Source organism: Hemitrygon akajei, chromosome 14, assembly GCF_048418815.1.
Source record: "Hemitrygon akajei chromosome 14, sHemAka1.3, whole genome shotgun sequence".
NCBI lineage: Eukaryota > Metazoa > Chordata > Chondrichthyes > Myliobatiformes > Dasyatidae > Hemitrygon > Hemitrygon akajei.
In genome coordinates this window covers 78,021,802-78,254,129 of record NC_133137.1, presented here as the reverse complement: position 1 = coordinate 78,254,129, position 232,328 = coordinate 78,021,802, and the positions used below count along the sequence as shown (strand labels likewise).

The following is a 232,328-nucleotide window of genomic DNA, read 5'->3' as shown; positions in this document are numbered from 1 at the left end:
AGGGTCTCTCTACAAATGGATTCAGACTGACACAGAAATATATAAATGAAGGTGAAATGGTGGGAGTTGGGTTGAATGAGGAAATCCCTCAATTATTGTACTAGTATACCTGTTCTGGCCTCTAGAGGCACAGTTCATTTCTTTCTTAACATCACTTCCAGTGTGTAAGCTGTTTTTTACATCATTTCTTGCATGGGTTAATTTTGATTCAATTTGCAGCACGTGGTGGAAAGACATCTATCTCCATCCTCTCTTTATTTGTAGTTGAGACAGCAATATCTGTGAGTCATAAGTATTTGTCGGTATTGGTAAACATTTAGCAGATAAATTTGAAAGGAAGTATTATGTTGATTGTTTAACATATTGTTGTGCCACAAGTTTACTCTTGTTTACACGGCATAGCTGTGGAGTGTTGTGTTTATGTATAACCCTGGTTGTCACTGATTGTGAGAATGATCAAGAGTATTGGAATATTCAAGTGCATGATGATTCTGCATTGAATTTAATACATATTTTACTTAATTTTTTGCAGTTTCACAAATAAGATATTAAAAATACTGAAGAAAGCTTCCATCACGGGTGATTTCTTTGTAAGGTGTTTAACTTGCTACATAGCTATGTACATAGGCACTGCGAGGGCAGTAGAGTAAATAGATAATTCAACTTGAAAGGCACCACCAAGGGACTAGAGATGCGCCTGAATGCCACAGAAGATAATGTTGGTTTCCAAGCCAAGCAAAGTTGATCACCGAGACCTGGAAGTCAGGTCAGAATGTGGCTCATTGGCTATGTCTTTGTGACGCTTGAATGAAAGCACAATTAGCATAGCTGCAGTCCGAGCTCACTCCAGAAACGAGAGTGACTTAAGCACGAAGTTGAGAAGCAAGTGGAGAAAGCTCGCATAGATATGAAGAAAGCTCATATAGACATGGAAAGAGCATGTGTAGAGGCTACGTTAAGTGTGTTCACGGAGGAGTGTGAAGCTGAGACTGTCTCAGCAGAGGCAAAGTGTTTGAAGCAGTAGTGGACTTAGAAAGTGATGAATCTATAACCAGTATTACTCATGTTTTGCCATTACAACAGCTGATGAATCTTACTAAAGAATATGTCCAAACACGTTTTGGCTATGAAAAGACAGTGGTCCAGCTCCACCAGGAGAAATTGTCCACAACATGTCTTTCACATAGTCTAGGCATTGGCAGTCAAGGTCTACAGCAGCAAAGACCCACAACACCCACATCTGCAGTTCCACCACAGCAAAAAACCTCAGTCAAGAGTTGCTACTGAAGCCACTCCCATCTGCACATTCATGGACAGAGCTTCCATCCATCCCATGAGATACATTTGGAAAACCAGTCTCCATAATGCTCTCATTCAGGAGCCTCAGGCTCATTAGATTTGGCTCATCGAGACCTAGTCATAGTGGGACTAAAAGTGTTCGCCAACAAGTCTGCCAGTTATTGACCCTGGAAATCAAGATTTCAAAATTCTGTGGAAGGACTAACTCTCAAACCCAGTAAAGGGCTGACCTTCCCTGTAAGTGGCTTGGTGGGGAGTCACTGCAACATGCAAGAAGGGTAGAGCGGTTCATGTTAATAATCCAGCAACCTCCACAACAATTCTGCTATCTACAGCCCAAAGGAAAGAGGTCTGCACCTTCTATGATGCTTCAACTAAACCTATTTCTGTTGTTGCATTCCCGAGGGCCACAGCTGCTGCTGGATATAGCAAAGTTTGATTCATCCTGGGCAAGGCAAAATCTGCTCCCTAAGCTGGATCTCACCATACCAAGGCTTGAACTCAGTGCTGCTGAGCTGCTGAGAAGGCAGAGATGATAACCGAAGAGCCAGACACAGAACTAGATGATGTCAAGTTCCTTACTGATAGCAAGGTTGTGCTCAGTTATATATTTAATGAAACGAGGAGACGCTACATTTATATACAGTACTGCGCAAAAGTTTTAGGCACATACGTATATATAGCTAGGGCGCCTAAGACTTTAGCACAGTACTGGATTTGTCTACATGGAGCGAGGGGAGGGTTTGTAAATCTGGCGGTAGCAAATGATGCTAAGACTGGTGAGGGTGGAGTGTCATGGAAGGTATGCGAGACGGGTGTCAGAGGAGTGCTAGGGGCAGGGGCGGGTGTGGATAGAGACACACTCAACCCTGAGATACCAGGCAAGTTCATTTGATTCCAAACAATTGGTTTATTGATCATTACTGAATATCTCTCTGGTGCTTCCCGCTCCACCCCCTCTCCCTCCCCCTCCCCCTTTTCCCAACCATGATTCCCCTCTCTCTGTCCTCTTCCCACCATCAGTCCAAAACAAAGACCCATATCAGAATCAGGTTTATAATCCTTCACGTATGTCATGATAATTTTTTTTATGGCAGGGGCACAGCTCATTACATGAAATTACTACAGCACTGTGCAAAAGTCTTAGGCACCCTATATGTGCCTGAGACTTTCGCACAGCACTGTATTTTACTTACAGGTAAAATTTTTACAGGTAAAACCCTGGAGGAAGCTTCTGTCTTGGGTGATTTTGGGAAGGTGTTTAACTTGCTGCATAGCTGTGTATATACACACTGTGAAGGCAGGAGAATACCTCATCAGTGGGCAAATTGAGTGGCAGCAGTGGTATGGATATATATGAATGCAATTGAACAGTACTAAGCATTGACTATGAATGTAAAGGATGAAAAGACATTATCATTGTAAATATCTTTTGATAATTATTTTGATACTTAAAAAAAAGAATTAGAGCTGTAATGTTCAAATCTTGGTCAAGTACCCAGTTCACACTCACTGCCTACTGTAATGCATGATTAGAAGCCACTTTATGTTGGGATTTCAGAGGACAAAGAGCATATGTGCAACTGTTGCTAGCATTAGTCACTGAATTTCCATTAAAAAAAAAATCACCTTAAATTAAGATCTTTTGGGTGACACGCAGAGATGAAAATTAGGCTTGGAGGAGTGAGCACTCATAATGAAACTTGCTGACTGTAATGCTATTTAAATGCAGATGTAATTAGCAGAGAATGCATTTTGCGCTCACCCACGCTTTGTTCACTCAGTTGCCTTTGATACTTGTTGCCAAAGGAGGGATGAAGCACCTTCTCTGGTTTCCTACAAAAGACAGAAGGAGGACTCTTCATGAGATTAAATAACTTATTTACTCCTAAATCCAAGTGGTGTACCTCTCTTACTAGTTGCATCAAGTCCAATTCAGCAGGGGGCTACCTGATGATCAGCTCTGATGTTATTCTGTTCTAGGTCTGTGTTGTATGTACGCACCAGTGCCCTGAAGACAGGAGCATCACCCATGGCTCTACCTGCCACACAGCTGCTGCTTTGACTCCCTTGGCACATTCATTAGGAGAGCAGACTTCTGGGCACCAGTGGGGAACATAAACCTCTCTGTCTCCAACTGACTCACTGGTATCTTCAAGCTGGTAATGAAGTGTTTGTTTCTAAGGCCCCGACATAAATGTTAATGTGATATCCCTCGATAGTCCTTAGAACATTTTGCAATGTCTTTCTTCAATGTCTCAAAGTCTGGTTGCAGTTGCATGAGGTTAGCCTGAGGCTTTGTAGTTCAAGTTTCATTGTCGTTCAATCATACATGAATGCAGCTAAAGGAAACAGCATTACTCTGGGGCCAAGGTGCAACACGCAGTTTCAATAGTCATATACAGCACAAGGCACACAGAAGATCCCAGTAAAATACAGTCACTCACAAAAACAGTCCCTGAGCCCACAAGGGTTGCAGCAGTCTGCAGATGAGAACGATGCAGCCTGTCCTCCGCTGACAGCACCAGATTCAACATGAATGACATGCCACAAGACCTCCGGCAATCTGGTGGAGTGCCCAACTCCAACATCAGCCCCTGGGTGGCTGTAGAGGGGTGACATCGCAGCTTGAGGCCTAGCCCTGGCTATGACCATGGACACGCAGCTCCCCAGCGTCCGCCCCCCGGCGTTCACCAATAAGCCAATGAATCGAACTTGGAGTATTTCATGCCGCCGATATCCAACAGGGTCTTGTGATCACAAGAAAAGTGACTAAGATAATCACTCACTGTTAGCCCGCACACCTCTTTTGTGCACTGACACCTCTCTGCCACAGGCAGCATCATGGTCTGCACCAGGTCCCGCTCTTTCAGTTTCTCTGCCAATGAGCTATGCGCTGATGGGGTAGACCTGCAGTACTTTAAGCTCTGAATGTCCAGCAGGACTTTGTGATCATAAAAAATCTGTTTAAAAAAGACAATAATACCTCTGGTTGGCCCCATAGAAGCCGCCGCGATCAAGCACGCTGCCATATTACCGGAAGTGTGTATGTTCCCATAGGACCAACCACCCACTCCTAGACCAAATAAAAGTTCAGGACTTCCTTGCCAATTCCAGTCAGGATACAATGCTTATGATGGAATCCATGAGTATCCATGAACCGAGCCAAATTTCTCCATTTTCTAGTCTCCTCATGACCAATAATGTCGGATCCTCTGCAGCACAGCAGGGAAGGAAAGGATAAAGATACAAACCTAAGCAATACACACAAAATGCTGGACAAACTCAGCAGGTCAGGCAGCATCCATGGAAATCAATGAACAATCTCTGGTAGAGAGGAGGGGAAAGAAGTTAGCCGTAAGGTGATAGGTGAAGCCAGGTGGATGGGAAAGGTCAAGTGCTGGAGATGAAGGAATCTGGTACGAGAGGAGACTGGAGCATAGGAGAAAAGGGAGGAGGAGGGGACCCAGGGGGAAATAATAAACAGGTGAGAAGAGGTAAAAGGTCAGAAGGGTGGGGAAATTTGTTTACTGGAAGGAGAAATCGATATTCATGCCATCAGGTTAGAGGCTACCTAGATGGAATAGAAGGTGTTTCTCCTCCACCCTGAGGTTGCCCTCAGAAGGACTTGTCACATTTCACTTATTGATTTATTTATTTACACCCAGCAATCTCCTGATTTAACCCTAGCCTAATCACAGGACAAAGACCAATTAACCTAACAACTGCTACGTTTTTGGAATGTGGGAGGAAACCAGAGCACCCGGAGGAAACCTGCATGGCCATGGGAGAACATATAAATAAGTTACAGGCAACGGCGGGAATTGAACTCAGATCGCTGATACGGTAAAGCACTGTGCTAACAACTATGCCCTGTTCTTTCCTGTTGAACAGGGTTTAATAGTTGTGATTCTTCCCGTTAAACGCCTCCTTGTTCCGTGAAAAATATCATGTCCTTTGGTGCACATGCATTGTCGATACAACTCATTATATTTTTGGATCCTTTTCAACTTTCATTAAGAATGAGTAGATATAAACATGTGAGTGCTGTCTTAGCAGCTTCTTCAAACCTGCTCTGTCTTGTACATTCCAGTGTTGGGATTGCACACCCCAAGATGTTAAATAGAAGCATGCCAACATTGTGGGAGCAAAATTAGGGCGGCATGGTAGCGTAGTGGTTAGCACGACGCTTTACAGTACAGGTGACCTGGGTTCAAGACCCACCACTGCCTGTAAGGAGTTTGTACATTCTCTCTGTGACAATGTGGGTTTTCCTCTAGGTGCTCCGGTTTATTCCTATGGTCCAAAGACTGTGGTAGTTAGGTTAATTAGTTATTTAGTTGTCCTGTGATAAGGCTACGATTAAATCGCGGGGTGGGGTTGCTGGGCAGCGTGGCTCAAGGGCCGGAAGGGCCTATTCCAGACTTTGGGGCGAGTGGTGCTGGGTTTGAATCCGGCCAGCTCCTTGCATGCCTTCCACCCAAGCTGGGTTGAGCGTTGAGCTAGCAATTCAACCTCGTAAAACAAATGCTAAAGAAATGGCAAGATTGCTGCCTGATGCGCCTCTCAAGGCGTGGGGGGGGGGGGGGATCTTCCCATATTACCTTGGTAATCTCCACTCCTCAAAAGGTTAGTTGCTGTGCAAAACTAGCACATAGTCCTAATGACAGGGAAGTTGTGAAAAGGGTTTCTCTGGATGTAGCTGAATACTCACACACTCTAGTCTGCCTTTAATTATAGACGTGGCTGAAACAATAACGAGAACTGGGTTTGCAGGTGCCTGGAGATGAGATGAAGCTGCAAGATCCTTATTTCAATGGTTGACTATAGCAGTTATTGGACCATCTGCTTAAAAAGTGATTAATAGGTATTAACCTTTATTTCAGGACATCTAGCAACAATAGGTTGATGGGGTGGAGATACGTCTCTATCAAAGGAGGTGTAAGGTGCTCCTTCCCTCCACTAGCTTGCAGGTCACCCTTGGCAAGGTGTAGAACCTGCTTAGCCCTGCAGATCAGGGTCACATGAAGCCATGGGGGCAGGAGGTGGATGGTAGTATGAGCAGCTGGTACATATCGCAATTCCTGATTATGTGACCACTGATGCCAGGCAGACACTCTCTGAGGAGTATTGATAATGGCTGGGGTCGCCTGTCTTGTAAAGACACTGCCCAGAAGAAGGCAATGGTGAATCTCTTCCATAGAAACTTTGCCAAGACCAATCGTGGTCATGGAAAGACCGTGATCACTCACATCATATGACACGGCACGTAACGATGATGACAACAGTAGTTAAGGATCACGTTTTACCAATGATAGATAATAATCGTCTATCCGCTTCATCTCAACGAATGATTGCATTTGTTACATTAATGGCTAGAAGATCTATTTTACTGAATTGGAAAGAAATTAACCCTCCAACTGTATTTCAGTGGTTTTCTCAAACTATTTCTTGTCTGAGTTTAGAAAAAATTAGAAGTGTGGTTTTTGATTCTTCAGTTAAATTTGAGGAAACTTGGAGACCATTTATTCAACATTTTCATATGAGTTAAATGGTCTGATCCTAAACCTTACTGTTATTATCCTTAATTATTTGGATGGAGGTTCGGAGTTATCGGCACTACTGTATGTATTTAACATTATGCAATTGCCCATGTTGATTAGTTTTTTTTAAAGTTTTCTTTTAGTTTTTGTTGGGGTTTTTTTTTTCTCTTTTTCGATTCTTTTACATTAATACTATGAGTTTGGGAGGCCTTATATATTGATTATTACATATCTGATTGTTTATTTAAACTATTAATTATGTACTCTCAAACGTTTTGTATTCATATTTCACTAATGTTTTTCTTAAAATTAATAAAAAGATTTAAAAAGAAAGAAAGGATCACGTTGATCTTGGCACTGCAACTGCCTTCACAGAGCACCTCTGTGAGTTAGAAGACAGTTAGGAGGAAACAGAAAGCTTGTTATTAAAAGCTTCTTGCCATTCAGTCACTACAACATGCTGGAAGATAAACTGAACTCACACAAAGAGTGTAATGTTAACATTTTGGCCACACCAAATTTGCAGTATGTACAAAAACTGTTCTTTTCAAGTGATTAAAGAAGAATTAGCTTCATCTGTCACATGTGCAGTACATTGAAACATCAAACCATACAGTGCATCAAATCAAATCAGCGAGGAATACGCTAGATAGCCCATAAATGCCACCAAACCTCTGGCACCAACTTACTGACCCTAACCATACATCTCTGGAATGATGGAGGAAACCCACCTTGCCACAGGCAGAACTTACAAGCTCCTTACAGACAGTGGCAGGGATCGAACCCCGATCCAATAGCTGGTGCTGTGAGGCGGTGTGCAAACTGCCACACTACTGTGCTGCCCCTGGCCTTTTAGGGGCTGCATGCACATAGAAGTATTTAAAGGAATGTCCTGACTTTAAGTTCACAAGCACGTTTTGGCTATTATTGGAACAGTCATGCAGAGAAGAATTAAATGACTATTTCTCCCGCGGCCAGATGATGTAATTCAGAGAACGACTCCAGGATCAGTGTAGCACGGCTGAACCTACTAATTAAGAAAGCAGTTATCCTCTTTAGCTTTGTTCTGCTTGTCATCAACCATAAAAAACAATCAGGATAGGATCATTTCCCATTCTATTGCTATACATTATAGGATGTCAATGAAGATGAGCCACATTGCTTCAGTGCACTCAAACTTAGTTCCCTAGGTGCTGGGGTAGTGATACATCCCTACCAAAGGAGGTGTAAGGTGCCTTTCCTTCTGCTACCCTGCAAGTCATCTGTGGGCAAGGTGTAGCACCTGCTTAGACCCCCCACCCCCACACCCTGGATCAGGGTCATGGGAGCTGGTGGTGGACAGTCGTATGAGCAGCTGGTGCATATCACAAATCCTGGTTATGTGACAATCTCTGAAAAGTATTGATTTTATGGGTGGGGTCACCTGTCTTGTAAAGACACTGCCCAGAAGAAGGCAATGGCAAACCACTTGTGTAGAAACATTTGCCAAGAACAACCAGGGTCACGGAGACCATAAGGCAAACACGAGGAAATCTGACGAAGGGACTCGGCCCGAAACGTCAACATTGCTTCTCCCTATAGATGCTGCCTGGCCTGCTGCGTCCCACCAGCATTTTGTGTGTGTTCACGGAGACCATGATTGTCAACGTCACATGACACGGTGCATAATGATGATGATGCTACTTCACCTTCCTGGAAGTAAAAACTGAGGAGAATATTCAAAAGAAAATTAACGTTGTCCTGTTTGGGAAAAAAGAAAAAGAGGAGTACCACAAAACACAACTGGTTCCTAAAGAAAAAAAGGAAAGATTCAACATCAGTCTGAAAGCTTGGAATCATTTGAGTCTTGAAACATCAAAGTTTATTTTTTCTTATATTTAATTTAAGATTTTGCACATGAATGATTCCTACTGGGCGTAACTGATAAAAGTGGAAAAGAATCATTCTCTCACCTGGTTAATTTCCTGAAATTGTGGATAAAAATTATGTGGGTGTTAAAAGTATCAAAAGATCATAGTAAGTCTCCTGAAATATTCATTGTTAGGAGGGTCTGGCTACAAACTGCATTGAAGGAATGGTTAGATCAGTGTTTCTCAACTGTTGTCTGAACTTTGTGCGACGTGTGATAATAGCAGTGGGCAGTGAGCGAGTAGCTCAGTCAGCAGTCTCATTGGAGTTCTCTCCGCCTAGTATGGCAGTGCGGAGTAGAGCCGAGTTTATTTGGTTTTATATATTTTTCATATTTTACAGACACGTCTGATGGTCCAATGTGGTGTTTTTTGAAAAGGAGGTGTGAGATGGAAGAGGAGGATTGTAGGCCCAGGCCTACAGACAATGATGATAAGATTAATGATGAAGAATTACAGTCTTCTGAGTCATTTCACTGTACTAGTGCAATAACAGACACAAAAAAGCTCATCTTTACCATGAAAGCTACTTATCAATGGGTTTTACATGGACTGGTGATGTAAGTTGTCCTGTTCCATTGTGCCTAATCTCTGGCAAACAACCTACTAATGTAGCAATGGCTCCAGCGAAATTGAAAAGACACTTAACCACAAATCACAGCCACTTGACACGTAAAAGTACTGATTATTTTAAACGACTATTGGAATCTCATATAGAGTAAAGCTTTAATAAATAAAGTCACAGTCAGCAAAAAGATTCAGGAAGAAAGTTATTTCGTGGCAGAATTTATTGGCCAGAAAAGGAACAGTCACACAGTTGCTGAGAACCTAATGATGCACCATCAATAACTCTCTGAGACGTGAGGCGAGATATCGGCTTTTATTGACTGGAAGGAAGAACAAGCAGTAGTTGACCATCATACTACATCCTGGAGACTGAGGGCCAGGCTCAGGCCTCAATCATCTTTATACCGGGGTCGGTGGGAGGAGCCACAGTCAGTGGGCGGGGCCACAGGAGCAGTCAGCAGGGGGCGTGTCCAGACAAGTATATGTAGTTCACCACACCTAATAATGCCAATATGTAAAATTAAAGTGGGTAAAATGCTAGGACAAGATGCAGTACCAGAAATTGAAAAGGTTTCACTTTCAAACAGCACGATAAGTTGATATACTGATATTTTTATCTCTTTTCACACTACTTAATGAAATTAATACACACGCACACACACACACATATATATATTTACTGTTTTTATTATGTATTACATTGTACTGCTGACACATAACAAAAAATTTCACAAAATACACCAGTGATATCAAACCGATCCTGATTCTGGAACAGAGAGAGATAATGGGACCTAATGAACGTGTGGCAGAATGATATTAGTCTCCAAGTGAAATAAGTACATTTGCATTCATGCCTCACCAAAATGAATACAAATATGTGTTGAGAATGTCATTCTTTTTTATGGGGAAGTAGCTTCACAGGTTTGGTAAGTGAGAAAGAAGACACTAATTATGAATAACCACATTAACCATTTATTTACAGAAAAAACAGTAAACCATTTGACCAAACATATAAATCAGACAAGTATTCATTGAAGTCACCCTAAATTACAGTGACTATGAAACCAAATGTTCAGTAACACTTCAAACTCCCCATGCTAGCCAACTACAAAACAAAACATTCAATAGATACTTTGCTAAGATTGCGCGTGGGCCCTTCTATATCTGCAGTATACTTTTCCAGTGGTTCTTCAGCACTGGTCGCAACCTCAGTGTGAAGGGGAGCCCCTGGAGACAAAGGAAAACCCGCCAGTGTCTCGCACGTGCTATTATTACACCTCTGAGGCACCCGGAAACAGACACCGGTGCCGTGGTGCTCGAGGTGAACAACGGGAAAGATCCGCTCCATTCTTCAAGTAGGCCAATCAATGACCGGCGTGGCAGACGCAGCTTTCAACAGGCAAACAGTGTAGTGGTTAGCACAATACTTCACAGTATCAGCAGCCCGGGTTCACTTCCTGCCATGGTCTGTACGGAGTCTGCATCTTCTCCCCAAGTGCACCTGGTTTTTCTCCAGGCGCTCTGGCTTTCTCCAAAGGCATACTGGATGGTAAGTTAATTTGTCATGGTAAGTTGTCCCGTGATTAAGCTAGGAGTAAATAGGTGGGTTGCTGGGCAGCGTGGCTCAAAGGGCCAGAATGTTCCACACTGTACCTCAATAACTAAAATAAGTAAACTAACCCTTTACATTACACTTGTCAACTGCAGTTGATAAAATACTAGTAGAAATATTTCACAATTGGCTTAGCATCGCTTGAAACAATGGTAGAAGGAAACAACTGCAGGGAAAATGTTCATGAGGGAAGTGAATAAATGACGGAAGGGAAACCATTTCTAGTGTCAAAGAAAAAAGACCATCACGGTCACAATAGAGCGGGGGTTCCCAACTTGGTTAATGGTAAGTGTCCATGGCATAAAAAAGGTGGGGACCCCCTGCAATAAAGTGAACAGCATCGTTCAATGCTGTGCAGTTTTATGATTCATTTTTTTAGAAGCTTGTCTTCAGTTTTTTGAGCTGAACTTGCGGTATAACTAAATGAACTTGGTGCACTTGCTCTGTAATGGCTGTGAATTTTGGAGTATGAGAACTTGCATAACATCGACAATACTGTGTAATAACAACAGACACCATAGAAAAATGCACCCATTGATTCAGCTATGAATCTTAACTCCATTTCTACAAAGCTGCCAAAATAGGTTGAGTGCCAAGCTAGCAACTCGGCCTCATAAAACAGACATATGCTAAAGAAACGGCAAGGTTGCTGCCTGAAGCAATGAACTGATGCAGGGAGGTACTAAAATTTAAGCCAAGCATTGGATGACACTGTTTCACAGTGGTAAGTTTACAGAGACGTCTCCACCAAGGGAGGTGTAGGTACCCTTTCTGTCCGCGAGCTTGCAAGTCAACCTTGGGCAAGGTGTAGCACCTGCTTAGCAACCCCCCCCCCCCCCCCCCCCCCCCGCCACCTCCGGATAGGATCATATGAAGCCATGGGAGCAGGTGGTGGGTGGTTAACCATCGACTTTCTGGGATTCTACGCATTAAGCAGTGCATAATTACATCCCGTGAAACTTGGTTTCTATGCACTGTTGGGGCTTAATTTTTTTTTGCAATTTACACATTGAGATGCAAAATACTTCTCATTGTTCTACATGGGTTCATTTTAATTCAAAAATAGTGTAAAATATGAAATTCTGTATGATCTTTAATTTAGAAGATTTTAAAAACAAAAGCTGCATAAACTGGAAATTAGTGTGAGTGATTAGTAGGCAGATATTAATTTTTCTTCCTTTGTTATTTTAATAGAGCCTTTAATTCATTTAATTTCTAGACTTCTATTCCAAAACATGTTATGAATTTCCTGGAATACTCTTTGTCTAGTTTCTATTTTGCATTTCACTTGATCCATATTTAAATTGGTTCCACACTCAACATTCTGTCAAAGGTTTTGTATTACATGGCATCATTTCTAATTTACATTTTGCAGAAGGTGGAAATAAAATTAAACTGCGATCCTGAAAGGTAAGATGCAATTTTGCTTTGGTGTGTTATTAAAGGATGAGTGGCTTTCAGTTCTACTATGACACATTGAATTACTCAAATATTAAATGAGGGCATCAAAGCATCTTTCACCTTTATTTCTAATGTGCTATACCCCATAATTTAATAGACAATAGACAGTAGGTGCAGGAGTAGGCCATTTGGCCCTTCTAGCCAGCACCACCATTCACTGTGATCATGGTTGATCATACACAATCAGTACCCTGTTCCTGCCCTCTCCCCATATCTCTTGACCCCGCTATCTATAAGAGCTCTATCTAACTCTCTCTTGAATACATCCAGAGACTTGGCCTCCACTGCCTTCTGGGGCAGAGCATTCCACATATCCACCACTCGCTGGGTGAAAAAGTTTTTCTGCATCTCTGTTCTAAATGGCCTACCCCTTATTCTTAAACTGTGGGCTCTAGTTCTGGACTCACCCATCAGCGGGAACATGCTTCCTGCCTCCAGTGTGTCCAATCCCTTAATAATCTTATATGTTTCAATCAGATCCCCTCTCATCCTTCTAAATTCCAGTGTATACAAGCCCAGTTGCTCCAATCTTTCAACATATGACAGTCCCGCCATTCCGGGAGTTAACCTTGTGAACCTACGCTGCACTCCCTCAATAGCAAGTATGTCCTTCCTCTAATTTGGAGACCAAAACTGCACACAATACTCCAGGTGGGGTCTCACCAGGGCCCTGTACAGCTGCAGAAGGACCTCTTTACTCCTATACTCAATTCCTCTTGTTATAAAAGCCAGCATGCCATTAGCTTTCTTCACTGCCTGCTGTACCTGCATGCTTGCTTTCATTGACTGATGTACAAGAACACCTAGATCTCGTTGTACTTCCCTTTTTCCTAACTTGACTCCATTTAGATAGTAATCTGCCTTCCTGTTCTTGCCACCAAAGTGGATAACCTCACATTTATCCACATTAAACTGCATCTGCCATACATTTGCCCACTCACCCAACCTGTCCAAGTCACCCTGCATTCTCATAACATCCTCCTGACATTTCACACTGCCACCCAGCTTTGTGTCATCAGCAAATTTGCTAATGTTACTTTTAATCCCTTCATCTAAATCATTAATGTATATTGTAAACAGCTGCGGTCCCAGCACCGAACCTTGCGGTACCCCACTGGTCACAGACTGCCATTCCGAAAGGGACCCGTTAATCACTACTCTTTGTTTCCTGTCAGCCAGCCAATTTTCAATCCATGTCAGTACTCTGACCCCAATACCATGTGCCCTAATTTTGCCCACTAATCTCCTATGTGGGACTTTATCAAAAGCTTTATGGAAGTCCAGGTACATTACATCCACTGGCTCTCCCTTGCCCATTTTCATAGTTCCATCCTCAAAAAACTCCAGAAGATTAGTGAAGCATGATTTTCCCTTCATAAATCCATGCTGACTCGGACTGATCCTTCTACTGCTATCCAAATGTGTCGTAATTTCCTCTTTTATAATTGACTCCAGCATCTTTCCCACCGACGTCAGGCTAACCGGTCTATAATTCCCTGTTTTCTCTCTCCCTCCTTTCTTGAAAAGTGGGACAACATTAGCCACCCTCCAATCAGCAGGAACTGTTCCTGAATCTATAGAACATTGGAAAATGATTACCAATGCGTCCACGATTTCTAGAGCCACCTCTTTAAGTACCCTGGGATGCAGACCATCAGGTCCTAGGGACTTATCAGCCTTCAGACTCAATAGTCTATCCAGCACTGTTTCTTGCCTAATATAAATTTTCTTCTGTTCATCCTTTACCTTAGTTCCTTTAGCCACTATTATATCTGGGAGATTGTTTGTGTCTTTCCTAGTGAAGACAGATCCAAAGTACTTGTTCAACTCATCTGCCATTTCCTTGTTCCCCATAATAAATTCACCCGTTTCTGTCTTCAATGGCCTAATTTTGGTCTTACCTATTTTTTTGCTATTCACATACCTGAAGAAGCTTTTACTATCCTCCTTTATATTCTTGGCTAGTTTACCTTCGTGTCTCATTTTTTCTTGGCGTATTGCCTTTTTTGTTATCTTCTGTTGCTCTTTAAAAGCTTCCCAGTCCTCCAGTTTCCCGCTCATCTTTGCTATGTTATACTTCTTCTCTTTAATTTTTATACTGCCCTTTACTTCCCTCGTCAGCCACGGCCGCCCCTTACTCGCCTTAGGATCTTTCTTCCTCTTTGGAATGAACTGATCCTGCACCTTCTGCATTATTCCCAGAAATACCTGCCATTTTTGTTCCACTGTCTTCCCTGCTAGGGTATTGTTCCATTGAACTTTGGCCAGCTACTCCCTCATAGCTCCATAGTTCCTTTTGTTCAACTGTAATACTGACACATCCGATTTTCCCTTCTCCTTCTCAAATTGTAGGTTAAAACATATCATATTATGGTCACTACCTCCTAATGGTTCCTTTACCTCGAGGTCCCTGATCAAATCCAGTTCATTGCACAACACTAAATCTAGAATTGCCTTCTCCCTGGTAGGCTCCAGTACAAGCTGTTCTAAGAATCCATCTCGGAGGCACTCCACAAACTCCCTTTCTTGGGGTCCAGTACCATTCTGATTTTCCCAGTCTACCTGCATGTTGAAATCCCCCATGACAACTGTATCATTACCTTTGCGACATGCCAATTTTAACTCTTCATTCAACTTACACCCTACATCCAGACTGCTGTTTGGGGGGCTGTAGATAACTCTCATTAGGGTCTTTCTACCCTTAGAATTTCTCAGTTCTATCCATACTGACTCTACATCCCCAGATTCTATGTCCCCCCTCACAAGGGACTGAATATCATTCCTCACCAACACAGCCACCCCACCCCCTCTGCCAGTCAGTCTGTCCTTTCGATAAGATGTATATCCTTGAATATTCATTTCCCAGGCCTTGTCCGCTTGAAGCCATGTCTCAGTTACTCCCACAACATCGTACCTGCCAATTTCCAACTGAGCCTCAAGCTCATCTGCTTTATTCCTTAATTCTTAACCTATTCTCTGTACTCCCCATTCTTTCTTTGCCTTTACTGTTTGAATTTCCTGTTTTTAATTAGAATTTAAAATTTAGAACAGTACAGGACAAGAACAGGCCCTTTGGCTCAAAATGTCTGTGCCAATAATGATATCAGTTTCATCTGCACATCCACCTGCAGGTGATCTCCCTCAGTTCCCTGCCTCTGTGTGTCTAAATGCCTCGAACATTTGCACCACCTCCGCTGGCGGCACGTTCTAGGTGTATTGTGTATTTAATATTTCAATCATATTTGAGTAACCTTATATAAGTGTTTGATGGCTGTGGGTCTGGATTCACTAGAATTCAGAAGAATGAGGAATGACCTCATTGAAACTTATTGAATGGTGAAAGGCCTCAATAGAGTGGACATGGAGAGGATGTTTCCTATGGTGGGGGAGTCTAAGACCAAAGGACACAGCATCAGAATAGAGGAGCATCCTTTTAGAATAGAGATGAGGAGGAATTTCTTTAGCCAGAGAGTGATGAATCTATGGAACTCTTTGCCACAGGCATCTGTGGAGACCAAGACTTTATGTATATTTAACGCAGAGTTTGATAGATCCTTGATCGGTTAGGGCATGAAGGGATGTGGGGGTGGGGAGTGGAAGGTGGGGGAGGCAGGAGACTGGGGCTGAGAGGAAAATTGGATTAGTTATTATGTAATGGTGGAACAGACTTGATGGGCCCAATGGCCTAATTCTGCTCCTATATCTTATGGTCTTGTTTATTAGCTGGTTAAGCATGCCTGTTTGTTTAAATAATTCGTTACAGGTTATATGCATAAACACGTGAATTCCATATGAAATTGGAATATGAAAACAGAGGAGTGCCCCAAAGAATGAATGACAGTTAAATGTTAGAACCCCAAAGTCCCCCCCCCAGCTACCCCTTCCCTCCCACGTGTAAGCGCCAGCAAGCAACGATCCCCCTCCTCCCACCGGCAAAAAAAAGCATCGGCATCTGTCACCGAGTTCTCAAGCGTGCAGCAAAAGCATCAGCCATGACACGGACTTGCAGTACTCCATGGACTACTCGTTCACCCAGTGTTCGACATACCACAGGTACTCTCTCTCTCCCTAATAAGGGAGAAAGAGATGTCTCTGTTTCACAGCAAGAGGGGAGACATAACAAACAACTCACTGGTCTACGATGTTAAAAGTCTGTTGCGCCGCTTTTTCCGTGCTCTGTGCCCAAAGATGTCAGATCTCTGGGCACACAGCCAAAGATCTTCCAGCTCCAACGACACACCAGTCCGGGACACCGATCTTCAATCCGCCTGTCTCCAGAGCCCCGAAATCCTAGGCCTCCAAAGGCGAGCCAAAGTCTTAGGCCGCGCCCTTGGCATGTCAGATAACGGCCAGTTGTGACACCTTGAGAGCGGGTCCCATTCCCACAAAGAACCAAAGACAATGTGTAACTCCAGGTCAGGGTCTTCAGAAGAACCCTGAAAGGGAAAAATAGTGATATTAAAGATGGAAATAGAGTTGTTTCCGAAGATGCAAGCAAAGGAGTCGCCATTTAGCGAATCTGTAGAATAATAACCATAACAGAATCAATGAAAGACCTATGCTGATCAACTGTCAAGCATGTTCACTGAGGTCTTTAACCTTTCACTGCAGCTGTGTGTGATACCCACCTGTTTCAGGCAGGCTCCATTCATACCGGTGGCCAAGAAGAGCGTGGTGACCTACCCCAATGACTATCACCCAGTAGCACTTACGTCCATAGTGATGAACCGTTTTGAGAGGTTGGTGATGAAACATATCAACACCTGCCTGAGAAGTGACCTCGATCTGCTCCAATTTGCTTATCGGGGCAGCAGGTCCACAGCAGATGCCATTTCATTGGCTCTTCACTCAATCCCTTCCGGGCAACATTCTGATGAATCTCTTCTGTACCCTCTCCAAAGCCGTTTTTTTAATCAGAAGCACGTCAATCAAATCATTGTCACAATTGCACAGGTTTCAGATTTATCTGAGTTACTTCCCAAACAACACCATAGCTTTCGAATTAATACAGATAATGTGGACACATGGCTTATGGATGACATCACTGTGTTCCAAATATTATCCGGTTGTCAAGCAATCCAAACAACAGAATTTTATGCATTGAAGCACCCATTTACGCAAGAATATTAGAACCTGATACAATTTCATGTATTAGCATATATTTTAACTTTAATGTTCTTACTTAGCAAATTAATTCCTGCGGCTAATTGGTATGATGCTGGAATCTTTCAACCATTCTATGTAGATTTTTTAATTGAAAATTAATTGCATGTTTAGATTGCGTTAACGTTATATTGGATTACTTTGCAACATTTGAATATAAACTCCATTTCAAACTGTTAATGTTAGAATGGAGATGTAAATACCATAATATTTCATCCTTTACTCTAATGAATTTAACTCTTAATACATAAACTCAGATCTTTAATTCATGTAACAAGCTTATTTCATGCCTAATAATTCTCTCTTTTATAGAATGTGCTACTCTACTGAGAGTCAACCATTATCTGCATATAACCCGCAGCACCAGGGTCCCAATACGCTCAACCACTGCTATATAGGAATGCCTTCTGTTCCATGCCTGAACCACATTTCAGGAATCCTGTCCTTTTACCTGCATACAGGCAAAGCTCCAGAGATAAGGACAGTAAAAAGGAACAATCAGGCTCTTGAACCATAGGGGATAACTTCACTCACCCCATCACTGAACTGTTGCCACAACCTGTAGACTCACTTTTAAGGGCTCATCATGAAAACATGAATTCATTAGTACAGGAACGAGCTATACCAACTAGTTGACTGGTGTCGTAGCAACAACCTCACACTCAACGTTAGTAAGACCGGAGAGCTGATTGTGGACTTCAGAAAGGGTAGAAAGAGGGAACACAAACCAATCCTCCTAGAGGTTTTAGAACATAGAACATAGAATAGTACGGCACAGTACAAGCTCTTTGGCCCACAATGTTGTGCCGACCCTTAAACTGTGCCGACCCTTAAACTCTGCCTCCCTTATAACCCCCCACCTTAAATTCCTCCATATACCTGTCTGGTAGTCTCTTAAATTTCACTAGTGTATCTGTCTCCACCACTGACTCAGGCAGTGCATTCCATGCACCAACCACTCTCTGAGTAAAAAACCTTCTTCTAATATCCCCCTTGAACTTTCTACCACTTACCTTAAAGCCATGTCCTCTTGTATTGAGCAGTGGTGCCCTGGGGAAGAGGCACTGGCTATCCACTCTATCTATTCCTCTTAATATCTTGTACACCTTTATCATGTCTCCTCTAATCCTCCTTCTCTCCAGAGTAAAGCCCTAGCTCCCTTGAAGCGAAGAGAGTGAGCAATTTCAAGTTCTTGGGTATCAATATTTCTGCTGATGGCAACATATTGATGCAACTATGAAGAAGGTAAAACGGTGGCTCTATTTCATTCAGAGTTGGAGGAGATTTGTTTTGTCACCTGAGATACTCAAAAACTTCTACAGCTGTACTGTGGAGAAGATTCTGACTGGCTGCATCACCGTATGGTATGGGGTGGGGGGGGGGTGTGGCTACTGCACAGGATCAAAATATGTTGCAGGAAGTTGTAAAATTAGCCTCTCCACCATGAGTACTAGACTCCATAATATAGACAATAGACAATAGGTGCAGAAGTAGACCATTCGGCCCTTCGAGTCTGCACCACCATTTTGAGATCATGGCTGATCATCTACTATCAATACCCGGTTCCTGCCTTGTCCCCATATCCCTTGATTCCCCTATCCATAAGATACCTATCTAGCTCCTTCTTGAAAGCATCCAGAGAATTGGCCTCCACTGCCTTCCGAGGCAGTGCATTCCAGATCCCCACAACTCTCTGGGAGAAGAAGTTTTTCCTTAACTCTGTCCTAAATGACCTACCCCTTATTCTCAAACCATGCCCTCTGGTACTGGACTCTCCCAGCATCTGGAACATATTTCCTGCCTCTATCTTGTCCAATCCTTTAATAATCTTATATGTTGCAATCAGATCCCCTCTCAATCTCCTTAATTCCAGCGTGTAGAAGCCCAGTCTCTCTAAACTCTCTGCATAAGACAGTCCGGACATCCCGGACATCCCAGGATTTAACCTTGTGAATCTACGCTGCACTTCCTCTACAGCCAGGATGTCCTTCCTTAACCCTGGAGACCAAAACTGTACACAATACTCCAGGTGTGGTCTCACCAGGGCCCTATACAAATGCAAGAGGATTTCCTTGCTCTTGTACTCAATTCCTTTGTAATAAAGGCCAACATTCCATTAGCCTTCTTCACTGCCTGCTGCACTTGCTCATTCACCTTCAGTGACTAATGAACAAGGACTCCTAGATCTCTTTGTATTTCTCCCTTACCTAACTTTACACCGTTCAGATAATAATCTGCCTTCCTGTTCTTACTCCCAAAGTGGATAACCTCGCACTTATTCACATTAAACGTCATCTGCCAAGTATCTGCCCACTCACCCAGCCTATCCAAGTCACCCTGACTTCTCCTAACGTCCTCATCACATGTCACACTGCCACCCAGCTTAGTATCATCAGCAAACTTGCTGATGTTATTCTCAATGCCTTCATCTAAATCGCTGACATAAATTGTAAACAGCTGTGGTCCCAATACCGAGTCCTGTGGCACCCCACTAATCACCACCTGCCATTCCGAGAAACACCCATTCACCGCTACCCTTTGCTTTCTATCTGCCAACCAGTTTTCTATCCATGTCAATGCCTTCCCCCCGATGCCATGAGCTTTGATTTTACCCACCAATCTCCTATGTGGGACCTTATCAAATGCCTTCTGAAAATCGAGGTACACTACATCCACTGGATCTCCCTTGTCTAACTTCCTGGTTACATCCTCGAAAAACTCCAATAGATTAGTCAAGCATGATTTACCCTTGGTAAATCCATGCTGGCTTGGCCCAATCCTATCACTGCTATCTGGATATGCCACTATTTCATCTTTAATAATGGACTCTAGCATCTTCCCCACTACTGATGTTAGGCTGACAGGATGATAGTTCTCTGTTTTCTCCCTCCCTCCTTTCTTAAAAAGTGGGATAACATTAGCCATTCTCCAATCCTCAGGAACTGATCCTGAATCTAAGGAACATTGGAAAATGATCCAGGGCCACCTCCTTTAGTACCCTAGGATGCAGACCATCTGGACCTGGGGATTTGTCAGCCTTCAGTCCCATCAGTCTACTTATCACCGTTTCCTTCCTAATGTCAATCTGTTTCATTTCCTCTGTTACCCTATGTCCTTGGCCCATCCATACATCTGGGAGATTGCTTGTGTCTTCCTTAGTGAAGACAGATCTAAAGTACTTATTAAATTCTTCTGCCATTTCTCTGTTTCCCATAACAATTTCACCCAATTCATTCTTCAAGGGCCCAACATTGTTCTTAACTATCTTCTTTCTCTTCACATACCTAAAAAAGCTTTTGCTATCCTCCTTTATATTCCTGGCTAGCTTGCGTTCGTACCTCATTTTTTCTCCCCGTATTGCCTTTTTAGTTAAGTTCTGTTGTTCCTTAAAAATTTCCCAATCATCTATCCTCCCACTCACCTTAGCTCTGTCATACTTCCTTTTTTTTAAAGCTATGCAATCTCTGACTTCCTTTGTCAACCACTGTGGCCCCTTTCCCCCCTTTGAATCCTTCCTTCTCCGGGGGATGAACTGACTTTGCACCTTGCGCATTATTCCCAAGAATACCTGCCATTGCTGTTTCACTGTCTTTTCTGCCAGGATATCTGTCTAGTTAACTTTGGCCAGCTCCTCCCTCATGGCTCCGTAGTCTCCTTTGTTCAACTGCAACACTGACACCTCCGAGCTGCCCTTATCCTTCTCAAAATGCAGATAAAAACTTATCATATTATGATCACTACCTCCTAATGGCTCCTTTACTTTAAGATTGCTTATCAAATCCTGTTCATTACATAACACTAAATCCAGAATAGCCTTGTCCCTGGTCAGCTCTCGTACAAGCTGTTCCAAGAATGCATCCCGTAGGCACTCTACAAACTCCCTATCCTGGGGTCCAGCACCAACCTGATTCTCCCAGTTCACCTGCATGTTGAAATCCCCCATAACTACTGCGACATTACTTTTGCCACATGCCAATGTTAACTCCCTATTCAACTTGCACCCAAGTTGAATATCCAAGACATCTTCAAGGAGCGGTGCCTCAGGTAGGGGGTGTTCATTAAGGACCTCCTACTGCCCAGATCATTCCCTCTTCTCATTTTTACACTCAGTGGTTCAGGTACAGCTTCGTCCACTCTGCCATCCGATTTCCGAATGGACAGTGAACCCATGAACATTACCTCACTACTTTTTTGTTTTCTGTTTTTGCACTACTTAATTTGACTTAACTATTTAATATACATATTTACTGTAATTCAGTTTTTTTCTATATTTATCATGTATTGCACTGTACCGCTGCCACAAAGTTAACAGATTTCATGGCACATGCTGGTGATATTAAAACTGATTCTGGTTCATTTCATATTCTCAATATTTATTACTTATTCATTTGTTTGTTTGTTTGTTTATTTATTTATCCATCTATTATTATCATTTTTTCTTTCATATTTGCACAGTTTGATGTACTTGGCACATTGGTTATTTGTCCAGCTTATTGGGCGAGGTCTTTCATTGACTCTATTACGTTTCTTGGATTTACTGAGTATGCCTGCAAGAAAAGGAATCTCAGGGTTGTATATGGTGACACATAAGTACTTTGAAAATAAATTTACTTTGAACTGTCCATCATTTCCATGCTGATTCACTGTAAACCAGAAAATAAAACATGCACACACAGGAAGGAAGGAAATGAGAAAAGAGGAGTGGGCTGTTGCAGAATCTCTGTGGTTTCGTGAATTCAGATCAATAAAATAATCACATTTACACAGTGTGTTTACTGTAGTGAGTTGTGGCAACATGCCTTGATAAAATAAGCTTAGTTTTGTAGGCAGTGGCATGGGAATCACACTCCTGTGTTATTTGTTTAGGAGTAGTCTGCAGACTTATCCTTGAAGTTTGAGTTCCACCTTGTTTGTGTGATCTCATGCAGTGCTCTCTGCAGGGACTCTATCTAACAGGCCAAATGAATGCATGTCATTCAACCAATCATAATGCAGAACCCTCACTGGAGGCAACTTTAACTTGGTGGAGCATATGAATTTTGATATGGGTATTCAGTAAGGACTACTGAAGCTTTAGAATGTTCCAACATACAGTACTGTGCAAAAGGTCTGAGGTATATATAGCTAGGGTGTCTAAGACTTCTGTACCGTACTGTAGTAATTTTATATATTGCACTGTACTGCTGCTGCTGCAAAGTAAAATAAATTTCATGACATATATGAGTGATGATAAACCTGATTCTGATATGGGTCTCTATTGTGGACTGGGAGTGGGAAGGGAGCAGGGAGAGGGGAATCATGGTTGTTGAAAGGGGAAAGAGAGAGGGGAGGGAGCAGGAAGCACCAAAGACACATTCTGTAATGATAAATTAACCATTTGTTTGGAATCAAATAACCTTGCCTGGTGTCTCAGGGTTGGGTGTGTCTGCACTCATGCCGCATCCCACCTCTGGTACTCCTTCTCTACCACCTGTCCCACACCCCTCCCACAGTGCTCCACCCTCACCAGTCCCAACATCCTTTGCTTCCGCCAGGTGTTTCATTGATTCGGTAATGATTATTATTCTATAGATTTATTGAGTATGCCCACAAGAAAATGAATCTCAGGGTGACATATACTGAAAGGTCAAATTTAATGTTAGAGAAATGTATACAATATACAAACTTTGTACATCCTGAAATGCTTTTTCAGCATGGTACTTTGATAGTAAATTTACTGTGAACTTTGATGTGACGAGGAGCTGAACAACTGTTTGAAGGATGTAGAAAAGAGGGGTTCAGCAGAGAGGGAATGGTGGAGACAGATGTGACCGAGTAGGGAGTTGAGGAATGCAGTGGGGAGGGAGAGGTGGACGGGGACTGGAGATTTAAGTTGGAGGGGAGAGGCCAAAAGAGGAGACACTGGAGAAGGGAGAAGCGGTGAAGGAACAGCAGATTGAGGGGTAGAGAGCAGTGAAGCAGTGTGTTGTGGAAGAGGAGAGCAGGAGAGGAGTCGGAAGGGGAAAATCAGTTAGGGGAGCAGTGAGCCACCCACACCATCCACTTGCTGGCTTCTAATCTCCCCAGGATTCTGCTGCAGGCACCTGTAGGATTTCCAAATCAGGTGCTCTCAAACATTGGACAAATGACTACTCTCAACTTTGCCAGTGAGTGGTTCAAGTCAAACTGAGCAAAGGCTTGGGTTTGTGGCTTTGACTGGCTTCCCACAACTGTGGAGCATCAGCAACTAGGGCAAGTGGCAACCTGGCCCACTAGAAGTAACCTTCAACCACATCAGTGTGCAGCTAGGTTTTAACCACAAAATGATTTCCGTAAAGCAGTGCCAGATTTATTATCAGCTTTTATAAGTTTATTTCTAGACTGCATTTTATCTCGGCATTTACTCTGCATTCTGGCCTCTAGGATTTAAAGCAGAACTGAGACCTTACAAAGAACTTGCCATTGTCTAGTACTGACAGTGGGTGGCTGGAGTATTTGGCAGGAGGCTGAGTTGTAATGCCAGAGGGCACAGGTTAAGCGGTAAAGATGAAATATTTAAGGGGAACCCGAGGGTCAACTTTATCACCCCAAGGAAGGAATGCAACAATCTATCAGCAGGTGGTGGATGAGGGCTTAATTGCAACATTTAAGAGAAGTTTGGATAAGTACTGGATGGGAAGGGTATGGAGCTCTGTGGTCTCGGTGTGGGTCGATGGAACTAGGCAGAATAACAAGTTGGCACGACCACATTAGCCAAAGTGCATTTTCTGTGCTGTGGTGCTCCATGACTCTCTATCCTACTCCACCACAAATATAAATGAAGTTTGAGAGCATTTGGAACTTCTGTTCCAAGTAATTACTGTCACTCCTGAGGTTGTGAGTGGCTCAGAAGAAGTGAAATTTGAGTCAAATGTCCCAGAGTGACCTTTTGGACTGTTCAAATCATTATGCAATAACTAAAGGCCACCAAGCATCCATACTCACTTGACTGCTCTGTGGCAATTTCTCTCATGTAGCATTGGGACTGATAATGCAAAGGTGTTGATTTTGGTTTACATTTTCAGTTATAGGGGCATTTACATCTCTTGTTACTATTCTAGTCCAGTGATACTGAATTGTTTATACATTTCACCTCTAAATTACCACTCGAATAAATTATACCGCTCTCTGTAGCTAAAAATGAACTGTTGATACAACTGACAGAAGGTAACAAATTAAACCCCTTTGCAAGTTTTTAGCTGGCCGTGTCTACCCTACGATATGGGTGATCTCAACCTACGAGGGTTGAAATGCTAGAAATTTGTCCCTCGAGTGATTTTCCATAACACAAAACCACATCATCTGAGCTTGCAAAAAAAAGGCATAAATTCCATAAGAGTGAGTTTTTATTCTGTATCTCAGGTCTTTTTGCAGGGATTTGTGAAGTCCATGAGGGTAAATTTCTGTAACCCAAACTGTTGAAATGAGGGGTTTGCCTGTACTTTATAGGTACAAAGGTTCAAAATCTTCAGAGATTCATTTAATATCAGAGAATGTATACAGCATACAACCTGAAATTTATACTCTTCACAAACATCCACAAAACAAGAATGAATGATGGAAACACTGAAACCTCGAAGACGTGCCCCTTTGTACAAGCAGCAGCTAAAGCAATGACACCCCCCACCCGCACCAGCAGAAGCACCAATTCAACCCCAGCCCCCAGAAGGGTATACTGAGGTTTAAAGAGATAACACTGATAGACTGTTAGCTGTTAAAAGTGTTTTATTATATTTGAGTCACCAGCAATGTTCCCTCTAACTTTTAGTAGTCAGTGTGCACAAAAATCTTATGTTATGCAAATTTCTTTCCTGTACAAAAGTATGTGCGCACTGAATGCACACATGGCACAGTTTATGTAGGTTTACAAAATATTTGACATAAAACTGCACAGAATAACAACAAAATAATGTACATATTTAAGTCACTCAGTTATTTTTTTCTCTCTCCTGTCTTTGGCATTTACCCTTTCTTTGTAAACTCTATCTAGACTAATAGAACTTCCATCCAATTGATAGCTTTTGATTCTCACCTTTCTTCTAAATGAACACAAAGACTATTTATAAAAGTCAACAGCGAACCTATAACTACTGTGACGTTTTCGGTGTAGCAGTTTCTACTATTTTGTTAAGCCATTTACCAAGGTACAAGACACGCCTGTAAACAAATTTGCAGTTCTTTTGCGCTTCATGCCCTTCGCTTTTTTTGAATTCGACATACTGAATCAATATTTTTAAAAATAAAAACTTAGTAAGCTATCTACAGGATTTGAAACAAAACTTTGTAAACTTTACGATGCTGTCCGCCAAAGATGGCTGTCGCCGTGATGCAGCTGTATAAACCAGAACCAGGAAAGGTGAGGTGACTTAAATAAGTGATGTGCATTATGGTATTTGAAAAACCGACTATAATTAGCATAATTATTAACTACTACATTATTTTAGGTGACTAACCTTTTGTGTGCATATTAATTTCCTACCACACTGTTATACAACTATTAGTTCCCTAGTATGACAAAATTGGACTCTTGACCACACAGTGTAATAATAATAATAATAATAATAATAATTATTATTATTATTAGTTATATAACACCTTTCATATATTAAGATGCAGGCTTAAAGTGCTTCACATAAATTGTAAAAATAAATCAATATATTCAAAAAAATGAGACAAAATTATAACTCATAAGTAAAGACAAACATTATATAGAATAAATGTAATTGAATATACCAAATTATATAATGTAATCAACAACAACAGGCATTAAGTAGTCCTAAAATTAACCAAATTAGAGAGGTAGGTCATAAATTTAGATCCAATTAAAATGTAGATCATAATGACGTTGCACCTTGTTGTTTACCTGTACTGTACTTTCTCTGTAGCTGTTGCACTTTATTCTGCATTGTTACTGTTTTACCTTGTTCCACCTGGAATAATCTGGTCTGTCTGAACAGTATACAAAACAAGCTTTTCACTCTATCACAGTCATCATTGTCATTATGTGCCGTGTCATATGATGTGGGTGATCATGGTCTTTCCATGACCATGACTGTTTTTGGCAAATTTTCCTGCAGAAGTGGTTTGCTGTTGCCTTCTTCTGGCCAGTGTCTTTACAAAATGTGTGACCCCCACCCATTATCAATACTCTTCAGGGATATCTGCCTGGCATTAGTGGTTATGTAACCAGAATTTGTGATCTGCACCGGCTGCTCATATGACTGTTCACCACCTGCTCACACGGTTTCACGTGACCTTGATTGAGGGGTGGGGTGATAAGCAGGTGCTACACCTTGTCCAAGGGTGACCTACAGGCTGGCAGAGGAACGGAACACCTTTCACCTCCCTGGGCAGAGACGTATCTCCACCACGCTAATCAAATAATGCCTAAAAATCAGTTCAGCTTGGCAAACAGCACAAGTCTCAGCTCTTATACTCACAGGTGTTATGTTTTGTCACTCCAAAACTGATTGCAAGCTGCCATTGATGGCAGGATACAGTGGGACAGCAGTTAATACTCACAGGCCAATTAAACCCCACTTTAAACAACATAAGGCAGAGGGGGGCCCACAGGATATACTAGTAAGTGAAGGACATACTAGTAAGGAAAGCTGAAGGACATACCAGTAAGTACCAAACTGCATGCAGCACTAAACTGTGGGGTGGGAAACTGTAGAGCATGCAAGTACACATTACACAGTCTCAGTGCATGACAGAGATACAGGAACGTGGGCTCAGTAGAGCAGAGGATAACTTGTGAACAGCAGAACTTCATATCAGCAATTCAGTGTAAACAATGCCCATGTCATATACATCCATAGGGGAGACAGGCAGCAGCCTAAGATTCAGACTCACAGGGCACCATCATTGAAATGTTCCCACAACCTGTGGACTCACTTTCATCTCATGTTCTCAATATTTATTGCTTATTTATTTATTTGTTATTATTATTTCTTTCTTTTTGTATCTGCACAGTTCGTTGTCTTTTGCACTTTGGTTGATCTAACGACAAATGGTCTTTCTATTATGCATCTATTGAGTACACCCGCAAGAAAATTAATCTTAGGGCTGCACATGTACTTCTACAATAAATTTATTTCGAACTTTGAACGAAAAGACGGGAGCTTAGGGGACGTATCTAACTTCAAATTTACTTTAAGTGAGGCATGGGATATGACATAGTAGCACCATGAAGCATGCACTTCAAGTATTTTTACATGTAACCCACAATGAGTTATTTAATCAAATAGAGAATGCTTACTCAAACAATATATTTACAATATTACTGAAATATTAACACGCAACACTAGGGAAATAAATCCAAGTGTGTTTAGCTATAAATAAACAATTTGCATTCATGAAGAACTATCAGCACCTCTTGGCAAAGCACCATTCAGCTTTCTGTGAGCCTTCAGATTGAAAATCTTTCGCAAGGGAGACACAAGGGAGGCTGCAGATGCAGTAAATCTGGAGCAACATGTGCACAATGGTGGAGGGATTCAGGCAGCATCTATGGTGGGGGAATGAATGGTTGATATTTTGGGCTGACACCCTTTGTCTGGATTGGAAAGAAAGAGGTAGAAGCCAGAATTAAAGGGTGGGTGGGGCTTGGTGGGAGATGGGGAGGAGGATGAGCTGGTGGGTGATAGGTCAATTCGGATGGTTGTTGGGGTGGGGGGGTTGGAAGTGGAAAGTGAAAAGCTGGAAGGTGATAGGTAGAAGAGGCAAAGGGCTGAACAAGATGGAATCTGATTGGAAGATGGTAGACATGAAATAAAGGGAACAACTCATAAACATGAAAATCTGCTGATGCTGGAAATCCAGAGCAACACACACAAGATGCTGGAGGAACTCAGTAGATCAAGCAGGATCTGTAGAAATGAATAAAAAGGTGGAGGAGGGGAAGCTAGCAGACCTTCTTTCCCTTCCCCCACCTTTTTATTCTGGGAAGTTCCCCCTTATATTTTAGGTCTGAAGAACTGTCTCGGTCTGAAACGTCAACTGTTTATTCATTTCCATAGATGTTACCTGACCTGCTGAGTTCCTACAGCATTTTGTGTGTGTTGCTATGGAATAAAGGGAGGGAGGTGGGGAACAAGAGGGAGGAAAGTGTGGATAATGGGCAGGTCAACTAAGTTCTTATCACTCAGTTTTAAATATTTTAAAATAAGTTGCAAAACTATTAACCCATATCTGGGCTTCATTACGATAACTGGATTTTCCATGTGCAAGGATTAATTTTGCTGGAAAAAAAATCACCTTTGTCAGGCTTCAGAGGGCTTAGAGTTTGACACCCTTCCTATTCTGTGAAGTAATTCAGAATCACGGGCAGTGATTGGAGAAGAGCAGTGCATGGCTCTAACCTGTATCCTTTGGAGTTGGAAGCAGTTAAAATTGCAGGTGGTGGGGAGAAAGTGGTTTGAGAATGCTAGCTCCATTCACATCAGTATTATCGTCCTTCCCTCCCTCTCTCAGATCTTAATCTACACTGTACAGCTGCTTTCAGGAATATAGGCACTCTCTGCCCTTTCTCAACAGCAAGCTCAAAACCTAGACCCCTTTTCCTTGACAGATGCAGAAAATGTGGAAGGTGCAGGAAGAGGAGAACATTGTCTTGAACCGTGGTTCAAGGAGCTGGCTTTGGGGAGTCTTCAAGTGGTAAGATAGGCCAGGGTGAAAACTGGTTTCCTAATCATTTATATTAAAGCTTTTTCTTGCTACAATGCAAACAATTGGGAGACATATCCTGAATGAACAGTGCACAGAAGGATCCAAAATTTTGCTTTGCTTTGCTTACAAGACATGGATATCACCAATAAATCATCTAATGCCTGTTCTTCCACTTTTTTTCTGAATTAACTGATGCTGAATCACTCCAGAGTCAAAATTGCTCTGCATTTCAGGTCAGTTAGAAAGGCAAGATGAACAATTTTGTTGTTTCAATTTGATTTACAGTTACCTTTACTGACATTTGACCTTTACTCCAGAATATATAGGATTTAATCTTGTGCCTCTGTCACCAGGTCAGGACTGGATTTGTCCAATAACTAAACATGACATTATTATACCAGTTAGTGGTGGGGTGGAGATACGTCTCTACCAAAGGAGGTGTAAGACACTCCTTCCCTCCGCTAGCCTGCTGGTCACCCTTGGGCAAGGTGTAGCAGATGCCACAGATCAGGGTCACATGAAGCCATGGGAGCAGCTGGTGCATATCACAAGTCTGCAAATTGCCAAGAACAATTATGGTCAAGGAAAGACCATGATCACCCATGTCATATCACACGACATGCAATGAACAAACTATACCTGTAATGGCTACAATCTGGAACTGCTAGGATGCCTACCAGAATTCTTCCACACAATAACACAGAATTCAGAGTTACTCAGTTCTAAATTGGTCTGTATATTCTGAAGGACATCAAGTTTATGCAGATAACCATTGTCACACATACCTAGTTCCATGAAAACTGGTGCTTTTAGTGGCAATTCCAACAACTTAGTGTTGAAGTGCTTTGAGAAGTTGGCTATGGCTAGAATTATCTCCTGTTTCAGCAAGGACCTGGACCCAACTGAAATTTGCCTACTGCTACAATAAGTCTATGGTGGATGTGATCTTGTTGGCTCTTCATGTGGCCTTATTTCACCTGGACAATACAAGTACCTGTGTCAGGCTGCTGTTTATTGGCTACAGCTCAGTGTTTAATACAATCATTCCTTCAGTTCTGATTGAAAAGCTCCAGAATCTGGGCCTCTGTACCTTCTTCTGCAACTGGATCTTCGACTTCTAAACTGGAAGACCACAATCTGTGAGAGTTGGAACTAACATCTCCACCTTGCTGACAAGCAACACTAGGGTACCTCAGGGATGTGTGCTTATAGCCCACTGCTCTACTCTCTCTATGAGAATGTGAAGAGGGTAAGGGGTACGTGTAGAGGGGGTGGGCGAGGGGTAAGTGTAGCAAAATATGTAGACAAGAGAGAGGTACGTCATTGGGGAAGTAAGGAGAGATAGCTAAAATAAGGTGCCAAGCCAGACGTGGAGACCACAAGGAAAAGAGAACCTGCGACCACAAGACAATGTGTTTGGCAAAATATTTTAAGGATACCTATTTCAAGTGTCCTGAAGTACGTCAGTATTAATTCTAGGTATTACACTTTAACCTTTGCTAAATTCTGAGTAGTTTGCATGCTTAGCTATGCAATAGCCAATCAATTGATGAATTCGAATTGTTAACCATATTTGCGAATGTAGTATCCTGCTTTTGGGTATAAGTATGACCTTTGTAAACCGACAAATTGGGAGTTGGCTACCTTATGCCCGAAGTGTGTGGGGCTGCAAACTCCTCTCTGAATAAAAACTGTTTCAGAGGTAATTTTGTGTTTCTGGTGTTTTTCCTCAACTGAGCAGGTAACAGTTACAGGTTGACATCTACACCCTTGACTTTGTGGCTAAGTACATCTCAAATGTCATCTATAAATTTGCTGATGCTACAACTATTGGTAGCAGAATTTCAGATGGTGACGAGAAGGTTTACAAGAGTGAGATATATCAGCTAGTTCAGTGGTGTCACAGTAACAACCTTGCATCAGTAAGACCAAAGAACTGATTGTGGATTTCAGAAGGGGTAAGATGAGGGAACACACACTAGTCCTCACACCTTTCGTTCCAAGGTGTCAATATATCTAAGGATCTAACCTGGACCCAACGTAGTGATGCAGCTACAAAGAAGGCACAACAGCGGCTATATTTCACTTGGAGTTTGAGGAGATTTGGTATGTCACCAAAAACACTGGCAAATTTCTACAGAATGCGTGCAGAGCATTCTAACTGGATGTATCACTGTCTGGTATAAGACCATAAGATATAGATGCAGAATTAGGCCATTTGACCCATTGAGTCTGCTCCACCATTTCATCATGGCTGATACAATTTCCTTCTCAGCTCCAGTATCCTACCTTCTCCTGTATCCCTTCATACCCTGTCCAATCAAGAATCTATCAACTTCTGCCTTAAATATATATAAAGACTTGGCCTCGACAGCTGCCTGTGGGAAAGAATTCCAGATTCTCAAATTTCTGGCTAAAGAAGTTCCTCCTCAACTCCATTCTAAAAGGGCCCTGCTCTATTTTGAGGCTGTGTTTTCTGGCCTTAGACTCTCCCATCGCAGGAAACATCCTCTCCACATCCACTCTATTGATGTCTTTCACCATTTGATAGTTTTCAATAAGGTCATCCCTCACCCTTCTGAATCCTAGTGAATACAGGCCCAGAACCATCAAACACTCTTCATATGACAAGCCATTCAATCCTGAAATCATTTTTGTGAACTTCCTTTGAACCTTCTCCCCCGTCAGCACATGCTCACAATACTCCAAGTGAGGCCTCACCAGTGCTTAATAAAGTCTCAACATTACATCTGTGCTTTTATATTCTAGTCCTCTTGAAATTAATGCTAACATTGTATTTGCATTCCTCACCACAGACTCAACCTGCAAATTAACATTTAGAGAATCCTGCACAAGAACTCCCAAATCCCTTTGCACCTCAGTGTTTTGTGTTTTCCCTCCTTTTAGAAAATAGTCAACCATTTCATTTCTTCTACCAAAGTACATGGCCATATACTTCCCAACACTGCATTCCATCTGCCATTTCCTTCCCCATTCTTCTAGTCTGTCTAAGTGCTAGAAGACAGACTCTACTGTCTTCTCTCTACTTTCTCAAAACTACCTGCCCCTCCACCTTTCTTCATATTGTCTGCAAACTTGGCAACAAAGCCATCAATTCCATCATCCAAATCATGAACATATAATGTAAAAAGAAGCAGTCTCAACACAGAACCCTGTGGAACACCAATAGTCACCAGCATCCAACCAGAAAAGGCTCCCTTTGCCTTCATCCAAATACATGAAAATTCATCCTTAATAATTGACTCCAACATCTTTCCAGCCACTGAGGTCAGGTGAACTGTCCTGTAGTTTCCTCTCCTCTGCCTCTCTCCCTTCTTGAAGTGACATTTGCAATTTTCCAGTCTTCTGGAACCATTCCAGAATCTGGTCATTCTTGAAAGATTATTACTAATGCCTCCACAATCTCTTCAGCCACCTCTTTCAGAACCCTGGGGCGCACACGATGAGGTCCAGGTGACTTAGCTACCTTCAGAGCTTTCAGTTTCCCAAGAACCTTCTCTCTAGTAATGGTAACCCGACATACAGTAAATTAAACAAGTAGTGTAAACATGGAAATAAAAAAAGTAGTGAGGTAGTGTTCATGGGTTCAATGCCATTCAGAAATCTGATGGCAGAGGGGAAGAAGCTGTTCCTGAATCACTGAGTCTGTGCCTTCAGGCTTCTGTACCTCCACCCTGATGATTGCAATGAGAAGCAGGCATGTCCAGCATGATTGGGTTCCTTACAGATGGACACCACCTTTTTGAAGCACCACTTCTTGAAGATGTCCTGGATACTATGGAAGCTTGTGCCCATGATGGAGCTCAATAATTTTTAAACTCTCTGCAGCTTATTTCAATCCTGCGTGGTAGCAACCCACCCCCCACTTCCCATATGGTGGCTAACAAGAAAAGTCAAAGCCAACATAAATGCCAAAGAGAGGGCGTATGATAGAGCAAAAACTAGTGGGAAGTTAGAGGACTGGGAAGCTTTTAAAAACCAACAGATGGCAATTAAAAAGTCATTAAGAAGGTAAAGATAGAATATGAAAGTAAGCTAGGCAATAGTATTAAAGAGGATACCAAAAGATTCCTCAGATACATAATGTTTAAAAGAGAGGCGAGAGGGGATATCGGACCACTGTAAAATGATGTTAGAGAGGTATAAATATAAATATACACACTGTAATTCACGGTTTTTTCTATTATTATGTGTTGCATTGTACTGTTGCTGCAAAGTCAACAAATTCCACGACATATACCAGTGATATCAAACCTAATTCTGATTTTGAACAACTTTGGAGCATGGAGAACATGCTGGAAGAACATACCTCTCTTAGCTTTGCCCTGGGGTGCAGAACATCACACGTCAATTGTAGCAGGTACTACGTGTGCTACCCTTTTAATCTATGCCAACTTTTAAAAATTTTTACACTGAACTATATCAATCAGAATCACAAAATAAGATTGCTGAGATAGATAAATTTTTATCACAAATAACCCTTCCAAAATTAAATTTGGAAGAACAGAAAGGATTAGATATGCCCTTTACATTAAAAGAGGTTGAAGAAGCTTTAGGATCACTTCAGAGTAATAAATCCCCAGGAGAAGATGGTTTTCCTCCTGAGTTTTATAAAAAATTTAAAGATTTATTAATTCCTCCTTTTATGGAATTAATATACCAAGTGGAAAGAATGCATAAACTTCCACAATCTTTTTTAACAGCGATCATAACTGTATTGCCAAAAAAAGATAGAGACCCTTTAAAACCAACATCATATAGGCCCATTTCTTTGTTGAATACAGATTATAAAATACTAGCAAAAATTTTATCTAATAGAATATCTAAATATTTACCAAAATTAATACATATGGATCAAACAGGTTTTATTAAAAATAGACAATCAATGGATAAGATAACTCGGTTACTTAGTATAATTCATTTGGCACAAAAAAGAGAGGAAATGAGTGTGGCAGTTGCTTTGGATGCAGAAAAAGCATTTGATAGATTGGAATGGGATTTTTTATTTAAGGTATTGGAAAAATATGAGTTAGGAAAATCTTTTATACAATGGATTAAAACTTTAAATACTAATCCTCAAGCTAAAGTAGTTACAAATGGTCAGATTTCAACACCATTTTGCTTAACGAGGTCAACGAGACAAGGCTGCCCATTATCACCTGCTTTATTTGTATTGGCAATAGAACCATTAGCAGAACTAATTAGAACAGATCCAGATATTGGGGGCTTTAGAGTTAATCAAGAAGAATATAAGATTAATTTATTTGCTGATGATGTTTTGATTTATTTAACAAACCCATTGCAATCCTTGCAAAGATTATCTTTAGATTAGAAGAATATGGGAAAGTATCAGGTTATAAAGTAAATTGGGATATAAGTGAAATTTTGCCCCTCACCAAAGGAAATTATAATCAATGTCGATTAGCAACTCAATTTCGATGGTCAATGAATGGGATAAAATATTTAGGTATTAGAGTTGATAACGATGTAAAAAATTTATATAAACAAAACTATTTGCCATTATTAAAAAAAATAAAAGAGGATCTTGATAAATGGATGATGTTACCAATAACATTAATAGGTAGAGTTAATGCTGTAAAAATGAATATATTTCCTAGATTGCAATATTTATTTCAAAATTTACCAATACAATTACCTCAGAAGTTTTTTCAAGAACTGAATAAATATGTAAGGAAATTTCTTTGGAAAGGTAAGATGTCAAGAATATCATTGGAAAAATTGACATGTAAATTTGATTTAGGGGGGTTACAACTTCCAAATTTTAAGAATTATTATAAAGCAAATCAACTTAGATTTATTGTGTCTTTTTTTGATGAAGAAAAATCGGCATGGATTAAAATAGAATTAGATAAGATAGGAGAAAATATACCAGAGGATTTTATATATAAATGGGAATCCAAATGGATACGGGAAAAAAAAGAATCTCCTATATTAAGACACTTGATTGATTTATGGAATAAGGTAAATATGGACGATGAGATAAAGAAATCTTTATTAGCAAAAAGAACTTTAATTCAAAATAGGCTTATTCCTTTTACAATGGATAATAAACTTTTACATAATTGGTTCCAAAAGGGGATTAAATATATAGGTGATTGTTTTGAAGGAGGTATATTGATGTCATTTGATCAATTAAAAAATAAATATAAAATATCAAATAACACTCTTTTCTGTTATTTTCAATTAAAAGCCTATTTACGAGAAAAGCTGGGACAAACAATGCTGATGCCAAAACCTAGTGAAGTAGAAATATTAACTCAGAAAGGAAAAATTAAAAAATTTACATCTTGTATGTATAATTTGATTCAAAAACAAACAATTAAGTTAGGAACTCATAAATCAAGACAAAAATGGGAATCTGATCTGAATGTTAAAATTGATGGAAAAAACTGGTCAAGATTATGTTTTGATAGTATGAGAAATACAATAAATGTTCAACTTAGATTAATACAATATAATTTTTTACATCAATTATATATAACACCACAGAAAATAAACAGATTTAATTCAAATATGTCTGACCAATGTTTTCGATGTAATCAAGAAATTGGTACTTTTTTACATTCTACCTGGTCTTGTTTTAAAATTCAACCATTTTGGATAAATTTAAGACTTTTATTGGAACAAATTATTGGAGTACAACTCCCACATAGTCCACTATTATTTTTATTAGGAGACATTGAAGGGACAATACCGAAACTTAAATTGAACAAGTATCAGAAAAAATTTATAAAAATTGCATTGGCAGTAGCCAAAAAAGTTATCGCAGTTAGTTGGAAATCTGATTTATATTTAACTATGGATCATTGGAATAATGAAATACATAGTTGTATTCCATTTGAAAAAATTACATATAATCTAAGAAATGAATATGATATATTTTTGAAAATTTGGCTCCCATACTTACAAAAGATAGGATTAAATACACAGGTCCTTTGAAGATAAAATTATAGTAATTGGGGAAAGTAAAAATAAATATCAAAATTATTTTGAACTCCATGGAGCATGTGGGGGTCCTCCGATATCCAGGCAATCTTTCTCTTCTTTCTTTTTTTTTCTTTCTTTAGATAAGGGTTAAGGGGGGGGGGGAGGGTTAAGGGGAGGGGGGAGGGTCAATATTATTTTTCTTACTATTTTATTGTTACATTTATTCCTTGTAATTTCTAAAATTTAATTAAAAAAAATCTATGCCACAGCTAGAACTCATTTCCTAATTATTGAAAAATCCATGAGCCATCATGGTTTATAAATCCATGAAATTAGTGCTTTAGAAGCATGTGACACAAATGTGACAGAAAATGAAAAAGAGGCAATTCAGGTCATGTCAACTGTTTATATTATTCTAATTCAGCTCTCTGCTCTGCAATGTTTTCTCCGCTCTTCGATGCAGTGAGGCAGAGGATGTGGGCCTGCTCCGGCTGATCTGGGCTATGTGACTGAGGACTCACTTTCATTCTAAATGCTGTTTGCTTCCTTTTATTGCTTCCATGATTTGTTTTTTTTTCTGTCTCTCTGCACATTGGGTGTTTGTCGGATTTCTTTTTTTTAAAATAGGTTCTTTTGGGTTTCTTGTTTTGTGGCTGCCTGTAAGCAGTCGAATCTCAAGGTGGTATAATGTCTTCATACTTTGATAATAAGTGTACTTTGAACTTTGAAACACTGCAATATTGAAGGTCTGTTTGCCCCACTCCCATCAGGGAGGAGACTACATAGCATCCATGCCTAGACCACCAGTCTCAAACCAGTAACTTTTCTCAAGCAGCAAGGCCAATCAACACGCCCACTCACCAACTCCATCACTACTTTATTATTTCCCAACAGTCACCTTATGTACAGCCTTGTGTCACTTCATGGGCATACAATCAATCTATGCATATAAACTGTCATATATTTATATTTATTGTTTTTTAAAATTAATATTATTGTGTCTTTATCATTTGTGTTTTTGCACTACATCAGATCTTGAGTAACAATTATTTTGTTCTCCTTACCTTATGCACAGGAAATGACATTAAACTATCTAGAATCTTCAGTCTCGAATATTTTCCAGAATTCAGCCCAAATGCACATTTGCATAAACTGTTTTTAGCTGTAAGTTGATCTATTCAGATTTTCAATTTAATTTGTTCTCCTCAAGCTGGGACTCTTCTTACACATCTTGTAATGTATCTCTAATGAACTAACCTTGCCCTATGTTGTGAAACCAGCTCATTCTAATAATTATGCAAATAAGGAGTCCATTGTCCATATAATAGTCCTTTACTGAAATTGATCAGCAGTAGAGCATGCATCAGTCTGCAATATTTAAATTATTCTGCTTTTCTCTACATTCTGACCAAAACTTAAAACAAAACTTTGACCAAAAGATAGTTTTTTTTGTTTTAACTTACTATACTCTGAAAGTCAAGAGGTGCAGGAGTTATTAATAGACTCTTATTAAATCAGTCTATTTTCCATTTTTAAGAAAGTGAAATATATTAATATTTTGGTAAATGAGCAGGGAAAGAGATTTCATTCTTGGAGATGAATGTGTTTGCTGTCTATTGTACAACATAATTTCAACTGGTAAGTGCTCTCACTTACATTGAGAGATCCTGTTGAAAGACTTTGAATACATTATTTGAATAATTTTAGAGTCATAGAAAATTACAGCGTATAAACAGGCACTTCAGTCCATGCCAAAACCATTTAAGTTACCTAGTCCCATCAATCTGCACTGGAACCATAGCCCTCCATACCCCTACTATCTATGTACCTATCCAAACTTTGTTTAAATGGTGAAATTGAGTTCGCATGCACCACTTGCGCTGGCAACTCATTCCACACTTTCATGACCCTTTGAGTGAGGAAGTTTCCCCTCATGTTCCCCCTTAACCTTTTCACCTTTATATTCTATTTTTATCATTATATTCTTTGAAGATATGTGTTTTGTATCTTTCTTTCATTACTTCCACTCAATTTAAAATGGTTAATTTTATCTTTGCCATTTATTTGAAAATAAATACCAAACAAATCTTGCATATGTAGGTATAAGAATGTTTAACTGAAATATAATTCCTTTATTTCCACTCACCCTGCTTGAAGTCTCGCAAGATCGCCAACTATTATTTGGGATTTGTTTAGATCAAAGAATTTCAAAGTACCAGTGAATCAAATTATTGACTACTAAAATAATAAACTCACAGTAATAACAATTTACAAATTTTTGACTTGGATTACAAGGTGACAGTTTCTTGTACACAGATGTTTTGCACCTTATCGAAGTTCAAAGTTCAAAGTAAATTTTATTATCAAAGTATATACAGTATATATATAACCCTGAGCTTCAATTTCTTGCGGGCATACTCAGTAAATCTATAGAAAAATAACCATAACAGAATCAATGAAAGGCCACCGAACTAGGGTGTTCAATCAGGGTGTAGAAGACAAGAAACTGCAAATACAAAAAGAAGAAATAATAACAATAAATAAATAAGCAATAACATTAAACAAAGAGTCATTGAAAGTGAGTCTGTCTTTAGTTGGAACATTTCAATGGTAGGGTAAGTGCAGTTGGGTGAACCCCTCTGGTTCAAGAGCCTGATGGCAGACGGGTAATAACTGTTCCTGAACTTGGTGATGTGGGTCCTGAGGCTCCTGCACCTTCCTCTTGATGGCAGTAGCAAGAAGAAAGCATGTCCTGGCTGGTGGGGGTCCCTGATGGCAGACATTGCTTTCTGGCGACAGCGTTCCACGCAGATGTGCTCTCTGGTTGGGAGAGCTTTACTCAGTTTGTGAGTTCTGATTTTGTACATGTGCTTCTCCATAATAAGTTTTATTAAACGTGCGAAAACAGCGGAGAAAGGCCCGCCTTGCAACAGAGCCCTTTTCTTTCAGGAGGAGAAAATTTTAAGTGTGTTCTATTCTCACTGCCACCCTCCCACCCCTCATCACCACTACCACCTCCGCAGCCCAATTCTCCCCCATCTTTCTTCAATAAAACCTCTCAAAGATTATTGCGTCACTGGTCTCAGCCAACAGGCGAGCTCTGCACAGCACATGGTGCAAAAGGATGCAAAAATATGATAAAGCAAGAAGTTGTCTTCAATAACTTCAGAAGTGACCATTAAGTTGTCCTTCTGGAGGTAAAGTCTTCAAGGGTCCTGTTCATCAAACGTGCTAAACAGGATTGTCTCTGAACAGATCTGACAGTTTAAATCTAGGCTACCATAAGGCACGGTGGACCAATGGTAGCAGTCGAAATGTACCCTATCTTAGACTGTAATGTCATGGCCTGGCACACCGTCCGTGATTTCACTATCAGTTATGTAACGCCTAAACTGTTCAAGCAGACTTTGTTGGCATGTGCTCAAGTATGGCGAGGTATTGGAACAATGAAAAACTTACTTAAAACTTGTTACCTCTGAGGCCTCTGTAGATCAGGGTTGACCATAAATGTTCCATACTAGTTGTCTAGAGAAACAAGAAGCCTGGGCAGTACAACATGGAGGGCAAGCTGTTACCCATGCAGCCGGTTCCCCCTCTCCAAGCATCTGATGAACCCAAAAGGAATGGCAGAGGCTGATACAGTTTGGCTCCAGCAGTGTTGCAGGAGTTGCCAGTCAGCGTTGAACACAATGTAGGACTGCCTCAGGGATTCCAGCTCCAGATTTTACCCACTCAGGGTTTACTCCAGAAGCCTTCCCTCTGAGTGGGTATAACCGTAAGACAGCAAATGTTTGAGATCAGTTTTCCTTCTCCTAGATGAAGCACCAAGCATGGCTGACAAGCCTCAAGTGCCCGAAGTGACTGTTTAAGGCAACAGTATCCCGCCTTTGTCCCCTCTCCTGTCAGTAGAAATGGTTCCGCCGGGCTTAGTAGTTAAACCACATATAAAAGCCAGGATTTGGATGAGGTTATCATAGGCTATTTGAAGCGCACACCATTGGAAGTATTTAGTATTTAGTGGGAGTTTGTCTTACCAACCCCGGCTATAACAACCTTTTGTTAGCTACACCTTGATTTTTCCATATTGACAGGCAGACAGCAACATTTTGTAGCAGTGTTACTGTACTCCACAAGGTTAAGGATCTATGGTTAGATATTTGTCCTTGTCTAATGAATAAAATTCACAGTATAGAGCTATTGTCTACTGTGGTTCCAAATTTACTTTCCATTAATGGAACTTAATTTAGAAACCACCGCAAAACATTTAGCTATAGATGTCTAGTGTGTAAATGAGAATGAATTTCTACCTCTCTCTGAGCAACACTATCTTTCCAATAGAGAACAGACCCAGAATCTACTCCAGCCAAAAGTTAGAAAAAAGAATGCATCAGGGGAGTTCTTCCTTCTTTTTTGATTGAAGATAGCAATGAAAGATTTGAAATTTACAGGGGTAGAATCTAACAAAGGGGACACACCTAGCTTGAGGAAGAAGAAAACTTTACAAGGAATGAATCAGTTGCAAAATAAAGTTCTACACGGAATAATGGGAATGAAATCCTGAACCCGATAGTAAGCATTTTTTTTTGGTTCTGGAGGATGTAACGTGCATAATGTCTGTACTTCCCAACTTTGGCTGCATGGTGGCCTAAGTTTAGCCTCACTGTTTTGGTAACACATCTTGAGATCTAATCTCTGGTATCATCTGTGTGGAGTTTACATGTTCTCTCGGGACCTATGTGGGTAAGCTCTGGGAGCTCTGCTTTAATCTCTCATTCTAAAGTTGAGTCGGTTGGTATGTAGACAGACCTTTATAATTTGTCCCTACTCTGTAGGACAACCTTGAAACCTGTGATGAGTTCTGATGAATGGGAGCGGGGTGCTCCGGGGTTCTGATATTTTTATCATTCATTCCATGGCATTTCTTGTTTCATGGATGTCTGCGAAGAGTAAGAATTTCAGGTTGTATACAACATACATTCTCTGATATTAAATTGAACCATTTGAATACCATGTGAATAAAATGGGAGAAAGTGGGTGTTGAATGGCAGAGTAATGCTTGCTCACGGGGAGAGCACATAAACTCCTTACAGGCGGGAGTGGGGATCCGCATCGTCTATACTGTAAGGCGTTGTGCTAATCATTACTCTACCGTGCCTCCCCAGGGTTTAAGCAATCTCCCTCAAAAGATAATTGGCAGATCAGCTTTTTTGAACTACGTTCATAAACTGTGAAGTTCAATTCCCAAAACTATAAGGGATGCAGACCCAGCTCAAAACATGTTTAACCTTAGTTTTAACTAATAACTTTTTAAATCTTTTTTCCATGTTTGTACTTTTATTCCATTTTAAGCACCTTGAACTACATCAGTGCTTTACAAATAAAGTTGTTATTATTATAATAAACGGTTACAATCCGCTGCAATAACAGGCAATGCTTTAATCTCACCGCAAGGCTCCGGAGAAGGAGGGAGGAGCTGCTGCGCCGGCGCAGCTCCCTCTCGCTCTTTGATTGGCCGCTTGGTGAGCGGCGAGAAGGGTCGCGGCTGCACGGCGCGCTATTCCCCGCTCTTTGATTGGCCGCTCGGCGAGCGGATTGAAGGGTCGCGGCGGCGTGGGGCTCCCTTCCTCGCGCTTTGATTGGCCGCCTGGCGAGCGGAGTGAAGGGTCGCTGCAGTGCGGCGCAGACTCCACATCCGACCCGAGGGGGGGGGCCTCTTGGCGCGTGCGCTCGCCGGTCGGTGGGGGGCATTGGTGGTGAGCGCGCATGCGCGCGGGGCTGGAGGATCTGTTGCTGGTCTCGTACTTAGTCGCTTCGCGTTTTATCGTCTCTCTTCTATTGGGGACAGTGGGAAACGCTTTTGGCTCTTAACATCAGGGGGGAGGCTCGGGGCGTGTAGGGCGGTGAACTGGTTGGCTTGGTCGCGGCTTTCTGTGTTCGGCCCCTTCCCCCTCCTCTCCTCCTGCTCCTGTCGTCGTTTGGCCGTAACAGGAACCGTGCAAACAAGAGAAGAAAGGTAAGGCGAGAATGAATGCAAATAAAACACGAAATAGCAACAATGCAAGATAAAGTTACAGGGGTTGCTCCGCCTTAGTCCCAGGAGTCGCAGGTTGCCTGGCATCACACCGAAAGTGCAATTTCCACCAGCAGCAGGATGGGTTCTGATAGGCTGTACTGTACGGGGTATGTAGGATGCACTGTAGCATCTATCTGTATAACACGTTTTTCTTGGGCAAAGTGTCAAGGTTTCGTGAATATCAAGTTCTTCATGTCCCCCATTGCAAGCGTCCTTAAATTTTATGTGTTTTTATTGCAAGAATCCTTTAATTTTAAGTGTGCATATCGGTAAGTTTTTATTTTTAATGAGAAGTCTTCAAATTAATGTTTATTTGCAGAACATAGCTGACCTAGGTCAACATTTAGAATTGGGAAGAAATCTAAGGAATAGGCCTATTGGTATGGCTTTACAAACCAGCTACTATTGGAAAACATGCTAATTGTACAGCCTTTATTGAGTAGCTTTCATTTTGGATGAATAAAATAATTTTGTATGCCTCTTGAAAAGTGTCATTTAAATGGGGAATGGTATTTACCAGGTAAATATTTATTCAGCAAATATATTTGATATCTCTGATTTTATGTTATTAAACAGCATATTAAGATTCAAGATTGTTTAATGTCATTTCTATTACACAAGTGTAAACAGTAGTGAAAAAATTTGTTACTCTGGATCCAATGCAGAACATAAAAAATTGGAATGCTTTAATTCATATTTTCTGTTTCGCAGATTTACACAAGTGACTGTTTAAATGTTAATTCAGAAGGTTATGTGTTTTTGTATGGAAACTGGAATTATTTATGTTTGGAAAACACCCTTTTACTGCAGAATTCTTGTTGTGGTGTAAAGCACCCAGCTACGTTCTCTCTCCGACATATAGCCAGGCAAATAGGGCTGTTCACTTTTGTTCTCCCTCTGATATTCTGTAAAACTATAGCCATTATCATGCCCCTTTAAGTGACAATTAGTATAATATTTCTTTGTTGCACACCGATTGAATTCTTTCTTTTTGGTGTAATGCAATCCAGATGTAGAGCAGAATAATATCGAATAGAGCTGCAATGATTTTTGAATCAATTTCTCCGGAAGGTGTTCTAATTGATACGTTTCAGAATCGGGTTTAATATCACCAGCATACGTCGTGAACTTTGTTTTCACGTATGAGACTTTGGTCTTTTACACACGAGCTTACTATGTTGAATCTTTTCCAACTATTCAATGTAGAATTCTGACAACTAGTTGGTCATCCTGTTAGTCCAAATGGAATTTGTGCCCAAGTCTGCTGGTGAATTAAATGCATCACCATTTAATTGCATTAATTTGAATTGCATTAAAATTGTTAGTGCAAATGATTTTAAGAGTTAAAGGCTTGCTATTATCAAAGAACTTGCATTCTGTTTTTTTAAATTATTGAGATACAGCGCGGAATATGCCCTTCCGGCCCTTTGAGCTGTACCTTTCATTTGATCTGAGACTAATTACGGGACGGTTTACAATGGCCATATTAACCGACCAACCAGTATGTCTTTGGACTATGGGAGGAAACCAGAGCACCCAGAGGAAACCCACACGGTCACGGGGAGAATGTACAAACTCCTCTCAGGCAGCTGTGGGAATTGAACCTTGGGTCCCTGGTACCGTAAAGCGTTGTGCTAACCACTACGCTATCCTGCCACCCCAATTGTTTGTTTTTATATAAAAGGTGGAATTTTTAAGGGGAACCTGAGGGAGGAACTTCTTCACTCAGAGGATGGAGGGAGTGTGGATTGAGCTGCCACTGGAAGTGGCGGATTTGGGTTTGATTTCAGCATTTAAGAGAAATTTAGATAGATGAATGGGCGGCTGTGATCTGGGTGTAGGTCAATAGGACTAGGCAGATTAACAGTTAAGCATGGACTAATGGGCCAAAGGGCCTGTTTCTTTGCTGTTGTGATCTACGACTCTAATTTCCAATTAAGGAAATGGTAACAAGGTTACTGGAGACTTGTAGTAGTGGCTTGATGCAGGGATTGGTGGTGGCACCTGAGCTAACTCAAATGATATGAGTAAGCAAGCCAAGTGAAAGCTGCCAATAAGTGAAACTGAAAGTTGTGAAAAATATGCAGAGGGTAGGTTAATGTATGTGCATATGACAGATGGAAAATGTGGAAAAATGTAAGGTCATCTACTTCATTTGAAAGAGTTAAAAGGTGAGTGTTTGAAAGTTGTTGGTTTTTAGAGGTAGGTAAATCCCTGAAAGTTGGTTTGGAGGTTCAGCTGTCACTTAGTAAGTCAAATAATACATTTGCATATGCAATACCATAAGGGGATTTATTTAAAGGAATAAAGCAGTCTCACAGAAATTTTACATGTAATATGAAACTGCATATGAAATACTATCCAATTTCTGGTCGTCTTGTTGCCACAGTGTGTTTCAAAGTTCACTGCATTGAAAAGCAAAAGCAAAACTGCAGATGTTAGAAATCAAGTGTAAAATGCTGGGAATATTTGGCAGGCAAGGTTGCTGTTTCATATTGCTGTTATGGTTCCAAAATCAGTCATCAAAATCAAATGTTAACAGTTTTTCCACAGATACTGTATGACCTATGTAGATGCAGTACTGTGCAAAAGTCTTAGCCACCCTACTATCTATATACGTGCCTAAGACTTCTTGCACAGTACTGTACTTGTGGAGTGGAGAGCGAGTTTGTAAATCTGGCGGGAGCCAAGGATTTTGGGAATGACGAGGAGGAGGGTAGGACAGGTGGCAGAGGAGGAGCGCCAGGGTGGGGGTGGGGGGTGCGGGTGGAATAGAATGGCATGGGTGCCACCCAGCCCTGAGACATCAGGCAAGGTCACTTGATTCCAAACAATTGGTTTATTGGTCATTACAGAATGTCTCTCTGGTGCTTCCCTCTCCCTTCCCCTTTTCCCAAGTATGATTCCCCTCCCTACCCACTTCCTATTCAGCAGTCCACAATAGAGACCCATATCAGGATCGGGTTTATCATCACTCACAAATGTCATTTAAGTTTTTTTCTGCAGCAGTACCATGTAATAACATTACTGCAGTACTGTGCAAAAGCCTTAAGGCACCCTTGGGGGGGGGGGGGGCTCTGTGTGTGTGTATATGTATGTATGTATGTGTGTGTGTGTGTGTATATATATATATATATATATATATTCATTCTATCGCTAAAATTTTTTGCACAGTTCTGTAAACGAGCATTTTCTGTTCCCATTTCATCAGACTGATTCTTTCAGTATGTGTAATTAAGCCAAGTTGGCCTATACTGTAGAAGAATGAGGCGTGATCACATTTAATCAAAACATTCTTATGGAGTTTGACAGGGCTGTTGGAATGATCATCTTTCTCTTTGGGATGTTGAGAAATTGAATACAAGGGGTTTCTGTTGAGGGCAGGGATGTAAAGAATTGTATTTATCCAGAGGATTGAGATTTTTCATATACAAGCAGATCGTGTCAGTGTTTCTAGTCAAAACATTGTTAATAGATTTTGTACTTTAAGGGTATTGTGAAGTGTAAGTGACTTTCTTTGTAATCTTCATCACCCTTGCATAATCTGAGATTGTTGTGATTAAACAATTCTAGCCTTTTGTATATTCCTGGTTTATGTTGCTCTATCAGTGGCAGTCCTTTGATTACTTAGATCTCGGGCCTGAATTCTATTTAAATTTGTTTGCTTCATACAAGATCTTTGCACATTTAAGAATCTTCTAAAGATTAACCTTTTAATCAAGTGTTTGATTGCCAGTGTAGATTTGTTCTCGTGTATCTGAAATGGCTCAGTTGCTGAATCATTAACTTTGAGTCTGAGGCACACTAATCTAGGTCGAGTCTAAATCTCACCAGTGGGTGAATGAAGCCTGCTAAAAGATACCAATTTTAACAGAGCCCTGGTCTGCCTTCTCACCTGTACATAGGGATCCCTGCCCCTGTTTTAATAAAGGAGCAGTTATAGCTGATGGTTAGGCCAGTATTTATTCTTAAGTCAAAATATTTAAAGTTGACTTGCGTAGTATGATCAGTTTATTTTCCCTCAAAGGAACTGCTTTGTTTCCAAAATGATATTGACTAGGAACAATTGCTTTTGCTATGGTGCAAGATCAGTAGGTTTAACATCTTACTGGAAAAATGTGTATCATTTTTCTCAAGCTGTGTATCATTGCCGTAGGAATGCAATTCATAAACTTCCTTCATGGCCGTCTTCTCTTGAAGGTACCCGATTGAAACAAATCAATAGGAATTTGCAGTTTAGGAGAAACATACACAACTGAAAAAGTTTCTCTTGTACTTGTGCAGATTTTAAGTCATTGAGCTGAAAGATAACCCTCACGAGGAATGACAGAAACGGGCTCTTTGGCACACCAGGTCCATACTCACCTTATTGCTCATCTTCAGTAGTACCATTTGCCTAAATTTAGGCCAACTGGGGTTATTGTAAATAGTCAATAATCCTTCCAACTCTTGTCTATTTAAAAGCCTTTTAAATGTAGTGCTTGCAACTGACTCCACTTCCATCACTGGGACCAACTTTCAGGTGCCAACCATTTCAGATCTCTTGCCTTAAAACTACTCTCTCATGCTTTTAGTACTTCTATCATGGGATTAGTTTCTGTCTGTCTACCTTGTATAACTCCGTCAGATCATCTTTCAGCTTCCTTCACACTAGTGAATATAAATACATCCAATCCAACCTCTCCCTATAATGGAAGACCAATATTCTGGTGAATATTCTTTGCACTCTCTCCAGCGCAACCACATTCTTGGTGACCAGAGTTGCACATAGTATTCAAATTGGGATCTAACCAGTGTTAAGTACTGTAAATTGGTAAATTAATTCCTAACTTTTATATTAAGTTCTCTGACCTATAAAGGCAAGCATGGCACATGTCTATCTGTGTAGCCTGTTCTTAGGGATCTGTGGACATGTACTCCAAGGCCCCTTTGTCCATTAATATTCCTTGGTTTTTCACCCTTTACTGTATATGTCATTTTCCTATTAGACTTTCCAAAGTGGATCACCCTGCACTTGCCAGGACTAAATTCCATTTGCCAATGGTCTGTCCCACTTACTATGTGAACAAGTTCAGACTGTGCGCTTTGTTCATCACTATCCACATTACCACTAACTCTCATCTCATTAGCAAATTTATTAATTTACCTTGTATTTTCACTTGCAAGTTGTCAGATCAGCTTTATTTGTTGAAAGTTCAAAGTAAATTTATTATTAAAGTACATATGGCAACATGTACATCCGTGAGTTTCAGGTTCATGCGGGCAAACACAGTAAATACAAGAAGCACAATGGAATCAGTGAAAGACATCACCTAACAAGATAGACAACAACTAATGAGCAAAGAAAAATTACACTGATACATAGTAAAAAACATCATTTGGATTAATGACCAACCATTACAGGATGTGCTGGGGCAGCTTACAAGTGTTGCTATGCTTCCTGCACCGACATTGCATGCCGTAATTTACTGACCCTAACTCGTACGTCTTTGGAATGTGGGAGGAAAATGAGGAAGAAACCCATACGGTTACAGGGAGGACATGGACACTACTTATGGCAGTGGCAGGAATTGAATCCCTAATTGCTGGTGATGTAAAGTGTTACACTAACCAATCTGCTGCTGTGCTGCATTATATAGGTCACAAATACTAGTACTTACGGTGCGTAATTGGTAATAGAGGTTGATCTGTTGGAAATATATCCTCGCAGCCACTTTTAGATCAAATTAACCAGTTTGCCATGGATCTATTGTTCTTTAACCTTCTGGAACCTTGTCAAGTGCCTTTCTAAAGTCTAAATATACAGCCTTTCCCACATTGGTAATATCTACAGGAGGCACTGACTCAAGAAGGCAAAGATCCCCACCAATTAGGCCATGCAGGAGATGCAGAAGCCTGAAGTCCACACCACCAGGTTCCTGATTCAGTTGTGTGTGCTTGCGTTCAAAAAGCAGTGATTATTTTTGTCACTGATAGCTGATGAGAAATAAGCAGTGAGAGAATTCAGGAACTGTTTTACTCACTGCGGTTTTAAGCATTCAAGTTTGGTGATGTCAGAAATGGCTGGGATTGAAAACAAGTTAGGAACTATGAATAATTTGAAGATGTCAATAATCTTGAATATTATAATAATTAAGATTTGGAGGATGTGATTGTCAAAAGCCTTGTATGAAGACAGTCTATTATCTACACTAGGTGTCTGCGCTGATTTTGTTAATTTACAGTTAATCAAAAGACCACGGCAGTGTACTCTGGATGAATTCCTCTATTAGGAACTAATGGTTTTATAGTACTGTAGTAGTATTGGAGGTATTCTGATTAGTTCAGTATTTTATTTAAGTATACAATTTGTTACTTTGTTAAATTGTAGTTTATTGAAATTCCTTTAACTATTTCAATAAAACCAGTTTATTGGGGCAGTTGTTTAATTGGGCTGAAATGTAGTAGTCCTGATTAACCGGAATCCACTGCACATGCAAATCTTAATCTTGCTAAAGATATTTCATGATCCCTTTTCCCTCTCCTAATGTAAGTTCTTTCCTAAACACTATATTTCTAAAGAAGCTCCCTCAGTCTGCGTTTATGCTGCTATATCTTTCCCCTCTTCTTCAGACCTTCAGTATCATTTGTCATCTCGGATTCCCTAATTTCACCATCTTTGCCTTTCACTCCAGCTGGAAAAATACTGGCTCTGAATTCTTTTAGAAGGTTCACATTTGTCAGCTGTTTTATTCGATCACCATCTACTTTTACCATCTCCACGTTTATGCTGTTGAAATCAACTCAACCACCACCATCTCTGTTTCCCACCTCCCCCCTCCATTCATGACATTAACTTGACATGCAACTTTATTCCTTTCCAAAATTAGAAACTTGCAGAATTATAGCCATGTGTCTCAGTGTTCCTTCAGTTACACTTGCACCATCTGCGCAACTTCATCTCCTGAGATGAAGTCATATATTATCCTGTCTTAAGTACATCTATATATGTTGGGTGAAATAACTTGGATGTAAATACGTTCTACTCCATCTAAACCCCTTGCACTAAGTTAAAGTCCTCCACATCTATAACTCTGTTGCTCTTGCTTTTTGCTGCGATTTCCTTACATATCTGTATTTAAATCCTGATGACTAATGGGAGGCCTATTATAGCGGCTACTTGAAAACAAACCAAAACTGCTGAGAGACCAAGTAAGGGAGTTGACACTGTAATGTACTTCCAAATAAGAGTTCCAAGTTGAAAGAAGTATGTTTGATCCTTTATTACGTAGCCAGCAAAGACACATGATCTACCAATGAAAAAAAAACTAACAAAACTAAAATTAGTGATATAACAAAGATTGTAAATAAACGTAATAAGTGGTCAACAAAAAAAATCAGCCCCGGCTCTCTCCCTCAAACTAAATTAAATCTAATAAAGAGAGTATGTGTGATTCTACTCATTCTCTTCTCCACGTCCCAACTCGTGTGACAAATTACCCATAATAAAAGCACAACACAAAATATAATACGGACAGCCGGAAAATAGATAGATGGCTCCTACATCTATAGTGTATCCCCAGCAAAGTGATTGCCCCTCTTTTATTCTAATTTGGGAAGTGAACCTGGTCAGGTGTCAGGTTTCTCAGTGGGAGATTATTTTGGAGATGGTGATCACAGTTCTATCTACTTTACCATAGCATTGGAGAGGGATAGGAACAGACAAGTTAGGGAAACGTTTAATTGGGGTAAGGGGAATTATGAGGTTGTTAGGCAGGAACTTGAAAGCATAAATTGGAAACCGATGATCTCAGGGAAATGTATGGAAGAAATGTGGCAAATGTTCAGGGGATATTTGCATGGGGTTCTGAGTAGGTATACGTTCCAATGAGACATGGAAAGGATGGTAGGGTACAAGATCCATGGTGTACAAGGCTGTTGTAAATCTAGTCAAGAAAAGAAGAGCTTACAAAAGGTTAAAAAAAAAACTAGGTAATGATAGGAATCTAGAAGATTATAAGGCTAGCAGCAAGGAGTTTAAAAAGGAAATTAGGAGAGCCAGAAGGGGCCATGAGAAGGTCTTGGCGGACAGGATTAAGGAAAACCCCAAGGCATTCTATGAGTATGTGAAGAGCAAGAGGAGAAGATGTGAAAGAATAGGACCAATCAAGTGCGACAGTGAAAAATTGTGTATGGAACTAGAGGAAATAGTGGAGGTACTTAATGAATACTTTGCTTCAGTATTCACTATGGAAAAGGATCTTGGTGATTGTAGAGATGACTTGCAGAAGACTGAAAAGCTTGAGAATGTAGATATTAAGGAAGAGGATGTGCTGGAGCTTTTGGAAAGCATCAAGTTGGATAAGTCATCGGGACCCGACAGGATGTACCCCATGCTACTGTGGGAAGTGAAGGAGGAGATTGCTGAGCCTTTGGCAATGATCTTTGTATCATCAATGAGGATGGGAGAAGATCTGGAAGATTAGAGGGTTGCGGATGTTCCCTTATTCAAGAAAGGGAGTAGAGATAGCCCAGGAAATTATAGATCAGTGAGTCTTACTTCAGTGGTTGGTAAGTTGATGGAGAAGATCCTGAGAGGCAGGATTTATGAACATTTGGAGAGGCAAAATATGATTAGGAATAGTTAGCATGGCTTTGTGAAAGGCAGTTAGTCTCTCACAAGCCTGATTGAATTTTTTGAGGATGTGACTAAACACATTGATATAGAGTCTTAGATGTAGTGTATGGATTTTTGCAAGGCATTTGATAAGGTACCCCATGCAAGGCTTATAGAGAAAGTAAGGAGGCGTGGGATCCAGGGGGACATTGCTTTGTGGATCCAGAACTGGCTTGCCCACAGACAAAGAGTGGTTGTAGACAGGTCATATTCTATATGGAGGCTGGTGACCAGTGGTATGCCTCAGGGATCTGTTCTGGGACCATTACTCTTTGTGATTTTTAAAAAAATATAAATGACATAGTTGAGGAAGCTGAGGGATGGGTTAGTAAATTTGCTGATGACACAAAGTTTGGGGGCATTATGGATAGTGTGGAGGGCTGTCAGAGGTTACAGTGAGACATCAATAAGATGCAAAACTGGGCTGAGAAGTGGCAGATGGAGTTCAACCCAGATAAGTGTGAAGTGCTTCATTTTGATAGGTCAAATATGATGACAGAATTAAGCATTAATGGTAAGACTCTTGGCAGTGTGGAGGATCAGGTGATCTTGGTGTCTGAGTCCATAGGAAACTCAAAGTTGCTATACAGATTGACTCTGGTTAAGAAGATATACGGTGCATTGGCCTTCAGCAATTGTGGGATTGAGTTTAAGAGCTGAGAACTAATGTTGCAACTATATAGGGCCCAGGTCAGACCCCACTTGGAGTACTATGCTCATTTCTGGTTGCCTCACTACAGGAAGGATGTGGAAACCATAGAAAGGGTGCAGAGGAGATTTACAAGGATGTTGCCTGGATTGGGGAGCATGCCTTATGAGAATAGGTTGAGTGAACTTGGCCTTTTTTCCTTGGAGCGACGGAGGATGAGAGGTAACCTGATAGAGGTGTATAAGATGATGAGGCATTGATCATGTGGATAGTCAGAGATTTTTCCCCAGGGCTGAAATGGCTAGCACAAGAGAGGGCATAGTTTTAAGGTGCTTGGAAGTAGGTACAGAGGAGATGTCAGGGGTAATTTTTTTTTACTCAGAGAGTGGTGAGTGCGTGGAATGGGCTGCTGGCGGTGGTGGAGGCGGATACGATAGGGTCTTTTAAGAGGCTCCTGGATAGGTACATGGAGTTTAGAAAAATAGGGCTATGGGTATACTAGGTAGTTCATAGGTAGAGACATGTTCGGCGCAGCTTTGTGGGCTGAAGGGTCTGTATTGCGCTGTATGTTTTCTATGTTTCTAAGTTCTGTCACTGGATAACACCTCCAGCATATCCTCTTTAATTACTACTATTATGTTTCCCCTTCCTCCTTTGTTTTCCTCTGTCGCATCTGAAACTTCTCTACCCTGAAACCTTCAGCTGCCAATCCTTCTTTTCCCTTAACCATATTTCTTTGATTATTGTAATTCATTCCAAGTGCTCTATTCTCATTTGAATTACAAGCGAGGCTCTCTAGTTTGCTGTACCACTGGATTTATTCTCTACGGTTCTCCACCTACTGTGCTGCATGCTTTCTCACTCTTCTTCCCCCCGCCCCCCCAAGGAAATTAGTTTAAATCCTTTTGAAGTAGTTTGAGAAAACCCCTTTGCAATGATAGTGATTTCCTCGCTCCAGTTTAGAAGCAATCTGACCTTTCATTACTGGTCCACATTCAGGTTTGTTAACCCTGTCTTGTATGATATGGTTGGTGGTTTTGTGGCAGCAGTGCGAGCAAATGCAGAAAATAATTGTAAATTACAAAAATAGTGCAATAGAAGAAATAATAAGGTTGTATTCATGGACAGTACATAAGTCTTATAATTGAGGGTAGCATAGCAGTTAACACAATGCTTATGGTTTCAGCAATTCAGGTTCAATTCGCACTGCTGCTTCTAAGGACTGCCTGGGTATCCTCTGGATGCTCTGGTTTCCTTCCACAGTCCAAAGGCATTCATTGGTAGGTTACTTGTTGTAAATTGTCCCATGGTTAGGCTAGGGTTAAATTGGGCAAATTGCTGGACAGCACAGCTCGAAGGGACAGAGGAGCCCATTCCGCACTCTATCTCAATTAATAAATTAAAAAGGAGTTGTTCCTGAACTGTTGAATGTGAGTCTTCAAATTCCTGTACTGCCTCTTGATGCTAGTAATGAGAAGAGGCCATGTTCCAAATGGTGATTGTCCTCGATCAGATTCTCAGATTCCTTCCTCTCCAGTCCTTTATCTTTCCAACTCACCTGGCTTCACCTATTACCTTCTAGCTATCCTCCTTCCCCTCCTCCTTTTTTATTCTGGCATCTTTCCCCCTTCCTTTCCAGTCCTGAAGATGGGTCCCAGCCCAAAACATCGACTATTTATTCATCTCCATAGAATGCATGACCTGCTGTGTTCCTCCAGCATTTTGTAATTGTTGCTTTAAATTTCCAGCATTTACAGACTTCCTTGTCTTAATGATGAATGCCTTCTTGAGGTATACCCTCTTGAAGAATATCTTGATGTTGCCACCTACCTAAGAAGCAACCCCAATGATCCAAATACGTATAGTCGTCCCTCCTACACCAGTATTTTATCTAGGCATCATCCTATCCTTTCTCTTTCTAGCCTCATTAGTTGATACATGTTTGTGTTTCAGTTGTCTATGAGAGTGTTAAAATGTAGTGCTCAATGATGCATGTGACCATCATTTCTTGCAGACGTTATTGGTGTAGCACGTGGATGTGATTGAGAGATGAGTAAAGATGGTGAGAAGAGTAATGAAAACTCTGTGAATAAGGTTTAGAATGATGAATGGCCAGCAGTATGGATTGTGGGAGGGAGTAATGTTAATTACGTTAAACATATTAGTGAGATTAAGGATAGCAGATGCTGGAATGATTTGGAGGAGTCTCAATGTCAGCAATTGCTTTGTAGGGGCTGAGTGTGTTCATCAGGCTGCAGTAGTTGTTAGTGCACTACGTTGGTAGTCATTAACTCAGCATCAGAGATGTTCTTCAAAAAATGTGTTTTCCCTTCCTCCACCATTGATGCTGCTCTCACCCCCATGACCTCCATTTCCTGGAAATCTGCCCTCAACCCACCTTCCCACTGTCTTGACAGGGATAGAGTACATCTTGTCCTCACCTACCTCCCCATGAGCCTCTGCATCCAGCACATCATTCTTTGCAACTTCTGCCACCTTCAATAAGATCCTACCACTAAACATATCTTTGCCTGACAGTGCTTTCTGCAGCTATCGTTCTCTCCATGATTCCCTTGTCCATTCGTTCCTCTTCAATAATCTTCCTCTGGCACTTATCCTTGCAAGTGGAAGGAGTGCTACTCCTATCATGCATGTCCTTCCTCACCACCATTCAGTCCCCAAACAGTCCTTTCAGGTGAGGCAACAATTCACCCGCAAATTTGTTGGGGTTGTCTATTGTATCTGGTGCTCCTGATGTGGCCTCCTCTACATTGGTGAGACTTGGCTCTATCTGGAAAAAAGCAGAATTCCTGGTGGTCAGCCATTTTAATTCCTATCTTTATTTCCATCTGGGAAGCCTCCAGTCTGATGGCACGAACATCGATTTCTCTAACTCCCCCTAATTCCCCCCTCCTTCTTCCCTCTTCCATTTTTTACTCTGCCCCCACTTAACTCTTCTCCTCGCCTGTCTATCACCTCCCCTGGTACCCCTCCTTCCCTTTCTCCCATGGTTCACTCTCCCAACAGATTCCTCCTCCAGCTCTTCCAGTTATCACTTCCCAGCTCTCTACTTCATCCTCTGCTTCCCCACCCACCTGGCTTCTCCTATCACCTTTGAGCTTGACCTCCTCCCCCTCCCCCACCACATCCCCTTATTCTGGATTCTTTCGATTCTTTCCCTCTTCCTTTCCAGTCCTGAAGAAGAGTCTTTGCCCAAAAGGTGGACTTATTTATTTGTTTTCATAGATATAGGTACTGCCTGACCTGCTGAGTTCCTCCAGCAATTTGAATGTGTAATTCAGCATGATGTCGGCCAATTCTTAAAAGATGAGTTTATCCCATCCAGAGGTATTGCTAGTCTTTAAAGAGGTCTTTCCTTCCTAAAAATCCACAATTATAATAAAACATCCGTTTCTAATATTAAGTTAGTTATTTTTTGAATGTGGTTTAATTAATGTTTTGAATATTTTTGTACAGTGCATGCTAGTTTGCATTAAGTACGTAGTGCAGATGCTGTACCATTTAATCATTGAAATGATTAGACCTACCCCCTGCGGCTAGGGGTCAGCTGTCTGACTCTGCTTCAGCCCTGCTCTGTGAGTAGCGCTCTTTGGATCATTGGCTTTTATAGAATATCTGTCATTGTCTTGAAGTTTGAAATATGTTGGTGAACTGTGATTCAGAGGAACATTGGTTCATTTGGTTGTGTGTGTATATCTACTGTGTGTGTGTGTGTGTATATATATACACATTCACACACACACACAATGCATATAGTGTGTGTGTGTATATATATATATAAACACACTATATATATATAGTGTATATGTATACAGTTGGCCCTCCTTATCTGTGAGTTCCGCATGCGCGAATTCAACCAACCGTGAATTGAGAAAACCCGGAAGTGTTCTTCCAGCATTTGTTGTTCGAGCATGTACAGACTTTTTTCCTTGTCATTATTCCCTAAACAATGCAGTGTAACAACTATTTTACATAACATTTACATTGTATTAGGTATTATAAGTAATCTGGAGATGATTTAAAGTATATGGGAGGATGTGCATAGGTCACTGTGGATTGGGATCGAAAAAAAATCAGAAGTTCTCTTACTAAGTAAGTCGGAACAGGTATATCCGGTATTATTTAGCGTCAGTCAAATGTTTGTCTTAGTATATAGTATATATTTTACCTTTCTATGTATATAAAACACTTAAGAACATATGTTTCATTGCCGGACCTGAGTTTGATCCAGTGACAGAACGCTCCTGAGCGTGCTCTCCATCCTTGCCTGGTTGATGTGGAGGATCAAAAACCCAAAACCCAATAATTAAACCACTGCGTTGCTTAGTAATAATTGTAGCTTTCATCAGGGCAGAGGCTTTCTCACTTTATCCTTTAAAATTGTTCCGATCGTTGACCGACTGTAACCTAACGCTTTTCCAATGACTGATGGCGTTTCACCTCTTTCCGATTGCTTTATTATTTTCACTTTATTTTCAATCGTGATTGTGATTATTTTTGTGAAGAGGAGCACTGCAGATTCAGAGCTCCACTGCTGGGTCCTAATATCCACTGCACTGAGACAGGTTAAATAAGGTCTGGGTTTCTACTGGGTCCTAAGGTCCACCGCATTGAACAGGTTGAATAAGGGACTTGAGCATCCGCATTTTTTTGGTATCCGCGTGGGGCTCCGGAACCAATCCCTTGCAGAAAAGGAGGGCGGACTGTATATATGTACAGTCAGATGACAGTCTTGAATTTTATCTTTATATTCATAGGGTTATATTGTGATATAAAGGAGAATTATCTGTAATCCTGTATTAAACCTTTACAATTACAATGAAGATTTTTGTTTCATGCCAATGTTCTGGTATGTAACATAGAATTTTGTGTAAATGAACCATTTGTGTTTACAGAAGCAATTCCATTTCGTATGTCTTGACACCAGCATTTTTTCAGCAATGGACATGTTATTTGAAGATTACTGTATTTTTCAAAGGGTGTTTGTGTTATGTAACATTGTGCCAGTCTGTCATTAATAATGACGAAGAACAATGCATTTACTGAAAGCCATCACAAAAAAACTGAGTTAAAAGCACAAAATTATACTTGTTAATATACTTCAATGTCAAGAGCAGTATCTGTTTTGATTAGTTTCAATAAATGTGCAGTGGAAAGCTAACAATACCTCAGTAAATTTGCATTGGAATGTATTTGAAGCTTACAATATGTAGAGAATTAATAGGTTTGTAATTCATTTTAGTCATGATCATTAACAGTATGTTCACTGAGTTTATGCTGGTCATCAGGCACCATTCACATTAACTCTTGTTTTATTTCCACATTGTCATCAATTACCCCAGTTCCTCACACTCAGCTGTACACTAGGGCCAGTTTACACTGGCCAATTCTCCTCCAAGCCCACCTAATTTGGGAAGTGGGACGAATCTGGGAAGCTTAAAAAAAATCCATGTGGTGACAGGGCAAATATGCAGACTTCACTTGGAAAGTGGTGGAGGCCAGGGCTGAGCCTAGGACACTGGAGATGTGAGTCAGCTGTACTACCATACCCAATCTCCTGAGATTTTAAGATTCATAAATATAGAACATAGAAGAGACTGCACAGGAACAGGCCATTCGGTCTGTAGTACCAAACCATCTAACCCCCCCCCCCCCCCCCCCCCAAATCTTTCAAAGCACACCCTCTGGTGTTAGACATTTCAACCCTGGGAAACAGATAATCAGTATCTATGCCTCTTATAATCTGTAAATCTCCGTCAGATTTCCAGCCCCACCCCCCAGCCTCCACCTCTCCAGAGCAAACAACATACGTTAATCTAGCCTCTCATGATGGCACATGCTCTCTAAATCAGCCTACATCCTGGTAAACCTCTTTTGCACGCTTGCCAAAGTCTCTGTCCTTCCTAAAATGGGGTGATCAGAACTGTCTGTACGCAATACTCTAGATGCGGCCTAACCAGAGTTTTATAAAGAACATAACCTCTTGATTCTATGAAAATGGTTTAATTGCACTACATTGATTTTAGTATACTACATGTGCAGTTCATGATTATTTTGATATAAAGGTGCTGCACAAAATGGTCACTCAGTTCACTTCCCAAGCATATTAAGTTATCATTGTTATTATTGAACAGATAATCTGATATTAGTTGTGGGATAAGTATTGGCAGAGTACCAAGGAATACAGGTTTTCCCCACTATCTGAAGGTAGAGCGTTCCTATGAAACAGTTCATAAACTGGAATGTCGTAAAGTGAATAAGCAATTACCATTTATTAATATGGGAAAAATTTGAGTGTTCCCAGACCCAAAAAATAACCTACAAAATCATGCCAAATAACACATAAAACCTAAAATAACAGTAACGTATAGTAAAAGCAGGAATGATATGATAAATACACACTTTATATAAAGTAGAAATACTTTTCTGCAATCATTACGGCACTGTCTAGCATAGCGTATAATCTCACTACGTAGTGCTACTAGAGTAACGGAAGCACTCTCCAGTAACATTTGAGCTATGAAGCTGCCAAGTCATACCAAATAACATAAAAATACACAGCCTATATAAAGTAGAAATAATGTATGTACAGTGTAGTTTCACTTACTGGAATCTGGAAGACAGTGAGCACACTGATGGTGTGTTAGGCTGAGTTGTCGGAGACTGGGGTGCTCAGCAATTTTTCCAATAAATTGCAGTTTCGTCACAGTTAAATGCATGCTTATACGAATAACCACCTTCTGTAATTATTTTCTTCAGTTCTGCTGGGCACTTCTCGGCAGCTTCAGTGTCAGCTGAAGCGCACTCTCCAGTAAACATTAAACTATAAAGCTGCCGAAAAGTTCCCAGCAGACTAAAAGGAACCACTTTGCTACAAGCAGAACCAATAGTAACATTGACAGCTTTCACGATTCTTTCTCTCTGCGTGTAAATATTATGAATGGTGGACGCAGGCAAGTTCAATGTGCGGACAATGTCCTTACTTCGTTGACCAGGATCAAAACGCTTAATTATGTCCAGTTTTATGCTAAGTGTAACACTCTTACGAGCTCTCTTAGGCTTTTCCGATACCTTAGGACATATCTTGCTAACGGATGCACAAAATAAATCGAGATAAAGCACAGATGCTCACAGACACGTGTTTAAACTATGGCGGCTTGATGCCGAATGTAGTTCCAGGGGAAGGAGCTTGGCTGCTTGGGGCGCGTGCTGCCTTTTTTCGTAAAAGCAAAAACAGGTAACTAGGTCTTTCGTAATAGCAAGGTGTTGTAAAGTGAACATTCAGAAAACGGGGACCACTTGTACTCCCCGATAAACTGGGATTGAAATTAGTTGGAATAGTCCCAAGAGTTATTTTATGTCCATTTGGGAAGAGCAGCAACTCTTCATTGAATATGATTGTGCTACTTATTCAATGGAAAGAACGATTTGGAGCATTAATATGTTCTTGGTTCAGAAATTGGTACCTTCAGGAATGCAAAGGGGATTTTTAGTTCAGAATCAGGTTTAATATCACCAACATATGTCGTGAAGTTTATTAACTTAGCGGCAGCAGTAAAATCCAATACATAATAATACAGAAAAAATAAGAAAATAATATATAGTAATTATATATGTATATTAAATAACACACACAAAATGCTGGTGGAATGCAGCAGGCCAGGCAGCATCTATAGGAAGAAGCACTGTTGACGTTTCAGGCTGAGACCCTTCATCAGGACTAACTGAAAGAAAAAAAAGAGCAATTCAGACAAGATTCAGCAGCTTTATCTCCGGAAGTAAGCTTGAAAATTATGGTGAAATTTAAGATTATTCAGCTTTCAAAGTAAACCAAGAGGCAATTGTAAAAAGGGTAGAACGTTAAATAGTCTTGGAAATATAAATTTTAAAATTACAAAACTTAAAGAATAATTCAAAGTTTAAACTACTGATAGACAATGCAGTACTAAAATCGAGAAACCCTCTGTCATAGAATTTAACGATTCATATATCAACTGAATAGAGAAGTTGTAAAGAAAAGCCTGTAATGAAAATTTCCTATAATGGGTGAATGCAAATTCTTTTCATAAATTTCCACATTTAAACCTCAAAATTTATTCTTGTGAAAATTCTCCCTTCTTACCCTATCCCTGATATATTTAGCTTTTCTCCCCCTCCTTTTTTTTCTCTCTGCCCGTTCTCCATCTCCCTCTGGTGCTCCCCTCCTCCTTCCTTTCTCCCTAGGTCTCCTGTTCCATGATCCTTTCCCTTCTCTAGCTCTGTATCCCTTTTGCCAGTCACCTTTCTGGCTCCCAGCTTCACCCCACCCCCTCAGGTCTTCTCCTATCATTTCGCATTTTCCCCTCCCCTTCCTACTTTCAAATCTCTTACTATCTTTCCTTTCAGTTAGTCCTGATGAAGGGTCTCAGCCCGAAACGTCAACATCGCTTCTCCCTATGGATGCTGCCTAGCCTGCTGCGTTCCACCAGCATTTTGTGTGTGTTGCTTGAATTTCCAGCATCTGCAGATTTCCTCGTGTTTGTATATTAAATAGTTGAATTAAAAATAGTGCAAACACAGAAATAATAACAAAGTGAGGTAGTGTTTGAGTTCAGTGTCCCTTTTTAAAAATCTGATAGCAGGGGAAGAAACTATTCCTGAATCGCTGAGTTGTGCCTTCAGGTTTCTGTACCTCCTTGCTGATGGTCACAATGTTAAGAGGGCCTGGATGATGGGGTCCTTAATAATGGACACCACTTCCATAGATTTTATGACATCTTCAAGGGGTAGTGCCTTGATCCTGTGCAGTAGTCTCCCATTCCAGACAGTGCAGCCTGTCAGAATGCTCTCCATGGCACATCTGTAGAAGTTTTCGAGTGTTTTGGGTAATGATCCAAATCTCCTCAAACCCCAAATGAAATACAGCTGCTGTCTAGCCATATTTATGGCTACATTGACATCTTGGGATCAGGTTAGATCCTTAGATCTTGACACCCAGAAACTTGAAATTGCTCACTCTCCCCACTTCTGATTCTTTGGTCAGTCCTCTTGAAAGATGGATATGTAGCATGCACTGCTTTAAAAATAACAAGATTGTAAGCTTAGAATGTTCATAAATTTGTCTGAAACAATTTTGAAGTTACCGGAAATAATTTTCTCCGTTTAAAAAAAATATATACCAGAATTCTACATTGTTTTTCAGAGGAGGGAAGTATACGGTATATATTTCCACTTTCAGCCATGATGCTTTCTTCATTGGTTTTTATCAGAGTAGAATTACTTCTGCTTGAACAGTACTGTGTAGAAGTCTTAGGCGCGTATATATAGCAAGGGTGCCTAAGACTTTTACGCAGTACTGTGGTAATTTTATGTATTCCACTGTAGTGCTGCTGCGAAAAAACACAAATTTAATGATGTGAGTGATGATAAACCTGATTCTGATATGGGTCTTTATTGTGGACTGAGAGTGGAAAGGGGGCAGCGAGAGGGGTATTATAGTTGGGAAAAGAATGGAGAGGGGAGGAAGTGGGAAGCACCAGAGAGATTCTGTAATGATCAATAAACCAATGGTTTGGAATCAAATCACCTTGCTTGGTGTTTCAGCACTGGTTGTGGCTGCACCCATGCCTACTCCGCTGACCGGACACTTCTCTGCTATCCGTCCCACACTCCTCCCGCAGCACTCCACCCTCCATATTCCCAATATCCTTTGCTCCCACCAGATTTACAAACTTGCTCTCCACACCACATTGACAAATACAGTACTGTGCAACCCTAGCTATATATAGTAAACACAAAGTACACTGCAGATGCTGTGGTCAAATCAACACCTTCAGACAAGCTGGAGGAACTCAGCAGGTTGGGCAGCATCCGTTGAAATGAGCAGTCAATGTTTTGGGCCGAGACCCTTCGTCAGGACTGAAGAAGGAGGGGGCAGGGGCCCTATAAAGAAGGTGTGGGGGGGCTGGGGAAGTACCAGGTGAAAAACCAATCAGAGGAAAGATCAAGGGGAGGGGGAGGGGAAGCAGGGAGGGGATAGGCAGGAAAGGTGAACATTCCTGCCTATCCGCTCCCCCACCGCTTGATCTTTCCTCTGGTTTTTCACCTGGCACTTCTCCCCCGCCTCCCCTCACCTTCTTTATAGGGCCCCTGCCCCCTCCTTCAGTCCTGACGAAGGGTCTCGGCCCGAAACGTTGACTGCTCGTTTCAACGGATGCTGCCCAACCTGCTGAGTTCCTCCTAGCTATATATGTGCCTAAGACTTTCGCACAGTACCGTAGCTGAGATATTACAGGAACTAAAGGTAATATAGGAGTGGGGCAAAGAAGAAATGTGAGGAATATTGAATGCTGCCGTAAAGTGACAATCAGTGCCACTAGTCTTCAGACCACGCTGCTGACTTAAACTATTGTTTCATAAGAGTCAGCAAGGAAACATAAAGTAACCACATGTTGCTCCAAACATTTGTGCAAACCACTTTTCAGATGCAATGAGTACAGAGACATACTTAGCACTCGCTTTTGTGTAGCGAAGCTGTTTTATTCTTCATGGATTTAGGCATTGATAGTTCAATGATTATTCCTGGAGCGCACACAAGCTACTGAAAAACTCAGCCAGACTTGGCCCAAAACGTTGACTGCCCATTTCCTTCCTTAGATGTTACTTGAGCCCAGAGTTCCTTCAGCATTTTGTTTGCTGCTCCAGATTTCCAACATCTGTAGTCTCTTTCGTGATTCTGTAATGACAACTCCTTGTTATCTCTGGTAACTTGTTCACATGCTGAGATGATCTTAATAGCTAAGGTTGTAAGTACATGGCTGTGATGAGATACTGTGAGCCTAATTAAACCAAGGTGTACTTTTTCTCTGCTGGGTTCTTTAGCACCAGTCTGTTTACATGCTATGAGTGTGAACTGCTAGGTATTTTTTTTTTTACTGATTTTTATTTTGCAGTTTTGGTCATCAGTTGAGACTTCTAAGAAATGCCTCACTGTTTGCATCAGGAGAGGGAAAAGGACGTAATCAAAATTGTCCATGGCTATGGAACTTCTGTCCTGGATCAGTTGTTTTTGCCTGCACTTTGTCTAGTAGCCAAAGACTGGTACTGAAAGCATTAATCTGAGACACAATTGTGTTTGGTCTTTGAGAGAAAAATTTTACTTGATTGCCATCACATAGCATTGTGTCAAATTTCTTTAGCTATGTTCACCTAAAATAACGTTGAATGTAACTTGCTATCTATCCTCCTGGAGTAGTTCTCAGAGCCTTTGTTAGTGTGATGCTTCATCATTTTGTAGAGCATCTTTAGCTCATATCTTGTGGGCAAACTGTGAATCAAGTAGGTAACTTAGTATCAGTTGCACCCCTGCTACCACTTTATCTTGTATGCTTTTTACAGGAATTCTCTGCTTTTAGTTAGCTAGCTAAAATAGATTGAGAAAATTAGCTGTTGATATCTTGTGGTCAACAGTTTATTTTGATATAATTGTAATCTTATGAGGGTTTTGCCTAGGGATTAAAGAATGTGCATAATAATTGATACAGGATACAAGGAGATGGCCATTAGTGGTCAATGGTTGGTCTAAAATGGCCATTTATAAGCCCAGAAGTTATTATTGTCATTTTTTCCCTTCTAATTGGAGACTTTAGCTTGACATTGCTTCAATTATCTGAATTATTGAAGACTCTCTTAAGCTCTGACTCTTCACAGAATCATAGAAATCTACAGCACATTACAGGCCCTTCAGCCCACAATGTTGTGCCGACCATGTAACTTACTCTAGAGACTGCCTAGAATTAAACACACAGTACTCTGCAGATTCTGTGGTCATATCAACACGTACAACAAGCTGGAGGAACTCAGGAGGTCAGGCAGCATCTGGGGAAACGAGCAGTCAACGTTTCGGGCCGAGACCCTTCGTCAGGACTGAAGAGGAGGGGGCAGGGGCCTAGAATTACCCTACTGTGTAGCCCTCCATTTTTCTAAGCTCCATGTACCTATCTAAGTCTTTTAAAAGACCCTATTTTATTCGCCTCTACGCCTCTGACATCCCCCTTGTACCTACTTCCAAGCACCTTAAAACTATACACCCTCATGTTGGCCATTTCAGCCCTAGCTATCCACACGATCAATGCCTCTCATCATTTTGTACACTTCTATAAAGTTGCTTCTCATTCTTCATTGCTCCAGGGAGAAAAGGCCAAGTTCCCTCAACCTATTCTCATAAGGCATGCTCTCCAATCCAGGCAACATCCTTGTAAATCTCCCCTGCACTCCTATAGTATCCACTCTTCATGTCCTTTATCTTTTCTAATGCTTGCCCTTGAAATAATGCCCTTAGTTAACCCTGAGACAAATGGTGGGGAAACTGTAAGAATTCTCCAGAAAGTAAGCCATCAGGAGATCTAGGATACCTTGGTTTTAGTACACTTACAAAATCTCAACAGCCAAAATGAAGTGTTCACTAGGGTGATGTGATAGGACTGGAATTGGGTATTTCTAAAATGTCTTCAAACCTTAAATGCTTTTAAACAGGAAAGAATTCTCACTTTCTTTCCCTCAACTTTCAAAGTTGCATATTGATGTGCACACAAATTAGAAGTGGGTATTTTTAAAACTAAGCCCTTTGATCGTGCTCTGCCATTTAATAAGGTCATGGCTGCTCTGATTGTAATGTCAACTCTACATTCTACTTGACTCTCAGTAGCCTTTCAACTCTTGCCTGCTTGTCAAGAATCTACCTACCCTTCCATTAGAATATTCAGTCTGCTTCCACCATCTTTAGAGGAAGTGTTTCAAAGACTTATGTTCTACGAATAAGCATTTTGCTCCATCTGAATCGATTATTAATATTTGTAGATTTTCACCACAAGAGGAAATATTCTGTACACACCCACCCTGTCAAGACCTCTTACATTTTAACTAGGTCACCTCTTGTATGAAGTTTCCTTATTAGACAACAAACTTATTCTAGATACTGAGTACATTTTAGAAAGTTATACATTCATACAGCATACCTAATCATGCATTTCAAATGGACCAAGCGGTGATTGGCATGATGGAGCTGCTTTTGACTGGCAAATAAAACCAAACCCCCACACAACAGATTCTGACTGTGCAAGTCCTAGACACTATCCGTCATGCTTAGAGCTGGTCACGAGTGAATTCCTTGAGCTCCTGGAGTCTAGGGTTCTCTGCTGTTCATGCAAGTTGATCTTGTACCTTGGGTTGGTGTTGGTGCTGTTTTCAATCCTTTAATTGGAGGTTTCAAACTAAGCTTTCATTGGCTGTGGTCCTTTGCTGGCTGCTGAGGGGATTCTTCACTGCTGCCCACTGCTCTAGCTTGCTGATAGGGTTAGTTATACCCCTGCTTAGATATTTGAGAAACTTCTCTTGGCTTGACCAAAGGTGGGACACGAAGGTGGAAGGGTTACTGCTAATCAGTTTAAAGGATGATGTGTTTTGGGAAGACTTTGAATGCCACCTTTCAAGTGATGCAGGAAATTTAGGTTTCTGTCTTTATTTTACTTCCCTTGGACTGACACGGTAAATATCCAATCACTAATCGGTGGACTTGCATGTGCTCAGTGGCACCACTTCTTGATGTAGAAATGCTAATATGAGAATGTGAGCTTCAGTTGAATGTCTGACCCAAATAGTTTTGTGGATTTGAATTTCCCACCAGACTAAGGTCAGCTTGGGCAAACTGATGTCCAGCAACACATACAAAGTGCTGGAGGAACTCAGCATATCTGGCAGCATCTATAGAAATGACGTTTTGGGCTGAGACTCGTCTTCAGAACTCCCAGCTGCCTGTTCTGAGGTGCTACTTTGTCTTGACCAAAATAAGAGATCTTTATAACCTTTTGCACTGAACAGAACTGCTGTTTTTTGTCCAGGCTATCTCATTGCCTTTTCTCTCCCCCACCCCCCCACCAAAATTCAGGGGTTAAATCGCTTGTACTGTGCTGTAGAAAACCTCAACAGTGCTTCTGAATTTTTGTCTATAAACAGATGCATGCTAAAATTAATTAAACACATTGAAAATTAGCTCAAATTATTAAATTTCATAACTTTCATCTAGCAGTTGATTTCTCACATTGAATGTGGTTAAACGTGGTGTAGCCTTGTTGGGAAGAATGGAAATTTTGAAAATTCTTCTGTTCGTTAGGTTCTGTGGAGAATTAGCTGGTGTAAATATAGACAAGTTTTTGGAAACAAGAACTTTTGTAGGTATTCCTGGATAAGTTCCAATGTGGTATCAGGGTAAATTGTCTGCCTCATTATTTTACCTGTGTGATGTTCTGTATTGTTGGGTCAGAAGTATAACTATATAATAAAGAAGAGAAATCTTACTCATGATTCAGTCAGGCCTAAAGACACCCTGCACCCTTGAGCAAAGCTACTTCAATTTTTTTCCTTTCAACTGTTCAAACTTTTGTGACATTTGATATAATGAATTTGTTAATACAGTCCCTTGAGGACTCTTGGCCATACTGACTTAAAAATCCTGTGGAATAGGTTCCCAAACTTCTCATGTATCCCATTTGAGAGAACTTTGTTTTTTCTGCCTATTCCTCATCACCCAACTTCATTCTCCTCTAATTTAAAACATTGAAGTAAACAGTAATTTTATAATTCCTCTCACTTCTAACTTTACCACGCTTTCAAATTGAATCTCTAGTTGGTAGGACTTCAGTTGTGCCACGCTGTTTAATAGTTTTAATAGTTTCACTATCACTGCCTTTCGGAATTGCAGTCCAGCCCATTTGTACTTGTGTTACTTTAGCTATTTGGCATCTTTAACCCTTTTAGTTTCATAAAAGTGTCCTTTTCAATAATAATTTTGTCTGTGCTTAATTCACTTGTAAATTTCTTTCTTTCCTAAGTTATTGTGTTATATGTACTTTACACCCTGGTCTGAGATATGTCTGGTTTTATGGTTCACATGTATAGTTATATGACAATAAACTTGAACTGTTCCTTCCCATCTTAGTTGTCATATTGGTCATTCTTGGTGACTGCCTGATTTATTCAGACTTTCTTTTCTCTTGAGTATATAACTCTGTAAGTCTTTTTGCTTTACAGGAGTGAACTTTATTTTAGTTTCCTTCAGTCGCTTCATTTCTGTGTTTCTTCTTAGCCTGCTGACAGCTGACGGCCACTCGCCAGAGTCCTCTGTCCTGGGCCAGTCTTTCAGATTGTCCCTGGTTGTATCTTTTTTTTTGAAGATCCTTCCTTTCCCAGGGATGAGGTCTTTGGAGCTTCGGTTGGCGTTTCTGTAGCTCTTTTTTTTTTACGGGATGGGGTTGCTAGCCCACACCTAACACTCCTCCATTTGCAGCTAGGCTTAGGACTGTCTATGGAGGAGTTCATTTTAGTTGTATTTACATTTTAAGTCAATTTGCTTTTGCAGTGATGAATGTTAATGTTTTTTAAAGTTGTTCACAGTATAACCTGTTGTAGCTTGTTTTCTGTTTACCTGTGCTTTTTATGTATATTTTACTAACTTTTTATGGTAGTATTTTGGTTATGTGCCGTGTGTGTTACATGTTTTGTGGGTGCACTGTGTTCCGGAGGAACATTGTTTCATTTGGTTGTACTGTATATATGTACAGTCAGATAATTAACTTGAACAAGTATGTGTTTTATGCTAAGGTATTTGATAGGACATTTTTCTTATTTTTTTTCTTTATGTAGGAACCCAAAATGAATCATTCATTGGAGAATTCAATTCCCTATGATGAATATTTAAGAATGAAAGCACGGACAATGCCACAGCATCGTATGAAAGAATTTTTGGATTCGGTGAATGGGAAAGGATCTGAAGAAATTCAACAATTTGTTCAAACTCCTGTTACAATGTACCAACAAAGAGGACACTACATATACATGGACAGTGCTGATGTTGCTGGATCTTTGCTCGAGTTATCTAGACCTATTAGTTCTCCAGTTCAACAACACACAGCCCAGGGATCGCCAATAGGACAACAGCAGATGCAGACTCATTCAGTACAGGCTCAGCAACCACACCAGTTGGAAATTCAAACAGATCACCAGACCCTGCAAGCAAAGCAGATGCACGCTCAATTGCATTCGCAAACTACTTCTGAGGAGCCACAATCTGGCGGTAGGGTCATCAGCTCCTTAGCACAAGAACGAAGACCCAGCTCTTCAGGTGTTCCTCAACCAGTGAAAAAAAGGAAAGTTGATTTACCAGTTGAAGAAAGCTACACCATGAGTCAGCCTCCAGGGCAAAATACAGTGACCACTGTGCTTACTTTGCCTTCTCAGGTACAACAGCAAGGTTATGTTCCTATTCGCCAGGAACTGCTTACTGTGGACAGCAGTCAGTTATATAGTGTTGTTCCAGCTACCACCTCAACTTCTGGCCCATTAACCAATGCAGAATCCTGGACTATATATACAACTCCTGCACCTGGCTCTGAAGGTCAAACAGTACTCCAAACCACAATCCCTCATGATGACTGTAACCTAGTCCAAATTGATGAAATCCCAATGAATGTGACTGGAATCAAAATAGAAGAGGACAAAGACAAGTCTCTGGATGCAGGGAAATGCCAGCAAGACAAAATGATACATCCGTCCGTGACAACTGCATTCTCAACACAATTTGTGAGTGCAAATGGAAGTCTTCCTATTCCTGTTACGATGCAGGCTGGTGGGAGAACCTATCAATCTCTGAAATACTGGGATCCACAAGTACAGGTATGTAAACAATTGGTTAATTGGGGAACTAAACAAAGTTCAAAAGTTCTGCTGAGTTATTTCCACAATAGATTTAGGGAACATTGTAAAAGCTTTTTGTTTTCAGTTATTTCAATACTGTTCACTTTAAAAAAAAATCTGCATTATTGCCTGTTAGATGACACAGCCGAAGAGCCCACTGATAATCTGAAATTAAGAATCTATTGTAAATTCATAGAATGGGCAAGGCCACCTCAATTTATATACTACTGTACAAAGGTCTTAAGACACACATATAGCTAGGGTGCTCAAGACTTTTGCACATACTGTAGTAATCTTGTGTTGCACGGTAGTGCTGCTGCTGTGAAAAAAAAAACAAACAAATTTCATGATGTGAGTGATGGTAAACTTGATTCTGGTATGGGTCTCTATTGTGGACTGAGAGTGGGAAGGGGGCAAGGAGAGGGGAGTAATGTTTGGGAAAAGGAGAAAATAGAGGGGAGGGCCGGAAGCACTAGAGAGATGTCCAGCAGTCAATAAACCAATTGTTTGGAGTCAAATGCCTGGTGTCTCAGGGCTGGATGTGTCTTGACCTGTGCCACACCCCACCCTCGACACTCCTCTCTGCCACCTGTCCCAACCCCTTCTGCGGGACTCCATCCTCACCATTTCTATCATCCTTTGCTCCCACCAGATTTACAAATTGGCGCTCTGCTCCATTTTGACAAATGCAATGCTGTGCAAAAGTCTTAGCCACCTTAGCTATAAATATGTTCCTCAGACATTTGCACAGTAATGAAGATTAGAATTGTAACGCATCTCAACTTTACCTTCAGCTAAAGTTTTGATTGCTAAAGGCCTTAAATTTCTTGGCATCCATTCCACCACCCTGAACAAATGTCATAACGTATATACTAATGCAAAAAAATTTCTAAGGAAGTGTGTAGTGGCTGATTCTAACAAACCAATGCTGCTGGTGGTGACCCCCATGGATTGTTATCCTTGTATGATGTGCCCTGTGTGTTCTAAAAAAAATCAAAGAACTATATTTGATCCTTTATGAGCAGCTAGCAAAACAAGCAACCTTGAAGCAATGCAATTAAGCATAATAAAGTGGTTAACGAAAGATACGACATTTGTCAGTCCCAGCTCCACTGCCCAGAACAAAGCATGAATACGTAACTTATTCCCCTTTGCTTTTACTATATCCCCACTCAACGTGATGAACTACCATAATACACATAATAAACACGCAACACAGAATACAATGCAGATAGAAAACAAATGCATGGCTCCTACAATGTGCACACCCTAATTACCACTTATTTTGTCTGCTGGATAAATTTTTGATTTGCTTTCTAAGAACTGTAGTGGAGCAGTACAGGAGTTGGAAGCATAAGGAATAGTTTGGATTCCTTTGGTGCAACCCGAAGAAGAATCTAGGTTAGATCACTGGATTAAAAGTTTTTGCCCTGAACACAATTGCTGGTTTGTATTTCAATGCTAAAAACTACTCTTTAAAAATAACCAATCAAATTCTATTTGAACAATAACCAAATTAAACAACAGACTATTTTTTTGGTTGAGGTAGACTGGTGCTTTTTTTGAACTGGAGATGGTTTCTGTTACTGAAATGATTGCAACCTAGGATGTCACATCACTAAGGGATGCAAATAATGATAAACTTGTACAAATGGGCTTAGTTGTTCAGTCAGCAGTAATTGTTTTTATTTGTTGAATCAGAGAACTCTTTTGCTTTATTCCTCTATATCAGCATCTTAAAAAAAATTTGTAAACATCAGCCTGAAGCGTCGACTGTACTTTTTTCCATAGATGCAGCCTGGCTTGTAAGTTTTTCTATCATTTTGCTTGGATTTCCAGCATCTGCAGATTTTCTCTTGTTTGTAAAAGAAAAATTATATTGACTTGGCATTAGCAGCAATTTTTGGAAGCAAGTTTCAGATTTCTGCTGTCCTTTGTGTTAACTTGTTGCCTTATCAGAGTCCAAAATTACATAGTTCTTGATGACCCATTGGGATTTTCCTCCAATAGAGAATAGTTACTTGTCTCATAATTTAGTGAATTCTTAAGTAAGGTCAGTCCTCAGTCTTTTGAACCTCTAGTGAATATGCAAGACATTTATTAAATTCATCTTTAGTTAACCCTTTAAATTTTGGAGTTTTGATTAATTTTTGCTGTTTTCCTAGACCAATATATATTGCTGAGATTTGTTGCTTGGAACTGAATACAGTAAGTCAGCAAAGGTCTGACCAAATGAAACACCAATTCTTTGTTGCTAGTCATCATTATTATCAGCTAGTTTCACATAATTTCAGATATTTTACTCTTAAGTGCATTATCACCATCATTATGGGCCATATCATATAATGTAGACGATCGTGCTGTTTCCTTAACCATGATTGTTCTTGGCAAATTTTTCTACACAAGTAGTTTGCCATTGTCGTCTTCTGGGCAGTGTCTTTACAAGACTGGTTACCTCAACCTTTATCAGTACTCCTCAGATTGTTTACCTGGAGTCCGTGGCTGCATAACCAGGACTTGTGATATGCACCAGTTACTCATACGACCATCCACCACCTGCTTCCATGGCTTCACGAGACCCTGATTGGGGGGCTAAGCAGGTTCCACACCTTGTCCAAAGGTGATCTGCAGGCTAATGGAGGGAAGGAGCACCTTACACCTCTTTTGGTAGAGACGTGTCTCCACCCTGCCACCCAATTGTTGCTAGACATCCTGAAATAACTGTTAACACCTGCTAATCATTTTTTTTATGCAGTTGACACAAGCTTCAGTGATTTGTGCATGTGGCACCCAGGTACATCTTCCTTTTCAAAGTGGTAGTCTGATTTTACTTTGAGAACCAAAGTGACCTTGCTCCTTGTTGCACTTCACCAATTTCCAGAGGAGAAAATGGGTGAAGAATTGTTGGACATCAGGGCAACCATTTATTTCTCAATTATAAAGTGTTTTTTATTTTCTTCATTTTGATTCCAGAGAACTTTATTGAAGATGTGTTATGAAATTGAATGCTAGTGCAGAGGAAAGAGAAAATGAATCGAGAAATAGTATAAATATTACTTTATTTGTTTCTCTTGCATGCAGTTGTAGGTTAAGGATTTTGATGGCTTGTGGTCTTAGGAAATGAATAATTTGGAATTTTTTGAAAAAAATGCTGGCCCAGCGTTTCTGGTCACAAAAGCAATGCTTTCTGTACTACAAACTAGATTGGGATCATTTCAACAAAGGGAACTACTTGGTGGCTAAGTTAATGTGGCATTTCTTACAATGTTGGTTGTATGACACAACATCAGAGACTTTAATATTTGTTTATTAAAACTGGCCATTGATATTGCTAATAAACAGTATGTACAACCGTAATGGTAGTGTAGCAGTTTATGTGACACTATTATAGCTCAGGACTTTTTGGAGTTCAATCCTGGCTCCTTTCTGTAAGGAGTCTCTGTCCGTCTTCCCTATAGAATACGTGGGTTGTCCAAAAACATACTGGGTAGGTTAATTGGTCATTGTAAATTGTCCCATGATTAGATTAGGGTTAATCGGCTTTATCAGGGGTTGCTGGGGTGGTGTGGCTCATAGGGCCGGAAGGACCTGCTCTGGGCTACATCGATAAATATATTATTTCTGGCTAGCTCTTTTTAAGCCAAGCAGAGTTTCAAACTAAGCCTGAAAGTTAAATCCGTGCTGAGAAGAATGCAAAAGATGGATGTGTGTGATGCTATTTCTCATTTCCTCCTGCAGTGGAATTTTGTCAGCTTGAGGTAATGGGACAGATCTGTAATTTTAGTCAGAGATGCTGTGAGGAAAGGTCACGGTAAAAGAGCAATAGTCTTTTCTAGAACAAGATATTTGAAGTTATGAAGGAAGGTTTGCAAACTGGAAATAATTTTAATTTCTGAGAGAAGTAACAAAGTGCTGAATATGAATATTTTAAAAAAACTGAGTTCGATTTGGGAAAATTTAATTGGAGCAGCAGCACATCATCCACAGTAAACTTATTAGAAATAGGATATACTTAGATTTTCATTGATATGAACTGTGAACTAGACCTTGTGCTGGGAGATTAATTTTCCTGCTGGCACCTTCAGCTTTTCTAGTGCTTCGTCCTCTTGGACTGCTGAGAAAGACATTGAGGATCAATTCCTTTGAAATTTACACCAGGATATCACTATTGTTCATTCACTGAATAGCACACTTGAGTTTCTATTTTCCATTCATATCTAATGTTTTGAGGTGCTGAAATATACTGCATTGTTTCAGGTTTCAGCAGGTTTTATTGACATAAGGAAAATCCTCTCAAGCCAATTAGTTTGGTGTGATATCCGACAGTTGATCACAGTGTGATGCGTGTTGCCTTCAGAGTTACAGAACCAAATGGTGCTAATATCTATCAAATTAAGCTGGGCCTTTTTCATCAGAGTACATTACGGATTGTCTGTTTTACAAGCTGTAATATACTCTGGGGGTGGGGGAATCAAATAAAAAAAACACTTCTATTGTCTTTAGGTTCACAACCAACCACAGGTAGAAGTTGGTGTAGCTTTCAAGTTCTCTAATAATCATCTGGTGAATTCAGATGAGAAGTGCTGAATGTGGATAAAATTGAGTTATTTGTTCCCTCACTGATGAGCAGTGTTGAGGCTCACAGCAAAATGGTTACCTGTGATAGCTGAAGGATAGGTGTGAGGAAAGGGCAAGATTTGAGGTAGGGCTTATTGCAAGGGTTCCCAACCTGGGGTCCATGGGCCGCTTGGTTAATGGTAGTGGTCCATGGCATGAAAAACGATTGGGAACCCCTGGCTTACTGTGTTAAGTAGAAAATTTAAAATTAACACCTGCTTGAGGTCACAGAATCATGGTATAAATGGATGAATTTATTAAATATCAGGACACTTTAAGAAGGTAAGTTTTTTTTTTAACTTCATGGGCTGATTCGAAACTACAAAAATGGTTGCAGTGTCATGACTTCCGATTCCTCCTTGAACTTACTTCCCTCTTCCGGATTCATGAGTTCATCTTTTTTTTAAACCTTGTGTTAATTGTAATAAATATTGGCAATATGGATAAAATTATTAATTTTGTTTCTTGGAATACTAATGGTTTAAATCATCCGATCAAACGGAAAAAATATTCAAAGTATTCCATAGAATGAATGCTAATATTATCTTTGTATAAGAGACTCATGTGAGGAAGGTGGATAGTCAACGCTTTTTAGGTTTTGGAAAGGCCAACAGTATAACTCGAATTCCCAAGCAAGTAAGAGGCGTTTCCATTTTTATAGATTCTTCAACCTCCTTTATACACTATGAAACAATTTCAGACCCACAAGGTAGATTTTTGCTTATTACTGGTCTACTTTTTAATCAAAAAGTTGTTTTAGTTAATGTTTATGCTCCAAACACTGATTGTCCTGAATTTTTTAAGTGTCTATTTACATCCTTTCCTAATTTGAATCAGTACATGCTGATAATGGGTGGGGATTTTAACTGTTGTTTAAACCCTTTGATGGATAGATCTAAGCCCACCCAAGCTCTTCCGAATAAATCAGCCTCTCTTATTAATTTCTTTATGATTGATTCTGGAATTTCCGAAATTTGGCATTTTTTACACCCCAATGACAAAGAGTTTTCATACTTTTCTCATGTTTATCATAATTATTCAAGAATTGATTACTTTTTTATTGATCACCGTTTACTTACAGATGTTATCGATTGTAAATATGACTCCATTACCATTTCTGGCCATGCACCTTTGAAGCTATCTATTAAGACAATGGACTCATCTACTAATGCTAAATCTTGGAGGTTCAACTCTATTTTATTGCAGGACTTAGACTTTCTTAATTTTATTAAACACCAAATTGATTTGTTTTTCTCAACAAATTCTACAGCAGAGATCTCTGGTGGAATTTTATGGGACACTTTTAAAGCATTTATTCGTGTACAGATTATTTCATACTCCGCTGGAGTTAGGAAATGAACTAATTCTAAAATATTAACATTGGTTGATAAAATCAAAGCAATTGATAAGATTTATTCAGTGACCCCAGCAAAGAACTTTATAAAGAAAGAGTGGAACTTCAAATGGAGCATAATTTGTTATTATCCTCTTCGATTGAAAATCAGTTAATTAAATCTAGAACCCAGTTTTATGTACATGGAGATAAGTCTGGCAAATTATTGGCTAATCAATTGAAAACTGCTTCGGTTAAACGACAAATTACTAGGATTCGTAAACAAGATGGCACTCTGACGATCGACCATAAAGAGATAAATAAAGCCTTTCAAGATTTTTATAATTCTTTATATCAATCAGAATTTGTTGAGAATTCTTCTATAATAGATGAATTTTTAAGAAAATTGAATATCCCAAAATTAACAACAGAGGATAGTGTATTCCTAGATGCACCTATTACGGAAACAAATAAAAAAGGCTACTTTTTCAGTGAATTCCGGTAAAGCTCCTGGTCCGGATGGTTATACTGTAGAATTTTTAAAATCCTTTTCCTCTATACTTTCTCCTTGGCCTTGTAAAATTTTTAAAGATGCGTTAACTATAAGTAAATTGCCACAATTTTTTTATGAAGCCTTTATTTCTTTAATTCTTAAAAGAGATAAAGACCCCACTGAATGTGCATCCTATCGGCCTATATCCTTGCTGAATACGGATTTTAAGATTTTTAGTAAAACTTTGGCCACTAGATTAGAAAATACCGTAGATTCCGGACTACAGAGCGCACCTGATTAAAAGCCGCTGGCTCTAATTTTAGAAATAAAATCAATTTTTTACTTGTACAGGCCGCACCGGATTTTAGGCCGCAGGTGTCCCACGTTGTAATATGAGATATTTACACAGAAAGATATTACACGTGAGGATTTTTTAACTTTTAATTAAATCCATATGGTAACATAAACAAATACATATTGCAAATGCTTTTTTTCGAACCGTGCCTGTAACGCGGCTACTTTTAAATATACGTTGCGTATACTTCTTTACTGAACAACATTCCAATATCTCCTAACGACTGGTAAAAAATATATATACTGCAGCCTACCAGGAAAAGTTATTGATCGCCTTTAACTTAAAAGCAGCGTTTTCGCTCCGCCGCTCGCCCCCCTCCTTCCCGTTTATCGCAAACCGGTATCCCACAAGACGCGGCGAAACCGGGTGTGATGTCATAGCATCCCGCGATGTAGTACAGAAAACAAATATAGTTAAAACAGTTCTAACTTTAACTAACAAATGAATTACTAAGCGAAAATATTATAAACGAAATAACTGCCATAAAGGCAGCACAATGCTTTTCTTCGAGTGTTTTCCATGTTGATGAGGGTGAGTACAAATGACTGATTTACAATAATTTAATTGTGAAAGTGCGCTTGATTTATCGTACAATTTCATTGGACCTCTGTGAACTACTCATCAATTTTATTGGTCTACTGTTACGAGGCAAAATGTTTTTGGCGGCATGAAAAAAAATAATGCATTAGCCGCTCCGTATTAAAGGCCGCAGAGTTCAAAGCTGTTCAAAATGTGGGAAAAAAGTAGCGGCTTAAAATCCGGAATCTACGGTATGTTACCTTGAATTATTTCTGAAGATCAGACTGGATTTATTAAAAACCGCCAGTCATCTTTTAACATTAGAAAATTAATTAATATTATTTATACTCCTTCACCCAAAATACCAGAATGTGTCATTTCCTTAGATGCTGAAAAAGCATTTGATGGAGTTGAATGGCCATATTTATTTAATACGTTGCAGCATTTTAATTTTAGTTCGAAATTTATATCATGGATTAAATTAATATACTATAAACCCTTGGCTTCGGTCTTTACTGATAATCAAAGATCTTTTTTTCAGTTATTCCGTGGTACAAGGCAAGGCTGTCCTTTAAGTCCTTTACTATTTGACATTGTTTTGGAACCTTTAGCTATAGCCATTCGTGAATCACCTAATATTTTGGGTATTACTCGTGGGGAAGGGACGTATAAGTTATCATTATATGCTGATGATTTGTTACTATACATATCCGACCCTGAGAGATCTATTCCTGCTATTTCGTCCTTGCTTGCTCAGTTTAGTAACTTTTCTGGTTACAAATTGAATTTTAATAAGAGCGGATTATTTCCATTAAATATGCAAGTTCCAATTTATAAACATTTACCATTTAAAGTTGTCACAGATTATTTTACTTATTGGGTATTAAAATTACCAAAAAATATAAAGATTTATTTAAAGTTAATTTCTTACCTTTAATTGACCAAATTAAGCAACTTGTTACCAGGTGGTCTCCATTATCTTTGTCATTGGTTGGTCGAATTAATGCTGTTAAGATGATGGTATTACCCAAATTCTTATATTTATTTCAAGCATTACCAATTTTTATTCCTAAATCTTTTTTTTGATATTATTGACTCCAAAATATCTTCCTATCTGTGGCAGAATAAAAATCCTAGACTAAGCAAAAAAATATTTACAGAAGCCCAAGAAGGAGGGTGGTTTGGCTTTGCCAAACTTGAGATTTTACTATTGGGCAGTTAATATACGATATTTAATATTTTGGACACAAGAATCGACTATAACTTGCCCATAATGGGTAAATTTGGAATGTAAATCTGTACAAAACTTTTCATTGTTTTCAATTTTAGGATTTTCACTTTCTTTTTCTTTATCTAAATTGAATAAACAAATAACTAATCCTATAGTTAAACATACATTGCGAATTTGGTTTCAATTTCGTAAATTTTTTGGCTTGAATAAGTTCATCTTATCAAGCCCTATAATATCTAACTTTCTTTTTTGGCCCTCTTTTATGGATCAAGCCTTTGTTTTATGGAAAACAAAAGGTATAACATGTTTTCGTGATCTATTTTTAGATGATAGCCTTATGTCCTTTGAACAGCTATCTAATAAATATAATTTACCTAAAACTCATTTATTTTAGATATTTGCAAGTTAGAAATTTTTTGAATAATGAGTTAGTCTTTTCCGAAACTATGTCCCTCGGACATTACGGAATTTTTTTTAGCTCTGAATCCTTGTCAGAAGGGTTTAGTAGCTGTCATTTATAATATGATCATGAAAATACAACCAGAAGTATCAGAAAAAATTAAGAAGGAATGGGAAAAAGAACTTCATTGTCTTATACCCACTGAGCAGTGGGAGAAAATTTTACAATTAGTCAATTCTTCTTCTATTTGTGCTAAACATGCCCCAATACAATTTAAGGTTGTACATAGAGCTCATATGTCTAAGGATAAACTTGCTCGATTTTATTCTTATGTTAATCCAACCTGTGACAGATGTCATTCTGATGTTGCTTCATTGACCCATATGTTTTGGTCTTGCCCTTGTTTGCAAAATTACTGGAAAGATATTTTCAGTATTATTTCAACAGTTCTGAATATCAATTTCCAACCGCATCCTATTACTGCAATTTTCGGTTTACCAATGGCGGATAATAGTCGTTTATCCCCCTCATCTCAACGGATGATTGCATTTGTTACATTAATGGCTAGAAGATCTATTTTATTGAATTGGAAAGAAATAAATCCTCCAACTATATTTGTGGTTTTCTCAAACTATCTCTTGTTTGAGCTTAGAAAAAATTAGAAGTGTTGTCTTTGATCCTTCAGTTAAATTTGAAGAAACTTGGAGACCATTTATTCAACATTTTCATATGAGTTAAATTGTCTTTTCCTAAGCCTCATTTTTATTATCCTTAATTATTTGGATGGAGTTTCGGAGTTATTGGCACTACTGTATATATTTGACATAATGCAATGGCCCATGTTGGTTAGTTTCCCCCCCTCTTTTTTTGGGGTTTTTTAAACTACTTTTGTTCGCAATTACCATGAGTTTGGGAGGTTATTATATATTGATTATCATCTATTTGAATGTCTATTTAAACTATTAACTATGTACTCTCAAACTCTCTGTATTCATGTTTCATTTATGTTTGCTTAAAAATTAATAAAGATTTAAAAAGAAAAAGAAGGTAAGTTTTTATATACTTGATGAATTTGTGCAATTTTATGTATCTGTTGTGCAGGAGTTTTTTTTGAAGTGCAGACTGTTGTCTCACAACAGTTAAGTGTTATACTTGTAATGTGAAGCTTAGACTTTTAAAATGGAATTAATATTTTGAATCATCAAATAGGATGAGATAGAAATTGAATAGCTTAACAGGAAGCATTTACAAATATAAAGAACCATGGACTTGCCAAGGAATATAACATTTTTGGCTACTTTTTGTGGCAGAAAATAATCTTAAAAAGAAATTGGATGGTTACCAGGGTTACCAGGTTAGGTAAAATCACAAACCATAATTTTAAAATGGCAGACTTAATTAGTTGGGGAACAAAAGAACCAGCAGGGAATAAAAGGGTGTCATCAGGGATTGTGGTTATCTGTAGGGGGCGAGGGGAGAGAGGAATATGAAGTATTCTGGTTAATTGGGCCACTGGTTAATCAGTGCAACTGCTCATCTGGGACAACTCTGAAAGAACAAAAAAAAAATTGATAAAACAGCTGGGATTCCCTTCGTTTATTTAGGACACTATGCTGTTTAATGAGGACAGGAGACCTGCTTGAACGGTTTATAACTAGTGTCAGAAGTGTGCACTTGTGTGGCCATTAGAGAATACACCATACTCCGAGTGAACAGTTTTTAATCTAGTATCAGATGCATATGTTTGTGGTAGGATCCCTTTGGAGATGGATAACGTTGTGGAGGATGATGTGTTTATTCTGCATAAATAAACATGCAGGATGGGTACATTGGTAAATGAATTACAATTTAGGCAGATGTGTGTCAGTACATTGTAACAAGAGAAATAAAGTGGCCAATATACTACCTGACTAATAAGAATGTAAACTGTAAAAGGAACTCTTTGAGGACTGAAAGAATTATTAGAATTTTAAGACATTTTAGTTAATCAAAGCAGTTGGATTTATTTTAACTATTAATGAAATTATGAAGTATGAAATTTGTGTTCAACCTGTGTTCATATGCAGTTCTTGTCTTCATTACAAATGAATGTGGACATTTTGGACAGGGTGCAAAAATGACTTTGAAAGAATGGCACCAAGCAAATTGGGTATGGCTATTAGGAAATGTCCAGAATAAATTGTTGATGAGAAAGCTAAGGGATTAACCTAAAAGAGATCTTTAAAATTGTGCGAGGTATTGTCTACTTGTTTTAGAGCTTGAATGTTTTGACTATTGAGAAAGAGCAAAGTGAGAAATATACACTTTTGGTCAGCAATAAAATCAGATTTAGGATGTATGTTCTTTACACAGAAACTATTAAATTAGGGGAAAGCTGAATTGACACAGAGGCTGATAAAGTTACATGAGGAATGATGGGTCAGGGTTTGAGTGGACCTCCATCCCCCACTAGGAAGGTCTCAAAGCTCTCCGCTTTTTGGATTCCAGACCTACCACCACTTTCCTCTGTCTAACGGAATTAGTCCTTACTCTGAATAATTTCTCCTTTGGCTCCTCCCACTTCCTCCAAACCAAAGGTGTAGCCATGGGCACCCGTATGGGTCCCAGCTATGCCTGCGTTTTTGTTGGCTATGTGGAACAGTTCATGTTCCAAGCCTATACGGGTATCTGTCCCCCACTTTTCCTTCACTACATTGACACAACTGCATTGGCGTTGCTTCCTGCACGCATGCTGAGCTTGTTGACTTCATTAACTTTGCCTCCAACTTTCACCCTGCCCTCAAATTTACCTGGTCCATTTCTGACACCTCCCTCCCCTTTCTTGATCTTTCTGTCTCCATCTCTGGAGACAGCTTATCTACTGATATCTACTATAAGCCTACGGACTCTCACAGCTACCTGGACTATTCCTCTTCCCACCCTGTTACTTGCAAAAATGCCATCCCCTTCTCACAATTCCTCCGTCTCCATCGCATCTGCTGTCAGGATGAGGCTTTTCATTCCAGGATGAAGGAGATGTCTTCCTTTTTTAAACAAAGGGGCTTCCCTTCCTCCACCATCAACTTTGCTCTTGAGTGCATCTCTCCCATTACACGCACATCTAGTCTCATCCCATCCTCCTGCCACCGCACTAGGGATAGGGTTCCCCTTGTCCTCACCTACCACCCTGTGGGTCCAACATATAATTCTCTGTAACTTCAGCCACCTCCAACAGGATCCCACCATCAAGCACATCTTTCCCTCCCTCCCCCCCCTTCTGCTTTCCGCAGGGATCACTCCCTACGCGACTCCCTTGTCCATTCGTTTCTCCCCCATCCCTTCTCACCGATCTCCCTCCTGGCACTTATCCTTGTAAGTGGAACAAGTGCTACACCTGCCCTTACACGTCCTCCCTCACTGCCATTCAGGGCCCCAGACAGTCCTTCCAGGTGAGGCGACACTTCACCTGGTGTGGTGTACTTCGTCCGGTGCTCCTGGTATGGCCTTTTATATATTGGTGAGACCTGACGCAGACTGCGAGACCGTTTCGTTGAACACCTACGCTCTGTCCACCAGAGAAAGCAGGATCTCCCAGTGGCCACACATTTTAATTCCATGTCCCATTCCGATATGTCAATCCATGGCCTCCGCTACTGTCAAGATGAAGCCACACTCAGGTTGGAGGAACAACACCTTGTATTCCATCTGGGTATCCAACCTGATAGCATGAACATTGATTTCTGTAACTTCTGTTAATGCCTCTCCTCCCTTTCTTACCCCATCCCTTAGTTATTAATTCCCCCCCACTTTTTTTCTCTCTCTGCCCCTCTCACAATCACTCCTTGCCTGCTTTTCATCTTACTCTGGTGCTCGCCTCCCCCTTTCTTTCTCCCAAGGCCTCCTCTCCCTTCTCCAGCTCTGAATTCCTTTTGCCCATCAACTTTTGAGCTCTTAGCTTCATCCCTCCCCCTCCCACTTTCAAATCTCTTACTATCTCTTCTTTCGGTTAGTCCTGACGAAGGGTCTCGGCCCGAAATGTTGACCGTACTTCTTCCTATAGATATTGCCTGGTCTGCTGCGTTCCACCAGCATTTTGTGTGTGTTGCTTGAATTGCCCGCATCTGCAGATTTCCTCGTGTTTGCATAATGAAGATGTGTTTGGAATGATCTTTGTAAAGTCTACGCTGAGAGTCTAATCTCATGGAATTCTGTATCACAAATCTGCACTATTTTTTTGTTGTAGACTCAAGTGATTCATACCCAGTCGACGGAGCACCCCATTGAAATCCAGCCAGATTTAATGCTGCCTGATTCTCTAAAGCCAGAAGAAGGAGCCAGTGTGTGGCAGAACTGGGCTCAAATTAAGAATGCAGAAATAATGAAAGAGGCTGAAAGTAAACCACCTTTGCCAGGAAGTAATGGTTTGCTTTGTATCTTAACATTTTGTCTTAAATGATTGTGATAGCTTAATTTTTTTGCAGATTTGTCTATGATATTTATGAATTAATTTTTGTCAATTAAAGATGCTGGATTTGGTGTTAGCATAAATTAGGTTGTAAAGCCATTTTGTGAATGAACACAGAACTAAATAGGATTGAAATATCAAATTTTTAAAAAGTAGGCAAATTTAGCCTGTAAGGATATTAGTGGAACACTTTGTTTCTGTTTGTTTTAAAAGCCCAGCAGTAATTGAAAAGCTCAATCCTTTGTAGAATTTATGTACTAAATATTTTAAGGGAGCATTCCTGAAGTGAATGATATATCTTGTCCATCCTTGCGTGCTATGGGTTTGCACTTGGCTAACTGGCGTAAGTGGTCAAATCTATGAAAGCTGGTGAAGCAATACTGTTACTATAAATGTTGTGAAGATTTTAAATGTTTTGGCAGCATGGTAGCACAGTGGTTAGCACAAGCTTTACAGTACAGGTGACCTACGTTCAATTCCCTCTGTTGCCTGACTGCATGGACTTCCTCTAGGAGCTGCAGTTTCCTCCCACATTACAAAGATGTAACTGTTGGTAGATTAATTGGTCATTGTAAACTGTCCTATGATTAGGCTAGGGTCAAATCGGGGGATTGCTGAACGGTGTGGCTCGAAGGGCCTATTCCACGCTGTATCTCAAATAAACACCAACTCTGACCCAAATTGAATGACAGCAGTTCAGCATAAAGGTTCATTATAAGACAGCTGTTTTAATTCTGAGTAAAGATGATTTTGTTGATGTTGCTTGATGAATCTGGAATCAAAACGCATCAATCTGATGTATTATGTGAATTATTTTACTTACATTTGAGACTTTCTAGGTAGAAGGGAAGTGTCAATTTTCTTTGCACCACCGGATTTTGTGACTTCTAGCCAGCACCTTTGGCATAGTCAGTACATATGTTAAGCTATGCTTTAAAATTATAAGAACTAAATAAAAATGATATAATTTAAAATAGTATCAGCAAATTCTAAAGAAACTCGTGAGCTTGCCATTCAGTGCACTATTTATTTTGCTATTTATAATAATCGTCTGGCTTTCACTGTACTGTCAAATAACAAATTTCACTTAATCTGATTTGCAATAAAACATTTTCAACCAAGAATCATTGGTAGAACTTTAATATTAGTTTTATATATGCTATCAGTGAACATATTAAATACTCAACTTGTATGGATTACCTGTGTGTGAGAGGGGGATTACATTCCTAGAAAACCATGTTGCAAATTTCCAAAATTTCCATTCTTTGAAGGTACTTAATTGTGCATGCATCGAGAAATGCGAGGTGAAGATTAAATTTATATCCTGAGAACTGACTAAATTCAGAAAGTACAGTAAGTACTGAGGATAGGGAGGACTCCACATTAGAGATATAGAGCAAAAGGTCATCAGTATAAAGCGTCAACTTATGAGTGATACCCCTCCTTAAAATACTCAATGTCAATGGATTCACGAAATGCGATGGCGAAAGGCTCTAAGGCCAAATCAAAAAGCAAAGGACTCAAAGGACATCCTAGTCTGGTTGCACGTTGGAGACTAAATGGTTTAGAACTCTGAGAGTTAGTAAGCACCTGTGCAGTGGGAGATAAATAATTTAATCCATTGAATTAAATTGGACCCAAAGTTAAATTTTACTAATATTTTAAATAAATCCATTCAACCCGGTCAAAGGCTTTCTCAGCATCTAAAGAAATCACACATTCCAAAGTTTCTTTAGAAGGAGAATAGATAACATTCAGTAAACAATGAATGTTAAAATGAAAATAACGATTTTTGATAAATCCAGTCTAGTCATCAGAGATAATAGAAGGAAGAATGTTTTCCATCCTATAAGCCAAAAGTTTAGATAAAATTTTAACATCAGCATTAAAGAAATAGATCTGTAGGAAGAGCAATCAGTTGGATCTTTATTCTTTTTGAGAATAAGCGAAATAGAAGTGTCATAAAAGGATTGTGGCAACCTGCCTAATTTAAGAGTTAAAAAAGAACAGAAAGTAAGTGAGGGATAAGCAAAGGAGCAAAAGGCTTAATAGAACTCTCCTGAAAATCCGTCAGGAGTGGGAGCCTTCCTTGAATTCAGAGAATGGACAACCCGAGCAATTTCCTCAGAAGAAAAAGGTTTTTCTAACCATTTTCGATTAACCTCAGAAAGTGGGAGAAAGTTTAAACGATCTAGAAAATTATTCATAGCAAAATCGGCTTTAGGGGAATCAGAGCTATACAGTTTAGAGTAAAAGTTACATCACCACTCGCTTTGGAGATTTCCTTAATTTGGTGTTTATCTATTAAAGTTTTAAGCTGATAAGCCAAAAGTTTGCCAGTTTTATCACCATGAACATAAAATTGACTTTTATCTTTTTAAAGTTGAGTTTCCACAGGGTAAGTTAAGAGCAGATCATATTTAGTTTTAACATTAACACATCTTTTGTATAAGATGGGATCCGGAAGCTTATTTTTGATCTAAATGTTTCAACTGATTGGCTAACAAATTGATTCTGAATCTCAAATTTCGTGTGAATTCTGTAAGGATGGATCTCTGCAGCCCAAATGGCTGTAATGCAGAGATCATCTGGATACAAAAACTATGACCTAACTGCAGATGAATGAAAGCAATGCTGTTCTTTGTTTTAATTTTAATAGGATTTCTTTCCATTTGCATCTTAGGACGCCAACCGATGAAATTTAGAGAAGATGCTCTTTGTGCAACATTAGTTGAACTCAATTATGGACTCTGTTTAATGACCAAAGAAGCAAGAGATCCAGATGGTGCTCCCTATGAGGCAGATCTGCTGTATTATTTCTTTCTTTGTATTCAGAAGGTAGTCTTTGCATGTTTCCCCTTTGGTTGGGTGGGGAAGTAATGGTTGTATAACCTGCACGTAATGTACTGTAACTGAGTGAATGGGAGTTAATTTTTATTTGAGCAAAAAACTGCTTGATTCTGTGTGTAAAAGTCAATTATTTATTTTACAGCATATGTTTGAAAATGGAAGAATAGATAATATTTTTGCAGATATCTATTATTCTAAATTTACTGAAAAGTTACATGAAGTCCTTAAGGAATGGCATCCTAAAATAAGTTTGCTTGGTAAGTTGTAAATTTCTCTTAATTATGCAGTTTACATTGAGATATATGGGATTGTTAGCATTTTTAGCTGTTTAAGAATGTCATTTTTAAACTCCATCATCATCATATGTGCAGTGTCATATGATGTAGGTGATTATGGTCTTTGACCGTGATTGTCCTTGGCAAATTTTACTACAGAAGTGGTTTGCCATTGCTGCCTTCTGGGCAGTGTGGTTACAAGACGGGTGACCTCAGCCATTATCATTACTCTACAGAGATTGTCCGCCTGGCATCAGTGGTAGCATAACCAGGACTTGTGATGTGCTTCAGTTGCTCCAGTTTTAAACTAAGAATCTGATTTTGATGCCTTCAATTCGCTCTGCTGGATTTTGCATTTTTGTAATTATACTGATGAGAAATCACCAAATTTTATATATACTTGATGCTTGGGAACCAGTTAATTTTATTTGCCCAACTAAATGCATCAGGATGTCCTCCCTCTTGGGACTATTTGAACAATTCCACAACCTCCATTTTGACCATCATTTTAATTCGTCTTTGTGCTCTGATCTGAATGGTATTCAATAATCAACATTGTTTCTCATTTGTAATCTCTTTAGCATTAGCCAATGTTCCAATGATTTTAATAAGTCATGTGGTCCTGGTATTTTCAAACCACTCTTTCCTAGAAGCCAATTACTTACAATTAAGAGTGTAGAAAAAGTTGCTCCCACAAGCCACTTGCAACTGCACTTCAAAATTCCTGACTCTAATAATAGGATTGACCAAAGTGAACGTGAATTTAGGACCAGAAAATCATGTTGGATTTAAGGCTGTAACTGGATGTAGTGTATTTGGGTCTTTGAAAGGCATTCTAAAAGGTCTTGCATAGGGGTTGATAAATAAGGCTGGATACTGGATTTGGGGATAATACATAAAAATAGATTGGAAATCAGTCACTGGCATTTAATGGCAGTTGTGCTGAATGGGCTACCACATTTTGTTGAATGGGCCCAGTTTTTTGCAGTCTGTCAGTTACTTGCTTGAAAAGGCCACAAGTCGAATTTCCAAATTTGTACTGATGCAAAACAAGGTGGGTGGTGGGGTGGAAGAGGTGTAAGACACTCCTTCCCTCCGCTAGCCTGCAGGTCATGTTTGGGCAAGGTGTAGCCCCTGCTTAACCCCGTCAGGGTCACGTGAAGCCACGGGAGCAGGCGGTGGATGGTCAGCTGGTGCGTATCACAAGTCCTGGTTATGCAACTACTGATGCCAGGTAGACAATTGCTGAAGAGTATTGATAACGGCTGGGGCCACCCATCTGGTAAATACCCTGTTTAGAACAAGGCAATGGCAAACTACTTGTGTAGAAAAATTTGCCAAGAACAATCATGGTCATGGAAAGACCATGATCGCCCACATCATACAACACAGCACATAACAAGACAAGGTCAGATTGAGTTCAGAGGATGTAAGGTGTTCAAGGAGACTTGAAAAAACTGACTACATGGGTGAGAATATGGAAGATGGAATATTTGATTATCCACTTTATTTAACAATGAAATGCATTAAATGATAACTGGGCAATGTTGGTGTCCAAAATGTCCTCATGAGCTTGTAAACGTGTCACTGAAAAACAATGTGCAGGTACAGCAAGTGATTGTATTGTGGAAGATGCTTAAAACATTATTTGTCTTTATTTCTTTAGTGTTTTCTTTTGCTTTATCAATGACCACTCTGAAGGTAGCTTATTGTGATGTATTTGTTGTATGATATGTTATTGCTTAAGGGCACATCTTTAAAGATTGTCTTGATTTATAGATTTTTTAAAAAGACATCGTAAATCTTGTCCTATAGTGAGATTGCTCCTTGCACATACAATTAGTATATTAATTCTGATAAGTTTTATTGTATTATTGAAAGAGGTTATATTTTTCCAAGTATTAACTTTTTGTAGGGAGCTTCTTAAAGAAGCTTTGTCTTTTAATCACAATAGAATTTTAAAAATGTGTTTATTTTGATAGGTTATGTTATTCCTAGTCGTATTACTGAGGAGATGCTATGGGATTGTAAGCAGTTGGGAGCACATTCTCCAGCTACTCTTTTGTACACGTTGATGTATTTCAATACCAAGTATGATTTACTGTTATATTATTTGAAAACAGATTTGAGAAATAATTGTGTTGTGTATTTGAAAGACTTATCAACTGTAGAAATTGTTCTGGTTGTTACGAATTGTTTTGCTTTTTTGGGTGTAACAATCTTGTGTTTAAACAAGATTTATAGCAAATTTCTTATTTCTTTATAGTAATATATACACTTAGCCCTGTATATCCAGACATGTAATCTTGAAAGGAGCAAGATTTTTGCTTCAGTGAATTCTGCATTTAAACAGTGAAGAAGGTACAGGAGCCTCAGGCCTCACACCACCAGCTTCAGGAACAGTTATTACCCCTCAACCATTAAGCCTTTGAACCAAAAGGGATAACTTTACTCAATTTCACTAACCCTAATACTGAACTATTCCCACAACCTATGGTCCCACGTTCAAGGATTCTTCATCTCATGTTCTTAATATTTGTTCCTTTTTTTAATTATTATTTTTCTTCCTTTTTGTATTTGCACAGTTTGTTGTCTTTTGCACATTTGTTGAACACTCTGTCTTTCATTGATTCTGTTATGGTTATTATTCTATTATAGATTTGAGTATGCTTGTAAGAAATCGAAACCGTTGTTATGGTGACGTGTGCTTTGATAATTTACTTAGAACTTTGGAATGAATGTTTTGACAGGTATTTTATGCTGAAAACAGTTGAACAACACTCCAAATTAGCTTTCTCAAAAGTATTAAAGCAGATGAAGAAGAATCCTGGCAATTCAAAGGATAAGTGCTCTAGTATACGATATCTGCGATTATATGGACAGCTTCAAGCTGGACAGAAAGGTAGTGTACATTTTTTAAAAATTGTGAATTATTTAGAAGTAATAAATGATTGACTTGAAGGACAATGTAGCAAATAAATAATGTGGATGTATGATATTCAAATAAATTACTTGCAGCCACAAAATTACAATAATACTAATGTTCCACTGCAAATGTTTCTACTGTTGGAAATAACTCAGAAGATATGTAGCTTGGGTGGTTGATGGTCAGGTTGAGTTGTTCTCCAACGTTGGCAATTCATTTGCAAAAATTTCGTCACCATACAAGGAGACATCATCAGTGCGCTGTGAACTGGTGTGTCCTCCGAATGCCTAGCCTTTAACTTATCAGTCAGTTGATTGGTTGTCATTATGGAAACTCAATTGTGACATATGGCAGGGGTCGTGTCGCTGATTGGTTGCGTGGCGAATTCTGTGCATTGTCTGAAATTTTGGCCGCATTGGCTTATAAGTTGTAATGAGGTCCACATGTCTGCAGACGTAAGCCAAATTGTTGCCACGGAACCGATCAGTGACGAGGCTTCCACCCTACATCACAATTGAGTTTCCACAATTTATTTATTTATTGAGATACAGCATGGAGTAGGCAAAGCAACCCACCACCTTTACCGAAGCCTAATCATGGGACAATTTACAGTGACCCCGATTAATCTACCAATCGATGTCTTTGGACAGTGGGAGGAAACCTTTAAGGTCATGGGGAGAACAAACAGATTACTTGTCGGCAGCATTGGGAATTCAACCCCTGTTGTCTGTACTGTAAAGCATTGTGCTAACCACTGTGCTACCATGGGTAATGACGACCAAACAACTGACTGATAAGTATATAAAGGCCAAGTATTTGGAGGACACACCACAAGTGAACAGCGCACTAATGATGTCTTGTATGGTGAAACATTTGCAAATAGATGGTTTCTTCTGTGATGTGTCTTTATCAACTTTCCTTTTGTTAGATTAAATATTTGAAGCAATATAGAAAAGATTCAATGCCCCTCTTTTCACAACAATTCAAAGCCTCTACTGTTAATTACTTGCTACAGATATGTAAGTGTTCCTGAGTTGATTTACATTTAGTCATTTGCAGATAGATATTAAATGTTCCTGTTACTTCAGATTTATTATTATATCGTGACTCAGATGAGTACTCGGTGCGTGATTGGAAGAATTCAGTGGATTAAACATGCGTCTTCATGAATGAAACTCCCCAGAGGCAGTATTTACTGATGTAACTTTGTCCTGTTAGGAGATTGATTTCACCTGCCATCCTTGGATGTGAAAGCTTTTTGCCATGTGCAGAATAGATTATTTCAAGTCTTGCTGTTAACTCTTTCAAAGAAGCTACGTTAGTACATCAATTACAGTTCTCTTGTACACAGGGCTTAAGAGTTTTTATTGAATCTGTCATTAGAAAACTTACGAATTTATTTTTCTTTCAGTTACAGAAGATATGTATGTTGAGCAACTTGAAAATTCTGAGAATCCCTTGAGGTGCCCCATTAAACTCTATGACTTCTACCTCTTTAAATGGTGAGGCACACCAACTTTTGATTCCATTTCCAGCAGTTGTGATTTTAAGCTGCACTCTTAACTGTTGTTGAAATGTCAGATAACCTTAAATTTATTTTTATTTGTATAAGTGTACAAGCAAGTCTAACTGGCCATGAATTAAGTCATTTGCTTTCCCTATAAGATTACTAAAATATAAGCACAGAGACTTCAGCTGTTTTTCTCCATGCCGATATAACATAGAAACATAGAAAACCTACAGCACAATACAGGCACTTCGGCTCACAAAGCTGTGCCGAGCATGTCCTTAGAAATTACCTAGAGTTACCCATAGCCCTCTATTTTTCTGAGCTCCATGTATCTATCCAGGAGTCTCTTAAAAGACCCTATTGTATTCGCCTCCACCACCGTCGCTGGCAGCCAATTCCACACACTCACAACTTTTTGCGTAAAAACAACAACTTATCCCTGACATCTCCTCTATACCTACTTCCAAGCACCTTAATACTGTGCCCTCTCATGCTAGCCATTTCAGCCCTGGGAAAAAGCCTCTGACGATCCACATGATCAATGCCTCTCATCATCTTATACACCTCTATTAGATCACCTCTCATCCTCTGTCATTCCAAGGATAAAAGACCGAGTTCACTAAACCTATTCTCATAAGGCATGCTCCCCAATCCAGGCAACATCCTTGTAAATCTCCTCGGCACCCTTTCTATGGCTTCCACATCCTTCCTATGGTGAGGCGACCAGAACTGAGCACAGTACTCCAAGTGGGGTCTGACCAGAGTCCTATGTAGCTGCGACACTACCTCTCAGCTCCTAAACTCAATCCCATGATTGATGAAGGCCAGTGCACCATATGCTTCCTTAACCACAGAGTCAACCTGCGCAGCAGCTTTAGGTGTCTTATGGACACAGATCCCAAGATCCCTTTGATCCTCCACACTGCCAAGAGTCTTACCATTAATACTATATTCTGCCTTCATATTTGACCTGCCAAAATGAACCACCTCATAGAGTCTCGGCCCGAAATGTCAACAGTGCTTCTCCCTATAGATGCTGCCTGGCCTGCTGCGTTCCACCAGAATTTTGTGTGTGTTGCACCTCATGCTTATCTGGGTTGAACTCCATCTGCCACTTCTCAGCCCAGATTTGCATCCTATCAATGTCCCATTGTAACCTCTGACAGCCATCCACAACACCTCCAACCTTTGTGTCAGCAGCAAATTTACTACCTATCCCTCACTACTTCATCCAGATCATTTATAAAAATCACGAAGAGTAGGGGTTCCTGAACAAACCCCTGAGGCACACCACTGGTGACTGACCTCCATGCAGAATATGTCCTGTCTACAACCACTCTTTGCCTTCTGTGGGCAAGCCAGTTCTGGATCCACAAAGCAAGGTCCCCTTGGGTCCCATGCTTCCTAAGAAGTCTTGCATGGGGTACCTTGTCAAATGCCTTGCTGAAATCCATATACACTACATCTACTGTTCTACCTTCATCACTGTGTTTAGTCTCATCCTCAAAAAATTCAATCAGGCTTGTAAGGCACGAACTGCCTTTCACAAAGCCATGCTGACTATTCTTGATCATATTATGCCTCTCCAAATGCTCATAAATCCTGCCTCTCAGGATCTTCTCCATCAGCTTACCAACCATTGAAGTAAGACTCACTGGTCTATAATTTCCCTTTCTTGAATGAGGGAACAACATCTGCAACTCTCCAATCCTCTGAAAACTCTCCTGTCCCCATTGATGATGCAAAGATCATCGCCAGAGGCTCAGCAACCTCCTCCCTCGCATCCCACAGTAGCCTGGGGTACCTCTCGTCGGGTCCTGGTGACTTATCCAGTGATGCTTTCCAAAAGTTCCAGCACATCCTCTTAATATCTACATGCTCAAGCTTTTCAGTCCACTGTAACTCATCCCTACAATCACCAAGATGCTTTTTCGTAGTGAATACTGAAAAAGTATTTATTAAGTACCTCAACTATCTCCTTCAGTTCCATACAAACTTTTCCACTGTCACACTTGATTGGTCCTATTCCCTCATATCTTATCCTCTTGCTTTTCACGTACTTGTAGAATGCCTTGGGGTTTTCCTTAATCCTGTCCGCCAAGGCCTTCTTATGGCCCCTTCTGGCTCTCTTAATTTCTTTCTTAAGCTCCTTCCTGCCAGCTTAATAATCTTCTAGATCTCTAACATTACCTAGTTTTTTGAACCTTTCATAAGCTCTTTTTTTGACTAGATTTACAACAGCCTTTGTATACTATGGACCTTGCACCCTACCATCCTTTCCCTGTCTCGTTAGAACGTACCTATGCGGAACCCCTTGCAAATATCCCCTGAACATTTGCCACATTTCTGCCATCCATATTCCTGAGAACATCTGTTCCCAATTTATGCTTCCAAATTCCTGCCTGCCTATGTTTCCCCTTACTCCAATTAAACACTTTCCTAACTTGTCTGTTCCTATCCCTCTCCAATGCTATGGTAAAGGAGATAGAATTGTGATCACTTTCTCCAAAATGCTCTCCTATTGAGCGATCTGACACCTGACCACGTTCATTTCCCAATATCAGATCAAGTACAGTCTCTCCTCTTGTAGGCTTATCTACATATTGTCAAGAAATATTCTTGAACACACCTAACAAACTCCACTCCTTCTAAACCCCTCGCTCTAGGGACATGCCAATTGACATTTAGGAACTTAAAATCTCCCACCACGACAACTCTGTTGTTATTACACCTTTCCAGAATCTGTCTCCCTATCTGCTACTCTATGTCCCTGTTACTATTGGGTGATCTCTAAAAATACACCCAGTAGAGTTACTGACCCCCTCCTGTTCCTAACTTCCACCCACAGAGACTCCGTAGACAGTCCTTCTATGTCTTCTTCCTTTTCTGCAGCCGTGACACTATCTCTGATCAACAATGCCATGCCCGCACCTCTTTTGCCTCCCTCCCTGTCCTTTCTGAAACATCTAAAGCCTGGCACTCTTAAGTAACCATTCCAGCCCCGAGCCATCCAAGTCTGTAATGGCCACAACATCATAGCTCCAAGTACTAATCCATGCTCTAAGCTCATCTGCTTTGTTCATAATACTCCTTGCATTAAAAAAGTCACATCTCAAACCATCAGTCTGAGCGCATCCCTTCTCTATCACCTGCCTAGCCTTCCTCACACAAGCTTTCTCTATTTGTGAGCCAACTGCCTCTTCCTCCTGTCTCTTCAGTTTGGTTCCCACCCCCCAGCAATCCTAGTTTAAACTCTTCCCAATAGCCTTAGCAAATCTCTCTGCCAGGATATTGTTCCTCTAAGATTCAAGTGCAACCTGTCCTTTTTGTACAGGTCACTCCTGCCCCAAAAGAGGTCCCAGTGATCCAGAAATCTGAATCCCTGTCCCCTGCTCCAATCCCTCAGCCACGCATTCATCCTCCACCTCACTCTATTCCTATACTCACTGTCATGTGGCACAAGCAGTAATCCTGAGATTACTATCTTTGTGGTCCTGCTACTCAACTTGCTTCCTAACTCCCTATAGTCTGCTTTCAGGACCTCCTCCCTTTTCCTGCCTATGTCGTTGGTACCAGTATGTACCACAACCTCTGGCTGTTCTCCTTCCCACTTCAGAATATCGTGGACACGATCAGAAACATCCCGGACCCTGGCACCTGGGAGGCAAACTACCATCCATGCTTCTTTCCTGCTTCCACAGAATCGCCTGTCTGACCCACGTAATGCAATGAAACTATGTTTTTGAATCTTTTGGTTGGTTTGTCTGTAAGGTGGCTTTCCTCTACTCTTGCATTAACTGCTGATGCCTTGCAACTCCAGTGACCTGAATTTGATGAGGTGCTGTCTTGTTGGAGCTTGCACACTCTACTGCAATAGGATTTGGATCAGAAAGGATAAAGGAACAGCAATGTATTTCCAAGTCAGGATGGTCTGTAACTTAATGGAGAACTTGCAGAAAATTGTTTCCATAGACCTGCTGCCCTTGTCCTCAGTGACAGGGATTGCAGGTTTGGGAGCTGTTGTCAGACAGAATACCCAAGGCTGGTAAATGCAATATATTGTGCATGAGGTGCATACTGTAGTGAGAATGGTGGGAAGAATGAACATTTAACACATAGGGTGAGGTGACAGTTAAGTAGGCTGCTTGTCCTGCATTGTGTTAAGCTTCAAGTTTTCTTGGAACTGGAAAAGTATTTAGTTGGGGGAGGGTGAATTACAATTCTAATAGGCAAGAACTGGGAGTGCAAAGTGGAAACAGATGTACTTAGGGAAATGCAAAACAGAAATGTGGAGATTGTTTAGTGAACACTTGCATGAATAATGGGATAGGTTTGTCCCATTGAGGCAGGGAAAGGATGGTAAGGTGAAGGAACTAGGTTTGACGGGAGATTTGGAACGTCTAGTCAAAGGAGGAGAACAAAGAATGCTTAAAGGTTCAGGAAGCAAGTGAGTTGTGTGGTAGTTGGAACTAGCTCAAGAAGGGGCTTAGGAGAGCTAGAAGGGGATGTGAGAAGGCCTTGGTGAGAAACATTAAGGAAAGCCCTAAGGCATTCTACATGAACATGAAGAACAAGCCGGGTGTGTTAGTGAGGGTAGGATCTATCAAAGATAGAGGAAGAAATGTGTGCCTGAATTTGGAGGAGGTAGGGTTAACCTTATCAATACTTGGCTTTAGTATTCACCAGTGAGAAGGATCTTGGTGAATGCGAGGACAGTATTGAAGAGGCTAATATGCTTGAATATGTCGATGTTAAAAAAGAGCAAATGCTGTAATGTTCAAAAAACATTAAAGTAGATACATCCCTGGGCCCAAACTGGATTTACCCCAGGTTACTACAGGAAGTGAGGGAAGAGATTGCTGTGCCTCTGCTGATGATCTTTGCATTCTCACTGGCCACAGGTGTAGTGCCAGAAGATTGGAGGGTGGCAAATGTTAATACTTTGTTCAAGAAAGGTAATAGAAACAATGCCTTGGAATTATAGATCAGCTAGTCTCATGTTAGTGGTGGGCAAACTATCAGATTCTTCCTTTTCCAGCCCTTGACCTATTCCACCCACCTGGCTTTACCCATCACCTTCTAGCTAGCCTCTTTCCATCATTTTATTCTGGTATCTTCCGCCTTCCTTCTCAGTCCTGAAGAAGGGTTTAGGCCTGAAACGTTGACTTTTCATACATTTCATTTCCATAGATGTTGCCTGACCTGCTGAGTTCCTCCAGCATTTTGTGGGTGTTGCTTTTGGAGAGGATTCCTTGAAGCAGGATATAGAGGATTTGGAGAAGCATGGCCTGATCTGGGATAGTCAGCATGCCTTTGTTAACAGTAGGTCATGACTCATGAGCTTGAATGAATTTTTCAAGGAAATGACAAAACATATGGATAGCAAGGTGTTTGATAGAGGCTCTCCATTGTAGACTTTATAAGTCGGGAGTAATGGGATCTAGAGAAACTTGGCTGCGTGAATTTAGAATTGGCTTGCCCATAGAAGTCAGAGGTTGGAGTGGATGGAGTGTCTACTGCCTGGAGGTCAGTGACCAGTGGTGTGCTGCGGGGTTCTGTTTTGTGATCCCTGTTTGTGATATTTATAAATGTTGTTGATCTGGAAGTGGAAGGGTGGTTTAGTAGGTTAGCAGATGACGTGAAGTTTGGTGCTGTTGTGGATAGTAAAGAACAGGAGTACTCAGCCTTTTATGCCATGGACCAATACCATTAAGCAAAGGGTCTGTGGACCCCTGGTTGGGAATCCCTGATGTGGAAGGTTAAGTGGGACATTAACATGGTGCAGAGCTGGGCTGAGAAGTGGCACTCAATCTGGAAAAGTGTGAAATGATGAACTTGAAGGCACAGTTCAGGGTTAATGATAGGATTATTAGCAATGTGGAGGACCAATGAAGTCTTGGCATCCACGTCCAGATTCCCTTGAAGTTGATGGGGTGTTTAAGAAGATGTATGATGTTTTTCCCCTGCCACCCCCCATCTAATAAAGACGAGTTCAAGGACTGTAAGGTAATGTAGTTCTGGTTAGACCACACTTGGTCTGGTCACTTCATTATAGGAAGGATGTGGAAACTTTAGTGAGCGTGTAGTGGAGACATCCAGGGACATCTTGTGGGGCATAATTTTAAAGTGATTGGAAGAAGGTATAGGGATGTCAGTGGTATGTTTTTTGCAGAGTGGTGGGTGTATGGAATGCACTGTTAGGGGTGCTAGTTGAGGCAGATACTCTAGGGAAATTTAAGAGACTCTTGGCACATGGATGAAAGAAAATTGGGGGGGCTATGGGAAGGGAAACATTAGATTGACCTTGGAGTGGAATAAAAGGTCAGCACAACAGTGTGGAACATAGGGCCAGTACTCTGCTGTTCTAAGTACACACTGAGCTGATAAACAGGAACTTAATTTTGCTCAATCATCAGTGATGAAGAAGTAACTTAAGATGATGGGCCTAACGCACTGTCTTGAGGAATTCAAAAGCAATATCCTGAGCCTTGAGGTAATTGATTTTCTAAAATCACAACTATTTTTCATTGTTCAAGATGCCTCAGACTATTGGTATGTTTTCTTAATGCCCATTGACTTTGCCCATCATGTCATGGCAGTATTTTATTGTGGCACTCAGAAGCCCTCATTAAGTTAGTTTTCTCTTGCCTCCTTTCTGAAATAGAGCTTTATGGTCCATTTCATTGCATTTGTCTGGCATTCTCCTTTTATGAACTTTCCATTAAGCATCCAAGTGATTAAAAATACTTTAAAGTGAATTGAGTTAGAAATAACCTATGTAATTAACAGATAATTATCCCTCTTATTACAGTCCACAGAGTGCTAAAGGACGTAATGATGCCTTCTACTTGAATGCTGAACCAGTGGTTGCACCAAATAGTCCGATTTGGTATTCAACACAACCTGTCAGCAATGAAGCCATGGAACAAATGTTGACCAGAATCCTTATGATAAGGGAAGTCCAAGAAGCTTGTGCAAATACCCATCTTCCTCCATTCCAGTAAAAGAATTCCCCAAGCTGCATGGTAGGGGAAAGAAACTGCTTGCCTGTAGCAACTCATAGGAATTTTATTTTATGGAAGAGAAGCATCTTGCCTTTTCCAGCGCTCTCAGATGTTCATGCACGATGTGCTTGAGAACTTGTATATACTGAAAATTGATGTCAGAATTTGTAAACCCAGTAAAATTCTGGGTGATTTATGTTGCAGTTCTAAAAGCCTGACCAGTTCTATTGTTTCCTTAAACTATACTGAAATATGTAATGGTCTAACTGAACAAACTGTAAATAAGAGGAAAGTTTAAAAACTATTTCTTCCAGTTGGTGGTAGTAAAGTTTGCTAATTCATCTTTAAATTCTTTAACAAGCTTTGAAATTAAATTATGTGCATTCCAATTTGTGGTGACACAGGTAATTGTGGTCATTGTATAACTTAATTCCTTGTTTGGATCTAGACTCCAATTCTGTTCTACCTGTATTACAGATGCTTCCATGAACAGTCGTCTTTTTAGCAGACTGATATGTTCTTTAACATATGTTTTTGTATGTAATGTACCTGGTGTACTTCTGTGCCTAATGTGGATAATCCACTACAAATTTTGAAAGAAACTTTATAAAATATAAATACTGCATTTGCATGAACAGAATTAAACTAGGTTTAAGAAATGTTGGCTTTAGGTTTTAAACCAGATCAACTTTACCTCACAAACCTGTGACATTATGGCTTGGTATCAGATGGGCACAGGAAAATTTCTTACAGACTACAGTATATTGTACTAGAAAGGTTTTGAGTAGTTAGGTTTGGTGGTTTTTACTTTTATGGGGGCAATTATTTTCCCACTTTATTTTGAATCACCGATTAAAATAAAATCAACAATGTTATACTCATGTAGTGCATACCAAGGATGTCACGTTACCTTTGTAATTTTTTAATATAAATCGTTCACTAATTTCATTGGTCTAGGTAGAAACAATAAATTTTGCCTATGAAAATAAAACAGCCATTTGTTTTGAGTATGCAGTTTTCTTTTGACATCTAAAATAACTTTGAAAAGTTGTTAAACTCTGCATCTATTAAAAGATTAAGAAGGGACTTGTAGGTGAGTGAAGTCCATTATAGCTGATTTAGAAACATTGAAGGAGTTGTGCGTGTGTATAGTTGTCATGATTTTGTAAGATTATGAAGTGTCAGTATTTTCCCTCCTAGTTTTCTGCATGATACTCTTGCTACAAGAGAATCTCAGTGTGATTGCATTCACTTTGAGAGAACTAAAATAATTATTTTGCAAAAGTACAGCTAAATTAGGCAGAAAATGGTGTTGGGTAGACTGATGGGACTGAAGGCTGATTAATCCCCAGGGCCTGATGGTCTGCATCCCAGGGTACTTAAGGAGGTGGTTCTAGAAATCGTGGATGCATTGGTAATCATTTTCCAATGTTCTATAGATTCAGGATCAATTCCTGTGGATTGGAGGGTAGCTGATGTTATCCCACTTTTTAAGAAAGGAGGGAGAGAGAAAATGGAATTATAGACCAGTTAGCTGGACATCAGTGGTGGGGAAGATGCTGGAGTCAATTATAAAAGATGAAATAGCAGCACATATGGATAGCAGTAACAGGATTGGTCCGAGTCAGCATGGATTTATGAAGGGGAAATCATGCTTGACTAATCTTCTGGAATTTTTTGAGGATGTAACTATGAAAATGGACAAGGGAGAGCCAGTGGATGTAGTGTACCTGAACTTTCAGAAAGTCTTTGATAAGGTCCCACAGAGGAGATTAGTGGGCAAAATTACAGCACATGGTATTGGGGGTAGAGTACTGACATGGATAGAATACTGACATGGATAGAAAATTGGTTGGCAGACAGGAAACAGTAGGGATTATCGGGTCTCTTTCAGAATTGCAGGCAGTAACTAGTGGGGTACCGCAAGGCTCGGTGCTGGGACCGCAGCTATTTACAATACACATTAATGATTTAGATGAAGGGATTAAAAGTAACATTAGCAAATTTGTAGATGACACAAGCTGGGTGGCAGTGTGAAATGTGAGGAAGGTGTTAGGAGAATACAGGGTGAATTGGACAGGTTGGGTGAGTGGGCAGATGCAGCTTAATGTGGATAAATGTGAGGTTATCCACTTAGGTGGTAAGAACAGGAAGGCAGATTACTATCTGAATTATGTCAAGTTAGGAAAAGGGGGAAGTACAACGAGATCTAGGTGTCCTTGTTCATCAGTCACTGAAAGTAAGCATGCAGGTACAGCACGCAGTGAAGAAAGCTAATGGCATGTTGGCCTTCAATAACAAGGGGATTTGAGTATAGGAGCAAAGAGGTCCTTCTGCAGTTGTACAGGACCCTGGTGAGACCACACCTGGAGTATTGTGTGCAGTTTTGGTCTCCAAACTTGAGGAAGGACATTCTTGCTATTGAGGGAGTGCAGCGTAGATTCACAAGGTTAATTCCTGGGATGACAGGATTGTCATATGTTGAAAGATTGGAGCGAATGGGCTTGTACATACTGGAATTTAGAAGGACGAGAGAGGATCTGATTGAAACATAAGATTATTAAGGCATTGGACACACTCGAGGCAGGAAACATGTTCCTGATGTTGGGGGTGTCCAGAACCAGAGGCCACAGTTTAAGAATAAGGGGTAACTTTTTCTCCCAGAGAGTTGTGTATCTGTGGAATGCTCTGCCTCAGAAGGCAGTGGAGGCCAATTCTCTGGATGCTTTCAAGAAAGAGTTAGATAGAGCTTTTAAAGATAGCAGAGTCAAGGGATATGGGGAGAAGGCAGGATTGGGTTACTGATTGTGGATGATCAGCCATGATCACAGTGAATGGCGGTGCTGGCTCCAATAGCCTACTCCTGCATCTATTGTCTAAATTGTACCATTGGTACCAGAGCAAAACCTTTCAATATTTACCTCAAATATTATTCAGTTTCGAATGGATATCAGTGTATTGCTGCCTGTTAACTGTACAATCAAGTTATGTATTTGTTCTCATGCATGTGAACAAAAAATTATGGCTATAGATTTGCAGAAGTATCAGCATACTAGACCATTCTTCAGTGTATTACCAACAAGGCTGCAGCTTTAAAGTTTCTTTAAAATACATACCGGATACTTAACTTGCTCATTTCTGTTATACTTGCCTACTAGCTTTTTCATCTATACTTTTTATTCATGCCTTGCTTTTAATACATTGTGTTTTCCAAAGATCCATCATTGGCTGCCTTTTCATTCAAGTGCAGACCTTAACAATATTGTGTAAACAGTATCAATGATACTGATGTTAATGGTACCCAGCTTTAGTTCTCATCTACAATTTGAGAAGAGAAAAGATCCAATGATTTAAAGAGCCACTGTTTAAAAAGGGAGATGGCAGTAAATCAATGGCCATTTGTAATATAGAAAAAATTAGTTAAGGCTTTGTAGCAAGACTACAAACAAAATCAAGATACCAGTTAACATGGATCTAGTTAAAAGAAAAAAACTTCTGACCATATTGAGTTAAGAACATAACTTGTGAACATGTATACTCAAGTTTAGACCATAAGGCACAGCAGCAGAGTAGGCCCTCCAGCCCATTAGATCTGCTCTGCCATTCCATCATGGCTGATTTATTATCTCATTCTCCTGTCTTCACAAGACTTGGCCTCCGCAGCAGTCTGCGGCAATGGATTTCACAGATTCGCCAGCCTCTGGCTAAAGAAATTCCTTGTAATATGGAAGCTGTGCCCTCTGAATCCCCCACTATAGGAAACTCTTGCCTCATCCTTTAGAATACTTCATCTTTAGGATGTACCTTTCTTGCACCTTCTGAATTTCCCCCAGAAGCAGAAGCCATTGCTGTTCTGCCATCATCCCTGCTAGTGTCCCCTTCCAATCAACTGGCAGGCTCCTTTCATGCCTCTAATTCCCTTTACACCACTGTAATACTGATACATCCACTTTTAGCTTCAGAAACTGGAAAGGATCAACCACCCTTTACTCTTAAAGCCATATTTAGACATTCTTATAAATTCCCTTCTTGTAATCCAGCACCAGCTTGATTTTCCCAACATACCTGCTAATTGAAATCCCCAGGACTATTTTAACATAGCCCTTTTTACATGCTATTTCTATTTCCTGTTGTAATTTGTAGCCTACACTCTAGCTACTGTTCAGAGACCTGTAACTGTCTTTTTATCCTTGTAGTTTCTTAACTACCCACAAGAATTGTACACGATCCAATCCTATGTTACATTTAAGATTTGATTTCAATTTTACCAATAAAGCCACCTCACCCCCTCAGCCTCCTTGCCTCTCCTTTCGATACAGTGTGTAACCTTGGATGTTGAGTTTTCCAACATCGTTCCTGCCGATCTCTTAACAGTCTCACTACCCACTGCAACTAGTTGTTTACTAACTGCTTCCTCAGTCCTGTCACTTAGGATCTCACCCTGCCAAATTAGTTTAAGGCCTCACCTACAGTTCTAGCAAACATGCCCACAAGGATATTGGTCCAGGTGTAACCCATCCTTTTTGTGCAGGTCATGCCTTCCCCCAGAAGAAATCTGAAGCCCTGCTCCCTGCACCAATTCTTCAGCCACTCATTCGGCAGCCAAATCATCCTATTCATGTGGCACAGTCAGCACTGCAGAGATTACTACTGTGAAAGAGATACTGATGGTGAGTTGAGGTACATACTGGTTTTAATGACATAAGTTAGACAATATAGAAGATTGAGGGAAGACAATAGAGGTATACAAAATTGAGGGGTATAGACAAGGTAAATGCAAGAAGGCTTTTTCCACTAGAGGTTGAATGAAACTAACAGGAAATCATGGATACAGATGAAATGCTTAAGGGAAACGTGAGGGGAGACCACGCAGCGGTGAGTGTGGAATGAACTGCTAGCGCAAATGTTGGATGCAATTTTGGTTTCAATCTTTAATTTTAAATGGGAGGGTTAAGGTTTGGGTGCTGGTCAATGGGACTAGGCAGTTTAAATGGTTTGGCATGGACTGGATGGCTTGAAGGCCTGTTTCTGTGCTGCTGTTTTCTATGACTCCAACACCCACATACAGTTTATTGCAGATGACTGCAATTAATTTCTATGTCTTGTATCTGTGCTCCATCTTGTGGCCGGATTCTTGAAGAAACAGCATTTAAATATGTTGTGCAATTCCAACTGAGCTTTGTCATTTCCAAGGTTTTGGAAAAAGCAATCTGACCAACATCAATACTCACATTAGATTTTCTTTTTAGCATCTCTGAAACTGTCATGGATCCTGAATAATATGTCTAAGTACATATGCACAACTAAATAAGCAACTTTGCTACTTTGAAACCTAACATTTCAAGAAATCATGAAGGGGATTAACCTCTGAACTTGCAAAAAATGGGTACCATTTTCTTCTGAAGTTTTGTTTCAAAAATTGTAGTGTTCTTAAGCAGATATCTCAGAAATAGATGAAGGCACCTGAGGATGAGAAAAACGTCAAGTAATACAAGCAGCACTTTAGCTAAGTATATTCATGTTTTTTTTTTACAAGATACATTCTTGGGAAGATGGACTAAGGGGGTGACTATGTGATTCGCCATTTCAGTGGCACAACAATGAAGCAGCAACTAAAATGCTTAAATTTAGAACTTTCTCAAATAAACCTGATGAAAACCAGCTATGACTGGCTCACTCTAGCCCTAGTGGCACCACATTACCAAGCAGTGAAGCAGAATTATCCTCTTGCTTGCAACTGTCCTATTTCTCATAACTTGTCAGATTTTCTTTTACTACTTTAGTACTAGGGTGATGAGGTTAGATGCTGCAGAAATCATACAACCATCCTCCCACAATGGTGCTACTTTCAGAAATAGAGCAATATGGCTATAAAATGACATTTGCCAATCTTTTGAGAGATACTACCAAGTTTAGTTTTAGATAACTATTAGCATAGTTTACATCACTACATTGTGGACAAAATGGAACCATAAATTAATAACAAACTTACCCTCTGGGCTAAAAGTACATTTGGGAGATTACAACCGACATATGCATCATTTAGAACACAGTATTCCAGAAGTGCACTCCAGCATGCATCCTGTAATGATTCACGTATTTTGAAAACAGTTTTAAACTTAACAATATTATCAACACAGTACCATGTACTAAATACCATCTATTATTTCAGTATTAAGAAAATTCCCTTTAAAAAATTAAATCAATTTTCATACAATTATTTTTAAATAATTTGAAATTACAGAACATTCATACAGTCCTTAATATAGCCTTTACACAGAAAACATTTGTTATATTTTGATTACTGCTTGTACCAAAATTCTATTCCATGAAGAACTCTACTCACCTGGAGGAGAATATGGGGATTCCCAACCAAGATCAGTAATGCTTTAGCCCTGGTGATTGCCACATTAAATCTTTTGGGATTGCAAAGAAATCCTAAGCTATAATGCTTATCCTCAAACAGATTTTCTTCTTCATTTGAACGTACCTTTGCAATAAATATTTTGTTTTTAAGACTTCAAGGAAAAGGTAAACAAAAATGCAACCCAACAAAAAACCCCATACAGCATGCTCACCTCTATATGCTTTATATTTAATACCCTCAAGTGAAATAGATTTAAAATATTACTATGCAAGTGTAAAAAATAATTTGCACAACAGGATTAGTTGTAAGTTGTGTTACCTCTAATTAGCACTTGTACACAGGTATGGTTAATAGTTTGCAATTTGGTATTGGTCACATGTACCAAGATACAGTGAAAAGTTTGTCTTCCACACCATTTATACCAATCAGACATTGAGCAACAAGGTAAAACAGTAACAATGCAGAATAAAGTATAAAAGTAATGTGCTCAAGACTCCATTTTAGAGCCTGATAACAGTGGGGTAGGAGCCGTTAGAGCCTGGTTAGACATGCTTTCAGGCTTTTTAAAAAATCTCCTGCCTGTTGGGGGGGGGGGGGGGGGAAATGAAAAAATGTCTGGGGTCTTTGATTATGCTGGCTACTTTACTGAGGGACAGAGGCCTTTGAGATGAGGCTGGTTCCTGTGATGTGCTGAGCCACAACTCTGTAGTTTCCTGTGGTCACTTGCAGAGAAGATGCCGTACCACACCATGATGCATCTAGACAGATGGTGCATCAATAAAAACTTTCTCCTGAGGAAGGAGGGGCACTGGTGAGCTTTCTAGGCTGTGACATCAACATGGTTGGACCAGAATAGGCTACTGTTGATGTTCACATCTAGGAATATGAAGCTATCAACCCTCTCTACCTCAGCACCGATGAAAATAAATTAATCAAAAACTGGTATTTGCTTTATGATGCACAGTTTGATTCCAGAATTCAAAGGCGCTAGGGGGGAAAAGCCCCCAGTTCATATGGCCCAAAAAAGGGTTAGTCATAGAGCAATATAACACAGATACAAGCTCTTCAGCTGAGAGTCCACACCAACAATGGTGCCACTCAGCTAGTCCCAACTTCCTGCTTTAGCACCATCTCTCTAAGCCTGCCCATCCATGTATCTATCCAAGTGCTTCTTAAATGATACTATTATACCTGCCTGAACAATTTCCATCCTCTGCATGGAAAAAGTTGCACCCCTGGTCCCATTATTATGTTTTCCTTCTCATCCTAAATCTATGCCCTCTAGTTTTAAAATCCCCCTACCCTGGGGAAAAATTATTAGCCCTCTGCTTTATCTATGCCTTTCATAATTTGAAACATTTTTTATAAGGTCGCCCCTCATTCTCTGATGTTCCAAAGAATAAGGACTTAGTTTGACCAACCTCATCCTATAACTCAGGCTCTCTAGTCCTGGCAGCATTTTTTCTTTAACAGGGTGACCCAATCTGGAAAAATAGCAAGTACAGCCTCACCAGAGATTTAGACAATTGCAACATAATGTCCCATCTCATATACTTAAGTGCCCTGACTGCCGAAGGCCAATGTGTTAAATGCCTTTTTACAACCCAACTACCTGTGATGCCGCTTTCAATAAACTATACGCTTGTGCTCTTAAGTCTCTCTGTTGCATCACATTCCCCAGTGACCTCCCATTTACAGTACAGGTCCTATGCTGGTTTGACTTTCCAAATGCATCACCTCAGACTTATTTGAAATAAAATCCATTCACTGCTGCTTGGCCCACTTCTCTACCTGATCAAGATCACCTTGTAATCTACAATAACCTTCATTGTCAACGACTTCCTAATTTCGTGTCATTTGCAAGCTTATTGAAGAAGCCTTTTTGGGTTTTCCTATCCAAATTATTTACATAAATAACTAACATCAACTCCCATGGGACACTACTAGTGACTGGCCTCCATTCGAGAATCAGCTGTTAATCACCACCCTCTGCCTCCTACCTGAAAGACAATTTTGAAGCTACCTAATTAGCTCTCTGGATTAAATGGGACTTTATCTTCCAGACCAACCTACCATGTGGATCAAAGTCCATCAACTATCCCATCCCCATCTACCTTTTTGGTTGCTTCTTCAAAAACAAACTAAAGAGATTCATCAAGCACAATTTCCCATACACAAAGTCATACTGACTAATTAGATTATGTCTGTCTAAAGGCTGGAATTCCCTCCAGCAACTCTCTCACTGCCTGGTCTGCAGTTCCTTGGCTTGTCTGTGTTACACTTTTTAAAACAACAGATGACATTAGCCTCCTTCCAATCTTCAGGAATTTCATGATGAAGCAATTATCTCTGTACAGACCTCTGCAGTTTCCTCCCACAAAGCCCAAGGATGCACAGGTCAGACACTAATAATTTATCCACTTAAAAGGCTGCTAATACCTCCTCCCAAGTAAAATGAATGTCCTCCAAAGTATCTCCACTTGTTTCACTCATCTCTCGATCAATAAACACAGAGAACAAATACTTGTTACAAATCTAACCCAGCTCAAGACATAAGTAAAAACCTGTTAATCTCTGAGTGGACCTCTGTTCTCCCTAGCCACTGTTTTACTCTTAATATAGCTATAGAACCTCTTGGGATATTCCTTAATCTCACCTGCCAGATCCACTTCATCCCTCATTAGAGTGTTTTAAACCTTTTTATAGTTATCAAGGGATTTGCTTGATCCTGACCTCTTAAATCCAACGTACGTGTCCTTTTTCTTGAAAAAAAAAGCCTCCACGTCTTTTCAGCCAATGTTTTCTGAATTTGCCAAGTTTACTCTTCACCATAACAGAAATATTCTGGTCCTGGATTCTTAGAAGCCTCCCACTTGCCATTTGGTTCTTTCTCTTCAAACATGTTCACTCCAACCTCTGCAAGATCCAGTCCAATTCCCCCAAAATTAGCCGGACTCCAGTTAGGACCCTAAGATGAGGCTAAGGCATATCATTTTCCAACGTTATCTTAAAATTAGCAGAATTATGGTCAGTAGAGTCAAAATACCCCTGACTACCATTTTAGTTACTTGCACTACCCCGTTCATTAAGAGGAGCACCAATACTGAACTATCAAGTTCAGGAACAGTTATTACCCCCAAAATCATCAGGATAAGTGGATAGCTTCACTCACGCCATCACTGAACTGTTCCCACAACCTAATTGAATTACTTTCAAGGACTCTTCATCTCATGTTCTCTATTTTGCTTATTTATTTATTATTATTCTTTCTTTTTGTATTTGCACAGTTTGTTGTTTTCCTTTGCACACTGGTTATCGTCCATGCTGTAGGGTGCAGTCTTTCATTGACTCTATTGCGTTTGCTATACAGCCCTATTTATTCTTACAACTGCGAGCAATTTCTCTATAGATCACCTCCTCATTCCCTCTGACTGCTGGGGGGGGGGGGGGGGGTGAAGATCTATAATATAGCCTCACTAGAATGGCCCTCCCTTCTTGTTTCTACCCATACTGTGGACGTTAAAAGCAGTAATTTGAATAAATATTTGCTTCATTTTCTAGTATATTCAAATAACTTCAAGAGCATCATCACTGTATAATTCATTTGTGGTTTGAAAATATTGGACTTTATCTGTGATCTGCAAATTGGCCAAAACAATTATATAGTTTTATTGGACATTAATGCACTATATTACCACAGTGCACAGTCATAGTAATAATGCTAAATCTGAATTTACTGTCCTGAAGTCATCCAATGATCCCAAAATGATTTCTATTGTAACTGTATATTTTACTGATCAATTATTAAATGATCAAACATCAGGCAAAAGGTTATCTCCTTAAAAACACAGATCAATGTTTAGAAACAGCAGAAATAGTTTAACGGAAAAGTAAATGCTTTCATTTCGTAAATCTATTGGAGCTGCAAGTAGCAGACACAATTCAATACTGCTTAATGTAATTTCCAGTACACAAATGTGAAGGAGAACAAAATAATTGCTACTCTGGATCCAATGCAGCACAAACAAAAACACTTATTGTATTTGCAAAGAACATAATAAATAGATAAATACACAAATTGTCCATAATATGACACTAGGCACAAGAATGTCTGTACATAAGGTGACTGACAGGAAATAATAAAGTGGTGGTGATGGGTGTGGAAGGGTGGATTATTGGGTAGAGGTGTTAATTAGCCTTACTATTTGGGGAAAGTAACTGTTTTAGATTCTGGCAGTCCTAGAGTGGATGCTATGTAGCCTTCTCCCTTATGGGAGTGGGACAAACAGTCCATGAGCAAGGTGGGTGGGATCCTTCATGATGTAACTGGCCCTTTTTCAGCACCTTTTTGTAGATAGGTCCCTGATGACGGGAGGTTGGTGCTGGTGATGTGTTGGGCAGTTTTGACTATCTGTTGTAGAGCCTTCCTGGCTGACAGTGCAGTTTCTGCATCATGCAGTGATGCAACTTGTTAGGATGATCTCTACTCCACATCTGTAGAGGACGTGAGTATAGATGTGCAACATCCAGCTATCTTGAGCCTCCTCAAAGTAGAGGTATTGGTAAGCTTTCCTAATTGTGTAGGACGTGTTGTGAACAAGAGAGGTTGTGTGAGATGTGCAGTTCCTGGAATTTTCACTGCTGTGCTGCTGATGTGAAGGGGAGTGTGAACAATGTGAGTTCTCCTGAAGTCAATAACCATCTCCTTTGTCTTGAAGAGGAGGTTATTTGCCTGGCACCAGACCTCAAGCTCTTCCCTTTCCTCTCCTGTAGGTCTTCTCATCACTGTTGGTGATGAGCACTGCCAATGTTACGTCATTGGCGAATTTGACAATGAGCTTACTCGGGTATTTGGTCGTGTGGTCATCTTTGAGCAGAGTGTACAGCAGTGTGCTCACCACACATCCCTGAGGGGGCACCCATATTGAGGATGATGAGGAGAGAGTAGTTCCACACCCTAAGCATCTGAGATCTGTTGATTACGAAGTCCAACATCCAGTTGCAGAGTGGCGTACTTAAACTGAGGAGAAGGAGGAGGAGTTTGTTGACCACAATGTTTCCAGATTAATGTCAACCATTACTAAATTGTTAATACATGACTTAAAGAAATCAAATAATACAAATTTTAATGGAACTTACTGTTGATAAAATAATAATCATTTTCTCCTGGCCTTGAAATTCTTCAACAGATCCAACCTTTATGTCAGTAAGGTTAACAGTTCGAAGGAGGACTCTAATTTTTTGAACCTGTGTTCACAAAACAAAACAATTTTACAGACAGACAGGCATACTTTATTGATCCCGAGGGAAATTGGGTTTTGTTACAGTTGCACCAACCAAGAATAGAGTAGAAATACAGTAGAGTATACAAGGGTTTTGTAATGACCCAGGGATACGAATGTTCACATCCACTAGTGTACACAGTCAGCATTTTCTTTTGTAAGGTTCTCTATGGATTTTTAACTAAATTACTAATTCACTGTTTTATGTTTACAATCTGTGTACAAGTCTTAAGCATGTATATTTAGCTAGGGTGTTGTGTTGTGTATTAAATATTACAATAATATTAGATTAAAGTCTGAACAATTCCAAGTGACATTAACTCTTTGTGAGCTTGCAGCATGTAAGGTGTCTGTACAAGTTAAATACTGTAGGTTTGTTAAATGGTTGCTAATAATGGCTGGATTCTTTCTTGGCCTCGAGGCACAAGTAGCATGAGAACAAAAGACTAAATAGTTTGCCCGCCTCTGTGTCTCTTGCTATGCTGGTGGATTGAACCTAGATCAATCAAAGCACCTTTCGCTCAGTTCTTGGGATTTCACCTAGACTGAGATCGATCCGTGCCAAGGACCTGGACCCTGGGTGATTTCATGAACAGCGACAATCAAGTGGAGACTAAGAATCGTGAGCCCTGAAATCTTTATAACTCTCTATGTGGTACTTTATGTGGTTTCTGTTTTATGGTAATAAATTAGGCTTAATTTACTTTGCTGTTCTTGTATGCACATTACCTGGACACTCGAATTGGTTTGGGTCTTTTGGGTCTGATCAACTCAAGTGCCTAAAACTTTTGCACAGTACTGCATTGACTAAATGTTTACCAATATTAACACAAAACTTAAGACTCACAGAAATTGTAGTTTAAGGATAAATAAAGAGAAGACAGAGGTACATGGATTTCTACCATGTGCTTAAAATCAAATCAAAATTAACCCACAGGAAATGATATAAAAAAAAGTCTGCAGTACTATGCAAAAAACTCTTTTGTATAGTATTGTAACTTTAATAAGGAAACATCATTAATAAGTAACAAATACCACACTGCATTTGAAGTTAAATTTCATGAGGTCCTGAAAATTCATTGACTTCCACTACAGGCAGAAGCAAAAGATCAATTAATGAAGGCACCTCAGAGCAGGGAAAGAGAAATAAGAAGTTATCTTACATACCTGCTTTTGGTAAGGGGTTATGATCCCAATATCAGAGGGCTGTACTGGGCTCGTGCAAAGTTTAACCAGCAAACAACAATAACGCATAACCTGAACAGCTTCTTTAGGGTTGAACCATGATGGATTGCTACCTTCCCTCATTTCATTTCCCTGAAATTTAAGCATATGGTTATAAAATTTGAATTTAAAAGTACTTGTAAGAAGGGAATATCATTCACACACCCTTTCCTGCAGCTGAAACATATTCTATGGGAATGCAATGCATCTTTGCTATATCTAAAATAACAATTTAGTGCAAGATGATGCCAGCAACCAACAAGACTAATGGTGATCATTTGCAAACAGTTAACAAAACTACTACTTCTCCTTCTTTTAAATATACTTTGACTACTAATCTGTGCACGATGGGAACCTGTAACTTAACATTCTGATAATTTATTTTGGGCCGACTGAGCAATCTGGGATTTTTGCTGTCTCTGAGAGAATTTGCTGTGGTTGAGAATGGAGTGGGTGGCCTAGTGGCAGAGCAAGAACTCATAATTGGCTCCAATTCTCGACCTACTGTGTTCAGTGCCATCTGCCTGGTCTCCCTCTCCTTCTTGCTCACTGTTGCCGGAGGAAGATGCAGGAGTCTTGGGTCCTGGGCAAGGTTTGATTGGCACAGTTTGTGGATTAGATTCATTTCCAGAGGACTCTGCAGTTCATGTTATATGAGTCTTGGATTTCTAGTTTCTCTTTTTGAAAAAATTGCTGCGGGCGGACTGGCTTTGTGGCCTGCAGTAAACAAATGACAGCGCTAAACTGAACAGAACGTACCTGAACCGTTTCAGAGAATCTGTGGTTTATAGCAGTGGTGTGCAGAAGAGCACCTCTGAACACACATGCTGAATTTTTAAAGTCGATGGTCTACAGTGGCCACTTTACAGGAGGTATCTAATAAAATGGTTACTGAGTGTAGTTTAAGGAAATACCAGGAATTCCTTTGAGGAAGTTAAATTTCCTATATGTTGCAGCTATGGCAGAGGTGACAGGGACCACACCATCTCCAACCACATCAACTACTGGTAAGTTATCATTATTTAGAATTTAGTCTTGAAAGTCACCCAAAGATTGTGTTGTCGCAATTGTATTGAGGCCATTATTTCCAGCAGATCTGAATAAGTTCTGCCTTATGGACGTCAGGGCTTGTATTTTAACTAGGACTGCATTTCCTCAAAGTGCTGCTTTCATGCTCCACATTACTGTTGGCACATGGAATATAGATAGATAGATAGATAGATACTTTATTCATCCCCATGGGGAAATTCAACTTTTTTTCCAATGTCCCATACACTTGTTGTAGCAAAACTAATTACATACAATACTTAACTCAGTAAAAAAATATGATATGCATCTAAATCACTATCTCAAAAAGCATTAATAATAGCTTTTAAAAAGTTCTTAAGTCCTGGCGGTAGAATTGTAAAGCCTAATGGCATTGGGGATTATTGACCTCTTCATCCTGTCTGAGGAGCATTGTATCGATAGTAACCTGTCGCTGAAACTGCTTCTCTGTCTCTGGATGGTGCTATGTAGAGGATGTTCAGAGTTATCCATAATTGAATAGAGCGTGGAAGTGTCTGGCCATGCACTTTGGTAGAAGAAAAAAAAAGACGGTAGACTATTTACTCTACAGGGAGAAAATTTAAAAATCAGAGATGCAGAGACTTGGCGGAAGGGGGGGGGGGGGGGCCTCGTGCGGGATTCCCTACAGGTTAACTTGCAGGTTGATTTGGTGGCGAGGAAGGCAAATGTAATGTTAGCATTCATTTTGAAAGGACTAGAATATAAGGGGAAGAATGTGATGCTGAGGCTTAATAAGGCATTAGTCAGGTTGCTATCGGAGTTTTGTGAGCAGTTTGGGGCCTCTTTTTGAAGAAGAGATCTGTTGACATTGGAGAAAGTCCAGAGGAGGTTCACAAGAATGATTCTATGGATGAAAGGGTTAACATATGAGGATCATTTGATGGCTCTGGGCGTGTACTTGGGAGTTTTTGAAGAATGAGGGAGGAATGTCACTGAAACCTACCAAATATTGAAAGGCTTAAACAGAGTGGATGTGGTGAGAATGCTTTCTATAGTCAGGGAGTCTAGGACCAGAGGGCACAGCCTCAGAATACAAGAACGTCCCTTTTGAACAGAGGCAAGGAGGAATTCCTTTAGCCAGAGGATAGTGAATTTGTGGAAATCATTGCCACAGGCAGCTGAGGAGGCCAAATCATTGAGTGTATTTAAAGTGGAGGTTGATAGTTTTTTAATTAGCAAGGGTATTGAAGGTTATAGGGAAAACATAAGAGAATGGGGTTGAGAAGGATAAGTGATGGAATGGTGGAGCAGATTCAATGTGCCAAATGGCCTAACTCTGCTCCTGTACTTTATGGCCAAACTTAATGTAACCTCAGCTCTGCTTTCCCATTTATTCATTCACCTCTTTGCTAATCAATTATCTATCCAGCTCTGCCTCCAAAATTTTCAAAGGCTCCTCTCAACAACCCATTGAAGAACAAAATCCCAGCCACCTGAGAGAAAATATTTCCATTCCGCTCTCTCTGTAAAAATTTTTTTTAAAAAAATGACACCTTGTTTTACATTCTCCCTAAAGAAAAAATTCCTTTCTGCATCCACCCTGTCAAGACCCCCCAGGATTTTATCTGCTTCACATCTTCTAAACTCAAAACAGATACAAGTGTAGCCTCACCAAACCTTTAGTTACAAGTCACACCTTTCAGGTATTAGTCGTATAAACCTTCTCTGAACTGCTTCCGAATTATTGGCAACTACACATCATAAAACTAATACCATATACAATACTCCAAATATAATCTCACTGATGTCCTGCATGAATGAGATAGTAAAACTGATAACTGAACCTCAAAAAATTTATTTTGGAAGGATAAAACTATAATGTTTTAATTATGGATAAGTTTGAAGAGTTTGGAAATGCACTGCACTCAACAACATACCCTCAATCCATGAAAAATGATGGGAAATCCTTTCTTGGGCAACTTTTCCCAATTACAAAACTTGCTGGCTGTAGACTGATCAGCGCACATCACCAGTTCGTCATGATAGAAGAGTTTAGAGGGCAGGTCAAGCAAAGACGAATGTGAGCGATAATTGTTCAGTAGTTTTGTCACCTAAAAAGAAATATTACAGTTTAACTGCAAATCAGAATACAATTTCTGTACACTCCATTGAGCTTCCAACATCACACATCACCCTTTAGAATACTCCTAAATAATCCCAAACTAAATTAAAATCAGTTTACAAATTAACTTTTTTTTAAAAATTAGTAAGTTTCCTGATGACACAAAAGTTGGAGGTGTTGTGGATAGTGTGGAAAGCTGTCAGAGGTTACAGCGGGACAGTGACAGGATGCAAAACTGGGCTGAGAAGTGGCAGATGGAGTTCAACCCAGATAAGTGTGAAGTGGTTCATTTTGGTAGGTCAAATATGATGGCAGAATATAGTATTAATGGTATGACTCTTGGCAGTGTGGAAGATCAGAGGGATCTTGTGGTCCGAGTCCACAGGACACTCAAAGCAGCTACGCAGGTTGACTCTGTGGTTAAGGCGGTGTATGGTGTATTGGCTTTCATCAATCATGGAATTGAATTTAGGAGCTGAGAGGTAATGTTGCAGCTATATAGGACTCTGGTCAGACCCCACTTGGAGTACTGTGCTCAGTTCTGGTCGCCTCACTACGGGAAGGATATGGAAGCCATAGAAAGGGTGAAGAGGAGATTTACAAGGATGTTGCCTGGATTCGGGAGCATGCCTTATGAAAACAGGTTGAATGAACTCGGCCTTTTCTCCTTGGAGCGACGGAGGATGAGAGCTGACCTGATAGAGGTGTATAAGATGATGAGAGGCATTGATCGCATGGATAGTCAGAGGCTTTTTCCCAGGGCTGAAATGGACACCACAAGAGGACACAGGTTTAAAGTGCTGGGCAGTAGGTACAGAGGAGATATCAGGGGTAAGATGTTTTTTTTTTAAAAATGCAGAGAGTGGTGAATGCGTGGAATGGGCTGCCAGCAATGGTGGTGGAGGCGGATACGATAGGGTCTTTTAAGAGACTTGTCAAAATCTACTGCAATACTGTACAAAGCACAATAATTCTTAAATCAGGAATCTTTGTATACATTACACTGTTCACTTATAGTCCCATGCTTGACTTACTGTGTAGAAGAATGGGGAAATACATACAAAACAAATACAAACTCAATTTTTCTACTGCAAAAGAAAGTTGTACAAATAGTAAATAAGACAAGTTATTATGAGCCAAACAATCCACTATTTATTCAACTAAATACTTTAAAATTCAGAAATTTTGTAGATTTTAATTAATACAAATTATGTATAAAGAAATAGACAGCTACCACAAAGTATCCAAAGGTTGTTTAAAATGAAAGAAAGTCAAAATGATTTGAGAGTATATTTCAAAAACAAAAGATAAGAACAAATGTAAAAAAATCATTGTATTTCAGTCAGAGGAGTGAATCTATGGAATAGTTGTAGCAAGAATTTTAAAACATGCACTACACTTAAAATTTTTTTAAAAATCATTTAAATTATTTAATGAACAAATATAAAATACATGATTTAAAATGAATGGGAGTATTGTAAATAAATGATATTTGGAATTGGATTTTGTGTTGGAAGATTGAGGTTTTTTGTTTTTGATGTGGTGATTGATGCCAAATATGTTGTATAAGCAAGAGGCATAGACGTAATAAGCTGTAACTTCAGCCTACACCCTTTTGGTCTGTTTCAAAGAATATCTATGTTTTTTGTTGTAATTTTGTCCTATGAAATCATCGTTGTAAATGATGCTTTTTGTTATGTTTGTACTGACCGAAATAAATTAATTTCATTCATTCCTTCACTTTTGGATAGGTACATGGAGCTTAGAAAAATAGAGGGCTATGGGTAAGCCTAGTAATTTCTAAGGTAGGGACATGTTTGGCACAACTTTGTGGGCCGAAGGGCCTGTATTGTGCTGTACGCTTTCTATGTTTTAGTAGAATTGAAAACATGTGGCTCTGACTCAAACTTACTAGAAGTACTGTTAATTAATAAAAAAGGCCTCGTATTGCCCCCCACCCAGAACTTTCTTTTCTTTCCTGAACGTTCTATATTCCTTGAGCCTACCTCAATTCAAGTTGTCTAAACTTCCTGTAAACGTCCCCCCCCTCCCCCACCAAATCTTAAATATCCAAAATTGCCCGCTTGCATTTCATCCTCACTGGAACGTGCTGGCCTTGAACTTTCACTAACTTGTCAGCTGTTGTCTTCTCTGCAAGCATATAATCAGTCTACTTTACCCAGTTCTTGCTTATGCTTTTGCAATCAGCCTTTCTCCGATTCAAGACAAAGCTTACCACTTTCCATTGCTCCCTTGAAACTTACAGAATTATGGTCACTGTACTCCCCTGTTAACACTCCTACCACCTGCCCAGTTCCATTTCCTAAGGTTGAATACTGCCCCACCTTGAGCTGGATTCTCTACATATTCTCTCAAGTAACTTTCTTGGAAGCACTTAACAAATTCTGCCCCATCTAAGCCCTTTACACTGAAGCAATCTCAGTCAACATTAGGGAAGTTAAAATTGTCCACTACTATAAACCCTTATTAGATCACACGACATTGGAACAGAATTAGACCACTTGTCCTACTGAGTTTGTTCCACCATTCCATCAAAGCTGATTTAATATCTCTCAACTCCCATTCACCTGCCTTCTCCCTGTAATCTTTAGCACCCCGACAAATCAAGAACCTACCAATCTCTGCTTTAAATCTACCCAGGTTATTGGGTATTTGGTAAATCACCAGGTTATTTGGTCTGTGCCAAAGAATTCCAGAAATTCCTCATCTCTCTTCTAAAGGGCCATCCTTGTATACTGAGGCTGTGCCCTCTGGTCTTAAACTCCCACTATTGGGAACATCCTTTCCATATCCACTCACGTTCCCAAATTTCCAACCATGTGAACTCAATGAATGAGTCCTCCAGGCTACCTTTACAGCTGTTATGGTCTCCAAAAAGTGAGTAATGACTCATTTTTGTCTGCATTCCCTCTGCCACAATCTAAAACTGTTGTACTCTGGAACACCAAGTTACCAGTCCTGGCCTTCCCTCAATCATACGTCCATTATTGCAACATCATAATTCCAATTACTGTACAAATGGTGCATACATACTAATCACTCAGATACTGAGTATTTGCAGTAAATGAAGATTTAAACTCACAAAAAATGGATTGTAGGATCCAGATGCACACAAGATATCATTTCTAGAATATAAAGGCCGGGTCATTAGTCTCTCTAAGAGAGAAATGGATAGACCGTATGTTTTAGCAATTTTAGATTTTTGTATCGGCCCCAGCTGCATTGGATCTCCGGCAAGCACAATCTGTTGGTTTAATAAACAATTGCATAAATATTATTCAAAGTTCAAGGTAAATTTATCAAAGTACATACTATGTAACCATATACAACCCTGAGATCTGTTTTCTTGTGGGCATACTCTGCAAATTCAAGAAACATAATAGAATCAATGGAAGGCCGCACCCACCTGGATGGACAAAGACAAACAATGTGCAAAAGATAGCAAACTGTGCAAACACAAAGAATAATAATAAATATATAAACAATAAATATCTGGAACATAAGGTGAAGACTCCTTGAAAGTGAGTCCTTAGGTTGTGAGAACAGTTTAGTGATGGGGCGAGTGAAGTTATCCCCATTTTCCAAGAGTCTGATTGATGGTTTGGGGTGGTGGGGCCATGGTAATAACTGTTTCTGAAACTGGTGACGTGAGTTCTGAGGCTCTTGAACCTTCTTCCAGATGGCAGCAGTGAGAAGAGAGCATGACCTGGATGGTGGGGGTCCCTGATGATGGATGCTGTTTTCCTGCAACAGCACTCAGTATAGATGTGATCAATGTGGGGGGGGCTTTACTTGTGATGGACTGGGCTGTATCCATTTTTGTAGTGCCATAGTTTATACGTCTTTATGCATTTATCTATTATTCCTGTACTCTGAAGAAATACATTTTAAGCCATCACAGAATCGCAGTGCTGCTCTCTTTTGTGGCCTCATGTCCTTCCTTAATTAAAATGAACATTTCAAGGCGTCTGTACCAGAAATCCACAACAAACAGATTTGAATATATACACAAAATGTTGTGAGGGACTCAGCAGGCCAGCTGCATCTACGGGAAAGAGTAAACAGGTGATGTTTCTGGCTGAGACCTTTCACCAGGACACGTCTCAGTCCGAAGTGTTGACTATTTATTCTTTTCCATAGATGCAGCCTGGCCTGCTGAGCTTCTCCATCATTCTGTGTGCGTTGCTTTGGATTTCCAGCATCTGCACACTTTCTCCTGTTTATAAGTATTACCCTTTCATGAGAAAGACGTCTTAGCTATTGGAAGGTGATTACCCAATTCACTGAGAGATGAACAAACTGAACTGTTGCTAGACTTTGCTCTATAGAAGCAGGTATAAGAGAAAATGAAAAAAAAACATCCTCTGATGTATTATTTCTCCAGCAGTGATTATATCAACACAGATTGTTCACTTTTGTTCACTCTTTGAAGAAGCAGAGCAGAGCAACGATGATGCTAAATGGCGACTCCTTTGCTTGCACAGCTCTATTTCCATCTTTAATATCTCTACTTTTCCCTTTCAGGGTTCTTTGGAAGACCCTGACCTGCAGTTACATGTTGACTTCAATTCTTTGCGGAATGGGACCTACTCTTGGGGTTTCATAGCCGACTGTTGTTGTTCAGCACGCCAAGGGCTCAGCCTAAGTGTCTGGCTTGGATTTTGAAGCCTAGGATCTCAGTGCTCTGGAGTCCAGCGGATCGAAGGTTGGTGTCACAGCAGGAGACCAGTGTGTTGTCGGGGGAGTTGGATTATCACTTAGACGCGGGAGGGAGGTGAGCTGGAGGAGGGGGGACTTTGGGGTTCTAGTACTCAACTGTCATTCATTCTTTGGGGCACTCCTCTGTTTTCATGGACGGTTGCGAAGAAAAAGCATTTCAGGATGTATATTGTACAGGCAGTCCCCGGGTTATGGACGAGTTCCATTCCTGAGTCCGTCTTTAAGTCGGATTTGTAAGTAAGTCGGAACAAGTACATCTGGTTATTATTTAGCGTCAGTTAGTCAAACGTTTGCCTTAGTATATAGTATATATTTTACCTTTCTATGCATATAAAACACTTAAGAAACGTATGTATTTCAATAGCTAAATCAGCGCGTTTCTTAGTAATAATTGTAGTTTGCATTGGGGCAGGGCCTTTCACATGCTCCATTATTCTCACTTTATCCTTTAAAATTTTTCTGATCGTTGACCGACTGTAGCCTAACGCTTTTCCAATGACCGATGGCTCTTTCCAATCGCTTTATTATTTCCACTTTATTTTCAAACGTTATCATTTCCTGTCAATGGAACAGAAACAATGCAGGTGGCGGATCCCAAGCTCCGCCAGGTCCCAAGGACCGCTGCACTGATTTCCCTGGGTCCTAAAGTCCACTGCACTGAGACAGGACAAATGGGACAAGTGGGGGTGGTGTTCAGTTTGGGTATTTGATCCTCCACAATATTCCGCGTGGGAATTTAAACTGGAGGTGGCAGTGTCTTTTTTTACGAGGTCGAGTTGCGAGCTCAATATCAACCCGGCACAGATGGAGAGCGTGCTCGGCAGTGGTCTGTCACTGGATCGAACTCATGAACCTCTGTTCTCGAGCCCGGCGCTGATTTCACTGCGCCACCAGTCAACTGGAAAAGGGGGAGGGGGGGGGCGGGGTCAGGGTAAAATGGTGGACAGCGTCGTGATCCGACTTAAAATGGTAGACGGCGTCGCGATCCGACTTAAAATGGCGGACGGCGTTCTTCTTCCTCGGTTTGTAAGTACGAGTTGTTCGTAACTCAGGGACTACCTGTATACATGTTTCTAATATTGAATCTTTGAATAACCATAATTCTAAGATCCAATTTAAAGTTGGAAATTTCATCACCAAGTACTTTCCAAATTTTGTCTATCAAAATAATATGCAGTTCAGGCAAGGCTAAATATAAATAATTCTTGTTCTGCATAATAGAGGGAAAACACTACAGATGTTGGAATCAGAAATAAAGGGACAAATTGTTGAAAATACTTAGATCAGGAGGAATCTCAAGAGTGACATGGAATTAAGATTTTTTTAAAATTAGAACACAAGTTTTTGTTTCGACTAGCTTACTTTACAACATCCACCAGTTAATCAGTTGAAGATTTTTCATGTGAGTTAAGACGAGAATTGCACATAGGAGATCCAGCCCATTACCTGAAGTGCAAATGCTACCATCTATAAAGTAGGTGTATGCCAATTGTTCTGTCCAAACCAACCCATATCCGGCTTGTTTTCCGCTATCACATCATATGTACCTGTCCATCTTTCCCAGATATCAACAGAAGAGGGATGAGACATTCAGGTTCACTTGCTTGTCCAGCCTCATCCACAAACACATGAGTGAAGTGACCATTCCTTTAATGCATTGGGGAAAGACAAAAATAGGGCACAATCAGCTGCTTTGGAAGGAAAATCTTCCTATTCACCAGCTATTTACAAAAAGAAACCTTAACACAAACCAGTCCAAGTCACTAAGAATAATTTTATCAATAGTCTCAGTTCTTTTGTTCCTGATAAACTTACGACATAATGTTCCATTAACAGCCGTTTTTCTCTGTATAAAACAGTATTCACAATAAATTTCTTTTGTCAAATATTTGAAGAATGTTAAAATCAAAAAAGACAAATACTAAGCCCAACCATTAAGTGAATACAGCTAGTTTCACAATTTCAGATATTACACATTAAGTGCATCATCATCATCATGTGCCGTGTCTTATGATGTGGGTGATCATGGTTTCAAGACCATGATTGTTCTTGGCAAATTTTCTACAGTAATAGTTTGCCAATGCCTTCTTCTGGGCAGTGTCTTTACAAGATGGGTGACCCCAACCATTATCAATACTCTTCAGAGATTGTCTGCCTGGCATCAGTGGTCAAATAACCAGCACTTGTGCTATCACCAGCTGCTCATATGCCCATCCACCACCTGCTCCCATGACCTAATCGGAGGGATAAGCAAGTGCTACAACTTGCCCAAGGGTGACCTGGAGGCTAGCAGAGGAAAGGAGCATCTTACAACCGCCTTTAGAGGAGATGCATCTCCGCCCCGACACCTAACTTAGAGTTGCACCTTGTCAAATCTGCAAGAACAGATCAATACCAAAAGGAAAATCAGAAAATGGATTGTTATACTTACAAAAGCTGGATGAACTCAGCAGGTCGGGCAGCATCCGTTGAAATGAGCAGTCAGCGTTTCAGGTCGAGACCCTTCGTCAGGACTGAAGAAGGAGGGGGCAGGGGCCCTATAAAGAAGGTGGAGGGAGGGTGGAAGGTGCCAGGTGAAAAACCAATCAGAGGAAAGATCAAGGGGTGGGGGAGGGGATAGGCGGGAGAGGTGAAGAAGGAATGTAAGGGGAAAGCACTATGGGTAGTAGAAGAAAACAGAATCATGAGAGAGGTGATAGGCAGCTAGAAGAGGAGGCAGAGTGAAAGTGGGATGGTGGAAGGGAGAGGGAGGGATTTACCGGAAGTTGGAGAATTCGATGTTCACACCAAGGGGCTGGAGACTACCCAGACGGTATACGAGGTGTTGCTCCTCCAACCGAAGTTTGGCCTCATCATGGCAGTAGAGGAGGCCATGTATGGAGATATCTGAATGGGAATGTGAAGCAGAGTTGAAGTGGGTGGCAACCGGGAGATCCTGTCTGTTGTGGCGGATGGAATGGAGGTGCTCGATGAAGCGGTCCCCCAATCTGTGTCGGGTCTCGCCGATGTAGAGGAGGCCGCACCGGGAGCACTGGATGCAATAATTACCCCAACAGACCCACAAGTGAAGTGTTGCCTCACCTGGAAGGACTGTTTGGGGCCCTGAACGGTGGTAAGAGAGGAGATGTAGGGACAGGTGTAGCACTTATGCTTGCAGGGCCCGAAACGCTGACTGCTCATTTCAATGGATGCTACCCGACCTGCTGAGTTCATCCAGCTTTTGTACGTGTTGATTTGACCACAGCATCTGCAGTTTACTTTGTGTTTAGGATTGTTATACTTGTTCTTTGAAGTCTAAAAAACATCTGTTTACAATTATTTTAGAGGAATTTCATTACAAAGTATTTCATTGCTATTTGCTCCATTTTACCTCAATCCAATTTGATAGAATAATGCGGCTGAACTACAGGTGCTTATTATTATCCTGCAGCGTGCTGCCTCCCAGAGATCTTCTCCATCTTTACTGTACAACTGTACAGTTTCAGGTATGTACTGCAAAGGAAATGGGGTTAAATCAGAAACTTATTTCTGTTCTTACCTCAGGTTATTTATGGCCATAAGTGGAAATTACAATAAAACAATTACTCAACAGCGTTAAATATGAATACATGGAAGCTTCTGTGGCTTTTAGCTGGAGGAGGTATTAAAATGTTTGTATTCCCTTTTCAGATGAGTCTTACTGGGAAAATACCCCAGTCACAGTATTTAACTGGTGCACATTTTGAGGCAGAGGTCCGAAGTAGGATAAAGATGGTGAATGGAGGTCTTTCTTGGCAGTTTTGCTTGGTGGGTGGAGGGTGTTGATGCTTTTTTTAGAAGTTGAAGTGGGGGAAGTGTTGCTTGCTGCTGCTTGTGCAAAGAATGTATAGATTATACAACCTGTAAGCAAACGAATCTCAAGGCTGTATAATTTATATATTCTTTGATATGGTGGGTGGAGCGGGGAGGCTTTAGGGCTCTAACGTTTTTACTGTCACATTCTATGGGGCACTCTTCTGTTTTCGTGGATGTCTACTAAGAACAAGAATTTTTGTATGTATTCTCTGATATTAGATGGAACTATTAACTCTGGATCACTTAATGCAAGAAAGAAAACCATTAAACATGTTAGAATCAGTACAGAGACTATAGATTGAAACTCCAATATATATGAATCTTGACGAATGCAGTAAAGGTAAAAAAAATATGAAGTTGTGAGAATAAAAAAAAAGTGAAGTTGTGAGAATAAAGAAAATATTCTGAAAAGGCCTGAACCAAAACTTTTTGCAAAAAAAAATCATACGGCAGCACAAATGTTCAAATACCAACTTTCAATTTATTTCTTAACATTATGTATTAACCTTATATCATTTCAGATCAGTAATAATGGGCCAAATCATAAGCTTTTTAAAAGCCTTGACCACAAATCTTCTCTAAAGGTGATCATTGTCCTGAAGTGCACACAACTACAGAATGGCTGGACTAACTAAAAATGTAATTTCTTTATTCAGATTCAGAGCCTTGTACTACAGAATTTGTATTTAATTTATTTTCTTAGCAATACAAGACGGAGTAAACTAAGCAATCCACCAGGTCAACCATAGCCTACTCACAGGACAATGACCAATTAACCATTACGTCTTTGAACTTTGGGAAGAAACTGAAGAACCTGGAGGAAACCCTTGCATTCCACAGGGAGAGCGTACAAACTCATGACAGGAGATTGGGATTGAACTTCAACACTCTGAGCTGTAACAGCTTTATGCTAACCACTATGCTACCATACACCCCTGAAGGGATCTAAGTATCAGAATCAAAAGCTATAATGCTGACACGAAGATTATTAAGTTTAATATCCATTTAATTGATCAGCATTTAACACATTTCCTTGTCTTTCCTGACAACCCTATGAGAGTGAAGTGATATCTGATCAACTAGTCATCTTCTGTAAGATTCCAACTTTAAATATTTAAATTTCTAACAAATAAATTGGGGGAAAATGGAAATATCCTCGTGAGATGAGTGTACAATCAAATGTCTGGTAGTGCAACTGGTGGTGGGGAAGCTGCATAACCTCAGTTGTACTGAGGGCCTCAAGCTGCTGGCCTGCCTGCTGCTGTAGTCCAGGAGAGGGAACACTGGAGGCAGTGCAGCACGGCATCCATGCTGGGGATGCCATGGCGATGTCTGGGGGGGGTGGGGGTGCGGGGTTGGCCTCTCCCATCAGTGCTGCCCCCTCTAGTGTTCAATTGGTAGAATGACAGGCTGGATTGTAGTGGCTGCACACTGCCAGAATCTGTACCATCAATTTGCAGGACATGTCGCTCAGGGTCTTGGCTATATATCTGTTTTTTTTTTACATGACTATATTTTTTTGCTTGATAGTTTAAATGTGCAATGTATGTTTTGCATCTTGGCCCCAGAGGAACACTGTTTCGCTCCGAAGTATTCATGTACGGTTGAATGATAATTAAACTTGAATTTGATTTGATGTGAACATTTAAAACGAAGCAGACAAATAAGTGATCCCTAACAAGTGGTCCACAAATACTACAGCCAATCAAATTACAAACCAACCAACAAAAAAAAAGCTCACTAAATTACCAGTGTCTTGGGTTGGAAGGCAGAAAGGCTGTGGTTAAAATTACGTTTTTTTACAATATGGAATGTTGAAAGCAGTTTTCCAGTGAAGGTTCATCACAAGCATGTGAATGAATTTGAAAAGAGAGTGCTGGGAGTATTTAATGGACAGAAGTAACAATCATTATGCAGTGCACAAAGCCAATCAAAACCAAAGGTCAGAGTAGATGCACGATTTTTAAAAAAAAAACAAGGCTGAAGTGAGTGGATAAAAAGTAGGTTTGCATTTGCATTGAGCCAGTCACATCACCTCCTTCAGGATATCTCAAATCCTTTTCAGACAATTTTAAAGTCGAGGCATTCCTGTAGTATCGGAAATGTGGCAGCCAATTCTCAATCAGAAAGCCCCCAAAAACACTAATATTAAACTGGTAGTGCAAAGGAAGATCTAAGTGCAGTTCTACAGAGACAGTCAGAGGGAAAAGACTTTTATTAATAAATCATAAAATTAGCATTTTTCATATCTAACATTTTGGTCTCTAAATTAGAATGCTTCTAGGTACAATAGATTCTTTCTATCCTGGCAGCAAATTCCTTAAAGATTTTTATGCAGATTAAATGATCACACCTTTTCAAGCCTCCAGGTAGCATTAACTCGCACCATGTCTCCTTGCTTTAGCAGATCACTTTCATGCAACCGAATACAGAGCAGGTCAGCAGCACTATTAGATGGAGCAGTAGCTAAAATCCGACTGTGCGGCAAAGTAAAGTAAATCTAAACAGAAGAATATCAATACTGGCATTAAACTTTGCCGAAACAACGAAGGACAGCAAGTGCAGAAAGTTAGTTTTCTATTGAAACAAACTTGAAACTATCTCAATTATCGTACAGATCAATTTTTATTCTTGACAGTTCAAAGAATTTCCTACTGTATATAATCTATCTGCCTTAAAGAATACGAGTTGGAACTCTGAGCAAATGGATTCTTTCCAGTTCAACATTAAGTAACCAGCAAGATATGAGAACACAGCACACTCTTTCATCAAATAACAATAAGCATTGAATTATAAATAATGCAGAAGTTATATGAAAGTGAGAGTTCACTGAAATGTGATTTACCATTTTCACCTGTAGATCAGGAAATGCAGAGGTCAACATTTTTCAGAGAATGAGAGAGGGAAAAAACACCTTTGATGACAGCTAAAGTGAGAATGTCAGATCAACCAATGAAAATGAAAGGAAATGTTCCTCTCTCCAGTGATTGCTACTGGAATGGTGCAATGGCACAGACAGCAAATCCATTCACTGCATTGAAGAGGCTGTGAACAGCCAAATGAATCTTAAAATATACTAAAAACATTGAAGATATCAAATACCTGCAAAATAGCTTCAAGGATGGTGACTGTTTTCCCAGTGCCAGGGGGCCCAAACACAATGTATGGTGTTGGTCTGCACTCGCCACGGACAATTTGTTTGACTGCAAACTTTTGATGGTCATTCAGCAGTGAATTGTAAAATCTGCAAACTCTCTGGTTAGATGGTTCAGCTCCCACATTCTTTCCTATGTTGAAATCATAAGTAATTTCAAGCTTTTAACTGTCTGAGATCTTGAAATGTTCATAGTATAATCCCCAAGCATAACACACCAAAGTGAAACTATTAAAGCAGAAATGACTTCAGACTCCACCATTAGCTCTCCAGGTTGTTGGCTTATTGACTTAAAGACTTTGCTAGTTGATCTCACAAAGATTTCTCTACACGTGACTTAAATGAAGTGCCAAGGCCCCAGTAAACTTCTCTGCCAACACTTATGATTAATGTGACACTAAAACAGAAGCACAGAATGACCAAAGTGTAATCCCTCCAAGTGGACTATACAATCTCCCTCAAAAGATAACCGGCAGGTCAGCTTTTTTGAACATGCTCCTCAACTATGGAATTCAACACCTAAAACTATGGGATGCAAACTCAGTTGTCTCTTTTAAACGCCAGCTCAAAACCTATTTATTTAACCTTGCTTTTAACTAACATCTCTTTTACTTTCATGTTTGTACTTTTATTCCATCATAAAGCACTTCAAACTACATCGTCTGTATGAAAAGTGCTCTATAAAGTTGTTATCATCATCCTTCAGGAAGGAGGAAAATGGTTATTTTGAGTTACAAATTAGGAAAATAAAACTCAGAAACATCATATTTTTGATTTGGGCTTAATCATTCACTGTAACAACTTCCAAACATTGGCATCCTATGGAGTAGGCTTCCTGACTCTGGAGCTAACTACAAGTATAGGGGTTTGGATATGGTCGGGTCAATACTTTGATAAAACATTTGGCTTCAGATTGAGTCTGGATGATTTGCCTAATATTGCTGCATTGGAATAATACATCTGAAAATGTCATTTTAAAGGTTATTGTTATTGTGACTATTTGGGTCAGACTTGGAAAAGATTACAAGACCTTAGGCTTGGTTTCAATTCCAGTTTGGATTGGTTGTGGTTGGGTCAAATTTTACTTTTATACTGAAAAAGAGCAGTCTCTTTCAGCTGAAAATATCATCACTCATCATTATGTGCTATGTTGTATGACGTAAGCGATCATGGTCTCAAGACCATGATTGTTCTTGTCAAATTTTTCTACATAAATGGTTTGCCATTGCCTTCTTCTGGGCAGTATCCTTACAAGACTGGTTGTATAACCAAGGGGTTATGAGCAGCTACTGCACGTCACATGACTATCCACCACTTGCTCCCGCGGCTTCACGTGACCCTGATCGGGGGCGAAGCAGGTGCTACACCTTGCCCATGGGTGACCTGCAGGCTAGCGGAGGGAAGGTGTGCCTTACACTTACCTCAGCAGAGACACATCCCCACCCCGCTGAAAATATGGGTTTATCTTTCAGAAATTTAAGATGTTTTATGTGCATTCATGTCACCCAGTCTATGCAGAAACAGATAATCTATTAGGCATGTAATTACTACAGGTACACAGTCCTTACCAGCTTTGTCTCTTGTATCTTGCCACGAGCTCCCTTTACTTGTATGGGAATTATTTAACTCTGTACTCATATCCTTTTCCTGAAGACAACGTTGGAATAAAATTTCATCATAAATATGTGTTGTTGACAATATATACCAACATAGCAATTAGCCATTTAATACAAGCTAAATAAACAATACAGTTCCTTCAGCTTCCAAAGTGCCATTCACTTGTAGCCAAGCAGCCAAACTTCTGAAATGGAGAACTTTATACACAAGCCATTTATGCTAATGATGCAAGGCTAAATTGCTTTAGAAATCCAAAATCCTATCTGGCTTTATTCCCAGTTTAAAAGGATAGAAGAACAAATTAAAAAAAAAAATTATATGAGATTTATGGTTTAAAGAAAAGGTTACTGAAGTACATTTTGCAGAAATTAGCAATGCATATTTTAATTACACCAGAGATGTTGTAACTTTCATGGTAACTTGCCAAAGATATATTTCACAAAATGAAAGAAATAAAAATATAGAACAGCACAGCACAGGTCCTTCAGCCCACGATGTAGCACCAAACTTTTAATCTACTGCAAAATCAATCTAATCTTTTATGTCCCAAATGCCCTCCATCTTTCTTTCATCTACATGCCCAAAGAGTCCCTTAAATGTCCATAACAGATCTGCCCATACCATCACCCTCGAGAATCTTCAAGACAATTGTTTTCCCTACAGAAAGATGTAAAAATTGAACAACTAGCTGCTTGAAAGTTTTTCAGCCAGATTTTGTATTTTCTCATTTACTGTAAATCAGTTCAATTCACAATGCTTATAAAATGAAGATTAAAAGTAGTTTTTATTTGAACTAGAAAGAGTAATGGTCAAAGGCAAATCAACACAAGCTAACACTCCAAAAGCAGAATGCGACTGTGTATTCGGACTTCTCCTCTTTTTCCGTATTAAACCAGACTAGTTTGTCACCTTGATTCCTTGATATAGAAAAGGAATTAAATCTTAAAATATATCCTGAACTTTTTCCAGCAAATTATTCACAGGATCAGGAGAAAGCTCAGGTTCTCAAGAACAACAAATAATTTGCCTTGGATAGAAAGTACTGAACTCACACGTTGCACTCTTTGGTTTACAACAGAAATGGGAAAGAAAACTATGTAAACCTTGTCCAAACCGAGAAAGTGCAAAATTTCAGAAACTTCTGTTGGATGCTGATATTTTAATCTGAGGTTCTTTAAAAGTCAAGAATTAGGCATAAAACTTGTTACTTATGGTTGTTTACAAGCTTAAGAAAACAAAGGGAGTGGGAAAGAAAAGTAGTGAGAGAAGACGAAGATGGGAAAGAGACCTAGACTACATGATTTAGCCTTCTTATACCAATATCTTACCAGCAATAAATGCCATTCAAATTTTGTAGAACCAATCAGACAGTCCCTATTCAAATAATGCAACACCCAAGAAACTTCCAGAAAGAGACAGAAAAACTGTAACCACTACGAAATACACACACCCACAAAAACACTGAAGTTCACTTACATTCTTGTTCTTGTCTTGTGACCTACAGCTATTTTTCCTTCGGTTTCCTAAGACCATGTCAATGTCATTCCATGTGGTGACAGCCTGTGGAGATTTGGGCACAATCTTCTCTGGAAATAAAACTGGGGTTGGGATGGGTAAAAAAGGAATGGCAGGTTACTGATAGGAACTGAGGAAGTGCGAGTTCAAAGCCACTGGATTCAGCTTGTTCCATTGTAAAATAAGACCACTAGACCATAATATATAGGAGCAGAATTGGGCCATTTGGCCCATCGAATCTGCTCTGCCATTTCATCATCCATTTCCCTTTCAGCTTCAATCTCCTGCCTTCTCCGGTATCCCTTCATGCTCTGACTAATCAAGAATCTGCTCAAATATAACCAATGATCTGTGGCAACAAATTCCACAGTTTCACTACTCTCTGACCAAAGAAATTTCTCCTCATCTCCCTTTTAAAAGGACATCCCTCCATTCTGAGGCTGTGACTTTGGCCTTAGACTCCCCCACCAAAGGAAGCATCCTCTCCATATCCACTCTATCAAGGCCTTTCAACATTCGATAGGCTTCTATGATATCCCCCTCCCCCCATTCATTTGGATTCTGGTGAGTACAGGCCCAAAGCCATCTAACGCTCCTCATACAATAAGCCTTTCAATACTGAGATAATTTCCGTGAACCCTCTCCAATGGCAGCACATTCTTTCTTTAAAAAGGGGCCCAAAATGGCTCATAATACTCCAAGTGAGGCCTCACCAATGCCTTATCAATCCTCAACATTATGTCCTTGCTTTTATTATATTATCCTTAGGACAATTTCTGTTAAAATTCAGAAGGTGCTGTTGCAAAGCTCAGTGGCATTGTATTCAAAAGGACAACCTATTGCCAAGCAGTTCAACCCAAGAACTACTGTCCGGGAAATACTTGCTTTATTTTTAAACTGAACATTAAGCCAACGGTATTTCCTGCAAAAATAAGTTTTGCTAGAAATCAATTGCATTAGTCCATTAGCTTGTGGTAAAAGCTTAAAAGGTTTCTAACAAAGCAAAAACATGATCAGACACTTCAATGAAACAAATGCATTGTCTAAGTCTCTCATCATTTTCATGCCCTCGATCCCTTTAAATGAAAATCTCCCCAGAATGCCAGATTCATATCACACAGTGATTGTTTTTTAAATTTTAAAACATTGGGCAAGAGGTGTACCAAAATATCCTCAAACAATGTATAATATTTTTAAAAGAATGTTTCAAGTGTTAATCAAGCTCTGAACATCAGATTTGAAATGCTCTGTTCCTAACAGTTTAGTTCAAAGCCTGGCCAAAAAATTGTATTTTTTCTGATTTTGGGTATCCATTCATAAATTACACATTGCCTGTTTCAATGTATTATTTTACATTCCATCATTAAAAACCAGTTTCTCAGTTCAGTCAATAAATACATTCAGATTATAAGACATCTCCCTAGAACACCACTTTTCATTTATAACCTACACTTAGTGGCCACTTTTAGGTACAGGAGTGGAACCTGCTGCTGTAGCCTATCCACTTCAAGGTTTGACATGTAGTGTGAATACTCTTCTGCACACCGCTGTTGTAATGTGTGGTTATTTGAGTTACTGTCGCCTTCCTGTCAACTTGAGCCAGTCTGACCATTCTCCTCTAACCTCTCTCATTAACCAGGTGTTTTCACTCACAGAACTGCCGGTCACTACGTTTTTTTTTTGTTTTTCGCACCATTCTCTGCAAACTCTAGACATGCTTGAAAATCCCAGGACATTGGCAATTTCTGAGATACTCAAACTACCCTGTCTGGCACCAACCATCATTCTGCAATCAAAATAACTCTGATCACATTTCTTCCCTATTCTGATGCTTGGCCTGAACAACAACTGAACCTTTTGACCACATCTTCATGATTTTATGCACTGAACTGCTGCCACATGATTGGCTGATTAGATATTTGCATTACTGACATGTACAAGTGTACCTAATAAAACGGCCACTGAGTGCAAGTTATTTAATCCAATGGCTTCAGAAATTCTGATTAAGATCCTCTAGATTTTCTGCTTCCACTAGTTATAAAATCCAACAAAAAATAGAATAGTATTAAGCTGAATCCAAGGAATTAAAGAACAATGCCTTTTCCTTCTCAACATGACCAATTCCTTGACAATACAGTTGTGAATTATCAAGATGATCAAATAGCAAATTAACTTTCCTTGGAGTTTCCTCTCCGCAGCCCATGGAGTAAAATGCGTGTTGGCGCTACTCCTTCCTTTTACAACTTACTTTCCACTGCTAGTTTTGTTTAAACTTTGAAGATTCATTACTTTTAATGAAGGATTTACGATTTAATTACGATGGCTGGAACCCAAACTGGAATCGAATTAAGAGGTGGCAAAACTGTTTCCAAAGCTGAACAAACAAAGGAGGCAGAGGACGTCTCTACTTCAGAAAGAATGTTTTCTTTGATGCAAGATATTAACATCAAGATTGGACTGGTGGGCACCAAGTTGATAAACTGACGAATGCTAATGAAAAGTTTGAAAAAACCATCTCTGCTGTCCAGGAATCTCTGAGGAATCTGGAATTTCAACATCAGGCGCTTAAAAAGGACACTAAAAGAATCGGAAGAGAACAGGAGACAGTGAATCAAGTGATTAAAGAACAAGAATTAAAGATATCTACTATGGAAAAGAAAATTGTTGAGGTTTCTTCAGAATTATCAAGAATTAAGAAGAAAACAATTGATCTGGAAAGCAGAAGTCATAGGATGAATTTATGCATACTGGACTTATCTGAAAACATGGAAACCGGTGAGCCACTAAAGTTTTTTATGAATATGCTACACTCATTTTTTAGTGAGATAGTCAAAGCTCCTCCAATGATAGATAGAGCTCACCGAATCCTCTGCCCGAAGCCTTCGGTGGAGATGAAACCTCGCCTGGTGATTTTATGTTTGCATTACTTTGCTACTACAGAAGCAATTCTTTGAGGTGCTAGGAAGCGGGGGAAGCTAATTTATAATGGAGTAGAGATTTGTATAGATGAAGATTTTGCCCCAGAGGTTTATGCAGAAAGAATTAAATATTGGGAAGTGATGGCTGAACTTTTTAAGAAGAACTGTCATCCCTCTTTGCGTTATCCAGCTCGTTTGAGAATCTTCCCCCCCCCCCCCCCCCCCACCCTCCCAATGCTCATCCAAAACAGTTTGACTCCCCAGAAGAGGCTTGGAAATTTATAAAGGAGCTTAAGCCTGCAAGCAACTTAAACACTCAATCTTTAGCTGGGAGTTGTTTGTAGCTGTATTGTTGAAAGTTCAATCTACGTTTTATGTCTGCCCAGACATCATTTTGGCTGTTTTATTTTTTCCTTTAGGATTTGGAAGAGTTTAGCACTAGTTGTAACATATTATTTGGTTGGATCTATCTTTTTTGAATATGTAATCAATTTTTATTAAATGAATTTAAGATGGCTGCTGTTAAATATGTTCTAACCACTGTTAGACATATCAAAATATTTGGAATTAGTTTATTTCTTTATGTATCTGTTGTTGTGTCTTTAGTCAGTGGTGTTAGCGTATAACTTTTTAAAAAGAGTTTGCCTATCGGAGACGGGTTTAGGGATTTTAGTTCAGCATGCTGTCCGCCTATTGGATGGTTTTCGGGCTGTGGGAGGAGAGGGGCGGGGCAATGAGTTTAGGCTTTTTTGACTGGGCAGTCTTGAGAGGTTTTCCTGTCAATCATGTTTTTTTCCCTCTCTGACTGAATCTATAATTTGTTCTTCCCTGTGGGTTTGGTCTGTGCCAGCGCACTAACTTATTTTATAAAATTTTAAATTAAAGCCTTATTATGGATGTTAATAAAATTAATATAATCTCTTGGAATTTGAATGGCTTGAACCAACCTATTAAGCGTAGAAAGATCTCTAAGAAATTAAAAACACTCCAAGCTGATATTTTTGAGCAAGAGACCCATATCCATAGGGAGGATGAAAACTGTTCTTTTTAAATTTTGGAGGGGCTCTCAGTTTCACTCTTCATCAGTAACTAAAATTAGAGGGGTACCTATTTTTATTAATTTTAAAATCTCTTTGGTACATTTTAATACTGTCACTGACTCAATTGTTACTGGTTTGTTATGTGGTTAAAAGGTGGCGCGTGTGTGTGTGTGCGTGTGTGCACCTAATGTAGGTAGCTGTGAATTTTTAAGAGGTTATTTTCTGTGTTGCCAAAATTAAATGAATATAAGTTGATACTGGGGGGTGACTTTAACTGTTGTCCCAATCCTTCGATTGATAGGTCAAAAACCAACCTGTGGCTTCCTAATAAGGCTGTGACCTGTATTCATTCTTTTTTACCAGAATACGGTTTGGTTGATATTTGGAGATTTCTCCATCCTAAAGGTAAGGATATTTCTTCTTTCCCCACATGTACATCATAAATATTCAAGAATTGATTTTTTTTGATATGCGATTGGTGCCTTTTGTTGCGGACTGTGCGTATGACGCTATTGCGTTGTCGGATCATGCGCCCACGACACTAATACTGAAGTTCCCTGATAATACATGGAATGCATCTCAGTGGAGATTTAATGCAACATTGCTACATGATTCAGCACTTGTAAGCTTTATTAAAGAGCACATTTCTCTTTTTTAAAAAAATTAAATACAACTGAGGGTATGTCAAATTTGGTTATTTGGGATGCGATGAAATCTTTTCTTAGGGGACAGATAATCTCATATTCAGTAGCTTTCAGGAGGAAAACTAAAGTGGAGCTTTTAGTGATTACTAACAGGATTAAAGAAATAGATATTTAGTAAAACCTAGTGAATATCTATATAAGGAAAGGGTGGAACTTCAAACACAGCATGATCTGCTTTTGACTTTTCCCATTGAGCAGCAACTTTTGACATCTAAAAATCAATTTTTTATATATGGGAATAAGTCAGGTAAATTGTTGACCGGTCAATTAAAGCAACTATGGCTAGAAGGCAGATTTTGAAAATACGATGAACTGATAGAACTGAAACGTCAGATTGTCAGGAAATTAATAAGGTATTTTTGGATTTTTACTCTAACCTTTATAAATCTGATTTTCCAGACAACACTACTTTTATGAATAGATTCTTGCAAAAATTGAATATACCCAAAATTTCTATTCAAGATATGAATACATTAGATGCTCCTATTAAACGAGAGGAAACAGCAAGGGCTATATCCTCTTTTCAATCAGATAGAGCTCTGGGACCGGATGGATTTACAGTAGAATTTTTTAAGACATTTACTGAAATACTTACACCTCATTTATGCCAAATTTTCACTGATTCTATATCCTCGGACCCTCCCGAAAACAATTTCATTAATTCCCAAAAAAGAAAAGATTTATCTGAATGTGCTTCTTACAGACCAATTTCCTTATGAAATGTGGATTCCAAAATTCTTTCTAAGATTTAACCTAACAGGCTCAAAAATATTTTACCTAATGTTATTTCTAAGGATCAAACTGGATTTATTAATAATAGATATTCATATTTTAATATTCAGAGATTAGTGAATATTATTCATTCCTCTCCATCTAAAGAATCCGAATGTGTTGCTTCCCTTGATGCAGAGAAAGCCTTTGATAGGGTAGAATGGTCTTATTTATTCAAGGTTTTAGAAAGATTTAATTTTGGTCCAGGTTTTATCTCCTGGATTAAGCTGATCTATCAAGCTCCTATGGCGGCAGTTATAACTAACAATCAAAAATCTCCTTATTTTAGGCTATACAGAGGTACCTGGCAGGGTTATCCTCTTAGTCCGCTGTTATTCAACCTGAACCTCTTGCTATTGCTCTTCGGGACTCTAACAATGTTCAAGGTATTAAGAGAGGAGATAAAGTGCATAAGGTTTCAATATATGCAGATGATTTGTTAGTTTATATCTCAGATCCTAAGAAATCGATTCCTTCTATGTTATCTATATTTTCTGAATTTAGTAGTTTTTCTGGATATAAATTAAATTTGCACAAAAGTGAGTTATTTCCTATTAATAACTACTTGAATCAATATGATCAAATTCCTTTTAGCATTGCTAAAAATAACTTTACTTATCTTGGTATTAAAATTACCAAAAAATTTTTAAGGACCTGTATAAATATAACTTTCTTCCAACAATTGAATACACGCAACAAATACTTTCTAAATGGTCTCCTATGATATTATCATTAATTGGTTGAATTAATGCTATTAAAATGATAGTTACCGAAGTTCTTATATGTATTCCAAGCAATCCCTTCCTTTGTACCTAAACTGTTTTTGATAGAATAGACTCTAAAATGTTATCTTATATTTTGAATAATAAAAATCCTAGACTGAGTAAACCTCTATTGCAGAAATTAAAGAAGCATGGTGGTATGGCTTTGCCAAATTTTAGAATGTATTACTGGGCAATTAATATTCGATATATTTTGTTTTGGATTCATTATTCAGACATACATGACTGTCCTTTACAGGTGGATTTGGAAAAAAACTTGGAGAAGGGGTATTCTTTGGCCTCTTTACTGGGTGCTCCTCTTCCTTTTTTGCTTTCTAAGATTGGTAGTCGAGACCTCAATCCCATTAATAAACACACATTGAGAGTTTGGTTTCAGTTTCGTAGATTTTTTGAGTTTAATAACTTTGTTCTTTCTAGTAAAATCCATCTTAATTATTTTTTAAACCATCAATTTCCAATCAGACCTTTTTAATTTGGAAAACCAAAGGAATAATAACCTTTTTAGACTTGTTTATGGGGGATTGTTTAATGTCTTTCACTCAGTTAGTGGACAAATATGACTTATCTAATGCACACTTTTTTTAAAGATATTTACAAATTAGGAATTTTTTAAATTAGTTTACTTCCAAATTTTCCCTCTGCTTATTCACTCAATATGATAGATACTCTTTTTTAGGTTAAACCATTTCAAAAAGGACTGATAGCTATAATTTATAAATGGTTATTGAATTTGCAAAAGGTATCTAACGATAAAATTAAAGGTGTGGGAATTGGAATTTCGAGTCACTTTCAGATAATCAATGGGATAAAATTTTCCATTTGGTAAATACTTCATCTATTTGTGCCCGTCATTCCTTGATATAGTTCAAGGTAGTACATCGGGCACATATGTCAAATGATAAATTAGTCCGTATCTTTCCCAATATTAATCCTATTTGCGACAGGTGTAATATTGAGGTGGATACTTCAACTCGTGTTTTGGTCTTGTATCAAGATAGATAATTTTTAGATAGATAGATAGATACTTTATTCATCCCCATTGGGAAATTCAAAATTTTTTCCAATGTCCCATACACTTTTTTGTTTGTTGGAAAGATGTCTTTAAAACTTTATCAAAAGTCTTGAATTTGGACCTATAACTGAATTTATTTACAGCAATTTTTGGGATCACTCCACCGGAAGCAAGATATATTCCTGTTTCCACTCAACAGATGATAGCTTTCACAATTTATTGGCTAGGAGAGCCATTTTGCTTAAATGGAAGGACTCTAATCCACCTGCCTTTTACTGGCTTACCTCCATTATGTTCTGTCTACGTTTAGAGAAAATAAGAAATTGGACATTTGATACATCCTTTAAATTTGAAGAAACTTGGCGACCTTTTATCCAATATTTTTATATGGTTTGATTTACTGATCTTCCAGTTACTTTCTCGAAACTTTGGATTTGATCAGAAAATCTCTTTTTTTTTCCTTTTACTCTCAGTATGGTCTGCCCAGTCCCTTATTTTTCTGTTTTTTTTTCATTTAGTGTTTTTTAAAAAATGTATATAAAAATTATTAAAGTTTCTTCATCTTTTTTTCTTTTCATGGAATGATAAGAGGAGAATTGATTATCTTTTTTATTATATACTATTACATTAATACTATATTTGATCTTGATAATGTTTATTTTACCTTTTATATGAATTGTTATCGATATAGATATTTGAGATAATTCTCTTGTTTATATATATGTGCTTTTTTAATTAATAAAAAGATTGATAAAGAAAAGAAAGAAAACTTTCCTTTGGAGCTGTTTTTGAAACCTTTATAAAAAAAATTAACAGTTCTTAAAGCTCAATAGTAATGTATTTTGTTGAGGCTATAGGGGGAAAAAGAAACACATTTCTATCAACTTGACATTTGTTAGAAAATAAGTCCAATCTCTCAAGAGTCTGAAGTCACTGTACCTGCTTCACCAAGGTATGTAGCTTGTTCCACCGCAAAGAGACATCTCCGGACAAAGGCTCTGAAATTTAAGCATTCTAAGTTAGTTAACATTATTGACGTACTGATTAATACGGGTAAATTTTAGTTCCGACTTGAAGTTACACTTCACCTGTTATAAGTAAACTCCACATCCACAGGCTCCCCGTCATAGTTCTTTTGAAATGCTGGATTAAACTTCATCACGAGCTCATCATCATATATCTGTAGTAGGAGATTTGGAGGGGTTTGGGGAATGGTTTGTGGGGACACACGAGAGGTTTAAAGTAGGGAACACAAACTGACTTCAGTTTGAGTACAAGAAGACATGCTCTTTGCATCCAATTCAGAGAAAATGACTTGTTATGAGTGATGAACAGACCTGCTGGAAATGGGGTGGAGTTAACCATTCCCCCCCACCCTTTGAGAACTATGAACTATAGAGAGAGAGAGAGAGAGAGGGGGAGAGGGGGGAGAGGGGAGAGAGAGATGAAGCACAGAGGCAGGAACATCTGCTACAGATAAGAGGGAGAGAGAGACTGTTGATTTATTGTATTTTGACTCTTCCTGGATTATTTACCTTTCACTACAAGGACTTTACTTTGCTCGTTAATATTCCTCAGAAGACAGCAGGAGTGGCCTGATTTGATGGACATGGTCATTTTGAGTTGATGGATGGCTGATACCCCGTCAGTAGGGATAAAAGACAAGTGTGGGAAGACACCCCTCAGACACACCAGTGGATACTGACTGAGTGTTGTGAACCCACAGGAAGGTGGGGGCTTCGAGGACCGAATCAGGAGATCGGTCAACAAAGCTCACAGTGTGACGGCAGGGACGGTGGGGACTTGTGTGTGTGTCCACTCATGCCAGAGTGATGAGTCCACCACAGAAGAACCGTCTGGCTGAAGAAGAGGGGTCATAGCTGAATGAACACAACGATACGACAGGATAAGAAAGCAACAGAAGGTTTGCCTGCTGAAGCTGCCTAATCTCTTGCTCGCTCTCTCTCTCTCTCCAACGATTACAACACAACAACCATAACTACCTCAGCACGCATGAACTGAACTGAACTTTATACTCTTCTATGACAATTCGTTTACCCCTAGACATCGATAGAGCTTGTTTATTATTATTCCTACACTTCTATGCTTATTATTACTAACCTGTTTTATATGTATATTTGCATTTTTGATACTGTATTGTGTAGTTTACTAATAAACACCTTTAGTTTTGGTACCACGAGACTACAACGGATACTTCTATCTTTGCTGGTCTGTAAACCCAGTTACAGGGTACGTAACAGACTTTACAAAAGATTTTAGAACATGGGCATAGAACTACAAGACTCCAAAACTGATGATGTAGTTAATTTAGTGGGTTCTGATTCAGCAATGATGCAAGTTCAAATATCCTCTGCGTTTAGGATGGTCACAGGGGTTAGGTGATCATTTAGACCGTGCACCTCATCTCCAATGTCTTTTCATTGTCTGTGTAGCTGGAGCGAGGAAGTACACAGTATATGTGACAGATAAGTGTTGTATGTGAGAAAAGTTAACTGCTTCTCTTTCTACAGGTGCTGACTGACTTGCTGAGTTTTTCCAGCATCTGCAGTTTTATTAAAATTTCATTTACTGGTTTATATTTGAGAAGGTCTATGACTGGTGGGTACCAAAATTGTGCATAATTATAATTTAGGTTTGTACCCTCACCTTTGTTTTATTCAATACTATTAAGGAAACATAAAAAAAGGACCAAGTTCCTATCCCTGACCACTGTACAATGAAGCTACCGAGAGGTGCAAAGGTGAAGGGCTGAATTCATTTTGGTCAAACCCCCTCTGCATCCTGACAGTGATGGCCACCCAAGAGAAAAACTTTATAGTGCAAGCCACATGCAGAACAGTAGCTTTGGTGCAGAACACCAAGATAAGTGATGGGAGACAAAATGAGGCATGAACACCAACAACATGAGTAAAACCAATGATGGCATTAGCATCATTTAAAGATTCAAGCTTACTTCACTACACAAGATAGAGGAAATACAGTAAGCCCTAGAATATTTTAAGAGGACAAGCATTATAAAAAGTTAATCAGTATACTTATATTTGTTAATAAATCCTAAGAACTTTCTACAGGGGCACAGAGCATCCTGACTGACTGCATCACTGCCTGGTATGGGAACTGTACCTCCTTCAATCGCAGTACTCTGCAGAGTGGTGCAGACAGCCCAGCACATCTGTAGATGTGAACTTCTCTCCATTCAGGACATTTACAAAGATAGATGTGTAAAAAGTGCCCAAAGGGTCACTGGGGACCCAAGTCACCCCAACCACAAAATGTTCCAGCTACTACCATCTGAGAAACGGTACCTGTGGTGAACTACATATACCTGTCTGGACATGCCCCCCCGCTGACTGCTCCTGTGGCTCCTCCCACTGACCCCGATATAAAGGCGATTGGGGCCTGAGCCCTGCTCAGTCTCCAGGATGTAGTATGGTGGTCAATTGCTGCTTGTTGCTTGTTCTTTCTTCCAGTCAATAAAAGCCTATATCTCGCCTCACATCTCAGAGAGTTATTGATGGTGCATCAGTACCCCAGCATTAAAGCCAGGACCAACAGGCTCCAGGACAGCTTCTTCCACCAGGCCATCAGACTGATTAATTCATGTTGTTACAATTGTATTTCTCTGTTATATTGACTGTTCTGTTGTACATACTATTATAAATTACTATAATTTGCATATTTAGATGGAGATGTAATATAAATATTTTTACTCATGTACATGAAGGAAGTAAATACAATAAATTATTAATATATATTAATAAGTAGGTTTTATAAAATATACGTATTACTCATCTTCAGGTATTGTAAGAGACATCTGGATCATAAAGTAAAACTAGGCAAGGCAAGCCAGCCTGTCAAACCTATTTCCCCCTATGCTTCAACTCCAGTACTTGCTTAGATTCTTTTACATCCTGAAAGCTCATTTTGCAAAGCATGGTACTTGTCTGCATCAATTAAAATGGAAGCACCCTTAAATTTAGCCTGGCAATCGTGGTACAGTGATACTTTTGAGTTCATATGGCACTCAACACAATAATGTACTGTTAAAGTCATTCAAGAAGGCAAAAAGGCAAAAGAGAATGGAAAAGTGAGAGTATACACCTCTCAAGTCTTCAACACAGAACAGTACAGCACAGGAAAAGGCCCTTTAGCCCATGATCTCCATGGCAAACATGATGCCAAATTAAACTAAATCTGTTTGGGCTGAGTTTTTCTCCAATCTTCACAATTTTCTTGCGAACGTTTCATCACCATATAAGATGACATCATTAGTGCGCTGTTAACTCCTCCAAATGCTTGGCCTTTATATACTTACTAATCTGCTGAATAGTTGTCATTTGGAAACTCAATTGTGATGTAGGTGAACAAAATATTTGTATGCAAATTACCAAGACTGGAGAATAACTCAACTCAATGATCAACCATCTGAGCTACACATTTTCAGAATTATTTATAAACTCAATCTCTTTCTACTTGCAGATATCCAAATCCCTCCATATTTATGTGTAAAAGCTATCATATCTAAAAGCTTAATCATTTAACAGTTTTTTTTACACTATCCCTTGTCTACCTCCCCAATCACTCTGTTCCTTTATGGAAAACAGTTTCAAAAGAACTCAGAACCTTGCAACACGGACAACATTCTATACGAGGTGCAAGAAAAAGGTGAGACTTGCAGGAACCTATGTTCAGTTAAGGGAATGAATAGTGAAGGCAGGCAGCTGTATCCCATATCAAAGGGATTACATGTTGAAAGCTGAACAAACCATTTTGAAGGAAGAATGTTTTGAACAATTCACATGCAGGAAAATTAGAAGCTATGTTCCAACTTCTCACAGGATTGTCTAACATGTTTACCTGATACTGTCGGGATTAAGAAATATGAGATACAGTATCAAAAGATTTTATAGATATATCAAAATTTACAGACATATGAATATTACTCCAGTTAAATCTGAAGCTATAATTGAAATATTGGCTTAAACACACTGTACGCCAATAAGAATGTGAATGATTTTGAACAATAACATATTGTTTCCTAGCAATAAATGGCATCCAGAGTGTAATTTTATTGCTCATTTACCTCGACTACAAAGCCCAAATACCGCACTGTAGTTTCTGTGCAATAAGTATTCTTCAATATTATTTGATCACCTAAGGACAAACACAAGTAAGCTTCAATGAAATCAGTATCTAGACAAGTGTACAAAGAATATTTAGCAAGACATTTGTGATCTAATCATTCCCTGACTTTTCATGTAAAACAAATTCAGCCTGGAGTTTTAAGAAATGCTAGCATTACCATCTTTTCCAGTCAGGATGCTTGGGATTTCTCCAATTATGATGCATAGTCCTATAATTCTGAACTTCCTTGGAAACAATAATTTCTGCACCTTCACAGCATTTATGACAGGAAACCCGCCCACTAGAACTTGTGGCAGGTTAGACCAAGCAAAGTTTCAGCAACTCCATTTACTTCTGTGAAGAGGATGAGCTGTGATGAATGAATACATATTTTGGCATTAACTGCTAATTTTAATCTATTTAACCGATGTAGAAATTTGGCAAATTTAGACTGATGGTTTTGACAGTCAGCTTGCTGGCTTTCAGTGTTACCAGGGCTTGACGTTTATGGTCATGAGGCTTGCAAGTGCCTAGATCTCACCAATCAACATGGATCTGGCCTCCCTTGCTGGCTGTGTCATTTAGTAAGGCTACAGCTGATCTTTTGCTTCAATTCCCATTCTTCACTTGATTTCAATAACGCTCAGTTCCCAGGTTTAATAACTAACTTACCAATAATTACAGATGGCCTTCCTTCAACCAGCCCTGGCACCTCTAGAACGAGGAAGTCTCCATGCTTTCTCAAGACCACTGCCATCATATCAAACTCTCTCATGTTTGCCACAACTTTGATTTCTTCCAGCCACAGAAGAGTTGAAAAATGGTCTTTATAGTTCAACATGCTCAAAGGCTGGGGAGATTTAAATAACAAATTTTCAAATTAAAAAAGGCAACAGCTTTTCTTTTAAATCTAGAAAAATAAGCAGAGTTACTAACCTCAGTGAGATGTGGCGCGACTGTGAGAACATCACCACCTTTATCGATGCATTCCTTCAATTGCTCAGGAATAGGATACTGAGCTAGGAAGTTCGGTACATGCCTTCTTGTAAGCCTAGACAGAACACGCACAGTATTAAAACTGGACAAGCTTTTATCCAAGAAAATTTGTTTGCAAACTTGCACTCTGTCACACAACTACAAACCAGGCTCTAAAACCATGGTCAGGATTTAATCAAAATTAAGATAACTTTGAAATCAAGTCAAGTTTATTGTCTTTTAACTATGTACATGTATATTGTCAAACAAGATGTTGCTCCGAACCAGGGTGTAAAGCACAGTAGTACACATAATGCACAATAACTTATGAAAGTAAGGATAAAATCTACAGATGAATTACGCATGAAGTGCATAAATTAAATATTGTAGGGTACGGAACAGATTAACAGCACTTACTAATTATCTTCTCAATAGATTCAACTGATGCTGCAATGAAGTGCCAGTAAATATATTTTACACCAACCTCTCGGTTCTGATCGTGCTTAAAAGTTTTCCTTTTTGGAAGTCAGAACCCCTTTGCTCATCCACAAACTGGCCTCCAGCTGGTCTCACATGAGGCTGAGTATCCCATAGGAATCAGCCTGGACTAGTGACACCATGCACTGGATTCTGAATGGAGGCGGCACATCTGGCCATCTATAAAATCAGATCCAAGTGTCTATAAAACTGGGGCTGTTTCAAATTTAGTCTTAAATGTCCGCCTATCAAACAAGTTCAAGTTTATTGTCACCTGACTGTACAGATATAGAACCAAATGAAACAATGTTCATCAGGATCACAGTGCACCCACAAAACACAATCACACACAGCACATAAAACATTACCACAAATAAGTTAATAAAATACAACTCAAAATGCATGCAGTACCAGCAGAGGTAAACAGTATAGTAAACAGCTTATCGTCCTTGTGATGAGACCTTGGTAGTTGCAGGATATTCATTAATCTCACGGCCTGGGGAAGAAGCTGTTATGCAGTCTGGCAGTCCTAGTCCTGATGCTCCTGTACCCTCTTCCTGACGGTAATGGGTCAAAGAGATTGTGAGATGGGTGGTAGGGATCCTCAAAAATGTATCATGTCCTACAATGCTGTCATGTCAGAAATGGAGAGGGGTGGGGGGAAGAAACCCCAGTGAGTCTCTCGGCGGTTTTTACAATCCTCTGTAGGGTCTTGTGGCCTGATGCCTTGCAGCTTCTGCAGCCAGACAGAACACTCTCGACGGTGCTCCTGTAGAAAGCTGTTAGTATGGAGGAAGGGAACCTTGCAGGACTCAATCTCCTCAGAAAGTGTGGACACTGCGTGCCTCCTTGACTAATGACTTCTTTGCTCTTCACTCTTTCCATAGGAGTGCCATTGATGTGTAATGGAAAGCGGTCAATCTTGCCTTCCTTAAGTCCACAATCATCACTTTTGTCTTGCCCTCATTTGGAATCAGGTTGTTGTTCCTGCATCATTTGACAAGCCTCTCTACCTCCTCTTCGTATGCCACTGAGGCCAACCACTGTAGATGCTGTTTGAGCTGGTCTGGCAGTGCACACAAGTCAGCAGTGTGAGCACTACAGACCTGAGGTGCAACAGTGCTTAGTGTGATGGAGCTTGAGCATTGGACATAGATTCATAGACCTGAGTTTCCAAACACTAGACTAAGGCTGTACTGGCTTGATCCCGGTGAAAGGTCTCAGCCCGAAATATCGACTGTTTATTCCTCTCCATAGATGCTGCCTGATCTGCTGAGTTCCTCTAGCATTTTATGTGTATTGCTCAAGATTTCAAACAGCTGCAGATCTCATGTTAATGAATTTCCTCAGCTCTTTAGGTAATATGCTTATTCATACAAGGGAAAAAAACCTTACTTCTGACGAAGGGTTGCAGCCCGAAACATCAACTGTGCTTCTTCCTATAGATGCTGCCTGGCCTGCTGCGTTCCACCAGCATTTTGAGTGTGTTATTTCCTATTTTGTTTTCATTTTAAATAGTTACAACAATATTTTTTAAATGACTATTTAAATAAGTTCAGTCCATTCAGACGGACTATCTCTAAATGAGTTCAGCATTGTTTCTCTTTTTTTTGCTTATCAGCAAAGATCTTCTCAGCATCATCACTGAATTAGTTTTCCCACTCGTCACTATAAATTGAAATTTATTTCATTGATTTAAAGTATGAGTGTAGCAGACAAGGTGGCTGTTTAGTTTACTGGGCCTAGGGCAGACCTTTGTAGAACAATCTTATCAATCCCCATTCACTCACCACTGTCTCTGCAAGGAATATAGAGACAGTCCGAAGGAGATTCACCTGGACAGATTGGATCAGTGTTGGCTGGAGTTTAGATGAATGGGGGGGGGGGGGGGCGACCTTATTTGAACATATGAATTCCTAAGGGAGCTTGACAGAGGTGTTGACCTGCTTTCACTGAAAGTGTCAAAACAAGGCACTACAAAATAAGGGACTGGTCATTTAAAATTGAGGTAGTAGAAATTTTATCTCCCAGAAGGAAGTGAACCTCTGCAATTTTCTCTCTTCTCCCCATAAACCCAGGGTGGTGGGCAGGTTTGAGGGAGCCTGTTGGCCAACTCATGCACAAGAAAATCTGCAGATGCTGGAAATACAAATCAACACACACAAAATGCAGGAGGAACTCACGGCCCAAAATGTCGACTGTTCACTCTTTTCTGTAGATGTCGTGTGGCCTGCTGAGTCCAGCCAACTCACACTCCTATTTATTCTGATGTAAGAAAATTATGTTTTCCTCTAAGCAAAAAAAAATCACTTGTCTTGTTTCCAGCACCTTTTGGTTATTAGGTCACTGCAAATGTCTTACTGGTTTTTGCCAGACATCTTTATCTGTTGCTTCGGTTTCTTCTGAAGTTATTTCAACCCACTCTTTCTAATGCAGCTTTCTATTCTTGAACCAAATTAATTTACTTGTAGATATAAATCACTTAAATTAGATAGATAGATAGATAGATAGATAGATAGATAGATAGATAGATAGATACTTTATTCATCCCCATGGGGAAATTCAACTTTTTTTCCAATGTCCCATACACTTGTTGTAGCAAAACTAATTACATACAATACTTAACTCAGTAAAAAAAAAAATATGATATGCATCTAAATCACCGTCTCAATAGCTAATAGCTTTTAAAAAGTTCTTAAGTCCTGGCGGTAGAATTGTAAAGCCTAATGGCATTGGGGAGTATTGACCTCTTCATCCTGTCTGAGGAGCATTGCATCGATAGTAACCTGTCACTGAAACTGCTTCTCTGTCTCTGGATGGTGCTATGTAGAGGATGTTCAGAGTTATCCATAATTGACCGTAGCCTACTCAGCGCCCTTCGCTCAGCTACCGATGTTAAACTCTCCAGTACTTTGCCCACGACAGAGCCCGCCTTCCTTACCAGCTTATTAAGACGTGAGGCGTCCCTCTTCTTAATGCTTCCTCCCCAACACGCCACCACAAAGAAGAGGGCGCTCTCCACAACTGACCTATAGAACATCTTCAGCATCTCACTACAGACATTGAATGACGCCAACCTTCTTAGGAAGTACATTCGACTCTGTGCCTTCCTGCACAAGGCATCTGTGTTGGCAGTCCAGTCAAGCTTCTCGTCTAACTGTACTCCCAGATACTTGTAGGTCTTAACCTGCTCCACACGTTCTCCATTAATGATCACTGGCTCCATATGGGGCCTAGATCTCCTAAAGTCCACCACCATCTCCTTGGTCTTGGTGATATTGAGACGCAGGTAGTTTGAGTTGCACCATATCACAAAGTCCTGTATCAGTTTCCTATACTCCTCCTCCTGTCCATTCCTGACACACCCCACTATGGCCGTGTCATCAGCGAACTTCTGCACATGGCAGGACTCTGAGTTATATTGGAAGTCTGATGTGTACAGGGTGAACAGGACCGGAGAGAGTACGGTTCCCTGCGGCGCCCCTGTGCTGCTGACCACCGTGTCAGACCTACAGTCTCCCAACCGCACATACTGAGGTCTATCTGTCAAGTAGTCCACTATCCAATCCACCATGTGAGAGTCTACTCCCATCTCCGTTAGTTTGTGCCTTAAGATCTTGGGCTGGATGGTGTTAAAGGCACTAGAGAAGTCAAGGAATGTAATCCTCACAGCACAACTGACCCCCTCTAGGTGAGAGAGGAAATTACTTCATCACACTTTTTATTTAAAATCTTACTCCAGCTAAAAAGCAACAGAACTTTACCCAAATTTATTCTTGAAATGAGGCTTTTCCATTCCAAGATATTTAAGATGTCCTCCTTCCCCAGGAAATGTGGCTTCCTCACTATTGTGGTTGATTGAGCATTAACCTACATCCCCTCTAATTCCTGTTCTTCTGAGCTACGTATAACCACCCACCACCACTTTCATCAGTCAGAATAGTGCTCCCCTGGTCTTCACCTCTCACCTACCAGCCTACACATCCAGCATATTATCATTTGTCTTTTCTGCTAGTTGCAACTTCCCACTCCCCACTCCTTTCTGCAGGGACCACTGTCACTCCCCAGTTAGTTCATTCCCTACCACTCCCCAGACATAACCCCTGAAACTATGGGAGGTGATACCTTTATTCCAATACATTCTTCCACCCAGGGACCTAAACAGCCCTTACAAGTGAGGTAGGGGCTCATGCACTTCCTTCAGCTTTGTCTGTTGCATTACGTGCCTCCTGTCAGCGAGACCAAGCAGCTGCTTTGTCGAGCACCTGTGTTCTATATGCAGATACAGGTTTCCCCTGCTATTCGAAGGTATAGGGTTCCTATGAAATAGTTCGTAAGCCGGAATGTCGTAAAGTGAAGAAGCAATTACCATTTATTTATATGGGAAAAATTTGTGAGCGTTCGCAGACCCAAAAAATAACCTACAAAATCATGCCAAATAACACATAAAACCTAAAATAACAGTAACATATAGTAAAAGCAGGAATGATCTGATAAATACACAGCCTATATAAAGTAGGAATACTTTTCTGCAATTATTGCAGCACTGTCCACCGTAGCGAAAATCTCACGCAAGCGCTCTCAGCAGAAAGACTCGGCGCAAGCACTCTTGGCAGAAACATTCTTTCCAGTAACCCTTAAGCTATGAAGCTGCCCAATCATACCAAATAACACATAAAAATACACAGCCTATATAAAGTAGAAAGAATCTATGTCCAGTGTAGTTTCACTTACCGGAATCGGGAAGACAGTGAGCACACTGATGATGGCGTGTTAGGCTGAGTCATCGGAGGTTGAGGTGGTGGGAGGTAGAAGAGACTGGGGTGTCATCTCATCATCGTCTGTTTCCATCAGGGCAGGCAGGCCACTATCTTCTATGTCTGTCTGCCTCAATGCTGAAGGTCAAGTTTCATCGTCTGCTGTGGCTGGCTTGAAAAACGACAGTATGCTTGCCTGCTTAGCCTCGCGCATTTTTCTATCATTCAGTTCTTTGTAAGCACTCAAACCATCCTGCAAGTATGCCCTAAACCTACATACCCTTTCAAAATTAAAGCCATACTTTTCTGCAATCATTGCAGCGTTGTCAGTCGCAGCAAAAATCTCACGCAGTTGCTTCCTGTTCAGTTCCTGGACGACTTCACTTTCAGTCTGTTCACTACTGTGTTCAGTTTCAATTGTTATCCTTTCCTCTTCATCAGCTCTTCATCTCTCAGTTCTTGGTCATGGGATGCCAAAACCTCTTCAACATCATCGTCGTCAACTTCCACAAACCCTTAGCCAAACTCACTATATCGTTACTTCATTCACCACGATCGAAACACTTTATTATTTCTAGTTTTACGCTAAGTATAACACCCTTATGCGCTCTTTTAGGCTTTTCCGATACCTTAGAACTCATCTTGCTAACGGCTGCCCAAAATAAATTGACATAAAGCACAGATGCTCACAGGCACGTATTTAAGCAATACCGGCTAGAATGCAGTTCCGGGGGAGGAGCTTGGCTGCTCGGGGCGCACTGCCTTTTTTGTAACAGTGAAAACACCTTCTGTTAGCGAAAGCAGGTAACTAATGTAGGTCTTTCGTAACAGCGAGGTGTCGTAAAGCAAACGTTCAAAAAAATGGGGGACACCTGTACCATCTTGAGCTCCTATTTGCTAGCCAATTGAGTTCTCCTCTCCATTTCCACACCGACCTGTCCATCTGCAGACTCTTCCACCACTGGGGTGAGACCAAATGTACAAAAGCACCTCATTTCACCTGGGGAATGTACAACCCAACCACGTGAACTTCAAATTCAGATTAACTCCCAGTCTCTTTTGTTCTCCTGATCCACCCAGGTCCTCTTACAGATCCTCTTCTTACCAACCTCCCCCTACCTCACAGTTCAGTTATCTAGTTTTGGTCCCCTCTCTCACATCCAGCAGATCCATCTGCTGATCACCTACATACTTAGACCAACCATTCAGTTTGCTATCCTTACCCCCTCCCCTACTGTTCCCATTTGACCAAATAGTCATCAGGTTCCATTCACTCCTTCCCCTTCTCATTACATATGATATTTTGTTCCCTATTGGTCTCCAGCTATCACTTACATTCTTTAGTCATCCACTAAACTCCATCTGTTCATTATCCCCTCCTCACCCTCTGCCTTGTGGGTGCCACCTCCTACCCAACCCCACCTCTTTACACTCAGTGCTAATGCAGGGTCTCAATCTGAACTGTCTACAATCCTATGCCTTCACACATGCTGCTTGACACACTGAACTCACCCAACAGCTTGTTTTTATCTACCCCACCCCTGATGGAAGCATGTAGGACTTTCCCCTCTCTGACACTATTACAAAAACTTTATATTTAAATCTATGATTTATATTTTTCATGAATACATTTACACTGAAAGCAGGGACTTAATTATTTAGACTAATGTGAATAATGCAGAAATAATGGATTTCTGGCTGATCGGTGCGCAATGCCATAAACCCCATCCACAAGATGCACAGTTCATTTCACGGACATTTTGTCCATTTTCCTTTAACAGTTAAAGAGTGAAACCCAAGCAAGGTGTGAGCAAACCACAACAAATATGCCAGCACACAAATGCACAACTGGGCCTTGAGCCTTCCTTATCGTTCACAAAGTGACTGTAATGATCTTCCAATCTTAGCTCCATTTCAGTTATCTTTATCCTCTTTTACTGAGATTTCTCAGCATCCTGTGACTATACACACACACACACACACACACACACACACACACACGTAAAATATCCAGTTCTCTAGGGAGAGAAAAAAAATCCCAAAGACTCACAGAATGGCTGCAACATATTGAATCCATACTGACTTTATGCAGGAGCAACCCAGCTGCCCTCACTTCCCACAGCCCCATTCATTATTTCCATGACGACACCTCACTGGCTCGCATCACCTGAATTCCCTTGGTAAATCCCTTCTGCATCCTCATTGCATTCCTAAAGTTACTCATACACAACAAACATTGTGTCAGTCAACCAGCATTTCATAAACATTCATAATTACATCCTTGATCCTCAGTCTATAATGTCCAAGAACTTGTATACTTCTTAAACCACATTCTCAACCAGTCCTGACATTTGCACTTAAAAAATGCACATATAACCACAAACCTTTCTCTTGCATCCTTTCAGAATGCAATCCTACCCTCTGGTTTATAATGACTCTGAATTCTTCCTTGCAAAATTAAACACTTTGTATTATTAGCATTACATTTCCTCTGTCACTTGTCTGTTCATTTCATTAGCTGACTACATCTCCTTGATGTCTATTACTATTCTACTTGTCCTATTATAGATCACTACACCTCCAGATTTTGTGCCATCTGTGGTTTAGCAAACTGCCTTGTACACTTGAGCCCATGCCATTGATCTTTGTCAGGCGATCCTAACCTTTTTTGGACCAATACCACTAAGCAAGGAGTCTAAGGATCACAGGTTGGGAACCCCTAATCTATGTTAAGAAAAAAAAGTGTCCTTATGGGGCCCTGCTATACACTACCCTCCAGCGCAAAAACAACCCGCTCCGTTACTAACCACATATCTCTATTCATACAGCTATAGCCCTTTTAGATCCATGATCTTCAATACTGATGACAAGGCACCTTACCAAATACCCCTGACAGACCTAATCAACTACACTGCCTTCACTTGTCCTCAGTTACTTCTCGGCCCGAAACGTCGACAGCGCTTCTCCCTATAGATGAAATTACTTTGATGTGTTTTGTCAAATCCATGCTGCTTTTCTCTAATCAATGTGGAGCTATCTAATTAATGTGCTAGTTCAGTTATTAGAAATAATTATTATTTCTACAACTCCACCCACCAACCCCTGGCTTGTACAATGTAAGAACAAACCCAGTAACTATTTTGAATAACAATGCAACATTTGCAACTCTTCTGTTCTCAGAGATCCCCCCCAACTTTGTGGACCTTCCAGTGGTCAACTTCTTGTTATAGCAATTCATATGACAGCTTACATTCCTTAAGGTTGTTATAGCTGGGGGTGATAATGGGGACAAGCTCCCTCTAGCTATTGAATGCTTTCAATGGCCTCTGCCTCAATTAGCCGCTGATAACCAAGTCCATGATGGCCTTCATGTGTGGCTTAGCTGCCAAGATGCAGAACAGTTTCTAGTGACAGGAGAAGGGGCAAAGACAGGCGCTGGCAGCTTAAAACCAGTCACTTCACGCAGATGGGGCTCAGCTGTGATTGGCAGCTCATACAGGCGAAGGAAACTCTGATCTCAAACCACTGTTGCCATGTGGCTATACCCACTTATGTGGAAGGCTTCAAGAGTAAATCCCAAGGGAAATACAGAGCTCGAGCTCCGACAGCAGTCCTACATTGAGGTCAATGACTGGCAATTCCTGCAATGCTGCTGGTACCAAACTGTATTGGTCTCTGGCATTCCTTTGGATTTATCAGATGTGTAGAGAGGGGGAGCCTGCACCCCATATTGTAATGCCCAGACATGCATATCTAGACAGATAGGACATAACATCCATGGCTGACCCTGAGCAACAGAGGCCTCAAAATGACAGCTTAGGATACTATAACTGCTCTTTCCTAGATGCTCCCCAATGATATTTGGTTCACTCTGCTTCAGTCAGAACCAAGTCTAGCGATGCCAGAAATATTGTCATGAAGCAAGTTTTGAACATATTCAAGATCACTGATGTCATTATTGTTCTAGACTATATTTGGATAATTTACACTACTCTATTGCTTTAACTTCTGCAAAAAAATACTGGAAATCTGCTCTTCCCAGTGGTGGCAATCTGCACCATAGTTGCAGTTATGTAATTATATTTAAATTATTACTTAACACTAGACAGATACTGTCGTGGATCATTCTAGGTCATTACTTCTGAAGCACTGCAGTACTTTCCTTAATCTATACTGTTACATTCCTTTATTCCTCCCCCTCTTTCCCCTTGAACAAGGTGTATCCAGGTAAACTTGGAATCTGCCCTGATCCTTCACCAACCTGTAACACAAACTCTCAATTCCCCGAAGGGATTAATAGGCAGACACAAGGGACTGCGATGGTGGAATCTGGAGTAACAAATAACCTGCTGGAGGAACTCAGCAGTTGAGCAACATCTGTGAGGGAAGAAACTCTGAACATTTCAGGTTGAAACCCTGTATCAGGACTTAATATCTGGCAAGCCAGCTCCATATTGTATACTGCAATAAGATAATCTCTAATTCTTCTAAACACTAGAGAATATCAATCCACCCAACCCAGTTCCTTCCTAATGAACACCAATTCCATGAAACTACTTCATAAGTCTACTAGAAGTCAAGTACTGCTGATTATTCTACAGTATCAGTATCAGTAATGTATCTTGGATACATTAGCCAAGAATTTTTACGGCACCTCTTAGGATTTTGCGCAGACACGATTGTAGCAGTTGTCTCCTTTTGATTTGTTTGAATAGATCTGGGTTTTATGGGATAATATTGCGAACTTGGTGCAAGAAGAGATTCCTCATCACTGATCACATCTACCACCACATAGCGACCCATCAAAAAGTTGTCAAAATAAAGAAGGAGAAGATCTTTGCCACGGCCAGGATTTCTGTTTAAAAAAATTAAGATATAATAATTAAGGATCAACTGAAAGAAATGAAAAAATTAATAATCTGTTCTAATAATTTAAATTTCATGTAATATCTGAAAAATTCAAAATCATACTGACTGATTAGAGTTGGACTACATCATTGACAATAATTTACCCTAATACTCATTAAGTTCATGTTTTGAAAATCTATCACACTTCCAGTAAATGTGGATCTCTCACACTTCCATGTGGTGTGGACTTAGAATTTGGCACTTGAGAAAAAGAAATGTTGGCCAAATGTCTGTTTCATGAGCTATCATTTTTGATCACATCTAATACATGTATCCAATATAGTTTACAAGTTCAAGCATGCTTTTTTGTTTTAAACTATGGGCAGTCATTAAACTGCACATCAAAAGTATTTTCAGTAATAAAATATTGTCAATAAAAGGACTCTTACTTTGCTTCACATGTCAGGCTTATGCAGACTTTTCCTCCAGGAGGTATGCGCCATGATGCTTCACGATTTTCTGCATCTGTACTGACATGCTGTTTTATCTTTTCAACAGCATCATTAGCTTTCAGACAGCTTGTCTGATTTCCCATACCCGTTGAAGCTGGTGGCAGATTCTTTGGCAGTTTAGCCCGAATATCTCGTGAACTGTGTTCCAAATCTTGATCCTCATGAGGTGTTGGTTCATGTATGTGATCCGCTGCTGTACAGGGGGTACTAGAATCAGGCTGAACTGTTGTTCTGGAAAGAAGAGACTCAAGGCCTTTAGATAATGAGTGGGATCTAGTTGTGTCACAGCTTGAAACGTTTCTAGAGAAGATCTGTTGTTGTGTGGCTGTGCTTTTGCTGGATAATGCAGAAGGAACCACTTCTAGTGATGTGAAAAAGAATTGTTTTTCTCTTACCCATCCTGCCACCGAATAGTGTAGAAGGGTTTGAGTCTCTTTTCCTTTGTTCCTAAAAATAAAACAGATAAACAACAGAATACACAAAAATCAAATGGACTAGCTCCTCCATTACTCTCAGCATTAAAGAAAGCCAACATAACATGACATGTTGTATGATGTGAGCAGTTGTGGTCTTTCCATGACCATAATTGTTCCTGGCAAATTTTTTTGCAGAAGTGCTTTGTCATTGCCTTTTCCTGAGCAACAGGAGGTCTCACACATTATCAATACTCTTCAGAGACTGTCTGTCTGGTGACAGTGGTCGCATCACCAGGACTTGTGATATCCACAACCCGCTTCCATGGCTTCATGTGACCCCTCGGGGGTGGGACTAAGCAAGAGCTACATCTTGCCCAAGAGTGACCTGCAGGCTTGTAAAGAGAAGGAGTGCCTTACACCTCCTTTAGGGGTTGTGGCACAATGGCAATACATCCCTACCAGACTCTAGAATAACAGTACTTCTTAAACCCATCCAATAACAGAACCTGGACCATGCAAGTTCTTCCTTCTTGGCCATCACCTTACATCTCCAAAATAACATTTAAATCTTGGTCCAACAGGGTCTTCTGCTCCGGGGACAATACAGTAGGGCAGTCAGTAGATTTGTAGCTCACAGACACAGCAAACTACTGTCTGTGTGGAGTTTGCACATTCCTGATGGGTTTCCCCAGCCACTCCCAGTTTCCATCCACAACCCAAAGTAGTATTTTTTGGCTACTGTAAATTGCTCTGTAAATTGTACGCTTGCCATCCATGCTGGGTTGAGCTAGCAATTCAGCCTCATAAAAAAAGTCAAAGGTGACCAAAACGGCAGAAAATGTCGCCCAATGCACCATGAGGAGTGAAAAGGAACAACAATGGCCAATTTAATACTAGTGTAACTATCAGCAAGCTACAAGAAGCGTAGCATCATTGACTACAGTGTTTTGACCCATGAATTGTGATTTTAGTATGTCTTAGTATGATATTACAAGCTCATGGTCACACACAAGTCATGGTATCCATTCAGTAGTGGGCATCCTACTACAGGACTCCAAATAAAATGAACCTAATCTAGATTATAGTGACCTTTAACTGTACCAGAAAGGTCAGGAATTCTCCCTCAGGAAAATCATTCTGGATGAAACTTCCTGACCTGCTGTAATATTATTGGTTCTGCTCAACAGACTCAATTTTTTTTTTATCAGGGCAACACACACAAAATGCTGGAAGACCCTTTGGACCAAAGAGGATCTCGGCCTGAAATGTCAACTGTACTTTTCTCCCCCCATAGATGCTGTCTGGCCTGCTGAGTTCCTCCAGCACTTTGTGTATGTTGCTCGGCTTTCCAGCATCTGCAAATTTTCTCTTGTTTGTGATCAAATATATTTAATGTTTTGCTCAGTCCCAGGCTGACTGACACACATCCCATTTTGATCACTCTGCAGAGCTTATCTGGGACAGTGACTGGGCAGAAGTGGTGACATTTTATTTATTCAGTTTAAAAACTTACATTCAAATCACTTATACCTCTGTGTCTTCAATATATTTTTGAAATAAAAGTGAATCTAAATCTTGACAAAAATATTATAACTGTCTTACTTAAAAGAAAAATGGGGATGCAAAAATGTGTTTCCTACAGATAACAAGTACACAGACTTACTCAATCCACACCATCAAGTCTTTTTTCTCTCCATGCTTCATGGTACCAAAGTCAAAATTCCTTGCAACTTCCAGTCCTCCTTTGTCAGAGAATAACTCCAAATCAACTTGTTCCAGATTTTTGTTCTTTATTAAAGGCACTGAAAAACTGAGAAAGGGATAGCAGTATATTTCAGAATTGGAACAAGACCATAAGACATAGGGGCAGAATTAGGCCATTCAGCCCGTTGAGTCTGCCCTGCCATTCCATCATGGCTGATCCCAGATCCCACTCAACCCCATACACCTACCTTCTCGCCATATCCTTTGATGCCCCGACCGATTAGAAAACTAACAACTTCCGCCTTAAATACACCCACGGACTTGGCCACCACTGCAGTCTGTGGCAGAGCATTTCACAGATTCACTCTCGAGCTAGAAAAATTCCTCCTTACCTCTGTTCTAAAAGGCCACCCCTTAATCTTGAGGCAGTGCCATCTAGTTCTGGACACCCTCTGCTTAACAGGATAAAATCCTATTGTGTTACAGGAAAGATACTGGCCTTTTCTGGTTGGCTGCCAGTGACTAGTGGTGTACCTCAGGGGTCAGTATTGGGACTGCTACTTTCACATTGTTTGACAATGATTTGGAATTTGCAACTATTTTCCATGCTCTGCTTTTGCACCATCCTAACTACACTGAACTGGTTGTCCTTCACTGGAAGTACAACTTATTTAAAACACAGACAGGTATAAAAAGTTGGGACATAAAATAATATTTGATATCACACAAGGTATCACTACTTTCGCTCTGACACACTTCTCGCTTTATTGAAATAAAAATGTGTTTCCACGATCTCTCGTCTAATTTTTGCCAATGTGGTAGACTCACAGCAGAACTATGACCAATCATAACAGGAAGTGTCATTTTCAAATTTCTAGGCTAGTTTTGCTATAAAATGGCAAGCTATAAATAAGCACAATGTAGTTTTCAAAGACTATCGTAAAAGAAATATATCCAAATGGGGAAAAAAAAGAACGCTCCACTGATAAATAAAGTGAAACCCAAATATACATTCCCTTAAAATGGGCAACTTGTCAATAAACACTTAATGGACAGACTGAACAAATTGATCCCAAATCACAGAACCTCAACTCTGTAATAAAATCTCCATGTGCAAGTTGTTCAGTCGAACTGCAAAGCTGGATCTCATCTCACCTCTCTTTCTCTACAGGTGCAATACACAAAGCTCTCCACTGGTAAACAGATTGACTACTCTCCACAATCACGGTGTTGACCACATCACCTTTTTTTGGAACATAATCAAGTGGTAACTGGAGAGATGCGAGAGTGAAGAAAATGTTGTCATCCACAACACCACTTTGATGAAGCATTCGAGTTATCGGTACCTTAACACAAACACAGCAAAAAAAAAAAAAAAAATGCTGGATGTTTAATCAATGTAGGAAACCAGAAAAATACCCAGATTATTTTTATGCTGCAATTCAGCATTACAAGAGAAAGTTTTGAATCTAGACAATTATAGTCAACCCATTGATGTATAATGGCATTACCATCATACTGATTAGCATCTTTCCTTGAGTAAACACAGACCCAACAGAGAAAAAACATATTTGGAATTACATAGCTGTCCTATAATTCATAAAGGACAAAGGATGCAAAAAAAAAATCAAAACTTATGCCAGAGCTAAAGTTGGGGTCACCGCTGACCAAAATACTGCACTTTCTCTGTAGCCATTGCATTTTGTTCTGCATCATTATTGTTTTGCCCTGTACTACTTTAATGCACTGTGTAATAATTTGATTTGTGTGAATGTTCCCTCTGAAGGGCTTGCTGAGACCAAATTTCTGAATGGATTTAAAAGAAAGTTGGGTAGGAACATATTGGATCATACTGATTGGAAGGGGCTCAAGTGGAGCAAAAGCTTGGCCCCGGTCTGCTTAGGCCAGTCTGTATGTGTAATATACAGAGTGATGACAAATCACCTCGCTCCTCTCTCTGTTTCTCATCACAGAAATAAAGGATGAACTGAAATTATCAGTGTAACTAATAAACAAATTCCTGTACCTTGACCTTCTCTCTTATCGAACTCTTCTTTTACCTTGCATTTCTGTTCTACGTTTGTTATAAATATCAAGACCTTCCACTACTTGTTTATATTACTGAGGAAAGCACTAGGCCAAAAAAAAAAACATGAAAGTCCAGGGCATAGAAAGTACAAGGAAAATTCTTCCCTTTCACGGGGAGGCAGAGTCGAGGCCCAGATTCTGCAACTTCTCAATCAGGATTGTGGGAATGATGAGCTATAATTGATGAACAACATCCTGACGTAGGTGTTTGTGTTGTCCAGGTGGTCTAAAGCCGTGTGGAGAGCCATTGAGATTGCATCTGCCATTGATCTATTGTGGCGATAGGCAAATTGCAATGGATCCAGGTCCTTGCTGAGGCAGGAGTTCAGTCTAGTCATGACCAACATCTCAAAGCATTTCATCACTGATGATATGAGTGCTACCAGGCGATAGTCATTAAGGCATCCCACATTATTCTTCTTAGGCACTGGCATAATTGTTGCCTTTTTGAAGTGGGAACTTCTGCCCCTAGCAGTGAGAGGTCAAAACTGTCCTTGAATGCTCCCACTAGTTGGTTGGCACAGGTTTTCAGAGCCTTACCAGGTACTCCATTGGGACCTTCCGCCTTGCGAGGGTTCACTTTCTTTAAACACAGCCTAATATCTCAAGGTTGTATATAGTATAAATATTTTGATAATAAATGTACTTTGAACTTTGATGTATCTAGTAATTATGCAATCCGTTTACACCAGTCTTTCAAATGGTACACTCCACAGTACAGAAATATGCCACAAAACACTGCTCCCATACTGTGGTTAGCAAGGAAGAATGGCAAAGCCAGACAGATGTTGCCACCTTGGAAAGAGCTGTAAACGTTTTCCAGTTTTCCAGATCAACTGCATACAAATTGGATGCCATGGGTAGTGTAACAGTTAGCGTGACCCTATTACAGCTCAGGATGCTGGAGTTCATTGATCATTTCTGGCGTCCTCGGTAATAAAATTTGCATGTTCTTTACGTGTGCATGGCTTTCCTCCGGGTGCTCTGATTGATTTCCTCCCACAATCCAAAGACATAAAGGTTGGTAGGTTAATTGGTCAATGTACCTTGCCCTCTGTTTAGGGTAGGGCTAAATCAAAGGGTTGCTGGGCAGCGTGGCTCGGTGGGCCAGAAGGGCCCGTTCCACGCTGTATCTCTAAATAAATAGTTTGGTACTTGTTTGACGGGAAAGGATGCAGGTTGATCTGTTGACTAAGGATATGTTGCATTGCTTGGAGAAAGGAAGAAGGGATGAGTTCAAACAGGCACATTACTGATGGAGTGTTGCCAGTATGCTTGAGACTATAGAAGAGGAGCTTGTGGCATATGGTGCATGCTCTTGGCATTTGCAAATCATATCACCATAAACATAGGCAAAGTATATTTTACAGCTTTAATGGGATAGAAAGCAATTGAAGGGGATGGACTACAAATATTATTTGCTCAACAGTATAAAATTAGTTTTCAAATGCAAAAAATCTAATTCCCAATGATCAAGTTTTTTTCTAAAGCACTTACTTTATCTACTCGTTTATATCTAAGTGGTTTCACATTGAAAGCTTGACTTTTCCAAGTTGTCTGTTCAATGAAATATTGTGCTTGAACCCAATCACCTTTGAAAGGCTGAAAACCTGCAAAGTAGAGCAGCAGTAATTCTGCAGAACATTACATACGAGAGGATTGAGAGAGAAAAGCACAATCAAAAACACCAGTCAATACACATTAGATAACTTTTATCAGGGTGTACAAAATTACGTCGCAATTTCATTGTCATTAAAAATTAAAATGCCCACAAGCCTGGGGAAAATCGGTGCACAGCTAGAATTGGCAGCGCAGCTCAATGATGGGCTGTATTCAGATCTTCAGTTTTGAATTGTCAAATCTTGAATTAAAAGTCCAGCTGAGGGCGATGGAAACACATTAGAATCAGATTTTGCTTAGGCAACAGTTGAGGGATGAAGTCTGTGATCTGCTAGTCTGTCTGGCTTTAATTGTGTTGTAAACCTCCCTTTCAAGCATGAAGAAATGTTTGAAAAGGTGTTACAAATGTACTTCAGCTATTATGAATGTCAGCACATCACTCATTCCATGCATGCTTTTCCAGTAATCAAATGTTTTACTCTGTGCTGAATTAAATCAGACAAAGCTTATCAAATAACAGAGAACATTTATTGTCACACCAGCAATGCACTAAGTAATAACAATCAATTGCTCACAGAGTCAATTTGTAAATTTAAGCTTTTAATACATTTATCACTACACTAAGATATGGAATGGACTCTCAACTGATGCAGTTGGCAGAGAACTTGGGACTTTACGTGGCATCTTAATAAAAGAATATGCTGAACTTTTACCTTCACAGAGATCTGCCGTGGTAAAATAAATGGTTTCATTAATGTAGCCACTTTCACTGGTAAATGAAGATATCTTGCCTATCAGTTTGTGAGAGCTCAGTTGGTCTGAAGGATCTGAAAAGGCTGCAGAAGAGTCACTTTCATCCCACTGACTGGTTACTAGTTCTACCTGCAATTAAAAGTATAAAAGCTGTAGGAATATTAAATTTTGAATATTTGAACAACATGAAAGTGACATTAAATTTTAATGACAGGCAGCAACTGGTCCAATGGAAAAAAGGAGAAGAAATAATGTCTGCGGTGGGAGGGGTCTTGCCAATCTTTTGGGGAGGAAATTACCAATTATAACTCATGACACGGCTGACTCTAAACTACACCAGAAGTCACTGAACTACCGTAAAAATTAAGAATAAAACCAAACAGACAAGGCGCCAACAATTATATTGTGTCAAATGGGAAATTTTAGATCTTATGGTCCAATATTGGATATTTACAAGTCACTGAGAGCCACGAACAACACCCATAATCCACACAACATTCATTCTTCATCTTAACTTCATCAAGACAGCAGCATTATCAACAACAAAATACAAAATGCCAAAAAAAAACAAAAAAAAAACAAAACAGCATCTGTGGTAGCAAAAGCAGACAATGATTCATAAACACAAGAGGTTCTGCAGATGCTGGAAATCCAAAGCAACACACACACAAAATGCTGGAGGAATTCAGCAGGTCAGGCAGCATCCATGGAAATGAATAAACAGTTGCCATTTTTGGGCTGAGGTCCTTCTTCAGCATCTGAAGAAAGATCTCGGCCTGTAATGTCGACTATTGATTTAATTTCCTTAGATAATGATTCAGTTTGATGACCTTTTATTGGAAATGAGAAAACACAGGAATCAAATCATATTTGAAGAGGTCACTTCATATATGAAATGAAGAGAACAAAATAAATCTTGGTGATGGGATGAAGAAAATGATGTTAATGCTCATGAGTCAGGCAGCATCTATAAACAGCTAACAACATATCACAGTCTCCACTCGGTGGGAAAAGCTGGGGGGGGGGGCGGGGGTCTACTTTGCAGAAAACACAAGGGTGACTCCGAACATCCAAATGCCCATCACTTCAACTCTTCAGCCTTTTGCCTTTCTGACCACTGTCTTTAGCTAATTATGTGGGGCATACATAGGGTAAATGCAAGCAGGCTTTTTCCCCAGAGGGTGGGTGGGACTACAATGAGAGATCATGGCTTAAGGGTGAAAGGTGAAAAGTTTAAGGACAACATGAGGGGAACTTCTTCACTCAGAGGGTCGTGAAAGTGTGGAATGGGCTACCAACACAGGTGTGAAGGCGAACTCGATTTCAAGGTTTAAGAGAAGTTTGGATAGGTACGTGGATGATTGGGGTATGAAGGGCTCTGATCCAAGTGCAGGTCGATGGGAGTAGGCAGTTTAAATGGTTCAACATGAACTAGATGGGCTGAAAGGCCCATTTCTGTGCTGTACTTTTCTATGACTTTATGAAAGAGCCAAAAATAAGCTCAAAGAGCAGCAGCTCAGCATTTGACAACATACTTTATATCCCTTAGGACTCAATAGCAATTTCAACTAACCATCCTTTACATTCTGTATTAGAACTGGTTGGTTCTAATGAAGGGCCATCAGAATGGAATTCCTCTCATACTCGAATGCAACAAGGCCCAGTTCCCCACCATTTCCAGAGGATTAGTACAAGTAAGTAACACTAAAGAGAAATGACCAAGATGGCAATATTGAGTGGCAAAGCAGGCAGGCAGAAGGGGCCAAACAGTCTAATCCCACCAGTACTTATTTTATTCTTCAATTTCACTTCATATATAAAAGTCAATCCATCCGTCTCAAATATAGGAGGAACTCAGCAGGTGAGGCAACATCTATGGAAATTAATAAACAGTTCTTCAGTCCTGAAGAAGGGTCTTGGCCCAAAACATCGTCTGTTAATTCATTTTCATAAATGCTGTCTGACCTGCTGAATTCCTCCAGCATTTTCTGTGTGTTACTCTGGATTTCCAGCATCTGAAGAATCTCTAGTGTATGTCTTGAATATACTCAGCAACCGAGTGTCCATAGCCCACTGGCTAGAGAATTTCAAAGATTTATTACTCTTAAATAAATTTCTTCCCATCTCAACTCTGAATGGCTGACCCCTTAATCTATGACTGAAATTGCAATTTCTTGACTTCACAGGCAAAATCATTCATGTCAATAAGGATTTGTATGTTTCAGTAAGATTATTTTTCCTTTCAAACTCACAGCAACAATGGGTCCAGTCTACTAAAGCTTTAAACTGAGATCCTAATCTTAATCCTATTCCTAATCCCAGGAATCAATCTCCCAAAAATGTGTCATATTCTCGGTCATCTTTTCATTGGTGCAGAAATCAAATGTACATAATATTCCTGTTGCACCCTCACCAGAGCCCCAGATAGCTGCAGTAAGATATCCTCATGCTTGCAAATAAATCTTTTTTTGCATTAGGCTAACGTATCATAAAGGTGGTAAACAGAGAAAAATAAATTGGCACCCGTGAGTATAGAGAGATAATTTCACTCAGTATCTGAAATCCACACCAAGTAATTAAACTAATTATGGGGCTTGCTACATGCAGAACAGCCCCTCGTCATAAAAATAATTTAGAAAGCAATTTTGGATAAAAAATTTGTTTTGGCTAAATTGGCTGTCACTGATAGCAAGAGAAACAGCTGCAAGGGATGCAAGCCTGTTAGGGCATGACATTTCATACTTGCCAGATGTGAAGATTTGTAGTAGTGTAGTACCTTCCATTGAAAGGTACTAATTCTACATGCAGAAAAGATCTCACTGTACTCATGCTAGCTTTACCCTGGACCTACAGATCTTAATCCCCCCCTTCAATCGACCCACTGTTCCCTCAATTCTGTAAGCGTTTTGTTACAAGTTTTTACCTAATTCCCACTTGTATAGACTAAATAGTTTTAATTGGTATTTGCAGAAATATAGTCCCTATTCTCAAAAGTCTATAGACCCCAAAACAATCTTCCATTTGGGAGGCAAGAGATCACAACCCATTACAGGTTGACTACAGAGTATGGGTGATGTCATGTTAAGACTGCTGTTCAGGGACAGAGGTGAAGGAATGATGACGGTGGTCTCAAAGCACACTGTTTGCTTTAGTCCAGTTTATTAATCACCATACATTTGACAGGATGTCCAGGGAGGGGTAGCACCTCTGGTGAAGGGGCAACTCAATCACTTTTGGTCCCCACCAGACACTCAGCTCTCAGCTGTGGCTCCAAACAGCTGTTTGCATGTGACAGCAGCCACACCCCGATACACCCCTTCAACAGGTGGGCTAAACCAGGTGAGGGTAGCCGGTGGCCTCATACCCTGGTGATATAGGGACACACCTGTCCCAGCATGCAAAGTCAGCTCCAGTAGACTGGGCAGGCGAGATCTACAGTAAGATCCAAAGCTAGGAAGGCGGTACTGCAATGCTCCATGGAGAGCGAAGGACATGACAAGGCACAAAAGATGTCATGGTCATCCATTGCAACCAAGAAAGACCCCAGTTTGTTATGCTTCTCTGTACCACTGGAACTGGACTTCTGAGGTCGAGAGAATGGAATTGCCCCAGTGCTATGGCTTTTCCACTTTAAAATCTCTCCTGCACAGGTCTCCTGTCATTGTTGGACACAATGGACAGCCACCACCATACAGGAGCAGCAAATGAGCATGAAGCCAACAGCAACAACCAAGATGCTGTATTTGAAGTAGACAAAACTTGCAGTTTTATTCTTAGAGATACAGAATGGATTTTCAGATACAGAGATATTTTCAGCATTTTTCTCTCATCTCTGATTTCCAGCATGATCATTCTGTATGAAAGTATATTCTGGGAAATTCTAAGCAATACACCCAAATGTAGTGACCAAGCTGACATGCTTACCTCCACACTGCATTAGATTTACAATCCAAGAATTAATTGCAGTGAGAAGCAGAATAAACAATGATAGAATTTTTAAATTATGCATTTTTAAACACAGAATTCTGTATAGTCTGAATGGAAATAAGTGATAATCTAGATCACTTCCTACCTTGACTGCTTTCCAACCTCCAGATGGTGTACTCTTTTGGGCCAGTATATTCACCTTCTGACCAACTTGCAAAGGAGCACCTCCCAGCACATCATCAAATGTGAAATAGATAGAGTCATCAACTAAACCAGATTTACCACAAAACCTGGTCACAATACCTCCAAGCACATTTTTGTATTCTGTACAATCTGAAAAACAATGTTTCGGAAGTTACTTACATTATTCTCAACGATTTACCCAACAACACTTAAAATAACACTAATTTTTTGAAAATTAAATTTTAAAAAATTGTAGAAGAAAAATGCAGTGTCTTTGTCCTCACTTCACATTTCCCAATCTGATCTAGGAGTGCACACCAAAATTGAAAGGGTTTAAGATGGCCGAGATACACCCCAGTTCAATGACTCACCCATGGCCTGCCAATAAAGGTCCCACAGTCATGAAAGCAAAGGTAACACCGTGACAATGATAATTCATTAAACAAAAGCAGCCCCTTCAAGTGTGGAACCGTTCATAGAGATTGAAGCAGTAACAGTTGTGCACTTTCGAAACAGGTATGCAATTCTATAAAGATTGTAGCTACAGGAAGTGAAAAGTGCGTCAGTACTCAGATAAGCTACTGCATGCACCTCAAAAGCCATTGAAAAAAAAACTGGTGTATATGTCACCCAAATTCTAACATGCATAATATTTCACTATATAACAATTTCAAAATGCTTGTCTAAACTGTGCAGCTGATCTAAAGAACATTAAACGTTATGACAATTCCCATTATATTAATACAAGATAATTCTTAATATAATGAGAATATATGAAGAGCATATATTATTACATTATTTTTAGTACAATAAGGGTACTGAAACACAGGGACTAAATACAACAATGACAAATATCAATTGGCAGATTCAGAGATATACTGAGAGCTGGAAACTAATAAGTCAGAAACATTCAACATCAAAGAGCACAGCCAAGGAACAGGCCCTTTGGCCCACAATGTTGTACCAAACCAGCTAAAAAGTAAATTTAAAAAATTCCTAAAAACAAATCCCTCCTATCTACATCATGTCCATATCCTCCATCTTCCTCATATTCATGGCCTATCTAAACGTCTCTTAAAAGCCTCTAATGTATTTGCCTCTACCACCATATCAGACTGCACATTCCAGGCATCCACCACTCTGACTAAAAAAAATTACCCTTCACATCCCCTTTGAACCTACCCCCCCCCTCACCTTCAATGCCTCTGGTATTAGATATTTCTATCCTGGGAAATAGATACGCTCAGTCTATGCCTCTCATAATCTTATAAACCTCTATCAGATCTATCAGACTCTACCATGCCAGAGAAAGCAACCCAAGTTTGTCCAGCCTCTCACGAGAACATATGCCCTCTAAACCAAGTAGCATTCTGGCAAACCTCTTCTGCACCCTTTTCACTGTTTGAAAAGCTAACAGTTAGACTTCTAGCAGTTGTTTTTTTTTAAAAAAACAAAGCGTTTGTAACCTGAAATGCTAACCTCATTTCTCTTTCCATACGTGCTACGTGACTTACTGGGTCTTTCGAGGATTTTCTGCTTTCATTTCATAAAAACATTGGATATGGCAGAAATTAAAAAGTTCAAATTGCTAAATATTTCTTAAAATTATTGTCAAATCCTATAAAATTTGTAAAAAGGTAACTGATGAATACAATGAATTTTCAATATTTTAGCCAAATCCAGTGTAAGACATAAAATTTCCCCTCTCATCCTTGCATCAATGTTATTACTGTTATTTAAAAATATCTATCAAGATTTCACAATTTTTTCTAAGCCCATCGTAAGTCATTATCCATTTTGCATACTGTACATAACCCATACGGCATAAAATTGAGGAAAGCCTATGAACAACACTAAAAAGGAATGCACTTCCATTTTGGTGCTAATATTAATAAGACTATCAGTGCAGGAGGAGCATTGAACAGTAAGAAGGATCATCTTTAGGCAACTAGCATTTCAATTATAGTGACATTCTCCAATACATATTTAAATTCATTCTTTAAAAATACATCACAAATTACTCCTTTAATTGAGTAAAATCCACTACCTGATGCCTTATATTCATCCTCTTCCAAGTCAACATCGGCTTTCCTCAACAGGAAGGTGGCAGCTTTCAACAGAAGAGACAGCATTTCCTTTCTAAATATTGAAATTTGGTAGAAGGTATTAATGCTGAGGGAAAAAATGAGGCTTGCTTAGATGAGCATGCATAGGAAAGCAAGTTCTACATATGCAGGTAACTTGATCTGTCTGTACAAGGATGATGCTTCGACTAACATAAATTCTGCTAATGCTGGAAATCTAGAGCAACACACATAAAATGCTGGAGGAGCTCAGCAGGTCAGGCAGCATCTATGGAAATGAATGAACAGTTGATGTTTTGTGCCGAGACCTTTCTCCAGGGTCCTGAGGAAGGGTCTTGGCTGAACCTGTTGATTTCATCCAGCATTTAGTGTATTTCTTCGATTAACGATGCATGTCCTGTCACTTTAATCAGCATTATTATATGCCGTGTTGTTTAACATGGAAGATCATGATCTTGACCACGATTGCTTTTGGCAAATTTTTCTTTAGAAGTGGTTTGCATTGCCTTCTTTAGGGCAGTGCCTTTACAAGACTGGTGATCCCATCCATTATCAATACACTTCAGAGATTGTCTGCCTGGTGTCAGTTGTCACGTAACCAAGACTTGTGATATGCGCAAGCTACTCATTCAACCATCCACCACCTGCTCCCATGGCTTCACACAACCCTGATCGGAGGGGACAAGCAGGTGCTACACCTTGCCCAAGGGTGACCTGCAGGCTAGTGTACACCTGCTTTGGTAAAAACTTCTTTTTTACAATATTTTTATTCAGAAGAAAAAAAACCACGATTTACAGAGTGCATCACATAGATACATCTCAACATAACTTGTGTACATTCATATATTGTAATAAAATTGATCAAAATGTTATAGCATAACACATAAAGGTATACCACTCTGTAATCAAAAATTTAAAGATAAGTCATACATCATAAAAGAAATTTTTTTAATTTTTAAAAAAGTTAACCCCTTACCAACTACCAAAGAAAAATGCTGATGGATGATAATGGATAACTAGAAAAAAAGACATATTCGCTTAAGAGAAGATAAAAATATACATAAAAGTCTGTGCACTATTAAACTTTATAAATTGGAAAAGTAATTTAGGAAAGGTCCCCAGATATCATAAAAAGATTGTTTCTAAATTTAAATAAGACATAATATCACATAGCCATTGAAGATGTGTAGGAGGGGTAGACTCCTTCCATTTAAGCAAGATTGCTCTTCTTGCTAAAAGAGAGGTAAAAACTAAAACCTGTAGGTTAGGAGTATTTAAAGTTATATCTTCATTTGCAATAATACCAAACAAGGCAGTAAGGGGATTTGGGTCAAATTGGACCCTAAAAAGTTGTGAGAAGGTATGAAATACTTCTCGCCAAAACTTTTTAATTTTAGGGCAAAACCAAAACATATGAATTAAAGAGGCATCAGCAGAGTTGCATTTATTACAACTTTGGTAAAAACTTATCTCCACCCTGCCACCAATGGTTCACTTTATTAGCCATTGAAATTAAGGATGATAGTTTACTTATTTTTGCTGTTTTATAAACAGATTTAAGATTTACAACAGCAATGTTAAACACATTAAGAATTCAAAGAAAAAAACATGTCACAGTTTTGGTCACTGAATTACAGGAAGTATATTAATAAGGTTAAAAGGGTGCAGAGAAGGTTTACAAGGATGTTGCCGGGACTTGAGAAACTGAGTTACAGAGAAAGGTTGAATAGGTTAGGACTTTATTCCCTGGAGCGTAGAAGAACGAGGGGAGACTTGATAGAGGTATATAAAATTATGATGGGTATAGATAGAGTGAATGCATGCAGGCTTTTTCCACTGAGGCTGGGGAGAAAAAAAAAAGAGGACATGGGTTAAGGATGAAGGGGGAAAAGTTTAAAGGGAACATTAGGGGGGAATGCTTCACACAGAGTGGGAGTGTGGAATGAGCTGCCAGATGAAGTGGTAAATGTGGACTCACTTTTAACATTTAAGAAAAACTTGGACAGATACAGGGATGAGAGTGTATGGAGGGATATGGGCCAGGTGCAGGTCAGTGGGACTAGGCAGAAAAATGGTTCGGCACAGCCAAGAAAGGCCAAAAGGCCTGTTTCTGTGCTGTAAAGTTCTATGGTTCTACGTCCTGGACAGGAACGCAAAACAATCTTCAATGCTGCAATTTGTAATTTAAAGGTGAAAGAAATTGGAGGATTCTTTCTAAGTGAGCACGATGCCATACCTAGAGATATTAAGGCATTTCTCTAAAACATCATTAATAAGATAGGTTTTAAAAGTAACTTAATAGGGAAGAGGATTGGAAAAGGGTTTATGTACACCAGGGGTTCCCAACCTTTTTTATGCCATGATCCTATCTGTGGATCTAGTTTGGGAACCCCTGACACACTCCAAGCTGTCCAAACGCTAAGATACAACTATCAATAAGTGAAATAGAGGCATGTAGAATTCCAGTAACAAGGTTGTAATATTAGAGAAGGTTTTAATTTAATGAAAATTACAAAGTTAAAATTGGATGCAATCTCATTGTTCCTTGGTGAGTACAGAATAAATGAGTTTGTGGGCCCGGACTACTTGGAGTTTGGTTAGTAGCAAGCTGAAACATTGGCCCAGAACAACTGTAAAGGCAAGTTAAGTGAACAAACAGTGCTTAAAATACATTTGGCCTTATTCAGGCAGAAACTAGCCAGAAAAATAGTTAAATGACATCCAAACCACCCTTCAACCACGAAGGTAACCAAGTTAACCAAAGAGGATAACCTCACACGCCCCATCATTAAACTGTTTCCATAACCAATGGGCTCACTTTCAAGAACTTTTCATCTCATGTTCTCAATATTTATTGTTTATTTTTTTAAATTATTATTCCATCTTGTTATATTTACAGAGTGTTGTCTTTTGCACACTGGTTAAATGCCCTTTCATTGATTCTGTTATGGTTATTATTCTACATATTTATTGAGTACCCACAAGAAAATGAATCTTAAGGTTATATATGGTGACAAACATGCACTTTCCATAATATTTACTTGGAACATGTTGTTCTTTGCTTTATATTAGTAGAGAAAAAACTGAAATGTTGGATTTAATGCTCAGACATCTTCAACTTGCAGAAAAAGTCAGTTAACTTCATTGTCACATGCACAAGTACATGCAATGAAAAACTTACTTGCAGCAGCACAGGCATGTAGCATCATATAAAAAGTATTCATTAACTATACACAATTTTTTTTACAAGATGGTCCACAATTATAAAAAAGGTCCAAGTACTCTTCTCATTTCCTGCATGTGTTAATCCATTACTTACAATGCATAATTTTATGAGTTCATCATTATTATGTGCCACATCTATGATGTAGGTGATTATGGTCCTTGACCAATTCTACAGATGTGGTTTGTCATTGCCTTCTTCTGGGCAGTATCTATACAAGATGGGTGACCCCAGCCATTATCAATACTCTTCAGAGTTTGTCTGCCTGGCATCGGTGATCACAGAACCAGGATTTGTGATTAACTACTCATACCACCATCTAGCACCTGCTCCCATGGTGATCCTGAGTTTGGGGTGGGGGGAGGGTCTAAGCAGGTTCTACACCTTGCCCAAGGGTGACCTGCAGGCTAGTGGAAGGAAGAAGTGCCTTACACCTCCTTTGGCAGAGGCACATCTCCACCCAGCCACCCAATTTATAAGTTACTTTTTGCACACATGCACAGGGTCTGCAAGACAAGACTTTGAAGGCCTAATGTATTGCAAAGTAGTCATAGTGTTGGTAAGCTGTAGTGATTGGAGGATTGCTAGTTGCCTCAAGAATTGAATGATTGAAGGGAAGTAGCTGTCCTTAAACCAGTACCTTATTACCACACCCAAAGAATTTAGTTATTATTTCAATAAAAGTGTTTATCAATACCACTTCAAGTAACTCAGTTTCTAAGATTACAGATTATTATTCATAGGTTTTTACCAAAGTAAACAGTCCAGATCCATACTATGTTCAGTAATTAAGATAATACTCCCATGTGGCAGCGTTGCTGAAATATTAGAACAATAGTAACGTTTGCATTAAGCACTCTTCTCAGTTCCTGGAAATGTTAATCTATTATTCACAATGCATAGTTTTATACGAATTACCTTTTGGAAACGTGAGCCAGGCCTGAAAGACAAAAGCCTTTAAATGAAAAGAAGAAACGGCGAGACGTCGGCTGGGTATGCACCGCACTGTCAATATCGAGGGAGAGTGTGCTTTAGTGCTAATTGTGAATAGGTTCAAGGCGACCATCAACGATGGGCATTTCTCCACACGAGGACCGAAGAGCAAACACACCACCAACTAACCCCTCCATCGACGGTCCTATACCCGGCTGTGAATGGTGGAGGGTTTGTAATGGGGAAAGCAACCCCACCATCCCATTAAAACAAATCCAGAACAGAAACACTTAACAAAAGCTCCAAAAATCTCAGCCCTGGGAGAGGGAGACGTTTAACTCCTCCATGGACTGTCCTCAACCCGGCTACGAAAGGGGGAGGGTTGGGCGTGAAGCAAGCAACCCCCATTCCCGTAAAAACAAACTCCAAGAGAAGCTCCAAAGACCTCATCCCCGGGAGAGGGAGGCTGTTCGCCTAAAAGATGTATGGTGAAAGCTGAAGCCACGGGGCAGATCAACCTTTGGCCCAGGAGTGAGGGCTCTGGCGAGCTGCCGTTGGCGGCCTACGCCCTAGTTGGGGGTGACGGACCAACCTCACACCCGATAACGAGCCCAGCCCGGCCCGGGCCCTCGACAACTCACCTGCCTCACGCAAGGCCCAACAGCTCGGGGCGACACGAAGCACCAGCGGAATGGCGCACTAAAAGCGTCGGGAACTGGAATGGCCGCGTGTTGAGCGCCAGGTGAATCTTCCCTCTCCGGCCATTGACATGCGCGCTATTTTATTCCACTGAGCAAATGCCTATGCATATCTACATATAGGGTGCATTTGACTCTTGCACAGCAGAGTTGTAATTTAATGTACTGTATTTCTGACGCAAAAACTATTTTAATGATATATGTGAGTGATGATAAACCTGATTTTGATATAGGTCTTATTGTGGACTGACTGGGAAGGGGGAATCATGGTAGGGAGAAGAGGGAGCGGGACATTCTGTAATGATCATTAAACCCATTGTTTGGAATCAAATGACCTTGCCCTGAGACGGGCTGTGTGTGTCTGTACCCACGCCACTCCCTCTGCGCTCCACCTTCGCCATTCCCAGCGCCGTTTGCTCCCGCCAGATTTACAAACTCGTTCTCCGCTCCACATTGACCAATATAGTGCTGTGCAAACGTCCTAGGCATTTTAGCTGCATATATGTTTCTAAAACTTTTGCACAGTACTGTAAAAAAAAGCCGATAAAAGCTTCCATTCACTTCGATCAGCGGTGAGCTTTATGTACCGCTTAACTTGTATAGTAAGATGACTGAGGGAAAAAAACCATTGTTAAAACCCCATCTGATTCACCGTCCTCTTTAAAGAAAGATGTCTATTCCTACCAAGTCTGACGCCAGATCTGCAGCTTTTTAGGTGAGAGTTAAGCACCTTCTGAAAATGGCTGGCCAACTGCTCGGTTGTATAAAGTTAACCCGTTCCAGCCAAATAGAATGCAGACCTTCAGAAAGACTCGTCACCATCTGAGATATGAATGCAGGAAGCCATTTACCTCTTCCAAGTGCATTTTTACAGAGATTTCTCGAACAACGTTCAATCATTACAACAATGTTTTGTCTTAAGGTCATTTATCAGTCTGTTATGGCTTTTGATTCCTCCATTAGAAGAACACACATACTGTAGCTCCGCTGGTCTACAGGTACTATTGAAACCTGAGGCTTTGGACCCCCACTCCCGACTACCTTGCTGGCAAATGCACAGTTTCTGGAAAATAAAATTGAAGACCTCAGAGCAAGATTGCTAAATCAGAGGGACATCAGGAACTGCCGAGTACTTTGCTTCATGAAAGCATAGCTGTTCTTTGCTATTTCGGATGCTGACAGGATAGCTCTGTTGTTAAAAACAGGAGGTGGAGTATCCTTCATGATTAACTCATCATGGTGCACACATGTTGCAGTTCTGTCTCAGTCTTTCTCACTCGACCTAGAACATCTAGCAGTTATACATCGTCCTATTTACCTTCCAAGGGAGTTTTCTGCAATTCTAGTAGTGGTGTACTTTCCACCTCAGGCCAACATCAGACAAGCAGTGGTGTAGCTGAGCACCGTAATCAGCAGGTGCGAAGCAGTGTACCTTGAATCCTTCCTTACATTGCAGGGAATTTCAACCAGGCCAGTGTAAAGAAGTCTCTGAGCAACTACGACCAACATATCTCCTATGGAGACAGAGGACCCAACACACTGGACCACTGTTATGCCACCATCAAGAACGCTTACTATGCCGTTCCACACCCATGTTCACCTATGTTCTAATCACCTGGTTGTACATCTCTTCCCAGCATATAGGCAGAGACGAAAGACTGTAGCACCGGTGGTGAGGATCGAGAAGGAATGGTCAAGAAAGACAGAGGAGGATTTACTAATTTGAGTTGGTGGACTGGGCAATATTTAGGGATTCATTTTCAAATTTTAATGAATACGCTACAGTTGTCACCAACTTCATTAAGACCTGTTTGGCCGAGTGTGAATCTTCAAGAACATACCAGACATACCCAAACCAAAAGCCAAGGATGAACCAAGAGATTTGTAATCTGCTGAGGGCAAGATCTGCGGCATTCAAGACCGGCAATCCAGAACTATACAAGTAGTCCAGGTACAACCTATGGAAGGCTATTTTAAGAGCAAAACTAGAATAATTTAGATTGAGGCTAGAGTTGTAATTGGGTGCCGATCAACTCTGGGAGGGTTTATAGGGCATTACTTCCTACAAAGCAAAACCTAATATCACGATTGGCTGTGATGCTTTACTCCCAGGTGAGCTCAACACCTTTTAGGCACAATATATACACAATAGTTAGATTAAATAAGTAGCACAAAAATAGAAATAAAAAAGGAAAGTAGTGAGGTGATGTTCATGGGTTCAATGTCCATTCAGAAATCGAATGGCAGAGGCGATGAAGCTGTCCCTGAATTGTTGAGTGTGTGCCTTCAGCCTTCTGTACTTCCTTCCTGATGGTAGAAATGAGAACAAGGCATGTCCTGGGCAATGGGTTTCCTTAATGATGAATGCTATCTTTTTGAGGCATTGGTCCTTGAAGATGTCCTGGATACTACGGAGGCTGGTGCCCATGATGGAGCTGACTAAGTTTACAACTCTCTGCAGCTTATTTTGATCTTGTGTAGTAGCCCCCAATACCAGACAGTGATGCAGCAAGTTAGGGTGCTCTCCACAGTACATCTTTGGAAATTTGTAAGTGACTTTATTGATACACTAAATCTGCTCAAAATCCAAATGAAAGAAGCTAACATTAAAACTTCTTTCAAGAGGATGAACCCTCGCAAGGCATCAGGTCCTGATGGTGTACCTGGAGGGGCTCTGAAAACCTGTGCCAACCAAACAGTAGGAGTGTTCAAGGACATCTTCAGCCTCACGCTGCTACAGTCGGAGGTTCCTACCTGCTTCAAAAGGGTGACAATCATATCAGTACCCATGAAGAGCAGGGTGAGCTGCTTGAAAGACTATTGCCCAGTGGCACTCACATCCACTGAGATGAAGTATTTTGTGGGGTTGGTCATGGCTAGCATCAACTCCTGTCAAAACAAGGGTCTGGAACTGCTGCAATTTGTGTATCGCCACAATAGGTCTATGGTGGATGCAATCTTACTGGCTCCCCACTCCACTTGACCTTGGGTCACCTGGACAATAGCAATACCTGCGTCACGCTGCTGTTGATTGGCTACAGCTCAGCGTTCAACATCATCATATCTTCCATTCTAATCAACAAGCTCCAAAACCTGGGCCTATTTACACCCCTCTGCAACAAAATCCTTGACGTCCTCACTGGGAGACCACCATCTGTGTGGATTGAAATAACATCTCGCTGACAATCAACTGTGGCACACTTCAGGGATATGCACTTAGCCCACGGCTCTACTCTCTCTACACCCATAACTGTGTGGCTAGGGTCTGCTCAAATACTATCTCTAAATTTGCTGCTGACATAACTATTGGTTGGCAGAATTTCAGATGGTGACAAGCAGGAGTGTGGGAGTGTGATGGATTAGCTTGTTGAGTGGTGCCACAACAACCTTGCACTCAATGTCAGTAAGACCAAGGGATTGATTGTGGACTTCAGGAAGGGGAAGTTGAGGGGTCAGTAGTGGAAAGTATGAGCAGTTTCAAGTTCCTGGCTGACAACATCTCTGTACATTGCACAGGATCAGAAAAAGCTGTGGAAAGATGTAAACTCAGTCAGCTCCATCATGGACAGCAGCCTACCAGCATCAAGGACACCTTCAAAAGGCGATGCCTCAAAAAGGTTGCATTTGTCATTCAGGACCCCCACCATCCAGGACATGCCATCTTCTCAGTGTTAACATCAGGGAGGAGATACAGGAGCCTGAAGACACAAACTCAATATTTCAGGAACAGCTTCTTCCCTTCGGCCATCTGATTTCTGAATGGACATTGAACCCATGTACACTATCTCACTGCTCTTTTTTCTCTTTTTGCACGACTTATTTAATTTAACTTTTCAAATATGTATATAATTCTTACAGTAATTACAGATTTTATTATGTATTGCAATGTACTGCTGCTGCATAACGACAAATTTCACGACATATGCCAGTGATATTAAACCTGCCCCCGATTCTGAACAACAAATTTCATGAAGTACTGTTTGCCATGGATGTAAAACCTGATTCTGATTCTTTGCTCACTGAACTTTAACATTTTCTTTTTTGTGTAATTGCTCAACATCTTTTGGAGAAGCTGTAACAGGAAATGGTTAGGAGGGATTCAAGGATTCAAAGTACATTTATTATCAAAATATGCATAAATTATACAACATTGAGATTTGTCTGCACATAGGCAACCACAAAGCAAGAAACCTGAAAGAACCTAATTAAAGAAAAGGCCAACACCTGATGTACAGAGAAAGAGAAAAAACACAAATCATGCAAACAATAAGTCAGGAGGTATTTGGGAGTAATGGTGAAGGGAAATGGACAGGAGGTATTCAGGAGTAATGGTCTCTGGGGAAATGGTCAGGTGGTGTTCGGGAGTAATGGTGATGGGAAATGGTCAGGTGGTGTTTGGGAGTAATGATCCCTGGGGAAATGGTCAGGAGGTGTTTGGGAGTAATGGTGATGGGAAATGGTCAGGAGGTATACGGGAGTAATAGTCCCTGGGGAAATGGTCCGGAGGTATTTGGGAGTAATGGTCCCTGGGGGAACGGTCAGCTGGTGTTTGGGTGTAATGGTCCCTGGGGAAATGGTCAGGAGGTATTCGGAAGTAATGGTTCCTGGGGAAATGGTCAGGAGGTGTTTGGGAGTAATGGTGATGGGAAATGGTCAGGAGGTATTTGGGAGTAATGGTGATGGGAAATGGTCAGGAGGTATTCGGGAGTAATGATCCCTGGGGGGATGGTCAGGAGGTATTCGGGATTAATGATACCCAGGGAAATGGTCAGGAGGTATTTAGGAGTAATGGTGATGGGAAATGGTCAGGAAGGATTTGGGAGTAATGGTGATGGGAAATGGTCAGGAGGTGTCCGGGAGTAATGGTCCCTGGGGAAATGGTCAGGAGGGATTTGAGAGTAATAGTCCCTGTGGAAATGGTCAGGAGGTATTCGGGAGTAATGGTCCCTGGGGAAATGGTCAGGAGGTGTTTGGGAGTAATGGTGATGGGAAATGGTCAGGAGGTATTTGGGAGTAATGGTGATGGGAAATGGTCAGGAGGTATTCGGGAGTAATGATCCCTGGGGGGATGGTCAGGAGGTATTCGGGATTAATGATACCCAGGGAAATGGTCAGGAGGGATTTGGGAATAATGGTCCGGGGAAATGGTCAAGTGGTGTTTGGGAGTAATGGTCCCTGGGGAAATGGTCAGGAGGGATTTGGGAATAACGGTCCGGGGAAATGGTCAGGTGGTGCTTGGGAGTAATGGTCTCTGGGGAAATGGTCAGGTGGTGTTTGGGAATAATGGTCCCTGGGGAAATGGTCAGGTGGTGTTTGGGAGTAATGGTCCCTGGGGAAATGGTCAGGAGGGACTTGGGAATAATGGTCCGGGGAAATGGTCAAGTGGTGTTTGGGAGTAATGGTCCCTGGGAAAATGGTCAGGAGGTGTTCGGGAGTAATGGTTCCTGGGGAAATGGTCAGGAGGGATTTGGGAATAATGGTCCGGGGAAATGGTCAGGTGGTGTTTGGGAGTAATGGTCCCTGGGGAAATAGTCAGGAGGTATGATGTGTTGCATTTCTGATCACTCCTTTTTATTGTTGCTGTTTTTGGGGGATTTTTGAATTGGGCCTCATATAGATAATGAACACTAAACCGAACTGAAATATGCCTTTCGATTTCGTGTTTTATATTCGGATTTTTTGCTCTTTTTGTTTCTTGTCGTCTGCACAACTTGTTATGTTATTTGTGTGTTGATTGTAAGGGGAGGGGTCGATGTTTTCCTTTGAACCGGTTCCAGGGTTCTAATTTGTTGCTGTCTATGGGGAACATGAATCGCATAATTGATAATTATGTACTTCGAACTTTTCATGATTTTTTTGTAGGGCACTAAAGTGTATGATTGCTTTTAAATTACCCCTTTCAAAAAAATTCTTATTTTACAAGTACTGAATCACCAGTTGTCAAGCAACTATGCAAGGTAAAAGAACAAGGTACTTTTGTATAAGACTTTATGGTTTTAGGAGGAACCAGTTTAATATCATGAAGGAGATTCAGAATATCATTGCATAGTATAATATGTTAAATGATACTTTTATTTTCATACCTTCATTAAGGTAACATAATAGGATAACATTGATATTCCATTAAATTTTGTTTTTACTTTAGAAAATCATTTCGCCATGATATGAATGGATCCAATCAACCATAGGACAAAATTGCGATGTTTTATCTCTCAGCGTTATCTCCAAGAACTTCTTTGTTCTCATTGCCCTCTACCACAAGCAACTCCCTCCCTGTTCCCCAACACGTCCCTGCATTAAAAATAGCAGGAGTGCTGGGAGAGAATACTTTTTGAAATATGTAAAGCTTTGCAAATAAATTTATGGCAATTCAGCTCCTTATTAGTCATTGAAGAAAATGAAGATTCTTGTTAATGACATGTTAATAACATGTTCATAACATTTCAGTACCATGAATTTGAAACATTTAGTGGTAGCATTCATAATCAGAATCATGTTTAATATGACTGGCATATTTTGTGGAAGTTGTTTCTTTGCAGTAGCAATACAACACAATTCGTAATGTGTGTGTGTGTGTGTGTGTGTGTGTGTGTGTGTGTGTGTGTGTGTGTGTGTGTGTGTGTGTGTGTGTGTGTGTGTGTGTGTGTGTGTGTGTGTGTGTGTGTGTGTGTTTATACCTGATGTTTTTTATGTATGTATCATAATTAAGTTAAATAAATAGTGCAAAAATAGAAATAAAAATTTTTGTGAGGTAGTGTTCATGAGTTCAATGTCCATTCAGAAATCGGATGGCAGAGGAGAAGAAGCTATTTCTGAATTGTTGAGTGTGTGGCTTCTGAACATCCTTCCTGATGGTAGCAATGAGAACAAGGCATGACCTATGTGATAGGGGATCCTTTATGATAGATGCCGCCTTTCTAAGACAATGCTCCTTGAAGATGTCCTAGATACTGTGGAGGCTAGTACCCATGATGGAGATGACTGAGTTTACAATTACTGTATAAGACAGTAAGACCCTAAGACATTGGAGCAGAATTAGGCCATTTGGCTTATCGAGTCTCCTCCACCATTCAATGATGGCTGATTCTTTTTTCCCCACCCCAGCTTTCTCGTTGTAGCCAATCAAGAACCTATCAATCTCTGTCTTAAATACACCCATTGACCTGGCTTCCACAGATAACAAATTCCACAAATTCACCAGCCTCTGATGAAAGAAATTTCTCCCATCTCTGTTTTAAATGGACGCTCCTCTATCCTGAGGCTGTGCCTTCTTGTCCTAGACTCCCCCACCGTGGGAAACATTCTTTCCACATTTACTCTGTCTAGGCCTTTCCTCAAACTCCCAAGTTCTAATTACGGGCCCAGAGCTATCAAAAGTTGCTCATATGATAATCCTTTCATTCCCAAAGCATCCTTGTGAACCTCCTCTGAACCCCCTCCGAAGCCAGCACATCTTTTCTTAGATAAGGAGCCCAAAACTGCTCACAATACTCAAGGTGAGGCCTCACCACTGCCTTATAAAACATTAGCATTGCAACAACAACAGCATAGATGCAGAAAAGGAAAAAGGAAGCAGAAAGTAGTTGGCTTCTTTGACTAGAGAGTGGAATACATCAAGAATTATGGGGATTGAATTATAGAATCACATAGTTATATAGAATGGAAATAGGCCCATGAGCCGGCTCATCTGAGCAGTACACTACAAGCTTCAAAACCTAGACAGCTAATGTACTTAATGCGTCTAGTGACTAAAATTCACAAATCCTGCACGAAACAAAACTTGGAATTTTGTTACACGTTAACAAATTTACGAACAGAAGGGTGGAATAACAAATGAAGTTTAGGCAGATGAAATTGACATTGAAAAGTGGCTTGGTGATGTTAGTCAGATGAATGAGGGTAGTGGGAACAAGAGAAAATGTGCAGATGCTGGAAATCTGAGCAATGCACACAGAGGGTAGTAGTAAAGTTGATTTTAAATGGGGTTTGGTAATGAATGAATTTATAATAAAGCAAATAGGATTTTGTGCTACATAAATTGAGGATTTGAGTAAAATAGGCAGGAACTACTGCTGACCATAATTATTAAGAATATCTAGCAGAATAATATACATTTGGAAGAATGGAAAAATACTTTGGAGCAGGGGTTCCCAACCATTTTTATGCTATGGACCAATACCATTAAGCAAAGGGTCTGTGGACTCCAGGTTGGGAACCCCTGCTTTAGGATAAAACCCTGTGATGGCATGTGTTTCCTCCAGGGGCTCCAATTTCTTCCCACATTCCGAAAACATTTGGGTTAGTAAGTTAATTGGTCACATAGGTGTCATTGGGTAGTGTGGTCTCAATGGGGCAGAAGGACCTATTACTATGCTATGTCTCTAAAATGTATACAGTATATAAAAAGAATGTGTTGGCTGGAGAAGTGGCATAAACAAGGGATCACAATTTGGGATGCTTCTCCAAAGTGAGACTTAGCAAAATTTAACAGCTGATTAAATTATGCATGGCTTACTTAAAATAACTAAATTAGAAATTGTTTTCAATGGTCAAAGGTGTGATTAACAAAAGAATTAATTGAATTGAATTGACTTTATTTCTTACATCCTTCACATAGAACACACTCAGATCAGTGTGAGTTAATCAGTCTGATGGCCTGGTGGAAGAAGCTGTCCCTGGAGCCTGTTGGTCCTGGCTTTTGTGCTACGATACCGTTACCCAGTTGATAGCAGCTGGAATAGATTGTAGTTGGGGTGACTTGGGTCCCCAGTGATCCTACAGGCCCTTTTTATACACCGGTCTTTGTAAATGTCTTGAATTATGGGAAGTTCACAACTACAGATGCACTGGGCTGTCCGCACCACTCTCTGCAAAGTCCTGCGATTAAGGGAGGTACAGTTCCCATACCAGGCAGTGATGCAGCCAATCAGGATGCTCTCAATTGTGCCCCTGTAGGAAGTTCTTAGGATGTGGGGGCCCATGCCAAACTTCCTCAACTGTCTGAGGTGAAAGAGGCACTTTTCACCACACAGTTGGTGTGTACAGACCACTGAGGTCCTCGGTGATGTGGATGCCAAGGAACTTAAAGTTGTTCACCCTTTCAACCCCAGATCCATTGATGTCAATAGGGATTAGCCCGTCTCCATTCCTCCTGTAATTCACAACCAGCTCATTTGCTTTTGCGACATTGAGGGAGAGGTTGTTTTCTTAACAGCACTGTGTCAGGGAGATGACTTCTTCCCTGTAGGCCTTGTTATTGTTTGAGATAAGGCCAATCAATGTAGTGACATCGGGAAATTTAGTTAGCAGCTTAGAGCTGTGAGTGGCGACACAGTCATGGGTATACAGGGAGTAAAGGAGTGGACTTGGTACACAGCCCTTAAAGGCTCCTGTATTGAGAGTCAGAAGGGTGGAGGTGAGGGAGCCCACTCTTACCACCTGCTGGCAATCTAACAGGAAGTCCAGGATCCATCTGCACAAGGCAGGGTCAAGGCCGATGTCTGTGTGCTTTTTGCCGAGCCTGGATGGAAAATGGTGTTGAATGTTGAACTGTAGTCCAAGAACAGCATTCTACATAAGCATCCCTCTTCTCCAGACGTGTAAGGACGGTATGTAGAGCTGCGTGTGGTGAACTGCATATACCTGTCTGGACACGCCCCCCCCGGCTGACTGCTCCTGTGGCTCCTCCCACAGACCCCAGTATAAAGTCGATTGGAGGCACAGACCCTTCCTCAGTCTCCAGGATGTTGTGTGGTGGTCAATTGCTGCTTGTGTTTTCTTCCAGCCAATAAAAGCCTACCTTAACCCACGTCTCAGAGTTATTGATGGTGCATCACTGTGGCTATTGCGTTGTCTATCGATCGGTTGAGTTGGTAGGCAAATTGTAGGGGGTCCAGTTTGGGTAGTAGCAATCTGCAGGTGTAATCCTTAACCAGCCTCTCAAAGCATTTGCTTATTTTTGACAACAACACACACAAAATGCTGGTGGAACACAGCAGGCCAGGCAGCATCTATAGGGAGAAACGCTGACGACGTTTCGGGCCGAGACCCTTCGTCAGGACTAACTGAAAGGAAAGATAGTAAGAGATTTGAAAGTAGTGGGGGGAGAGGGAAATGCGAAATGATAGGAGAAGACCGGAGGGGGTGGGATGAAGCTAAGAGCTGGAAAGGTGATTGGCGAAAGTGAAACAGAGCTGGAGAAGGGAAAGGATCATGGGACAGGAGGCCTCAGGAGAAAGAAAGGAGGGGCGGGGAACACCAGAGGGAGATGGAGAACAGGCAAACAACTAAATATGTCAGGGATGGGGTAAGAAGGGGAGGAGGGGCATTAATGGAAGTTAGAGAAGTCAATGTTTATGCCATCAGGTTGGAGGCTACCCAGCTGGTATATAAGGTGTTGTTCCTCCAACCTGAGTTTGGATTAATTTTGACAATAGAGGAGGCCATGGATAGACATATCAGAATGGGAATGGGATGTGGAATTAAAATGTGTGGCCACTGGGAGATCCTGCTTTCTCTGGCGGACAGAGCATAGGTGTTCAGCGAAACAGTCTCCCAGTCTGCATCGGGTCTCACCAATATATAAAAGGCCACACCAGGAGCACCGGACGCAGTATACCACACCAGCCGACTCACAGGTGAAGTGTCGCCTCACCTGGAAAGACCGTCTGGGGCCCTGAATGGTGATGAGGGAGGAAGTGTAAGGGCAGGTGTAGCACTTGTTCTGTTTACAAGGATAAGTGCTAGGAGGGAGATCGGTGGGAAGGGCTGGGGGGGGGGGAACGAGTGGACAAGGGAGTTGCGTAGGGAGTGATCCCTGCGAAAAGCAGAAAGGGAGGCGGGGGAGGGAAAAATGTGCTTGGTAGTGGGATCCCGTTGGAGGTGGCGGAAATTACGGAGAATTATATGTTGGACCTGGAGGCTGGTGAGGTGGTAGGTAAGGACAAGGGGAACCCTATCCCGAGTGGGGTGGCGGGTGGATGGGGTGAGGGCAGATGTGCGGGAAATGGGAGAGATGCGTTTGAGAGCAGAGTTGATGGTGGACGAAGGGAAGCCCCTATGTTTAAAAAAGGAAGACATCTCCTTCGTCCTGGAATGAAAAGCCTCATCCTGAGAGCAGATGTGGCAGAGACGGAGGAATTGTGAGAAGGGGATAGCATTTTTGCAAGAGACAGGGTGGGAAGAGGAATAGTCCAGGTAGCTGTGAGAGTCTGTAGGCTTATAGTAGATATCAGTAGATAGACCGTCTCCAGAGATTCAGAAAGATCAAGAAAGGGGAGGGAGGTGTCGGAAATGGACCAGGTAAATTTGAAGGCAGGGTGAAAGTTGGAGGCAAAGTTAATGAAGTCGACGAGCTCAGCACGCGTGCAAGAGGCAGCACCAATGCAGTCGTCAATGTAGCGAAGGAAAAGAGGGGGATGGATACCCGTATAGACTTGGAACATGGACTGTTCCACAAAGCCAACAAAAAGGCAGGCATAACTGGGACCCATACAGGTGCCCATGGCTACACCCTTGGTTTGGAGGAAGTGGGAGGAGCCAAAGGAGAAATTATTGAGAGTAAGAACTAATTCCACTAGACGGAGGAGAGTGGTGGTAGAGGGGAATTGGTTAGGTCTGGAAACCAAAAAAAAGTGAAGAGCTTTGAGACCACCTTGGTGGGGTTGGAGGTATATAGGGACTGGACGTCCATGGTGAAAATAAGACAGTGGGGGCCAGGGAACTTAAAATCATTGAAAAAATTCAAAGCGTGAGAAGTGTCACGAACATAGGTGGGAAGAGATTGAACAAGGGGGGATAAGACAGTGTCAAGGTATGCAGAAATGAGTTCAGTGGGGCAGGAGCAAGCTGAGACAATAGGTCTACCTGGACAGGCAGGTTTGTCGATCTACCACCACTCTCCTCCATCTAGCAGAATTAGTTCTTACTCTCAATAATTTCTCCTTTGGCTCCTCCCACTTCCTCCAAACCACGGGTGTAGCCATGGGCACCCGTATGGGTCCCAGTTTGTTGGCTTTGTGGAACAGTCCATGTTCCAAGTCTATACGGGTATCCATCCCCCTCTTTTCCTTCGCTACATTGACGACTGCATTGGCGCTGCCTCTTGCACGCATGCTGAGCTCGTCGACTTCATTAACTTTGCCTCCAACTTTCACCCTGCCTTCAAATTTACCTGGTCCATTTCCGACACTTCCTTCCCCTTTCTTGATCTTTCTGTCTCCATCTCTGGAGACGGCCTATCTACTGATATCTACTATAAACCTAGAGACTCTCACAGCTACCTGGACTATTCCTCTTCCCACCCTGTCTCTTGCAAAAATGCTACCCCCTTCTCACAATTCCTCCGTCTCCGCCGCATCTGCTCTCAGGATGAGGCTTTTCATTCCAGGACGAAGAAGATGTCTTCCTTTTTTAAACAAAGGGGCTTCCCTTCGTCCACCATCAACTCTGCTCTCAAACGCATCTCTCCCATTTCCCACACATCTGCCCTCATCCCATCCACCCACCACCCCACTCAGGATAGGGTTCCCTTTGTCCTCACCTACCACCCCACCAGCCTCCAGGTCCAACATATAATTCTCCGTAACTTCTGCCACCTCCAACGGGATCCCACTACCAAGCACATTTTTCCCTCCCCCCTCCTTTCTGTTTTTTGCAGGGATCGCTCCCTACACGACTCCCTTGTCCACTCGTACCCCCCCCCCCCCATCCCTTCCCACCGATCTCCCTCCTGGCACTTAACCTTGTAAACGGAACAAGTGCTACACCTGCCCTTACACTTCCTCCCTCACCATCATTCAGGGCCTCAGACAGTCCTTCCAGGTGAGGCGACACTTCACCTGTGAGTCGGCTGGTGTGGTATACTGCGTCTGGTGCTCCTGGTGTGGCCTTTTATATACTGGTGAGACCCGACGCAGACTGGGAGACTGTTTCGCTGAACACCTACACTCGGTCCGCCAGAAAAAGCAGGATCTCCCAGTGGCTACACATTTTAATTCCATGTCCCATTCCCATTCTGATATGTCTATCCATGGCCTCCTCTATTGTCAAAATTAATCCAAACTCAGGTTGGAGGAACAACACCTTATATACCAGCTGGGTAGCCTCCAACCTGATGGCATGAACATTGACTTCTCTAACTTCCGTTAATGCCCCTCCTCCCCTTCTTACCTCATCCTTGACATATTTAGTTGTTTGTTATTTTTCTCTCTCTCTGCCCATCACTCTGCCTGTTCTCCATCTCCCTCTGGTGTTCCCCCCTTTCCTTTCTTTCTCCCGAGGCCTCCCGTCCCATGATCCTTTTCCTTCTCCAGCTCTGTATCACTTTCACCAATCACCTTTCCAGCTCTTAGCTTCATCCCACCCCCTCTGGTCTTCTCCTATCATTTCGCATTTCCCCCTCCCCCCCACTACTTTCAAATCTCTTACTATCTTTCCTTTCGGTTAGTCCTGATGAAGAGTCTCGGCCCGAAACGTCAACAGCGCTTCTCCCTATAGATGCTGCCTGGTCTGCTGTGTTCCACCAGCATTTTGTGTGTGTTGTTGTTTGAATTTCCAGCATCTGCAGATTTTTGCTTATTTTTGAGGTGAGTGCGACAGGACGCCAGTCATTCAGGCATTTTACCTTGGTCTTTTTATGTACAGGGACAATGGAGGATAATTTGAAGCATGAGGGCACTCTATACTGGGAGAGGGAGGGATTAAAAATGTCAGTAACCACACCTGCCAGTTGTGCTGTGCACATCCTGAGTACTTGCCCTGGGATGCCGTCTGGTCCCGCAGCCTTGCGACTGTCCACTCGTTGGAAACATCTGCGTACCTCGGCCTCAGAGATGACCAGGTTGCAGGTTGTAGCGGCGGCTTTCCTCGGAGGTTCTGAGTTCGCGACATCAAACCGAGTGTAAAAGCGATTGAGCTCATCTGGGAGAGAGGCCGCAATGTTGGCAGTATCACAACGTTTGGCTTTGAAGTGTGTGATGGTATGCAGCCCTCGCCACAAGTTATGTGCTATTTGTTGTGAATCTTGACTCAGTCTTATTCCTGTATTGTTGTTTCGCAGCCTTGATAGCTTTGCGCAGATCATAGCTGCTTTTCCTGAGCTCTAGCTGATCGCTGACTATGTAAGCTCTATCTTGCACAGTAAGTGTTGCTCGCACAGAACTATTGATCCAGAGTTTCTGGTTCGGGAAGACCCTGACCGATTTCTGGGGGACAACATTGTTGTTGTACTTCCCGATGAAGCACGTGACTCCATTAGTGAACTTGGAGACATTCTCATCATGGAAGACATTCCAGTCGACATCATTGAAGCAGTCCTGGAGTATGGAGGCCGATTGGTCAGACCAACAGTGGACGGTTTTAACTATGGTTGCCTTTCGTGTCAGCTTCTGCCTGTACGTCGGCAAAAGCAGGATTGAAGAGTGGTCTGATTTTCCAAAAGCTGGGCAAAGGAGAGCTTTGTAAGCATTTCGGAATTACAACTAAACTGAGGAAAAATTCATTTGATCAACAGATTATTTGGATTTGGACTATTCAGTCTACATGGTGAAGGACAGAATTTTAAAAGCTGCTCTGAAAAAAAGGACTTTATATATCTGAATGAGAAAAAAAATCTGCAACAACATAAAAAAGATAAACAGGACATTTTAAAATACCCTTCACAATAATCAGTGGGGCAGATGGTCACTTACGTGCTATTCTTTACCATGACAGCAAAGGAAATTCAGAGAATACATTTGTACAAGGTTGCCACTCTTTGGTTGCTTTCTGTAGGTTTTTAAAAGCTTCTCAATCCTCTATCTTCCTGTTAATTTTTTCACTGTTGTTTGCTCTCTATTTTGCTTTTACATTGGCTTTGGCTTCCCTTGTCAGCCACGGTTGTACTGTTTTGCCATTTGAGTATTTCTTTGAATAGATCTATCCAGCACCTTCCTTTTTTATCCCCAGAAGCTCAATCCATTACTGCTCTGCTATCATCCCTGCGAGCATCTCCTTCCAATTTACTTTGGCCAACTCCTCTCTCTTAACACTGTAACTTCCTTTACTCCACTGAACTACTGCTACATCAGACTTTATCCCTATCAAATTTCAAGTTGAACTCAATCATATTGTGATCACTGCTTCCTAAGGCTTCCTTTACCTTAAGCTCCATAAACGTCCCTGGTTCATTACACAAAACCCAATCCAGTGTACCTAATCCCCTTGTAGGCTCAACGACAAATTGCTCTAAAAAGCCGTCTCATAGGCATTCAACAAATTCACTCTGCTGAGGTCCATTACCAACCTGATTTTTCCAATCTACCTGCATGTTAAAATCTCCCATGACTATCATAACATTGCTCTTTTGACACACCTTTGCTAGATCTCGTTGTAACCTGTTGTCCAGATCCCAGCTATCTGCCATCAGGGTCTTTTACTCTTACCTTTTCAACCTTTTCTTACCAACTCAACTGATAAGGATTCAACATCTTCCAATCCTATGTCCTATCTTTCCAATGATTTGATGCCATTCTTTACCAGCAGAGCCATGCCATCCCCTCTGCCTACCTTCCTATCCCTCCGACAAAATGTGTAACCTTGGGTATTCAGCTCCCAATTACAACCATCCTTCAACCATAATTCAGTGATGGCCACAGCATCATACCCAACTATTTGTAAAAGTGAAACAAGGTCATCCATCTTATTTTTTATACTCCATGCATTGAGATATAACATTTTGAGTACGGTATTTGCTACCCTTTTGGATTCTGCATCCCTAATATACTGATACTCACCCTGCTGGCTGCAATTTTGTCCTATCAACTGCCTGCCCTTCTGACAGTCAGACTACACACTATCTTTGCTTTTTTATCAACCGTCCTAACCTGAGTCCCTTCATTCCAGTTCCCATACCCCTGCCAAATTAGTTTAAACCCTCCCCAACTGCTCTAACAAAGCTGACCATGAGAATATTGGTTCCCCTCAGGTTCAGGGGTAACTCCTCTCTCACAACAGTGAGAGACCTTTTGTACAGGTCATGCCTCCCCCAGACGACATCCCAATGATCCAAGAACCTGAAGCCCTGCCCTCCCAGCACTATCTTCTGAGCTATGTATTTATTTGCCAAATCATCCTGTTTCTACCCTCACTGGTGTGTGGCAAAGAAATTACTATCCTGGTGGTCCTGCTTCTCAGCTTTCTGCCTAGCTCTCTAAATTCTCTCTTCAAGGCCTCTTTGCTTTATCTTCCTGTGTCATTGGTACCGATATGTACCAGGACATATGGCTGCTCCTGCCCTCCCTCCAAAAATGCTGTGGACATTATCCGAGATGTCTCTCACCCTGGCATCTGGGAAGCGAAATATCATCCAAGTGTCCGGCTCAGCTCCACAGAATTTCCTGTCTGACTATTGAGTCCCCTATCACTACCACTCCCCTCTTCACCCTCTTACTCTTCTGCACCCTGGACCCATGGTCAGTGCCAGTAACCTGGTCTCTGTGGCATTTCCCTGGAAGGTTATCCCCCACAACAGTGTCTAAAATGGTATATTTGTTATTGAGGGGAATGGCCACGGGGTGCTCTGTGCTTCTGCCTCTTCACCATCCCATTTCTTCACTGACAGTCACCCAGCTACCTGCCTCCTGTAACTTAGGGGTGATTACTTCCCTGTAACTCCTGTCGATGATCTCCTCACCCTCCTATACAAGCCGCAGGGCATTTATTTAGCTGTTGTGTCAGATCCCCAACACAGTCTTCAAGGAGCTGCAGCTGGATGCACTTCACGCAGATGTACTTCCCTACGAGACTCTGGGTCTCCCAGGACTCCAACATCCGGCATGAAGAACACACAGTGGCCATTTAAACTACACTAAGTACCCCTGACGCAGTAAAAAAAAAGGGGAACTTAACAAAAACTTACCCAGACAACTTTTCCAGAGCTAACACCTCTTCTGAGCTGAAGCCTCCTTTGGGCCAAAGCCTGACACTCTCACGCTCAGCACTGGCCCACTCCCAACAATGGCTGCCCCACTTGTCCCTTCTGTACTTTTATTTACTCTTCTCTGCGCTGCTCCCACCGCTGATTGAGCTGCTGGAATGACACCAAAAGCCCGCGAAACTGTCCTTTTAAATGCGGGAAACCACCTCACTGTGTGTTGCTCCTGCCGCTGATTGGGCGATGGAACTCTACAGCTTAAGGATTTTTGTTCAATGAAAATGTAATCAAGTTAAGTAAAATATTAGTCTTCATGCTAAAACTAGTACACTAAGAAAGATAGTGTTAACATGCTAACACACTCAACATGGATGCTGTTGAATTTGCTGAGCTGTTCCTCTGTTTTTATTTATACGTTATAGATTTCGAGAGTAGTACTTAAGAAAATGCAGCTTCCTGAAGTTCTTGAATGAAGATTTAAAGATTCACGAGATTGTGATTCAAATGACATTTACGGAGAGCGTTTCATTTTGAATGGAATACCATTGCAGTTCGTGCGGTTGCCTCAGAAGCCCAGTGACGTGAGTTTGATCCTGACTTGTCAGTGTGGAGTTTGTGGTTTTTTTCTCCTTGACTGCATGGGTTCCTTTTCAACCTCCAACGCCGCAGATCTGACTTTACTGTATAAGCATAAACTGGGTATGGAATCCGAGTCAGGTTGAGGGGCAAATGTGAGGGGGAATGAGCTGCAGAATTTCAGAAAAATATAGAGGGAAGAAGTCTAATGGGATTACACATTACCCCCTCCCTCATCATTGAAGCCTGCATAATTCTGATGGCCCAGACTGCCTCAGTTGTGTTGTTACAAGTCTCAGGTAAGACAGCATCAAGGTTCAAAGTAAATATACTATCAAGCTACACATATGTCACCATATACAACACCGAGATTCATTTTCCTGCAGGCATTCACAGTAGAACAAAGAAATACAACAGAATCAATGAAAAACCACTCACAAATTGAGTTTGACAAACAATCAATGTGAAAAAGAAGACAAAATGTGCAAATACATGAAATAATAGTAATAATAATAATAACAACTATAAACAAGTAAGTAAATAAGTAATATTGAGAACATGAGTTGTTGAGTCTTTGAAAGTGAGTCCATTGATTGTGGAATCAGTTCAGTGTTGAGATGAGTGAAGTTATCCACATTGGTTCAGGAGCCTGATGTTGAATTTTAATAACCACTCCTGAGCTTGATGGTGTGAGACTTAAGGCCTCAGTACCTGCTGCCTGATGGTAATAGCAAGAAGAGAGCATGGCCTGGATGGTGGGGATCCTTGATGATAGATGCTGCTTTCCTGGTAGTAGTATTCCTTGTAGATGTGCTCAGTGGTGGGAAGGGCTTTTCCTGTGATGGACTGGGCTGTATCCACTACTTTTTGGAGACTCTTCCATTCTTGGCCTTTGGTGTTTCCACACCAGGCCGCGATACAATCAGGATACTCTCCACATCTGTAGAAGTCTGTCAGTGTTTTAGATGACATGCCAAATTTGCACAGACTTCTGAGAAAGAAGTGGCACTGCTGTGCCTTCTTTGTAATGGCACTTATAGAATGATGTCTTTGTAGTGACAGCTTATCGTTGAGGTGAGGAACTGAGGCTCCGACCAACATCTGATTATTCCTAATGCTTTGTTGCTAGTTCTATCTTTCTGTTCCATACAAAATATATAACAGAGAAGCTATTTCCAGCGGACTATTTCACGCTGAGAGATCGTGCTTTTCTACAAATCTTGCATGACTGGAGACTGTCTTAAATTTAAATTTAAATTGTCTTAATCTTAAATTTAATGGATTTAATCATGGGAAATAATTAGATCATAATATTTTACACTTGAACAAGGGAATCCTTTATCTTATTTTGTCTCTGTTAGATAACATAATAGGATATAATTGTTCAAATATATTTTTGTTTCAATTTTGACTGACAAAAAGCATTTCATCACCAAGTGACTGGACACATGCAAGGTATAGAACTCATGTGGAATGTTTTTTTCATTTGGTCTGGTCATTGGCAAATTGAAATCCTTTTAGACTAGAGAAATGTGAGGCAATGTATCCTGGAAGATCCAACAAGGCAAAGGAATGTGCGATAAGTGGGTGGATGCAGAGGGATGCGGAGGAATAGAGGGACTTGTGTCTGTCATAGTCCTGACTGAACAGCGGCAGGCATCCAAGTTTCTGCGCTCCAATTCCCAGGAGTATGGTTAGCTGCCACTGTCCCTTTAAGACTCTGACTGCCAATTATTACCTGCCACATTCCTTCATGGAAAGTCTGTACTTTAAGTTCCCATGCTGAGCACTCAGTGCTCTATCATAGGAGTTCCATTTCTAGTGCTGTAGTTTGTGTTTTTGCCTTTGGATTTTGAAGGGTCATCTTGTTTATTTTGATTTTGAGTCTGAGTTAATTTTAATCCTTACTCTGCACTTGGGTTCACCACCATCCATAACCACCATCCTTGTTACAATGTCCACAGATCTTTAAAAAAAATTTAAGACCATAAGATATAGGACCTGAATCAGGCCAGTTAGCCCGCCGAGTCTGCGCCGCCATTTCATCATGGCTGATCCATTTCTGTCTCAGCCCTGATCTCCTGCCTTCTCCCCATGACCCTACATGACCTGACTAATCAAGAAAGGTCGAAAGGTTGATCAACAGGGTGGCGTAAAAGGCACATGAGACTCTTTCCTTTATTATGAAGTATGTATTTAAGAGCAGGAGGATAGTATTCAAATTGTCCTCGGTATATACTGGGGTTCAATTTAAAGGAAGTGGCAGAAAGATTAGAGGAGACAGAAGAATTTCTTTCACCCATAAGGTATAAGAGACTGGAATTTATTCTCTGAAGTGGGTGTGGTGGCAGAAATCCCCTACTTAAAATGCCACAACCCGACCTGGTCAAAGGTGGAAAGAGGCAGATAGACAGAGTCATAAAAAAGTACACACAGAAGCAGAACCTTTGGCCCATCTAGTCCATGCCGAACCATTTAAATTGCCTACTCCCAACTACCTGCACTGGGACCATAGCCCTCCATACCCGTACTATCCATGTACCTATCCAAGCTTCTCTTAAGCATTGAAATCGAGTTCACATGTTGCACTTGTGCTGGCAACTCATTCTCACTCTCACGACTCTCTGAGTGAAGATGTCCCCCCTTCATGTCCCTCTTAAACTTCTCACCTTTTCCATTTAATCCATGACCTCTAGTTGTAGTCCCATTTACCCTGATTATTCCCCTCATTATTTTGTATACCTCTAACAAATGTTCCTTCAATCTTCTACATTCCAAGGAATAAAGTCCTAACCTATTGAATCTTTTCTTATAACTTAGGTTCTCCAGTCCTGGCAACAGCCTTGTAAATTTTTTCTGCACTCTTTCAATCTTAATTTAAATCTTTCCTGTAGGTAGATGATCAAAGCTACACACAATACTCCAAATTAGGCCTCACCAATGTCTTATACAACTTAAACATAACATCCCATCTCCTGTACTCAATACATTGATTTATGAAGGCCAATGTGCCAAAAGCTTTCTTTACAACCCTATCCACCTGTGACGCCACTTTCAATGAATTATGGACCTGTATTCCCAGATCTGTTTGTTCTACTGCTCTGCTCAGTGCCTAATCATTCACTGTGAAAGACTTACCCTGGTCAGTCCTACTGAAGTGGAACACCTTGCACTTGTCTGCATTAAATTCCATCTGCCATTTTTCAGCCCATTTTTCCAGCTGGTTCAGATTCCACTGCAAGCTCTGACAGTCTCCCTCGCTGATAACTACACCCCCAATCTTAGTGTCATCTGCAAATTTGCTGATCCAGTTAACCGCGTTATCATCCAGATAGTTGATATAGGTGACAAACTACAATGGACGCAGCACCATTCCCTGTGGCACACCTCTAGTCACAGGCCTCCAGTCAGAGAGGCAACCCTCTACTACCACTCTCTGGGCTTCTGCCACAAAGCCAATGTCTAATCCAATTTACTACATCTTGAATGCCGAGCGATTGAATCTTCCTGACCAAACTCCCATGCGGGACCTTGTCTAATGACTTGCTAAAGTCCACGTAGACTCCATCCACTGCCTTGCCTCATCAACTTTCCTTGTAACTTCTTAGAAAAAACTCCATAATATTGGATTGACATGGCCTATCATGCACAAAGCCATGCTGAGTCTCCCTAATCAGTTCCTGTTTATCCATAATACTCTCTAAATACAGTCCCTTAGAGTACCTTCCAATAACTTTCCCACTACTGATGTCAGACTCACCAGACTGTAATTCCCTATTTTATTTTTAGTCTTTTCTTAAACAGCAGAACAGATCTGTTATGGATTCAAAGGGCCAAATTGTTTTCCAGGATGTGGTAACTTTTTTTTAATGCTCCAGTGGTTTTGTATTGCAAATCTAAGCAAAAATCTTTTGAGAGTTTTGCCACCTATGCCTTGAGCTAAATGCCTAACCACAAATCGCTCAAATGTATTTCTGAACGTTTCAACAATACTGAAAGGAATTCTAATGATCACACCTGAAATATTAAATTACACGGATATATTGGCATTGGATTAATGGTGTCAGTTTGACATTACATATTTAAGAATCATCTTTTGAAAAAAAATGGTCAAGACCTTGCTGTTGTTTTGATCTGGCAAGCAGAATTTAGACTTCAAGATCAAATTGCTGGAGAAACTCTGGGTCAAGAGGTAGGTAGGTAGGGGGGTGTGTGTGTGTGTGTGTGTGTGTGTGTGTGTGTGTGTGTGTGTGTGTGTGTGTGTGTGTGTGTGTGTGTGTGTGTGTGTGTGTGTGTGTGTGTGTGTGTGTGTGTGTGTGTGTGTGTGTGTGTGTCTCCCATCCACTCCATAATGTACTGGTTAGGCACAGGAGTACCTTCAGCCAGAGACTCATTCCACCAAGATGTAACACTGAGCATCATAGGAAGTCATTCCTGCCTGTGGCCATCAAACTTTACAACTCCTCCCTCGGAGTGTCAGACACCCTGTGCCAATAGGCTGGTCCTGGACTTATTTCCACTTGGCATGATTAACTTATTATTTAATTATTTATGGTTTTATCTTGCTATATTTCTTCACTATTCTTGGTTGGTGCGGCTGTAACGAAACCCAGTTTCCCTCGAGATCAATAAAGTCTGTCTGTCTGTCTGTGGGGTGGGAACAGAATGGAATAAATTGCTGACATCTCGGGTCGGAACTCTGTATCTGGACTGATGGTGGGAGGAGAGGGAGAGGGTAAGGGGTGGAATTGTGTGACAGAGTCTCCACCCTCAACCTCCTTCTTCTTCCCCCACCCCAAACTTCCCTCCCCCTCTGGGTCCACTTGCACATCACCCTTCATCCCTTCTCGGTTGACTATGACCTGCAGACTCCTGTGTCAACCCTTTCCCTCTGCATTTTATAGTAATTATCTTTCCTCCCCACGTGCAGTCCTGAGGCAGGGCCTTGACTCAAGGTTTCAACAGCTCCTTGCTCCCCACCCCCTCTGAACAGACGCTGGTTGATCCACTGAGTTCTTCCAGCACAAACACGAGAGAATCTGCAGATGCTGGAAATCCAAAACAACACACACGCAAAGCTGGAGGAACCCAGCCGCTCAGGCAGCATCTATGGAAATGAATAAACAGTCGACGTCTCGAGCAGAGAACCTTTATCCGGACTGTAAAGGAAGGGGAGAAGCCAGGGTAATAAGGTGGGGGGGGGGGGGAGGAAGATGTACAAGGTGGCAGGTGATAGGTGAAACTTGAGAGGGGGAGGGGTGAAATAAAGAGCTGGGAAGTTGATTGGTGAAAGAGATAAATGGCTGGAGAAGGAGGAATCTAATAGGAGAGGATAGAAGACCACGAAAGAAAGGGAAGGAGGAGGAGCACCAAAGGGAGGTGATGGGCAGGTAAGGAGATAAGGTGAGAGAGGGGAGGAAAGAGGCTCTCCTTCCTCCTCCATCAATGCTGCCTTCACCTGCATCTCTTCCATTTTGAGCACATCTACCCTCACCCTATCCTTCCACCACCACACCATGGATAGGGCTCCTCCTGTCTTCACCTATCATCCACTAGCCTCTGCGTCTGGCACATAATTCCCCGTAGCTTCAGCCATCTCCAATGGGATCCCATCTCCAAGCACATCTTCCCACCCCCCCCCCACCCCACATCCCACTTTCTGCAGAGATTGCTCCTTCGTCCCTCCCTTCCGATCTCCCTTATGGTACTTACCCTTGCAAGTGCCACCTCTGCCCCTAAACCTCCTTCCTAACTACCCCAAACAATCCTTCCAGGTGAGGTGACACTTCACCTGTGAGTCTTTTGGGGTCATCTACTGTATCCAGTGCTCCTGGTGTGGCTGCCTGTATAATGGTGAGACTCACCATAGATTGGGAGACCACTTCGCCGATCACCTGTGCTCCGTCTGCCAGAAAAAGCAGATCTCCCAGTGGCCACTCATTTCAGTTCCACTTCTCATTCCCATTCCGACATGTCAGTCCATGGCCTCCTTTACTGCCGCCATGAGGCCACAGGTTGGCCTTATAATCCATCTGGGTAGCCTCCAACCTGATGGCATGAAAATTCGATTCTTCTAACTTTCAGTAATTCTACCCTCCCACCCACCACCATTCCCCAATACTGTTTCCCTCTCTCACCTTAACTCCTTACCTGCCCATCATGTCCCTCTGGTGCTCCTACCACTTCCCTTTCTTCCGCAGTCTTCTATCCTCTCCTATCAGATTCCCCCTTCTCCAGCCCATGACCTCTTTCACCAATCAGCTTCCCTGTCTTTACTTCGCCCCTGCACCCCTCTGCCAGTTTCACCAATCACCTACCACCTTGTACTTCTTCCTCCCCTCCTCCCAGCTTCTTACTCTGATTTCTTCCCTCTTTTCCAGTCCTGATGAAAAGTCTTCCTGAAACATTGACTGTTTACTCTTTTCCATAAATGCTGCCTGGCCTGCTGAGTTCCTCCAGCATTTAGCAGATTGTTTTCTGCTCCATGTTCCAGAAGGTGCTATCTCTAGTGTCAGAACCTGTACGTGAATCTTGGACTCCGTATTCCAGAAGGTGCAGTGTCTAGTGTAGAGTCTGGACTTGTAATAATAATTCCGGACTACAGATATACAGCAAACACCTCTCATCCTTCCAAATCAAAATGTGAGTTTATACTCTGTGGTCTGATGTTTTATATTCTTTTCTTTTCGCGTTTTGTGCAATTTGTTCTTTTTTTGCGCATTGGTTGTTTGATTTTTATTTAGTGGGTTCTGTGGTGTTTGTTTTGTGGCTATCTGTGCGAAGATGAATCTCAGGATTGTGTAGAGTTGTATACATACTTCAACAATGAATGTACTTTGAACTATAATAAACACAAGAGATTCTGGAGATGTTGGAATTCCAGAGCCACACATGCAAAATGCTGGAGGAATTCAACATCAGGCAGCATCTATGGAAATAAACAAACAGACAATGTTTTGGGCTGAGGCCCTTCATCAGTCCTGAAGGGGTGCTGCCTGATCTGCTGAGTTCCTCCAGCATTTTGCGTGTGTTGCTGCATTTAATGTAGACTCCAGCAGTGAGCTCCACAGACCCTATTTCAGATGTAGCTTCACTAATGCACCAACGATGAGATCCCTGCTAGTGCCACAATCAAAGTGAAAAAAAGAAAGACACAATGTATTAGAGGTAAACACAAGTGATTCTACAGACAGAGCAACACACACAAAATGCTGGAGGAACCCTGCAGGCCAGGCAGCATCTATGGAAAGGAATAAACCGTCGATGTTTTGGGACGAGGATGCTGCCTGACCTGCTGAGATCCTCTGGCATTTTAAGTATATTGCTCCAGGTTTAGAATAATATTTTCCTCCATTAAAGAATTATCATGGAGGCATTCATTTCTTGAGTTGTGGTAGCAAGGCTTCGAAATAAATATACAATGTCTCACCCTAAGTAAGAACTAGAATTCAATTGTAAACAAGGTGGGAGAACAGAAACCTGATTGGATGAGGACGAACCAATCAGGAGGGATGGACTACGTGGGTAAAAATATCACCAGACTAGACATACCCAGGCATCATCCCTGATGAAGATGACAGAGTTGGTCATTGAAACCTTGGTTATAATCGATACCTGTACATGGCTGGGAGCCTGAGAAGAGCTTATTTGTCATATACGCCGGGAAACGATCAATTGGTTTATTGATCATTACAGAATGTCTTTCTGGTGTTTCCTGCTCCCTCCTCTCTCCCTTCCCCTTTTCCCAACCATGATTCCCCTCTCCCTGCCCCCTTCCCACTTTCAGTCCACAATAGAGACCCATATCAGAATCAGGTTTATCATCACTCACATACATCATGAAATTTGATTTTTTTTTGCAGCAGTACAATGCAATAGATAAAATTACTACAGTATTGTGCAAAAGAATTAGGCACCCTAGCTATATATATGTGCCCAAGACTTTTGCACAGTACTGTAAATACATAAAGTGGGAAGGGAAGGAAAGCGATAAGCTGGAAGGCTGCAGAGATTAAATAATAAGAGCAGTAGTGGTTTGAGGTCATTGAGAGTGAAAATGGAATTAGGAAAGAGGGCTCTGTAGGGAACAACGGAATCATTACCTGAAATTGTAGAACTCATTATTGACAATGTGCTCATTTCAAAGTTCATGTGCTGTTCCTTGAGCCTACACTGCTTCTTGCAACATTTAATGTCTTTTTGGCAGACCAATATAAAGGTGCATTATCATCACCTACTGAGTTGCAGTGTGGAATAATGAGACAGGAAGCATACCCACTAAATTCCCCTATCCATGGTGGGTCTCATCAACAAGAACGACGATTCAGCTTACAGAGAGGAAGTGCAGCGGCTAACGGACTGGTGCAGAGCCAACAGCCTGTCTCTGAATGTGAACAAAACAAAAGAGATGGTTGTTGACTTCAGGAGGGCATGGAGCGGCCACTCCCCGTTGAACATCGACGGCTCCTCGGTAGAGATAGTTAAGAACACCAAATTTCTTGATGTTCACCTGGCGGAGAATCTCACCTGGTCCCTCAACACCAGCTCTATAGCAAAGAAAGCCCAGCAGTGTCTCTACTTTCTGCGAAGGCTGAGGAAAGTCCATCTCCCATCCCCCATTCTCATCACATTCTACAGGGGTTGAATTGAGAGTATCCTGAGCAGCTGCATCACTGCCTGGTTCGGAAATTGCACCAAATCGGATCGCAAGACCCTGCAGTAGATAGTGAGGTCAGCTGAGAAGATCATCTTCCCACCATTAGGGACATTTACACTACACGCTGCATCCGCAAAGCAAACAGCATTATGAAGGACCCCATGCACCCGCCCCCCCCCCCCCCATACAAACTCTTCTCCCTCCTGCCATCTGGGAAAAGGCACCGAAGCATTCGGGCTCTCACGACCAGTCTATGTAACAGTTTCTTCCCCCAAGCTATCAGACTCCTCAATACCCAGAGCCTGGACTGACACCTTCCTGCCCTGCACTGTTTTGTGCACTTTATGCAGTCCTGGAAGGTCTGTAGTCTAGTGTAGTTTTTTTCTGTGTTGTTTTTTTACGTAGCTCAGTCTAGTTTTTGTACTGTGTCATGTAACACCATGGTCCTGAAAAACATTGTCTCATTTTTACTGTGTATTGTATCAGCAGTTATGGTCGAAATGACAATAAAAAGTGACTTGACTTGACTACCCCTTCTCCCAAAAAACCTCAAATAATATCAAAAAGTCTAATGCTTTTCAGAAATTCAAATATGAACTTATGTACATTCTGATGGCAGTGATATACTAACAAACTTTCCATGTTAAACTGTCTATTCCGAAAGTCTCAATTTAATGATTAGATGTTTCATTTGCACCTCATCCAAACAAAATATGCTGCAGCATTTCTTGACAAGTGCACTCCCTTCAAATTCCTGCATCATGCATATTAATTAGGAACAAGGAATTATTGAACCTATTATGTCCAATGCATGTCATGAGCCCTGCGCTGGCCTCCGATGTTGCTAGGGCACCGGTACTTGTTAATTGCTGTCTTAACTAGAGTTGTGATTTCTACTTAATGTTGTCAAGTTTATTTTGAATGACACAGGTTTTCCATGTTCTGTGATTATTTAAAGCAGACTCCTGATTAGCGGGGTCTTTGTCTTGATTGATTTTTTTTGTGGTGCTGCTCAGTCAAGCCACAAAAGTTCTGTTGGAGTTCCTATGTGTAAGCTTTTGTTTACATCTCTACAAGGGAGTTTGTCGTTCCTCCACATCTGGGTTCTGTGGTTGCCAGCGTGCACCGTGACAGTATGTAAAGATGTAAATATAACTACTTCCCTCCTTTTATATCCATTTCCCAGTTGAATACCAACCATCCTTTGAATTTTTATATAAATGCTGTTTTTTCTTCATCTGATCCCAACTTTGTTGCCACAGTGATGGAAGAGAATTTTTAATTATGACAAAATGAAGTTATACAAATCCCAGAGTGATAAGCTTTTATGTTGCAATTTATATATAGTGACTACAAAAAATGTGCTTACTAAAGGAATATGTGTTTACAAGCATCCAATGTATTGAACATTGTCCAAGAATAAGGCAATAGCAGAGGTGAGTCAGATGGCAGACTACAACAAATGTATCAGAAGGACTGAACTCAATGGAAATAGTAACCCCACCTCATTTTTATGTACAAAAGTAAAACGTTATAAACAGTGTGTTGGAAGTCCCCTTTCATCCCGGGTGGGAGTGGTGGTGTACTTTCCCCTTGCAAGTAATAAAGAATAAATGCACTTAATAAAGATGCACTCAGTGTTGGTATTGTGTTTTGTGAGACTTAGTGGAGAGATATTTGACATTCTCAATCTGGAGTCCATGGGCCCCTTGCTTGATGGTATTGTTCCATGGCATAAAAAAGGCAGCAGACACCTGGAGTAGATAGTCCAGTTGTCTGATGTATATAGAAGATCAGAGATAACTGCTGCCTAGAAGACCATGGCCCTTCATCTACAAGTACACTTTCCCTTTCTCCATCAATATGACTTCAAAGCATAAGCATTGACTAAAATGTTGCAGTAAGAAGAAGGACACTCCATCGGTAATGCTTCCTGGAGGGTGTTTGACAAATAATCTGTCACCTCCCAGACTTTAGAGTATCCACAGTATGTGGGCTGTTCTGGAGTCTGCAATACTTTGCTCTCCTGAAGAGGCTTCTATTTTCCTACCAAGAAGAACAAAGAATGGTTTGATAAGAATGAACAGGAGCTAATTTTTCACAAATATAAGGCATCCTGGGCAGGAAGCCCCACTGTTCCCTAAGTGTAAAGGTAACACTCCACTTGCACAGAACTCATAACTTAAACAAAAACATGATGGATGGAGAGACTGTTGGAGATGCAGTAACTTGCTGACAACCATGATGTACGTGAGTTCATAAGTGCTGTCAAGACATCTGCACCCAAATACCAAGTGTCCCAAGAACTGGGTGAACTTATCAGGGACAGTACATCATGGAAGGAGGAGTGCCTCGATTATGACTCTGTTCTTCTCGTGAATGCCCTCAAGTCTATTCCATGGCCACCTAGTTTGTCCAAAGTTGCCACCTGCCTTGACCTACAAGAATTGAACAAGGCCATATCCCAACTAGAAAATAAAGAGGTCTCAGGAGCAGATGGTTCATTCTTGGGTCCGTGGTCTCATTATCCACATCTGGGAAGATGAGATGTTAGAATGGAGAACATCTTCAAGAACGAGAAGAAGTCTGACTACAGGGAGAGTCACTGCTAGGGTACTCGTAAGCCAGTCACCCTCGTGGTCAAAGATCTTCCCTGAGTGGATTCTGTCCAACATTGTCTCAGTTTCAGATTCTACAACAGATATATGGATGCATTGATAAAAAATAGTGTAACATGGAGTCTATTTCTCTGTCTGCAGCAAATCTTTGAAGGTACATTCTAGTTAATCTTGCTCATCGGTTGCTTTCCTGTATCTCTTTGAAGTAATTATGCAGTTCCCTATTGAAAGCCGTCCACTGAACGTGATTTCTCGTGTTGCTTCATCTTAAATCTGACCACATTAGTTATTCACACTTTCACCACCGGGAGCAGTGTAGAGTTACAGAGCACTACAGTGGAGAAACAGGCCCTTTGGCTCATACGGTCCATGCCAAACCATTGATCTGCCTACTTGTCCCTTTATCTAAAAAGACCAAGGTAACATGTCTGAACAACTGGTATCCTGTTGCACTCACCCCAATAATAAGCAAATGCTTCGAGAGGCTGGTCGTGGACTACATCTGCAGCATGCTACCACCCACACTGGACCTCCTACAATTCGCCTACCAGCTCAACCAATCGACAGGTGACACAATAGCTACAGCTCTACACACTGTCTGTACACATCTGGAGAACAGGGATGCTTATGTGAGAATGCTGTTCTTGGACTATAGTCCAGCATTCAACACCATAATTCCCTCCAGGCTAGACAAGAGGCTCAGAAGCCTCTGCCTTCACCCTGCCTTGTGCAGCTGGATCCTGGACTTCCTGTCAGATCGCTGGCAGGTGGTAAGAGTGGGCCCCTCTGACACTCAGCACAGGTGCCCTCAAAGCTGTGTCCTAATTCTCTGTATACCCATGACTGTGTTGCCACCCACAGCTCCAATCTGCTAATTAAACTTGTTGACAATATTACATTTATTGGCCTAATCTCAACTAATAACTAGGCAACCTATAGAGAAGAAGTCATCTCCCTTACAGAGTGGTGTCAAGGAAACAACTTCTCCCTCAATGTCGTAAAAATAAAGGAGCTGGTTGTGGACTACAGGAGGAATGGAGACAGGCTAATCCCTATTGACATCAATGGATCTGAGGTGGAGAGGGTGAACAGCTTTAAGTTCCTTGGCATACACATCACTGAGGATCTCACGTGGTCTTTACATACTGGCTGTGTGGTGAAAACACAGCAGTGCCTCTTTCACCTTAAAAGTTGAAGAAGTTTGGTATTGGTCGACAAATCCTAAGAACTTTCTACAGGGGCACAATTGAGAGCATCCTGACTGGCAACATCACTGCCTGGTATGGGAACTGTACCTCTCTCAATCGCAGGACTTTGCAGAGAGTGGTGCAGACAGCCCAGCACATCTGTAGACGTGAACTTCCCATAATTCAGGACATTTACAAAGACACGTGTGTAAAAAAGGGCCCGAAGGATCATTGGGGACCCGAGTCACCCCAACCACTAACTGTTCCAGCTGCTACCAAACTAATTTGCAAGGGGGATGGGACCCGGAGCGATAGAGCAGTGAAAGAAGTGCATGGAGTAAAGCCAGATCTAACATATAGAGAGGCTTTGAGGAAAGAGCAGCAGAATAAAGGGTATAAAGTTAGTAAGGTAGAAGGGCTAAAGTGTGTGTACTTCAATGCAAGAAACATCAGGAACAAGGGTGATGAACTGAGAGCTTGGATACATACATGGAATTATGATGTAGTAGCCATTACAGAGACTTGGCTGGCACCAGGGCAGGAATGGATTCTCAATATTCCTGGATTTCAGTGCTTTAAAAGGGATGAGGGGGGGGGGGGAAGGAGGGGTGGCATTACTGGTCAGGGATACTATTACAGCTGCAGAAAGGGTGGGTAATGTAGCAGGATCCTCTTTTGAGTCAGTATGGGTGGAAGTCAGGAACAGGAAGGGAGCAGTTACTCTACTGGGGGTATTCTATAGGCCCCCCGGTAGCAGCAGAGATACCGAGGAGCAGATTGGGAGGCAGATTTTGGAAAGGTGCAAAAATAACAGGGTTGTTATCATGGGTGACTTTAACTTCCCTAATATTGATTGGCACTTGATTAGTTCCAAGGGTTTAAATGGGGCAGAGTTTGTTAAGTGTGTCCAGGATGGATTCCTGTCACAGTATGTTTACAGGCTGACTAGGGGGAATGCCATACTAGATTTAGTATTAGGTAACGAACCAGGTCAGGTCACAGATCTGTCAGTGGGTGAGCATCTGGGGGACAGTGATCACCGCTCCCTGACCTTTAGCATTATCATGGAAAAGGATGGAATCAGAGAGGACAGGAACATTTTTAATTGGGGAAGGGCAAATTATGAGGCTATAAGGCTAGAACTTGCGGGTGTGAATTGGGATGATGTTTTTGCAGGGGAATGTACTATGGACATGTGGTCGATGTTTAAGGATCTCTTGCAGGATGTTAGGGATAAATTTGTCCTGGTGAGGAAGATAAAGAATGGTAGGGTGAAGGAACCATGGGTGACAAGTGAAGTGGAAAATCTAGTCAGGTGGAAGAAGGCAGCATACATGAGGTTTAGGAAGCAAGGATCAGATGGGTCTATTGAGGAATATAGGGTAGCAAGAAAGGAGCTTAAGAAGGGGCTGAGAAGAGCAAGAAGCGGGCATGAGAAGGCCTTGGTGAGTAGGGTAAAGGAAAACCCCAAGGCATTCTTCAATTATGTGAAGAACAAAAGGATGACAGGAGTGAAGGTAGGACTGATTAGAGATAAAAGTGGGAAGATGTGCCTGGAGGCTGTGGAAGTGAGCAAGGTCCTCAATGAATACTTCTCTTCGGTATTCACCACTGAGAGGGAACTTGATGACGGTGAGGACAATATGAGTGAGGTTGAAGTTCTGGAGCATGTTGATATTAAGGGAGAGGAAGTGTTGGAGTTGTTAAAATACATTAGGACGGATAAGTCCCCGGGGCCTGACGGAATATTCCCCAGGCTACTCCACGAGGCAAGGGAATAGATTGCTGAACCTCTGGCTAGGATCTTTATGTCCTCGTTGTCCATGGGAATGGTACCGGAGGATTGGAGGGAGGCAAATGTTGTCCCCTTGTTCAAAAAAGGTAGTAGGGATAGTCCAGGTAATTATAGACCACTGAGCCTTACGTCTGTGGTGGGAAAGCAGGTGGAAAAGATTCTTAGAGATAGGATCTATGGGCATTTAGAGAATCATGGTCTGATCAGGGACAGTCAGCATGGCTTTGTGAAGGGCAGATCATGCCTAATAAGCCTGATAGAGTTCTTTGAGGAGGTGACCAGGCATATAGATGAGGGTAGTGTTGTGGATGTGATCTACATGGATTTTAGTAAGGCATTTGACAAGGTTCCACACGGTAGGCTTATTCAGAAAGTCAGAAGGCATGGGATCCAGGGAAGTTTGGCCAGGTGGATTCAGAATTGGCTTGCCTGCAGAAGGCAGAGTGTCATGGTGGAGGGAGTACATTCAGATTGGTGGGTTGTGACTAGTGGTGTCCCACAAGGATCTGTTCTGGGATCTCTACTTTTTGTGATTTTTATTAACGACCTGGATGTGGCAGTAGAAGGGTGGTTTGGCAAGTTTGCAGACGACACAAAGGTTGGTGGTGTTGTAGATAGTGTAGAGGATTGTCGAAGATTGCAGAGAGACATTGATAGGATGCGGAAGTGGGCTGAGAAGTGGCAGATGGAGTTCAACCCGGAGAAGTGTGAGGTGGTACACTTTGGAAGGACAAACTCCAAGGCAGAGTACAAAGTAAATGGCAGGATACTTGGTAGTGTGGAGGAGCAGAGGGATCTGGGGGTACATGTCCACAGATCCCTGAAAGTTACCTCACAGGTAGATAGGGTAGTTAAGAAAGCTTATGGGGTGTTAGCTTTCATAAGTCAAGGGATAGAGGTTAAGAGACGCGATGTAGTGATGCAGATCTATAAAACTCTAGTTAGGCCACATCTGGAGTACTGTGTCCAGTTCTGGTCACCTCAGTATAGGAAGGATGTGGAAGCATTGGAAAGGATACAGAGGAGATTTACCAGGATGCTGCCTGGTTTAGAGAGTATGCATTATGATCAGAGATTAAGGGAGCTAGGGCTTTACTCTTTGGAGAGAAGGAGGATGAGAGGTGTACAAGATATTAAGAGGAATAGACAGAGTGGACAGCCAACACCTCTTCCCCAGGGCACCACTGTTCAGTACAAGAGGACATGGCTTTAAGGTAAGGGGAGGGAAGTTCAAGGGGGATATTAGAGGAAGGTTTTTCACTGAGAGAGTGGTTGATGGGTGGAATACACTGCCTGAGTCAGTGGTGGAGGCAGATACACTAGTGAAGTTTAAGAGACTACTAGACAGGTATATGGAGGAATTTAAGGCGGGCGGTTATATGGGAGGCAGGGTTTGAGGGTCGGCACAACATTGTGAGCCGAAGGGCCTGTAATGTGCTGTACTATTCTATGTTCTATGTTCTATGAAATGGTTATCACAGCATAAAAGCCAGGACCAACATGCTCTGGGCCAGCTTCTTCCACCTGGCCATAAAACTGATTAATTCACACTGATAGAATTGTATTTCTATGTTATATTAACTGTCCTGTTCTACATACTACTTATTACAAATTAATATAACTGCACATTGCGCATTTAGATGGCGATGTAATGTAAAGATTTTACTCCACGTGTGTGAAGGATGTAATTAAAAAAGTCAATTCAATTCAATTCAATTCAATTCAATTCCATTGATTTGCACACACACCATAGCCCTCCACACTCCTTCCAATCATGTACCTATCCAAATTTCCCTTAAGTATTGAAATTGAAACCCCATCTACCATTTGTGCTGGCAGCTCATTCCACACTCTTACCCACCCTCTGAGTGAAGAAGTTCCCTCTCATGCTCCCCTTAAACATTTCACCTTTCACCATTAACCTATGACCCCTAGTAATTCTAGTTTATTATTATTCATTCTGTCCCTACCTAATATGATTTTAAACTCTTTTATTTCACTGTCTCTTGGTTTTCTTTACACTAATGAGAACAACGCGAGCTACTCCAGTCTATTTTTGTAATTGTAATCCTTGATCCTCCAAACTATTCAGGAAATTCTCTTTGGTATCCTTGGGAGAACAATACTCCAACTGGAAGACACTAACGCTTTCAGCATATAAACTAGTAGATTTAGCATATTTACTACTTTATGCCTCTTGCTATGGAACTGCTTTTAATTGATTTGACAACTTGAGACAAGATCTCCTTTGTACTATTAAGCTGACAAGTTATATCTCACCTTTTTCTGCAGTACTGTACTCTGTAATTCATTGGGAGGACTCTGGCTGTTGTTCCCTCCCCTCCCCCCTACGCACACAGTTTCCTCTTTGTAGAAGTTTACCGGAATGTCCCTGGCTTTAAAGACCATCCAAGTCATGATGTGTGCTGACAGAAGACTGAACCCAGGTGCAGAGGGATACAGACTCCCACGTACAGTACTTAGGCACATATATATAGCTGGAGTGCTTATGACTTGTGTGCAGTGCTGTATTTGTCAACATGGAGTGGAGAGTGAGTTTATAAGTATGGCAGGAGCGAAGACTGTTGGGAATGGCGAGAATGGAGCGCTGTGGGAGGGAATTGGGATAGGTGGCAGAGGCAGAGTTGGAGTGTCAGGGGTGGGGGGGGGGCAGTGTTGGCACAGTTGCAGACACACACCCAGCCCTGAGACACCAGGCATGGTCATGTCATTATAAACAGTTGGTTTATTGATCATTACAGAATGCCTCTCTGGTGCTTCCCACTCCCTCTCCCTTCCCCTTTTCCCGACTATGATTTCCCTCTCCCTGCCCCCTTTCCACTCTCAGTCCACAATAGAGACCCATATCAGAATCAGGTTTATCATCACTCATATATGTCAAGAAATATTTTGTTTTTGCAGCAGCAGTATAGTGCAATACATGAATTACTACAGTACTGTGCAATAGTCTTAGGCACCCTAGCTATATACAGATTTATCGATTGTTTACTGTTTTCCATAGATGCTGTCTGGCCTGCTGAATTCCTCCAACATTTTGTGTGTGTTGCTAATTGGGAGTATGTTTTAACTAATCATAGTACGTGGAAAATCCATGCCAATTAAAATAAATTTGACCAGGTTAAACAGAAAGCATAAGGGCTTAATGACTCTATATGAGACAATAATTAATAAATACAGGCACACAGGCCCACAGGGCTCATGACAATCCATTGCCTTCGTCGTATTTTTGACAGTCAGTCACTGACTCCAACATAACCTTCCTGATACTTCCCAGTTTATTGAAATTAACCCTCCTCGGGTATTCTTATTCTAGGTTTCTCCTTGTTCTTCTTGATTAATTTAAATGTTCTAAAATTCTAGTCATCATTCCACCAAATGCTTTTGCTGCTACTGGTGTATGGGAGGTGGAGGGGGTTTTAGGGTTCTAACATTTTTCTGTCATTCATTCTTTGGTTTTTTTTTTCTCTTTAGTGGATGTCTGTGAGGAATAAATATTTCAGGTTGTATACTGTATGCATTCTCTGTTATTAAACTGAACCATTGAACCAAATCTCCTTCAGTCTAACATCTTGACTTGCTTCAGAGTCCCTGATTGATGGATTTAGCAGTTGTTCCTCCTTGGTGTTGCTAAATATATATTATTTGTTTCAAGTATTCCTGTCACTGAGGCCATTTGCAATAAGTGCTTTAAAAAGAAGCACATCGGCACTTCTTTTGTCTTGGTAGAAATTCTCAAAGCACTAATTGTTGCACTGGAAGATTATTTAGCACAGGATCTCTTGCTAGGAAATGTGGTGAAAATGCTTCTCTAGCAACATTCATGAAAACATTGAGTATAACATTTGCAAAGTGGTTGAAAATATCTGAAGTAATCCATGCTTTTGTCTATCCTTGTGAGCATTAATCACTAAAATGTCCAACAAAGATGTGTCTTGCACGTTCATACATTTTGTAGCCAAACACTCACGAGATAATACAAATGCAATTACGTTTTTAGGCGGCCTGGGTATATTTAAAATGTAAACTCACACATTCAGTTTCACTATAACAATTTCATCAATTGTCTGTTTTCATTCAATGTTAAGTACGTGAATGTATAAAGTTGTGAATAAGTAAAGTAAGTCCAGAGGAGATCCTGTTCTGGGCTTTTCAGCTCATTTAAATTCAGGATGCACTCCACTCTCCTGGCACTAATTCACAGTTTCTGAGCTGGAGCTTTGTCTGCAACTTGAATAGATTATGCCCAAAGCCAAAGTTGATGAGCAAACTTTTCAAAAGAAGCCCACTGCACTGTAAAATCTTCTGGAGCACAAAACACTGGTGCACAACACTAAGATTGCTTTCACTTGCAGTTTTGCTCATCAAAACGGTAGTGAACTTACCTTTGAAACGACCACTTATTTTTCTTCTTATGAACTGTTCCCATGTTTATGACTACTGTCTTTTTGTTGTAGTGAAAAGGAAAATGACCAAGGAAGATGATTACAAAGAAGACTTCGTCTATGATAAAATGTCTACAGTGGAACGAAGAAAACAGGAAGATGGAAGTTATACCACTGATTTTCAATCCAGTGATCATCAGAGGGACAGAAAATGTCATACTTGTTTTCATCACAGGGGATGGATCTACACTCTGATAATTGGGGTAAATGAACCCACATAAATCTTTACGTAAAATAAATCTATTCTGAGTAAACACGAGTACAACCTCAAAGCTATGGTGATATGCAAATCTGACATTACTTATAAAATTTACTGTGAATATACTGGCATGGGAAGTGGAAGTTATAAGGGACCTAGAAAGGTTGCTTTAGTTGAAATATTATAAAGTCTAGATTAAGCAATATTCACAATAAAAAGGTTAACAATTGGTACGTAGGAAAGTAACCCTTGATAAGTGGCAAAAAGATTCTGTTGTTGAAAACATTTTGTAATGTAATTTTTGTGCTTTTTTATTTAGATGTTGTAGGCAATATATTCTAGGGTGTTTTCTATTGTATTACTCTTGGCACAATGGTAATCACCAGTGTAGTTCAGAGGTTGTGATATTATTGTTAGTGTAAAGTGCTTCTGCATCAGGTAAAAATTACATTTCAATTGTGTTACAGAGTTGCCTTCTGATAGTTACTGGCTTCTCAGTTTATCTGGGAAATGTATCTCCTGATGAAATGGACTACTTGCGTTGTGCTGCAGGTTCAGTAAGCACCATTTCAATGTGATTTCTCGTAGTTTTTTGTCTTAATTCTGCTTAGTTGAAAATACTTCGCAGAGAATGAAATTGTTCTAAAAATATTCAAGCAACGTGTAAATTTGAATTTTAACTTCTTGTTCGTTCAAACTGATTCCTTCATGACTATTTTAAAAATAATTTACGTAAGTCTTTGGTATTAATATTTATTGCATTTTTTGGTATAGGTTTATTATTGTCACATGACCAAGACACAGTGAAATTTGAATTTTAATTTCTTGGTCATCTAAACTGATACCTAAATGACTATATTTGAAATGATTTATTTGTAGTAAGTGTTTGATATTAATATTTATTGGACTTCTTGGAATTGGAATTTGTTTATTAATGTTATGTGTACTGAGATACAGTAAAAAGATTGTCTTGATCAAATCATTACATAGATCAGTGAGTTAGGAAAAGGTAAAACAATAATAATGCAGAATAAAGTGTAAAAGCTACCGAGAAAGTGCAGGCAAACAAGAAAATATACTTCTACTATGTAAAATGATGAATATTAATCCTGGAATACATTAAAAAAATCTAAATTCTTTATCTAGTTTTGGTGTCATGGTAAGTTAGGAGCTAAAAATTTCCAAGCAAACTTTATTCTATACTGCTCCAGAATATGTTTTCTAACTTAATAAAAAACAAACTCTTTGAGAATTTTCCCACTTCATGCTCCTCCCATTCTATGAGTTCTCTAGGTGTGACAATCAATATCTGCTAATTTTAAAATGGAGACTATATGGATCTGTATCAGGAGCATTTCAGACTCATTTCAGTTCAACTTTTCCAGATGACAGAGTGTGTGTGAGACAGAGAGAGCACAAAATAAATGTTTTGGTTAATCTGCTTATTCTTACTGAAACCCTGGGCTATACGAAAAATGGAGGTTAACAATTTGTTTTCAAATATGCTCCTAGTGAAAATAAGCATAAAATATTTCTTTCCATTCAACTTGCTTATATTTTGGGCATTTATTGTACATGTGATAGTAGCTTGTTTTCCTTCTCATAAAACTATTATTTTAATAGCTATTTTCTTTCCTAGTGTATTCCTGCAGCAATTGTTGGGTTTGCTACAGCTAAGAGAAGAGTTAATGCAGTAGGTACATTATTACAAGCTGTATTTTTGACATGGATATTCAAAGATTAAAATTACAGAATATTAATTCATTATTTTCTTTAGTTACCACACCTCCAGCTTCTCTTTATCTCCACGTTCACCATCACAACAACGTGCATGATCTGGTATGGGTGCAAACTGCTCCTCAATCCTGCTGCATTAAATGTAAGTTATCTTTGAATTTCATAAGCTTTTATTAATGAACAATAATAATTATTACAGTTATATGGTAGGAATAATCCAAGTAGGACGTACATGATAAATGGTAGGGCATTGAAGAATGCAGTAGAACAGAGTGATCTAGGAATAATAGTGCATAGTTCCTTGAAGGTGGAATCTCTTTTTCTTTTTAAATCTTTTTATTAATTTTAAACAAAATAAATGAAACATGAATACAAAGAGCTTGAGAGTACATAATTAATAGGTTAAGGTATAAATACAAATAGATGATAATCCATATATAATAACCTCCCAAACTCATAGTAGTTACACAAAATGGAGTAAATAAGAACTCCCCCCCAAAAAGAAAAAAAACCTAACCAACATGGGCCATTGCATTATATCAAATATACACAGTAGCATCAATAACTCCGCACCTCCATCCAAATAATTAAGGATAATAAAAGTAAGGTTTAGGAAAAGTCAGTTTAGCTCATATGAAAATGTTGAATAAATGGTTTCCAAGTTTCTTCAAATTTAACTGAAGGGTCAAAGACAACACTTCTAATTTTTTCTAAACTCAAACAAGAAATAGTTTGAGAAAACCACTGAAATATAGTTGGAGGATTAATTTCTTTCCGGTTCAATAGGATAGATCTTCTAGTCATTAATGTAACAAATGCAATCATCTGCCGGGCTGAGGGGGATAAACAACTATTATCCACCATTGGTAAACCGAAAATTGCAGTAATAGGATGCGGTTGCAATTTGATATTCAAAACTGTTGAAATAATACAGAAAATATTTTTCCAATAATTTTGCAAACGGGGCAAGACCAAAACATGTGGGTCAATGAAGCGACTTCAGAATGACATCTGTCACAGGTTGGATTAACATAAGAATAAAATCGAGCAAGTTTATCCTTGGACATGTGAGCCCTATGTACAACCTTAAATTGTATTAGGGCACGTTTAGCACAAATAGAAGAAGAATTGACTAATTGTAAAATTTTCTCCCACTGCTCAGTGGGTATAAGACAATGAGGTTCTTTTTCCCATTCCTTCTTAATTTTTTCTGATACTCCTGGCTGTATTTTCATGATCATATTATAAATGATGGCTACTAAGCCCTTCTGGCAAGGATTCAGAGCTAACATTTTTTCCGTAATGTCCATTGGACATAATTTCGGAAAAGACTGTAGCATATTATTCAAGAAATTTCTAACTTGCAAGTATCTAAAAAAATGAGTTTTAGCCAAATTGTATTTATTGGATAGCTGTTCAAAGGACATAAAACTGTTATCTAAAAATAGATCACAAAAACGTGTTATACCTTTTGTTTTCCATAATATAAAGGCTTGATCCATAAAAGAGGGCTGAAAAAAAAGTTAGAATAATAGGGCTTGATAAGATAAACTTATTCAAGCCAAAGAATTTACGAAATTGAAACCATATTTATAATGTATGTTTAACTATAGGATTAGTTATTTGTTTATTCAATTTAGAAAAAGCAAAAGGAAGCGAAGATCCTAAAATAGAAAACAATGAGAAGTCTTGTACAGATTTACACTTCAAATTTACCCATTGTGGGCAAGGTGCTATAATGGATTCTTGTGTCCAAAATATTAAATATCGAATATTAACTGCCCAATAGTAAAATCTTAGGTTTGGCAAAGCCAAACCACCTTCCTTCTTAGGCTTCTGTAAATATTTTTTACTTAATCTAGGATTTTTATTCTGCCATACATACGAGGATATTTTGGAGTCAATAATATCAAAAAAAGATTTAGGAATAAAAATTGGTAATGCTTGAAATAAATATAAAAATTTGGGTAATACTATCATCTTGATAGCATTAATTCGACCAACCAATGACAAAGATAATGGGGACCACCTGATTGATTGATTTGTCAAGCAATAAGTTGCTTGATTTGGTCAATTAAAGGTAAAAAATTAACTTTAAATAAATCCTTATGTTTCTTGGTAATTTTAATACCCAAATAAGTAAAATGATCTGTGACAACTTTAAATGGTAAGTGTTGATAGATTGAAACTTGCATATTTAATGGCAATAGTTCACTCTTATTAAAATTCAGTTTGTAGCCAGAAAAGTTACTAAACTGAGCAAGCAAGGATGAAATAGCAGGAATAGATCTCTTAGGGTCAGATATGTATAGTAACAAATCATCAGCATATAATGATAACTTATAAGTCCCTTCCCTATGGGTAATACCAAAAATATTAGGTGATTCACGAATGGCAATGGCTAAAGCAATGTCAAATAATAGGGGACTTAAAGGACAGCCTTGCCTTGTACCACGGGAGAACTGAAAAAAAGGAGATCTCTGATTATTGGTAAGAACTGAAGCCAAAGGTTTATAATATATTAATTTCATCCATGATATAAATTTCAAGCTAAAATTAAAATTCTGCAACATATTAAATAAATATGGCCATTCAACTCTATCGAATGCTTTTTCAGCATCTAAGGAAATGACAGTAGAAGTGGTAGAGACAGGTTCAGTATTGTCATTTAAAGCAAAATTGGATAGGTATATGGACAGGGAAGGAATGGAGGGTTATGGGCTGAGTGCGGGTCAGTGGGATTAGGTGAGAGTAAGCGTTCAGCATGGACTAGAAGGGCCGAGATGGCCTGTTTCCATGCTGTAATTGTTATATGGTTATATGGTTATATAGGCATCATCATCATCATTATGTGCCTTGTTGTATGACGTGAGTGATTGTCGTCTTCCAAAGACCATGATTGTTCTTGGCAAATTTTCTACAGAAGTGGTTTGCCATTACTTTCTTCTGGGCCGTGTCTTTACAAGATGGGAGACCCCAGCCGTTATCAATACTCTTCAGAGATTGTCTGTCTAGTGTCAGTGATCACATAACCAGGACTTGTGATATGCACCAGCTGCTCATACGACCATCCCCCACCTGCTTCCATGGCTTCACGTGACCCTGAGTGGGGGCTAAGCAGGTGCTACACCTTGCCTAAGGGTGACCTGCAGACTAGTGGAGGGAAGGAGTGCCTTACACCTCCTTTGGTAGAGACTTATCTCCACCCTGCCACCTCTATTTAGGCAACATTATTAGATCAACAGTTGAAAGATATAAACCATCAAAGATTCATAATCTTTGTTTCTGAGGTTTGGTGATATCTTCCTTCAAATATAAAAATATTATTTTATTCTCTGTCTCATGGACTCACTTTCAAGGACTCTTCATCTCATGTTCTCGATATTTATTGCTTATTTATTTATCATTATTATTTCTTTCTTTTTGTATTTGCACAGTTTGTTGTATTTTGCACACTTGTTGAACACCCATATTGGTGCAGCCTTTCACTGACCCCATTATGGTTATCATTCTATTATGGATTAACTGCAAGAAGATGAATCTCAGGGTTGTATACAGTGACATATGTGTACTTTGATACTAAATTTACTTTGAACTTTTTAACATAGTTTATAGTATGCAGCAGCTAACAAAGGCAAAGGCACTGTTTATTCCCCTACTTAGAGCTACAAAATCATTAGTAAGCTGAATTTTTGAGTTGTTGGACTCCATATAATGAATGAGGAACCATAGTACTGTTGGTTACGGAGTCCAGGACTTTGATGCAGCAACTATGGAGTGATGATTATATGTTTCCAAGGCAATGAAATTATAATTTTGAGGAGGACTTGAAGGTGATTTAGTTTCCTCGAATTTTCTGGCCTTTAGTTTAGGTCAGGGGTTCTCAACTTGAAGTCCATAGACCTCTCGGTTAATGGTAGGGGTCCATAGCATAAAAGAGGTTGGGAACCCCTGGTTTAGGTGGAAATTGTTGAATCAGATCAGAATCAGGTTTAATATCACCGGCATATGTCATGAAATTTGTTGTCTTTGAGGTAGTAGTACAAAACAATACATAATAATAGAGAAACTACTAAATTACAATAAATATATATGTATGTCAAACAGTTAAATAAATAGTGCAAAAACAGAAATTTAAAAAGAAACTGGCGAGATAGTGTCCATGGTTTCAATGTCCATTCAGAAATCTGAAGACAGAGGGGAAGAAGCTGTTCTTAAATCGCTGAGTGTGTACCTTCAGGATCCTCCTTCCTGATGGTAACAATGAGAAGAGGGCATGTCTGGATGATGGGGGCCCTTAATGATGGATGCCTCCTTTTTTGAGGCACCACTCCTTGAAGATGTCTTGGATACCTCAGAGGCTAGTACCCATGATGGAGGTGACTAATTTTACAAATTGTGGTTAGAAACTGTAGATCAGTTTTTGAAAGTTGTGCATGTTGTAGCCAGTTTGTTAGTGAAGGATTATGAGAATGTTTATAGTGGAAGATTAATGCTAATCAACTGGTCTCCATTGTACTGAAATTGCCAAGTTTCATAAATGATGATGTAGATGAAGGGTTTCTAACCTTTTTTTATGCCATGGACCAATACCATTAAGCAAGGGGTCCGTGGACCCCCTGATGTAGATGCTCTCATTGAAGCTTTGCAGAACAGTCAGTCATGCTCCTGATTTGCGTGCTGTAGATGGCATTACGTTGAAGATTCATTCTGCATTTGGTTGTTTTTCTGCGTAAGGAGTTGGTGGAGGTTCACTATTACAAATCTGGAATATTTTATACTGAGTATCCATGGAGTCATTGGTCAAAGCATCCTAACCCAGTGCTTTGCCCTTGTGACCCATCCACATTCATTCTTATTTTGAACAGTAAATGGATGCCCTATCTTTCTGGTTCTTTTGTCTTTTCCTTCATTTTCTGAAGGGTGACCAGGGCTCAGATGCCACAGTATGGAGGACTTGCCTTGTAGTCCCGGTGACATCTGGCAAGATATGCGACAGGACCTGGTGAACCGCAAAACCTATTGATTTTAATTTTTTTTAACAACATTCAAAGTTGTTTAAAATATTTTGGTTGAAATAACTAAGATCCTGCTTTCTAAAAATAATTTACTTAAAGTACAAACAATCAGACATTCAGTTAGAGGAAAATAAATTAAACAAAATCATTTACATTGCTTTTTGCTTCCTAAACTTTTGCCATCCAATCCATTGTTTTATACAGATTCAGCATAATTTGCCTGCGTTTATAGTCTGTCCCTGTAGTCAAGTCAAGTTTATTGTCATTTTGACCATAAACTGCTGGTACAGTACACAGTAAAAACAAAACAATGTTCCTCCAGGACCGTGGTACTACATGAAACACAAAACTACACTAGACAGCACAAGGCTACACTAGACTACATAAAACAACATAAAAAACTGCACTAGACTACAGACCTGAACAGGACTACATAAAGTGCACAAAACAATGCAGGGCAGTACAATAATTATATAAATAAGACAACAGGCACAGTAGAGGATACATTACAATATAATAATAAATGATCTAGATGTCAGTCTGGACTCTGAGTATTGAGGAGTCTAATGGCTTGGGGGAAGAAACTGTTGCACAGTCTGGTCGTGAGAGCCCGAATGCTTCTTTACCTTTTGCCAGATGGCGGGAGGGAGAAGAGTTTGTGTGAGGGGTGCATGGGGTCCTTCACAACACTGTTAGCTTTGCGGGTGCAGTGTGTGGTGTAAATGCCTATAATAGCAGGCAGAGAGACCCCGATGATCTTCTCAGCTGACCTCACTATCCGCTGCACTATCCCCATTGAAACTAAAGTTGTGGTCTTCCTCTAGAAGGATATAGGATCCAGAAATCTCAGCAGAACTGCTGCTGGACTGGCTCAGTTAAAGGTCTTGGGGTTCACAGTGATACTATTTGCAGTCCAGTTGATAGTGTTAATTCTCTGAAGCATGCAAGTAGATTCAAAGTAGCACGTGTTCAGTCCTGATCCCTAGTGCGTTCTGAGGGAAATGCCCATGTTTTCCAAGTGATTGTTTGAGTTTGCCCCAGGTGCTGAGAATTCCTCCCACATTTCAAAGGTTAAAAGGTTCACTTATTATCCAAGTATGTGCACAGTGTACAACTCTGAGATTTGTCTTCTCCAGATAGCCACGAAACAAAGAAAACCATGGAAGTCGTTTAGAGAGAAACATCAAACCACCCTCCCCCAGCACAAAAGAAGATAATTTGTGCAAAGAGCAACGTCAAACATCCCCCCCCATGCAGAAAAACAAATTATGGAAACAGCAAGAACATCAAACCCCAAACGCCCCTTGCAAAAGATAATAACAAATTGTGCCAAATGGTAACACGAAAGAATGGGCAAAAACACAGAATATGATGTGTGTTCTAGCACAAGAAACAATTTCATCCCAAAACTGAAGAGTCTGTTTCTGCAAGGTATAACTCACTGACCTGTCACATAACTGCTATAATCTGGGATGGAGGTATGCAATTTCATGTAACATTTAAAACAGTATAAATTTTAAAGGGAAGAAAGACATAAGAGTAAAAATAGCAGGGGAGTGATGTCTACAAAAGAGCTGGCATAATTTCCATAAAAAGTGGCTACCAGCGCTGTAGTAGTAGTAGGCCTCTGTTGGTCAGGATTGATCATGATGTTGTGTCCTAGCTGTCTAGATACACAAGCCAGGGCAGTACAATATGGTGAACAAGCTGTTGCCTATGTAGCAAGCTTTCGCCCTCTCCACACAGCTGATGAATCCAAAAGAGTGGCAGAGACCGATATTGTTTGGCACCAACAGCTTCACAGGAGTTGCCAATCAATATTGAACTTATCGTAGGACTGCCCTAGGGATTCCAGCACCAGATTGGTTTCCCCAGGTTTACTCCTGAAGCCTTCCTCATGAGTGGGTATAGATGCAAGACAGCAGAGCCTTGAGATTAGAGATTTTCTTCTCCTAGATGAGCTGCCAACCATGTCTGACCAAAGCGACTGGTTTTAAGGTGCCAGTAACCCATCTTTGCCCCTTCTCCTGAAATGCCCACATGTAAAGGCCAGAAGCTGGACTTGGTTGTCAGGGGCTATTAAAGGCACACGCCTTTAATAGCGGGAGCTTATCAGCAGTATGAACCCCAGCTATAACAATCTTAAGGATCTTTTGTGCTGTGATTATATCTAATACAGATGTTATTTTATAGATGTTACAATATTTAGATATTAAATATAATATCTTTTAGGTTTTCTTTGCACTGCATCTGATCCAGAGTGACAAGTATTTTGTTCTCCTTTACACTTGTGTACAGGAAATTACATTAAATAATCTTGAATTGTCCACAGTTTTCTAAAACCTCAGAAGATAATTTTGCATTTAAGAAATGCGTGATTGACTCTCATGCATTTGTAGAAGCAATATAATTTCCATCTTAACTTAGGATCATTTTAATTTAAACTAAAATTTGAATAAGATGAAAATATATTATTGTGATTATGGGTCAGTGTGACAAAATCTATGGTGAATTAAGAATCATCATTATTCTCTACTCCAGAGGATTCTGCTGTTTTCATTCAACCAGCCAAATTTTAAATGCAGCTTCTGGAAGTTAGTTGGATGGGGTCCACAAAATGGTGGATGTAGTCAGCAAATGAAAGAGCCGATTGTTCAAAGTTTATTCACCAACATTTCTCACTGATCAAAATGCAGTTTAGAGTTTCTGTTTAGAGCAATGATTGTTAAGTATGTATTTATAATGACAATCATTCTACTATCACTTTAGAAGAAATTTACTGCAGTCTTTTTCAAATAAAATCAATTAATAGAGAAGGTGAGATGCTGCTATTAAACTTGGAACAGTCAGCACTCCGAGGGAGGACTATTGCACTATTGTTGAGTGTGTGTCTTCAGGTCCTGTAACTCCTCCTTAATGGTAACAGTGGGAAAAGGGCATGTCCTGGATGATGGGGGTCCTTAATGATGGATGGCCCCTTTTTGAAGTATTACTCCTTGAAGATGTCCTGGATGTTGGGGAGGCTAGTGCCTATGTTGGACAGTTCACAACTTTCCGCAGTTTATTCTGATCCTGAGCGGTAGCCACCCACCCCCGCTCCCTCCATACCAGATGGTGATGCAGCCAGTTAGAATGCTCTCCACAGTACATCTGTAGACATTTGCACGTGCCTTTGGTGACATACTAAATCTCATCAAACTCCTAATGAAATATTCTGGGTATTCTGCCATAAGATTCACACAGGATTTTAATTAAAAAAGAAAACACTTTGTTAGTTAACTTTGCTCATCTGTTGTTTGCATAATGTACAATTTACTTTTTCTTCACAGATAAACTTTAACTTGGTTTTACTTGTCCTTTTGGAAATTCTGATGGCAAGTAAAGTCATCTTGTCAGCAAGGTCCGACACAAAATGCTGTAAGAGAAAGAAAGCAAGTATTCCAGTTATAATGTTTACATTTTCAGAGCAATATGGTTCTTAAATGAAGCATTGATTTTCAGTTTAAGAATAACATTGAAATATGTTTGTGTACTGCTTTTTTTTCCAAATTGATGCAATTAGTTAATATAAACCAAATCTAGAAGTTTATTTTACCATCAAATTCTAGCAGTCAAAACAATTATAACAGGTCATAAACACAAGGAAGTCTCCAGATGCTGGAAATCCAAAGCAACACAGACAAAGTGCTGGAGGAACTCAGCAGGTCAGGCAGCATCTGTGGAAATGATTAAACATTCAACGTTTTGGGCCAAGACCCTTCTTCAGGACTGAGGAGGAAGAGGGAAGATGCCAGAATAAAAGGGTAGGGGGAGGGGAAGGAAGTCGAGTCCTGAAGAAGAGACTCAGTCCAAAACGTCGACTGTTTATTCATTTCCATAGATGCTGCCTGGCCTGCTGGATCTCTCCAGCATTTTGTGCGTGTTGCAAAGGATTAATATGCTGCGCTGTATAGAGTAAGAGTGGTGAAGTCTCTGAGACTCCATTTTCTTTCTTGCTTGTTTGGGGAATGCGTTCTAATCTTATATGAGTTTATCACTAATAAAATCTACTCTATCTGCAGGTGCTGTCATACAACGAAACAACATTCTTTTGTCACATAAAGTTCCCATCTCGTACTCTGAAGTCCTATTCAGTAAGTAGATAATATTAAGTATCTATAAAGCTTGAAAGTGATGTTTTGCTAATTATTGTTTTTGTGAAAATCTAATACAGTCAGCCCTCCTTATCTGTGGATTCCACATGCGTGGATTCAACCAACTGCGGATGGGGAAGTTCTTTCTCCAGCACTCGTTGCTTGAGCATGTACAGACTATTTTTTTGTCATTATTCCCTAAACAATACAGTATAACAACTATTTACATAGCATTTACATTGTATTGGGTATTATAAGTAATCTAGAGATGATTTTAAAGTACAAGCAGTCCCCAGGTTATGAACGAGTACCGTTCCTGAGTCCGTCTTTAAGTCGGATTTGAAGTCGGAACAGATACATCCGGTATTATTTAGTGTCAGTTAGTCAAACGTTTGTCTTAGTATATAGTATATATTTTACCTTTCTATGCATATAAAACACTTAAGAAATGTGTGTATTTCAATAATTAAGTCACTGCGTTGCTTAGAAATAATTGTAGCTTTCATCGGGGCAGGACCTTTCACATGCTCCATTAAAATTGTTCTGATCGTTGACCGACTGTAGCCTAACACTTTTCCAATGACCGATGGCATTTCACCTCTTTCCGATCACTTTATTATTTCCACGTTATTTTCAATCATGATCGTCATTATTTTCATGAACATAAACACTGCAGATTCAGAGCTGCACCAGGTCCTAATGTCTACCGCACTGAGACAGGTTAAATAAGGTCCAGGGTTCCGCTGGGTCCTAAAGAATACCGTACTGGTTCAGGTTAAATAAGGGACTTGAGCATCCGCGTTTTTTGGTATCTGCGGAGGGTCCCGGAACCAATCCCTGCAGATAAGGAGGGCCGAATGTAATTTAGTATTTTTCAGTGAGATCTTATCTGCTGGGTATTCAAATATGTAAATACTTAATTTTGTTTTTGTGCTGTGTATTAGAGTTACTAATTCATCCCTCTGCTCAGGAGTGTGACCGGATAGTGTGATGTAATGTTTGTTTCTATAGGATGGGGAAAGGACAAAATGGGTAATAAATCAGTTACAGATATACCACACTGTACAAAAGTCTTAGGTACATAGATATAGCTAGGGTGCCTAAGACTTTTGCACAATACTGTACTTGTCAATGTGGAGCAGACAGTGAGATTATAAATCTGGCGGAAGAAAAGTATGCTGGGAATGGCGAGGATGGGCGCCATGGGAGTGGTGTGGGACAGGCGTCAGAGGTGCTCACCTGTCTTGTAAAGACTTTGTCCAGAAGAAGGCAATGGCAAACCACCTCTACAGAAAAATTTGCCAAGAACGATTGTGGTCATGGAAAGACCATGAATGTCCACAGCATATGACACGGCACATAATGATGCTGATGTTGGGTAGTCTCCAAGTTAGAAGAATTGCCTGAATCATGGAAGATGTGAGGGTGGAGATTTGAACATGTTGATCAAACAATTGCTGATTTCACACCTACAAAGGTATTGGGTGTCTGAGTAATTAAGGTCTTATGGGGTTGAGATCAAGATCAGGGATGACGGAGGTTGTCCTTGCTTTATACAGAGGTCTAGAAGAATTAGCCGTAATTAAACTGACTCAGTTTATCGGTGCATTAGAGCAATGTGCTTGCCATGGGATTAGTTGTGGAATGGTTACTTGGGAGACAATGCAGATTAATTTGACCCAGAGTGGTCCAGGAGGACTGTTACATGGGCATTGTCCTAACCCAGTGCCTAACTGATTTGAAAGTTGTATCTGGCATGCAAGGATGGCATGTGCTGGGCTGAATTTTAAATGGGATGGTGCTTGGAGATAGTTGTAATTGCGTTAGTTTCCATTGTGTGAAAGAATATTTGGCCATTGCTGGAGCAGATTTGGAGGTGATTTCAAGAAGCAGAGTTGAGGTGGCAGAGACTGGGCCCAAGAGCAAGGTAAGGCCGATGTTTGACCAATTTAAACTCCAGGCCAGACTGGAAAGTTTGGGCTTGGGCCGAATCAGGGTGGTGGGTCCCAGGCCAATTTAACCGCTGGGCCATATTGAAAAGGTCAAGTTGTTGGGGTCAGAGGAGAGGGACAGACTGGTGGTCATCTATCTGCTTGGTGAGGTTTACTTGTATCTGCACTTAACTGAGGCTGTGACCTTCAACTAATGGGCTCCTGAATCGGCTTTGTGGCTATGGACACACTTTCATGTACTTTAGTTCTGAATTATTATTTGCTTATATTTATTGTTTGCACAATTTGTTTTTTTTTTGCACGTTGGGTGTTTAACAGTCTTCTTTTAGTGGTTTCTGTTGAATTTCTTTGTTTTGTGGCTGCCCATAAGGAGACGAATCTCGAGGCTGTATATAGTAAAAATACTTTGATAATAAATGTACTTTGAAGTTTGAACTTCTAGATCTTAATCTTCCATTTTCTGGAGAATTTTCTAGCAAGAACCTCATTTGTCTCAATCTTTCTAAGAACTGCATTCTTGGAATTCAGCTAACATTCCTGGCAAATGTGAGCTGCTGAGCATCAATTGGTATGGAGCCCAGAACCTCGCAGGAATCCACTTTTTGAAATATCATCCATTTCCTGAGTACAAATTGGTTATATTTGGTTATAAGAGACACCTGTGTCTCCGCGATACTTTTAAGCCTGGGTTTTTAAAAACTGGTAGAAGTTTGAAGGTGGGAGGTGTTGAAGGAGTGAAGTTACATCACAACCATGGAAAGGAGAGATACATTTGCAATCTAATTATAATGGCTTGGGTAATATAGCTCAAAGTTCGAAGTAAATTTATTATCAAAGTACATGTATGTCACCGTATACAACCCTGAGATTCATTGTCTTGAGGGCATACTCAATAAGTCCATGGAATAACAGCCATAAAAGAATCAATGAAAGACTGCACTAGCTAGGGCATTCAACCAGAGTGCAAAATACAACAAATTGTGCAAATACAAAAAGAAATGAGTAATAATAATAATAATAATAATAATAATAATAATAATAATAATAATAATAATAATAATAAATCAATAAGTGATAAATATCGAGCCCTTGAAAGTGAGTCCATCTTTCAAGGTTGGGGCAAGTGAAGTTGAGTGAAGTTATCCCCTTTAGTTCAAGAGAGTCTGATGTTTGAGGGGTCATAACAATTCTTGAACCTGGTAGTGTGCAATACTTTGAAGACAGCTTGTCCTGGGCGGTGGGGGGTGGGGGGTGGGGGGGGGGTCACTGATCATGGATGCTGCTTTCCTGCCACAGTCTTTTGTGGGCAATGAGGCTTGGAGCTCTAAGGTGTTAGGACTAAAGCTGTTTGGACTAACATCATGACATAATGACCATAAGGTATAGGAGCAGAATTAGGTCATTTGAAACATAGTGTTAGAAATGTAGAAACATAGAAAACCTACAGTGCAATACAGGCCCTTCGGCCCACAAAGCTGTGCTGAACATGTCCTTACTTTGGAACTGCCTAGGCTTACCCATAGCCCTCTGCTTTTCTAAGCTTCATGTACCAATCCAGGAGCCTCTTAAAAGACCCTATTGTTTCTGCTTCCACCACTGCCGCCAGCAGCCCATTCCACACACTCACCACTCTCTGCGTAAAAAACTTACCCCTGACATCTCCTCTGTTCCACCATTTCATCATGGCTGATCCAATTTTCCTCTCAGACCCAATCTCCTGCCTTCTTCATGCCTTGACCATCAAGAATCTATCAACCTCTGCCTTAGATATACATAAAGACTTGGCCTCCATAGCTGCCTGTGGTAAAAATTTCACAGGTTTGCATAACATGACTCCTTTTTAAATGGCTGGATTAAACAGTTTATCGACTGTCAATCTTTTCTCTGCAGGTGGTGGAAGTGATTGTGGCAATTTGTGCAGTGTTTGGTGGAATTATTGCTCTAAACATGGGTGCCTTGGTTCCTGGGCCTTACCTCTCGGTGACGTTCTTTTGGATTTTGGCTGCAGTAAGTCAAACTGTCGCTCAGTTGTACATTATGTTAATTTTATGTTATCATCATCAGTAAAACACCACTGCAAATACTGGTATTGGGAGGAAAAATGATTTTATGTACAAAATGTTCTTTCTAATTCGGACAGCTGTTTAGGTGGGTAAAAGACTGTAAGCACATCTGTTAACTAAACAGTAGAAAATTGAACAGTTCTGCTGAAGGGTCTTGGCTCAAAACATTGACTGTACTCTTTTTCATAGATGCTGCCTGGCCTGCTGAGTTCCTCCTGCATTTTGTGTGTGAGAGCGTGAACTAACACGTGATTGGCTGTGAGTGGCCCAGAGTGTATGTAAAGTGCTCTCATTGGCCTATTGAACGCTTACTATCATAGTGACTGCTCTTGAGAAGCGAGGTCTGAGAGGTATTGGCTGGACAACTTCCACTAAGGCTGCACTTCAGGGACTGAGGAACCCACTGATATACCTTTGCACCATCCAGTGGTTACATCTGTGTGCAGGCAGCACACACAAAATGCTGGAAGAACTCAGCAGGCCAGTCAGCAAACAATCTGTGCACAGGTTTTCTTAACTTTTGTTTTCAAAGTTCAGAGTTCAAAGTAAATTTATTATCAAAGTACATGTATGCCACCAAATGCAACCTTGAGATTCATTGTCTTGTGGGCATACTCAACAAATCATGAGATTTCATATCAGAACACGTTCTGTTGTATTCTTCACTACACCTTTGATGTGATTGTTTTATTTTCCAGTGTTTTCCTGGAGCTATTGCAAGTCATGTTGCAGCAGAACATCCTTCCAAGTTCATAGTAAGTTGAAATATGTGATGAATTTCTATGATTCAGTTGCTTTATTTTCATCAGAGATTGCCCCGAGGTACGTAGTATGTTCACTTTTACAACAAGTTGTGATTTGTTTGTTGGGTTGTTTGTCGAACCTGATGGTTAAATCATCAAGGTTTCGTCTCCTGCTTAGCCTCCTGATCAGGGTCACGTGAAGCCATGAGAGCAGGTGGTGGGTGGTCGTATGGCGGGGTGGGGAGGCAAGGCAGGTGGTACAGCTTGCCCTAGGATGACCTGCAGAATAGCAGTAAGAAGGAGTGCCTTACACCTCCTTTGGTAGGGATGCATCGCCACCCAATTATCATCTGGATATGTCACCATATACAACCCTGAGATACATTTTCTTTCAGGCATTCACAGTAAACACACTAGAATCATAGCTTAGCTACCTGTTATTAAAATTCTGTACGACGTAAGATTGGGAATCTGTATCACTGCACCAACTGAGCTGGAACCACACTCAGGTCAAGATTGCGGTTGGATGTTGTAACACATTGGGGAGTAGTGGGTGTGGGCAGATCATTACTTTCAAGGCCATTGTTATTCATAGTGAAACTATTCAAAATAAATCTAATTGATATTTATAGCCTTTGACACTTTGGCCTACTTTTGTAGATCAAAAATATAGTTCTGATAATTAACTAGGATTTGATGCCAGGTTTAATGTTAGCACTGGGATTATATTCCTGAAGTGAACTTCAGTCGTGTCTCTAGATCTGTATGTACTAATGAGCTTATTTCCATCGGACTTCTGAGCTCTTTGAAAGAGTACCTTGATGAAACGTTGTTGTTTTTAAAGCAATAAAATTAACAAAAGGAAAAAAAATATGTATTATACAAACTGTACAACATCTTGCAACATATTTACACGTACAATATGCTGGAGGAACTCAGCAGGTCGGGCAGCATCCGTGGAAACGAGCAGTCAACATTTTGGGCCGAGACTCTTCGTCAGGACTGAAGGGGGGGGGGGGCAGGGGCCCTATAAGTAAGGTGGGGGGAAGGTGGGAAGGAGAAGGCTGGTAGGTGCCAGGGAATTACCGGAAGTTGGAGAATTCGATGTCCATATATGGCCTCCTCTACAGCCATGATGAGGCCAAACTCAGGCTGGAGGAGCAACAACTCATATACCATCTGGGTAGTCTCCAGGATGCTGCCCGACCTGCTGAGTTCCTCCAGTGTGTTGTATGTGTTGATTTGACCACAGCATCTGCAGTGTACTGAGCAACACACACAAACTACTAGAGGAACTCAGCAGGCCAGGCAGAATAATTTCCTAACATGACAAATGTAACAACTATTTTCAAAGTCAGAGGTTCTGTAGGTTCTGATTGTCCTTGTACATATAAATAATAAATTATGATTTCCATGTAGTTATCCACGTTGTAAATAGACTATATGTTTTGTATGAGTAAGGCAAATGCGATGTTAGCATTCATTTCAAGAGGACTAGAATATAAAAGCACGGATGTAATGTGAGGCTTTATAAAGCACTGGTGAGGCATCACTTGGAGTATTATGAGCAGTTTGGGCCCCTTTTCTAAGAAAGGATGTGCTGACATTGGAGAGGGTTCAAAGGAGATTCATGAAAATGATTCTGGGATTGAAAGGCTTGTGATATGAGGGGCGTTTAATGGCTCTGGTTCTGTACTCACTGGAATTTAGAAGAATGAGAGATTACCTCATTGAAACTACTGAATGTTTAAAGGTCTTGACAGATTGGATGTGGAGAGTATGTTTCCTATGGTGGGGGAACCTAAGACCTGAGGATACCGTCTCAGAATTGAGGGGCATTCTGTGAGAACAGAAATGAGGAGGAACTTCTTTAGCCAGACAGTGGAGAATCTGTGGATTTCATTGCTACAGGCGGCTGTGGAGGCCAAGACATTGGCTATATTTAAGGTAGAGGTGATAGATTCTTGATTAGTCAGGCCGGCTGGTGGCACAATGGCATCAGCGCGGACTCCGGAGCGAAGGCTCCCAGGTTCGAATCCAAGTCGGGCCACCCCCGAGCACGCTTTCCATCTGTGCCAGGTTGTGCGTCAAGATAGCCGCTCGGCCTCGTAAAAAATACAAGGGTCAAGTCAGGAACGTTCATATCGTGACCTGGTTAATCCGAAAGGAGACCAATCCTGACACCACGCGCCAGACAAGAATGGCTGACTGTCTGGTGCGACACGCTTTAAAAAAAAATCGGGATGAAGGGATACGGGGAGAAGGTAGGAGGCTGAGGCTGACGGGAAAATGGATCAGCCATGATGCAGATTTGAATGGCCGAATGGCCTAATTCTGCTCCTAAATCCTATGTAATTCACTTATCACAGCAACTTATCAATGATTGCAAACAAAGGAACATCCTACCAATGGACCCTTTTGATCATTATTGGCATTTATTTTGTTTATATTTAGATAGAAGCCTTAATTGCGATAAGCAGTGTTACAAGTCCAATGCTATTCACAGCCTCTGGCTACCTATCCTTCAGTGTTATGAAGCTGATTGACATCTTTGAGCAGAGTTCAACAAGTTTGTTTGTAAGTATGTCAACTGAGGAGGAAAGGCATCTTTTATTATTGTATCTTTAAATTAAATTTAACACTGAAGTGTTAAAGTGCTAGATATTACATAGGTAAATTCAATGTTGAATGATGTCCTCAAATTAGCTCCTTCAAAGTGTAAAATAAAGCTGAGAATATTTAAGGTACATATGCAATAAGCTCCTCCTGTCTATATAGTATAATTTATTTACATATTTTTTAGATTTTATTGAGATGTAGCACAGAGTAGGCCGTTCTGACCCTTTGAGTCACACTGCCTAGCAACCCCTGATTTAACCCTTGCCTAATCATGGAACAAATTACAATGACCAATTAACCTACCAATCGGTACACCTTTGGACTGTAGGAGGAAACCGGAGCACTCAGAGGAAACCTACATGGTCATGGGCAGAACCTACAAACTCCTTACAGGCACTGGCAGGAATTGAACCTGGGTCGCTGGTATTGTAATGTATTGTGCTATACCTACCATGCCATGTTGAAGAGGAGTTTATTGTTTCATTTGTTTTTGGGATCCTGACTGAGAGATTTGTATCACATGACCACATCGGTCGAATTTTGTCTTTAACCACTCTCCAGAGCTGTCGTAGCAACATTATCACTTGAATCTGCCTTTTTTTTAATTCAAAGAAATGTTACTCTTTCTGCAGAATTATTTCAGTTAAGCATTCCTTGGATATAGAGGGCTGTAGTTCCGGTGCAGGTTGATGGCAGTAGGCAGTTTAAATAGTTCAGCAAGGACTAGATGGGCTGAATAGCCTGTTTCTGTGCTATATTTTTCCCTGACTCTATTGTAATGTAAATTTATCCATATTTCTTATTACAGCCGTCTTATGACATCCTGGTATTTGCTCTAATGCTTCTGCTGCTGGTTCAGTCCAGTCTGATGCTTGCCACAATCGTCCACTGTGTGAACTACAACATGCAGGTTAAATATTACGAGTCAATGTGGAATACGTCAGACTTCCCAAAGGAGAGCTGTAAGACAGTTGAGGCAAGTATAAAAATCCACAAATGAATGCCCAATAAATCAAAGCCAGTGGCCTCTACTTGGTGGTTTATGACAGGAATGTAAATATAGGAGAACTACAGATACAGTTTGTATCTAGCACTTCATGACTGAAAAGTTGTAAGGGACTTTGTAAGATTTCTATTCCTAATTCCTCAAGGTTGTTATAGTCTGGGGTGGTAGTGGGGATAAGCTCACTATTAAATGCTCCCAATGGCATGCATCTCAAATAGCCTCTGACAACAAGTCCAGCTCCTGGCCGTCACATGTGGCTTAAGCCTGATGGAACTGTTTCTGCTGGCAGGAGAAGGGACAAAGGCGGGTACCAGTCGCTTCAGGCAGCCAAGGTTTGGAGATCACTTAGTAGAAGGAAAACTCTGATCTCAAACCTCCAGTCCTTGTGGCTATAGCCACTCATGGGGAAGGCTTCGGGAGTAAACCCCAAGAGGAAATCTGGAGCTGGAGTCCCTAGGGCAGTCCTATGTTGAGTTCAATGCTGACTGGCAACTTCTGAGACGCTGCTGGTACCAACCTGTATCAGTCTCTGTTGCTCCTTTGGATTCATCAGAAGTGTGGAGAGGGGAAGCCTGCTACATGGGCAACAGCTTGCTCTCCATATCCTACTGCCCAGGCTTGTGTATCACGTAGACAGCTGGGACGCAACATCCATGGTCAATCCTGACCAATTCATGAAATATATTTTGGTTTTGAATAAGGAATTAACAAAATATTTTATTTTGCATTTGCTAATATTACAAGCAAAAACAATCCCTTCAAAGTTAATCCAAAAGCAAAATACTGTAAATTCTGGAAATCTGAAAATAACAATAGAAGTACGAGAAATAATGGAGCAGGAAGCACTTATAGAGAGTCAATGAGTTAATGTTTTAGTATGAAAGCTTATCACAGCATGGGCCCAAACTATGCCTGCCTCTTTGTCAGCTATGTAGAACAGTCTATGTTCGAAGTCTTCCCCGCTTATACTCCCCAACTCTTCCTCCGCTACATTGACAACTGCATTGACACTGCTTCATGGACCCATGCTGAGCTCGTCAATTTCATCAGTTTCACCTCTAACTTCTACCCTGCCCTTAAGTTCATTTGGGTCATCTCTGACACCCCCTTCTCCTTTCCTGATTTTTCAGTCTCCATCTCTAGAGACAAATTGTCAACCGACATCTTTTATAAACCTACTGATCCCTGTAGTTATCTCGACTATAACTCTTCTCTCCCTATCTCCTGTAACAATACTATTCCCTCAGTTTCTTCACCTTCGCTGCATCTGTTCCCAGGACATGGCTTCCATTCCAGGAAATCAGAGATGTCCTCCTCCTTTAAAGCACGGGGATTATCTCCCTCTACTATTGATGCTGCCTTCACCTGCATCTCCTCCATTTCCTAAACGTACATGCTCACCCCATCTTCTCACCATCATAGCAGTGAAAGAGTCCCTCTTGTCCTTACCTACTACCCCAACAGCTTCCACATCCAACACATTATCCTCCACAACTTCCGCCATCTCCAAAGGGACCCTACCACTAAACACATCTTTACCTCCCCCCTCTGATTTCCGCAGGGATCGCTCCCTCCACGATTCCCTTGTCCATTCGTCCTCGAGACTAATATCCCTCCAGGCACCTATCACTGCAAGTGGCCTAAGTGCTACACCTGCCCATATACCTCCTCTGTTCAGGGCTGCAAACAGTCCTTCTGGGTGAAGCAATACTTCACCTACAAATCTGCTAGGGTCATCTATTGTGTTCGCTGCTCCTGGTGTGGCCTCTTTTACACTGGTGAGACCCATCATAAATTGGGGGATGACTTTGTCTAGCACCTCTGCACCATCTGTCACAAGCAGGACTTCCCAGTGGACAAACATTTTACATCCAATTCCCATTCCAACGTGTCGATGCATGGCCTGCTTTTGTGCCAAGATGAGGCCACTCTCAGGATGGAGGAGCAATACCTTATATTCTGCCTGGATACCCTCTAACCTGATGGCATGAATATCGATTTCTCCTTCCAGTGAAGGAAAATTCACACTCCCATCCCCTATTCCCCACTCTGACCCGTTACTTCTTCTCACCTGCCTATTTCTTCCCCTTGGGTCCCCTTCCCCACCCCTTTCTTCTCTGGTTCACTCTCCTCTCCTATCAGATTCTTCCACTCCAGTCCTTGACCTTTCTCACCTATCACCTTCCAGGCAGCCTCCTTCCCTCCGTCCACCTTTTAATTCAGGAATCTCCTCATCCTTCTCCGGCCTGAAACGTCGACTGTTTACTCTTTCCTAAAGAAGCTGCCTGACCTGCTGAATTCCTCCAGCGTTTTGTGTGTGTGAACCTGAAATGTTGGCCTCTATTCCTTCATTTATAGATATTGCATCCGCTGTTATTTCCAGCATTTCCATTTTTATTTCAGCCTGACTTGGTCCCTTTGTTACTCCAACTAATTAAAAATTATACTTGTCGCCTAGATACCCAAATCTGCCACAAAGGACTTTGACAAAGACAAAGCATGGAAAGCAGTAATGGTTCAGATGGTTCAGTAGGAACAAGGTGTTTCCCGGATGAGCCTTCAAATTACAGTACCAACAATTGATGTGTAATTTTGTTTTTTTTAAATCATTGATCGTTTCTGAGCATGATACCATCCCAATGTGAAAGCTTGAGGGAAGCATTGTAAATAATATAATTTTTGTTCAATTAGTTTAGAATTTCTGTACCAGACTGACATTAACAACACCGATCTGTATCCTTAAAAACTAGTTTCACTTAAGTTAACTGCAAAATTGCATTTTATATCATGTCGCTCTAATTTACACTGTGACTGATTTTAATTCAGGTCATGGGTTCCCAACCTGAGGTTCACAGATGCCTCGGTTAATGGTAAAGCTCCATGTCATTAAAAAACTTGGGAACCCTGGACTTAGGTTGATTTTGAATTGTGTACCAGAATAATTGGAAATATATATATAAGCAATGATGAATACTAATTCTGCTTTTATTTTTTTGCTGATAAAAGCAACAATAAAACTTAATATTTCAGTACAAATCAAACAATTTAGAATTTCCTGAGAATGTGAGTTACAGGGAAAGTTTGAATTGGTTATGACTTTATTCCCTAGAAAGTAGGAGATTGAGGGGAAATTTGATAGAGGTATATAAAATTATGAGGGGTATAGATAAGGTAAATGCAAAGAGGCTTTTCCCGCTGAGGTTGGGTGGGACTACAACCTGAGGTCATGGGTTAAGGGTGAAAGGTGAATTGTTTAAGGGGAACATGAGGGGGAATTTCTTCACTCATAGGGTGATGAGAGTGTAGAACGAGCTGCCAGCACAAGTGGTGGATGCAGGGTTGGTTTCAACATTTAAGAGAAATTTGGATAGATACATGGATGGGAGGGGTATGGAGGGCTATGGTGCAGGTGGAGATTGATGGGACTAGGCAGATTAATAGTTCAGCATAGGCTCGATGGGCTGAAGGGCCTGTTTCTGTGCTGTAATGCTCCATGACTCTATGATGTTTAGCATTAATTGACACCTGCCCAACTTGCTACATAGTCTGTCTTTTTTGCAATTTTACAATCTAGTTCTGTTAAAGAATGAGTCATGGTAATTAGTTAAGAATTAACAGTCCTGAAAATTAATTACAACCTACTGCAAAGTTAGCTCTTGTGGACTTGTTTGAGTTCTCAAACCAGCTAAGAATCTCTGTATCAGGTTCAATAAGTATAGTTTGATTAGCTTTGCTGTGGTGGAAAATGAACTTAAGATGAGAAAAGGGAAGCGGGAGCATTGAGGGAGATTTCAATCTTATCATAGTTGGGTGAGATATAATTGAAAAGCTTATACTGCATTTCATGCATCACACAGCTATCTTTGCTCCTTCAGTTGACTCAGCCATAATACATAAAATAACTTTTTATACATTTTTGGGACAAAGAATACAATTTCACCAATGTGTAGCATTTTACTTTCAATTTAAGATCTTATGGAGGATTGTGCGATTGGCAAGTGTCTTGTCACAGATTGCTCATCCAGAGACCCTTTTCACCTTCCTTGGGTCTGGTGGTCTCATCTGTTGGGTATTTTTGGTATTAATAACAAAATACTCAATAACCAATGACTTCTCTGCTCAAACCCAAGTTGGAGATGCCGTAGAATGGAGCCTCTGGTAAATACTAACTGGTTACTGTCTCTGTTTTATTCAATATACTGCTGCTGAGATCTTTGTCTTGGTGAAGCTGAGACAGTGTTACTAGGAGTAATGTCTCTTAACCCATGAAGCTCTGCTCTCTAGTGCCAGCTTACAGTCATGTCTGACTTTAGCAGCAGGAAACTGAACCTTTCTTAATCACGTCAACTCTTGAAGTAGATATTGATATGAACCTCCCACCTGCTCTGATGTTCAATAAGATCATGGGTGTTCGTTTATGTCAGTCTCACTTTTCTGCTTTTACCTCAGCATCCTTGATGACCTTAATCAATATTTGATCTTTGCTGTGAATAAACTCACTAACTGAGTCTCCAGAGCTCTCTTGAGTAGCGAATTGCAAAGCTTCACTACCTCCGGATGAGGAAATCCCTTCTCATCTCAGCTCCGAATGCCAGTTCTCTCATTAAGCCCTCAAATCTTGTAAGAATTAAGAATCTTTCAACAAAATAATCTCACATTTTTCAAGTTCAAGTTTAAATGTCATTCAACCAAAGTTCAAAGTACATTTAATATCAAAGTACGTATGCATTATACAATGTTGAGGTTCATCTTCAAACAGGCAGCCAGAAAACAAGAAACCCCAAAGCACCCATTAAAAAAAGACTGACAAGCGCTCGATATTGCAGTGCAGAGGAGAGTTACAAGGATGTTGCCTGGATTGGGGAGCATGCCCTATGAGAATAGGTTGAATGAACTCAGCCTTTTCTCCTTGGAGCGACGGAGGATGAGAGGTGACCTGATAGAGGTGTACAAGATAATGAGAGGCATTGATCATGTTGATAGTCAGAGGCTTTTCCCCAGGGCTGAAATGGCTAGCACGAGAGAGAAAAAATCATGCAAACAATAAAATTTAGCAAATAGCTTTTAGAACAAAAATGAGTCCTCAGACTCAAAGCCCGGAGCATCCACAGCAGGCCCACAGCCTCAGCCTCAGCCTCAGTTCAGCCAGTAGCAGAGTAAATGTCACAGAGCCTGCAGACACAGAGCCCGGAGCAGCCAGAGTAGGCCCACAGCCCCAGTGAAGTGCATGATAGGGTAAGCCATACATGGATACCCATTAATTCAGCCAAATGGAACAGCATTGCTCCGGGGCCAAGATGAGTAACAAAGTACCAATAGTCATACACAGCGCAAGGCACATACAGCATACATAAGATAACAAGCACATATAGATAGCAAGCACGCTTAAAGCAAATATGGGCACAATCTGTTTAAAAATTCCTCACAGGATAAACTCCATATCCTCGGAATCAATCTGGCCAAGCTTCATTGCATTCTGTCTATTGCAAGTATATCCTTCACTGAGTGTGGAGACCCGCCCTGTACATTATATTCCTGACGCACTGGCATATTTTGTGAAATTTGTTGTTCTTCCACAGCAGTACAATGCAATCCATAATAATAGAAAAAATATATGCGAATTACAGTGAGTAACTTAATTATTTAATTTAACTATTATATACATATATTTAAAATAGTTAAATTAAATATGTAGTGCAAAAATAAAAAAAAGTTAGTGAGGTAGTGTTCAAGGGCTCAATGCCAATTCAGAAATCTGATGGCAGAGTGGAAGAAGCTGTTCCTGAATCACTGAGTGTGTGCCTTCAGGGTCCTGTACCTCCTCTATTATGGCAGTAAGATAGCCATTCTTCAAATTATCTTGTGATAAAGTCAATGTATCTTGCATTTCTGATTACTTGCTGAAACTTTGAGTGATCCCACTTCTTGCAGGACAAGCTCCTTCATGATCTTCAGATGCAGGTGATTAGACTTTAGGGATTTATTAACTTCCAATTCTAATAATTTCTCTTTTTAGCTAATACTATTTTCTTTCCATTCCTCATTCATTACAGACCTTGGGCGGCTTCCTGTGTTGTTTTCCATCAAAACAATTTTTTTTTAAAAAACTTTCTTTTATTTCCTTATTGCCTGATGTAATTTCTCCAGTTTATGTCTGTAAGAAATCCATTTTAACTCTTCCTAATCTTTTCCTTTGAACATATTTATAAAAGCTTTAACTGTCTGTTTTTTTATGTTTTTACTATATAGCTTTTTAACTCTAATTAATTTCTTGTCCTTTTTAGAAATTTTAAGGTTTCTCAATTTACAGTTTTGTTGCTTTTTGCTGGCCACATTGCAAGACTATCTGTAATAAGCTCTTCAGGTCTATGGGGGGGGGGGGGGGAAAGCCTGAGAACGTTAGGCTCTGAGGTTGTTAGAGCACCTGAACTGGTTAATTGTTGTTTAATAGGAGTCATTAATTGTTTAGCGCTCCTTGCATTATTCTCAGGCGAAAGCAGTCTCCTAGTCTTTCCTGTTTAAGCTTGTTAGGTTTATTTTTGATAGACCCAGGAATTCCATCTTACTTGTATTACTTAAGTGGATGCCTGATTGGTTCTAATCATGGGGTCCTAGTTTTGAGAATGTTACTTATTGCAGTGTTGCTCGGCCAAGCCGCCGGTGTTCTTTTGGAATTGTTATGAATAAACTCTGGTCGCCATCTCCACATCAGAGTCTACCGTTCCTCTGCACTTGGGTTCCAATGTTGCCAGCGCACGTCATTGCAGAAGGACCCTGCGATTAATGCAAGTTGGGCATCCGCTTCAATAATACAAGCAACGTGGAATCCCCAAGCCTATTGTTGGATCTGGTGATTTCCAATTCGCAGGTTCTTTTAGAAGTCCAAGAATGAGTTGAAAACTTGTTGCTTAACGATCACTCATTGAAAATTTAAAACAAAGAAACAGGCACAGAGCACAGATGAACAGAAACTAAAGAACAAAGAGAACTTAGATGACGATTTTTGCAGGAACAGACACTATTATACTGAGATGAGAACAAATCCTGAAATAAGGGAGGGCTTATTGGAAGACACACAGGTATAGCATGTTTAACACTTAGCCAAAGGAAAATGAAAGGTGATAAACTGTTATGTAACCGTTATATCATTTTACCCAGCAGTAGATGGAATCTAACACCACATACAGTGAAAAATACAGGTTAAAAATACAAGTAGTATGTTAGCGAAACTACAAATTTAGTCTTGCTAAAAATTAATTATTAATTTAATACCTTATTAAAAGCATAAAGAACAATTGATTCCAACACTATCAAAATAAACTTAAACAAGAAGTACCAGAGCACTGCTTTACAAACAATTAGTCATTTGAGAAAAACACATGGGTCTCTAAACGATTAATGAGTCTCTTTAAACAACAATTAACCATATCAAGTTCTTAAAAACCTCAGAGCTCATGCTCTCCGGTGCCCCACACAGGGTAGAGGAGCTTATTATGCTATCAGTCAATCTAATTCTGCCTTTAACATCCCTTGATGCTCATTGCTGTGCCACCATTCCTGAGAGGTCTCTTCTAATAGAATGAAACAAATGATTTGTTTAGACCAAGTTAAGTATTATACAGACACATGGAAAACTATTGTGAGATGCCCCGGAGGCATTGCTGTCCAAATACGACATGGCAGCTAGACGTGGGAAATGCTCCAAGACAGCAAAACATTGACTCAGTTCCTGCCCTGCTGCTGATGACATTGGGCAGGAGCACTGGCTGTTCAAATAAAAGCATGTTTGAAAATTATAATGTGGCATACTCTGTTGAGAAGTCGTGAAATTTTAAAAACCGAAGTTCTTTACAGTGATGAGCTTGTGTTACAATCCCTATCACTGAAGATGTCTGTACTGTACCTGGGTTCTTTCCCATCACATT

At 40.4% G+C, this 232,328-nt stretch overlaps 3 protein-coding genes across 4 annotated transcripts; 2 read left to right on the top strand and 1 right to left on the bottom strand.

Moving 5' to 3' along the window:
• The first annotated feature begins 41,832 nt into the window (after nucleotides 1-41,832).
• Nucleotides 41,833-97,286, top strand: LOC140738708 (transcriptional regulator QRICH1-like). 2 transcript variants are annotated; one of them, XM_073066382.1, is made up of 9 exons: nucleotides 41,833-42,222; nucleotides 67,287-68,315; nucleotides 81,507-81,684; nucleotides 84,412-84,566; nucleotides 84,721-84,835; nucleotides 86,836-86,944; nucleotides 87,604-87,755; nucleotides 89,191-89,281; nucleotides 96,101-97,286. In XM_073066382.1, exons 2-9 carry the CDS (start codon nucleotides 67,296-67,298, stop codon nucleotides 96,291-96,293), a joined length of 2,013 nt encoding a protein of 670 aa, XP_072922483.1. In that variant the 5' UTR covers nucleotides 41,833-42,222; nucleotides 67,287-67,295; the 3' UTR covers nucleotides 96,294-97,286. The 2 variants fall into 2 exon arrangements, with proteins under 2 accessions (XP_072922483.1, XP_072922484.1); XM_073066383.1 differs by having other exon boundaries at nucleotides 41,837-42,222; nucleotides 81,507-81,678.
• Nucleotides 97,287-101,127: 3,841 nt separating this feature from the next.
• On the bottom strand, nucleotides 101,128-168,095 carry mov10l1 (Mov10 like RNA helicase 1). Its single transcript, XM_073066991.1, has 27 exons — nucleotides 168,014-168,095; nucleotides 163,836-163,927; nucleotides 161,751-161,929; nucleotides 157,639-157,807; nucleotides 156,803-156,915; nucleotides 154,373-154,563; nucleotides 153,177-153,323; nucleotides 151,035-151,544; nucleotides 150,392-150,592; nucleotides 140,465-140,579; nucleotides 140,201-140,378; nucleotides 139,488-139,558; nucleotides 135,472-135,563; nucleotides 135,323-135,381; nucleotides 127,118-127,239; nucleotides 125,593-125,671; nucleotides 123,973-124,157; nucleotides 123,224-123,370; nucleotides 120,407-120,528; nucleotides 118,584-118,683; nucleotides 115,400-115,561; nucleotides 112,112-112,285; nucleotides 109,110-109,259; nucleotides 107,800-107,907; nucleotides 102,640-102,783; nucleotides 102,286-102,375; nucleotides 101,128-101,756 (listed from the first exon to the last, which is right to left on the bottom strand). Exons 2-27 carry the CDS (start codon nucleotides 163,918-163,920, stop codon nucleotides 101,724-101,726), a joined length of 3,726 nt encoding a protein of 1,241 aa, XP_072923092.1. The 5' UTR covers nucleotides 163,921-163,927; nucleotides 168,014-168,095; the 3' UTR covers nucleotides 101,128-101,723.
• Nucleotides 168,096-204,747: 36,652 nt separating this feature from the next.
• On the top strand, nucleotides 204,748-230,764 carry mlc1 (modulator of VRAC current 1). Its single transcript, XM_073066381.1, has 12 exons — nucleotides 204,748-204,860; nucleotides 204,946-205,136; nucleotides 205,600-205,689; nucleotides 206,772-206,825; nucleotides 206,910-207,011; nucleotides 215,217-215,318; nucleotides 215,949-216,020; nucleotides 219,863-219,979; nucleotides 220,734-220,790; nucleotides 223,233-223,355; nucleotides 224,206-224,373; nucleotides 226,862-230,764. The coding sequence occupies exons 2-12, from the start codon at nucleotides 204,957-204,959 to the stop codon at nucleotides 226,934-226,936; spliced, it is 1,140 nt and encodes a 379-aa protein (XP_072922482.1). The 5' UTR covers nucleotides 204,748-204,860; nucleotides 204,946-204,956; the 3' UTR covers nucleotides 226,937-230,764.
• The last annotated feature ends 1,564 nt before the right edge of the window (nucleotides 230,765-232,328 follow it).

Bases quoted from the DNA above. Each gene is read 5' to 3' on its own strand.
- LOC140738708 (XM_073066382.1), top strand. From the start codon at position 67,296: ATGAATCATTCATTGGAGAATTCAATTCCCTATGATGAATATTTAAGA. The intron at 84,836-86,835 runs GTAAGTTGTAAA...TTATTTTGATAG, and splicing joins TCCTAAAATAAGTTTGCTTG to GTTATGTTATTCCTAGTCGT. The intron at 86,945-87,603 runs GTATGATTTACT...ATGTTTTGACAG, and splicing joins TTGATGTATTTCAATACCAA to GTATTTTATGCTGAAAACAG.
- mov10l1 (XM_073066991.1), bottom strand. From the start codon at position 163,920: ATGCTGTCTCTTCTGTTGAAAGCTGCCACCTTCCTGTTGAGGAAAGCC. The intron at 140,580-150,391 runs GTGCCGTAAAAA...TGTTCTGTCTAG, and splicing joins TCTGCGCAAAATCCTAAGAG to GCTTACAAGAAGGCATGTAC. The intron at 120,529-123,223 runs GTGTGATCATTT...TTTCCTTTGCAG, and splicing joins CTACCTGGAGGCTTGAAAAG to TACATACCTGAAACTGTACA.
- mlc1 (XM_073066381.1), top strand. From the start codon at position 204,957: ATGACCAAGGAAGATGATTACAAAGAAGACTTCGTCTATGATAAAATG. The intron at 205,690-206,771 runs GTAAGCACCATT...TTTCTTTCCTAG, and splicing joins TGCGTTGTGCTGCAGGTTCA to TGTATTCCTGCAGCAATTGT. The intron at 223,356-224,205 runs GTAAGTATGTCA...TTCTTATTACAG, and splicing joins AGAGTTCAACAAGTTTGTTT to CCGTCTTATGACATCCTGGT.